Here is a 288358-nt window from a genome sequence, read left to right as displayed (position 1 = left end):
CAACACATTTATGATAAAAACTCTCAGCAAACCCAGAAAAATGGAAAGTTCCTCAGTCTTACAGAGGGCATCTGCAAAAAATCTATAGCAATGGTGGTTACACACGATATGTATGTTAATGCCATTGAACTGTACAGTGAAAAATGGGTAAAATGGTAAAGTTTGCATCAGAATCCCTGTCTCTGCTCTGCTCTTAGAGAACCCAGCTTAAGACAAACTATAATAATATCACATCAATGGACTTTAAGACACACATGCTTACTTGAGATAAAGAGGGTCACTTCATAATTTTTTAAAAGATTCAATTTACCAGGGAGCTCTAAAAATATTAAATTTGTATGAATCCAATAATACAGCCTCAAAATAATTAAGGAAAAAATTGATAGAACTGTAAGGAGAAATATACAAATATACTATGTCAATAATTGATAAACTAAAGATATAGAAGATTTGAACAACACTTTTTAGTTGGTCAGTTGTTTAGCTTCTGTTCTTGCCTCATTCCAGGCACTCTGAGCACTGCTTTGTCTCAAAACAGGCTTGAACCCTACAAAGTACATTTTCCATACTCCTTTGTCAGTTGGCTTCAGTTTATATGCTTCCAATGAGAGGCACTTGTCAGAGGTTATAAGGCAGAAGGAAAAGAGAAGACTTTTTTCTTCTTTTCTTTTTTTTTTTTTTTTTTGTTTCTGATGGCACCTCCAGCAGCAGCAGCAGCAATCCATGTGACTTCTGGTTGCTGGGTTCCTACATCATCGGTCACCATGCTTTGTTTGCACAAAGCAGCAGCGATGGTTCTAGTAACAGCAGTAGGTGCTTGAGCACCCTCAGATGTGCAATGATTCTGGGCTCTGGATAAAGTCATTCTAACTTTTTCTCCTGGGGGGAGGAGGTAGCTAATTCCTTTGTGCATTTACTAAGCTCCCTTTGTTTTGCTCTTCTAGCCCTTCTAAGATATTTGTAACCAATTTCCTGTATTAAATTTTCTGTTTGAAATACCTAGCATGGTTTCCATTTCCCTGAGAGGATACTGACTGATAAAATAATAAAGTATAACATTGCACTCAACACTGCAGAATACATTTTATTTTCAAGCACACACTTTTCCAGCATTGACCCTTTACTGGGTCATACAGTTGAAATCATACAGAAAATGTTCTCTGTGTAATCACAATGCAATAAAACTAGAAATAAATTATGATGGATAACTAGAAAAAAAGTTTGGAAATTAAGGAATGATAACGCATGAGTCAAAGAAGAAGTAACAGCTAACTAATAGCAGCTTGCACATATGTTGCTCTAACTGTGTGCCAGGCTCTATTTAATCTGCACAAAAATCCACCTGAGGTAGACATTATTATTATTTTCTCTCATTTCTACAGACAAAGGAATCAATACCCCCAAGGAGTGAGTAAGTGATTTACCCAAGCTCACACAGCTGGCAGTGCTGGTTCAATCAGTAAAGCCCTAAATTCCACACATAATCAAAAGCTATACTGTTCCTCATCATAAAAGAAATTAGAAATATTTAAAGTTGAAAAATCATAAATAACACTATATGTGAAAACTTGAGGTATAAGGCAAAACAGAACTTACAGGGATATGCTTTACATGCTTATACATATGAAAAGATTAAAAGTTGGAAATTATTGAGCTATAGTTAGAAAATGAGGTAAAGATTTAGAAAAAGGTTAGCATCTCAAAGGCAATGCAAGGAAGAAAATAACAAAAATAAAAACATAAATTGATGGAATAGCAGATAGGATCCAAACCAGAAGCTGATTTCTTGAAGACATAAAATTGAAAAAGAATCTCTTGAAAGATTCCTAAGAAAAGGCAAAATAAACAATATTAGGAATAAAAAGGGAGACATACTCCAGATGATGCAGTCATTTAAAAGATACTGAAGGACTTCCCTGGTGGTGCAGTGGTTAAGAATCCGCCTGCCAATGTGGGGGACATGGGTTTGATCCCTGATCTGGGAAGATCCCACATGCTGCGGAGCAACCAAGCCCTGTGCTCTAGAGCCCGCGAGCCACAACTACCGAGCCCACATGCCACAACTACTGAAGCCCGTGCACCCTAGAGCCCGTGCACTGCAACTACTGAGCCCATGCGCTGCAACTATTGAAGCCCACGTGCTCTAGGGCCCGCATGCCAGAACTACTGAGCCCACGTGCCTAGAGCCCATGTTCCGCAACAAGAGAAGCCACCACAATGAGAAGCCTGTGCACTGCAGTGAAGAGCAGCCCCTGCTCGCCACAACTAGAGAAAGCCCATGCACAGCAACGAAGACCCAATGCAGCCAAAAATAAAAACATAAAAATAAAAAATAAAAAAGATAATAAGGATATTACAAACAACTTTGTGCCAATACATTTGGAAATTTAGATGAGTAAATATTTAGAAAAACATGACTTACCAAAATTGAATCAAGAAGAAATAGAAAATCTGAATGTTCTAAAACCATTTAAAAAATTAATCAGTTTTTTAAATCCTACAAAGAAAATTTGAGTCCCAGATGGCTTCCTAGCTAGTTCTACTAAAGAAATTTAAATACAAATAAAATAACAATCTTATACAAGCCGTTACAAGGTATAGAAAAAGGAAGAATCTTGAAACCAAAACCCAACATGAAAAATACAAGAAAATTACAAGCTAATCTTTCTCATGAACAAAGATGGAAAAAAATCAAAATATTATCAAACCAAATCCAGCAAAGTATAAAATTGAGACTACCTCATAACCAAGTTTGGTTTATCCCAGGAATGCAGTTCTGGGTTGACACTTATTTTCTTTCAGCACTTTGAAAATGCTGTTTCACTTATTACTGGTGCCCATGATTTCTGTTGAAAGATCCATAGTCACTTGTTTCCCACTAAAAGTATGTGTTATTTTTCTCAGACTGCTTTTAAGATCTTTTTCCCTTATCTTCAGTTTTCAGCAGTTTAATTATGACCCATTTGGACATAGATTTCTTCAGTATGTTTTTTTGAGATTCATTGAGCTTCGTGAATCTGTAGATTTATGTCTTCTGAGAAATTTGGGAAGTTTTCAGCCACTATTTCTTCACTTATGTTTTTCTGTACCACATGCTTTCTCTGCATGTTCCAGGACTCTGATGCCACAAATGTCAGACTTTTGGTATTGTCCCCTAGGCCTGTGATGCTCTGTTAATTTTCCCCCCAATCTTTTTCTCTCTCTGGTTTATGTTGGATAATTTCTATTGGTCTGTCTACAAGTTCACTGACTTTTACATTTGTCATCACCATTCTGCTATTGAATCCATCCAATGGAATTCTTATTTCACATTTTGTATTTTTTAGTTCTAAAATTTCCATTTGTATTTTCCTTATATCTTCTGGGATTTTTGACTGAAACTTTCTATCTTTCCATTCTTTAAGAGAGTATTCACCCTTACTTCTTTTTTTTAACCATTTTATTTATTTATTAAATTAATTTTTATTGGAATATAGTTGCTTTACATACCCTTACTTCTTGAAGCAATGTGTAATAGCTACTTTAAAGTCTTTGTCAGGGGCTTCCCTGGTGGCGCGGTGGTTGAGAGTCCGCCTGCCAATGCAGGCGACACGGGTTCGTGCCCCCGTCTGGGAAGATCCCACATGCCATGGAGCGGCTGGGCCCGTGAGCCATGGCCGCTGAGCCTGCGCGTCCAGAGCCTGTGCTCCGCAACGGGAGAGGCCACAACAATGAGAGGCCCGCATACCGGAAAAAAATAAAAAATAAAAAAATAAAGTCTTTGTCAGATAACATCCACATCTATGTCATTTCGACAGTTGGTGTCTGTTGATTGTGTTTTTCTATACAAATTGAGATCTGTCTGGTTGTTAATATGCCAAACTATTTTGGATTGTATCCTGGACATTTTGGATATTCTGTCATGAGACTCCAAGTCTTGTTTAAATCCTGTAGAAAACGTTGACATTTTTGTTTTGCCAAGATATAGACCTGTTTGGGTTCAGGCAGCAAGTTCTGACCAGTCTTCCATAGAATGTAATTCCAGTGTCAATTATGTTTTCAAAGCATTTCCTGTGCTATTCATATCTGTCTGTCGTGTGTTTCACCTAGTGGCCAGTCTGGGACTGAGGTGGTAGCCTACCCAGTACTTCATTTTCAAGTTTGTAGTATTCTCTTGGGCCCATGTATGCGCAATTTCCAGGAGAACCCAATAGATTTATGTGGTTTTTTTCCCCAAGAACCCCCTCTATGTGATATTTCTGCTACTTTCTGACTCTCTGGGGATCCCCTTTATGGTCCTTTGGCCAGGAAACTGGGACTTGTTAATTGGGCCCTGTTGTATATATTTCCTGCACCTATAACAGAGGCCAAATGGTAGAAAGACAGAGAGACAAACCAAAATAGAGGTTTATCTTACCCTTTTGGGACCACAGCACCTCTGATCAGAGAGAAAAATTCCCATCCCTCAGTTTTAGGCACCTGCAGGTCCCACTACTGCCACTGTCATTGCTGTTACCACCACCATCACAGGATTGTCGGGGCTAGGGTGTAAGAGAATGGAGAAAACAAAGAGAAGTGGAGGATTTCCCAACTTGTTAGGAGTCCCCTTTCCCTGGTTTCAGGCTGCCTTGAGTCCTGGCTGGGGGAAAACAGAGGAAAAAAGTTGGGGAGGGGTGGGATTCATCACTGATTTGGTGATTCTTTGAATTCTGGTCTTCTTCCCATCTTCCTGCTATAATTTACTTTTTAGAGTCCTCAAATATCAGTTCCAAGGATTCTGTCCAGGTTTTATAACTGCATTCAGTGGGAGAGACAAGATACAGTGTCTACTCCATCTTACCAGGAACTGGAACTCCGGCCCCTTCCACCTTACTCTTCACCATCCTCAATGGTCCAAGGTGGTTGCCAACATTCCAGTTGTCATGTCTACATTCCAGCCAACATGAAGGAGGAAGAGACAAGGGTGTATCCCCTCTCTTTAAGGATACTTCCTAGAATCTCATGTGACCTTCCCTCTTATATCTTATTCATCAGAACTTTGCCATAAGACCTCAACAAACTACAGATGGGGTTTTATTTTAGGTGACCATCTGCTTACATAAGAAATGGTGTCTGTGTTAAAAAGGAAGAGAGAATTAATATATTGGGAAATAAGTAGCAACTTCTGTTGCAAGTGGCTAGTTTTAGCTCTCCAATTTCCTGTTCTCATCCTCAACTCTTAAAAATGTCTCAAGTGGGGCTTCCCTGGTGGCGCAGTGGTTGAGAGTCCACCTGCCGATGCAGGGGACACGGGTTCGTGCCCTGGTCCGGGAAGATCCCACATGCCGCGGAGCGGCTGGGCCCGTGAGCCATGGCCGCTGAGCCTGTGCGTCTGGAGCCTGTGCTCCGCAACGGGAGAGGCCACAACAGTGAGAGGCCCGCGTACCGCAAAAAAAAAGTCTCAAGTGTATATAGAACTGAAGTCAGTCTAACTCAATTATAGAAGATGGAGGATTATTGTAAAATAATCCAGGCTGCTCTGCATTGTCCACTAGTCTCTCTGCAGTACCCTCTGAGGGGCGTCAGGGCAGCTGAGATTTGTGAGTCAGAACACAGGACTATTTTTGCCACCCCTCCCACCTATCCCCATAGGCTTCACTCAATCTGCAGAGCTCTTTGGATTTCATCTGAGTTTGATTAGAAGATGTTGGCATATGCTGGCCCTTTAACCACACTTTTTAACTTTTATTCCCCTGAAACTTCTAGCTCTGGTTTCCTGTCTTGCTGAGAACCTCAACCTAAAATAATTGGCAAGGCTGTTGACATTCTGCTGGCCCTGAGGAGACTTGGGAAGAACATGGCAGTTACTCTGATTCTTTTCCGTGGTAATGAGTAGAATGTCATATAAAATCAAAGAAAGGAACTGATAGGGAAAAAATAGAGTGTAAAAGAAGAATTTAAAACCAAAGGGGGTAAAATAAGAGACTATGAGAAAGAGTAAACTACTGATTTAGGCAGACAATCTCTCTAAATAATCTATATTTCTGCCTCTGGCACTCATTTGTGGTGTGTGTGTGTGTGTAGTTTACATGTTTTAATAATTGTCAGAAGTACAACCTCTTTAAGTTTGGCCCTAGGCTAGTCCTACCCTCCTGTAAGACCTTGTATGGTATGCTGTTGCCAACAAGCACATAACTAGTTGCCTGTGACAAACGTATCCTCACACTTTCTTCCTCTTCCCATAATCTGGATCTTAATTTTGTAAGCCCTGTGTTTTTCACTGCATTTCATGTATACCAAGCTTCCCTTCCTGGCTTACCTGGAATCTTTTTGAGGACAGAGAGCTTGCATGTCATTGCTTGAAGATAGGCTGGTTGCATCTCAGAAGGTAAAGTTTCCATGTAGTCATCTGAGCCTGGGAAGGGGAGCCACGTCTCCTATGAAGCCAGTCTTGGTCAAGTGACCCAACCTAGACTTTCTGGAATTCAGTTTTGCAAATCTCTGGAGCAGTTGCTGTCAGCTACTGCACATTAAAATCACCTGATGCTGATGTAATTGTTATACCAGACACTGTTACATCAGAAACTGTGGGGACGGGATTCAAGCATTAGTGACTTTTTTCCAGCTTCAGTGAGATATGACTGACAAATAAAAAATTTTATATATTTGAGGTATACAATGTGATGTTTTGATATATATAAATTGTGATATTGCCACAAAAACTAAATTACATATCTATCACCTCACAAAGTTACCTTTTTCTTCCTTCTAGTGAGAACAGTTGAAATTGAGTATATAATACATTATTATTATCTGTAGCCACTATGCTGTACATTAGGTATCCAGAACTTATTTATCTTTTTTTAATAGAAGTATAGTTGATTTACAATATTGTGTAAGTTTCAGGTGTACAACACAGTGATTCAGTTATACACACACACATATTCTTTTGCAGATTCTTTTCCCTTATAGGTTATTACATAATATTGATTATAGTTCCCTGTGCTGTACTGTAGGTCCTTGTTGTTATTATATACATTGTAGTGTGTATATGTTAATTGCAGCCTCCTAATTTATTCCTCCCGCACCCCACCTTTCCCCTTTGGTAACCATAAGTTTGTTTTCTGTGTCTGTGAGTCTCTTTCTGTTTTGGAAATAAGCTCATTTCAGTCTTTTTTTTTTTTCCTTGTAGATTCCACATGTAAGCGGTATCATATAATATTTGTCTTTCTCTGTCTGGCTTACTTCACTTAGTATGATAATCTCAAGGTCCATGTCCCAGAACTTATTTACCTTATAACTGAAAGTTTGTGCCCTTTGACAGACATCTCCTCTTTTTCCCTATCCCCCAGTCCCTGGTAACACCATTCTTTTTTTTGTTACTATAAATTTGACTTCCTTTTTAGATTTAACATATAAGTGAGATTATTTAGTACTTGTTTTTCTGTGTCTGGCTTCTTTCACTTAGCATAATGCTCTCCAGGTTCATCCATGTCACACATGGCAGGATTTCCTTCTTTTTTAGGGCTGAATAATATTCCATTACTTTTTTTTCACATTTTCTTCATCCATTCATCTGTCAAAGAATACTTAGCTTGTTTCCACTTCTTGGCTGCTATGAGGAATACTTCAGCAAACATGAGAGTACAGATATCTCTTCAAGTCAGTGATTTCATTTCCTTTGGATATATACCCAGAAGTGGGATTGCTGGATCATCCAGTAGTTCTATTTTTAATTTTTTTGAGGAGCCTCCATGCTATTTTCCATAGTTGCTATACCAGTTTACATTTCCACCAATAGTGAATAAAGGTTCCCTTTTCTCCACATCCTAACACTTGTTATCTTTTGACTTTTTGATAATAGCCATCCTAACAAATGTGAGGTGATATTTCATTGTGGTTTTGATTTGCATTTCCCTGGTAATTAGTGATATTAAGCATCTTTTCATATACCTGTTGGCTGTTTGTATATCTTCTTTGGAAAAATGTCTATTCAGGTCTTTTGCCCATTTTTTAATCAAGTTATTTAGGGTTTTTTGCTATTGAATTGTATGAGTTACTTATATATTTGGGATATTAATTCCTTATCAGATATATGGTTTGCAAATATTTTCTCCCATTCTATTAGTTGCCTTTTCATTTTGTTGGTTGTTTCCTTTACTGGTACCCCCAAATTCCATGGGCTTTCTTCACTCTTTTTCATTCATTTTGTTCCTCTAACTGGGTAATTTCAAATGACCTACCATTTAGTTTGCAAATTTTTTCTTTTGCTCTATCAAATCTGCTACTGATGCTCTCTATCACACTTTTATTTCATTCATTGTATCCTTCAGCTCCAGAATTTCTGTTTGGTTCTTTTTTTGTGATTTCTATCACTTTGTTGAACTTCTTTTGTTCATATATTGTTTTCCTGATTTCATTGAGTTGTCTGTGTTTTCTTGTAGTTCACTGAGCTTCCTTAAAACAATTATTTTGAATTATTTGTCCAGCAATTTGTAAATCTTCATTTCTTTGGAGTCATTTAGTGGAAAATTATTGTGTACCTTTGGTGGTGTCATATTACCTTGACTTTTCATATTTCTTGCAGCCTTGTTTTAATGTATACATCTGATGTAGCACTCACCTCTACCAGACTCTGTGGACTGGTTTCAGTGGGGAAAGACTTCACCTATAAGTGTGTGCAAGGGCATTGGCTGGGTGGGGTGTGGCAGCTCCTGCTTCATGGAGGACACAGTGGTATAGTCTCTGTGCTTGTCCATCACTTGAGGTCAGCATTTGCAAAGATTACAGGGGTCCTCAGCAGCCATTGTGGTAAGTGACCACAGCAGCAGTGAGGGCTGTTGGGGTCTTTTATGGCAAAGGTTCTGGGCTTTTCCTGATATCTTTTTCTCCCACAGGGGAAGTTATGGCCAAGGGAATCCCTCTTGGCACCAGGTCTTGTTTTTGGATGTACTCTCAGTGGTGGCGGCACCAGTGCTGATGTACACACACCCATGGTACAGCCATGGAACCAGTGTCTGGAGCACAGAATGTGCAGAGTTATAGCTGGTCCGGGTCCCGCTGTAGGTGATGCCAGTGCCCTTGGCGTGGGCACTCACAGAGCAGCTGCCGAGCCAGTGTTCTGAGCACAGATGTGTGCTATATTTACAGATGGCTCTGGGGTCCAGGACACAGATGTGCCCGTTGGGGTGGTGGCCTAGTGTCCTCGGCACAGGTACTCACAGAGTGGCTGTGGAGCCAGAATCCAGAGCATGGGTGTGAGCAGAGTGACTGTGGTTCCATGGTCCACAGTGCAGATACACGTGTTGCAGCTGTGCCTCTAATTTCCACAGTGCTCACAAGAGGCCACAGAGCTAGGGTGCAGAACTAGGCCAGGGCACAGGTTACTCCACAGTGACAGTGGCTCTGGTCACTGAGGCACAGGTATACACAGAGCAGCCATAGCTCTTGGGTCCAAGGTATGCATGGAGGCGGGGGATAGGGTGTGTCAGCCCTGATCCCAGGATGGCACAACAGTGGCTCCTTCTTTGGACAAGAGCACAGTAGCATCTCCCTCTCCAGGGGCGTCCATGGCCGCGATGACTGTTGGTTACCTAGTAAGGTGGAGGTTAGCTAGCAAGGAGTCCTCTGTGGAGCAGGCTGCTGGGGTCGGTGCCAACACACACTGCGGGGTCCTTCCTCTGCTGTGAAAGCTTCAGGGAGTCTGTGGCCATTGCAGAGGCTGTTGAGGTCTTCAGAGGCAAAGGATGTAAAGGTCTATCACAGGGCAGGCCACTAGGAAACACCGTATCAGCGGGTATCACTGATAGTCCCCATGCTTCTTCTTTGTTCTCAGCCATCTCCAGACATCTCAGCTATGCAGATCTCCCCAGCAATCCTTTCTGCGCAGTTATTCTTCATTTGCTGCTGTTGTTGATGTTCTTGATGTTCCATTGTGTTGCTGCAGGTTCATAAGTGGACTTGAGCCCTCCCAGGGCTATTTTTGTTCACGGATAGCTGTCTAACTGTTGTTTTATATGGGGAGACTGAAGGCTGGTATCTCCTATTCCACCATTTTGCTGATGACACCTTTCCAGGTATTAGTGATTTTTAAGGCTCCCAGGCAGAAGTGGTGTAGTGGTAGTGTTTAACAACCAGCTCTCCAAAAGAAAAAAATCAGTATGCATATAACTACATAAGCTTATTATAAATTTTAGTGACTTAAAAGATGTGTAACACATAATTTACATATAAAAATAAAACATAATGCTCTTTATTGTAAATTCCATTTAACCAATTGATTCTCACAAAATGCTTCCATTTATTTTTACTGAACTCTTTTATTCATAGTTAACGTACAGTTGTAACTGACACATGAGCGTAGTTCAGACGTGAATGTTGATTGATATTCTCATTTATGTTAATGAGGAAAATGAAAGTGAAACACGTAAAAGTAGGTCAGATTTTCCTCAGTTGTCCATAACATGAGTAACTTCTTTATTTAAACAGATAATAATGTTGAAGGCTGGAGGAATATTTCCTCAACTTTTTGTGTTATTCACAGTGTAACAGTTATAAACAGGACATACTTTTAAGTTTAATCTGCATTATTGACATTTTTTTCTATCATTTCGTTAAGTCTTAGACAATCAACAAGACAATAGATCAACGGTTTAAAGTTGATCTATTAAAGTACTTTGCAGTTTTCATGGTGCAAATACTCCCATGATGGTCACTTTTAAGCTTACAGTGAGACATCACTGAGCACAGGAGTTGGGAAGAGATGAGTGGTTGCATACCATCATGTAGGTCTTCCACCCTACACATATAATAGATGTAAACAACCTCAAGAGCATAGAGAAGAGTAAAATAATTAGGGAGTGATGGGCTTTGTTTTCAATATCATGTAGCTAATTACATTTTCATATAATTAATTTTTAATAATGGGTCTATTCAACCAGTGGTTCACAAAATTTCTGAAATTTTCTGAATCGGTTTTCATGAGCTAGTATATACCAACTCCAAAACATCACTTCTTCCAGATGGGTCCAACGGGATGCCAGGATTGGAAGCACTAACACAGAGGAAAATGGGACAGGATTCTGTTGCTCTGAGGTCTGACGCCACAGGATGTTCCACATGGCTTTCTCAGTGTCCAGGCTGGCTTAGCTTTACTTCCCTTTTCTCCTTGTGTTTGCTCTTTTCTTTTAATAACTTTTTTTTAAAAAAACTATTTATTGGGGGCTTCCCTGGTGGCGCAGTGGTTGAGAGTCCGCCTGCCGATGCAGGGGAAATGGGTTCGTGCCCCGGTCTGGGAAGATCCCACATGCCGCGGAGCGGCTGGGCCCGTAAGCCATGGCCGCTGGGCCTGTGCGTCCGGAGCCTGTGCTCCGCAACGGGAGAGGCCCACATACCGCAAAAAAAAAAAAAAAAAAAAAAAAAAAAAAAAAAAAAAAAAAAAAACTATTTATTTATGTATTTATTTATTTGGTTGTGCCGGGTCTTAGTTGTGGCAGGCAGGCTCCTTAGTTGTGGCTCATCAGCTCCTTAGCTGTGGCACATGGGCTTCTTAGTTGCAGCAGGTGGGCTCCTTAGTTGAGGCTCATAGGCTGCTTAATTGTGGCATGTGAACTCTTAGTTGTGGCATGCATGTGGGATCTAGTTCCCTGACCAGGGATTGAACCCAGGCCCCCTGTATTGGGAGTGTGGAGTCTTAACCACTGCACCACCAGGGAAGTCCCTCCTTGTGTTTGCTCTTAAGCTAGAAAAGCCTCTATGGATAACCAAAGGGGCAAGTTCCACATTAGAGGGTATCTGTCAAAAAAACCCTGCCTTTATTTTGGACATTCAGACCAGTGGTGAGTGTTCAGAGCTGTCCGTTCCCCTGGATGGGAGAGGGAGGCAGGTTTCACCGGGAGCTGGAGAAACCATTCTGTTAGCAGAGCCAAACGTGCTCTATTCCAAGGGGGCCCGCCCCACATCAACTCAAAAAAACCCGTGATGATGCTCACCTCTGCCTTTCTGAGCCCCCATCCGGCCAGTTGAGAGAGTTTCTAGAACCGGTCTCTGTTTCTATAGCAGCCTCCACTGCCACCCAGAAACAAACCAGGCCGCTTCTGACTTGTCACCACCCGGAAGTCAGTGACCTTCCTCCCACTCCAGGGCTACCTGGGAATTACTGACCACAGATAAACAGTTTCTAGCCAGTTCATCTTCCCACAGCCCGGAACCCACTGCTCCACAGTCCATTTCCTCATAATATGTTATTTGCAAAAGCACAATGATTCTGCATGGTAATTGCTGAGGCCCTTGCACTTAAAGATAATCTAGTTAATAACTGAGACTCAGTTCACTTCATCATTCTTGTTGTTTGTCCTGTGGCTCTAAATAAATTGTCAGGTTTCCTTTGGTCTTCAAGACCTTTGAGGGTTTAATTATATCTGCTGTCTTGCTTCCTTTTTCCCTCGCAGAAATCTCCCATGTGTGTGTGGTTTTGTTTTTTGTTTGTCATTATTGTTGTTTCCTGCCTTTCCTCACTCTTAGAATAACTGCTAGCTCCAAGTATTTAAACACTTTGCATCTCCTTGAACCCTAGATTTTAGCTACTTCAGCATGTATCTCATTCACCCCCTGCAATTTCCACTGCAAGATTAGCCCCTGGAGGGTTGACGGCCTCTGCCAGATCCATCCAGAGGCAGCCTCATCCACTTTGCCACCCTTCTGGCTTAAAACAATTTCCTTATGTTGAGTCAAAGGCTGCCTTTCTATAACTTCAGCCCATAAATCCTAGTTTTCACCACTGTAACAACACTGCCTCATATAAGATAGCATTTCCCAACATTTTCTGATATAAAGAACTTCCTGAGGTGCTTGTTAAAAAAAAAACCAAAACAAACAACAGAAAAAACAGATTCTCTAGTCCTACTCTGTACCCAATGTATCAAAGATCAGGGAAGAGCCTGGGGTTCCATGTTTTTAACAAGCTCCTCAGGTGATTCGTATGATGAAAAACACTTTTCTACAAGATTAAACTGCTTATATTTGAAGGCTATTAATTTTCATCTCCAAACTTTTCTCTTTCCCAAAATGAAATATCCCTTGTTCCTATAACCAAACCTTCCAAGAAACAGTCTCCAGACCTCCATCCAACCTATTTATTCTCCAGTGCAAACAACAGACCCTATTGATTTCCCTATTCAAATATGACACTCATGTGTGAAAACAATCTTCACTGATTAATGTATTTATTCTCTTAACAAATGCTTATTGAGCACATGTTAATGACAGGCACTGTGTTGAAGATAAAGAACAAGATTATCACAGTTCCTTTACTCCTAAAGTTTATAGTTAGGAAGAGAAGGAGAAAGGAAGGGAAGGAGGAAGAAATAAGGAAAAGAAAGGGAAGGAAGAAAGAAAGGAAGGAGAAAGAAAAGAAGAAGGTGTCGATAAAAATTAATCGATAGTCAATCTAAGAAAGAAATAGAAAATTTTATTCGAGTCAACCTGAGGATGATAACCTGGGAGACAGCCTTTCAGAAAGCTGAAGCACAGTTATATACGTTCTTGAGACAAAGGGTTAGACATCCAATGATGAACTGACAGTTTACATAATCCAGATCTGCACATACAAAGATAAAGAAGGTATCTCCTAAGGAGGAGGTCCAGTTAATGCAGATGCGTAATATACACTAAAGGGGTGGGAGGAGGCCCAAACAAGCAGAGAAACATTTTATATTTAAAATTTTTATTGTCTTGCCCTAAAATATGAATTTTATTTCATCAAAGGGAAAGAAACAAATAATTACAAAATATATGACATACTATGAAAGGAGCAAGTATAGGAAAGGAAAAATAAATTTCCCCTACCTTCTGAGTTCTTAGCTGAGACCCCTGTAGTAAAAGACAGATTAAGAAAATAAAAACAAATGAAAGTTTATTACCATGTATACCTTTTGTATACACGAGAGATACCCAGGAAAACTGAGTAACTCTCCAAGGTGACTTAGAATTCAGGATTAAATAGCTTCTTAGTAGGGAGAGGGAAGGAGGGATGTAGGCCTGTTAGTAAATGGTTGTCAGGAAAGATGAAGGGGCCTTTAGCAGAATAGATGGGAGGTACGATTGTGACAAAGTCTGTATGTGTGGAGTCCACTTCTAGTCTCCCCCCAACTTGGTAAGAGGCTCGATCTTCCCTGGTTGATGAAACCCCCCATCCCCAGGTAGGCAGTTTAAGACAGGTGAGTTCCTTTTGGAGAATCTGTCTTTTGACAAATAAGGGAGTTGAGAGAAAGCCTCTCCCTGCATTTGCTGTTTTTCGAGTCTAAAGCTCAAAATAATCAATATAGCAAAGTGGCCTATTTTGGGGTGGCATGTTTTGCTACCGTTCACAAGCAAGGGGCTGGAATAGGATGGCCAGGGAAGGTATCTCTGAAAATGTGTTATTTACACTCAGACCTATAAAATGAGAAGGAGCTGATAAAGGAACAAATGCTGAAGCCATAGGGGGCAGGGCAAAGGGAGTGTTTAGTGGACAGAGACCCTTAGTGAGCAAGAACCTGGCATGTTCTAAGGCGTCCAAGAAAATCAATGTGGCTGGAACATGGTGTGTAGGAGAGAGATTTAAGGTGAGGTTGGAAAGCTGAACAGAGACTAGACCACAAACAAGACTTCCTAGTACAAAGGAATGTGGATTTTATTCTATGTGAAATGCAAAGCCACCAATAAATTTTAAGCTGGGAAGATAGGATCTGGTTTTTATTTTAAGAAGGTCATTCCTTACACACTACTATATATGAAATAGATAAACAACAAGGACCTATTGTATAAAACAGGGAACTACATTTAATATCTTTTTTTTTTTTTTTTTCGGTACGTGGGCCTGTCACTGCTGTGGCCTCTCCCCTTGCGGAGCAAAGGCTCTGGACGCGCAGGCCCAGCGGCCATTGCTCATGGGCCCAGCCGCGCTGCGGCATGTGGGATCTTCCTGGACCGGGGCACCAACCCGTGTCCCCTGCATCGGCAGGCGGACTCTCAACCACTGTGCCACCAGGGAAGCCCTACATTTAATATCTTATAAAAACCTATAATGGAAAAAAATTTGAAAAGTATATATATAATTGAATCACTTTGCTGTACACCTGATACTAAGACAACATTGTAAATCAACTACACTTCCATTTCTAAAAAAAGAAAGTCATTCTTCAGAACGTCTGCTATAAACAAACTTATGCAAATCAGTAGCTTTTCCCTTCTCCTGGAAAACATACAGAAGCAATAAAGAAAATAAAACCCCACAAATTCAGTTTCAGCTATACTAGGAGACAAATAAAATTTACAGGCCTTCAAACTATGCTAAAAGATGCCCCAAAACAGCTAAAATAGGGTAGAAAGTGAAGACAAGAAGTATAGAGAATTGCAAGAGCATTCAGTGGTATCATATCTATGAAAGTGTCATAAAATACTCTTCCCAAAAGTGACAGATTCACCCAAGGTGCAAAACTGTCTCTTCCTTACAATACAAGTATGGAACCTGAGATGAGCAGGGCTGGTGACAGGTGACCTTCTTGGTCTGGCTTGCATCAGAGAAGCAGTGGGGATGGACTGTTCAAAGAATCACCAAGTGAGCCACATTTGCAGAATATGTCTGCAAATATGTCTCTGAGGCAGCTGATAGCAGAGAGCCTTTGAATTCTGAAGCCTTGCAGTTTACTTGCTGCCCTAGCCCAAAGGAATCTCCTGCAAAGAGCTTCCCCCAAATACTTCTCACTCAAAGGTGAGTGATCATAAAGGAGCTGACACAATATTGATACAAAGATACCATAAGAAAAAAATGGTGGAAAAGAGCAGTAAAACCTACCAACAGATATAATTGCTACCAGAAAAATGTTACAATGAAATGGATGGAAATCCTGAGCAAATTTTTTTTAATTTTTTTATTGGAGTATAATTGCTTTACAATGTTGTGTTGGTTTCTGCTGTACAACGAAGCGAATCAGCTATATGGATACATATCTCCCCTCCCCCCTGGACCCCCACTCCTGTCCCAGAGTGCTGAGCTGAGCTCCCTGTGCTATACAGTAGGTTCCCACTAGCTGTCTGTTTTACACACGGTAGTGCATTTATGTCAAACCTAATCTCCCAGTTCATCCCACCCTCCCCTTACCCTGTGCCGCGTCCACATGTCCGTTCTCTACATCTACGTCTCTGTTCCTGCCCTGCAAATAGGTTCATCTGTACCCTTTTTCTAGATTCCAAAAATATGCGTTAATATATGATATTTGGTTTTCTCTTTCTGGCTTATTTGCTAAGAATTAAAATAACCTAATGAGGTAATTGCATCTATAAAGGAAAAACCACAAAGCACAGATGTAAGAAATCAAGGAAGAGATGGCAAACTTCAGGAGGAGATAAAACTTGACCTGGAATACCTCAATTTTAAAACATTGTACGTCAACCATACCTCAATTCAAAAAAAAAAAAAAAAGCCTTGAACTAGAAAAACTCAGGAAAATTAACACAATGTTGTAAATCAACTATATTTCAATTTTTTAAAAAACTCAGGAAAATATAAAAGGAAAAAAATGTAAAATTTGGAAGGAGCACAGGGAACATAGGTATTTCAGAAAAACATAAGGTACACAAGGTAGAAATAAAAACAAAGACTAAAACGAAACGGAAACAAAGGAATAACTAAAAAGGACTAGAGAATACAGTGATAAATATGGAGAATGGATGAAAAAAAAACCCAATTTTACCTTTAGCTGTAAGAAGGAAGAAAACCAAGACAATGTAAAAGAACATTCAAAGGTAAAATTCAAGAGATTGTTCCTTCTTAAATTTGCATATTAAAATGATACACCTTATGTCAGGGAAGCTTATTCTTGACTGTGTAAAAATCATACAATAAAAAATGGGAGAGAAAGGGAGAAAGTTTTTAGGGAATAGAATACATTCAGAGGTGATCTCATCTGTAAAAACGAGAGCCAAAGATACCATTTAAAACAAATTAACAAGGGGCTTCCCTGGTGGCGCAGTGGTTGGGAGTCCACCTGCTGATGCAGGGGACATGGGTTCGTGCCCTGGTCCAGGAATATCCCATGTGCCACAGAGCGGCTGGGCCTGTGAGCCATGGCCGCTGGACCTGCATGTCCAGAGCCTGTGCTCTGCAGCGGGGGAGGCCACAACAGTGAGAGGCCCGCGTACCGCAAAAAAAAAATAAAAAAAAAAAAAACAAGTAATCAAAGTATAAGTACATATAATGGTTCAAAAGAAATGGGAAAAGATATTGACAAAAATCAGGTGATGAAGGAGAAGAAGGAGAGGGTGTTACTGAGTCCAAGCTCGCTCTGCTTGCTGCACGACAGGCCAATAAATCAGAGACGAGGTGCTGAGGCAAGGAATACACTTTATTCAGAAAGCTGGCAGACCGAGAATATGGCAAAGTCTCAAAATAACCATCTTATCGGGGTTTGGATGCCAGTTGCTTTTATAGCACAGAGGAGATGAGGAAGTAAAGTAAAAAAGCCATAAGTTTTGCAAATATCACCTGGAATGGCCAGCCTCCGGGAGGGGATGTGTTTATTTCTTCTTTCTTGTAGCCATCCACAGGCAGAACAGGGTCCGATGTTTCCCTGAACAAAGACACTTTAACATTCAGGCAGAGGGGCAGAGTTTCCCAAGGCAGGCCGTTATGTACAGACAGTATCCTTTTAGTGAACAAAAGCCACGGAAAGCAAAGGTTAAAGTAAAACAGATCCAACATGTCATCCGATTTGGCTCTTCCCTGTTACAAGGGGAAGTAAAAAGAAACATGTTAACTTTATCACTTCTCTTATTAAGGAATTAATAGATATTTTCTAAAGAAACAAAGGACTAAGGGCATTAAATGAAATTACATTATAAGTTGTTATTTATTAACAGAACAAAAATAGATACCTTTCTAAATATCAGAAGTACTGCCCAGAGAACCACACACAAAGAAAACAGACTATAAGTTTTTAAAAAACTTTCCTAAATTCAGGAAACATACTATAAATTAAAATAATAGAACTGAAACCAAACATATTTGTTACATCAGTTAATACAAATGGCTTAACTTATCTATTAAATAAGATTTTCAGGTTGGATCACAAAGCATAAACTACCTCTATGCAGCACACAAAATACACACCTGAAAAAGAAAAGTTATGTAGCAAGGTTGGAAACAGAGGTTTATGCTGAGACATACTAGGCAAATGCAAATAAACAATCCAAACAAAGCAGAGGTCATGGTCTCAAATATAAGGTAAGCTAAAATTTAAGCCAAAAAACATTAAGTAGAGCAAAGAATAAACAAGATATAGAGTACCTAAATTATGAATAAGGTACATATCTAAATTGATATACATCAAACTGTGTATCCTAAGAATAATTTAAAATATGCCTTCTTGACTTCCCTAGTGATCCAGTGGTTAAGACCCCGTGCTTCCACTTCAGGGAGCACGGGTTCAATCCCTGTTAGGGGAAGTTCGACATGCCACGCAGGGTGGCCAAAAATTAATTAATTAAATATGCCTTCTTTTTGAGTACCTAGAGAACTTTCTCAAAAATTGACCATACATTAAATCCACAAAGAGAACCTCAATAAACTTCAAATAGTAGAAACAGTATAAACAATATTTTCTGGTCAAAGTCAATAGAATTAGAAATTAATAACAAGCAGAAAACATTTTCCATCTGCAAATTTTAAAAACTCTTAAACAATCTTAGGGTCTAAAAGGAAATATAAACAGAAATTGCAGACTTCCTAGAAAGGAAAAAAAAATCATAATGATGTATCAGAAGCTACAGAAAACTTCTAAAGTCATACACAGAGGAAAGTATTTAACCTTAAAAATACTTACAAAAATAAACATGAAAGAAATAAAAAACATATGAATTAGGCATCTGGCTCAAAAAGTTAAGAAATGAACAACAAAATAAGGTGAAAGAAGACAGAAGAAATTAATACGGGTAAAAGCAGAAATTAATATGTTAAAAAAAAAAACAGCAGGGCTTCCCTGGTGGCACAGTGGTTGCGAGTCCACCTGCCGATGCAGGGGACATGGGCTTGTGCCCTGGTCTGGGAGGATCCCACATGCTGCGGAGCAACTAGGCCCGCTGAGCCTGCGCGTCCAGAGCCTGTGCTCCGCAACGGGAGAGGCCACAACAGTGAGAGGCCTGTGTACCACACACACAAAAAAAAAAACAGCAGAGGCAATAAATAAGTCAAAAAGTAGAATCTTCAAGAAGTAAAAAGTTGATAAACCATGTGGGGGACACTGATTTCCCCAGTTCTCCCTTCTTGAAAACTTGTTGCTTCAGCTGTCAGTGGCTTTGAGGATTGTGTCAGCTGCAGAGAGTCACCTCACTCAGGTCACACCCCTTCTGGAGCAAGTGGTCTATATACACTATCTCTTCAAAACAGGAAAAAAGGCCTGGCCATGCGGCCCAATGGGGGACAACTCTGAAGGCCATTCTAGCTCCAGAGCTGCCCAAGAAGTCACCAGAGGTTAGCACTGGACCTGGACCTCTTCTCTCTCTGACCACTCCTGCTTCCTACCCCTGCCTTCCACAAATCTTGATTCCAGTAGCATTCCCTAAAAACATCTGACTCACTCATCTCTGCCTCATGGTCTACTCCCCTGAGAACCCAACTCACAACAAAGCACTAGCTAGCCCAGTCAGAAGAGAAAGGGCAAAATACATAGATAAAGAATGATCGATCATAGGGCTTCCCTGGTGGCACAGTTGTTGAGAGTCCGCCTGCCGATGCAGGGGACACGGGTTGGTGCCCCGGTCCGGGAAGATCCCACATGCCATCGAGAGGCTAGGCCCGTAAGCCATGGCTGTTGAGCCTGCACGTCCGGAGCCTGTGCTCCGCAACGGGGGAGGCCACAACAGTGAGAGGCCCGCATACCAAAAAAAAAAAAAAAAAAAAAAGAATGATCGATCATAAAAGGACAATAATCATAATCATATATACAGTGGAAATTAAGGGAATTACAGCATGTTAATGAAATGGACAATTCTCTAGGAAAATATAACTAAATAAAACTAACCCAGAAGAAAGAGAAAATCAAAACAGCCCTTTTCTATAGGCAAAAGAGAAAATTCAAAGAGATGACCCCCAAGATGGCATCAGGGAGTTTCATGTGGGAATTCCACCAAAACCTCAAAGAACTGGTAATTCTAATTCTCTCTTTTAGAACATGGGAAAAAAAAGAAAATGTTCAAATTTCTTTTACAAAACCAGTGTAATAACGATAACAAATCTGTCAAAGCTTGTACAAAACAAACCTACTATAGATCATTCTCAGGTAAGGATATCAATTCTAAATTCAACAGTTTATTTAAAACTGAAACATCATGACCAAGTGGAATTTATTCCAAGAATGTCCAAATGATTCAATATTAGCAAAACTATTAATATAATTTATCATGTCAATGGCTCTCAGGAGAATATCATCTTCACAGATGCCAAAATGCCATTTGACAAAATCAGTAAACCAATCTTGATCACAACACACAATAAAGGAGGTGTATGTGATTACTTCTCAACATGATACATCTATTTCATGCCTGAGGTAAAGTTAATAGGGACTATGAGAGGCAGTCCCACTAAAGTCAGAAAGAAGCAAGTGAGCTGGCTATCACCACCATTGTTCAATATTAACCTCGAGGTGCAAAACAACACAGTCAGAAGAGGGTGAGAAATTACAAGCATAAAAAATATAAAAGGAGAGGCTAAAATTATCATTGAAGATATTACTCTGTATCTGTAAAACCCAAGAAAATCAACTGAAAATTCACTGCTAACAGTAAGAGTTCAGTACCATAGAGGGATACAGAATAAATATTTAAATCAGTAGTTTTCACACACCACACACACACACACATAGACACACACACATATATATAAACAGCAACTAGTTAATAGATATAGTGGAAAAATCTTTTTAAGTAGCAATAAAAAGATAAAATACCTAGCAGTAAGCATAACAAAAAATATACAAGAATATATGAAGAAAATGTTTAAAAGTTACTAAAAGACTACATTTAGAATAGATAAAAAAGAAGATCCTGCTGTATAGCACAGGGAACTACATTCAACATCCTGGGATAAACCATAATGGAAAAGAATATTTAAAAGAATGGGAAAAGAAAAGGAATACAAATTGGAAAAGAAGAAGCAAAACTGTCACTGTTTGCAGATGACCTGATACTATACATAAAGAATCCTAAAGATGTCACCAGAAAACTACTAGAGCTAATCAATGAACTTGGTAAAGCTGCAGGATACAAAATTAATGCACAGAAATCTCTTGCATTCCTATATACTAATGATGAAGGATCTGAAAGAGAAATTAAGGAAACACTCCCATTTACCATTGCAACAAAAAGAATAAAATACCTAGGAATAAACCTACCTAGGGAAACAAAAGACCTGTATGCAGAAAACTGTAAGACACTGATGAAAGAAATTAAAGATGATACCAACAGATGGAGAGATATACCACGTTCTTGAATTGGAAGAATCAATATTGTGAAAATGACTATACTACCCAAAGCAATCTACAGATTCAATGCAATCCCTATGAAATTACCAATGGCATTTTTTACAGAACTAGAACAAAAAATCTTAAAATTTGAATGGGGGCACAAAAGACCCCAAATAGCCAAAGCAGTCTTGAGGGAAAAAAGCAGAGCTGGAGGAATCAGACTCCCTGACTTCAGACTATACTACAAAGCTACAGTAATCAAGACAATATGGTACTGGCACAAAAATAGAAATACAGATCAATGGAACAAGATAGAAAGCCCAAAGATAAACCCACGCACCTATGGTCAACTAATCTATGGCAAAGGAGGCAAGGATATACAATGGAGAAAAGACAGTCTCTTCAATAAGTGGTGCTGGGAAAACTGGACAGCTACATGTAAAAGAATGAAATTAGAACACTCCCTAACACCATACACAAAAATAAACTCAAATGGATTTGAGACATAAACATAAGACCGGACACTATAAAACTCAGAGGAAAACATAGGAAGAACACTCTTTGACATAAATCACAGCAAGATCTTTTTTGATCCACCTCCTAGAGTAATGGAAATAAAAACAAAAATAAACAAATGGGACCTTAAAAGCTTTTGCACAGCAAAGGAAACCATAAACAAGACGAAAAGACAACCCTCAGAATGGGAGAAGATATTTGCAAATGAATCAACGGACAAAGGATTAACCTCCAAAATATATAAACAGCTCACACAGCTCAATATTAAAAAAACAACCCAATCCAAAAATGAACAGAAGACCTAAATAGACATTTCTCCAAAGAAGACATACAGATGGCCACGAAGCACATGAAAAGCTGCTCAACATCACTAATTATTAGAGAAATGCAAATCAAAACTAAAATGAGGTAACACCTCACACCAGTTAGAATGGGCATCATCAGAAAATCTACAAACAACAAATGCTGGAGAGGGTGTGGAGAAAAGGGAACACTCTTGCACTGTTGGTGGGAATGTAAACTGATACAGCCACTATGGAGAACAGTATGGAGGTTCCTTAAAAAACTAAAAATAGAATTACCATACGACCCAGCAATCCCACTACTAGGGCATATACCCAGAGAAAACCATAATTCAAAAAGACACATGCACCCCAATGTTCATTGCAGCACTATTTACAATAGCCAGGTCATGGAAGCAACCTAAATGCCCATCAACAGACAAATGGATAAAGAAGATGTGGTACATATATACAGTGGAATATTACTCAGCCATAAAAAGGAACGAAATTGGGTCATTTGTAGAGATGTGGAATGATCTAGAGACTGTCATACAGAGTGAAGTAAGTCAGAAAGAGAAAACAAATATCGTATATTAATACATATATGTGGAACCTTAAAGGAGTCAAAACAGAATGCCTTCCCAAACCTGCTGTTCCCACAGATGGTAATGGCATTTCCATTTATCCAGCAGCCCAGCCCCAAGACTGGGAAGCAACTTCCACTCTCTCTGTCTTTCACTCCCCACAACTCATCCCATTGGCTGTGCCTTCAAGACGTATCCTGGGGGCTTCCCTGGTGGCGAAGTGGTTAAGAATCCACCTGCCAATGCAGGGGACACGGGTTCGAGCCCTGGTCCAGGAAGGTCCCACATGCCACGGAGCAACAAAGCCCGTGCACCGCAACTATTGAGCCTATGCTCTAGAGCCCGTGAGCCACAGGTACTGAAGCCCGTGCACCTAGAGCCCGTGCTCCATAACAAGAGAAGCCACTGCTCGCCGCAACTAGAGAAAGTCCGCGTGCAGCAGCAAAGACCCAACACAGCTAAAGATAAAATAAATAAAATAAATAAATTTATAAACAAAAAAAAATGTATCCTGACCTCAGCCTCCTCTCATCCCTCTCATCCCTTCCACCTCTATCCCTTGATCTTCCATGCCGCCATGAGTTCTTGCCCAGACCACTACAGAATCCTTCCATCGAGTCTCCGCCTCCACTCCTGCCCTCCAGAAGCCAGAGTGAGCCTTTCAAACATTAGAAACCTTAAACTTTCCAGGGGTTCTCATCACGCTTCGCATATGGTCCAAGAGGACAGACGTTTCATCTGTCTTGTGCAGTTTATAACCACATTACCTACAACAGTACCTGGCACATTTTTTAACCTAGTACACATATATGTTGAATGACCGAATGAATAGATACATGAATTAATGAATTGGAGTCCTTTACAAGCTCAATTTTTCTCTTTCACAAATGTGGCTAATATGGGCCAATGGGAACTCAGTGAGGCTAAAACAGAGCTGGTGAGTCTTTTGCATCCTGTATGGAAATAGCCTCTCAATGTTTTCTAACCTGTTGCAAATTATTCAAAATTCAGAATAAACCAGATAATTTGACTACCTCTTTTAATACCTATTTATGCCTTCAGTTGTTCGGCCTTATCATGATTTTAAACATCTTTCTAGAATGACAGGATTTTACCTTTCACTGTGAGCCAGTAATCACGAGACTGTTAAATTACACACTCTGGAGTTGAATTTAGTAGCATGTAATAACAAGGGAGGCAGGGGTGCTGTAGTGGAAGGAACATGGCCTTTGCAGCCAGTCCTACTTGTGAACCCTGGTTGTGAACCCCAGCTGCAACACTTGTTAACAGAATGCTCAGGTGCATAGCTGCCGAAGCTTTGGACTGAGTGTGAAGCCCACTTCTGCCCTGTACTAGCTGTGTGACCTTGGGCATGGGCAGGTCACTTGGCCTCTCTGATCCTCAGCTTCCTTACATTTAAACTGGTGAGAATAATATAATCTACCCCATAGAGTTGTCATGAGAATCACGTGAGACAGTATACACAAATGAGCAAAAATTTGATCTCTAGCAAGGTGGTAAATGCTCAATAAATATTGGCTGTTATTATAAATAATCTTGGGCATAAGCATTTGTGAACATTAAATAAAATTACATGTAAAGTCTATACCGTGTATGTAATAAATGTTAGTTCTCTTTTTTCAATCCCAACTCTAACCCTCCCCTGCTATCCACAAGGAGAGAGAAAACCAAGCATATCCATTGCATAGATATCCAATGTTAGAAAAGGGAAATTTGACACTATCGGACACTAGTTATGGAAAAAATTGTAAAGGGAGAGTTATAAGACAAGATAAAAAACAAACAAACAAACAAGCAAGCAAACCCACAGACATCCTAGAGACTATTTAAAAGGCCATTTATTAGAAACCCAGGAACAAGAGTGAGCCAAAGACCAAAAATACCAAGCATTCAAAACCAGCAAAGTCAAAGAGAGTGCCACAATGAAAAGAGTGCTTTTCAAAAACTGGAATGAGAGCCCAAGTACCCCAAATGGGAAAGCCCACAAAACACAGCAGCTGAACAACATTCAACAGCAAATGTTTACTAAGTACCTACCATATAAACTGGGAATTGGGCCCAAAAGACTTCAATGGGCACTTTGCAAAGAACTCCTGGGTCAAGAAGAATTCCTTTGACTACAGCACAAGGAGGAAGTGATCATCACGTGATCTGCTCACCTGGGTTTGAAAAAGAGAGGAAGCAGCAGGGGAAACAGAAATGAGTAGTGAAAACTGAGGGCTGCCTGGGCAGGATAGGGGGCTGGGGTGCAGGAGGGGACATGTATTACGTCCACCATCAACACGGTTTCTCTTCTCTTTGTGTCATAATATTTATAAACACATAATATTTATAAATATAATATTTATGTAAATAAGTTTATTTATTTACATAAATATAATGGCTACAACTTTATTTTTTTTTAATAACTCAAACAAACATCACAGTAATGGCTGAGGAGACATGCCAGAATTATACTAAGAGGTACATAGCACAAGGTTTCCAGGCTACTGAAACTCAGCTGATGCAAACTTAACAAATATATCTTTGTTAAGAGGTCAGGTCGCTGATGTCACATTTTGTTTTGAAGGAGCCTCTATCAGGCTCAACAACCCCAGGAAATATTCATGAAGTGGCTTTTTCCGCGATAAAAGATCACTGCCAATGTTGTTCTTTATTTTACCAATGGGGCTGTGATTTTGGATGCCAGGTAAACAGAGAGTCTTAAATGATTCACTGTCCTCACAATCAACTGTCTTTATCCAACTCTCAAACTTCATTTTTATTTGTGATCAAGTCACGTGCAATTTAAAATATTTATTTTCACCTTTGTGTTGAATGAGCATGCTCAGTCAGTCATGAAAAACAATATCTGCTGCAAAAAGGCAACTTTGTGAGTCACTTTTCATCATCAAGGTCAACAATAAAATCCTTTGCCCGTTCACGCTTTTACCTTTGCCTCAAGGTCTCATTTTCTCCAAAAAGACAAACAACCATTTAATTCTTTGCCTGAAAATTTTAATGAGTGCCTTCTCCCAGCTGAAATAGCATATAGATATGTGCTAGCACAAGCTTTCAGCTTCCTCTGGAAAGGTCAGTATTCAAACCACTCATCTTTACACAGTTTACATCCTATTTTTTTTACCAGTGAGTAAACTGAGAACGCTGATGCCACTGAAAAGATCAAGACTCAGACTCCGTGATGGTTAGTTTTCAGCATCAACTTGACTGGGGTAAGGGATGCCTGGATGGCTGGTAAAACATTATTTCTGGGTGTATCTGTGAGGGTGTTTCCAGGAGAGATTAGCATTGGACTGAATCCAGTATTTATCAGTAGACTGAATAAGGAAGAGTTTCCTCACCCATGCAGGTGGGTGTTATCCAATCTGTTGAGGGTCTGAATAGAACAAAAAGGCAGAGGAAAGGCGACTTTGCTCTCTGCCTAGACCAGGACATCCATCTCCTCCTGCCCTTGGACATCAGCGCTCCTGATTCTGAGGCCTTTGGACTCAGATGGGGAATTACATCAGCTCCGTTGGTTCTCAGAGCTTTAGGTTCAGACTAGAATTATACACCACTGGCTTTCCTAAGACTTCAGCTTGCAGGCAGCAGATGGTGGGATTTAGCCTACATAATTGCCTGAGCCAATTCCTAATAATAACTCTCTTTCTACGTATCTGTATATTTACTATTGGTCCTGTTTCTCCGGAGAACCCTGATACAGACCCTTTGAGGAAAGATGGTCTAAACAATTGTGGTGTCATGGTTGGTGCATGGCTGTGGCTTCAGTGTGTGCTGCTTTTCCTGAATGTTGCTCACATGTGGACATGAGTATATGTATATGCTAGTTGAATGCATGCTCACTACCTCTTAGGTACAATCTTTTTTTTTTTTTATTTATTCATTTATTTTTGGCTGTTGATGGGTCTTCATTGCTGTGCGCGGGCTTTCTCTAGTTGAGGCGAGCGGGTCTACTCTTCATTGCGGTGTGCAGGCTTCTCATTGCGGTGGCTTCTCTTGTTGCAGAGCATGGGCTCTAGGCTCACGGGCTTCAGTAGTTGTGGCACACAGGCTCAGTAGTTGTGGCTTATGGGCTCTAGAGGGCAGGCTCAGTAGTTGTGGTGCATGGGCTTAGTCGCTCCATGGCATGTGGGATCTTCCCGGGCCAGGGCATGAACCTGTGTCCCCTGCATTGGCAGGCGGATTCTTAACCACTGTGCCACCAAGGAAGACCCTAGGTACAATCTTATAAAAAAGAAGATGGTACTTCCAAAACCATAACAAGTAAGCTGTGGGCAATTTTTAAAGTGTAGGAGGTATTTAGATGCATATGTTAAACCTGGGCTTTATAATTGTGGAGATGCAAATGAGCACAAACTTTCATATAATAAAACTCCTGTGTGATAAAACTGATCAATAAAGAACCGTTGTTGCAGTGACATTGAAAATTCAATTATGCAATTTTGAATGAGTCTCAGGAATTCTTGTGGCCAACAAGAAACATGTCTGGGCTAGAAATAAGACGATGGAGACAAATAAAATTGCTTGAAGCTTCTTTCCAAATTTCAGAATCATTTAATAGGAGAAAACTTGGTAGAGATCTGGGTTGTGGATCTGGGTTTAGGCTCAAGAAGAGACGGCCAAGCTGAAATGATGCATTTTTGCATGTTCAAAAGATGTCCCTGAACTCTGACTGAAAGACTAAAGTCAACCCCATTTTTACTTCTGATTGGACTAAAGCCATGAATGAATTTGACATTTTATTGTGCTTGTTTTGCTCCATTTTAAATGATCTGTGGGTGAAAATCTGTTGATTTGCAAACTCCTTTTGGTCAAGTTAAAGAAATTTTTAATGAGCTACATGAACCACTTGCTATGGATTTGGTACTGCTGTCTTTGCTAGTCGTTATGGAGCATCATACTAGTCATTCACTATGAAGCCTCAGACCGCATCAAATCTGCTGTGATTATCATCTTCTTCAGTGTGTTCTGAATGTCCTTCATTGTCACGTGGACATTAAAGCTTGCATGCTCTTAAATGGTGTTTAGCCATCTATCTGTGCTCCCAGTTGAAAATCTGAAAATTAAATTTAAAAATTATTCCACTTAAAAATAGAATGGCATTCCGTGGGCCATGGCTGCTGAGCCTGCGCGTCCGGAGCCTGTGCTCCGCAACGGGAGAGGCCACAACAGTGAGAGGCCCGCATACCACAAAAAAAAAAAAAAAAAAAAAAAAAATAGAATGGCATTAAGATCCCTCTCCCTCCCTGTCCCTCTGGCCCTCTCCCTCCCTCCCTTTCTCTCCCTCTCTCTCTCTCTCTCTCTCTCTCTCTCTCTCTCTCACTCACACTCACACACACACACACACACACGGAATTTTCCATACTTTTGTCTGGAAACACACGAGGTGTGTTTCCTTGTAGGTTGATTTTGGAGGGAACTCAATCCATCTTTGGCTGGCGGAGCATCTAACCTGAACTGGATTAGGAAACCACATCATGTCCCATAACCACATTTTCCTTCCATACCCAGTTTGACCCTCTGCTGCCCCTCTGCTTCCACACACATCTAGAGTCAGCAAAGGCAAACCTCCACTAGGCTCCTGTTGAAGTCCAAGTGGTCTGAGTTTGCAGGACACAAGAGTATGGAGTCAGGACATCTTTATTATGTAAGAAGGAATGAAGATCTCTAGGAGGGTTGGAAGATTGCCAGACAGGAAAGACTGGGGAATGGCTGTGTTTGTGTGTGTGTGTGTGTGTGTGTGTGTGTGTGTGTGTGTGTAAAGCCAAAGGAAGGACCTGAAATAGGGAGATAGAGCACAATGAAGTTAGGAGGAGTTAAGCACACTGGAAGCCGAAGAGACAAGACCATCAGATAGAGGAAGGAAATGAGTTAACGGAAAAGAATGACAACCTCTAGACCTCTGAGTCTGTAGTTCTTTGGGATGTTTATTTGAGCCCTTCAGAGAGGGGAGGTTTAATGCTCATTGCAGGACCCAGCAGCAAGGGTAGGTAAGAATCACGGGAATTGGAGGCAGATGAAATAGGAGCCAATATTCAGCTCACGAATCACTTGGTTTATTGTACACAATTAGCACATAACACAGGTTAGTTAAAGTAGGGAAAAGAGGGTAATGAACCACCCCAAGGAGAGTCTGGAAGGAGGCATCTCAGCATGAGCAGCAGTTTCCAGTCTGGCAATTGGTCTTGTGATAATCATGAGTCAGGACAAGTTCCGACAGGGCAGCAGTGTGGAGTCAGGTCTCCCAGCAAAGAGCCTTCAAGCCACTCAGCTTAGTGGTCTCTTTTTAAGAAGTAACGATAACCCTAGGAAAGGGGTCTTGACTATCAGTCACTCTTTCTGTTCCAGGGACGTACATTGCCCATCATACTTCTTATCTAAAGTAACACTCTTAGTTTACACCCTAAGACACTCGCAGTCCTACGCAGACATTTCAAAACAACAATTATGAAAATTCCCATTGGCCACTGGGACTCCATTTGGAGCTACTTAACATAGCTTAACATAGCTTAAATCGTGTAAGTTTCACATAAGTTGAGTAGGAGCCACAACACAAATAAATCACATCATAACACTTCATCGTCCAAGTCTAACACGTGTTCTAGCCAGAAGGAAGGGTGAGCTGGCCCTCAGCAGGTGCACTGCAGTCATCCCCTGTGGTCCCTCGAGCATCTCAAGGTCCCCAAATAACTCCCCAGCCTGAGTCCCCAAGGCTGCTTCCCCTGCCCTCCCAGTGCGATTCCCGCTGGGACCCTGCCTCACCGGTTACAAGCAGTTTGCCTCTACAGGAAGAGACACCTGTGGGAAAGAGGGGGTACAAATCCCTGAAGCCCTCCTCATCCCCAATTACAACCCCCTTTACAACAATCCCTGCTTAGTTTGAAATGCATTTCTCTTTCCAAGGAGCATGGCCTCTTCGTGACAATGGCCAACATGAGATGCTGCTGTTTTCCAAGCACTTTCACGGATCTCTTTTTGGCCTTCACCACAGTCATGTGAGCAAGTGTTAGGTGGAGTTCTGTGCTACAGGTGAGGAGGGTCAGGTTCTGACTTGGACTCCAAATCCAGTGTGCGTTCCACTACACTGTATCTTTGAGAAACATCTAATTCTGGGCCTTCTGTGGCATAAACCAGATTGTTGGACCTATCCCTGACACTATTTCTCCTTTTTCCTCTCCCCCTCCTCTGTGCCCCCAAAAACGTTCTCTGAAATGTTTTTAACAGAAAAGATACTTCAGTGGGTTTCAGGGAGCCCAGGTACAACACAGATGAAACATTCACTGACTGAGCTTTTGCCAAACAAACCTCTTGCAACCTAATCATATTTGACCCCCTCCCCAACCTTTTGCATATTATTATTATTAATATTATTTTTTTGGCTGTGTTGGGTCTTCATTGCTGTGCACAGGCTTTCTCTAGTTGCGGCGAGTGGGAGCCACTCTTCACTGCGGTGTGTGGGCTTCTCATTGCAGTGGCTTCTCTTGTTGCGGAGTACGGGCTCTAGGCGCACGGGCTCAGTAGTTGTGGCAAACGGGCTTAGTTACTCTGCGACATGTGGGATCTTCCTGGACCAGGGCTCGAACCTGTGTCCCCTGCATTGGCAGGCGAATTCTTAACCACTGCGCCACCAGGGAAGTCCCCAACTTTTTGCATATTGAAAAGAACTGGCTTGTGCTGTTTACCAGCTGAATCGCAACAGAGTTCTTTGTTGTAATTTTTTACTGTTGCTTCCAGAATTAGACATCACCCTATGAAGAGAATGCAAATGGGCACAAATGGATTTGTTTTGCTTCTATTTCATTGTTAATTATCTTTTGTTCACTGAAAATACCCTGAATGAAACCATAATCAGGGCATGCCCTTGAGAACTGCGTTTCTGGTGCTGGGCTTGCTGAGTTCTTCCCTCCCTAACTGAAACAGTCATTTTAGCTTATTAAACATATATGGGAAGCATCACATCTTTTTCAATTCCATCCCAGTTTTAAGTTTAAGGGAAATTTTAGTATTTGGATAAATACAGGAGAAAATAGTATAGGCAAGGGTGAGGAGAGAAAAAAAGGGAAGGGAGAAAAATACAGACTAGTACTCTATGTTTCTCTGGGGATCATTCTATAATGGAAGATGGACTAACACCAGCCGAGAAATCTAACACAGAAGGTTAGAGCTGGAAGGGTCTCTAGATATCATTTACTCCATCTATTCCAGTCTCATTTTTCTAGATAAGGTAAGGCTCAGAGAAGTTGAGGGGGTTTGCCCCAGGTCACACAATAAGTTATGGAGCAACCAGGGATGATATGACCATATCACAGCCCTGGGAAGCCTCAAAGGCAATATCTTTCCCCACTGGATACCAGCTTTCTCAGGAGTTACTCCCGGGAAGTCAGTCTTCCAAGAACCAAAGGCCAAGCTCAGTTTATTTCAGAGCCAAGGCACAAGAAAGTGGACCAGGATAATCCTATTTCAAATAAGCTGCTTCTTTGGTTTTGTGCCAATAAGAATTTTCAAGCAGTCATACTCCTGAAGTCACTGTGACTACCTGAGAGTTTTGCCCTTTGGTTGTTGTCTCCTTTCTGGATTATGAGCCAGAGCTCAACGACTGCAAATATTTACTATCTCCATCTCTCCACTTCCCAGTCCCTCTCTCCGTATTTCCTCCACATATAAACACACAGTCTGACCTAAATTAACCAGATAATCTATAAGAGATACATCTGTTTCCTCTGCTTAACTTATAATTGCAGCTGTGCAATTCGTCTAAGGGTATGCCTAAATTAAACTAAAAGTAACCATTGTGAACATTAGAAATCTAACTTCCTGCTATGGCAACCCTCAACCCCACAATGCTTCTTGCCCTGGGACTTTGCTCAATATCATAGAAATGTAAAATAAATGTAAATCTATTACGGACCTCAAAAAAGGGGAGTTTGTTGGTAAAGTGTCAAAGAACCTTGTTATACCAGGATGTTAAAAGGGTACTCAGTCTGAGTTTTGGCTGAGCCCCAAGACTAGCTAGCAAGTAGTCACTCTAAAGGACTTGCTCAGGAGTTGGTTAAAAACCAGTTTTGTACTTATGGAATGCAGCTAAGTAGTGCTTAAAGGAAATCCATGGCTATAAACACCTACATAAAAAAGAAGAATAAATAAATATACATGAGCGCTACTGATACAAATAAGTTACTGAATAAACCAATAAATCACAGATATCCTATGTAGAAAAATTACAAATAAATTATGTAGCTACTCCACTCTAAAAGAGGGGGAGCATAACTCCCTATTCCTTAAGTGTAGGCTGCGTATAATGACTGCATTCCAAAGAGTACAGCATGGAAAGGAGATAAATGAGTCATTTTACAGTAGAGAAATCTGCCAAACACTGCTTCAGCCAGGTAATCAAGTTCAACATCAACAGTTATAAATCAAGTTGGTAGTATATACCCTTAATATGCTGTGATAAAAATGACACTTTACCTCTTCTATTTTCCTCCTAAAAATTCATAGCCCCAGTGTAATCATGACCAAAACCTAAGACAAGTTCCAATAAAGGGACATCCTACAATATACCTGATCAGTACTCCTCAAACTGTCAAGATCATCCAAAACAAGGAAAGTCTGAGAAACTGTCATAGCCAAGAGGAGCCTAAGGAGAATTGACAAATATAATGTGGTATACTAGATGGGATTCTAGAACATAAAAAGGACATTAGGTCAAGAGAATGAGAAGACAAACTACAGAGTGGGAGAAAATACTTGCGAAAGACACATCTGATAAGGGACAATTATCCAAAACATACCAAAAACTCTTTAAGCTCAACAATAGAAAAACAATCTACCCAATTAAAAAGTGGGCCAAAGGCCATACTTAATAGACATCTCACCAAAGAAGATATACAGATGGCAAATAAGCATACAAAAAATGCTCCACATCTTATGTCTTCGGGAAATGTAAATTAAATCAACAATGAGATACCACTACACATCTATTAGAATGGCCAAAATCCAGAACATTGACGACACCAAATGTTGATGAAATGTTGGTAAAATGATATAGCCACTTCAAAAGACAGTTGGCCATTTCTTACAAAACATACACTTACCATATGATCCAACAATTGCATTCTTGGTATTTACCTAAAGGAGTTAAAAACTTACGTCCATATAAATTAGGAGTCTGGGATTAACATATATACACTACTATATAAAAAAGATAACCAACAAGGACCTATTATATAGCACAGGGAACTATACTCAATATTCTGTAATAACCTAAATGGGAAAAGAATTTGAAAAAGAATGGATATATGTATATGTATAACTGAATCACTTTGCTGTATACCTGAAACTAACCCAACATTGTAAATCAACTATACATCCAAAAAAACTGAAAATATTTTAAAAAATACTTATGTCTGCACAAAAAACTTACAGATGTTTATAGCAATTTTATTCGTAATTGCCAAAACTTGGAAGAAACCAAGATATCCTTCAGGTGGGTGGATAAATAAATTCTGGTACATCCAGACAATGGAATATTATTCAGCACTAAAATAAATGAGCTATCAAGCTATGAAAAGTCATGGAGGAAACTTAAGTACATATTACTAAGTGAAAAAAGCCAATCTGAAAGGTTGCATACTATATAATTCCAACTATATGACATTCTGGAAAAGGCAAAACTATGAGACAAAAAATCAGTGGTTTCCAGGGGCTGAGAGTCAGAGGGAAGGGTGAATATGCAGGACACAGAGGATTTTTAGGGCAGTGAATTATTATGTAAAATACTGTAATGATGGATACATGGCATTATACATTTGTCAAACCCATAGAATGGACAACACCAAGAATGAACACTAATGTGGTCTATGGGCTTTGGATGATTATGATGTGTTAATGTAGGCTCATTAATTGCAGTAAAGGCACCACTCTGATAGGGATGTTGATAATGGGGGAGGTTATACATGTGTGAGGGCAGGGGTTATATGGGAAATTTCTGTACCTTCCTCTCAATTTTGCTGTGAACCTAAAATTGCTCTAAAAAGATAGTCTTTTTGTAAATTTTTATTTTGTCTTAAATTAAAATTTTAAAAGGACATTAGGTTAAAATTAAGAAAATCTAAATAAACTAAGGACCTTAGTTACTAATAATGGTGGGTTCAAGGTACTCGTTTTCCAGGAAAGGTTGTGGGCACCTGGCAGCCACTCAGGTGGGGCTTAGACCCTGCCCAAGAGCTGCAGATAAGGGTGGAAGTGTCCTGTGGGATGTCTAAAGGTGGAGGGAAGAATCATGAGTGTGTAGAGACAGGGTATATGCACCTGCAGTATGGGAGCCATGCAGGTGACAGTCACGTTGAAACAACTGCCTAGCCCACCTTCAAACACAGCGTCAGCCCTGGCTGGGATTAGGGCGACGGGAGCAGGACATTTAGGGTGGGTACAAAATTTAAGGGGACACCAAACAACTCAGTAATCAAGATAAATAATATTTTGATACAGTATTTTTAAAAATCAAAATTAATGGTAAAACATTCATGATGAACAAAGTATTAATATTTTAAATAAAGGCAGGATTGGTACCAGTGCCGCAGCAAGCCATATTGGAGCCTGAGGTAAAAGGAAAGAGGTGTGCTCTCTACATACTTTTTTTTTTTTTTTTTTTTTGCCGTACGCAAGCCTCTCACTGTTGTGGCCTCTCCCGTTGCAGAGCACAGGCTCTGGACGCGCAGGCTTAGCGGCCATGGCTCACGGGCCCAGCCGCTCCACAGCATGTGGGATCTTCCTGGACCGGGGCACGAACCCATGTTCCCTGCATTGGCAGGCGGACTCTCAACCACTGCACCTCCAGGGAAGCCCCTGGAAATACTTTTTAAATTAATTTCAGCTTATTCTGTCTTTAAAAAGCATTGACATTTTGTTCATTAGGGATTCTTGCATTAGTTTTTTTAATGTGGGATTAAAATACTATTTATTTTGATTGCTAATTTGGGGAGCCCCTTAAATTTTATGTCCTAATCCCAGCCCTCGTGACAGCCATGTCTGTACCTGTCAGGTAAGACCTCTCCTGACATCCTACTTCTCCTCCCTCTCCCCTGCTTCCTGGAAGGATTAGAAACTCTGTGGTCAGCACACCGAGAAAGGAGGATGGGAGCGCTGGTATAAGTGCTAGATTGGGAAATCTTGAAGAATCCAATCAGGCCTCCTTTTCCTGGGGCAGCCTGACTTAAAGGAGAAAAGAACTTGTAACTCTAAATGTACTTGGACTTTTAACTATTTCGTGCAACCAAATATCCTAATTACTGAGATGAGACTGATATTGTGACTTCAGGTGACCAGAAGATTTTTCCTTATCTGAGGGTGACCAGGACAGTCTGGGCTTGCCCTAGACCTCACCGGGGAGTCAGGAAAAGGAGCTGCACAGAGCAGATCTGAACCAGGACCTAGGGGTGGAGGCACCAGTAAGGTTGTTTGAGGCTGCACCTTAGAGGTCAATCATTTTTGTTTATTGCATTGGTTATGGAAGGTTATCACTCCCGAAGGAAGTCTCATATACGAAAGAGAGGAGGGCATGATCAGAGTGACTCCCTAGGACTTTTATGTTTTCATGCTTCTCCAGACCCTGAATTTAAGTAGGTCAGATTCGTTGTCAGAAAGACGTGCCTGTTTTCCAGCACTCATTGCACCACTGCAAGAAAACCTTTACTCTTCTTTCCCCTTTGAAATGAGCGATCTGTAATGTTACTTCTGCCCATATGAAAGTCTGAAATATTCATTTCTTCTCCCAACCTTTTAATCAAAAGCTAAGAGTATGGCCTATTCTAAACTGACAGTATCTTTTTAATAGAATGAATTTTAAAATCAAGAAATCCCTTCAACTACCCTCTTCACCCCTTTCCCCAGTTACAGTGTTTCCTTTTCAATCTTATTCAACAGAATCTTGATTTTAATATATTCCCCTTTCAACTGTACTACACAATAATTTCCTAAGGGAGGGCTGAGTCTTCTGTATTACATATCTCTATTAGCTTTTAAGTCTCTCATGGCCATGGACACTTCTAGTGCAATAACCCAATTTCAAGGGAGATTGGAAAGGGAAAAAGTACCAGTGCAGACAAGTATGTTTGTGTGAAGTGGAGTTAGTGGGACTGGCTTGAAAGTTTTGTGAGAAAGGAGGGCCTTAGGGAAGAAGCTAAAGGGAGAACTGCTAAAATTTGTAAAGCTCACCCACCTTTCCTGCCATGAGTATTTCAGTGGGTTGCAGCAGGCTGACACTCATTGTCAGGGAGCCAAACATAAGGATCTATTCCCAAGCACAGTTGACCCAGGGGTTGCATATTCACAAGCCAGCAGGAACCCCAGAGGCCAAGTCAATGAATGGTGCTGTCTGGGTCTAACAAAACTCTGCATGTTAAAAACTTAGGAACGGCCTTTATTTCTGCATAGAAATATGCCCTCTTTTATTTCTTGAAAACTGCAACTCCCTTGGTCTTTTGTTTTTCCATTTTTTTGCTAGAATTATGATGCTGCTTCTTAATGCTACTATAAGAAAAATAACAAGGTGAGTGTGAGGATAAACAACTGACACTCAAGTTCAGGTAGACATAGGGGATGATGGGGACTGTGGACTGAAGAGTACAAGCCCCATCTAGTGGGGACACCATTGTCACCATGTCATACTGGTTGTGTAGCCAGGCATTCCTTAAAGAAATCTAGATATTTACGTGCTACCTTCCTACTCCTAAATGTTGTTTGCTGTTTTCTTAACACCACATGGGCCGATACTAATGGGCTAAACTAATCCCATCTACAGGCTGGATTTTACCAGAGTAAGACAGTTTTACAACATCTGCTGTACATACTCAGAAGTTTTGTCAAGCCCAGCTAAATATTTTTGTAAATAAACAAAAACTAAAGGAACTTCTGTTTCTTTTTTCTTTTCAATTTGAAAGATACATACATATACAAGCGCACACGTATATACACATATCATATATAAAGAAAATAAGTTCTGGTTAACCCAGTATCATGCTGAAGAATCCCTAAGCATCATTTAATCCTCCATCTCTGGCTGCCCTGTACCCAGGTGTAGGCTCATGAGAAAAGCAGCTCAATTGCAAATCAACACCTGTAATTCAAGGTGAGTTTTGATTTGAAACCATTGCTTGTTTTCTGTTTACAGCATCTTAATACATAGAGTAGATTACTTCTGACCAGAGGCCATTTGGGCTTCCAGTAATATCTGAGATTCTGCTTGTCTTAAGTGTGATGCCCAGGACCCTCCAAAGTAAAAGTTGGGCATATCACATAACTTTTTTTTTTTTTTTTTTTGCGGTACGCGGGCCTCTCACTGCTGCGGCCTCTCCCGTTGCAGAGCACAGGCTCCAGATGTGCAGGCTCAGAGGCCATGGCTCACGGGTCCAGCCGCTCCGCGGCATGTGGGATCCTCCCGGACCAGGGCACGAACCTGTGTCCCCTGCATCGGCAGGCGGACTCTCAATCACTGCGCCACCAGGGAAGCACATAACTTTTTTTTTAAACCACCCAAGCACACCCACTAAATTTTATATTCACATGAAGTATTAAAAGACACCCCAAATCAGGAGTTTCCTGGCAGTCCAGTGGTTAGGACTCTGAACTTCCACTGCAGGGGGCATGGGTTTGATCCCTGGTCGGGGAGTTAAGATCCTACATGCTGTGTGGTGCATCCTAATTAAATAAATAAATAAACAAAACCAGTCCTTAAAAAAAAAAAAAGACCAAGACTGGAGGGCATCTTTTCCCTGTATTAAAAAAAAGAAAGACACCCCAAAACTCATTATCTTAAAAGGCTTTATATTGGACTTCCCTGGCGGTCCAGTGGTTAAGACTCCACTCTTCCAATGCAGGGGGCGCAGGTTCGATTCCTGGTTGGGGAAATAAGATCCCACATGCTGCACGGTGCAGCCAATAAATAAATCTATTTTTTTTAAAAAAAAGCTTTGTATTGAAGTCTCTTCCACAGAAGAATACCGCCATAGTAAGGCTGGCTGTATCCAACTGGGGGACCAGCTCCCTGGGGAGAATTGGGCTCTGCCTCAGAGGTCTATAAGGCAATCAGCATTTGCGGGGTGTTTTTCCCGGATGAGAAGGAGGAGAAGGCGGCAGCCACTCCCACATCCTGCCCAGAGGCTGACCTCCATGTTACAGCAGAAGGCCATGTGCTGGAAAGACCTCTGGGGTATCACTGGATTAAGTGACCACAGAACTGGACAAAGCTCCGAGATATCCATACAGAATCCAAACAGGTGTCATTAAGTATCTATAAGAGTTATGGCCTGGGCAAGGAGAAACAGGAACAAAGGGAAAAGCTTCAGAACACAATAATGCAGTAAATAGATTAGCAGAATCCAATCAAGTTGCAAAGCAGGCTTGCAGAGTGAAAGGGAAATGAAGATACAAATGAAAAGAGAGAGGTATCATTTCAAACCAGAGAACCCGGACTGCAAGACCACACTATTGGTGCAACAGTTTTAAAGGGGTTCAAAATGCAGTGCATATCCGGGGATGACTCCTCTACCTACCTGCCGCTCTAGGCTGCTCATCACAGCCAAATCCTTCATGGTCTTCGGTTCATTGAAATGATACCCTCAGTCTGGGGATGGAGTAATGACTTCCTTTACCCGTCGGAAAGATTTAAACTTAAGGAGATGGTGAAGTACGTCAGTTCCATAGAGTTAATACTTTTCTATTCAGTTTAAGAATAGATTTTGTGAACATTGGGACAATCTGTATATTTGATGCTTAAAGTGTCTAAAATGTTTAAGAGAATTTGGAATATTAGGGAATAAAACACTGCCTTGTGGTTCCAACTTAAAAAGTAAGATGGAGTAGTTAATTTTAGTTTGTCATTTTTAAGTTCATAAGTGTTAAAAGAATTTTACAGCTTTACTGGAGCATTTAAGATTGATAATCACTGATGATTCTACTAGATTTATTAGATTTGTTAGTGTTGTTTAAGTATTTAGGAAAGTTACTTATTAATTCAGACATTTAAAAACTTTTAAAAATGAAAATGGAATATATTACCTTTATAATGGTGTTGAATAGATTTAAAAGAATTTTATTAACTGGATTAAATAGGGCTATTTGATAAATAAAAATATAAGACATAAGTTGAATGTAAAAGTTGAGAGAAAATTACACTTTTGAATTTATAACATTAATAAATCAACTATTTATTTTAAGGACCCCACCCCTCAAATAGCCCTAAATAGTCCTCAAAGAGGCAGAAATGCTGCTCTGGATATACAGGAGCTTCAGGAAGCCTTCATACTAATGCTCTTCCATTGTTGGCTGTGTGACCTTGACTAAGTCATTCTGTCTCTCTGGTCCTTAAGCTTTTCCTCATTTATAAAATAAGGGAGATTGTCTAGCTGGTCCCTAAAGCCCCTTCCAGATCTAATATTCTAGAATTCCAGGACTACTTGTTCCATTTGCAATCCATTTTGACATGCCAAGGATTTGACTGGTTGCTCAGGAAGGCTGCCATTCCTTGATAACAATCCCGTTTGGCTGTTCTCCAAGGACTCGTTTAGTTTATGGCTTTTGATAGCATCCTACTTACTTATTTATTTTTAAACCTTAGGAAAATGTTTCCTTCCTCGACCCAGCTAGGACAATAGGACAAACCATAAACAGGGAAGGCCTCATGATCTGCAAAACATTCTGACTCTTCTTAACCATATCTTGACGTAGGCTTTTTGGATCTTAGTGTTGATTGTTTATTCCTCTTTGTCCACACAATGCCAAAATATCCGGTCAAGAAGGTCAGTTACATTCCCAGATTGGTCAGATGAAAGAAGTTGAACAATTACAACAGTTTTACAAGACTCGACTATCTTATAGGTGAATCAACCAGTTGCTTGTCTTTTTGGCCAGTTATTAGCTGAGCCAACTCTTCCAATGTGTTGGATTGACCACAGGCAAAATTATGATATTGGAGAGGTTGTTCCCATGTGCGGGTAGCATCTCCCACTTCCCGGGGTAGGGGGGCGGTTCTCTTGAATCCCTGCTGGAATTCTCTTTCCCCTCCACCAGTCCCTCTGCCTGTGTTTCTATCTGACTGTATTTGTTCTGGGTCAGCTCTCAGTGGCACCATGTATGAACTCTGTGAGCAACTGACTAGGTCATGCACCGCCTACTCCATGGTCTGCGATGTCAGTCCCCCCCACGACCCCCAGTGATGTGCAGTGACCCTGTGTGTAATCTTGGACAGGTAATTGACTTCTCTGATCTCCAGTTTCTTCATCTGTAAAAAGATGTAATAATACCTACATCGTGTGATAGCTTTGAGAATTTAATTAATATAAGTAAAATACTTAGTGTGAAGCCTAGCACAAAGTAAGCACCCAGAAAATGGTATCTCTTTTAATAATTATTATTAAGAACTCTTGAATGGGAAAGACCTTCAACACATACGTGGAATTCCCATCAGAAGACCCAGCCCACTTCCCATCCACCAAGTCCAGTCCCAAGACAGCATGGTGGGGGGAAGGAGTTGAGTCATCAGTGCCTAGGAAGACACTAAGGTTGACAAATGGGGACCCACGGTGCCTCTCTGGATAGTGGAAGTAGGGTCATTAGATCTTAACTTGCCACAGCTTCTTAACCATAACACAGAAATAATTATAATACTGGTTTTTGAGTTGGCCTAAAGATTGAATAATTACATAAAATATCTCTCCCAGAGCCTGGTACATTGAAAGATCTTGATAAATGTTGGCAGTGCTTAGAGTGTAAGCTCCTTCGGTTCTCTCTTGTCTGCTCATGTAATCCTAGTGTCCAGCTCGGTGCTTGGTTCAATATAGGAGCTCAATAAACACTTGTTGAATGAATGAATACTATTAATAGTGTCATTGTTTCCTGTGGAAAATTAAACGAGAAAAATCAATTCCTAATGAATAAGATTGTATATCCACTTGGACAAAGTGCTCCGGAAACCTTAGGTCAAAACAGGGGCTTGGTAAACTCTAAGTGGGGAGTGAGAATGCAATCCCAGAAAGGTGGAACCTTCCTTGGCAAACACCACAGTGTAAATGAAGAAAGTGTTGCTAGCGGGGGTGTTGGTGGTTTTAATGAAACCTATGAAGTTGAGGCAGATGTGACTGTGTATCTGGACCAGAGGAGATTTCAACCCTTCCTGGCAAGTGTGTGGAATAGAAACAGATACATCAGGCTTTTACAGTTTGATGACACTAAACATTGAGCTCAACCAACTAACTCCCTTGTCCTGAAATTGGCTTTCAAAGCAGCCTTCTGGTTTTAATTTAATGAGAAGTTGCAAATGTGAAGTGTGTAGGCATGTTTGGCTTATGCAGTGGGTTTTAAAACTTTTAAAAATTAATTGCTAATATTTATAAATCAGGAAATTTCTTATGCAACTCTGTATCTCAACTTCTAAAAAATCAGAAATTCTGCACACACCACCCCCTGAACAGCAGCAACTGGGTGGAGATCATATTGGCTGCATAGTTTAGAAAGGGAATAGGGTCCCCTGTTCAGCACAATTCCCATGCCTCCTTTTGACCTCACATCTGGTCAATTCATTTCTTTGCCTGCCTAGCCCCACAGGCATTGGAGTTTCCCATCCCTCCAGAGAGCCAACATGCTGACCAGCTGACACAGTATGTCAACTGTTATGTTTCTTGCTAAAAATTAATGAATCGTCAGTTGGGCTTTTTGCATCTGCCTCTTATGCATTTGGTTAGTGTGAGTCAGTCCCTTGGGTCAGCTCACCTTGAAACATACACACACCAAAATCAAATGTGTAGGTTTGCTCAGGGTGAGGCTCAGATTCCCCAGAGAGGTCCTGCCTCAGCTGACACCAACTATTCTCTGAACATCCTTCTTCGACTTACCAAATATCTTCAAGAATTCCTCAAAGTCCAGAGAGCAGACTGCCAGACCATTGTTCACCAGCTGAGTTGCAAATAAGTCACTGACCAAGTTAATCTATGAGCCTACTACAGATGCTTGAAGAAGCTCTGTTTGTTTTTGACTGCCCTTGAAGAACTCAGCCTTAGATGTCACCTAATTGTCTTGTGCATAACAAAAGCAGATGGCAAATTGCTATTGACAGACTCATTCTTTCTTGGTTCCCTTGACATCTCTTTATGGCTTCCTTCATTAGCTCTTCATTCCTCTCAGAGAAAGCCCATGACCTTGGAGGCTTTTGCCCTTCCCTTCTGAATCTGCATCTCCCCTATAATGGAGTAAAGGTGTCTTTCTGCTACCCTAGGATCTAGAGTCAAACAGAGACCACATGTGCCCTCTCAGCTTGCAGCCTATCCTTCTCTGTTTCATCTCAGCAGGAAAAGGGTCTTTGCAATCCCACACTTTTTTATTTTTCTCTCCTCACATCAGAGCTAAAAGCAAACAGTAATTTAAATAACATCTTTTTATAATAAGAAAAACCTTCGGCTTCCAACACAACTGGAAAAGAAGCCATTTGTTGCTGCCTGGAATGAGCTGTCAGCATGCCCTTGGCATTACTTTCACACTGAGGGTGATGGATACACACTGAGCCATCTGTACTTCTTAATCAGTTCTCATGACCAACATGAGGCATTTGCAAGTCACGTGAGGAGAATAATTTGTGGTCAGACATTGAGGCTAACAGGTTGAAGTATGGACTAAACCCTTGGCTTCATTCCTGTTGCTCCAGTCACTGCAGTAACCAGCCCAGACTTCCATGGCTTCTCACAGGCAAATTACCTCAGTCACTTTTCTTTTTCTTTACAGTAAGGAAATAGGTATTGAAAAATACATACTCTCCTTTGGGAATGTATAGAAAATAGCCTTGTATTCTACACACAGGAAGCAGGATGTCTGCAGTGTCTAGTGCTATGTTAATGGATTCTTCTGGAAATATCAAGGTTGATGATCTACCCAGGGGCTATGGTCCATAAATACACTTGCCACCCAGAGAATCCTAAGAATAAAGGGAGCTTGAAGAAAGCAGTTCTTGACAGCCTCCAGGGACAGTTACACTTTTGTCCCTAGATCACTTACATTTCTATGGCTTACTTACTGAATCTCCAACATTTGTGGAATCTTTATTCCTCAGATATGCTGAGAAAATAAGCCATCACCTTATTTGCTCCAAAGTCTCAGGACCAAGAGAATAATAGTAAATCAAGAGGCTGGAGTTTAAAGGAAGTCGGAATTTTCTCTGAGCCTATGTGACCTTGAGATGCACAAAGAAGTTAAATGTTTGCCCTCCTGAAAGGTAAGAGTTTAAATGTCTTCACTTCTGAAAATTAGATGCCCCTTCCTATTTTTTCATAAGTGAAGTAACTCCAGAGGTGTGGAAAACTCTAAAGAGAACGAATATGTGTTTCCCTTCTCTTCAGTATATCCACACAAAGGTGTTTTTTTTTTTTTTTTTTTTACGCGGGCCTCTCACTGTTGTGGCCTCTCCCGCTGCAGAGCACAGGCTCCGGACGCACAGGCTCAGCGGCCATGGCTCACAGGCCCAGCCGCTCCACGGCATGTGGGATCTTCCCGGACCAGAGCACAAACCTGTGTCCCCTGCATCGGCAGGCAGACTCTCAACCACTGTGCCGCCAGGGAAGCCCCACACAAAGGTTCTTGCTCTATGGTTTAAGATTTCTAAAAACTTTACCTTTCGGGCTCAAAGTCAGTCTGATCAGAGTATCCGAAACGATGAAGGGTCTGGGCAGGGCAATTCAGAACTGATCACCATTTTCCAGGATAAGACAAGGGAACACTCCTTAATGCTGGAAAGAGCTGGTTCAGTAGCTAATACAAGATTTAAACTCTAGAAATATAGTAGGTGCTGAAACCAATGAGAACAAGTGAATAATTGAAATAATAACCAGGCAAACTAACAAACCAATGAACAGATGAACTTGTGGAATTCCTGATCCCAGCAGGAGAGGTGGGCTGAAAACCATAAGTCTCAAAAGGGTTTTCATCTTTTTTTTTTTAAGTTTATTATTTATTTATTTATTTATCTTTGGCTGCGTTGGGTCTTTGTTGCTGCGTACAGGCTTTCTCTAGTTGTGGCGAGCGGGGGCTACTCTTCATTGCGGTGTGAGGGCTTCTCATTGCAGTGGCTTCTCTTGTTGCGGTGCACAGGCTTCAGTAGTTGTGGCTCGCGGGGTCAGTAGTTGTGGCTTGCGGGCTCTGGAGTGCAGGCTCAGTAGTTGTGGCGCATGGGCTTAGTTGCTCCCTGGTCTTCCCGGACCAGGTCTCGAACCCATGTCCCCTGCATTGGCAGGCAGATTCTTAACCACTGCGCCACCAGGGAAGCCCTGGGTTTTCATCTTTTGTCCCCCACACTGAAGACTCCTGTATGGATGAACAGCCTTAGGCATCTTATCATTCCCATTTCTATTGCTAATTCTGAGCCCATCCCTTTCTCTCCTGTGCAAGAAAACTCACTTCTGAGCTGCTCTAAGGGTTGTCAGGACTGGCCAGGATCCAGCCCTCCCTGCCCTGCAACCATCCCAGCCTTACCTGCTTCCCCCCGCACATTTGTGAGGCCAGTAGAGCACCAGATGAATAGCAAGACATACATCCTCTCTCCTCCTAGATTCCTAACCATCAAGGGGTCTTTCCCCTGGACTCAGCCCCCAGAGAGAAGGGATGGGGCAAGAGCACAGGGCCACATGCCAGCACCTTGGCTATCGTCTTCCTCCCCAACTCTCACCCTTGATCAGGCTTAGGACAAGAGGACTGACTGTTACAACATCGGTCTTCCTTCCCAGGCCTATTGCGTATGGCTCGAATGTTGGCTTTGGTACTCAAAAGCTGGGTGTGCTCCCAACTGGAAATGGAAATGTCCATTTGGAAATTCCAAACCCAAGAAATATGTAGGTTTTTACTTTGCCCTTTGCACTTCATTCTGACAACTTTATCCTGAGAACAAAGTCTGACTGATGCTAATGAGTGCGTAGGGACCAAGAGGGGTTATGGAAAAGAAAACCATCACCCCACTGCACTTGCTCGTCCAAGAAGCTTCTGGAAATCCAAGAATACAACTACGCTGCCCTTTTATAAAAGGCTTCTCCACTCACTATTTTATTGCACCTAGGATGTTTCTCCCTGCTGCCAGCACTTGCTCTGCATCTCTCTCCAAGGCACCCAATAGAGCACGTCTTCATTGTGCGGGCCCTACACACAGGATCTGTCCCCTCAGCTGCTGTTCCCAAGCCATGTGCCATACCCCTCACAGGTTCTGCTTCTCTACCTCCAGGGGCAAGGGACCAAGGAGAGGTGGCTTCCAGACAGATGGCAGGTTGTTGGCATAGCCACCTTGCCCTGGTCACAGCCCCATGAACCCCTTTGATTTCCTCCTCCGTCTTCCCTACTCACCCCAGAACCCCTCCCTGACAGTTCACTTTGGATGAATTTCACCCTCCAACTTCCTGTCAAGGGGAACATCTGACTTTCTTTTCCTTCCTGGGATAAGGAATAATCAAGAGGCTTAGGATGTGAACAGGAAGAAATTCAAAGATGTTTGATTTGGCTTCAAGGCTGCTACGTGGCCCCCAATCTTTCCTTTGGTAGAAAGAGAGCCCAAGTCTTTAACAGGGCTTAGCCCTTTCAGCCCTGAAATTTGTTTTCAGCGCTTAGCTTAAAGATGTGATCCTGGACAGTAGGTGTTATAGTGTTTGTTGCTGGTTTATCAAGATTCCTTTATGGCCCAATTACATTGTGATTAATTGAATTTACATTATTTTTCTCAAAAATAAGATTTGAGCACACAAAGGTGAATGCAGATAAACATCGATGATTATATTACCAAATGTCCAACTCCAGAGGCTTAAGACATCACATAAATATTACTTGCAATGAAAGATATTATTTTCAGAGTCAAATATATGAGTTGGGGAAACCATTTTTATTCATTTATCTCTTGTGTTATGACAATTTTTTTCATCCATATGAAATTTAAAGGCTGTTGGCCTATTCAGACAAAAATTTTCCTACTCTGGAGGCCACCTTAAATAGGGGTTACTTAGCAAGATAATCATTACCTCTCAAAATTCTCTTTAAAGAGGTTTTAATTCGAGTTCTCCAGTGCCTCCGGTTATGAGTTGTTTCGGTTTGGTTTAGTTTGGTTTGACTCTTGCATCTAAATGATATCAACCTATTCCCTCCTGTCCCCCAGGAGAACCATTCCCAACAGGCAAAAGTGAAGTCAGCTCCAAGGGCAGATCTGGGTTTTCCAGTCTGCTGTGAAGAATAACCCTCTGGTTCTAGGGGTTTTATAAATGTATCTGTCTTCAAGGACTGTTAGAACAAACCCATATAAATAGGAAGGGGGTGTGTGTCTGTAAGGTGTGTTTGTGTGTGTTCTACAACTGCAAATTAGCAATAGGTGAGAGTTTACTAGTAGGAGGTTAAGCAGTCCAGGAAAATACAAGTGTCATCCCTGTGGGCTGGAGCAGAAGCGATACAAGGCAGACATCTGAGGACACAGTTGAACCAATGCCAGATTCTTCCCCATGACTGCCAGGGATGATAAGGGTTAGTTAGTAGGCAGAAGGTATTTGGAATTAATCCAAAAGTGGATCTGGCCTCAGATTAGGAGTGCAAAGAAATGACCATTTAAGAGAGTCCAGATTTGGAGAGAAGCAGCTGAGACAGAAACCAGTGCCAGCTGTGAGGAGTCTGGGGGGAAAGGGCAATTTCGAAACTGAATTGCAAGAGGGAGGAAAGCCAGAAAGAACTTTGTTCTCATCTAGAATGGGGGTCATCAAGAAGTGTAGCGGGTCAAGCTTCAGCAGTGAGGACTTCAGATGAAAAGCCAGACCTTTCTGTGAAGTTATCACTACTTGTAAAACTGCCCATGAGTCACATTTGACACTCACAGTGAAGAATAAAGGACTTACCCTCTGATGAGAGGGGTTTCATGGATTGGGATGAGTTCATATGGAGGAGAGAAAAGGATCATGGCAGTGTGGCCTAGAAGACAGAGCGATAAACTGACACAGGCCCATCCCAGCTCCACCATTAACTAGGAGAGGACCTCAGGCATGTCATTCAAAGGTCTGGGACCTCAGTTTGCTCATCTGGAGGAGAATCAGCCAGTCCATTCATTAGGGAGGCAACACATGTAATTGGGCCGGGACCCGTGCTAGGTCCAGAAGAAGCCTACAAGCATTTCACAGTCGAGGGTACAACTAAGTCATCTCTAAGTTCCCTTCCAGCTCTAAAATGTAACCTGCTATGGAGAAAAGAGCTTAGGTTTGGGATGCCTTGCTGCCCAATTTGATTCCCAGCCCTGACAATTACTAGTTGTGAATTAGGAAAAGTTACTTAACCTACCTAAGGCTCAGGAAGGTGTCTAAAATAGGCATAATAATAAGCATCCTGCCAATCACTATAAGAAATAAATAAGGCAATTCCCCTCCCATAGCACAGTGTTGCTACTAAGAGGTCACAGTGTTCCCAGCCTCTCAGCATCCAGGTCTGACCAGGTGAATAGGTGACTAGTTCTTGCCAATTGAATGCAGCACTGCAGATGTGAGTCATGTGCAAGCCAAGTCTTACCAAAACCTGTTTACTTTCTTCCATTTCCATCAGCAGATTAGGATGCAGTTAGTCTGGCTCCATTACCCACTTATTTTTGCATATGAATTTTGTCACCAGTTGGCCCATTTCTCAATAATATCCAGTTAATATTTCTTTTTAAACCAGGATCGTGACATAAATCATCTTAGATAAAATTGATGTCTTTAGTTTTCTTATACGGAAATATTTTGTCTTTTCCATTTGTTCAAGTCTTGTATATGCCCCCACAGAGGAATTTTTAAGTTTCTTAAGTTTATTCCTTTGTACTTTGCCTTAATCACCTGGACTATTACAGCAATTTAACCAGTTTATAAAAATGCGCTGAGGGGATGGAGAATTAAAATGCTTAAGAAAGTTATAGGGGACTTCCGTGGTGGCTCAGTGGTTAAGAATCCACCTGCCAATGCAGGGGACACGGGTTCAAGCCCTGGTCCAGGAAGATCCCACGTGCCACAGAGCAACTAAGCCCGTGTGCCACAACTACTGAGCCTGCATGCCTAGAGCCCATGCTCTGCAACAAGAGAAGACCCCACTCTTGCAACTAGAGAAAGCCCGCGTGCAGCAACGAAGACCCAGTGCAGCCAAAAATTAATTAATTAATTAATTAAAAATTTTTAAAAAAAGAAAAAATTTATAGGATTTTTTTTAAAATTTGGCTACGCCAGGTCTTAGTTGCAACGTGGGGGATCTTCGTTGCGGCATGCGGGATCTTTTTTTTAGTTGCACCATATGGGATCTTTAGTTGCAGCATGCAGGATCTTTAGTTGCGACACACAGGATATTTTAGTTTCGGCATGTGGGATCTGGTTCCCTGACCAGGGATTGAACCCAGGCCCCCTGCATTGGGAGCAAGGAGTCTCAACCACTGGACCACCAGGGAAGTCCCAAGAAAGTTACAAGAATTCTGTACTAGGAGGATGGCAACTAGAAAGGAGCTGGAGGTGTGAAAAACAGAGACTGCAAGACGGTGGGAAGAAAGAGAGAAGAGAGAGAGAGAATGAATCTCCATACAGCGCCTTCCCCTATGTTGCCCTCTTCCCCCACTTTTTCCCCTTTTTCTTCCAAATATCGAGTACTCCCTACCAAAATAATCCATTTTAATCTCATCAGTCCCTTCTGTGCCTTGCAAATGTTTGTGTCTCAGTCTTATTTTTTTCCCCTCCACCCAATACTGGCAGGACAGCAGCAGTTGGGATGGATTTGTGCCATGATGTCTGCTGGCAAGGGTTCTGGTCCCATGGATGAGGTTGACAATGACTGGTTCTTTCCTAGACAAAGTGTATCCATGAGTGTATTATGATCTGCATGAAATGGAAAGCCAACCAGTAGTAACTTAAACACCTAGGTTTCTTTTCTTACACAAGAGGTCCAGGTGCATGGTCACCAACGTTAGTTGAGAGGCTTCAGGATTCTAGGACTAAGGTCTCCTCTATTCACTTGGCCTTTCCCTTTTGGTCTCAAGGTTGTGCTTCATCTTTAACCATCAAGTCCATATTCTGAGCAGGAAGAAGAAGGAAAGGAAACTCCAGAATCTCTATCTAAGAAGCAAAGGGTTTCCCAGAAATACCAAGCTTATGCTTCAAAGACCAGAAGTGGATCATGTGGCTCCACTTTATACAAGGGGAGTGAAGAAAACAGCCTTTTTTTCACAGTCGCATCTCCCATATCCCCAAAATGGGGATTCTTCTGGAAAGGGAGACAGTGAGGATGGGTATTGATTGAGTAAGCAACTAGAAGTTTCTACTACGAATGTAAAATCAAATGCATCGCCCACCTCCATGATGAATCTTCCTCTGAACACTTCCACGTGTCTGGAAGAGTGTGGCAGAGATTGCTATCTACCTACCTCCTCATCCATTATCCCCTTCTGGGAGTCAGAACCTGGATTCAGAGCCACCATGTATTTCCCAGCCTCCTTTGTGCCTAGAGTGGCTGTGGGACTACATCCTGGACTATGAGATGTGAGCAGGAAAGCTGTGTAGGACTTCCTGGAGGGTTCCTTTAAACAGAGAGAGCACCTTTTAGTCCTTCCCACCTTCCTTCTTCCTGCTGCCTGGATATATAGAGATATATGGATAGAATATAGTCATACAATGTGTGGATTGTAGCTCCAATATCCAGCCTGGTCACTAGAATTAACATGTTACCCCATTTAATACTGATAACAACCTATGAGATAGGTGCGAGTATAACCATCCGCTCGTTAAGGATGAGGAAGCTGAGACTTAAAGAGCCTAAGTAACTTGCTGTGGACCAACTCTTAAGTAGCAGATCCAGGATTTGAACTCAGGCCATCTGACTCCATAGTTTACTTTCACCCCATACCACTCTGCTCACTGCCCCAGCCTTTCTGATAACCGGCAGAGGTGAGGTATGGAAGGAAGCAGCACAGGTACATAATCTGAAGTCTGCGTGTCCTTCACGTGTCTGTCCATCCATGTGACCAGAGGCTCCTCACTAGCTGCATTGTCCTGGACTAATTACTAACTTCTCCGTGTCTCAGTTTCCTCATGTGTAATGGGGAGATGTTCAGAGATGATCACGGAGAGATTGTGAGGATTAATGAGTTAGCATGTGTAGTCCTTAGAACAGGGCCTCACATCTGGAGCGCACTCAGGCAAGGTTAGCTATTATTGTTGTCATTGTCATTGTTGTCACTGACCAATGTAACAAAGCCCATCTGGGCATCACTCTTTCCCCAGCGTAAACCAGGACTTGTCTTGGTGATCGTGAAGGTCACTCCAGCTACAACAGGCATCCTGGGAATGAGGAGAGGAAAGGAGCAATACATGAGCTCAAGAAACCAGAAGCCCCTAGAGGACCCCGAGACCCAGTGTTTTATCCCCCAGAAACCCTAGAGCTGCAACATGTCTGGGGCAGGATGTCTCTCTAGCCACCACCCCCACCCCGTACAACTGTGCCTGTGGCTTCTATCTTCTCTGTCCCTGTAGGCGGGGCCCAGGAGCAGCTAAAAGAGGCCTCAGGGCCAGAGGGCACTTGTTCCAGGGTCAGCCTGGAGACTTATATAGCCCCTTAGGAACCTCCTAGGTCCCTGACCCAGGAAGGAAGTGGGATCGCAGAACCCACAGCACCTCAGACCTCTGAAACCTGCCTGTCTCTGTTTTTCACAGATTAAGATTGGGTGACCAGTCAGTCTGCTTCCTCAGTAACAACCCCTTTGGCCAACAACCATATTGTCTTATAAGAGTCTGGCCCTTGGGTCTTCCCCTCATTTTGCTTACCCCCTTCTTCAACCCCCTTTCTTTCCATAACTGCCAGACATGGCCCCTATTTGGCCCCTTAACTCCATCTTTTCCCTTGAAACATGGTCTATGGTATATATAAGCAGCTAAAATCCTTATCCCACCTCTCACAATACTTCCCCACCCCACCCCCATCCAGGCATGGAACAAGGTTAGGAATATCTTCTTCTTGGAAACTTCTGTCTCTGTTAACTCATCTGGAAGACTCTGAGTCCAGGGCACATTGTTGAGGGTGCCTCACAATGCCCAGGTTTATCACATAATGACAACAAAATTGCAAAGTGTCTCAAATGACTGTGGCTACATCAGTAGGATTCCACATGCAAGGTCTCAGGGGAACCTCCTTTGTGCAGGTAAGAGGACCTGATTCCCCTGGAAAAATTCAGGAATTAGACAGGTTCCAGGCAATTCATTTGGCAGCAGGGGAGCTTGCATTAACCACCTCTTGGTTTCCCTTAACTTCCCTTGTTCAGCCCCTTCATGTCCTGTAAATGAACACACTTCTCAGGACTTCTCTGACCGAGGGTGGTAATGAAGGAGGGAGTCTGACTCACACTTCTCCTGACAAAATGACCCTGGTTGCAACCCTGCATATTAATAGATTTCAGATCTAAGTGGCTATGATAACCCAGTCCCTCTGATGGTGGCCTAGGACAGACCTCTTTTGTCTCTTCCTTCTTGTTCTTCAGAAGGATTTCCAGAAAAGCAAAGGAATAGAATTATAGGTAGCCTTGTCTTCCACTGCCTCTCCTTTTATGTTTGAACCACTGCTCTGTGACTCCTGCAGTTCATGGGCATAAATCTCTGACCACAAGGTCACAGTCCCAGCTGAGCCAGGTGGCCTGCCATTGCCCCCAGGAGCCATGTCTCCCACACCCAAAATGACCTAACTGATCCCTTTGACTATTTCAAAATGGCAGTAAGAAGCTGAACGTTCTCCATGTTGGGCCTCACCTGTGGAATGTGGATGAAGGAATACACTACATGTGACAGGGTGTAGACACAAAGCAGAATTTGGGAGTGAACTTACAAGCAGTAAGAGGAGACATGCGTCCCCACCACCAAGTTCTCATTATTCCAAGGAAAGTTCAGGAGCCAAGGCACAGATGGATGTACCTTGCCCTGTGCTCCATCTGGAAACTTTCCCTCTGTTGCTTTGCATTTTTATAGGGTAGCCAGAGAACAGCTTCACAAACAGGAGAAAAGAGTCTGAGCATAAGCTCCAACTGTCCAGGGAGTTTGCAGACCTATGCTGATAGCACCTGGAGACCTTGTGGGAAGTCCAGACTGTGTGCATCCCCTTATACTGATCCCAGATGGCTTGTTACCAGGCAACCTGCAGAGACTATCTGGGGTCATTCAGTGGACAATCTTGTTTGTCGAGCACTAACATCCCAATCTTGGGATGCTGAGTGCTAGCAACTTGTTTTAGGGGATACAGAGCTGTGGGCATTGTGATACAGATTTTTTAAATTTATTTCTTTTTTAGTGGTAGTTGAATAAAGACAACTCAAATGCTTAATATGAATTTACACATTTAGAGATGTGTGCAATGTCTCAGTGTGCAATTTCTTTCTGAATAGCCTTACCCTCAAATAGACTTTACCATCACAAAGTTATTTGGCTACAAAACTTTCCTAAAACACTACTGTTTTGTTTTGTTTTTTACTTTGTATTATGAACATTTTCAAATACGTACAAAAATAGAAAGAATAGTGTAATGAAACCCCATTACCAATCACTGAGATTCAGCAATTTTCAACACACTTCCAATCTTGATTTATCCATACTTCCTACCACTTGCTGGTTATTTTTTAAACAGTTTTATTGAAGTATAACTTCCATACCATTAAATTCGGTCATTATACTTATACAGGTCAATGCCTTTAACTAAATTTATAGATCTGTGTAACCGTCACAAAAATTCAATTTTAAAACATTTCCAACACTACAAAAGTTCACTCATTCCACTTGTAGTCAATACCTATTCCCACCTCCAGCCCCAAGCAAACACTGATCTATTTCCTGTCTCTACAGATTTGCTTACAAGTCTTTGTGTGGACATACTGCTTTCATTTCTTTTGAGTAAATACCTAGGAATGGAATAAATGAGCCATATGGAAAGTATATACTTAGCTTTTTAAGAAATCACCAAACTGCTTTCCAAAATAGTTGTAACATTTTACATTCCCACTAGCATTATATTAAGGTTCCAACTTCTCCACATCCTTACTAATATTTGTTACTCAAATATTGTGGTTATTTGAGTGGCTATCTCACTGTGGTTTTGATTTGCATTGCTCAGATGGCCAATGATGAACATTTTTCATATGCTTATTAAACATTTATATATCTTCTTTGGACAAATATCTATTTAGATCTTTTGCCCATTTTTAAATTGGGTTATTACTGAGCTGTAAGAATCCTTTCTATATTCTGAATACAAAACCTCTTTCAGATACATGACTTCCAAAAGTTTTCTCTCATTCTATAGATTTTTTCACTTTCTTAATGATGTCCTTTGATGAATGCAAGTTTTTAATTTTGATAATGTCCAATATATGCATTTTTTTCTTTTGTTATTTGTGCCTTTGGTGTCATATCTAAGAAGCCATTGCCTAATCGAAAGTCATGAAGATTTATGCCTATGTTTACTTCTAAGAATATTATAGTTTTGACTTTTCCTAAAATGGTCTTGTTCCATTTGGAATTAATTTTTCCATGTGGTGTGAGGTAGGTATCCAAACATGTGGATATCCAGTTTTCCCAGCACCATTTATTGAAAAGCTCATTCTTTACTCATTGAATTGCCTTGGTACCCTTGTTTAAAATCTGTTGACTATAACTGTGACAAATTTTCTCTCATTTCCATTCTGTTGATCACTATGTCTATCTTTATCAGTACTTCACTGTCTCGATTACTATAGATTTATAGTAAGTTTTGAAATCAGAAACTGTCAAACTTTGTTCTTTTTCAAGATTGTTTTGCTATTCTGGACCCTTTGAATTTCCATACACATTTTAAAATCAACTTGTCAATTTTTGCAAAGAAGCTGGCTAGGATTTTGATAGGGATTACATTGTATCTGTAGATCAATTTGAGGAGTACTGCCATCTGAGCACTATTAAATCTTCTGATCCATGAACATGGAATGTCTTTCCACTTATTTGGGTCTCCTTTTAACTTCTTTCAACAATGTTTTGTAATTTTCAGGGCATAAGTTTTGTACTCTTTTTATGAAATTTATTCCTAAATATTTTTAATGCCATTGTAAATGGAATTGCATTCTTAATTATATTTTTGGATTGTTCAATGCAAGTATATAGAAATATAATTGACTTTTTATATTGATCTTATATCCTGCAACATTGCTGAACTAATTTATTAATTCACATAGTTTTTTAAGTGGATTCTTTAGGATTTTCTATATAGAAGATCATGTTGTCTGCAAATAGAGATGGTTTTACTCCTTTTTTTCCAATCTGGATGCCTTTAATTTATTTTTCTTGCCTAATTGCTCTTGCTAGAACCTCTGGTACAATGTTGAATAGAAGTGGCAAGATAGAATATCCTTGTTTTGTTCCTCATCTTAGAGGAAAAGCATCCAGCCTTTCACCATTGAGTAAGATGTTAGTTGTTAGATTTGCCCAACTCCTCACTCCACCATGCTAAAAAGTCCCATGGCCAGCACAATTGGCTATTCTAGGTCCTTTGCATTACCATATGAATTTTAGGATCAGCTTGTCTATTTAAGCAGAAAAGGCAGCTGGGATTTTAATAGAGATTGTGTTGAATCTGTACATCAATTAGGTGAGTATTGTCATCTTAAAGACATTAAGTTTTTTGATCCATAAACTTGGTGTATGTTCTAAAGTGGGCATCTGTCCACTCTCTTAGGTATGGACCTCTAGAGAGCCTTCAATTCCTTAGCACCATAAATAATGCTCTAATAAACATTCTCATAAATAAGCATGTCTCCTTATGAACCTATATGAGAATTATTTTGGAAAATGTAACCAGGAGTAGATTGCCTATACATATGGTGTGAATTTATATTTAAATTTACCAAATAGTGCTAGACTACTCAGAAAAAATGGCTATGCCAGTCTACCATCCCACCAGCAATGCATGAGTATTTCTATATTCCCAAACTTTATGCTAATAATTGGCATTATCAGTCTTCCTAACTTTTGACACCCTGATATATGTAAAATAATATTTTGTTATTGTTTTAATTTGCTTTTATCTTATAATTAATGAGTTTGAGACTCTTTTCATATGTTTGATGGACTTTTGGGTTTCCTCTTTAAATCATATTCTCATGACCTTTGTCTGTTTTGTATTAGGGTTTCTGTCATTTTCTTGATGGCTTGGAATTTTTTTATATACTCTAGATCCTTGCTATTCAGAAGCATTGGCGTCAACTGGGAGCTTGTTAAAAGTACAGATTTCAGGGCCCCACCCCAGACCTACAGAATCAGAATCTGCAGTTTAACAAAATCCCCCAAGGAATTAGAATCCCTATTAAAATTTGACAAGCAATGTTCTAGATATTAATCCCTTTTCAGTTTTAAACACTGCAGATATCTTCTGTCATTCTATCAAAAGACATCCATGATTTATTTTGTTGAAAATAAATACTTAATTTTTATTTAGACAAAGAAAATTTTTGTCTTATGGTTTATGCTCTTCATTCAAAACAATATTGTTGACTTTTTTCCTGTTAACTATATAACCTTTTATATTTAGTTATTTTTTTCCATCTTGAGTGCATCTTTTCATGTGGTGTTAGGTAGACATCCAGTGTATTTTCACCATATAGTTGTTATTTTTCTCAGTACCATTTGACAGACAAGCCAGTCAGTCCTCACTGATATGTGGTTCCATGCTTATCTCATATTAAGTTCTCCTGTACCTTTGGGTCTTCCTGAGATCTCTCTTCTGTTTCAATAGTCCATTTGACTGTGCTTGTGTCAATATCACACTGTTTATGGGTTTTTTGTTGTTGTTTTTGTTATAACTCTGTGATGTGTTCTGTATTTGGTAAGGCAAGTACCCCCTCTTTATGCTTCTTTTTTAAAACTATCTTACCTATTTGTAGACTTTGACTTTTTTCCATATAAATTTTATCATACGTTTATCAATATTCTCAAAAAGTTCAAATTGAATCTTCATTTTGATAACAGCAAATTTTTAGATAACTGGGGAATGGATTGTTGTCCCATCCTAGAACATAGGATATCTCTCCATTTATCGGATCTTCCCCTATAGCCCTTATAGAAGACATGGTATTCTTGGTTAATTTTTAGAAACTTTTTATTTTTGATACTATTGTAGATAGCATGCTTTGTTGTTGTTCTTACATTTTCTAGTTAATTGTTGGTGGTATAAAAACTGGTATTGGTTTTTTCATTGATCTTTAACCCAGCAATATTTCTGTGGTGAGTTATAAATTTGTCCACATATTCCTTGATCTTCCTTTCAAGAAGTGGAACCTATCCTTCTCCCCTTGAGTGCAGATTTAGTGACCCACATCTAACAAATAGAATGTGGTGATGGTGTGTGTGACTTCTGAGACTTTAAATCATAAAATTTAATTCAGTTTCCTCTATTTTCTTTCAGGGCATTTGCTGTATGAGGAGCCACCTGCCATATCGTGAGGACACTCTAGCAGTCTTATGGAGAGGTCTGCGTGGTGAGGAACTGAGGCCTTCTGCCAATGGTCATGTGAGTGAGCCAACTTTCAAGTGAATCCTCCAGGTACAGTCAAGTCTTCAGGCTGATAACTGTAGGCCCCAGCCAACATCTTTACTGCAATTTCATGAGAGACCCTCAACCAGACCACTTATCTAAGTCACCAGTGAACACATATTATATGATTCCATTCATATGAAATGTACAAAATAAGTAAGCCTATAGAGACAGAAAGTAGATTAGCAGTTGCTTAGGACTGGGGACTCGGGGAGAATGGAATGATAGCTAAGGAGTATGGGGTTTCTTTTTGAGATAAGAAAAATGTTCCAAAGTTGACTGTGGCGATTGTTGTGCATATCTGTGCGTATATGAAAATTCATTGAATTGTATACTTTAGATGGGTGAATTGTATGGTGTTATGGGCTGAATGTTTGTGTCCCCCACCCAACCCCCAATGTAATAGTATTTGGAGGTGGCCCTTTGGGAGATAGTTAGGTTCAAATTAGGTTATGAGCGTGGGACTCTCATGATGGGACTAGTGCCCTTATAAGGAAGATGGAGAGATCCCCTCTCCACATGCATGCGCTCAGGAAAGGTCATGTGAGCATACAGCAAGAAGGTGCTGTATACAAGCCAGGAAGAGGCCCTCACCAAGAATTAAATCTGCCAGCACCTTGCTCTTGTTCTTCCTAACCTCCAGAACTGTGAAAAATAAATACCTGTTATTTAAGCTACCCATCTATCTTGTTATAGCAGCCCAAGCAAACTAAGACATATGGCGTGTGAATTCTATCTCAATAAAGATTTTTTTTTTAAAAAAAGAAAGAAGGCAAACACAAGGACTATTGCATCAGTTCATTTCCTCCTTGGAAATCAACTCTGCATAACATGGGATAAGGTAGCTTTTTCTAGGACCCTTGAAAAACTCAGGAATCTTGTTATCCCTAACTCTAGATTCATGAGGCCAACCTTCTTTATATTTACATAACTAAGAGGGACTCACAAGAGAATGATTTTTCTCAATTAAATAAAAACACACCAAGCTACACTTGTCAATAAATTGTCAATAAAAATCCAAAGAAAACTACAATAACATTTTTATATGAATCAAAAAAGTTTTTGATATAAATACAAAGGAGAAGTAAAATCTTGTATGTTATTCCCTTACTTTTACTACTTTGTATATAACACTGTTGATAGGAAGTGCCCACACACATCTTTCCCAAAACACATATAATCCAATGTGGGAATGGAGTAAACATCTATATATATTTGATGTTGGCCCAAACTACCTAAGTGATTCCAAAGCTGATACCTCATTTCCCTAGTAATTAGTAAGAAGAGTTATTAAAAATTGTGTTGCTGGGCTTCCCTGGTGGCGCAGTGGTTGAGAGTCCGCCTGCCGATGCAGGGGACACAGGTTCGTGCCCAGGTCCGGGAGGATCCCGCATGCCGCGGAGCGGCTGGGCCCGTGAGCCATGGCTGCTGAGCCTGCGCATCCGGAGCCTGTGCTCCACAACGGGAGAGGCCACAGCAGTGAGAGGCCCGTGTGCCGCAAAAAAAAAGTGTGTTGCTTTACAAAATAAGCCAAATTCCTTCTGTGTTAAATTCCTTGGAAGACTATTTTAATTCCTAATCCAGCTCAGTCTGGAAAGGCTGATTGCTCAGTTCATGGTGCTAAACTATATTGTCATGCTGTATTTAAGATGTTTAAGGTAAATTAATTCACATTTGCTGCTAAGTGTGAGCTCACCAATAAAAGCACAACAAATCAGATTTTTCCCCTGTAAGTGGTTTCAACAGCTGTCTTTTCACCCTCCCTGGTCCCGGTCCCCCTCCGCCTCTTCCATGCTTGTTATCTCTTTAAGAAATCAGCCTCCTCCAGAGCCAGGAGTTTCACCTTCTCTTTTGCTTCTTGCTGTATCTCCTCACCCTCCCCAACACCTAATCCAAGCATGGGGGTGATAGATGCAGGAATCACCCAGCAGAGTAGATGACTGTGGCTGTCATGTCTATGCTCTAAACCCAGGCTCTGGATTCTTTAAAAGCACTTCTCAATCAATCAGAATCGTTTTACTGTTTTTTTTAACACATAGTTATGACAGTGCTAGCTACCTGGTTTTCTTGCCCCCAAAATACGAGAGCTAGCTAACTGGTGATTGGTGGTTAGCCCCAATCAGATATCATAAGCATCAGGTAACAGAAAGGAAGAAGGTAGAAAACCCTGAACTTGAAAATCACAGCCATCACTTAATGCAGATGCAAGGAAACATATCTCAGTAGCCACTTGAGAGTTTATTGTTCTGTAGAAACAGAATTCCTATCCTGAATCATGATCCTGAGACTTGGGAAGATTATGCCATGCTCAAGATAGTCTCTTGGGTTGGCCAAAAAGTTCATTTGGGTTTTTCTGTAAGATCTTCTGGAAAAATCTGAACTAAAATGTTGGCCAACCCAGTATTTCAACAAGCGGAGAAATAATATAATAAAGTTATATATGTAGGTATGTATAGAAAAGTTTCATTCAAAAAGGTAAAGAAAGTTTTAAAACATTGGCACTTGGAGAAGAAAATTTTGTTATGTGAGAGTTAGCCTTTTTAAAACAGCCCATTCCTGGTTACTCTGAATTAATAAAGGTGAACCTGATATAGAAAACAGCTAAGAGCAAAGAATTAGTTGCTAACATTAGCAATTCTCACATAGTAATATCTGGTGAAATTCCAGAGTCCCCTCCTTAAACAAATGTTGAATACCTAGGATGTGCCAGATGCTGAGTTAGGTAACATGAGGAAATCAGATATGGTACCTGACTCAAAGAGCCTGGGCCCAGTGATGAGGACATCTGGATCAAGAAATAGTTACCACACAGTGTGGTACTATTGTAAAGTGGTTCCGAGTCGTAAAGGGAGCAGTGTATTCTGCTTGGAAAGAATAAGAAAGGCTTAAAATAAGGTGTACATTTTGAGATGTGTTTTATTGGGTTTTTAAGGGTGATAATAAACCTCATTCATCCCCTTGGAGTTTGAACCAACTGAGAAATAGAATAGGGAGTAAATGTTGCATATAAAACTGGATTCGAGAATGAGGCTTGGGGCTATGGGTGAAAAACATCTTCACATTTCTCTCGTAGTCTAGGCTTCAGTACTTGCACACAGGGAGTTCATGAGAAAACCAGGTGAGCAGGGCAGACTCTGAGCCAGCAGCAGGCTGGGTTGTGAACTGTGGCACAAAAGTTGAACACAGAAGAGAAAGGCCACGTGTAGGGGCGATTTGAGCCTGTTAGCCTCACTGAAGAGAGAAATATAACTTTTCTCCAGTGGTCCAGTCAAATAAATCATGCCTCCTTCCATAAGGAGATACAGTCAAGAGGAAAAGAGAGGGGCCAGTGGTGTTTCTGCAACACTGTTTCCTCCTGGTGAGTGTAGCAAGTGTGCCCTCCTCTCAACCTCAAAATGATCAGCAATGATAAGCATCACATGCCACAGGTCTTGAAGGACAAACAGAGATTCAACAGGTAGATGAGAGGGAGCATTCCAAGTAGAGAAAAAACAACAGCAAAGCAGGGCAGTTTCAGTGTCCAAAGTGCCTTGGGAAATGGGGAGTAGTCATAGGGAGTTTGTGAAATATGTCAGTTTTCTAACCAAAGGTGGTCAATGCCCCAGAATAAATATTTCTATTTCTCTAAGTCTAAGCCCTTACTTCTTATTGTACTCAGATCAGGATCTAAAAACAGCACAGAAGGGCACCACAAGTTTGTATTTATCTTGCTTGGGGTTTGCTGAGCTTTCTGAATCTGTGGGAGGGAATCTGTCTTTCATCAGTTTGGGAAATTTTTAAGCAAAACCCCTTTAACTATTGTTTCTTTCCATTCCCTCTTTCTCTCCTTCTGAGACTCCAGTGACCCCACATGTCACACTGTTGATGTTTACTTTTTCATATTTTTCTTCTGTATATTTATTTTGAATATTTTCTAGTAGGCTGTCTTCCAACTAGTTAGTAAATTATGTTCACAATCTGACATTAAACCCATTCATTGAGTTCTCAAGTTTAAATATTGTATTTTCCAGTTCTGGAATGTCCATTTGATTCTTTGTTTATAGATTCTATTCCAAATGTCTGATGAAATTCTCTATTCTGTCATCTCTTTTGTCCATCCTTTTGTCTACTTTCTTGAGTATATTAATCATAGCTATTTAAAAGTTCTTATCTGTTACTATCTGGACCATCTATGGGTTTATTTCTATTGTCTAGGTTTTTAATTTAGTTATCTGTGGTACAATCTTGCTTTTCACGTGTTTGGTAATTTTTTATTAGATGCCAGACATTTTGATGAAAGACGTGTAAAGGCTCCAAAGGACGTTATCTTCCCCTTTTCCTCTGTTAGGCATCAGGCAGGAGACTGTCCATCAGAGGTTGAGCTGAATCAGGCCTTGGATGAGATTTTGGTAAGAGTTTTGGCCAGACTCGGTCTACCTCCAGCGTACCCTGTGCCTAGGGTGTGACTCTGCAGAGTTTTCAGTCAGAGCCTGGCAGGTCTTTGGCTCCTTCACCTGAAGACTACAGGAGAGCTCTGCCCTTCACAGGTTTTCAGCTTAGCTTTTTTAACATCTCACCTCATACAGATTCAAACTTTAGTACATATCCTGAGAGGGAGCCCAGCCATCTGTCTGAGTCCCCTAGTCTTCAGTTGTATCACCCCAGTTTCTCATAAATATCATAAGCCCTCCGCCTCTAGCTGCAGACTTAGAGGCAAGCCTCGACTCCCAGGCTCTAGCAGCTTCCAGAGCTCATAAGTGACCCCGGATAAACAGGGCCTATGGAATCTCGGTGTCAGTGTATCCCCCACTCCCTATAGCTTTCATCAGTTGCCTTTTTGTTTTCAGTCCATTTCCACCTGGCCATTTTAGTTTCTTCAGCACCCCTAGACCATAGGGTATTTCACTCTGCCTTTTAAACCTTGTCACCTAACTCTTTTGTCACCCTCACAGCCTCAGATTCAGAAAAGTTTTTGGGGGGGAGCTAGCCATGAATTGGAGACACCTAAGACCCCCGCTCTGAGCAGTGCAACCCCGCAGGGCCCCCGAGAGTTTTGCTGCTTCTTCCCTTGCGTGGTGCTCAGCCCAGCCCAGAATCAGAAAATGACCCAGGGAAATAAAGGGCAGCCAACTGTCCACTCAGCTCCGGACAGTTCTCCCCTTTCTGAAATTTTAATCCATTTATCCTTGTAGCTTCCTCAACTCTTTGATGCCATTAAAAATATGACTTTTGTAATCTATCCAGTTTTTTCTGCTCTTTGTCAGTAAGTGAGTTGGTGTGCCATGACCTACTCTAGCCTACCCAGAAGCAGAACTCAGCTTCACAAATTCGCCTATGCCCTCGGCTAAACCACTGCTCACCCGGCCCCACACACCAAATGTGAACCCTCAATATGCCCTTCATTCTGCAGTCTTTTTCCTCATTGGACTCTTCACTTCTATAAATACTGGTGGCAAGCCCCGGTCACCAAGTTTTCACGCCCCCTACAGCCCTGGTCTTCCCGGTCACCACAGCCCTGGTCTCCCCTGTCCACCACAGCCTTCCACTAAGAATCTGCACTCAGTGTGGGGAGAGGTGTTAGAGTGCTGAACCCCCGTGTCTGGTGGGGCATAGCTCATAGACTGAGCTGTGGGACTAAAAACGCTCTGATGCTTCTCACACTCCTGGGTCATCATCCTGCCTGAAGGGGAGGGCATGCCTTTAGGAATGGGATAAGAAAAGAGTTTTTAAAAGCAAAGTCTGCTTAGAAAAGATTTAAGCAAAGGGTCATGATTCAAATTTTGGCCCTCACGTGTCCCAAGGGAAGGAAAAACATTTGCATAAAAATATTTTTATTTTATTTTTTGAAGAAAAATAAGCAAATTTTATTTATTTATTTATTTATTTATTTATTTTAAAATTCTCTATTAGAGTATATTTGAGCTACAATATTGTGTTAGTTTCAGGTGTATAACAAAGTGATTTAGTTATACATACACATATATCTATTCTTTTTTTTTTAATTTTATTTTTTTTACATCTTTATTGGAGTATAATTGCTTTACAATGGTGTGTTAGTTTCTGCTTTATAACAAAGTGAATCAGTTATACATATACATATGTTCCCATATCTCTTCCCTCTTGCGTCTCCCTCCCTCCCACCCTCCTTATCCCACCCCTCTCTATCCCACGCCTCTAGGTGGTCACAAAGCACCAAGCTGATCTCCCTGTGCTATGTGGATGCTTCCCACTAGCTATCTGTTTTACGTTTGGTAGTGTATATATGTCCATGCTACTCTCTCACTTTGTCCCAGCTTACCTTTCCCCCTCCACTTATCCTCAAGTCCATTCTCTAGTAGGTCTGTGTCTTTATTACTGTCTTACCCCTAGGTTCTTCATGACATTTTTTTTTCTTACATTCCATATAAATGTGTTAGCATACGGTATTTGTCTTGCTCTTTCTCACTTACTTCACTCTGTATGACAGACTCTAGGTTCAACCACCTCACTACAAATAGCTCAATTTCGTTTCTTTTTATGGCTGAGTAATCTTCCATTGTATATATGTGCCACCTCTTCTTTATCCACTCATCCGATGATGGACACTTAGGTTGTTTCCATCTCCTGGCTCTTGTAAATAGAGCTGCAATGAACATTTTGGTACATGACTCTTTTTGAATTATGGTTTTCTCAGGGTATATGCCCAGTAGTGGGATTGCTGGGTCATATGGTAGTTCTATTTGCAGTTTTTTAAGGAACCTCCATACTGTTCTCCATAGTGGCTGTACCAATTCACATTCCCACCAGCAGTGCAAGAGTGTTCCCTTTTCTCCACACCCTCTCCAGCATTTATTCTTTCTAGATTTTTTGATGATGGCCATTCTAACTGGTGTGAGATGATATCTCGTAGTTTTGATTTGCATTTCTCTAATGATTAATGATGTTGAGCATTCTTTCATGTGTTTGTTGCCTGTCTGTATATCTTCTTTGGAGAAATGTCTATTTAGGTCTTCTACCCATTTCTCGATTGGGTTGTTTGTTTTTTTGATATTGAGCTGCATGAGCTGATTGTAAAATTTGGAGATTAATCCTTTGTCAGTTGCTTCATTTGGAAATATTTTCTCCCATTCTGAGGGTTGTCTTTTGGTCTTGTTTATGGTTTCCTTTGCTGTGCAAAAGCTTTGAAGTTTCATTAGGTCCCATTTTTTAATTTTTGTTTTTATTTCCATTTCTCTAGGAGGTGGGTCAAAAAGGATCTTGCTGTGATTTATGTCATAGAGTGTTCTGCCTATGTTTTCCTCTAAGAGTTTTATAGTGTCTGGCCTTACATTTAGGTCTTTAATCCATTTTGAGCTTATTTTTGTGTATGGTGTTAGGGAGTGTTCTAATCTCATACTTTTACATGTCCCTGTCCAGTTTTCCCAGCACCACTTATTGAAGAGGCTGTCCCTTCTCCACTGTATATACCTGCCTCTTTTATCAAAGATAAGGTGAGCATATGTGCGTGGGTTTATCTCTGGTCTTTCTATCCTGTTCCATTGATCTATATTTCTGCTTTTGTGTCAGTACCATACTGTCTTGATTACTGTAGCTTTGTAGCATAGTCTGAAGTCAGGGAGCCTGATTCCTCCAGCTCCATTTTTCCTTCTCAAGATTGCTTTGGCTATTCAGGGTCTTTTGTGTTTCCATACAAATTGTGAAATTTTTTGTTCTAGTTCTGTGAAAAATGCCAGTGGTAGAGTGACAGGGATTGTATTGAATCTGTAGATTGTTTTGGGTAGTAGAGTCATTTTCACAATGTTGATTCTTCCAATCCAAGAACATGATATATCTCTCCATCTATTTGTATCATCTTTAATTTCATCAGTGTCTTGTAATTTTCTGCATACAGGTCTTTTGTCTCCTTAGGTAGGTTTATTCCTAGATATTTTATTCTTTTTGTTGCAGTGGTAAATGGGAGTGTTTTCTTGATTTTACTTTCAGATTTTTCATCATTAGTATACAGGAATGCCAGAGATTTCTGTGCATTAATTTTGTATCGTGCTACATTACCAAATTCATTGATTAGCTCTAGTAGTTTTCTGGTAGCATGTTTAGGATTCTCTATGTATAGTATCATGTCATCTGCAAACAGTGACAGCTTTACTTCTTCTTTTCCAATTTGGATTCCTTTTATTTCCTTTTTTTCTCTGATTGCTGTGGCTAAAACTTCCAAAACTATGTTGAATAAGAGTGGTGAGAGTGGGCACCTTGTCTTGTTCCTGATCTTAGTGGAAATGGTTTCAGTTTTTCACCATTGAGGAGGATGTTGGCTGTGGGTTTGTCATATATGGCCTTTATTATGTTGAGGAAAGTTCCCTCTATGCCTACTTTCTGCAGGGTTTTTATCATAAATGGGTGTTGAATTTTGTCGAAAGCTTTCTCTGCATCTATTGAGATGACCATATGGTTTTTATTCTTCAATTTGTTAATATGGTGTATCACGTTGATTGATTTGCATATATTGAAGAATCCTTGCATTCCTGGAATAAACCCCCTTGATCATGGTGTATGATCCTTTTAATGTGCTGGTGGATTCTGTTTGCTAGTATTTTGTTGAGGATTTTTGCATCTATGTTCATCAGTGATATCGGCCTGTAGTTTACTTTCTTTGTGACATCCTTGTCTGGTTTTGGTATCAGGGTGATGGTGGCCTCGTAGAATGAGTTTGGGAGTGTTCCTCCCTCTGCTATATTTTGGAAGAGTTTGAGAAGGATAGGTATTAGCTCTTCTCTAAATGTTTGATAGAATTCGCCTGTGAAGCCATCTGGTCCTGGGCTTTTGTTTGTTGGAAGATTTTTAATCACAGTTTCAATTTCAGTGCTTGTGATTGGTCTGTTCATATTTTCTCCTGATTCAGTCTTGGCACGTTTGCATTTCTAAGAAGTTTTCCATTTCTTCCAGGTTGTCCATTTTATTCGCATAGAGTTGCTTGTAATAATCTCTCATGATCTTTTGTATTTTTGCAGTGTCAGTTGTTACTTCTCCTTTTTCATTTCTAATTCTATTGATTTGAGTCTTCTCCCTGTTTTTCTTGATGAGTCTGGCTAATGGTTTATCAATTTTGTTTATCTTCTCAAAGAACCAGCTTTTAGTTTTATTGATCTTTGTTATCATTTCCTTAATTTCTTTTTCATTTATTTCTGATCTGATCTTTATGATTTCTTTCCTTCTGCTAACTTTCGGGGGTTTTTGTTCTTATTTCTCTAATTGCTTTAGGTGAAAGGTTATGTTGTTTATTCGAGATGTTTGCTGTTTCTTAAGATAGGATTGTATGGCTAGAAATATCCCTCTTAGAACTGCTTTTGCTGCAACCCATAGGTTTTGGGTCATCGTGTCTCCATTGTCATTTGTTTCTAGGTATTTTTTTATTTCCTCTTTGATTTCTTAAGTGATCACTTCGTTATTAATTAGTGTATTGTTTAGCCTCCATGTGTTTGTATTTTTCAGAACTTTTCCTGTGATTGATATCTAGACTCATAATGTTGTGGTCAGAAAAGATACTTGATACAATTTCAATTTTCTTAAATTTACCAAGGCTTGCTTTGTGACCCAAGATATGATCTAAACTGGAGAATGTTCCATGAGCACTTGAGAAAAATGTGTATTCTGTTGTTTTTGGATGGAATGTCCTATACATACCAATTAAGTCTTTCTTGTTTAATGTATCATTTAAAGCTTATGTTTCCTTATTTATTTTCATTTTGGATGATCTGTCCATTGGTGAAAGTGGGGTGTTAAAGTCCCCTACTATGAATGTGTTACTGTCGATTTCCCCTTTTATGGCTGTTATTATTTGCCCTATGTATTGAGGTGCTCCTATGTTGGGTGCATAAATATTTACAATTGTTATATCTTCTTCTTGGATCAATCCCTTGATCATTATATAGTGTCCTCCTTTTTCTCTTCTAATAGTCTTTATTTTAAAGTCTATTTTGTCTGATATGAGAATTGCTACTCCAGTTTTCTTTTGATTTCCATTTGCATGGAATATCTTTTTCCAACCCCTCACTTTCAGTCTGTATGTGTCTCGAGGTCTGAAGTGGGTCTCTTGTGGACAGCATATATATGGGTCTTGTTTTTGTATCCATTCAGCCAGTCTGTGTCTTTGGTGGGAGCATTTAATCCATTTACATTTAAGGTAATTATTGATATGTATGTTCCTATTCCCATTTTCTTAATTGTTTTGGGTTTGTTATTGTAGGTCTTTTCCTTCTATTGGGTTTCTTGCCTAGAGAAGTTCCTTTAGCATTTGTTGTAAAGCTGGTTTGGTGGTGCTGAACTCTCTCAGCTTTTCCTTGTCTGTAAATGTTTTTATTTCTCCATCAAATCTGAATGAGATCCTTGCTGGGTAGAGTTATCTTGGTTTTAGCTTTTTCTCCTTCATCATTTTAAATATGTCCTGCCAGTCCCTTCTGGCTTGCAGAGTTTCAGCTGACAGATCAGCTGTTAACCTTATGGGGATTCCCTTGTGTGTTATTTATTGTTTTTCCCTTGCTGCTTTTAATATGTTTTCTTTGTAGTTAATTTTTGACAGTTTGATTAATATGTGTTTTGGCATATTTCTCCTTGGATTTATCCTGTATGGGACTCTCTGTGCCTCCTGGACTTGATTAACTATTTCCTTTCCCATATTAGGGAAGTTTTCAACTATAATCTCTTCAAATATTTTCTCAGTCCCTTTCTTTTTCTCTTCTTCTTCTGGAACCCCTATAATTCAAATGTGGGTGCATTTAATGTTGTCCCAGAGGTCTCTGAGACTGTCTTCAGTTCTTTTCATTCTTTTTTCTTTATTCTGCTCTGCAGTAGTTATTTCCAGTATTTTATCTTCCAGGTCACTTATCCGTTCTTCTGCCTCAGTTATTCTGCTATTGATCCCTTCTAGAGTATTTTTAATTTCATTTATTGTTTTGTTCATCGTTGCTTGTTTCATCTTTAGTTCTTCTAGGTCCTTGTTAAATGTTTCTTGCATTTTCTCTATTCTATTTCCAAGATTTTGGATCATCTTTACTATCATTATTCTGAATCTCTTTCAGGTATACTGCCTATTTCCTCTTCATTTGTTAGGTCTGGTGGGTTTATTTTTTTGTTTTTTTTTTTTGCGGTATGTGGGCCTCTCACTGTTGTGGCCTCTCCCGTTGCGGAGCACAGGCTCCGGACGCACAGGCCCAGCGGCCATGGCTCACGGGCCCAGCCGCTCCACGGCATGTGGGATCTTCCCGGGCCAGGGCACGAACCCGTGTCCCCTGCATCGACAGGCGGACTCTCAACCACTGCACCACCAGGGAAGCCCTGGTGGGTTTTTATCTTGCTCCTTCATCTGCTGTGTGTTTCTCTGTGTTCTCATTTTGCTTATCTTACTGTGTTTGGGATCTCCTTTTCACAGGCTGCAGGTTCGTAGTTCCCATTGTTTTTGATGTCTGCCCCCAGTGGATAAGGTTGGTTCAGTGGGTTGTGTAGGCTTCCTGGTGGAGAGGACTGATGCCTGTGTTCTGGTGGATGAGGCTGGATCTTGTCTTTCTGGTGGGCAGGTCCATGTCTGGTGGTGTGTTTTGGGGTGTCTGTGGCCTTATTATGATTTTAGGCAGCCTCTCTGCTAATGGGTCGGGTTGTGTTCCTGTCTTGCTAGTTGTTTGGCATAGGGTGTCAAGCACTGTAGCTTGCTGGTCGTTGAATGAAGCTGGGTGTTGATGTTGAGATGGAGATCTCTGGGAGATTTTCGCTGTTTGATATTACTTGGAGCTGGGAGGTCTCTTGTGGGCCAGTGTCCTGAAGTTGGCTCTCCCATCTCAGAGGGACAGCACTGACTCCTGGCTGCAGCATGAAGAGCCTTTCATCCACACGGTTTGGCCGCCGCTTGCCTCCCTTCTCTGGCTGCAAGCGCGTCTCCAGCCCCAGCTCCGGCTCCGGCCCGGTTCCCGCCCTTGCTCTGGCTGCACTGTCCCTATTCTTTTTTAAAATATTTATGTATGTATTTATTTATTTGGCTGCACCCGGTGTTAGATGGCAGCATACGGGATCTTCACTGTGGCATGAGGGATCTTTAGTTATGGCATGCGGGATCTACTTCCCTGACCAGGGATCGAACCCAGGCTTCCTGCATTGGGAGCAGAGTCTTAACCACTGGACCACCAGGGAAGTCACTACATATATCTATTCTTTTTCAGCTTATTTCCCCATATAGGCTATTAGAGAGTATTGAGTAGAGTTCCTTGTTGATTATCCATTTTATATATAGTAGAGTGTATATTGAAATTGGGAGATTTACATACACACACACACACAGACACACACACACACCTAGATTCCTGTTGCTTCTTTAAAAACCAAGTGATCTGGTAACTGGGCTCATAGTCTCAGAAGCAAGTGCTGTCCTGAGGCAGGACATGCCCCTCCAGCAGAGCCTGGAGTGGGGTCAGTGGGTTGCTTAATGTAAGCAGGGGCTGCAAGTGCAAAGCCAGCATTTGTATCATCACCCAGAGAGTGAATGCTTCCTTACATTTTCACCCCAATGTCTCACTCTCCTCACCTGCTTCACTCCAGTCTGGTCCTGCCCTCCAGTGCCTCACCTGCCTCCTTCCTCATTCAGGTAGCCCGCCTGGCCCCCGTGTGCATGGAAGAGGCTGCATGAGCAACTCCGGCTCCTGTAAGGACTAAGCCAACCATCACCCTCACACACACCTCTTCTCTTGTCACAACAGCAAACACAGCAACCCAGAGAAGCTCATCCTGACTACTCAGCCACAAAAAAGAATGAAATAATGCCATGTGCAGCAACATGGGTGGACCCAGAGATTATCATACTAAGTAAAGTCAGTCAGGCAGAGAAAGACAAATATCACATAACACTTATATGTGGAATCTAAAATATGACACAAAGGAACTTATTTACAAAACACAGAAACAGGCTAACAGACATAGAAAACAAACTTATGTTTACCAAAGGGGAAAGGAGGGAAGGGATAAATTAGGAGAAACATATATACACTACTGTATATAAAAGAGATATACAACAAGGACCTACTATATAATACAGGAAACTATATCTTGTAATAAACCATAAAGGAAAAGAATTTTTATAAAGAAAAGGAAAACTTATTCTGAAAACTCTCCCTCTTTCCTTCACAACTCCTTAAATGGAATGTTTGTATTAATTACAAACAACTTCATTATGCAGTGGGAAAGTGAATCTGTGGCCCTTCACAGTGTTCCGAGTCCCTGCACATCTCGATTGTGCCTCAGACAAGAAGCCAGTTGCTAGGAGACCAGCAGGCAAACTTCAAGAGTTGAGTGGTTTCTACTCTTTTTCTTTGAAGTTTTCTATCCAATCCCAGCCCAGCCCAGCCTATCAGTACCTTAAGAAAAATAAAAATGGCAAACAGACACACACACTCTCCCTTCCACAGCTTCAAAGAAGACTTTGTGTTATCAGAGAAATAACAAAACTTTTTACTTAGAGTTTATTAATATAGAGTAAAATATAGTCTCAACTCTCTAAGTTTTACCTGGAACTGTGTTGTCTACTTTCTTTAGGATATCAGCATGCTGTGCGGCTATAGTCACCCCTATGAAGTTGCAAGGGCTTTTTTCTTTTTCTTTTTATGTTCCTTCTTCTAGAAATATGAAGGTGATGGGTTGGACCACAGAAAGAAACCTAAAAATATAAAAGAACTAGGAAACTCTTTTACATTGAATTTGCAATGTAAAGACAACTTTGTTGATCAAATAGCTTGGATCCCTTAGAAGATATGTGAATCCAGTTAAATGATAAAAGTCCTAAAATATTCACAACGAAAATATGTGGCACCGATAAGAGATTATTAAATATCATGTGCCACAGACATGTCTAGTTTTGTCCTTCCAGTGGCAGATGGTAAACAGGATGTAGAGAAATTGAAGTTTGGGTCTCCGAGTCTGCAGGAGCCCCTTAACGGGGCTCATTTGTAAACAGGAACCCTTTTAGGCATCCTGGGCTGGGGATCCTGTGATCTCTTTCAGCATTTCCTAAAGTTTTCTGTCTGGGACAGCCTGACCCCAGTACTATGCTGGAACCTATCCTTTATACCTGAAAGAGCTGGAAGGATTGCAAGCACAGTCTAGCCTAGAGAGACTAAAATATTTACTATCTAGCCCTTTACATAAAAAGTGTGTGCATCTCTGCTTTCAATGAATGCCTAAAATTTAAACTTTTTTAAGTTCTTCACTTAGAACAAGAATATTATCTTTTACAATATTTGTAAAACCATGTAAAAACATTCATTAACTTCAACTTCCTTGTTTTCTTCTGGCAGCTCAATGATATGTATAAAAATGTTAGATATGCCCCACGATTTTGTCCCTCCCTAGTACAATCTAGTTGAATTGGATATATGTATGTTTTTTTGACTTTATTACTCATAAATTAATAATCTCATTTTGAATTCTCCATCCTAGGGAGGGATTAATTCTTTAATTTTTATCCAAACTACATGTTTTAGCCATTATAGCATCACATTTCAAAATCATTTCTGTTAAACTTAAAAATTACCCATTGTTTTCTATAAATATTTTGCTATAAATATTGCACTGTTAGTGCCATCAAAAGCGTCATTATATTTGGCTAAATATTGGACATATAATATTTCAAGTCTTGATATGTATTTCCTTGTCATTGTTGAATATCTTGACTGTTGGCTGCTCATCTAGTCTTCTGTCCATTTTCATAATGACATGAGTGCATTTTGACATGCAAACCTGCTCACTTTCAGCATTTCCTGTTTCTAAAAAATTTACGCAGTCCATTTCTCTAAAGATTTTCTGTTTCTTTTCTCTTTTTAGCCTTTTTTCTGATTTCCTCTGTCAGATTTTCTATTTTTTCATCTTGATTTGTTCTCCTATTCTCAAGGATCTGGAGAAATTAAAGGGAATTGTATCCCAAATGCACACAATTTTAATATCTATTTATCAAAAATGTAAATTACGATAAATGTAAACATAAAAATGATTTGGCATATTACTTCAAATATGTTACCCCTAGACCTTTACATACACAGGCTGAAGAGTAATATGAATTGTTTAATAGTACAAAATGGTCCTCAGCCGCCATATGCACCTGTTGTGAATGTCACAGAATTGGGACCGTGAACTGGAACATGAAGAGAAGCTAGAAAATGGACACTTTGAACTATAGAGAAGCAACACTTCGCTGTGCACAAAGCTATTCCTTTGATGCTACTTAAGAGGATGCATTTGACAAGCTAACGTGTCTTTTCTCCACCCTAGACCCTCCCAGTGCTCAACTTCTCCCCACATTTCACAGTGCTTTCCAGCTCCCTTCAAGCACTCTGTCTTCACCACCTTTTATTTTGAAGCCACAGAGCAAAAGACAAGGGCAGGCATTTCTCTGAGGCCTGATAGGTTTTAGCGACTGTTTAGGGTTTACAGGTGAGTCTGTGCCAGCACTGGGGGTTGTGTCCCGAGTGTGTGTGCGTGTGTGTATATATATAGTGTGTGTACATGCATGATTTGTGGGTCCTGTATAGCGTGGCACCCCTCTTGCCCAGGTTTAAAGGCTGGTGCTGAGAGTGAGGGGCCATTTGGGGCTTACCCTTGCCTCAAGCTGTGCTGGGCATGGAGAAACAGAAAGACTGGAATGAGATTCTGAGAGCTTCCCCCATGCCCGGGAAGGGGACGGGAGTACTTAGGTTCTGAGCGCAGCATCCCTGGGATGTGGCAGGACCTCGAGGAGAATATCTGCTGGAACACAGCTGGGGCTGTGACCTGGGGAGTGACCTCCATGCCCTGGCTCAGCAGATAAGAACAGGAGCATATCAAATCAGGATATGGTGACCAGAAGACCTGGGACCTCCCTGCTAGGACCCCTGGGACCTTTATATGACCATGGGAGGGCAGGTGAGAGCTTCGGTCATTACCAAGATGGAATTCCCTTTCAATATAGCCAGATTAGAGCAGATAGGATAGATTTGGATTGGGAAGAAAGGAAAGAAATGTGACATTTCTTACACACCGTTTTATTCAATAAAGTCATAATCCACTCCATAAGTAAGTTGGGTGAATCCTGACACTCTTCTCCTCCTTTTATCTCTTGAAGTGGGGGGAGCTCATGGTCTGGGGAAGAGTGGACTCCAGGGCCTTCCCCGCTGGACAATCTTGACATTTCTGGAACTTGCTTTAGGGGAAAAACAAAATGTCTGGGTACTTAGCAGATCAATTTGTGGAGAATTCCTGTTGAGAGAAATCAGGGCCCCCGCAGCTCACCCCACCCCACTCCCTAGTTCTTTCAAGTTGCTCTGGCTCCCCGGGACTTTTCAGGTGCTGGTGGGGGGAGGTTATAGGTGGTAGGAGGTTTTCCCATCAGTCTGAGGGGAGGAAAATAGAAACCACGTGGAACCACCAACAGAAGTTCTCTGTCTTCTGAACACCTTCTGGGTTGAAGCAACACCATTTTAAAAATTGAAGTATAGTTGATGTATGATATTATATAAGTTTCAGGTGTACAACATAGTGATTCACAATTTTTAAAGGTTATACTCCATTTACAGTTATTATGAAATATTGGCTATATTCCCTGTGTTGTACAGCATATCCCTGTAGCTTATTTATATTATGCAAAGTAGTTGGTACCCCTTAATCCCCTACCCGTGTCTCACCTCTCCCCCTTCCTTCTACCACCTGGTAACCCCTACTTTGTTTTCTATATCTGTGAGTCTATTTCTTTTTTGTCATATTCACTATGTTTCTTAAAAAAATTTTAGATACCACATATAAGTGATATAATGCAGTATTTGTCTTTCTTTGTCCGACTTATTTCACTTAGCTTAATACCCTCCAAGTCTAACCATGTTGTTGCAAATGGCAAAATTTCATTTTTTTATGGCTGAGTAATATTCCATTGTGTATACACACCACATCTTCTTTATCCATTCATCTTTTGATGGACACTTAGGTTGCTTCCATATCTTGGCAATTGTAAATAATGCTGCTATAAACATTGGGGTGCATGTATTAGTTAAATTAGTGCTTTTGGTTATTTTGGATATATACTCAGGAATGAAATTTCTGGGTCATATGGTAGTTTTGTTTTTGTTTGTTTGTTTCTTTGTTTGTTTTGGCTGTGTTTTGTCTTTGTTGCTGCTCTAGTTGCAGCGAGCAGGGACTACTCCTCAGTGCAGTGCACGGGCCTCTCATTGCAGTGGCTTCTCTTGTTGTGGAGCACGGGCTCTAGGTGCGCAGGCTTCAGTAGTTGTGCCTCGTGGGCTCTAGAGTGCAGGCTCAGTAGTTGTGGCGCACAGGCTTAGTTGCTCTGCGGCATGTGGGATCTTCCTGGACCAGGGCTTGAACCCATGTCCCCTGCATTGGCAGGTGTATTCTCAGCTACTGCACCACCAGGGAAGTCCTTATGGTAGTTTTATTTTTAGTTTTTTGAGAAACCTCCATACTGTTTCCCATAGTGGCTGCACCAATTTACATTCCCACCAACAGTGTACAAGGGTTCCCTTTTCTCCACATCCTTGCCAACATTTGTTATTCTTAGACTTTTTGATGATGGCCATTCTGACAGGTGTGAGGTGACATCTCATTGTGGTTTTTTTTTTATACATCTTTATTGGAGTATAGTTGTTTCTCAATGCTGTGTTAGTTTCTGTTGTACAACAAAGTGAATCAGCTATATGTATACATACATCTCCATATCCCCTCCCTCTTGCGCCTCCCTCCCACCCTCCCTATCCCATCCCTCTAGGTGGTCACAAAGCACCGAGCTGATCTCCCTGTGCTATGTGGCTGCTTCCCACTAGCTATCTATTTTACATTTGGTAGTGTATATATGCCCATGCTACTCTCACTTCACACCAGCTTCCCTCCCCACACCGTGTCCTCAAGTCCATTCTCAATGTCTGCGTCTTTATTCTGCCCTGTCCCTAGGTTCATAAGTACCATTTTTTTAAGATTCCATATATATGTATTAGCACACAGTATTTGTTTTTCTCTTTCTGACTTACTTCACTCTGTATGACAGACTCTAGGTCCATCTACCTCACTACAAATAGTTCAAGTTCGTTTCTTTTTATGGCTGAGTAACATTCCATTGTATATATGTGCCACATCCATTCATCTGTCGATGGACACTTAGGTTACTTCCATGTCCTTGCTGTTGTAAATAGTGCTGCAATGAACATTGGGGTGCATGACTCTTTGAATTATGGTTTTCTCAGGGTATATGCCCAGTAGTGGGATTGCTGGGTCATATGGTAATTCTATTTTTAGTTTTTTAAGGAACCTCCATACTGTTCTCCATAGTGGCTGCATCAATTTACATTCCCACCAACGGTGCAGGAGGGTTCCCTTTTCTCCACACCCTCTCCAGCATGTTTGTAGATTTTTTGATGATGGCCATTCTGACCAGTGGTACCTCACTGTGGTTTTGATGTGCATTTCTCTAATGATTAGTGATATTGAGCATCTTTTCATGTGCCTGTTGGCCATCTGTATGTCTTCTTTGGAGAAATGTCTGTTCAGGTTGAAGCAATGTCTTATCATTTGCTCAGTGCTCTGTGGATCCCTTTGCCTTTACAGACTGCCTCTTCACGGCTACCCCAGGTACCCAGAAAAGTCCTTGAAAGAAATTGTGCTCCGAAGGCCACCGGTCAATGAGTGGGTCACTCCCAGCCCCGCCCATTAGCTCAGACAGTGACAGGGCTGTGGGTCCTGCTCAAATTCAGATCAGCGGCTATCCCAGTCCTGTGAGAGCCCAAGAGTCTGAGCCAAGTCTTCGTGCCTTCAGATTTTCTCCTGGCACAGCTCTTCTTCACTTGAAGCAAGACTTAAAAGCATCCAGCAGAGGGAGCCAGCAGCCTGCTGTTGGCTTTCAGGCCAGGCTTCTGAAGTGTAAGTATTCCAAGGGCTTGTTGGCTCTTCCCCCTGGAACTGGAGCGCCCGGAAAATACACATTGACTTAAGTGAATGCCTCCCGAGGGCCCACTGTGGTTTCCTTCCAAATTCATCACCTGTGTCGCTCTCCCATGTCAACCCGTCTTTTCATAGCCGCTGTGTTATTAGCAGGTGGAAATACAGCTTGTCTAGGAAGGCTCATTTTTCTCAGATTTACAGAGGGAATTTACCTTCTTTTCTGATTCTTTTGCAGTAGACAGTCCCTTCCCTCTCCCTAGAACTTAACTGTGTGCCCTTTCCCTCTGGTCCTCTTTGAATGGCTAACCTGTGGACACCTGGAAAAGATTTGGGGGCATTTTCTGTCTCTGAGGACCCCGAATCGTCTATAAGAAGCACCTTTTGGGGCTTCCCTGGTGGCGCAGTGGTTGAGAGTCCGCCTGCCGATGCAGGGGACACGGGTTCGTGCCCCGGTCCGGGAAGATCCCACATGCCGTGTAGCGGCTGGGCCCGTGAGCCATGGCCGCTGAGCCTGTGCGTCCGGAGCCTGTGCTCTGCAACGGGAGAAGCCACAACAGTGAGAGGCCCGCGTACCGAAAAAAAAAAAAGAAGCACCTTTTGGTAATGAAGCTAATCAACTCCTTAGCCAACTATCTGATACTGATTTTAACCAGGTGTTTTCAAGTAAGGACCCTTGAGCTTTGTGCTATGAAGAGGGGCTGAACCCAATCACCAAAGCCCAGGTGAAGTGCCTCTTGAGGAAAATGGAAAGCAGAAAAGCAGCAGAGGCAGCCTCTCTCCACCTCCCTCTCCACCGGAAGCCCGCGGGCTCCGCCAGGCCAGAACTCCTCTCTTCCTTCCCTCCTTCCTTCCTTCTGCTGAGAATTCCTTGCATCTCCCACACACGGTCCCCACAGACCTTGAGGGGCAGGTGCTGTAAGTTTCTCGAGATCAGGGCTCACAGTTGGACTCTGGGTTTCAGAAACGCCTCCGCTTTCACCTTCCAGGACAGCTGCCTTCCTTTCCTCAGCCTCGTCCACCACTGGGGCTGCCTGGTTATTTTAAAAGGTGCCGGTTGCCTGCACGCTGATCCTCTCCGGAGCATCACAGAGGTCTCTGCTCCACAACTTTCAACTGCTGTCGGGAGACTCCGCAGAAAAACATTGACAGCTTCATGACTCGGGGCAGACATTGATGATGTTTAACAAAGAAGTGGAAGTCTGTCACTGTCTTGCTCAGACATTCCAAGAATCCTGGAGCCTAAAGGGCCAGGAGCCAGCAGTGGAGATCAGGAGGAAACCTGGAAGGAGAGGGGTGAGTACAGGGGTGGGGTGGGTGGTGGATTCATCTGTCTGACCGGTGCTTCCCAAGGGGCCCTGTTTAAAAGCAGTGGATCCCGGTCTGGATGTGGTGTGTGGTGGCCACAGGCCATGTCCTCAGCCTCAGCCTCAGCCAGTCGGCATTGTCATCAGTGTCCTTTGTGAAGCCACATTTGCGCATGACACGCTTTGAGGGGTAGCGTGTGTGCTAAATGACAGAATAGGCATTGTTTAAAAGTACTCAAGAGACTGAAACAGTCAATCAAATCTAACAAGACAAAATTCGATCGAGATAAATGTAAAGTTCTGAATGCAGAAGGAATACCCTAAAATACCGCGTGTGAACAAGTATCAGGTGTTGGAGCTGCCTCTGTGCTCGTGCGGGATAGAGAGGCCAAGAAAAGGTAATCTTCGGCTGCATCACAGGGCATCTGGGATCCAGAAGTGGAGAGGTTGTTACTAATGCTGCAGATTGTGTCCATTTCTACCTGTTGCCCTCTGAAGGGAGCCCAGGCAAACAAGTGACCAGGATGGTGAGGGGACTGAGGCCAAGGCTGCTAAGTGGCAAGGAGAAGCCCGAGGATGCTTGGTCTAGGAGAAAAGACAGGTGTAGAGAGGCCTAGAGAAAGAGGGGTGATGCTTTTCTTTGGGGTTTCAGAGGATAGAACCAGGCCCAACAGGCTGGGAGGAACATTGGTCCAGGGCATCCCACAAACCTGTGTTGAAACCCAGCTAAGTGACTCAGCGATCTCCTCAGCCCACTGAACCTTGAACCTCAGCTGTAAAGCAGGGGTGCTGGTATGTCTGCACTCCCAAGCAGCCCCCAGGATGGGACAATGGTCACAAAGTGCTCAGCAGAGTGCCGGAAGCATTGTAAAGCCTGGATAACGTGCACTTGTTGTTACTATTAGGGGGTACTTAGAGGGGGATAATTTTGGGTTTAGTGCAAAAGAATCTTCTAGCACTTGGAGCTTCCCCTCCAAAGAGTGCAGTTTGGGGAGGTTAGGAACATTCAGGTGGTTAGAATATTGAGAATGTGTGTACTTTGCAGCCCCAGCCAGATCGATTACAAGTATCGCTCTTGGTGGCAAGGGAGAATTTAGCCCTGCTTTTAAAAAAAGAACCGTGCTTGGCCCATCCTGCAACTGTGCTGCAGAACAGCCAGTCAAAGGGCAGGGCCGGAGATGTCCCCACATCTGGACATGGGGAAGCTGTCCCAAACCTAGGGCAGTGGTTCATCGCACCCCCATTAGGTGAGGCTTAGAGGCCGCGAAGACAGAGACTGGCCGGACGTGGCTGGAAAGTTGAAAGGCATTTAGGTGCCAGGGGGAGGTGGATATCCCTTGCTCCTCAGAGGGCATCTTTCATGAAGAGTCACATGACATGGGATGGGTGGGGCTCACTGCGCCCCAGCTGAGGGCTTTCCTTGATTCCACGTCTTGCTACTTCTCGTGGTCAGTTCTCCGGCGGGTTAAGCATGGGGGCCCAGCAGGCAGGCCGTGCGACTTGCAGGAGGGAACTGTTTAGGGGATTACGCTGACAGATCTCCCACAGGAAGCTCACTGGGCTTGAGGTGCAGGAAACAGGGCTGCCGGGCCGCTTCCCATGCCTCTGGACAGCAGGCAGAGGGCGTCGCAGCCCTGCACACCGGCCTTCTCGCACACTGCTTCCCTGGCAGCAGAAGCAGCTAGGGGACTTTCCCTAGAGCTTCGGCCCCCGGCTCCCTGCCTGCTGGCTGGGGCTCCCCACACTGTACCACTTCCTACCAGCCACCTCCAAACTGCTCTGCTTACCCTTCTACCTCTGGTAGCCCTTAAATGGCCTTTGGGTCCTAAGGGCTGCCCCCAATATATAGTAAATCCTGAGCTCTCAGGAATGTGGTGATGACCTAGGGAGCCAGCTCTTTCTTGGTCCTTCTGAGTTGGGGGCCTCTCAGGCCCCACAGCAATTGTTGAGCTTGGGTGGACAGGGTTTTTGGATGGAGACTCTCAGGCTTAGTGGGAAGGGGGCTGGGGTGAGGGTTGACCGTCTCTTCTTCTGCCGGTCTCTTCTGATGGCACGCCATGGCACTCAGACCAAGCTGGGGTAAAAAATAAAAAGGAGGGGCTTCCCTGGTGGCGCAGTGGTTGAGAGTCCGCCTGCCAATGCAGGGGACACGGGTTCGTGCCCCGGTCCAGGAAGATCCCACATGCCGCGGAGCGGCTAGGCCCGTGAGCCATGGCCGCTGAGCCTGCGCGTCCGGAGCCTGTGTTCCACAACGGGAGAGGCCACAGCAGTCAGAGGCCCACATACCGCAAAAAAAAATAAAAATAATAATAATAATGAGTGTTTATCAGCTGGTGAACCTCAGACCCGCTGATGGGAGTGGTGGTGAAAGGGGTGAGGGGCTGTGGGGCCTCTCTGTCCAGCAAAGACATTGAAAAGGGCCTGCCCTTCCCCCCCACGACCACGTGAGGAATGAGGTAATTGCCCACAGGTGAAATCAGCATTCATGTTCTTTCTGTTTTTTTTTTTTTTTTTTTTTTGCGGTACGTGGGCCTCTCACTGCTGTGGCCTCTCCCGTTGCGGAGCACAGGCTCCGGACGCGCAGGCTCAGCGGCCATGGCTCACGGCCTAGCCGCTCCGCGGCATGTGGGATCTTCCCGGACCGGGGCACGAACCCGTGTCCCCTGCATCGGCAGGTGGACTCTCAACCACTGTGCCACCAGGGAAGCCCCTAGCATTCATGTTTCTTACGGCTCCTGATGAAACTTCTGGTATTCTAGTCTTTTTATGTTAATTGAAAAATAATTGACCATATAACACTATATTAGTTTCAGGTGTACAGTATAATGATTCAATATTTGTATATTGCAGAATGATCCACAGTAAGTCTAGTTAACATGCATCACCACACAATTTTCTTCCTGTGATGAGAACTTTTAAGATCTACTTTCAGAAACTTTCAAATACTGAAGGCAGTGTTATTAACTGTTGTCACCACGCTGTACACTACCTCCCCGTGACTCATTTATTATGTAACTGGAAGTATGGCTCTCTTGACCCCCTCCACCCATTTCACCCACCCCCCCAAGTCCCCACCTCTGGCAACCACCAATCTGTTCTCTGTATCTCTAAATTCAGCCTTGCGGGAGGGCTTTTTTGTTGTTTTTTTAAGATTCTATATATAAGTGAGATATTACAGTATTTGTCCTCTTTCTGACTTATTTCACTCAGCATAATGCCTTCAAAGTCCGTCCATGTTGTCTCAAATGGCAAGATTTCCTTCCTTTTTATGGCTGGGTAATATTCCTCGTGTGTGTGTGTGTGTGTGTGTGTGTGTACGTGTGTACACACACACCGCTTTTTCTTTATCCATTCATCCATGGATACTTGGGTTGTTTCTGCATCTTGGTTATTGTAAATAATGCTGCATTGAACATGGGGGTGCATATATCTTTTCAAGTGAGTGTTTTTTATTTCTTTGATTAAATACCAAGAAGTGGAATTGCTGGATCACAGGGTAATTCTATTTTTAATTTTTTGAGGAGCTTCCATACTGTTTTCCATAGTGGCTGTACAATTTACATTCCCACCAACAATGAACATTCTTGCCAACACTTCTTGTTTGTCGTCTTTCTGATAATAGCCATTCTGACAGGTGTGAGGTAACATCTCATTGTAGTTTTGATTTGCATTTCTTTGATGATTAGTGATGTTGAGCACATTGTCATGTACCTCTTGGCCATTTGTATTTCTTCTTTGGAGAAATGTCTATTCAGATCCTCTGCCCATTTTTTAAAATTGAGATAACATTGGTATATAACATTATATAAGTTTCATATGTACAACATCATAGTTCTACTTCTGTATACACTATAGTAGATCACCACCAAAAATTTAGTTTCCGTTCATCACCATACAGTTGATCCCCTTTACCAATTTCACGCTTAATTTCTGCTTACCACTACTGTTTTCTGTATCTACATGCTTGTTTTTGTTTGGTTTGGCTTGTTGTATTTGTTTATTTATTTATTGTGTTTGTTTTTTATATTGCATATATGAACGAAATCATACAAAATTTGTCTTTCTCCATCTGACTTAGTTTACTTAGCATAATACCCTCAAGGTCCATCCATGTTGTTGCAAATGCCAAGATTTCATCTTTTTATGGCTGAGTAATATTCCATCTTCTTTATCCATTCATCCATTGAGGGGTGCTTAGGCTGTTTCCCTATTTTGGCTACAGTAAATAATGATTCAATAAACATGTGGCTGCAGATATCTTTTCAGATTAGTGTTTTCATACTCTTTGGATAAATACCCAGAAGTGGGATAGCTGGATCATATGGTAATCTATCCTATTCTTTTTTTGAGGAACCTCCATACTGTTTTCCACAGTGGCTGCACTAATTTACATTCTCACCAACAGTGCACGAGAGTTCCCTTTTCTCCACATCATCGCCAGCACTTGTTATTTCTTGGCTTTTTGATAATAGCCATTCTAGCAGAGATGAGGTGATATTGTGGTTTCGACTTGCATTTCCCTAATAATTAGTAATGTTGAACATTACATTCATGTGTGTGTTGGCCATCTGTATATCTTTGGGAAAATTGTCTATTCAGATTCTCTGCCCATTTTTTAATTGGGTTGTTTTTGTTGTTGAATTGTACGAGTTCTTTATATACTTTGGATATTAATCCTTTATCAGATATATGATTTGCAAATATTTTCTCCGCTTGGGCAGGTGGCCTTTTCATTTTGTTGATGGTTTCCTTTGCTGTGCAGAGCTTTTTAGTTTGATGTAGTACCACTTGTTCAGTTTTGCTTTTGTTGCTTTTGGTGTCAGATCCAAAAAATCATCACCAAGACTGATGTCAAGTTGCTTACTGTGTATGTCTTCTTCTAGGAGTTTTATGATTTCAGGTCTTACATTCAAGTCTTTAATCCATTATGAGTTAACTTTTGTGTATGGTGTAAAATAGTGGTCCAGATTCATTCTTTTGCATGTGACTGTCCAGTTTTCCTAACACCACTTACTAAAGAGACTGTCCTTCCCCATTATATGTTCTTGCCTCCTTTATCATAAATTAACCATATATGTGTGGGTTTATTTCTGGGCTCTCTATTCTGTTCCATTGATGTGTGTGTCTGTTTTTATGCCAATACCATACTGTTTTATTAGACCTCTGTAATAAAATTTGAAATCAGGAAGCATGATGCCTCCAGTTTTTTGGTTCTTTATCAACACTGATTTTTGGCTATTCAAGGTCTCTTGTGGTTCCATACAAATTTTAGGATTCTTTATTCTATTCCTGTGAAAAATGCCATGGGAATTTAATAGGGATTGCTTTGAATATGTAGATTGCTTTGGGTGGTATGGAAATTTTAACAATATTCTTCTAATCCATGAGCATTGATTATCTTTTGTGTCTTCTTCAATTTCTTTCATTAATGTCTTGTGCTTTTCAGTGTACAGGTCTTTTACCTCCCTGGTTAAATTTATTCCTAGACATTTTATTCTGTTTGATTCAACTGTATACGGGATTGTTTTCTTAATATCTCCTTTTGAAAGTTTGTTATTAGAAACAAGATTTTTGTGTATTGATTTGTGTCCCTCCAACTTTACTGAATTTATTCATTAGTTCTAATAGTTTTTTGGTGAAGTCTTTAGGGTTTTCTGTATATAATATCATGATGTTTGCAAATAGTGACCGTTTTACTCCTTCCTTTCCAATGTGGATGCCTTTTGTTTCTTTTTCTTGCCTAATTGATCTAGCTAGGACTTCCAATGCTGTGTTAAATAAAAGTGGTGAGAGTGGGCATCCTTGTTTTGTTCCTGACCTTAGAGGAAATCTTTCAGCTTTTCAAAGTTGAGTATGATAACTGTGGGCTTGTCAAATGTGGCCTTTATTATGTTGAGGTATGTCCTCTCCATACCCACATTGCTGAAAGTTTTTATCATAAATGAATGTTGAAAACTTCAATGGCTTTTTCTGCATCTATTAAGATGATCATATTATTTTTGTCTTGCATTTTGTTAATGTGGTGCATCACAATGATTGGCAGATTGTGGTGTATCACATTTTTTTATTAGTGTATAGTTGCTTTACAACGTTGTGTTAGATTCTGCTGTGCAACAAAGTGAATCAGCTATATGTATACATATATCCCCTCCCTCTTCGACCTCCCTCCTACACGCCCCCCTCCCAATCCCACCCATCTAGGTCATCACAGAGCACCGAGCTGAGCTTCCTGTGCTATACAGCAGGTTCCCACTAGCTATCTATTTTACACATGGTAGGTATATATGTCAATCTTATGCTCCCAATTCGTCCCACCCTCCCCTTCTCCCACTGTGTCCACATGTCCATTCTCTACTTCTCCGTCTCTATTCCTGCCCTGCAAATAGGTTCATCTGTACCATTTTTCTAGATTCCACATATATGCGTTAATATACGATATTTGTTTTTCTGACTTACTTCACTCTGTATGATAGACTCTAGGTCTGTTCACATCTCTACAAACGATCCAGTTTTGTTCCTTTTTATGGCTGAGTAATATTCCATTGTATATATGTACCACATCTTCTTTATCCATTCATCTGTCAGTGGACATTTAGGTTGTTTCCATGTCCTGGCTACTGTAACTAGTGCTGCAGTGAACATTGGGGTACATGTGCCTTTTTGAATTATGGTTTTCTCAGGGTATATGCCCAGTAGTGGGACTGCTAGGCCATATGGTAATTCTGTTTTTAGTTTTTTAAGGAACCTCCATACCGCTCTCCATAGTGGCTGTATCAATTTACATTCGCGCCAACAGTGCAAGAAGGTTCCCTTTTCTCCACTCCCTCTCCAGAACTTATTGTTTGTAGATTTTTGATGATGGCCATTCTGACTGGTGTGAGGTTATACGTCATTATAGTTTTGATTTGCATTAAAATTAGTGATGTTGAGCATCTTTTCATGTGCCTCTTGGCCATCTGTAAGTCTTCTTTGGAGAAATGTCTGTTTAGGTCTTCCACCCAGTTTTTAATTGGGTTGTTTGTTTTTTGATATTGAGCTGCATGAGCTGTTTGTATATTTTGAAGATTAATCCTTTGTCAGTTGCTTCATTTGCAAATATTTTCTCCCATTATGAGGCTTGTCTTTTCATCTTGTTTATGGTTTCCTTCGCTGTGCAAAATCTTTTAAGTTTCATTAGGTCCCATTTGTTTATTTTTTATTTTATTTCCATTTCTCTAGGAGGTGGATCAAAAAGGATCTTGCTGTGATTTATGTCATAGAGTGGTCTGCCTATGTTTTTCTCTAAGAGTTTGATAGTTTCTGGCCTTACATTTAGGTCTTTAATCCATTTTGAGTTTATTTTTATGTATGGTGTTAGGCAGTGTTCTAATTTCATTCTTTTACATGTAGCTGTCCAATTTTCCTAGCACCACTTATTGAAGAGACTGTCCTTTCTCCATTGTATATTCTTGCCTCCTTTGTCATAGATTAGGTGACCATAGGTGCATGGGTTTATCTCAAAGGTGTGTGGGCTTTCTATCCTGTACCGCTGATCTATATTTCTGTTTTTGTGCCAGTCCCATACTGTCTTGATTACTGTAGCTTTGTAGTATAGTCTGAAGTCAGGGAGTCTGATTACTCCAGCTCCATTTTTCTTTCTCAAGATTGCTTTGGCTATTTGGGGTCTTTTGTGTTTCCATAGAAATTGTGAGATTTTTTGTTCTAATTCTGTGAAAAATGCCATTGGTAATTTGATAGGGATTGCACTGGATCTGTAGATTGCTTTGGGTAGTATAATCATTTTCACAATATTCATTCTTCCAATCCAAGAACATGGGATAACTCTCCATCTGTTTGTGTCATCTTTGATTTCTTTCATCAGTGTTTTATAGTTTTCCAAGTACAGGTATTTTGCCTCCTTGGGTAGGTTTATTCCTAGGTATTTTATTCTTTTTGTTGAGATGGTAAATGGTCCTTAATTTCTCTTTCTGATATTTCATTGTTAGTCTATAGGAATGCCAGAGATTTCTGTGCATTAATTTTGTATCCTGGAACTTTACCAAATTCATTGATTAGCTCTAGTAGTTTTCTGGTGGCATCTTTAGGATTTTCTATGTATAGTATCATGTCATCTGCAAACAGTGACAGTTTTACTTCTTCTTTTCCAATTTGGATTCCTTTTGTTTCTTTTTCTTCTCTGATTGCTGTGGCTAGGAATTCCAAAACTATGTTGAATAATAGTGGCAAGAGTGGATATCCTTGTCTTGTTCCTGATCTTAGAGGAAATGCTTTCAGTTTTTCATCATTGAGAATGATGTTTGCTGTGGGTTTGTTGTATATGGCCTTTATTATGTTGAGGTTCCCTCTATGCCCACTTTCTGGAGAGTTTTTATCATAAATGGGTGTTGGATTTTGTCAAGAGCTTTTTCTGCATCTATTGAGCTGATCATATGGTTTTTATTCTTTAATTTGTTAATATGTTGTATCACATTGATTGATTTGCATATATTGAAGAATCTTTGAATCCCTGGGATAAATCCCACTTGATCATGATGTATGATCCTTTTAATGTGTTGTTGAATTCTATTTGCTAGAAGTTTGTTGAGGATTTTTGCATCTGTGTTCATCAGTGATATTGGTGTCTAATTTGTGTGTGTGTGTGTGATATCTTTGTCTGGTTTTGGTATCAGGGTGACGGTGGCCTTGTAGAACGAGTTTGGAAGTGTTCCTCCCTCTGCAATTTTTTGGAAGAGTTTGAGAAGGATAGGTGAACTCTTCTCTAAATGTTTGATAGAATGCATCTGTGAAACCATCTGGTCCTGGACTTTTATTTGCTGGAAGATTTTAAATTACAGTTTCAATTTCATTACTTGTGATTGGTCTGTTTATATTTTCTAATTATTCCTGGTTGAGTCTTGGAAGTTGTATCTTTCCAAGAATTTATCTGTTTCTTCCAGGTTGTCCATTTTATTGGCATGTAGTTGCTTGTAGCAGTCTCTTATGAACCTTTGTATTTCTGTGGTGTCAGTTGTAATTTCTCCTTTTTCACTTCTAATTTTATTGATTTGAATCCTCTCCCTTTTTTTCTTGATGAGTCTGGCTAAAGGTTTATCAATTTTGTTTATCTTCTCAAAGAACCAACTTTTAGTTTCATTGACCTTTGCTATTGTTTTCTTCATTTCTGTTTCATTTATTTCTGCTCTGATCTTTATGACTTGTTTCCTTCTACTAACATAGGGGGTTTTTTTGTTATTGTTGTTGTTGTTCTTCTTCTTCTTTCTCTAGTTGCTTTAAGTGTTAGATTATTTGAAATTTTTCTTGTTTCCTGAGGTGAGGTTGAATTGCTATAAACGTCCCTCTTAGAACTGCTTTGCTGCATCCCATAGGTTTTGGGTTGTCATGTTTTTGTTGTCATTTGTTTCTACGCATTTTTTGATTTCCTCTTTGATTTCTTCAGTGACCTCTTGGTTATTTAGTAGAATATTGTTTAGCCTCCATGTGTTTGTGTTTTTCACAGTTTTCTTTTTTTTTTTTTTACATCTTTATTGGAGTATAATTTCTTTACAATGCTGTGCTAGTTTCTGCTTTATAACAAAGTGAATCAGTTATACATATACATGTGTTCCCATCTCTCTTCCCTCTTGCATCTCCCTCCCTCCCACTCTCCCTATCCCACCCCTCTAGGTGGTCACAAAGCACCGAGCTGATCGCCGTGTGCTATGTGGCTGCTTCCCACTAGCTATCTATTTTACGTTTGGCAGTGTATATATGTCCATGCCACTCTCTCGCTTTGTCACAGTTTACCGTTCCCCCTCCCCATATCCTCAAGTCCATTCTCTAGTAGGTCTGTGTCTTTATTACTGTCTTACACCTAGGTTCATCATGACATTTTTTTTCTTAAATTCCGTATATATGTGTTAGCATACGGTATTTGTTTTTCTCTTTCTGACTTACTTCACTCTGTATGACAGACTCTATGTCCATCCACCTCATTACAAATAGATCAATTTCATTTCTTTTTATGGCTGAGTAATATTCCATTGTATACATGTGCCACATCTTCTTTATCCATTCATCCTATGATGGACACTTAGGTTGTTTCCATCTCCTGGCTCTTGTAAATAGAGCTGCAATGAACATTTTGGTACATGACTCTTTTTGAATTATGGTTTTCTCAGGGTATATGCCCAGTAGTGGGATTGCTGGGTCATATGGTAGTTCTGTTTGTAGTTTTTAAAGGAACCTCCATACTGTTCTCCATAGTGGCTGTACCCATTCACATTCCCACCAGCAGTGCAAGAGTGTTCCCTTTTCTCCACACCCTCTCCAGCATTTATTCTTTCTAGATTTTTTGATGATGCCCATTCTGACCGGTGTGAGATGATATCTCATTGTAGTTTTGATTTGCATTTCTCTAATGATTAATGATGTTGAGCATTCTTTCATGTGTTTGTTGGCAGTCTGTATATCTTCTTTGGAGAAATGTCTATTTAGGTCTTCTGGCATTTTTGGATTGGGTTGTTTGTTTTTTTGTTATTGAGCTGCATGAGCTGCTTGTAAAATTTAGAGATTTATCCTTTGTCAGTTGCTTCATTTGGAAATATTTTCTCCCATTCTGAGGGTTGTCTTTTGGTCTTGTTTATGGTTTCCTTTGCTGTGCAAAAGCTTTGAAGTTTCATTAGGTCCCATTTGTTTATCTTTGTTTTTATTTCCATTTCTCTAGGAGGTGGGTCAAAAAGGATCTTGCTGTGATTTATGTCATAGAGTGTTCTGCCTATGTTTTCCTCTAAGAGTTTGATAGTGTCTGGCCTTACATTTAGGTCTTTAATCCATTTTGAGCTTATTTTTGTGTATGGTGTTAGGGAATGATCTAATCTCTTACTTTTACATGTCCCTGTCCAGTTTTCCCAGCACCACTTATTGAAGAGGCTGTCCTTTCTCCACTGTATATACCTGCCTCTTTTATCAAAGATAAGGTGAGCATATGTGCGTGGGTTTATCTCTGGTCTTTCTATCCTGTTCCATTGATCTATGTTTCTGTTTTTGTGCCAGTACCACACTGTCTTGATTACTGCAGCTTTGTAGTATAGTTTGAAGTCAGGGAGCCTGATTCCTCCAGCTCCTTTTTTTGTTCTCAAGATTTCTTTGACTATTCAGGGTCTTTTGTTTTTCCAAACAAATTGTGAAATTTTTGTTCTAGTTCTGTGAAAAATGCCAGTGGTAGTTTGATAGGGATTGCATTGAATCTGTAGATTGTTTTGGGTAGTAGAGTCATTTTCACAATATTGATTCTTCCAATCCAGGAGCATGGTATATCTCTCCATCTATTTGTATTATCTTTAATTTCTTTCATCAGTGTCTTATAATTTTCTGCATACAGGTCTTTTGTCTCCTTAGGTAGGTTTATTCCTAGATATTTTATTCTTTTTGTTGCAATGGTAAATGGGAGTGTTTTCTTAATTTCACTTTCAGATTTTTCATCATTGGTATATAGGAATGCCAGAGATTTCTGTGCATTAATTTTGTATCGTGCTACATTACCAAATTCATTGATTAGCTCTAGTAGTTTTCTGGTAGCATGTTTAGGATTCTCTATGTATAGTATCATGTCATCTGCAAACAGTGACAGCTTTACTTCTTCTTTTCTGATTTGGATTCCTTTTATTTCCTTTTTTTCTCTGACTGCTGTGGCTAAAACTTCCAAAACTATGTTGAATAAGAGTGGTGAGAGTGGGCAACCTTCTGTTTTCCTGATCTTAGTGGAAATGCTTTCAGTTTTTCACCATTGAGGAGGATGTTGGCTGTGGGTTTGTCATATATGGCCTTTATTATGTTGAGGAAAGTTCCCTCTATGCCTACTTTCTGCAGGGTTTTTATCATAAATGGGTGTTGAATTTTGTTGAAAGCTTTCTCTGCATCTATTGAGATGATCATGTGGTTTTTCTCCTTCAATTTGTTAATATGGTGTATCACGTTGATTGATTTGCATATATTGAAGAATCCTTGCATTCCTGGAATAAACTGCACTTGATCATGGTGTATGATGCTTTTAATGTGCTGTTGGATTCTGTTTGCTAGTATTTTGTTGAGGATTTTTGCATCTATGTTCATCAGTGATATTGGCCTGTAGTTTTCTTTCTTTGTGACATCCTTGTCTGATTTTGGTATCAGGTGATGGTGGCCTCATAGAATGAGTTTGGGAGTATTCCTCCCTCTGCTATATTTTGGAAGAGTTTGAGAAGGATAGGTATTAGCTCTTCTCTAAATGTTTGATAGAATTCGCCTGTGAAGCCATCTGGTCCTGGGCTTTTGTTTGTTGGAAGATTTTTAATCACAGTTTCAATTTCAGTGCTTGTGATTGGTCTGTTCATATTTTCTATTTCTTCCTGATTCAGTCTTGGCAGGTTGTGCATTTCTAAGAATTTGTCCATTTCTTCCAGGTTGTCCATTTTATTGGCATAGAGTTGCTTGTAGTAATCTCTCAGGATCTTTTGTATTTCTGCAGTGTCAGTTGTTACTTCTCCATTTTCATTTCTAATTCTATTGATTTGAGTCTTCTCCCTTTTTTTCTTGATGAGTCTGTCTAATGGTTTATCAATTTTGTTTATCTTCTCAAAGAACCAGCTTTTAGTTTTATTGATCTTTGCTATCATTTCCTTCATTTCTTTTTCATTTATTTCTGATCTGATTTTTATGATTTCTTTCCTTCTGCTAACTTTGGGGGGGTTTTGTTCTTATTTCTCTAATTCCTTTAGGTGCAAGGTCAGGTTGTTTACTCGAGATGTTTCCTGTTTCGTAAGGTGGAATTGTATTGCTATAAACTTCCCTCTTAGTACTGCTTTTGCTGCATCCCATAGGTTTTGGGTCGTCGTGTCTCCATTGTCATTTGTTTCTAGGTATTTTTTTATTTCCTCTTTGATTTCTTCAGTGATCACTTTGTTATTAAGTAGTGTATTGTTTAGCCTGCATGTGTTTATAGTTTTTACAGAACTTTTCCTGTAATTGATATCTAGTTTCATAGCATTGTGGTCGGAAAGGATACTTGATACAATTTCAACTTTCTTAAATTTACCAAGGCTTGATTTGTGACCCAAGATATGATCTATCCTGGGGAATGTTCCATGAGCACTTGAGAAAAATGTGTATTCTGTTGTTTTTGGATGGAATGTCCTATAAATATCAATTAAGTCCCTCTTGTTTAATGTAGCATTTAAAGCTTATGTTTCCTTATTTATGTTCATTTTGGATGATCTGTCCATTGGTGAAAGTGGGGTGTTAAAGTCCCCTACCATGAATGTGTTACTGTCAATTTCCCCTTTTATGGCTGTTATTATTTGCCCTATGTATTGAGGTGCGCCTATGTTGCGTGCATAAATATTTATAATTGTTATATCTTCTTCTTGGATCGATACCTTGATCATTATGTAGTGTCCTTCTTTGTCTCTTCTACAGTCTTTATTTTAAAGTTTATTTTGTCTGATATGAGAATTAGTGCTCCAGCTTTCTTTTGATTTCCATTTGCATGGAATATCTTTTTCCATCCCCTCACTTTCAGTCTGTATGTGTCTCTAGGTCTGAAGTGGGTCTCCTGTGGACAGCATATATATGGGTCTTGTTTTTGTATCCATTAAGCCAGTCTGTGTCTTTGGTGGGAGCATTTAATCCATTTACATTTAAGGTAATTATTGATATGTATGTTCCTATTCCCATTTTCTTAATTGTTTTGGGTTTGTTATTGTAGGTCTTTTCCTTCTCTTGTGTTTCTTGCCTAGAGAAGGGCCTTTAGCATTTGCTGTAAAGCTGGTTTGGTGGTGCTGAACTCTCTCAGCTTTTGCTTGTCTGTAGAGGTTTTAATTTCTCCATCAAATCTGAATGAGATCCTTGCTGGGTAGAGTCATTTTGGTTGTAGGTTTTTCTCCTTCATCACTTTAAATATGTCCTGCCAGTCCCTTCTGGCTTGCAGAGTTTCAGCTGACAGACCAGTTGTTAACCTTATGGGGATTCCCTTGTTTGTTATTTGTTGTTTTTCCCTTGCTGCTTTTAATATGCTTTCTTTGTATTTAATTTTTGACAGTTTGATTAATATGTGTCTTGGTGTGTTTCTCCTTGGATTTATCCTGTATGGGACTCTCTGTGCTTCCTGGACTTGATTAACTATTTCCTTTCCCATATTAGGGAAGTTTTCAACTATAATCTCTTCAAATATTTTCTCAGTCCCTTTCTTTTTCTCTTCTTCTTCTGGAACCCCTATAATTCGAATGTTGGTGCATTTAATGTTGTCCCAGAGGTCTCTGAGAGAGTTCTTTTCATTCTTTTTTCTTTATTCTGCTCTGCAGTAGTTATTTCCAGTATTTTATCTTCCAGGTCACTTATCCGTTCTTCTGCCTCAGTTATTCTGCTATTGATCCCATCTACAGTATTTTAAATTTCATTTATTGTGTTGTTCTTCCTTTCTTGTTTCATCTTTAGTTCTTCTAGGTCCTTGTTAAATGTTTCTTGCATTTGCTCTATTCTATTTCCAAGATCTTGTATCATCTTTACTGTCATTATTCTGAATTCTTTTTCAGGTAGACTGCCTATTTCCTCTTCATTTGTTAGGTCTGTTGGGTTTTTATCTTGCTCCTTTATCTGCTGTGTGTTTTTCTCTCTTCTCATTTTGCTTATCTTACTGTGTTTGGGGTCTCCTTTTTGCAGGCTGCAGGTTCATAGTTCCCGTTGTTTTTGGTGTGTGTTCCCAGTGGCTAAAGTTGTTTCAGTGGGTTGTGTAGGCTTCCTGGTGGAGGGGCCTAGTGCCTGTGTTCTGGTGGATGAGACTGCATCTTGTCTTTCTGGTGGGCAGGTCCATGTCTGTTGGTGTATTTTGGGGTGTCTGTGGACTTATTATGATTTTAGGCAACCTCTCGGCTAACGGGTGGGGTTGTGTTCCTGTCTTGCTAGTTGTTTGGCATAGGGTGTCCAGCACTGTAGCTTGCTGGTCGTTGAGTGAAGCTGGGTGCTGGTGTTGAGATGGAGATCTCTGGGAGATTTTCACTGTTTGATATTATGTGGAGCTGAGAGGTCTCTTTTGGACCAGTGTCTTGAAGTTGGCTCTCCCACGTCAGAGGCACAGCACTGACTCATGGCTGCAGCACCAAGAGCCTTTCATCCACATGGCTCAGAATAAAAGGGAGAAAAAGCAGAAAGAAAGAAGGAAAGGAAGGAGGGAAGGAGGGAATGAAGGAAGGAAGGAGGGAAGGAAGAAAGAAAAGAAAGAAAGAGGAAAGAGGATAAAATAAAATAAAGTAAGATAAAATAAAGTTATTAAAATAAAAAATAATTATTAAGAAAAAAAAATTTTTAATGCAAACAAACAAACAAAAAACGGACGGATAGAACCCTAGGACAGATGGTGGAAGCAAAGCTGTACAGACAAAATCTCACACAGAAGCATACACATACACACTCACAAAAAGAGGAAAAGGGGAAAAAATCATAAATCTTGCTCTCAACGTCCACGTCCTCAATTTGGAGTGATTCGTTGTCTATTCATGTATTCCACAGACGCAGGGTACATCAAGTTGATTGTGGAGCTTTAATCTGCTGCTTCTGAGGCTGCTGGGAGAGATTTCCCTTTCTCTTCTTTATTCGCACAGCTCCCGGGACTCACTTTGGATTTGGCCCCGCCTCTGTGTGTAGGTCGCCGGAGGGCGTCTGTTCTTCGCTCAGACAGGACGGGTTTAAAGGAGCAGCTGATTCGGGGGCTCTGGCTCACTCAGGCCGGGGGGAGGGAGGGGCACGGAGTGCAGGGTGAGCCTGCGGCGGCAGAGACCAGCGGGACGTTGTACCAGCCTGAGGCGCGCCATGCGTTCTCCCGGGGAAGTTGTTCCTGGATCCCGGGACCCTGGCAGTGGCGGGCTAAACAGTCTCCCCGGAAGGGAGGTGTGGAGAGTGACCTGCGCTCGCACACAGGCTTCTTGGTGGCGGCGGCAGCAGCCTTAGCGTCTCATGCCCGCCTCTGGGGTCTGCGCTGATAGCCGCGGCTCGCGCCCGTCTCTGGAGCTCCTTTAAGTGGCGCTCTGAATCCCCTCTCCTCGCGCACCAGGAAACAAAGAGCGAAGAAAAAGTCTCTTGCCTCTTCGGCAGCTCCAGACATTTTCCCGGACTCCCTCCTGGCTAGCCGTGGCGCACTAACCCCTTCAGGCTGTGTTCACGCCGCCAACCCCAGTCCTCTCCCTGCGATTCGACCGAAGCCCGAGCCTCAGCTCCCAGCCCTGCCCTACCCGGCAGGCGAGCAGACAAGCCTCTGTGCGGGAATCTCTCCGCTTTGCCCTCCGCACCCCTGTGGCTGCGCTCTCCTCCACGGCTCCGAAGTTTCCCCCCTCCGCCACCCACAGTCTCCGCCCGCGAAGGGGCTTCCTAGTGTGTGGAAACTTCCTCCTTCACAGCTCCCTCCCACTGGTGCAGGTCCCGTCCCTATTCTTTTGTCTCTGTTTATTCTTTTTTCTTTTGCCCTACCCAGGTACATGGGGAGTTTCTTGCCTTTTGGGAGGTCTGAGGTCTTCTGCCAGCCTTCAGTAGGTGTTCTGTAGGAGTTTTTCCACGTGTAGATGTATTTCTGGTGTATCTGTGGGGAGGAGGGTGATCTCCGCATCTTACTCTTCCGCCATCTTCCCCCTGTGTCTCACAGTTTTCTTTCCCTGTAATTGATTTCTAATTTCATAGCATTGTGGTCGGAAAAATGCTTGATACAATTTCAGTTTTCTTAAATTTCCCCAGGCTTGATTTGAGACCCAGTATGTGATCTATCCTGGAGAATGTTCCATGTGCACTTGAGAAGAAACTGTATTCTGCCACTTTCAGATGGAATGTCCTATAAATATCAATTAAATCTATCTGGTCTATTGTGTCATTTAAAGCTTGTGTTTCCTGGGACTTCCCTGGTGGTCCAGTGGTAAAGAATCCACCTTCCAATGCAGGGAACCCGGGTTCGAGCCCTTGTCTGGGAAGATCCCACATGCCGCCGAGCAACTAAGCCTGTGTGCCACAACTACTGAGCCTGTGCTCTAGAGCCCACGAGCCACAACTACTGAAGCCCACGTGCCACAACTACTGAAGCCCGCACGACTAGAGCCCATGCTCCATAACAAGAGAAGCCACTGCAATGAGAAGCCCGTGCACCTCAACAATGGTTAGCCCCCGCTTGCTGCAACTAGAGAAAGCTCACGTGAAGCAACGAAGACCCAATGCAGCCAAAAAAAAAAAAATATATATATATATATATATATATAAATGAAACAACAACAACAAGGCAAAACAGAACTACAACAGCAAAAGAAAAGAAAAGAAAAAGGCTGGAAAAGGCCTTGGTAGGGGGGCAGGGTTTAGCTGGGGGGCAGGGCCTATGCTCAGACCTCCATGGCCAGAAAAGGCCCTGGGGGTGTGGGGAGCGGGGCTTAGGCTCAGCACGGATGGAGGGGGCCCCTTAGGGCTGAGGTTTAGGCCCGGGACCCGAGTAGGCTTACTGGGGATTGAGCAGGTGGGGGAGATGCTAGGCTCCTTCCCCTCTGATCCCCCAATACCCTGAAGGTCTCTCCCTATCCCCACTGATCCCTGCTCTGTGGGTGGGCCCCTCAGATCGTGGGAAGCCCTCCCCTCCCCCAGCCATCCCTTGGGGTGCCAGTCCCATCCTGTCTCCTCTCCTCCTTCCCCCCTCTACATCCTATCCGGTTGCTTGGGGATTCCTCCCATCCCTTTAGGTGTCCGAGGCCCCCAAACAGCACCTGGTAGGTGCCCGAATTTTGAGGAGACTCAAACTCCACATCTTCCTACTCCACCATCTTGACTCCTCCCCGCTGTATCACATTGTTGAACCATACTTTCATCCCTGGAATAAATCCCACTTGATCAGATGTATGATCCTTTTAATGTGTTGTATTTGGTTTTCAAGTATTTTGTTGAATTTTTTGCATCTATGTTCATCTGGGACATTGGCCTGTAGTATTCTTTTCTTATGGTGTCCTTTTCTTTCTGTCTTAATACCTTTTGGTATTAAGGTAATGCTAGCCTCAAAGAATAATTTGGAAGAGTTCCCTCCTCTTCTATTTTTTGGGATATTGAGAAGGAAGCTGTAGTAATTCATCTGTTCAGTTTTCTGTTTCTTCTTGATTCAGTCTTGGTAGGTTGTATGTTTTTATGAATTTATCCATTTCCTCTAGGTGTCCAATTTTTGGGGTGTATAACTGTTCACAGTAGTCTTTTATGAGCCTTTTTTATTTCTGTCGTATCAGTTATAATATTTCCTCTTTCATTTCTGATTTTGAGTCCTCTCTTTTTCTTGGTGTGTCTAGCTGAAGGTTTGTCAATTATGTTTATATTTTCAAAGAAGCAGCTCTTACTTTTGTTGATTTTTTTCTATTTTCTTTTTAGTCTCTATTTCATTTATTTCTTCTCTGATTTTATTTCCTTCCTTCTACTAACTTTGCTCTTTATTTGTTCTTCTTTTTCTAGTTTCTGGCAGTGTAAAGTGAGGTTGTTTATTTGAGATCTTTCTTGTTTCTTGATGTAGTCCTTATTGCTATGAACTTCCCTCTTAGAATTGCTTTTGTTGCATCCTACAAATTTTGGTATGTTGTGTTTCCATTTTCACTTGTCTCAAGGTATTTTTAAATTTCTCCTTTGATTTATTCTTAGACCCTTTGCTTGTTCATTAGCATGTTGTTTACTCTCCACCTATTTGAATTTTCTGGTTTTCTTCTTATATTTGATTTCTAGTTTCATACCATTGTAGTTGGAAAAGATGCATGATATGATTTCAGTATTCTTAAATTTATTAAGACTTGTTTTGTGGCCCAACATATGATCTATCCTGGAGAATGTTCCATGTTCACTTGAGAGAATGTGCATTCTTTTGCTTTTGAATGAATTCTTATGTATCTGTTAAGTCCATCTGGTCTAATGTATCATTTAAGGTTGATGTTTTCTTATTAATTTTTCTGTCTAGATGATCTATCCAATGATGTAAGTGGGGTTTTAAAATTTCTACTATTATTGTATTGCTATCTATTTCTCTTTTTAAGTCTGTTAATATTTGCTTTATATATTTAGGTGTTGTTGTGTTGGGTGCATAAATATTAACAAATGTTATAGCCTATTGTTGAATTGACCCCTTTAGAATTATGTCATGATCTTTTTTGTCTGTTATTACAGTTTGTCTTAAAATCTAATTTGTCTGATTTAAGTATTGCTACCCCACCCAACTTTCTTTTGGTTTCCATTTGCATGGAGTATCTTTTTCCATCCCTTCCCATTTAGTCTGTTTCCTTACATCTGAAGTGAGACTCTTGGAGGCAGCATAGAGATTGGTCTTGTCTTTTTACCCATTCAGCCACTCAATGACTTTTGCTTGGAGAATTTAGTCCATTTACATTTAAAGTAATCATTGATGTGTATGTACTTATTATCATTTTGTTAATTGTTTTCTAGCTGTTTTGTAATTCCTCTTTTCTTTCCTTTTTCCCTTGCTCTCTTCCTTTGTAATTTGATGATTTTCTGTAGTGGTATGCTTAGATTCATTTCTTTGTATCATTTGTGTATATACTCCAGGTTTTTTGCTTTGTGGTTAAAAAAAAAAGCCATGAGGCTTTTTAGATTCCACATATAAGTGATAACATACAGTGTTTGTCTTTTTCCGTCTGACTTATTTCACTAAGCATGATACCCTCCAGGTCTACTCATGTTGGTACAAATAGCAGAATTTTATTCTTTTTTATGGCTGTTTGGGTTCATCTTGTTTGGGACTCTCTGTGCTTTCTGTACCTTGATATCTGTTTCCTTCTTCAGGTTTAGGAAGTTTTTAGCTGTAATTTCATCAAATCCATTTTTGACCCATTTTTCTCTCTCTTCTCCTTCTGGGACCCCTATAATGTGAATGGTGGTATGCTTGGTGTTGTCTCAGAGATCCTTTAAACTGTTCTCATTTTTTAAAATTTATTTTTCTTTTTGTTGTTCCGATTGAGTGATTTTCATTATTCTGTCTTCCAGATCACTTATGCATTCTTCTGCATCACCTAGTCTGCTGTTAATTCCTTCTAGTGTATTTTTCATTTCAGTTATTGTATTCTTCAGTTCTGACCGGTTCTTTTTTATATATTCTAGTTCCTTGGAAAAATTCTTACTGTGTTCATCTATTCTTTTCCCTAATTCAGTTAGTATTCTTATTACTAATGCCTTGAATTCTTTATCTGGTAAATTATTTATTTCTGTTTTGTTAGTTGTTTTGTCAAGGGTTTTCTCTTGTTATTTCAATTGAAACAAATTCCTCTCTCTTCTCATTTTGCTTAACTTTCTCTGTCTCCATGAAATTGAGTGAAACATTTACCCATCCCAGTCTTGAAGGGGTATCCTTGTGTGGGAGCATCCTTGTACAATCTGTATGTGGCCAGTGGCTTTGGTGAGCTGGATCTGACATAAGCATGAGTCACATCTTCCTCAGGGTGTTCTGGCAGCTATCACCTTGGTAGGAGATGGGGCTGGAGATGGAAGGGCTATGGCCAGAGCCAGGTGTGAGCTGTGTCTTCTCCTCTGCTCAGTGGCCAGCATCACCCTATTGGCGGTGGGGTCAGGTCCCAAGTCACTGGAGCAGAAGCACTGAGGGCCAGGTTCAAGTTGGCTTTATTCCCTCTAAGTGTGTGCTCTCCTCCATCCTAGCACTGGCACCCTCACCTCAGAGGGAAGCACTGATGGAGCAAGAGGAATCAGAGTGGGTGCTTGACATGGGTGTGGGCACAGGCTCTGGCAGTCCCAGTACCAATAAGAGTTCTGAACTACTCCCAATCCTCTGCCTCTGTGAGCACCAGCAATGGCCACCCTCACCCTGTACAGATGCTGTGCCAGGTCTGAACTGGTTTCTTCTCTCACAAATGGGCACTCCCCTCAGCCGCAGCAGGCCTTGCCCCAGTGTGGAGCTGCAGCACAGAGCAAGAGGGGACTGGAGTGGGTGATCAGCTCAAGCTGGGCTGTGTGCTGGGGTAGTCACAGGAAATTCATAGGAAACTGGCAGAGTCCTGGGCAGTTTCAGTCTTCTTCCTCTGCCTTTCTTTCCTTCTTCACAAGTGGAGTCTAGGTTTCTTACAGCCCTTCTATCAGTCCCTCTGCTTTTCAAACCAGTGTAGGGACTTGTCCTCCCCAGTGACAGACTGCAGGGTTGGGGTGCCCAGTATGTGGATCAAGCGGCTCACTCCCCAGGGAGGATCTAAAGGTCATGCTTCCCCTTCTAGGAGTGCAGGACCTGGCATGATTGCTTCTCTTGCCTTCCTGTTTCCTTGTGGATCTTTCTTACAGCCTTGGTTATATGTGTCTCTCTGCCAGTCTCCAGTTTGTTTTCAGTGAGAATTACTCCACATGTAGATGTATTTTTGATGTGTTCATGGCGGGGTTGCGGGGGCAGTAAGCTCTACCATCTTGATCTCCCTCTTTTTTCTTAACTTTTGACACTTTATAATGTGTCTTGGTGTGGGTTTCTTTGGGTTCATCTTATTTGAGACTCTCTGAGCTTTCTGGATCTGGATGTATGTTTCCTTCTCCAGGTTAGGGAAATTCTCTGCCATTATTTCTTCAAATAAGTTTTCTGCCTCTCTCCCTCTTCTCCTTCTGGGGCTCTTATAATGCAAATGTTGGTCCATTTGATTTTGACCCATAAGTCCGTCCCTTAAGCTATTTGTATTTTTTGCTGCTCTGATTGGGTGAGTTCTACTGCTCTGTCTTCAAGTTCAGTGATACTTTCCTGATCTTCAGGTGTGTTGAACCCCTCTACTGTATCTCTCAGTTCAGTTACTGTATTCTTCGGCTCTGTGACTTTTGCTTGGTATTTCTTATATGTTCCATCTCATCGTTGAACTTCTCACTTTGTTCATGCACTCTTCTCTCAAGCTTAATGAGCATCTTTATCACCATGTATTTGAAGTCTTTATCAGGCAGATCACCTACCTCCATTTCATTAAGGTCTTTTTCTGAGGTTTTATCTTTTTCATTTTGAACATTTTCCTTTGTTTCTTCATCTTCCTTGACTGTGCTGGGTTTCTATGCATTAGATAAAGCAGCCACTTCTTCCAGTCTTTAAGAGGTGGCCTCGTGTAGGAGATGAAACTTATCATTCTACCCTGCTCTAGTTTTCAGGAAAAATCTTTGTGATCGTTCAAGCTGCTTATTTTATTTTTAATAGCCTCTAGTAGTTGAAGATGTGAAAAGACCTGTCAGTATCCTAAAGGGGAGGGTTTCAGTCAGCACCTGGACTCTGGCTAATTGGAAGCCAGACCTTCAGGCAGTAGCTTTGAAATTATGCAAATATACCTCTCTCAGGGGAAGACTGGGAGATGAGCATTTCTCCCTGTGCTGAGACTTGATAGCTAGTTAAGAACTGTTTTTTTCTTTGCTACCAACCCATTGAACTCATGAACACAAGTCCCACTGGCCATTAGAGCCAGGTGATCAATGGGCATCCCCTGGGTGGCAGCCATAAAAACAGGGTACCAGACATAAAAACTGGGGCACCAGATATAGGCTCCATTCCAGGAGAGAATGGTGTTCTGGAGAACAGCAGAGGGGGAGTGTGAAGGTAGTGCCTGTCCTCCGAGGTCTCTGGAGAGGATTACAGTTGGCCATTACATGTGTGTTTAATTAGAAGCCACCCCTCAGGCTACAGCTAGGAAGACAAGCCAATAGGTTTCTTTCGCAGAAAGACGGGGCACTTCCATCTGTTGCCTCTCTGCTGTGTCCTGCAAATGATAGCCAGTTAAGAACTCTTTCTCCATTTGTTACAGTCTTGTGGTACCCGTGAACATAAACTCCACTGGCCACCCAAGCCAGGAGACCTAGAGGTGTCCACAAAAATTGGTATTTCTTATATGTTCACATATAAGAAATATAGGCAGCAGCCACAAAAATTGGGGTACCAGACAAGGGTGTAAACTCCTTTCTGGGAGATACTAACAAGCTGGAGCAAGGCAGCGGGAGAACACAAACACAGCCACTGCTGGCCGCGTCTTTGGAGAGTACTTCAGCAGAGCCCTAGATGTGTGTTAAATTAGATGCCTGCTCCTCTGGCCATTGCCTTAAGATAAGCTAATAAGCCTCTTGCACAGAAAGTCTGGGGCCTTTTCATTTGGCAGCCTCTGTATCAAGCTCTGGATTGGTGAGTCTGCACATGAGCCCTTTAAGGACTGCTTCTCAGTTCACTATAGCCTTGTGGGTCTCATGGACACAAGCCTCACTGGCTTTCAATGTTAGATGTTTGGGGGATTCATCTCTCAGGTGCAGGGCTTAAAAGTTGGGGTGCAAAAGTGGGGTCCAAACCCTTTGCTCTTCAGGGAGAAGCTCAGGTTTGTGAGTTGCCCCCTGATCCTGTGCTGGCGGTTGGGTTTATAGTGAGATTGTGCCTCAGCCTCTCCTTCCCACTTTGATGTGGGATTTTTCTCAGTTGCCTGATGTGTAGGAGTCACCCATCTAGTTTTGGGGTTTGGGATTTGGGGTGTTCATGGGAAGAAGTGAGTTCAGGATTCTCCTACATCGCCATCTGGAACTGGAGCCTTGCATTCTGCTCTTAAGGATTTAGAGGTCTGTGAAGGGAGAATGGCTCTGAACCCGTGGGAACCAGAGAAGAGGCTGGCTCTGGGAGATAAAGACGGTGCATATTCTTTGACCAGCCTCTCTTTGAAAGGTAGGGTGTGTCTATTTCCCCTCCCCATGACTCTGGGCCTGACAAAACACGAGAAGTAACACTAAGCCATTTTGGGGCCTACCTTTTAAGAAGACTGGCCATGTCCACCTTGGTCTCTTGGAGCCCTGAGTACCATGTTAGCACAGCCCAACCACTGTGCTAGGAAGAATGCAGGTAGAAGCTCTGAGACTGTAGAGAGAGGGGAATGGGCCCTGCTGGGCTCAACCTTCCACTGCTCCTACTGGGGGGCAGCAACATGAGTGAAGTCCTCTTGGACTTTCCAAACCAGTCCAGCTGAATACCACTGAGTCACCCCAGTTAATGCCACATGGAATCAAAGAATCACACAGCTGAGTCCTGCCCAAATTCCTGACATGTGAGATTGTGCATAATGCAATGGTGGTGGTTTAAACAACCAAATATGAAGTAGTTTAAGTGGCCATAGATAACCAGAACAGTGGCTGAAGGAAGAGGTCCTGGCCAGGAACACTGGCTCCAGTTGTCCTGTTGTAGCCTTGGCAGGCAGTTGGGAGGCATTTGGACTTTTGCCTGGGTTTATACTTGGGAGCTGGGCTTGTTTTGCTCCTCTCAGCCTGTTGCTTTAGCAGGCAGACTGCAAGCACCTTGGGCATGGTTTTCCAACAGATGGGTTTTGAAGTATAAGCTGGAAGTCTCTTTGTCTTTCTATTTGCTAAAAACAGGGACCAGCTTTGAAATCTGTGACTTCTATCTGCTCACTAGTAAGGCTACAGAGCTGGTAGCAGGTTATTACAGCAACATCAGTAATGAGATCTGATTAGATCAGGGTGTAAAATTAACATTGTTGCAGTTTATCCTAAGGAGGGAAGAGTGTTAAATACAATATTTAGAAGTTGGTTTTAAAATAACAATTTTAATTGGCTTCCACTTAAGCAACTACTTCTTGTTTTATAAAAAGGAAAACCTGGGAGTGGGGTGAGGTGAGGCTGAGAATTCTCAGCCTCTGTATAAATGGCTGCTCAGAGGGTAACTCTACCCTTCTGTCACCAAGAACCCTGGCTGGCCAGCAGGGCCCAGGCTGCCATTCTCCACCTACTGGGGGAGCAGCAAGGCATCCAGGTGTCTCAAGCCAGATAACCACTTGGCCTACAACACCTTGCCTTAACACACCATTCCCTTATTCAGAAGAGCTGGCCAAGAGTTTTTGAAAGCTTAGGGCAGAGTTTCTCAGAGAGTGGTTCAGGAGCCATCCATTGCCATAAATACTTGGGATGTTTATTAAAATGAAGCTTCCACAGCTCCACCCAGACCTAATAATACTAAACCTTCGAGCTTGGAGCCCAGGGATTGGTAATTAGATAAGCTCTCCAGGTGGTACTGATGCATTCTTTTTTTTTTTTTTTGAATGCAAAGACTATAACTTTTTTTAAAAAACATCTTTATTGGTGTATAATTGCTTTACAATGGTGTGTTAGTTTCTGCTTTATAACAAAGTGAATCAACTATACAGATATACATATGTCCCCATATCTTCTCCCTCTTGCATCTCCCTCCCTCCCACCCTCCCTATCCCACCCCTCTAGGTGGTCACAAAGCACTGAGCTGATCTCCCTGTGCTATGCAGCTGCTTCCCACTAGCTATCTATTTTACGTTTGGTAGTGTATATATGTCCATGCCACTTTCTCACTTTGTCACAGCTTACCCTCCCCCCCCATATCATCAAGTCCATGCTCTAGTAGGTCTGTGTCTTTATTCCCAGTCTTACCCCTAGGTTCTTCATGACCTTTTTTTTTTTTTCTTAGATTCCATATATATGTGCTAGCATACGGTATTTGTTTTTCTCTTTCTGACTTACTTCACTCTGTATGACAGACTCCACCTCACTACAAATAACTCAATTTCGTTTCTTTTTATGGCTGAGTAATATTCCATTGTATATATGTGCCACATCTTGCACTATTGGTGGGAATGTAAACTGATACAGCCACTATGGAGAACAGAATGGAGGTTCCTTAAAAAACTACAAATAGAACTACCATACGACCCAGCAATCCCACTACTGGGCATATACCCTGAGAAAACCATAATTCAAAAAGAGTCATGTACCAAAATGTTCATTGCAGCTCTATTTACAATAGCCAGGACATGATGCATTCTTAAGTCTAGGAACCATTGGCTTGAGCTTCTCAAAGCCTCTTTACTTCCAGAGTTGGCCTGCAATTGGACAGAAATGTTTTCTTGAATTGATATTTAGTAGGGAGAACATCTATATTGTATCAGAGAAAATGTTGAAGCACTTTAAAGTTTCCTCTCTGCTAAATGGTCCCCAGAAGAGATGGTTTCCTCTTAGTCCTCCAGCCTTTAGGGACACTTTGTTGTCTTCCCTGGCTCTCAGCCCCACCCCATTTATGGCCCAGTGTCTGTGATGCTCACTGTCTAGATCCCTTTGGTAAGGATACATGCAACCAGGCTGTGAAGGGGGCCCATAAGTTGGAACCAATACATTTGAGAAAGTACAGATTAAGTATTGGCTCTGAAATCAGAGGGCTGGGTTTGAATCCCAGCTCTACCATTCACCAGCTGTTTTACTGCAGACAAATTATTTGACCTTTCCAGGCCTCAGGTTCTTGTTTTTGTAAAGTGGGGACCAAAAAAGCACCCTCCTCTCAGGGCTGTTATACGTATTCAAAGAGCAAATGCATATAAAGCAATTGTGTCTTTAATACATATTATGTGTGATTAGATTATGCAGGGGAAGGGACTGGAAACCATGACACATGAGGACAAGTTGAGAGAATAGAAAATTCTTATCCTGGGGAAGAAATAATATTGGGAAGACTTGATATTTCCCAACATATTGATGGTTATTACCCGGGAAGGGAAATTTATATTTGTTTGTGTAATTTAAAATGGTAGGACTGGGAGTAGTTACAAAAATTAAAGGAAAATGGATTTTCTCTGAATAAAAGGAGGCACTTTTTAAAAAGAGGAGTAAATATAAAAATAAAATGTGCTGTCTCAGGAAGTAGTGAGCTCCCCATCACTGGATGTATTCAAAACCCAGGTGCCTGAACTCGTGGCTGGGTGATGAAGAGAGACTGACTTGTGGGAAGGGAGGTAGAACCGTAATGTTGAAGGTTCCTTTCCATCCTGAGTCTGTAACTCATGACTCCAAGTTTATTTAAACAGGGCAGAGTCCACTAGAAAAGGTGATGAGTGGCATCTTTGCAAAGTGGTTCCTGGCCTAACTTAATTCTTGGCTTCAAGTCCAGGAAACCACCCAATCAGACATAATATGTTTCCTGTAACTTGTATCCACTGGTCCCAGTTTTGTCTCTAGAACCACAGAGATCAAGGCTGCTTTCTCCTTCACACCATGGTGTGTCAAATACTTAAAGATAGTGATCAGTAGTTCCATATCCCTGAACCCCTCCTACCCTCTACTGAGGTCTTTTCTCTTTGGGGGTAGAATTGCTTGTTCCCAGTGCCTGTAAGTGAAATTCAAGTTCTTACTCCAGCTGGAATCTTTAATATTAAGCTAGACTGCATTGACAGCACATGTTTTAATAGGCATAGCCTCATTAATTTGATATGTGCCTACATTGGGCTGAACGTATCTTTGTACTAACTACTGCAAAAGAGTTTGCGAAACATATTCTTTGCCTTAAGATTGTAGAGCAATGTTTAAGCTGCTTAAGAGAAGTAACTGTGTTCAAATACCCCTAAGCTCTTTAAAAAATTACCTTCAAATCACTTACAAATCCATTCCCAGCTCTTCACTCAGACAAGGGACAGAAGGGCCGCCTCCAGGCAATTGTATTCGTTACTTCTAGCTCGCTATCTGAACTTGAATAAAACTCCTTTCTTAAATGTATTTTCTCAGAGCTTTCACTCCCAGGAACACAGAGCAGGTGGGGTCGGGGGGGGGCAGGGTGGGGGGGGGGCGTTGGTGGAAGTGCCTCCCTGGGTTTGGCCTGGGGATCTGGACACCCACTCAAATGTCCACCTACCAGTCTAGTTACATAAATGTGTGCAGTGAGTTGGGGGTAGGTAGGGCAATAGGGAGTGGACGTGTCAGTGCTGCGTGGGCGAACCCACACCCTCCCAGTCATTTATACTTTGGCCAAGGGAGCTGGATTTGACTGGTGGATAGCCATTTAGTGATTCTTTTCTTACATGCTGAATTACAGAAATGTGTAGGAGGGGTACGGCTGGGTGGGCTCATTAGAGATTCAGGGAGTGTTCTAATATCTAAAAAAATGTGTACAGAGGTGGGTCCCTTTAAGAGAACAGAGCATTCTGGTTAAGGACGGGGAGTGATGGGTGCACCCCTAGAACATGTGATGAGATCCCTTAAGGAAAGTATTTAAAAATACAGGGTAAAATGCCCGAAGCTTAGGGGATTTTGCCTGGGAGATCATTCAGTTTGAAAATGGGTCATGAGGGATACAACTTGCAGGATATCATGAGCTGCATGTATCTGAAGGTGGGGCTGTCCTGGCAGAGGAGCTCTTTAAGGGGTATAGTGACGTGTGCTCATTTAGAAGTAATGGGAGGCCATGTGAGGCAGACATGTTCACAGGACCAAAGGCAATCACGGTGAAGGCGTATAATGAGAGGTGTCATGAGAGACAGGGAAGGTGAAAGCTTTCTTGGGTCTCAGGTATGATGACTCGGATGCGCTCAGGCATGAGAGGGGGAGATGTTTGGATATTTAGGGATGGAAGACCGGAGGGGCTCAGCTGACAAGGAAACAGAGGAACACGACACTGGCCGACTCTTCTGGGGAGAGGTGGGAGACCCGAGGAAAGGAGAGCGGTAAGGGGACACAGCAGCAGCAGATAAAACCATGGTTATAATGATCTCCAAAAAGACAGCCGGTGTCTTCAAGCCTGAGCTGCGGCTTATCTAAAGGATATAGAGGATCAGCAATGCTTTCCTTCTCTCTGGACAGTGGCACAGAAAATGGGCTGTGATGCAGCATGAGGATAGATTTCTTGAGTTTGGAGCAGGTATGAGGGCAGTCGGGAAATCTGCTTGTCTAGTAACTTTGAGAGTCGATAGGTTCTTGGAAAGTAGGGTAAACAGGACGGGCTGAATTTGGAAATTAGTGACTGGAATTCAGTGCTCCCAGCCTGGGACCTAGTCTCCCGGGGTTTGCACTCCTGTGAAGCCACACACTGTGGGCCTGGCTGAGGGCTCTTCACTGGCTCCCAAACTGTTAGCCCCTCAAGGTCACCAAGGTCATTCCTTGCTGACCTGGTAACTAGTCTCATACCGTTAGTGGTAGTTAAGGACACTCCAGTCACATCCAGGTAACACAAGAATTTAAAAGTCAAGTGGCAGAAAATTTCATGCAAAGGGGTCTCAATTAAATTACCTTTTTAGTAAAAAAGAAAGAAAAAGTTATTTTGCCTAAGCTCTCTTTAGCTATAATTTAAGCCTATTTCCTCTGGCGAGGTGCTCTGTGGTTAGCCAACCCGTCAAAATAATACTCAGGTTTCCGGACATGGTTAAGAGCCTCGCATCATAGCATCTATTTCTTTCAATTACTAATGGGCATGGCTATCCTCTTGTTAACTTTATTCTTCAAAAGTCCTGCTTCTAAATCATCACCTGGGAAGCTGGAGAAAATACAAAGTTCCCACCCCAGACCTGCCCAATTACAGATCCTGGGGATGCAACCCAGTGACCCAGGTTTTTAACCAACCCTCCAGGTGATTGTGATGCAAGCTCAAGTTTGAGTCACTGTTCTAAAATACACGGCAAAGGGTGAAAAGCCCGGCCGATATTAGGCAGAGTGGACGAGCTCATTCTGGCTCTTCCATCCCCCTCTCCTATTAATACATCAGGACTCCTAGAAAAACAACATCAAAGCCCTAACATATTGGAGGTGGAAGACAAGGAAAGACACATAATTATTGAGTGCCTTGAATTTGCCTGTCACTGGCTTTACACATATGATCCCACTTAATCCTTAAAACAATATGAGGCTGTTGCTATTTTACCAGATAGGAAACCAAACTCAAATATATTAGGTAATTTACCTAAAGACACAGCCGCTACACAATTGGATGGGATTTGAGTCCAAGTCAAATGCCTTTTTTATTAGAGTATGTTGATTCCTTATGGACAGGTCTGTAGTGGCATAATTCATACAGGGAAAAGGTATTACTGTGTTCTCATTCTTTTAAAATAACACAGTTCATCTTTAACAATGCCCAAATCTTTACTGTTTAAGTGCATTTCTGACCAAGGTGTGCCACCTTGCACTTTAATCTCGATTTTGTTCGTTCTGGGGAAATAGCACCAGGTGGTTACATATATCTACTGTGAGGTTGTAATCTGTTCAGGTCATTGCTCTGCATTTAACTAGAGGCAAATGGCTTAAGCTTGCTGGGCCTATTTCCTTTGCCCTTGTACTACCATTTTTATCCCCATCTACAGAGTTAGTAATCCAACACAACCCAATCTGTTTATCACCTGCAGCAGACTTGCAGTGCAACCAATTGGCCCCTCCAGTCAGCTCATGGATGAAGATCCTCCATCAATGTAGGTCAATGGCGCCTTCTCCCAGGAACTCATGACCCACGTCCAAGCCCTTCGGAAACCCTCTAAACCAGGTAAAAATCATGGTCTAAACAGACTTTTTAGCTTGCTAATCAGAGTATCTTGTGGCATCCAGTCTTAGCTTGTCTTGTAATTCTAGAATTGCTGAACCAAATAAAAGGAAGAAACTATACTATCAGCTCTCAATTAGCTGCACCACTGGAGAGGAACAGTGACATGGTAGATTCAAAAAATTTGGTTCCATTTGGCTTTGGAATGCATTGTGATTTTTTTCAGTAGATTAACTTTCCTAATTACATTTTGCACAGCCTAATATTAACAGGCATTTGTATTCCCTGAGCATACGACATCTAACACTGAGAGTTGGGGCGATGCCGTAGAGGAGTCCAAAATGTGCTGGTCTCAGGGAATGAGTGTTGTTACGGACAATCCACACACGGGTAATGAAGAGGGAGCTAATTATAAAGTGCTGCAAATATTAAATCGTAAGCAGAGAGGGCAGATTAGGAATTCTCTATGGACATGTGAACAGACAGTATAAAAGCTTATTAAAATTCTAAAAGGGACAAAGTTTCAAGGATCATCTTGGGTGTTAATGGAGTCTGATGGAAAAATAAGGATACAAGGAGGGTCAATGAGTTACTGGGTGGTCTTTCAAATAAGAAAGAGAATGGACTTGAGGACACGGGGAGGGGGAAGGGTAATCTGGGATGAAGTGAGAGAGTGGCATGGACATAGATACACTACCAAACGTAAGGTAGATAGCTAGTGGGAAGCAGCCGCATAGCACAGGGAGATCAGCTCGGTGCTCTGTGTCCACCTGGAGGGGTGGGATGGGGGAAGGGTGGGGGGCGTGGTGGGGAGGAGATATGGGGGTGTATGTGTGTGTATAGCTGATTCGCTTTGTTGTGTAGTGGAGGCTAACAGACCGTTGTGGAGCGGTTGTGCTCCAGTAAAGATGTTAAGAAAAGAGAAGAAAGGAAAAGAAAAGAAAAGAAAAATAAATAAATAAGAAAACCTCAAGCAATAATACCAAAGTGTTTTAAAAGAGTGTTTAAAATGAATTTTATTATTTGAATTTTACAAGTAGTCTTTAAAGGCTTCAAACAAGAACTCTGTTGCAAAACTCTAATAAATAGCTTGCCCCAAGTCCCCAAACAAAATGTAAAACAAAATAAAAACGAAACTCAGAAGGATAAGCAAGACTTCAGAATGCTTGGATGTTAGCAGTATTTTTCTCATTTACAAAGAGCTATCAGGCAATGTACAATCTCCTTCATACAAGTCAAAGAGAGAAAGAGACAGACAACTGAGATCTTCACAGAGCACTCCGAAAGCTTCCTGTTTCCATGACAGAAATGTCACCAGAAAAAAAAAAATCCCATGGAGAAATCACAATCGTGAACGAAACTGTAGCATAAAAGTCTAGTGATGGGGGTGCGGGGGAGAAGAGAGGAAAATCCATCCCGTTTCTTTCAGGGATGGAGAGAGGAATGGGCTGAGATTACTTGGGGCAGGGAACTTCTGAGCAGGTGCCACTGGATAGCTGAACGTTCCCTTAGACCAGAGTTACCACTGAAGGGGCACAGGTGGCAATTTAGTGACAACTGTGAAGGCAAGAAACAAGGCCCCCAGGAGCTCCCCTGGGGCCTCTCAACACTAGTGACCCAGTTTCTCTGTTCTGTGCAGGACTGAGAGCCTTGGAACAATGGCCAGGGGCCCAAAGCAGCTGCATCACTAGACAGGAAAAATAGCACATCAATCATTTCTGCAGCAGAATCCTTTGGATGGCCACACAAGGATGCAGAAAATGCTGGGCTGAGATTGTACACTGGGACATGCAGGTCTCAAAAGGCCATTCCATTATCACAGTCATTGCTCCTAACAAGTAAGTATTAAAGTTCACAATTTAACATTCACTTTTCCTAGTTACAAATACTGGTGAAGTCTTGCTTTGGAGAGAAGGATTTACTAATTTATTAATAAGATCATTTTGAGCAAGCTAAAAATACAATTTTGCCACATTGTTATCTTTAAAAAAAAATCTCAAACAAAAACTCTACTTTTGACCAAAATGCATATAAATCATATGTTTTATATGTTTTAGTTTGGAGGAGTTCTGAAACCAATTACTGTTTGGAGCCAGGAGGCTACAGAAAGGCTGGTCCCACTTTAGAGGGACTGCCTTAAGCCAAACAAAAAGGGCTCCAGCTCCGAGGAGCACACAGCACCTGGGCCCATTTTCCCAGGGAAAGGAAGGAGGAAGTAGTGATGTCATAATGCAGGATGGAAAAGGGGTGTGGCCCACAGCCTCCGTCTCTGCCTCTCTCTGGTTCACTGATTTGTTATTGTCAAGTAACCCCGATCCTGCTCATCTCTCTGTAAGATAGGGACAGACATCACTAGCTCATGCACAAGCCATTCGAGGGAGGTAGGCATTTTCTCAAAGCACCTCCCTCCCCAGGCATTTTAGGAACGAAGGTAAGGAAATCCCCCTCCCCAAATAAACAGTTTTTAAAAACTTTATTGTCTTCCTAGGAATAATGACATTTGTCAGGATACTGAGGGAAAGCTTGGGTTACCTGAAATAGATAAGAAAGAGCTGATGGAAATAGAGGCAGATGGGCCAGTGGGGGGAACCCTGGTCCTAGGCCCAGTTTCTTTTTAAATACATAACAGATAAAGATATTGTGCAAAAAAATAAAGACATTCACATTTTAGCAGTTAAACTTTTATTTTACTTTTTAAAATTTTTATTTATCTTTTTCTTTTCTACAAAAGGCAGATAATGATTGTTGATCTGCGATTGTTGTGTTGTGCACTCCCCTAAAGGGGGCAAAGTCGGGAGCTGGGGCAGGAGCTCGGAGGATGCCTTCAATGGCGGCACCGAGGGGCGCGCGCCCCTGCGCCCCCCTCCCGGCCTAGCTCATGTCGATGGTGTTGAAGACCCACTCCGTGAACTTCTTCAGCTTGTCGGAGGCGTTCTGGGATTCCTCCTGCAGCCTCAGGTTGTCCTCTCGCAAGTGCTGAACCTCTGCCTGAAGGTGAGCTTTGTCTTCTTTTTCCTGGGAGGCGAGCAGAGCAGGAAAGGACTAAGAGGGTGGCCTCACCCTGCCCAGCCGCTAGGAGTGGCCGTGGATCTGTGTGAGCCCTTCACCCACTTCCCTCCTTCACTCCACTACACAGCTGTCTATGGGGCCTGGTGCTGGGCCTTAAGATGCTCTCACCCAGGCAACGGGACTTCCAGCGGCGTCCGCTACAGGCTGATTTTGGAATGTAAATACCTGACTGCATAGTTTAATGTCTTTGTTAAGTTGTAAGGAATTAAGGGCTGTCTTACATTTTAGACGATTGTTCTGGGGGCTTCTATGTTAATATAAAGCCACTCAAGAAACAAACAGCATCTACTTTTGGTGCAAGAGCCTGAAGAGCAGTGAGGACACGTGGGTCTGGGCTATGGACCAGGGGTCGGGAGGCTGGGAGAGGGCTGGCTGAGGTCTAAAGGCGATCACAAAGAAGGGAACGCTTTTCCTGTGCGTGTGACAATGAAAGCTTTCTTGCACTATGTGTGTCAGTGGGAACCAAGCTCTAAGCAGCTCCCTAAATGTGTACGGAGAAAGTAGGGAAAACGCCCACATCTTATTCCACTAACAAACACTGCTGACAAAGGACTCTCACAGTTCAAGGGCAGCTTGCGTGGACTGGGTAACCTGCTTTGAGAATATGGTTTACCTTCTTCAGATCTTCTCGAAGCAACTTCAGCATACCTTCCAGCTGGTCCACTTTAGAAGCCAGAGTGGGAGAGGAATTTTTACTGCTGGGAACAAGAAACAAAAGACCTTGCTGGCAGGAGCCTCCATGGCTGGCTTTGTTTGGCATTTTTTTTTTTAAGGAGGCGCCTGAATTTACAAAATGGTTTTCAATATCAAATTACTCAGTATGGTGACCCAACCGTGCATTTTCATTTTAAAACGGAAAATGGCAGTCTTAACAAAAGGTAATACAAGTGTGAACTACAGCCAATCAATGGCTTCCTTTGCTAAAGATGCTGCATCTTTGTGACAAAAGAATATAGGACAATAAGTGAAAATGGTCTCTTTGGCAGCACAAGAAGAACTTTCTGGCAGACACAACTGTCAAACAGTGAAATGAGTATCTCTTTAGAGGCTTTAAGAAGAGGAGAGTTAGTTACTCCTCTGTGTGTGCAGCATGTTGGCTGGGGGAGGGTTAGGGCAGGCTCTACCTTGGGGCAACCCAAGTAAGTAAAGCCTGTGGCCACTCACCCAGTGGCAACTAAGTCATAGGGCCCACGTCTTAACTTAGACTAGTTTAAATATCTTCAACTATTAAAAAAATAAGGCTACATCTTTCAGAAGCTTGTCAGTCCAACCTTAATGTCTTAAGCTCTTCGCTATTATGATCAGCAAACCCTACGGCCCAAAATTTTCTTATTTTCTCCCATTTCATTTAAGTGCTAAAAAGGCCACGCCAATGGCGCATCAAAAGGAAGGGGAGTTAGAGGACGAGAAGGCCACGTAACCAGCTGTAACCAGCGGGACCGATGACACAGCTCGGCAGGGGCTCAAGACCTGTCAGCTCTCCCTCCCAGACTCCCCTCTACTTGAATTCAAGCTCCAAAAGTTTCCAGGTGAGTTCTAGCCGGAAACACAACCTCAGCCTCACACAACCAAGAATCTGAAGGTTTCCATGGAGCCAACTGGCAGCTGCCTCTTTCCAGGGGTCAAGGGGAAGAGGTGGTGACTCTGAACTCTTGGCATCATGAAATGAAAGGTATTCTTTACTTGAGACATCAAAGTTCAAGTTGGAATTCCTGACCTAAAATAAGCTGTGTCAACGTCTTCTGCTAATTCTAGGTCTACAGCAAGCCCACAGGGGCATGGAGTGTCACAAGGCTGTAAATAAAATGGAATGATAATGACCATCTCACTTCTAAGAAAGACAGGATGACCAATTAAAAGCTGACAGTGAATGGATTTTAAAAGGGACGTGGTCAGCTGCAATCCACAGCACCTCACAAGCAGGTCAGGTTTGGATGGGTTGAAGGCCAAAGATGTGACAGAATAAGAGTGGTGTTGAACAGAAAACACTGAGGCTGGGGATGGGGGCAGGGCTGTCCTTCACAAGGCGCTGAGTCCACAGTCCCCGCTCCTGGCAGGGCTGACGCAGCCACTGCAGGCTGTCAGTAACTCTGTGGCGTATCTTGATTTCTGAAGGTCTGCAAAATGAATTCTGTGACTGTGAGTGCACTGATAATCTTTAAGAACCTATTTAACTCCATTTGCATTTGCTCATCCACACCGAACAAAGACCCAATCGTCATCCTCATCTTAAGCTTCTACAAAGATTTAGGAACCGCTTAATAATCCTTTCTCAGGAGAACAGTCTTTGCTCACTCAGACTTCTCTTCGTCCTAAAAAGGGACATTGGGGGCTCTCCCCTCGACTCTGCAATTTTTAAAAAAGTTCTCAACAGCCAAACTAACTGCCTCTTTCCTTCCCCAACTGTCCCAACAATAGGATAAATGCAGCATCTGTTACACTCACAACAAACGATCCATTGCTCTTATACTTCCTCTTGAAGAGGGTTTCCTTACAGACATGCTTCAGAAGTCTTCAAGCACAAGTCGCCGGTCTATCTGTGCAAACCTATGCCAACCTCACTCTTCCTGTTACTGGCTGTTTCTGACCAAGTTTTCTAGATACATGGATTCTTATCCATCATCAAAAGGTTTTAAGAGATTTCAAATTGATGAAATTATTCTCCATTCGGGAGGGCTTGCTATGTGTCCACGGCTGACTGTTGGGATGCTTTAATATATAAGAACATCACACATTTATCCAATAACCTCACCATTTGAAACTGAGGGGGAAATGGAAAAGTCAGAGTCCCTACCCTTAACTCAGCTACTGCTTTTTTTTAAACTTCTTAGTTTACATAAATCTTACCTATCCTGGTGACCCAGTTCTAATGTAGGTCTGAAGCAAAACGCTGGGAGCTGCTAAGATGCAGGCACATTTACAAGCATGACCAACTGACAGCTTCAAAACTGACAGACTCAAAAGCCAGACTCAAGGACTAAACGCATAGGAGTCCAAGGATATTCAGCACAAATGATTTCTCTTACCTTACCTAATAAACCCCGAGGACATAAATAAATGTACTACGGCATTAAATAATAATGAATATTCATAATGATGACTTTTAAGCCATCAAGAACAGTTTCATGGTGTTTAGAGTATTTGGTTACAAAGCATTCGAACAAAAAGCGAAGTGTCTGGCACCAGAGTGATGAGCTTCATTCAGCTGATCCGTGTGGCCTCCATCGCCTCTTCCCCACACCTGCTGTCACTAGTGGAGGTGATGTGTGGTGTGGAGTGGTACCCTCGCCACTGGATGACTAACCTGCTGTAAGACTTCATCTGGGCCAGAGCCTGGTCTTCAAGCTGGTCATTGTTGGATGCAGCACTCAGAGGGCGATGGTTTTCATCACTAGCAGCAAAGAACGAGGCTCTCTGGACTGAAACGGAGAGAAGAAACCATTCAGTATTTTGGAACTGGATCCTGGGCCCTCTCTATGGGGGCCCTCCATTTCTAAAAGAAATGGCCTACACGCACAGTCAGATCTAATCAAGGGGCAGGAATGCATCGGAAACCTTACCTCCCAACCCTTGTAGGAAAAATTTTTTACTGTTTTAGCTGGAAGAGGATAGTAACATTGTAATTTCTCTTTTAAAAACAGTTGTTGTGACTCAACTTCTATTCCAGCTTTTCCCTTGCTCATAAAAGTACCATTCTAGAAGAATTCCCTGGTGGCGCAGTGGTTGAGAGTCCGCCTGCCGATGCAGGGGACACGGGTTCGTGCCCCGGTCCGGGAAGATCCCACATGCCGTGGAGCGGCTGGGCCCGTGAGCCATGGCCGCTGAGCCTGTGCTCCGCAACGGGAGAGGCCACAACAGTGAGAGGCCCGCGTACCGCAAAAAAAAAAAAAAAAAAAAAAAAAAGTACCATTCTATTGCTTCCCTGGAAACAGGCCTCATGCCAAGTTTCCAGACCGATGCTTTCCACTCAGTGACAACACAAAACGCGTTAAACAGCTAGTAAAGAGCTAGTACTAAGCTTCTTGAGGCTTCCTGAAGTATGTTTTCCCTAAGACTCCTGGCCACCTTGGTGGGCTTTAGCCTAGGCCCACACCACCTCCGTTTCAAAATACACAGACTTCAGGCTTGAGCCAAGAAACAAAATCAAATTAAAAATAAAAAGTCTCCCACTGAAAAACCAAAACTTCTTTGCAGCAACACGGATGGACCTAGAGATTGTCATAGTGAGTGAAGTAAGTCAGAGAAAGACAAATATCATGTGATATCACTTATATGTGGAATCTAAACAAAGGGTACTAATAAACTTATCTACAAAACAGAAGTAGAGTTACAGATGTAGAAAACAAACTTATGGTTACCAGGGGGTAAGGCGGGGAGGGATAAGTTGGGAGATTGGGATTGACATGTACACACTACTATATATAAAATAGATAACTAATAAGGACCTACTGTATAGCACAGGGAACTCAATACTCTGTAATGGCCTATATGGGAAAAGAATCAAAAAAAGAATGGGTATATGTATACGTAGAACTGATTCATTTTGCTGTACACCTGAAACTAACACAACATTGTAAATCAACTATACTCCAATAAAAATTAAAACAAAAAACAAAACTGTGATTTTATATGAAGGAGAGTGACCAACACATTGAAATTTACAATCAAGTTAGTCCTGGGGAATTGCCATCAGCTAAAATGGGGATTCACTGTTCACTGCTCTGTGGTTGTCTGACTTCTGAATTCCATGGCCTAGGCAATTGGCTCCCCCAAAACTGGAACTTGACTGAAGAGCAACTTTCAATCCTTCCAAGTAAGGGCAATAAAACAAAAACTCAAAACCAATCATCTGCTAGCACCATCAATTTACAAAGACCATTTTAGCATCAAAAAATCGGGAAGGGGGCTTCCCTGGTGGCGCAGTGGTTGAGAGTCCGCCTGCCGATGCAGGGGACACGGGTTCGTGCCCCGGTCTGGGAGGATCCCACATGCTGTGGAGTGGCTGGGCCTGTGAGCCATGGCTGCTGGGCCTGTGCGTCCGGAGCCTGTACTCCGCAACGGGAGAGGCCACAACAGTGAGAGGCCCGTGTACCGCAAAAAAAAAAAAAAAAACCGGGAAGGGCAACCTCAGAGCCAATCTATCAAAAAAAGACCTATGACAACCTCATGTCAACACACACAGCAATACTTTTAGTTTTTTTCTATTTCAGCAGAGCAGGTCAGCACTAGTCTAAGGGCCTGCATTTAAGGACCACTGGCTTAACGCAAGTACACAGCCAGTGGGTTGACGTAGGAACGAAGCAGGAAGAAAGCACACCTGCTACCACACAACCGAGAGATGAGTGAGAAGAGCAGAGGGAGGAGCCTGGGGCCGGGCCAAGCAGGACAAGCATCCTAACAGATCCAACTGTGCGCTGAGCAATGACGTCTTCACGACGTGATAAAAAACTCTCCTGGACACGTGCTGTTTTCAGTCAAGTGACAGTTGGGATTCCCCTGCACTCTGCCCTTCTTAGATACAGGGAGGCGAGGCATCCGTGTGATGAATTCCTATGTAGAGGAAACACTGGGTTCCACCTGATTAAATCTGACAGTGGGGGCCCCTACCAAGTGCTCAAGAACTGTTAGCTCAACTGGTTTCTGGCTGTGATGGTAAAATGTGCGTGTTGTCAGTGTGTCCAGAGCACTTACACGACCTCAGTGTGGCCCAGCCTGGATCATCAGCAGACTCACCCTCATATGCCTTGGCAGCATCCACCAGGTTGGACCAATCCAAATCCGCAGCAGCGTCGGGCAGGGGCATTAGGCCGGGGTCGGGCATGGGCGTCCTCTGGGTGTCCTGGATGTCATTGAGGGAGCTGTCCGAGGCCGAGAACTCTCCTGCAGGAAGGGACAAGAGATAAGATGCTTCTCATGCCCACAGGAGAACCACTCAAAGTTTTACCCATTTTCTGTTACAATATATTTGTAAGTCATTTGTTACCTGGAATCAGTTTCTAGTCTAACAGGCCATTAGTGGTCATTCTAAAGCTGAGTGGAACTGGGAATTGACTTCCTCCAACCTTAATTCACTTTTGTATAACCTCCCACTGTCCCATTTCTAGTGGGGTGAGTCTTGGAAAAGTCCATCCTGCACCGAGGCAATGTGTCTGCTTTGGCAGGAGCTGCTTGTCTACAGTGGGACCCAGGGCAGCTCCTCAGGTTTCCTCGCAGAGTCGAGAGATTCAGGCTGGGGTGAAGGGACCTACTTCAAGACAGGTGGGTTTTGCAGCCAGGCCAGGGAGGCTTGGTGATGCTTGTTTGAGGGGATAATAAAGCTTATTTTTATCTGCACTGGAACCTGGGTTCTGACTGCCCTCCATGTGGACTCCCTGCATCCCTGGGACTGGTGAGGGACATCCCTGGCCCATGTCTGTCTTGTATCCCAGGAACGGCCCACTGGTTTCTGCAGTTGGATGTATCCAGGGTGGTGTGAGGACCAAATAAGAGCACGTGGGAGTGAGTGCTGGGTCACCCAGCAGAGTTAACATAGGTTAACTGGTGTTGGCATCCTCCTCCTTCCCAAGGACACGCTAAGCAACTCTTGGCATCAGTTTTCTATTTTTTGTTTTTTTAACGCACATCTTATAATCGTAAGTTCTTATTTGAGAATGTAAAAATACAAAGTACGATAGACTTCAGCAGTCTTAGTTGAGTGCCAAGAATAATATAGAAAAGGAAGATAGTTGATAAATGAGTTTACAGGGTTATAATCTTAAGAGTAAAAATGTAGAAAGACAAAAAAAAATGGTCCACATCAAAAACACTTAAAAAAATTCAATTATGTAAACTTACGACTAAATAAATCATATTTTTAAAAGATGGTACTCAAGACTCATCACTGGTTGATTACTTTTTTTTTTGCTATTTTCTATGTTGTGGAGGTATCTATATGGTGGAAACTCTATACAGTAGTGTATCTGTATACATCGCTTCCCAGTTTGCTTTCAGTGACATCACTTTGGTAACCTGAAATCAGCTGAGGTAGGAGTATATCTACACCACAATAACTGGCAAGTGCTGCAAGTCAGGGCCTTTGCCTCCTTCCAGGAGCTGATTGTTAAACGTTTACCAGCACAACAAGAATCGTACTTCCAATGAGGACAAAAAGACACTGAGAGATACTCAGCTGGGAAGTGATGTAGTAAACTTTGTTCATTGGGAAGATCATTTTGGTTTTTTTTTTAATTCAAACAGAAAGTCACAAAAATTATAATCATCCTCATCAGTTCACTCAGTCCCATGTAATTAATTTTTTTTATCTTGATCTTTTGTTAGCACTTTTATGAATTCATCAGTTTTCCATTAGAGTTCTGAAAATGCTTATTCATTCAGTTCAGCAGTATAGTCAGTTGCCAGAAACCTGTACAGTTTTCGATTTACAGCAGCCCAACATCCCAAGCCCCTTCTAAGGTGACAATTTTTAAAAATACAAATATTACACTATAGTAACAGCTAATCTCTGCTTATCCTGGGGACGGGAGGAATGGGTGAAATGAGCCCCTCTGTGCAGTGGAGGGCGTGCTGCTACCGCTCAGGTTCATATAGGTGGAGGAGAGAGGGAAACGTAGCTCAGGAAATGAAGATGCTCTCAATGGGGCATCAGCTGGGGCAGAAACGAGAGCAGAGCATGTGCCTCCATGAGAAGGGTCACCCGCACAATGTGACTGTAACACTAAAACTCATGCAAACACAAAGCTGAACGTGAACTTCTCAGTTAAAATCTCTAAGCGACTCTGGAAAGAACTGTGTACAATGAATTAAAAAGTTTTGTCAATTATGATAGCCTATAAACCAGAGTACATTTAGTGCTTGCTTTCCCTTTCAAATTACATAAAGAACTGGTCTGAAGTGCAGTTACTAGTTATTAATGTGCTTAACATTAGCAAAATTATGAGTAAATGGAAATCAACAAATGTTGCCTGATATTCAAGGCTCAGTTGTATTTAAACTTGCTCCCACCAAGGGTAAGTAGTTGGAATGATTTACAATGTTGTGTTAGTTTCTGATGTACAGCAAAGTGATTCAGTACATACATACATATATATATATATATATATATATTTTTTTTTTTTTTCTTTTTCAGATTCTTTGGAACAGACAATTTTCTGTGTTACACACAACCCTTCTGCCCTTTTATCTCTGGGGCCCAAATTTCCACTTGGAAAAAAAGAAGTCGCCCATTCCCCAAACACATCTCAGTATCTCAGTGGTGGTCACACCAACGAGGCCAAGGCGTAGGGATCAGCCCACCAAGGACTGCTCAGTTTAGGGTGTGGGATCACTGTGGCTGCTGCCTGACTTTTAGGAAAGCAAGAAGAGGTGATGGAAGGAGCTGGGAGAGGGTGGCCCGCTCCTTCCCTTCCTCAGTGCCAGGCCTTCAGCCACAGGCTTCACAGGGAAGGTGTGAGGGGAGATTTCCAGGCTGTTCTCTTAGTATGTGAGCTTCCAGGAGGCAGGGCCTACTGTGACATGACCCATGCAGAGAGGCTTTCACAGAGGGTTTATTTTTATCCCTATAAAGGTTAAAAAAAATGGGGAAGTGAAAGAAACATTCAAGGTAGGCAGGAAGTTGTAAGAAGAATGGAGTGCAGGGAGAGTGGTCCCAATGTAGGGAGAGAAGCGGAGGAAAAAAGGCTACTATTTAGGGCACGACTAGGAGGTGGTTTCTAGAGTCCAGATGGTAAAAAGTGGTCATTTCATGTGTCAACTTTGGTTCATAGACAGTGACCTTTTAGAGCAAAGAGAAATCAGGTTCAAGCCATAGTTGGACCTCTTATAAAGAGGGAGGAGGGGGAAGCTGATGTGATTCTTGAGTGATGTCTGCCACAGGGGAGAAGGGGAGAAGGGAGCTGTGTAGGAAGCAGGATGGAGATGATGGAGGAACAGTCATGGGAGTGGGTTGAAAACTCAGAAAAGAGGCAGGGAGATTTAAAGAAAACACTGCTTCAGAGAAGCAGCAGAAGGAAAAGAAATTGGGTATAAATGGACATAGAGAGAGAAAAAGCTGCAGAATTCCCTGAAGGAAAAAGGGCAGAAGGGAGGTGGGGTTACAGCCATATGTATAATAAGCAGGCACACAGGTTCCACAATAGGTATCTGCTGTGCTGGGCAATAGTGGGAAGGTAGCTGCAGAATGGAATGGAGTTGGACAGAGGAAAAAGAAAAAAAGCAATTTTTTTTGGTCCCCGAATATGGCCCTTAATAAAACTGGGATCAAGTAAGGTGATGGAAGAACAAGGCATTTATGAATCAAAGGGAAGAATACGGAAGTGCCCGTCATCAATAAGCCTTTTCCTAAATAATACTCACTCAGTGAATGAATGAGTCAACAAGTGAGTGGCCGACACCACAGCTAACAGTCTCACAGCTGGGAAAGACAGAACAATGGTGTGGCTCAGGGAAGCCAGTGGATAAAATTCTCTAAGAAATAACTAATCTGGTGTTAGCCAAATGTGCCCAATCCTAACAGCAGCTGGGATGTTTGGTAAAAATACAATACAAACCACACTTTTGTATTCAAATTCCGCAGGTCTTGGGTGAGGTCTGGAAATCTCTATTTTTAACAAGCATCCCAAAGGAGAGCTTTTACCACATCAGGTGCCCCAGTTTTGTGGCTGCTGCACAGTGGCTGCCCCTTGATCGTCTGGCTCTGGAGCCCAAGAGGAGCTCATGTTTCTGGGTCCCATGGGACTCTAACACCTGAAGAGGCAGTTCTTGGCAGGCTCCCCCCCCTCCGCCAACCCCAGGGCACTGCCACAGGCATAGCCTTCTGTTTTGGCACATTTAGAGGCCTACAAGGTGCTCTCAGGGAACAGAGGCCAGTGGACCCAATCTTTGTCTTCTCCATCTGCCTCACTCCAGCTCATAGGCATCTCCAGAAAGGCGCTTATACATACATCTGGTGCCCCAGTACTTATGACTGTCACCCGGCAGACACCTCCAGGTCACTGGTGGTGGTGGTGGTGGGGTGGTGCTTATACTTGTGGTCCCATAGGACTGTACATATGTGCATACTTTAAAAGCTGCTGCCTGAGATTCTGGTTTCCAATCTAAGTGATGACTGAGATCTAAGTGATGACTGAGATCCAACCCTTGGAGACACTGACAGGTCTTGTCAAACCCTCAGCTACTGGAGGCTCTTAAAAATAAACTAGGCTGCTTGGACAATCACAAAAGTTTGAGAGACAACCAAGAGCTAGGGCAGGGTAGGAAGACACGGTTCATCTTCTACATGAGGCCACTCCATCAAAGCTGGGAGAGGTGGCTGTTTTACCTAATATGTAGAAACAAACACAGCATCAAGGAAGATGAAGAAACAAAGGAAAATGTTCCAAATGAAAAACACAAGAAAAATCTCAGGAAAAATTCTCAATGAAATGAAGATAAGTAACTTACCACATAAAGAGTTAAAAATGATGGCCATAAAGATGTTCACGAAGCTTGAGAGAAGAAAGGATGAACACAGTGAGAACTTCAACAAAGACACAGAATGTAAAAGAGAGTACCAAACAGAAGTCACAGAGCTGAAGAATACAGTAACTGAACTGAAAAATACACTAGAGGGGCTCAACATCAGACTAGATGAAGCAGAAGAAAGGATCGGTGAAGTCTAACAGGGTAGAGGAATTCAGTCAATCACAGAGGCAAAAAGAAAAAAGAATGAAAAACAGTGAAGAAAGCTTAAGGGACATATGGGGCAACATCAAGCGGACCAACATTCACATTATAGGGGTCCCAGGAGGAGAAGAGAGAAAGGGAAGAAAACTTATTTGAAGAAATAATGGCTGAAAACTTCCCTAACCAGGGGAAGGAAACAGATATCTAGATCCATGAAGTCCAGAGAGTTCCAAAAAAGATGAACCTGAAGAAAACCACACCAAAACACATAATTAAAAGGCCAACAGTTAAAGAGAAGGAGAGGGACTTCCCTGGTGATACAGTGGTTAAGAATCTGCCTGCCAATGCAGGGGACACGGGTTTGAGCCCTGGTCTGGGAAGATCCCACATGCCGCAGAGCAACTAAGCCCGTGTGCCACAACTACTGAGCCTGCGAGCCACAACCACTGAAGCCCGTGCGCCTAGAGGCCGTGCTCTGCAGCAAGAGAAGCCATAATGAGAAGCCCGTGCACCACAACTAGAGAAAGCCCGCATGCAGCAACAAAAAATCAACCTAACCAAAAATAAATAAATTAATTAATTAAAAAAAAAGAGGGAATCTTAAAAGCAGGAAGAAAAGAACAACTTGTTACATAGAAGGGAACCCCCCGTTAGACTATCAGCACATTTTTCAGGAGGAACTTTGCAAGACAGAGTGGAGCAGCATGATATATTCAAAGTGATGAAAGGAAAAAACTGCCAACAAAGAATACTCTACCTGGCAAAGCTGTCAATTCAGAATTGAAGGAGAAATAACAGTTTTTCAGATAAGCAAAAGCTAAGGAAGTTCATTACTACACTGGTCTTACAAGAATTGTTAAAGGGACTTCTTTAAGCAGAGAGAAAGAGTGCTAATTAGTAATAAGAAAACATATTAAAGTGTGTATCTCACTGGAAAAGGAAAATATATACTAAAGGTGGTGAACTGACCACTTGTAAAGCTAGTATGAAGGTTAAAAGACAAAAGTAGTAAAAATAACTATAACTATAATAAGTTAAGGGATACGCAAGATAAAAAGATGTAAATTTTATGTAAAAACATGAAATGGGGTGGGGAGTAAAAGTTAGAGCTTTAGAATGTGTTCAAATTTAAGTTGTTCTCAACTTAAAACAGACTGTTATAAGTTGTTTTAAGTAAGCCTCATGGTAACCACAAAGCAAAACTCTATAGTATATACACAAAAGATAAAGAGAAAGAAACCAAAGCATGCCACTAAAGAAAGTCATCAAACCACAAAGGAAGACAGTAAAGAAGAAGAAAGGGTCAGAGGAACTACAGGCATCCAGAAAACAACAGAACAGTAAAAGTACATAGTTATCGATAATTACTTTAAATGTAAACAAACTAAATTCTTCAATTAAAAGACCTAGAGTGATTGGATAAAAAATATATATCTAATTGCTGCTTCAAGAGATTCACTTCACATGTAAGGACACACACAAAGGGATGGAAAAAGATATTTCATGCAAAAGGAAACCAGAAGAAAGCTGGGGTAGCTATACTTATATCAGATGAAATAGACTTTAAGACAAAGACTGTAGTAAGAGACAAAGATCATGACATAATACTAAAATGGTCATTCAACAACAGAATATAACATTTGTAAATATTTGTGCACATAACCTAGGAGCACCTAAAGATATAAAGCAAATATTAATAGACCTCAATGGAGAATAGACAGGAATACAACAACAACAGGGGACTTTAATACACCACTTTCAACAAATGATAGATCACCCAGACAAAAAAACAATAAAGGACCATTGGCCTTAAATGACATGTTAGACTGATGGTCTTAACAGAAATACAGAACATTCCATTCAAAAGCAACAGAATGCACATTCTTCTCAGGTGCATATGGAATATTCTCCAGGATAGACCATATGTTAGGCCATAGCAAGTCTTACTAAATTTAAAAAGATTAAAACCATACCAAACATCTCTTCTGACCACAGTGGTATGTACCAGAAATTGATTACAGGAGAAAACTGGAAAATTCACAAATAGGTAGAGATTAAACAAACAACATGCTACTGAACAACTGATGGGTCTAAGAAGAAAGCAAGAGAAACTTAAAAAATACTTTGAGACAACTGAAAATGGAAATACAACATACCAAATTATGGGATGCAGCAAAAGCAATTCTAAGAGGGAAGTTCATAACAATAAATGCCTACATCAAGAAATGAGAATGATCTCAAAAAACCAAATTTTACCTCTCAAGAAACTAGGAAAAGAAGAAGAATTGAAGCCCACAGTTAGTAGAAGGAAGGAAATAACAAAGATCAGAGCAGGGGCTTCCGTGGTGGCGCAGTGGTTGAGAGTCTGCCTGCCGATGAAGGGGACACGGGTTTGTGCCCCGGTCCAGGAAGATCCCACATGCCGTGGAGCGGCTGGTCCCGTGAGCCATGGCCGCTGAGCCTGCGCGTCTGGAGCCTGTGCTCCACAACGGGAGAGGCCACAAAACTGAGAGGCCCGCGTACCACAAAAAAAAAAAAAAAAAAATCAGAACAAAATAAATGACCGACTAAAAACAGAACAGAAAAGGTCAATGAAACTAAGAGCTGGTTCTTTGAAAAAAAATAAACGAAATTGATAAACCTTTAGCTACACTCAGGAAAAAAAAGAGAGGACTCAAAATCAGAAATCAAAGAGGAGATGTTACATCTGATACCACAGAAATACAAGGGATCGTAAGATACTACTATAAACAGTCATATCCAACAAACTGGACAACTTCAAAGAAATGGAACACACAACCTACCAAGACTGAATCATGAAGAAATAGAAGATCTGAACAGACGAATTACTAGTAAGGAGATGGAATCAGTAATCATAAATCTCTCAACAATGAAAGTCAGGACTCAGACAGCTTTACTGATGAATTCTACCAAACATTCAAAGGAGATTTAATACCATTCTTTCTCAAACTCTTCCAAAAAAATAGAAGAGGAGGGAACACTTCCAAACACATTTTACGAGGCCAGCATTACCCTGATATAGAAACCAGACAAGGATGCCACAAGAAAAGAAAATTATAGGCCAATATCCCTAAAAGCATGGATGCAAAACTCCTCAACAAAATATTAGCAAACCTAATTCAACAATATGTTAAGAGGATCATATACCATGTTCAAGTGGGTTTCATTCCAGGGATGTAAGGATGGTTCATCAATGTGATAAACCACATTAACAAAATGAAATATAAAAATCATATGATCATCTCAATAGATGCAGAAAAAGCATTTTACATTTTTAACATCCATTTATGATAAAAACTCTGAACAAAGTGGGTATACAGGGAACACACTTCATCATAATAAAAACCATATATCACAAGCCCACAGGTGATGCCACACTCAACTTTGAAAAGCTGAAAGCTCTAAGGTCAGGAACAAGACAAGATGCCCCCTCTCACCACTTTTATTCAACATAGTATTGGAAGTCCTACCCAGAGCAGTTAGGCAAGAAAAATAAATAAAAAGCATTCAAATCAGAAAGGGAGTAAAACTGTCACTATTTGCAGATAACATATCATATATAGAAAACCTTAAAGACTCCACCAAAAAACTATTAGAACTAATCAAAGAATTCAGGAAAGTTGTAAGACACACAATCAATACAAAAAAACCTGTTGTTTCTATTCACTAACAAGAAGCTATCAAAAGGATATTATTAAGAAAATCCCATCTACGAAAAAGAATAGGGGCTTCCCTGGTGGCGCAGTGGTTGAGAGTCTGCCTGCCGATGCAGGGGACACGGGTTCATGCCGCGGTGCGGGTAGATCCCACATGCCGTGGAGCGGCTGGGCCCGTGAGCCATGGCCGCTGAGCCTGTGCGTCCGGAGCCTGTGCTCTGCAACGGGAGAGGCCACAACAGTGAGAGGCCCGCGTACCGCAAAAAAAAAAAAAGAATAAAACACCTAGGAGTAAATTTAACCAAGGAGGTAAAAGACCTGTACACTGAAAAATACAAGACATTAATGAAAAAACTGACAAAGACACAAATAAATGAAAAGACATTCAATGCTCACGGATTAGAAGAATACTGTTAAAATGCCCATACCACCGAAGCAATCAACATATTCAAAGCAATCCCTATCAAAATTCCCATGGCATATTTTACAGAAATAGAATAAACAATCCTAAAATTTGTATGGAACCACAAGAGACCCTGAATAGCCAAATCAGTGTTGAGAAGAACCAAAAAACTGGAGGCATCATGCTTCCTGATTTCAAATTTTATTACAGAGGTACAATAAAACAGTATGGTAAAAAAAACAAAAAACAAAAAACAAAAAAACCCCAGTATGGTATTGGCATAAAAATAGACACATTTGGGCTTCCCTGGTGGCGCAGTGGTTGGGAATCTTCCTGCCAATGCAGGGGACACGGGTTCGAGCCCTGGTCTGGGAAGATCCCACATGCCGCAGAGCAACTAGGCCCGTGAGCCACAACTACTGAGCCTGCGCATCTGGAGCCTGTGCTCCGCAGCAAGAGAGGCCACGACAGTGAGAGGCCCACGCACCGCAATGAAGAGTGGCCCCTGCTCCCCGCAACTGGAGAAAACCCTCGCACAGAAACAAAGACCCAACGCAGCCAAAAATAAATAAATAAATTAATTAATTAAAAAAAAAAAAATAGACACATAGATCAATGGAACAGAATAGAGAGCCCAGAAATAAACCCACATATATATGACCAATAAATTTATGACAAAGGAGGCAAGAATATACAATGGGGAAAGGACTATCTTTTTAATAAATGGTGTTGGGAAAACTGGACAGCTACATGCAAAAGAATGAATGTGGACCACTATTTTACACCATATGCAAAAGTTAACTCATAATGGATTAAAGACTTGAATGTAAGACCTGAAACCATAAAAATCCTAGAAGAAAACATACATGGTAAGCTCCTTGACATCAGTCTCGGTGATGATTTTTTGGTTCTGACACCAAAAGCAACAAAAGGAAAAATAAACAAGTGGTACTACATCAAACTAGAAAGCTTCTGCGCAGCAAAGGAAACCATCAAAAAAATGAAAAGGCTACCTACCGAATAGGAGAAGATATTTGCAAATCACATATCTGATAAGGGGTTAATATCCAAAATATGTAAAGAACTCATACAACTCAATAGCAAAAAAGCAAACAATCCGAGTAAAAAATAGGTAGAAGATTTGAATAGACGTGTTCCCAAAGAAGACATACAGATGGCCAACAGGTATATGGAAAGATAGTCAACATCACTCATCATCCAGGAAATGCAAATTGAAACCTACTGAGATGTTATCTCATAACTGTTGAATGGCTATTATCAAAAAGACAACAAATAACAATTGTTGGTGAGAATGTAGAGAAAAGGGAGCCCTTGTGCACTGTTTATGGGAATGTAAATTGGTGCAACCACTATGGAAAACAGTATGGAGGGTCCTCAAAAAATTAAAAATAGAATTACCATATGATCCACCAATTCTGCTGGGTATTTAATGAAGGAAATAGAAAACACTAACTCAAAAAGACATGTGCACCCCCATGTTCACTGCAGCATATTTACAATAGCCAAGACATGGAAGCCACCTTAGTGTCCACTGATGGATGAATGGATAAAGAAAATGTGGACACAGACACAGTGGAATATTATTCTGCCATAAAAAGGAATGAAAATTTAGAGTCATAGATGTAGAAAACAAACTTATGATTACCAGGGGGGAAAGGAAGAGGAGGGATAAATTGGGAGATTGGGATTGACGTGTACACACTACTATATATAAAATAGATAACTACTAAGAACCTACTGTATAGCATGGGGAACTCTATCCAATACTCTGTAATGACCTATATGGGAAAATAATCTAAAAAAGAGTGGATATATGTATATGTAGAATTGATTCACTTTGCTGTACAGCAGAAACTAACCCAACATTGTAAATTAACTATGCTCCAATACAAATTAATTAAAAAAAAGAATGAAATGTTGCCATTTGCAACAACACGGCTGGACCTTGAGGGCACTGTGCTAATTGAAAAATGTCAGAGAAAGACAAATTCTGTATGATCTATCTCACTTATATGTGAAATCTAAAAAAAAAAAAAATTGAGCTCATAGATACAGAGAACAGACTGGTGGTTGCCAGAAGTAGGGTGGGGCTAGTGAGAGATGCTGGAGGGAGTCAAAGGTACAAATTTCCAGTTATAAAATAAGTGGGTCATGGGGATATACAGCATGGTGACTATTGTTAATACTGTACTGCATATTTGAAAGCTGCTACAAAAGTAAATCTTAATCCGAAACTAATATAATGTTATATGTCAATTATACCTGAACTGAAAAAAAATAAACCAAGCCTCTTAGATGACTCTTGTGGTCTGGTGAGGCTCAATCCCTGTGGTCTGGGATTCCAGGTGAGAGGCTGAATGAGGGAGGGGTGGTGAGCCCAGATAATCTGAGCAAGCAAACAGGACTTCCTCTAATTCTCATTCTTGAGCAAACTGAGTGGCACGTGTCTGGGGACACTGGCCATCATCAGCAGGGCTGTTCAGCTGCAGCTGAAGACACACTTACCGTGCAATGACTTCATTCCCAAGGTGTAAGAAGGCCTCCGCAATGGAAGAGACTTGGGGAGAGAAGGGTACGTGCTACTGAAGAGGACATCGTTGGGCAGGGCTTGGTCCAGAAGCGAAGCCCTTGAGGTGAAAAAGTGCTCCCTCTGGCCGCTGTAAATACTCTCATCGGACAGCGTTCTGTGCAAGGCCCGCCTTGAGGTGGGAGTGGTGGGAAAGGGAGACTGAGGAGAGGAGAGTGCGTGGAACTGAAAAACAGCGTCAAGACAACAGAAAGTCAATCTTCTGGGTCACACACCCAACACCGGGGGTGGAGGATGGGTGCGTCAACAAAATCACTCTGGTAGACACAACCCTTCAAATCCTGGAGCCCAACAAGAAAGCCTCAAGGTCCACCATCATTGTCTAAATCCTTAAGGGCTAAAATAGGAGTTCCGGGCACTGCATCCTCACAGCCCAGCATGCTGGCTGCAGCCGATCAGTGCTCAGTACAAAATTCAGATGTGGGATTAAGCGGATTCATCACTATCGTGTCATGGTCAACCACAAGACTTTAGGAGCAGACAAATATGGGTTTTATTTGAATCCCGTGTCTTTGACCAAATCATGTTATTGCTCTGAGCCCAATTCCTCATCTATGAAATGGGGCCACCTCTCAGGATTATTATGAGGATTCCATGAAACACTGGACTGAGCACAACAGTATGTTATCAGTGGTGTTACGAAATAATATTACGGTCCCCAGTGAAACAGCCATGGTGCCAGGAAGGTATCCTCAGAAGCTTGTCAAGCGACTGCATGTTTGCCAGGCAACAAGAGCCTTTGATCATCACACTATATTCACTCAAATAACAGGTGGCTTTTGAAAGCATTAACTACTAATATTATATTTAATGAGCCTGGGAGATAATTTATTTTTTTATATGGATTTCTATTCGTGAAATAAAAATAGGGAAGTCATCTTTATAAGTGACAAGTATTTATACAGTTATATATAAATGACAAAAGCTCCAGATAGCTGTATCTCTTGTTAATGTCTTTTGCCTTTGTGACCAGATTTGATTTTTATTTGAGATTTTTCTACAAATAGCAAGCTTCTGAGAATTCCATTCATGGAGAAAAAACAGACACGTTAACAATATTGAAATATCCAGCATCCTGCAAGCCAACAGAGTATGTGGTCCATTAACAGAGTTATCCTTATTCAGTTCTTCTTAGTTAATGGTTCACCTTGGCAGGGAGAACAATGTGGAGAACAGGTGAGGATGTGAGTAGGAGGGCTGAGTCACTGCTGGCAGGAAGCCACTGTGAAACTTTCCATGACACTTTGAAGGGATAGAGAGATAATGATATGGCAATGCCTCCATCTAGGAGGCTGAGAACAGAGCTGATGCTCAGACTCATTCATGGGTTCTGAGGTCTAACATGCTTCCGGTCCAACAAGCCAAGGGTTAATCAAGTCAAAGCTACCCACAGTGTGGTATGCACAGTTGCAGCATAAATATGAAAAAGTTATTAATCAGATACATTGTAAATGAGCCCCAGGTGTAGCCAACTGTGTTCACTTTTTAAAATTCACAATGAGTTAAGCCCAAAGTACATACATGCTTACCTTGAAAACTAAGCTGCTGTGATACATGCTTCGTGAGTCTTTAAGTGGGAGGGGACTTGGTATGGAAATTATTTCCCTTCTCACTTCACACAGAAGAGTGGGCATTAGAGAGGTTAAATGGGTTGCCAATTGTAAATTAAAAAAAAAAAAAAGCAGCTCATCTCCCTCCACCTGCAAGGTTCTAGAACTGTCACATAAGGCTCCTGCCTACTAGACCAGATTCCAGATCTCTCTATTCAAAAACTGCTCTCAATCATTTTTAGCACATCTGGGTTTGGCAAAGGGATTTCCTTTTCCAGTGAATATCCTCACCCTGATGATTTTACAGGAGAGAGATCTGCCATCAGTTCTAGTTTCAGCCTCTTTGGGAAATGTTAATATACTTCAAGGTAGTAAACAGCTACCTTGAAGAGATCCTTTGAGCAGTGAGATTTATTCAAAGTTATAACATCCTGCACTAAAGGAGGCAGGGGAGGAGATGGAAGGAAGCAATCTGCTTAGATGCTTTCTATCCGTTAAAAAATAGCAGGACAGGGCTTCCCTGGTGGCGCAGTGGTTGAGAGTCCGCCTGCCGATGCAGGGGACACGGGTTTGTGCCCCAGTCCGGGAGGATCCCACATGCTGCGGAGCGGCTGGGCCCGTGAGCCATGGCCGGCGGGCCTGCGCGTCCGGAGCCTGTGCTCCGCAACGGGAGAGACCACAACAGTGAGAGGCCCGCGTACCGCAAAAAATATATAAATAAATAAATAAAAGAGCAGGACCTAGCCTGGGCCAAGCATGTTGGGATGGCTCCTGACCCCAGCCCTCTTCAACTCCAGTCTTAAAGGTATGTGCACCTATCCAGTCTCCTAGGGCACCCTCTGTCTTCCTTGCAGGTCATACCTGAGATCGCTGAGTGGTGCTGCCCTGTGCTGCCAGACCCTGGGAAAGAACCGCAATACAATGGGTGGCAGACTTGGAAGGGATTTTAGAGAGCATCGGGAAGGGGGATCTCAACTGTGTTCCAAGGAGCCCTAAGGGCTCCTCCCAGCATCACTGCCTGGGGAGAGGAGATGTTCAGGTGGGACCCAAGAGCCCAAGGCACCCCACCCCTCCCATCGGAGAAGTTCTGCTTTCTTAGTTCTACATGTTGGGCTGCCATGTGTAACTAACCGTATTAGGAAGAAAAGGGTTCCTGAACTTTAAAATCACTGGGGCACCATTGATCTAGTCTGGTCTTTTGTTTCAAAGCTGAGAAGCAAGGCCTAGAGAGGGGCATCTGGCTTCAGGTCCGTCTCCTTCCCCTCCTCACTCTTTTCACTCCTCCCGGCTCTCAGTGAAACGGGCTACCCGCACTTGCAATAAGCAAGTATCGGCTCTTCCTAAACACTAGAGCCGCATGAGGCCTCTTCCTTTGGTCTGTATCTGAGAGTACTGGCTGGAGAGCAAGGCTCTCAGTTTGCACTACTTACTGTCTGTTCACTTGCCAGACTCATGCAGCCCTTGGGGAGAATACGGTGATCCCAGCTCTGCCTGCCAGTGAGGTTTCTTAGAATGTTAATAGCTCTGCCCTTTTCCTTGAGATACGAGTTCCACAGCAGCTGCGCGGGGCCCTGCAGCCACCCACCTCTCAGCTCCAGCCTGCCGAGCAGAGCCCTGCCACGTCCTGCAGCAGATACCTCAGTCTGCTGGCAAACGAGCCGGGGAACAACCCCGTCATTTGATATTCATGATGGCTCACTGGTAGCACTTGCTATCTGAGAAAGCCAATGTGGCGTGAGTAGGTTCCAAGTATCACAGCCCAAAGCAGGCTACTCCGTGTACCCTGAGGCCTGATGCAGTGGCTCGGAGCCTTGAGCCAGGCATGGCCTGGAAGACCTCTCAAGGGCATGTTAGCCTTACTGACACAGCAGAGGCACGGCCATTCAGATGATGAGTCTCACAAGACACGCAGAGCTACTTAGCTGAACTCATCTGAAACCAAACCAAAAAGGATGAAACGAGAGAGAAAACAGAGCATATTTCCAGCTCCTGCTTCCAGCCTTTTCACCATAATAGTTTAGCCAGCAGAAGCATTTTCTTTGCAGAGGGTCTCACGGTAATATAGTCACAACATAAAGAATGTGCATTCCTATTTCAAAAAGGAATGTTAAAGTAATTCACTTTGGAAATAAAAGCCAAGGCCTGAATAAAGGAAGACAGACATTTGCTTTCAATTATTTCCACTGCATGAGTAAATCAAAAGGATGAAAGCTCTGAGCTTGCTCCTTTCCAAAAATGTTAAACTAAGAATTGGTGGAAAGATTCCTTTCAGGGCAGGTTTTATTTTCCTCTAGCCTCAAAGGAAAAATCTGAAATAATTTTTATTTTGAAACTGGTAGTTGAAAATTTTAATATACCTCTTTGGTTTTTGATGGATAAAGAAAGAAGTTTCAAGTACTATCTTTTGCAAGGTTGCTAAGGAAACCATTTGTGCCCTGGGTGATGAGTCAGAACTGTTAAGTGCTGGCTTATAAAACAGAAATTACAGAAGTCCAGAATGGCAAGTCTTTAAAATGATTTATGATGTTAATGTTTATGTTAATAACTGATTGATTTCTCAGCAAAACTCCAGAATGGTCTTTGGAGCACATTTCATCTCTGTAAATGTTGATCTGTAAGTTTAGGAGGTATATCTGACCTGTCTGAAGGAAGACGCACACACACGTGTGGCACACGCATACACAGAGGCATGTACATGTGCACATAAACTAGAATGGTGACGAGAAAGCCTGGATGAGACAAGAGCACACAGCTCATCCAGCTGGGCATGTCTCTCACCCTCTGATCACAGTTTGAGGATGGTGAGTGGTTAAGGAAATATGTCAGCTTCCATTTTCAATCAGTTCTCAAAGGTCTTCTTAAATTAAGCTTTCTAGTCACTTCAAAGAGACTACAAATCATTTAACTAAGAACACAGAGAACAGAAAACATTAAAGTTTGTAGCCATGACCTTCTGGGGGGTGGACTCCCTTTTCTTGGGGCCACCCGGTACACTGTGGACAGGAATACCAAACGCTTGGCGTGAAATACCTTTGGGCCCAGCTAAGCCAACACTGGCTCTGAGCCTGGGAGCATGAGACTGCACATTTTAGAGAACAAGAAAGCAGAGAGCCTTAGGTGGGCTTCAAGGGTCCTCCAAGCTGAGGTGAGCAGAACAAACCCTTCCTCGTGGTCATGCAGAAGTCTGGCCACCAACATACCCACCAACTCTGAGCAAGTTCTCGGGACTTGACGGGGAGGGTGGCTGGGTTCCAGAGAAGGCATTTCTAGTCTGGAATCCTGAGAGTGGAGAGAAGGCTTTACGAAGTGAAGAGAATCTGGAAAGTTCTGAAGGTAAATGTGCAGACTTACGTTTGCTGGACTAAACAGCATGCAGTATATGGCTGGTAGGTCTGCCTGGCCAGGGGCAGGGGGCAGAGGCAAGGCCAGAGTGCAGGGTGCTGTGGACACACACAGGGCAGGAAACACACTGGGGGCTACTGTGGAAGGAGGACGAGGACCCTTCGGACAGAAGGCACTAAAGCCCTTTCAGAAAACTTTCTGTCTGACAAGGGCGCCATGGGTGTCTCTGCAGAGTTCTGAGAAGCAATGTCATCTGAGTAATAATGTCAAGAAAGTGTAGCCTGTGCACGGTAAGTAGGATACACTGGAAGAAAAAAAGCCATGGGTGTAGGGACAGGTTAATATGAACCCGACTCAAGAGATGTGGCTGCAGGGACAGAGCATCTGGAAAACATGTGAACCAATTACTGGGACAGTTTAGGTGATGGCGGGAAGTGGGGTCTGATGAAGAGGAGCCGGGAACCACCACTTCCTGGAGGGTGCAACTGCCCTATTCGGTCTCTCTAACTGCTATTTACCCCAAGTTCTACCCTGTACCTTAAAGTTCTTCTGGGATTCAGGAGTTGGGCTTTCCAGATTGATGAGTTTCTTGAGATCCTCCTCAATGGTGGACTTGGAGGCTGGCTTTGGGGATGCCCGGAGGTCCCTGGTTGAGGCACGCAGCCTGGTGTGGGCTATTTCATTGCCATCACTCTGATGACGCCTTGAAAGAAGGGGAAGAGAGGGTAGAAGTTTAGTCGACAAGGTTGACTCAAGGGCACGATGGGCTCTGAAAGAGGTAAGTCAATGGAGAGCTATTAAAGGAGAGAAAAGGAGAATCACATCTGTTCAATGACATTAGAATCCACTCAGATAAATGCTGGTTAGAGAAACAAGACCAATTTGAAATATAAAATAAAAAGTCTGAAGAATAAATCACTCTTTCATAGGAAACTATTAACTCCACTAAGCCAAAATTAGCAACAGACTTATTAATAAAAGCCCACAGGGTATGAATCCCAAATGCAATCTTCGTACAAACAAAAACAAAGTCATTGACTGAACCATTTATTTTTTGCTGGACTACTTTGTCAAAAAGTTCTTCATGTTCAGAGGTGGTCACTTACTTTCTAACAGTCCCTCTGGTGCCTCCTGGCCCATTTAGGAATTGCATGGGAAGGCTGTGATTAATAGCATCAAAGGGACAAGTGTGGTCTTAGCACCAGAGGGGTGATTATTCTGAAGTTTGTTCTTCAGACATACTCTTTCCTAGGAGACTCAAGATTCTCAAATCTGAATGTTTTGCAAACTATCTTATTGAAGGAATGTGTCAGAGAAACAATGACAAGTTTCACTTAAGGAAAAAAAAAAAATCTCCCTACCAAACCACCCTCTTCCCAGCCCCTAGCCCGGCCTCCTCTCTTGCAGAAAATTGTCCAAGCTTTTCTGTTCTCTGTCATATTAAAAGCAAAATACCCAGCAAGAGGGCTTCCCTGGTGGCACAGTGGTTGAGAGTCCGCTTGCCGATGCAGGGGACATGGGTTCGTGCCCTGGTCTGGGAAGATCCCACATGCCGTGGAGCGGCTGGGCCCGTGAGCCGTGGCCGCTGAGCCTGCGCATCCGGAGCCTGTGCTCCGCAAAGGGAGAGGCCACGACAGTGAGAGGCCCGCATACCGGAAAAAAAAAAAACAGCAAGAGAAGCAAAAGAATCCTTACTTTCTTGTGTCCATAAATCCCACAGAGTTTATGGTTCCTTCGGGTTTCTTCCATCCAATTAGGTACTTGCTAGTAGCGCCCTGGCGAGGGTAGAAAGTCCTAGGGCCGGAGGAGGAGGAGGAGGATGAGAAGGAAGGAACGAGCTGCGAGGAAGTGGCAGGATGCAGTTCTTCTTTTGGTGAACTTCTGGCACTGGTGAAGACAACTGGGCTGGCAGAGTGTCGGGAGCTCAGAGTACTGAGGAGAAGCAGGACAGAGACAAAACGGCACGTTGTGCGTGTGTGCATCCCTGGGGTCAGTATGTCAGCTATAAAAGCGTCGTCCAGGACAGGGGTTATGGCCAGGTTAAAGAACAATGAATATTTCATAAAATATTAATGGGGCTGGCTGGCCTTCCTTGCTTTCTCGCTTTAATTTAAATGTCTGCTGTCAAAGTGAAAGATGGTGACTGGGGCTTATTCTGCACTTTAAGTTGAAAAGTAAAAATAGTTAAGACAGTGAGGGACACTCTGAAGTAGGCTAGCACCGCTGAAGTTTGTGACGGTGAAGTCCAGAAGAGGCACGTGGTGGTGGGGGAGCCGGCAGTAAAAGGTCTGGAGGTATCAACGGCTCTCTCTTCTCCCTTCCTCAGAACTAAGGGTCACGGTGACATTCCCCAGGCCCAAGCTGAAGAGGGGGGACAAGATTGGATCAGCCATAGAGCTCTCTACACACTCACGTCCAAGGCCAAAGGGGCAGCTTGAGGTCTCCTTCCTCATGGCATCTATCAGTACCACTGACTCTCTACAAAGCTGTTTATCAGATTAACCTGGACCATTACCTTACAACATACACAAAAGTTAACTCATAATGGATTCAAGACTTGAATGTAAGACCTGAAACCGTAAAACTCCTAGCCAGAAGAAAACATAGGCAAGTAATAAGCTCCTTGACAGTGATTTTTTGGATTTGACACCAAAAGCAAACGCAACAAAAGCAAAAATAAACAAGAGGGACTACATCAAACCAAAAAGCTTCTGTGTAGCAAAGGAAACCATCAACAAAATAAAAAGGCAACTTACTGAACAGGAGAAAATATGTGCAAATCATGTATCTGATAAGGGGTTAATGTCCAAAATATATAAAGAACTCATACTACTTAGTAATAAAAAAAGCGAACAATCCGAATTAAAAAGTTGGGTAGAAAATTTGAATAGACATTTTCCCAAAGAAGACATACAGATGGCCAACAGGTAGATGAAAAGATGCTCAACATCACTCATCATCAAGGAAATGCAAATCTAAACTATAATGAGACCTCACACCTGTTAGAATAGCTATTATTAAAAAGATAAGAGGGCTTCCCTGGTGGCGCAGTGGTTGAGAGTCCGCCTGCCGATGCAGGGGACACGGGTTCGTGCCCTGGTCTGGGAAGATCCCACATGCCGCGGAGCGGCTGGGCCCGTGAGCCATGGCCGCTGAGCCTGCGCGTCCGGAGCCTGTGCTCCGCAACAGGAGAGGCCACAACAGTGAGAGGCCCGCGTACCGCAAAAAAAAAAAAAAAAAAAAAGATAAGAAATAACAAGTGTGAGCAAAGATGTGGAGAAAAGGGAACCCTCGTGCGCTGTTGGTAGGGATGTAAATTGGTGCAGCTACTATGGAAAACAGTATGGAGGTTCCTCAAAAAATTAGAAAACCAAACTCCTAGATACGGAGTAGTTGTCAAAGGTGGAGGCTGGAGGGTGGGTGAAATGGCTAAAGAGGGTTCAAAAGGTACAAACTTCTAGTTATAAGATAAATAAGTCCTGGGGATGTAATATTAGGCATGGTGATTAAAAATAAAAAACTGTTCATCACCAATGTATTTTAAACTTTGGTTAGAAATTACAAAACTAAAGTCCTGTAGGACTTAAGGAGAAGACTACTCATTTTACCTTTAAAACTCAGGCAGAATTTTAAATAAACTAGAGATGAGAGTTTAAGCTAACAACAAACCTAGAGGGCCTTTAACTGCAGGATTTCCATACTTCCTTCCCAGTGATCTCATGGGACCTACGGTCATACCACTTGAGCCCTGCTGAGTTTTCCAGCTTAGGCTGAGACCAAAGACAGGTCACTCCAGGGGACTTTGTTACTGAAGGTTTAGTTAACAGGATGTGGTCTCAAAGCATGCCTCACTAGCACTTCCATTGGTCAAAATCTAATGGTCCTGCTCTGAATAAAGTATGGACTTTAGTTAATAAGGATGCATCAACATTGATTCCTTAGCTATGACAAATGTATTACAGTGACATAAGATGATGAGAACAGGAAAAAATGGGTAAAGGGTACATGGGAACTCTCTGTACTATCTTTGCAACTTTTCTGGAAATCAAAAACTATTCTAAAATAGAAAAGTTCATTATAAAAAAATAAGCAAAAAACCAAAACAAAATACAACAAAAAATAAAACCCTAATGGTCCAGAGATTTTATATGTGTGTGTGCATACATACATGTACAATATATATACACACACACACGTACATACATACACACACACATATACACACATCTGAAAATGAATCTTGAACTCCACCTCAAACCTTACATAAAAATCAATTCCAGATGGGCTGTATATTTAAATGTAGATCTAAAGATTCTGTAGTGTAACATGGAAGAACATCTTTATGACAGAGGCAGAGATTTCTTTAATAGGATCGTAAAGGAAATGATTGAACCCCATTAAAATTAAGAACCATTCATCAAAAGACAAAGAGAATATATGTAAAACATATATCCAACGAGGGGCTCCTCTCCATACATAACTAACTTCTACGAATTAACAAGACAGACAACCCAACAGAAAAATGGGCAAAGATCTGGAAAGGAATTTCACAAAAGAGGATATCTAAAAACCATTAAAGATTGGTGCTCAACATTATCAGTTATCAAGAAAATGCAAATTAAAGCCACAAAGAGGGACCACTATACGCCTACCAGAACAGCTAAAATTAAAAAGACAATAAATATCAAGTGCTAGAAAGGATGGAAAGCAACTCATACACTGCAGATGGATACTTGTTACAACCACTTTGGCAAACTGGTTCACAGTCTCTGCTAAAGTTGAATATGTGTAAATCCTGTGCAAGCAATTTCACTCCTAGGTATATACTGAAAAGAAGTGCATATATACACGTACCAAAGGACATGTACAAGAACCTGTATTACTCCAAACTGGAAATACTCCAATGCTCATCAACAGTAGAGTGGATAAACAAATTGTGGTGTGTTCTCACAATGGAAATATAATACAGCAATGAAAATAAACGAATGCTACTTACTTGCAACACACGGATGAATCTCCCCAACATAACGTCGACTTAAAGACACCAGACACAGAGTAATACATATGGGATGACTCCACTTACACAAAGCCCCCAAATAGGCAAAATGAGTGTATGACTTAGGATTCAGGATTGTGTTCACTTGGGGGGGGGGCGGTGACTGGGTGGGCGGGCATGTAGGAGGAATGGTGTCTGGATGCTGGTCAAGTTCCAGTTCTTGATCTGGGTAGCGATGACATGGGAAGTTCACTTTGAGAAAACCCAACCCAATGTATATTTATGACCTGTGCCTTTTTTTGTGCGCATGTTATACTTTAATGAAAACACACCCACAAAAACAAAGCAAAAATAGATGACCTGAAAGAAGGCCATATCAGTCCCTGAGGCTTTGCAAAGACGGGAGAGAGGGGGACAGAGTGCTGGGGGAGGAATAGGACACAGAGCAAAGGTGATCTCGAGGGTTTTCCACACTAACTGGGTCTTAACACTTCAGACTAAACATAACCATCTCCTTTATTTCCGTAACTAAGAAGGAGGAACCAGGTTCAAACGTCATAGAAAATATAACTTAAACAATGACTAGCCATACCTTAATAATCCCTCTAACAATTTTCCCCCAAAGATTTTTCTATCTCGGGAGAAGGGGAAAGAAAAGACCCCCTCACAAAACCTCAAAGGGCAACATAACTTTAAAAGCAATGCTATCTCATTTAGTTTTTACCTCTTGATAACAGATATCCCATTTGTTTGCTTTGAAAATTAAGGGAATGGGACTTCCCTGGCGGTCCAGTGGTTAAGACTCCCTGCTTCCACTGCAGGGTACACGGGTGCAATCCCTGGTTGGGGAACTAGGATCCCACCTGCCGCAGGGCGACGCCAAAAAAAATAAATAAATAAAATTAAGGGAATGCAAAACTCTCCCATTAGTGTAGTATATTATTGATAAATCAATAAGAACACAATAATAGTAGGTCTCTGTTATGGAAAAGAGACTAGAAGTGGAAAAGTGAACCAAAAAGAAAAAAGCAGGGAGAGACACATAAAGATAGAGGCAGACAAGCCCACAGACAGTAACACCAGAGACCCAGGTTAACAGCAAATGCATTATCAGCACAGGGAGCATCAACCCAGAGAAGCTTCTGAAATACTAAGAGTGCAGCCTTTGGGATACTTTAAAAGCATATGACAGGTTTGCAGCTATTTGTTACTTAGCGACAAGACCTAATCTTTAGTTTGCAGATTTTTTTCACCCAGCTATACCTACCTCATACACATTTGGAGCCCAGATGTGGAGATGTCTCAAGCCTCAACCCTGGTTAGTGTCTGAAGCAGATGCCAATTAAGTGAAAGACAATAAATTAGGGTCTAATGTACTCACCTCTCATCTTGGATAATCACGTGCTTGCTTCACCTGCCTTGATTGGTATCCACAAGTGAGTAACGTGTGTTTGAATGACTCAAGCCATTCTTCCTCATCAGCATGTTAAGATACAGATTGTGGGGCTTCAACCCAGAGATTGATTCGGGAGCTTGGGTGGGGTGGGGTACATGAGAATTTGCACTTCTAACTTGTTCCCAGGTGATGCTGTGGCCCTGACTCAGAACCTAAAAACCACTGTACCAGAGGTACATCTGACAGCTTATATTTTACATTTCTCATCAATAAGTATCTTGGGGGCTTCTCTGGTGGCGCAGTGGTTCACAGTCCGCCTGCCGATGCAGGGGACACGGGTTCGTGCCCCGGTCCGGGAAGATCCCACATGCCGCGGAGCGGCTGGGCCCGTGAGCCGTGGCCGCTGAGCCTGCGTGTCTGGAGCCTGTGCTCCGCAACGGGAGAGGCCACAACAGTGAGAGGCCCACGTACCGCAAAAAAAAAAAAAAAAAAAAAAAGTATCTTGATGTGATAACATCGGTATTCAAAACCCTGGGGCTTTCAAAGACTAAATGTTTGGTCAAAATAGAAATAATTAACCATGAGAAAACAAAGTAAATTGCACAGTCTGTTAATTTACTTCCTATGTAAATTAAATTACTACCATTATTTCCCTGAGAGGCATTTAATAGGTTTTGTACTAGATGATAAAACTCTTTGAAGGCAGGGATATCTTTGTATATTTAACAATGCCAGAATACAGTAGACTCTCAGTAAGATATTTATTGCACAGAGGGATTCTCTTTAGTATTTACAAAACACACTATATATTTAATTTCTTTATCTTGTTTATCATCTGTCTCCCCCAGTTTAAATGTAAGCTCCATGAGGGCTGAAATTTTTGTCTGTTTTGTTCACTACTATATTCTCCCTGCTTAGAATAGTCCCTGGCCATTGTAGGCATGCAATATTTGATGAAGGAAACTGTCAAATAAATGACAAATTAGCCATCTGTTTTAAATGCAAGGGAGAGTTATGCACAAAGATAGTGTATTTTACTCATACTCTATTTAAAACTGGATGTTGCTTTCTTTTTACTGCAAGAAATAATTAAATCTAGAGTATGCTTCTGTTTACAAGTGCATTCTTAAAAGGATAAATGCTTAATTATCCACAGACCCCAATTATTGGTTTTATCTGTGACCACAGACCCTGATTTTTGGTTTTATCTGTGAACAGGGCAGCTGACACTAGCTCCCAGGTGTGAAATGCCAGCACACTTTTGTTCACTAATGGTTATAATCAAGGACAGCCCTATTTAACGACTGATTAGGTTTGGGAACAATGGTAAAAGCAAAAACAAATGACTACTCCATTGGTGGTTCTTCCTTCTTTACTGTGTACAACTTACAGCACAAAGGTGAGCACTTTAGTTTGTTCACCTGTCCCCTAATTCGATTGTCACAGGAGGATCACGTGGGGGCTTTAAAAATACACATCCCTAGGCCCTAATTCCAGAGATTTTAATTTGACAGACTTGGGGTGGTGCCTGAGTTGTGTATGTTGGCAAAAATCTCCCTCAAGTTTGCACATCCATTGAGAACTGCTCGAATCTAGGTGAATTATCATATTGTTATGACTTCATCAAAATCCAGCTTCACACAGTCAAGATCAAGAAGGGGAAGGCATCAAAGCAGTGTTTCTGCAGCCATGAACCAAATTTGGTCACCTGCAAGTGCTGATGTAAACAATGATTCCTTGGCTCACGTCCCATCTCCTAGAGCCCCAGAAATGTGTATTTTAACAAACCCCCAAAGGACTCTCACGTTCCCTAGAGCTTAAGAACTACTGCATTAGCCCCTCTTCTCACTCCACAATGGGTTGTCTCCTTCCTCTGTGGCCCCCTCCCCCGGCCCAGCTGTGTGCGTGCGTGCGTGCGTGTGTGTGCGTGTGTGTGTGTGTTGGGGGCGCAGGAGGGTGGGGCTCCTTGAAGCTGACCCACCTGCTGGCCTTGAACCACTTGGAGGGGCCTGCACATACACACTTCCCCAAATAATCTCTGAGTGGCTTTAATTACAAAACAACTAAAATGAAGTTGTCAGCTTCATACTTTCAAAGGGCAACTGTGTGGCTGAGCTCTTTCATTATCCTGGAGATTTCATGTTAATTCAATAGGCTGCAATTTAGTTGTACACATGGCAAATTAAATCTCTCCCCAGGAATTGTGTAAGAAGCCAATAATACAGAACAAAAAGAGACGAGCAATAGATATGTTAGGAAATGACAAGTGCAGTATCTGCTACTTTTCTATCTGTAGAAAAAAGTGAGTTTAGCTGTGAGTATGGCTAAACTGGAAGCACTAAGAACTTAATCAGGGTGTTCCTAGATTCCACACGAAGAGACACTAGCTTTCTTTCTTACATGAAGTAAAGGGCATTTCCCCTTTCCTAAAAATGGACCAACCTTTGATTCATTTGGTCATTCCAGGACATGAATTAAAAAAAAATTTTTTTTAATTGAAGTAGAGTTGATTTACAATGTTGTGTTAGTTTCAAGTGTACAGCAAAGTGATTGTTTGTTATATATATATATATATATATATATATATATATATATATATTCCTTTTCAGATTCTTTTCCATTACAGGTTATTACAAGATATTGAATATAGTTCCCTGTGCTATACAGTAGGTCCTTCTTGTTTATCTAGTTTATATACAGTAGTGTGTATCTGTTAATCCCTAACTCCTAATTTATCTCTCCCTACCCTTTCCCCTTTGGTAACCGTAAAATTGTTTTCTTTGTCTGTGAGTCTCTTCCTGTTTTGTAAACAAGTTCACTTGTATCATTTTATAAGATTCCACATATAAGTGATATCACATGGTATTTGTCTTTGTCTGACCTACTTCACTTAGTATGATAATCTCTAGGTCCATCCATGTTGCTGCATTCTTTTTTATGGCTGAGTAATATTCAATTGTGTAATATACATCTTCTCTATCCATTCCTCTGTCAATGGACACTTAGGTTGCTTCATGTCTTGGCTACGGTAAACAGTGCTGCTCTCAACACTAGGGTTTACAGGACATGAATTTTGAAAAGAAGAGAGGGCACACACACATATGCATGATTCGTCATATAAACAGAGGAGAAGAGGCAACGGGGCATCTGAGAATTTGGGACAGTCTGCATCTGTCCAAACTTCTCATCCTGACCTGTTGCTCAAATGAAACCATGAACCAAATGTGCTGCAACCTGGTTATTTACATTCCCAGCTGTGGTAAAACTTTATAGGAGACGATGCTAGATGACTGGTTTCCAAAAAGGATGCCAGTCACGGCGGGGGTCACTTTGCACAGGAGGAGCTACACCTGCTTGCCGACCTTGCAAAGGGATGAACCCCACAGGACAGGGCAGCCTGCATGTTAAGAGTCAAAGCCCCAAGTGCTGAAGCTATGAGGGTCTGGGAAACTGTTCTGCAATTTCTTCATCATCAATGAGGCCACCGCCTCCTACCGAAAACATCTGCCAGCCACTCTCCGTGCCACCAAGAGCTGCTGAAGGAAACACCTGGAGTCACCACTATTCAGGCACGACACAGAGGGACCGATTTGAGACTGGCTGGGATGGTATTTTCAGGAGGGGGAGAGCAGCAGTTAGTCACTTGTCAAATGACTGTGGCAAAATCTGCCCAAAGGCTGAATGCTGGCCTGATACCAAGAGGAGGGGAACTGATGGGTTTCCTGTGATTACGTGCACAGATAACAAATAAGCCTTCCGGTGACAGATAATGCGGAGGATAATGATTAAGGACAACTCCTCCCACTGTGTTCAGCACTAGCCAATTATGTCCAGTACTGGCTCTACAATTTAGGAGAGCTTCAGAAGACACTAATTCTAAAGGACTGGGGGAAAAAGAAGTGAGGCAGGAATGATGAAGCTGGCAAAGGGGATATCCAAGTGACTGCAGTAAAGAAGACTGTTCATCTATAAGAGGGAGATATTTAATAAGTACAAGGGCACACGAGTGCATAAAGCATAGGGAAATGAGTGGCTAGGCCTACCCAGCAGAAGCGACCTCAGGGGTCACTGTGGACCTCAAGCTGAACAAGTCTGCAATGATGAGTGAGTTAACAGGGAACTAACAAGATAACTACGAATATTATCATTCTATTAGGCATAGCTGAGAAAAGTGTCACGTCCAGATGTGGCATCTAAAAAGGATAAAGAAAACAAAGCAGGAAACTCAAGAAGCAAAGTTTCTTGGGAGATACATGTTTGTTGAAGGAAAAGTAGCCAGATAACTACACTAAGTGATGGAGTGCTTATAAAAGGAAATGACAGAAACAGGACATTTACAGTTTGCAATACCTTTGATAACATTTTTTTTTTATTCTCAACAAACATATAAAAACAACCATTTAGTAAGGGGACTAGGTATTATTAAGTTACAGATAAGGGACAAGCTCTGGCGAAATGGTGAGACTGGCCAAAGGCCACATGGCTGGTCCACAACAGAACTGAGACTTGAACCTGGATTTCAGGATCCAAATCTATTTTCCCTACATTTCTCTCTCGACTTGCCTGGAGGTGAAGGGCTGTTAGCATATATATATATATAGTTAAATTATTTTAAAATCACCACTTTTTGGTATCTACAAATTTCATAATCTTAGACTTCAAAAATCTTCAGTCTTTAGAAAAGACTCAGCTCAGAAAAACTATTCTCTCTCTTAATCATAGATTTAAGCTGCAGCTAGAGGAATTTCAGATAGGTAGATACAGGACAAAATTTTGAAGAGGGAGCGGACTTAAGCACTGAGATTACTCAGAAAGGTTATGGAATCTCTCTTCTTGAGATTATTCTTTCTTTTCTTTTAGCAATTGGATAAATTCTCACCCTAGTAGTATAGTAGGATGGTTTAAATATGGCAAAGAATAGAGACTCTGTCCTTGCAAAATTCCTGTTGGTCTTCGATTTAATGGCATTTGGAGAATTTGGGCTTTCTATATGGACTGGATGAATGCTTTAGTTGCTTCACAGAACCAAGGAATAAGAAACTATTTGTCAGTGACCTCTGCATCAAGAAATCTGACATCTGGGGCTTGACAGAACTCTCATTTTCTCAATGTTGAAATTTCAACCATAGTCGTCGTATTATTCATTCTTTGAGGTAAGTTGAACATCACCGAAGTTCTGGCTAAAATCATCACCCACTTTCATAAGCTGGAAGAAATGGAAACGGGGCAAGAGAGCTTAGGCCAGATCACCTGGAGTCCTGAAGTGTAAAAGCAAAATAAAATAGAACCCTGAATGTTCACAGTGTCCGGGACCACAAAGCAAAAATTACCAATGAAAGCAATTCATAAACATATGACAAGTGGAGCCAACCACATGTTGGAGAGAAGTCCTGGGGAACTATAGAGGCTTCACTTTAAAGTCTGACTTAGTCCATAAAACATAGAAAAATAACAGTCTCACCCTAAGAAAAAAATGTAGAAGAGAGGTAATTAATCATTAGCCATTTAAAAAGATCCCAGGCAGGGCTTCCCTGGTGGCGCAGTGGTTGAGAGTCCGCCTGCTGATGTAGGGGACACGGGTTCGTGCCCCGGTCCAGGAAGATCACACATGCCGCGGAGCAGCTAGGCCCGTGAGCCATGGCCGCTGAGCCTGCACGTCGTGCTCCGCAACGGGAGAGGCCACAACAGTGAGAGGCCCGTGTACCGCTAAAAAAAAAAAAAAAAAAAAAACAAAAGATCCCAGGCAGAAGATATTTAAGAGGGAAACATTACAGATAAAGACAACAAAATAGTTTCTAAACAAAGAAGGAAGACCTATTTTTCACCTAGGGTACCAAAGAGGGTAGAGAACAAAATTTAAACTCACAAGCTCTAACACACACACACACACACACACACACACAGGCACTCATACATAGTCAGTACACTACAGTAGCCTGAGGCATTCTTTACTGTTCCATGTAAACTGAATATAAGAAGTCCTTCTTCACCCCTACTCTCAAGAAACGTACAGCTTTTCTGGCATGAATAGTTAACTATTAGTCAACCAGAAAAAGCACATGCATGAAACTGAACTGTACTAACATCTGTGGGCAGGCAGTTTTCCTGGCCTTTAATCATCCCCTCTAGTGAATGTCGGACACTGACCAACTTACACCCAGATATTGATTGAGATTTGTAGATAAGCTGTTATAAAGTCTCTCCCTGTTATATTTTGCAGATTAAAAAATCTTATATAGAAGTGACTTAACTAAAAACTCATGCCATACAAGGACTTTAGGTACACTCTTATACATACACTTGTATATAAAAGCACTAGAGCTCTGTGCAAGTATCGACAGGTCTATACAGTAAGCTTTGAAATGTAGTGGTAGTTTTCCAGAGCAGTCAGGAGTTAAGGATTTATGCTATTTTCAAATTGGTTTAGTAGTAGGGACCTTGAGTCATCAGGCAAAAAGTGGGAACAGAAAGGAAGAAATTATTCCTATTTGTTCATCAAAATGTACTGAACACCTATAATGCTGGTGTACTGAGCACCTATCATGCTCAAAGTGGTGCATACTATACACAGGTACTTAGGATGAACACATTGGATGAGAAGTCCTTTTGTATTGGAGGGTAGTAAAAATGTGTATGTGATCACATAAGTGGGTACTAATTGGGACCAGAGCTCTGAGGGGGCCTACAGGAAGCAAGACGAAGCAGCAGAACGGCTGGTAGCAAGTGGGTGCAGAAGTCTGGACATTTGAACAGGTCAGGTCAGGATGTTACAGACAAGATATATATGTGCAAGCCTGAGGTGGGTTGTTTGCTTTTTTTTTTTTGGCAGCACTGTGTGGCATGCGGGACCTTAGTTCCCCAGCCAGGGATGGAACCCATGCCCCATGCAGTGGAAGTGTGGAGTCTTAACCCCTGGACCACCAGGGAATTCCCTTTAGCTTTATAATATGTGATCTTGAATCTAGTTCTGCCATTAGCAATGGCCACTGGTCAGCAGGACTAGAGTTCTGTAAGCTAAGGAAGTCTTTGGTCACCACACAAACGGACACACTGCCTACTTCTGAGGCCAGAACTCTAAGACAAAAATGAGCCCAGCTGGTAACAGTATACTAAAATTGGAACTATCTTCACCTCTCCTATGTTCACCACAGATCATTTTTTTGAGTGGTTTAACACCTGAAAGTGAAACAGCCATTACAAAAAAAAAAATTTTTTTTTAAATCTCTCCCTAAATTCCCAAGCTTCATAGAAAATACATTCTAGGAAATAACACTTTAGAGCAATTAATAGGCTTTTTAATTGTAGAAAGATTTCAATGTGTATGGTTCCTCTTAATGACATCCGAATTAACCCTATATAACTACCAACCTACATTAAGCAATTCTCACGGGGGGCCGCAAAAAAACCTGCACAATCATCAACAGGGAGACTGGAGGACAGAGAGAGTAGGAACACAGCTCAGGCAGAAATACGCAGTGGAACTTAATCACTGTAATTTAGATTTTGTCACCAAGTCCCAGGTACAAGCCCTTTTATGCACTGTCAAGAGATCTCCACATTAATTGCTGTTCCTGTCTTCAAACGCTCTAATTTGCAGTGATTTTAGTTTCTCTAGCAATGTGCATTTGGTGGCTAAGTCCCCCTTTCCTCCAGAAAAGGAAGTCTGCTAAAGCTCTGATTATCCAGCTCACTCTGCCAAGATCAACAGATTGAAGTCACAAAGCATCCCTGTTACCAGAGTCACGAATGAATGTGACAAAACCTATCAGTGGGTGGGAAGCCTGGCCATCCTCCCTGAAAGGCCACATTCTTCCTTAGCAACTTTGATTTTCAACAGAAGAGTTATTTCTAAATGATGATTTAAATGATTTCCGCATGGTCAGTTGGAAGCAGATAATCCTTTAAGACCTTCAGGCAGCCTCAGTCAGCATATTCAGATAATGCAAGCCCAGGTGCTGACTTTTCAGAGGGTACTTTGTACATGCCCTGGGATTTGGTAGATTGGTGAGATGGCACAGCCCACGGTTTGTGCTTTGGTTTCAGAGGCCCAGCTGTTTTCAACTTTACTCCGTGGTGATGCCATTTGAGACAAGACTTCTATGACTGACTTTCTTCTGCCATCAAATTAAACCAGAGATACATCCCCAGATGGGGTATCATTTCGAAAAAGACATTCTCCTTTCAAAATAAAGAATGGAAAACCAAATCTAGGAGTCCAGGTAACCTGAAAACCACAGAGGAACTACTGTGAACTGAAAAATGTTCTGGGTCAATGCACAGGCCATACTTAATGAGATGGTGGGTGTGCCAGAAACAGCAAGCCAGTGGCACAACTCGGCGTCAAGTGATTCTACGTCTATGTTATATTATTATGGTATTTGACACCCGGCTTTCTGTCTTCCAAACACTTCCTTAATCCACTTGAACCAAACATTCTATTTTCTGAATTATGGAAAGGTAACTGGATGCATGGTACCCAAGAATCCTGAGATGACTTTCCCAGTTGCCTTTCTGCTTGGAGGCCATGCTTTTTCCAGACCTGTGGCCATCACTTTTTATTACTGCAATGTGGTAGTGGTAAACAGAGATAAAACTAGGGAAACGCAATGGGAAGCTTGCAAATCTTATCAGTAACAATACAGACAATGGGAGAAGTGAATATTTAACTTATCAAGTTAAATCCAAATTAAGTCAAGGATGTCCTCTCTCATTAAGATTATCTGGGGTTACCTGATTATGTGCCTGGATCCCCGTTTGGAAAGTAAAACTAAACTCAACTTCTCTGCTACTTTTCTTGAGGGCATGATAGTAAAAGAAGCCTGGAAGACAGCAAGGTTGGATGCTATCATACAAGCTGATCAACGACTGACAACAATAAAAGGTAAAAGGAGAAACCACCACAGAGATCAACAGGCCCCAAAAGAGAGTGAAGGAGTTTCCTCCCTAAAAGAAAGGATCTTATACTTTGGATTGTAGGCTCAAATCCAAAAGAGGAAATGAAAAATAGTATTTACTTTGCCTATCACCGAGATCTCCAAGGATACGGGAGAATGCGTACTTTTCTCTTCTGAAAGGTAGACGGGCTGTGTCTAATTTTAGCTACACTTTCCTGTTGGACGCGCCCCCCCAACACGTGACTGCCAGGAGCCAATTACTGAAAACAAACTGCCGTGCGAACACTGGGTAAGCATGTTCTCTGATACAGAGGCAGTGTGAACGATGCGTTCAGCATCATAAATGATGCCATGATAGTCCTGGAAAAGACCCCTTCCTTTTAAAAATATGGTCAAGATTTTCTTTTAATGTCTTCAAAGGACTGTCCCATTCTCTATTCTCTATCACGAGCTGGAAGCCACATGACAAAATTCTTCTCTTATGCTGGTATGCAGCTAGGAACGTTTTTATAAAATCAAATACAGCTATGAAGAACAAATCTGCAAACCTCTCCCACAGTTTAAAATAATGCACTAGGGGCTTCCCTGGTGGCGCAGTGGTTGAGGGTCCGCCTGCCGATGCAGGGGACGCGGGTTCGTGCCCCGGGCCGGGAGGATCCCACATGCCGCAGAGCGGCTGGGCCCGTGAGCCATGGCCGCTGAGCCTGCGCGTCCGGAGCCTGTGCTCTGCAACGGGAGAGGCCACAATAGTGAGAGGCCCGCATACGGCAAAAAAAATAAAAATAAAAAAAATAAAAAATTAAATAATGCACTAGGATGGTAGGAATAAAGGATTTGGGTGGTAAATAAAAGGCATTAGATATATAAAAATAACTGTCACTGTGCAAAAAAACCAAACCAAAATTAAAAAAACCCCTTTCTTTATACACTCTTGAGCAAAGGGAAGTGGGATGAGGCCGGAATCTGGCCGCAGGGAGGCCAGGAGGGGGAGGGGCAGCAGGGAGGGGCAGTTACCTGGTGTGGGAAGCAGCGTCATTGATACTGAACGTGCTGTTCTCCCTGGTCAGAGGGTTTGAGCCGGCCTGGCTCTTGGCATGGATGTCCAAGCTCAGGGAGGACTCGGTTTTCCGGTCCATGCTGTGGCTCTCTGAATCTAAAGTCCGATCTGCCATGGAGATGACTTCACTGGAACTGTGCCACAGGGGGGCCACTTTCTCCTTGCCCGGCCCCGAGCGTGGTGACGACGTGGCCGCCCCCAGCGAGGCCGTGCTGCCGTGGCTAGGGCCGTAGGAAGTGGTGTCGATGCCGCTGTCCGCGGAGGTGCCTTGCAGGTAGTTGTAGCTGTTCAGCTCGGATTCGGTGCGGTCCCCATCATACCACTTCTCGTCACTGTGGGCACTTGATGCGTTGCTGGAGAGGGTATTGCTGCTGGAGTGGCTTGAGTAGTGGCTCTCAGACTGCAAGGGAAGCAGGCTTTCCTTAACTACAGGCTTGGCTTCTTGAACAGCAGGGAGAAATAACGGGGGAATGACCCTGTGAAGTGTGTCTCAATAGGGGGTTCTCAAGACACAAAAACTCCTGTGAACACAACAATAAGGCAGGAGGTATCTGGAAAAACCTACTCAGAAGATTCCATGGCAGACAGTGCTGGAAACTTAGTTTTTTAGAATCCATTTTTCACTATTTGGCTTATGCTAAAGTATTGATAGTATTGAGAGAATTTTAATCAGAAAGAAAAAAAACCCACCTAAACTGTCATTAAAGTCTTTAATATCTTAATCTTAAAATAGAAAGGGATACTTCCAAAGGGCTTATAATTAGAAAGACCCTATTGATCAGAGTAAATAGAAGGCGGAATATAAGACTTTCTCTTAAAGACATCTTTTCTTTCCCCATATAGCATCTATTTAGGAGACAGCTTTCTAAGGAGTGCTTAGAGGTAAACTTACACAGAGGTGTCAAGAGAATTCAATGGGGTAAAGTAATCTTTTTAACACACAGTGTTAGGGTAACTAGATATCCACATGCAAAACAGAATGAAGCTGGGTCCTTACCACATAGAAAAAAAAAAAAAAACTCAAAAAGTCAAAGACCTAAGTGTAAGGGCTAGAACTATAAAACTCTTAGAGGAAAACACAGGTATACATCTTCATGACCTTGGATTATGCAATGGTTTCTTAGATATGACACCAAAAGCACAAAAATGATAAGAAAAAAAATAGATAAACTGGACTTCATCAAAATTAAAAAACCTCTGTGTTTCAAATAACCCAATAAAAAAATGGGCAAGGGATTTGAATGGTCATTTATCCAAAGAAGATATACAAATGGCCAACAAGCACATGAAAGGATGCTCGATATCATTAGTCATTAGGGAAATGCAAATCAATACCACAGTGAAATAACACTTCACACACACTAGGATGGCTCTAATAAGAAAAGCAGACAATAAAGATGGTGGGCATTGTTGGTACGAATGTAAAATGTGGCAGTTGCTGTGGAAAAACCGCTGCAATCCTACTCAAGAGAAATGAAAACCTATGTTTACACAAAAACTTCTACATGAATTTTATAGCAGCATTATTCATAACAGCCAAAAAGTACAAACAATCCACATGTCCATCAGCTGATCAATGGATTAAAAAAATGTGGTACATCCACACAATTATTCAGTCATAAAAAGACACTAATACATGCTACATGGATGAACCTTGAAAACAGGCTATGTGAAAAAAGTCAGACACAAAAGGCCACATATTATATGATTCCATTCATATGAAATGTCAAATAGGCACATCCATAGAGATAGAAAGTAGATTTGCAGTTGTCGAGGGCTTGGAGGGGATGGAAGAGGTGGGGTGACTCCCTAAGGATACAGGTTTCTTCCTGGGGTGATGAAAATGTTCTGGAGTTAGATCGTGGTGCTGGTTGCAAAACTCTGTGACCGTACTAAACACCACTAAACAGTACACTTTAAACGTGGGAATATTATGATATGTGAATATGTGGTATATGAATCATCTCTCAATTTAAAAGATGTGGGCAGAACCCCTGTTGCACAGTGGCTCAGTTGCTTAGAAAGAACATTTTATGGCTAACCAAAGAAATACAATTTCAAAAGATATCTGAGTAAAATAATATTTAAATGAGAGGGGGGCCGGAAGTTCAGATACTTGGTGGAGATGGAGAGAAAAGGAGAGAAGACTTGTGTGCGTGTCTTTACCAGCTGCGGGGAGAGGGCTACAGGAGGACCATCTTGTCCCACCTCAAAGTGAAAGATCTCCTCCCCTTGAAGAAGGATCAATCCCAGTTACTTTACTGGTGCTACTCTAGTTTTTCTCAGTAACAACGTCTGCATTGTAGGGCCATCATTTATTTTTCCTATTTCCTCTTTAGCACTGGACCTGGGCTGTAGAATGTGCTAGTCCCGGCCACGCGTGGCTACTGGGCATTTTCAACGTGACTCGTCTGCATTTGGATGTGCTGCGTGTGTAAAGTACAGGACCGATGTATATAAAACTCGAACCACATCTGGAATTTGAAGTGTTCTAGCCAAATTTTAAAAAGAACAAGTGAAATTAACTTGAAGAAAGTATTTTATCTAACCTAATCTTTCCAAAGTATTATTTGACCATGTATTCCATATAAAAATTGTTAATGGAGGGGAAATTGACAGGTGAACTAGGGTAATCGAGCACTTACAAGTGGAACTGTGACAGCGTCCCGTTTCATCAGTAACTCTCTCTCCCACAGCCTAGCATGCTCATGAATGTGCTGTGCTCTCTTTAAGCTTCAATATTCATTTCACTGAAGCAAAACTGAGCCCTCTCATTAAAGTTCTGAGAATCTTATAAATTAGTGAATATGAAATACAGTATTTCCTCATCCTATCGAATGACATAAATATCAGTACACATTCCAGTGAAGAGACAGACCAAGGAAATCAACTGAATTTAAAGAGGGAGGAAACGATAGCCTCTTCTTCCCAATTCCACCTGTAAGTGATAAGGAACTGTTTATAACTATGGTAATGGGACAAAAATGTAGCCCTGGAAGAGAAGAGAAGCAGTAGGGGGGCTTGTCAGGAAGCTGTCTCCTTGACTGGTGCTCCAGCCATACACAACCTCATGCTGGCAACTGTGTAAGCAAATAAAATCTATATCTAGCACATTTCTATTCCAGACATTAGGATTGTTTGTGATTGGATCACACGGCCTTCTATCCAAATCTGCAGGTGCATACCAATGAGGAATTTCAATTTATCTCAAAGCAAGCTTAAGGCCATTGGCAGTAGAGATTCCAGGGCCGTGGCAGCCAATGTTCACCTTCTACTAGGAAGACTTCCTCTCTGACATTGTGGAAGAAAGAGAGAGCAGACCAGTACCATTTTCACCTTGCAAGAAAGGTACATGGTTAGGAATCTAGCATTTTTATTATTTTACAGTGAACTTACGTGCCCTTGTTTGTTTGGAGACAAATGAACCACCGGATCCTGACGCATTAATCTCCCACCGGGGCTCTCTCGGAAAGCTGGCAGTACCTTTGATACTGCTGGGAGGTGGCACGTTGGCTCTGGAATACAGAACAGGACATTCTGGTGCAGGCACTCAACAGATACTGGCACAGGTTGACAAATGAAGACGGCTTGCCATTGCACCTCTCAGTTCACTGGCCAGCAAACTCGGAATTTCAGCAAGAAGCTTGTTGAAAGTTTACACAATAGACAGCATGTCAAAAACTAAGTGGCTGATGGAGAAAGCTTGCAGCTGGTGACAGTGTGTCACATCATACACATTAGCAGAGCCAAGTACCACCAAACCAGAGGCCATGAACAATGCGGCAAAGTTAGGAATCAGCTTTCGGTTTGGGGGGAAAGTCTCAAATATATGGATTAAATGTATGAGATTCATTCATTGCAAAGTGTGGCTAACCTCGCTTGGTCTACATTACCTAGACAGGCATGGATGCAATCGCGTGTTACTTACCATGACACTTTGGAAATATGTTACCTGTATATTCAGGCTGCTCGAGGACAAAAGAATTGCAATCCTGAGGTCCTCTATAACTGTAAGCTGAGCACAACAGAAAAGACACACAGCAGCTAGTTTACTTAAAACAATTGCTTTCCTTTTGGACTCCACTGGCATTCAAGATGGGGTTCAAAAGGTGAAAGGGAAGTGAGTTAGCCTCTTTAACACACCTAAGAGCTCATGGCAACAATTCGGCACTTCTGCAACACCATTTCTAACACGTACGGGACTGGGCAGTGTACTCTTTGACTCTCTCAACTGTATCCAAAAGCGGAGAGGCAGAAAAACAAACTGCACCGAGATGAGTGAGCCAATTAAGCAAGTTAAGCTCCACATCTCCCCTGGGCATCCGTTTATCACACACGGATGGACAAAGACAGGTGGGGTCTGGCTAACAAGTAAGAATCTGTTTGACATGTTCAACCAGGGACCTGAAGGTCATTAGAGAATTGTGTTCTTACAAATTGAGTGTAAGAAGGTCAGCCCTTTACACACTCAATACAGTGTATTGAGGACTGAGAACATAACAATTATTTGTCTTCATCCCTTCCTAGCATGGCTTATACCAGCAAAGCCCCAGATTCCTTCTGAAGTGCCCGGCAGAAAGGGCTGGGTTATCCTTCTGGAATGCTGGAATAGCAAAAGTTATAAAAATTTATTTGAACATTTTCTTTGAAGCCTTAGATTCTGGATGAAGAAAGGCCTTGGTTTAAAAAAAAAAAAAAAAAGCCTTCTCTGGCAGGCTCTAAGGGTATCTTATTTTTTTAAAAAAGGTATACCTCACCAAAAGGATGAATCAATGTGTTAAAAAGGTTCACCGATATTCATTTCAGACTCATCTATGCAACGTGGATGCCACTAAACTCAAGTGGATGCAAGGAAAAAAAGACTAGAGGAAGGCTTATGTGAAAGAATGAATACGGGTCTAGGACAAACCTTGTAACTACCCTGTCCAGTCCCAAGATACTGCTTCATTCCCCGCATGACTTCACATGAGTGGGAAGAGGGACCCTGAACAGTACACAAAGGCTCGAGGGCAGCTTTGTTCAAAGCCTGCAGCTAGGAGCCAAAACAAGCTGCTAAGGTCACATGGAAGAAGGGATCCTGTTCACATGTCGTTAGCCTCTCAACAGTATCAAAACACACGGGATTTGAAACATTCTGTCAAGAGCAGAACAGTGCATCAGAATATGCTCAGGTTTTCGGTGGTGGGGTGGGAGTTGGGAGGAGAGTAGGGAATGACAGATGGCTTCAACAACGAGGCACATCTCACTGAAGTGATGGAACGAAGCCTATCTTCAGAACCTAAGAGTTTCGTTTCTCTTCCTCAACTCCTGTCTTAGCTGAATGCATCTCCACTCCCTTCCATGTTCATGGGTTGTTTTTTCTGTTGACCCCCCACTGAGCAGCTGGGAGCCCCAACTTGACTCCAACCTCTGCACTGAGGATGCCCTTCCCAGGCATGGAACATGGGCACAGTCGTTAAAACAGAACAAAACGATGCATTTGTAGAGAAGATAAAATGATGTGGTCTTTGCCTTACACGCTGATCTTTTCTCAGCCCTGAAATTTACTTCTTTTTATGGTACTCTGACGGGAAAACTACTAGAGATAAGATAAAGGGAAAAAACCCTGACAGTCCAGATTCAAGTCCCTGATGTATCAATTGTGTTGATACTTAATCCCTGGTGCTACTGTGTTGAAACTTAATCTTGCTCATGGCAAAATTTTATTGTATCAACTAGTGTTTTGGTATCTTGTAGAACTGCTTAGAGAGAGAGGCAAGGGCTATGTGCCAGAAACCCAAAGGAAGGCTCACTCATGCAAATCTTTCCCTTCCAGCTGTTTTATCCTAAGACATTTCCTTAGCTGACAGCTTAATAGCACAGCCAGGGGAAAAAGCATATAAAGGGAGGAAAGACATTCTCACCAAGCTACAGAAGTGACTAAAGAACAATTATATTTCTTTCCTTCTCTGCACATAGTTAAAAATTTTTTTTAAACTCAACATTAAGAATACCAACTAATCTCCCAGGGCACTTATACTGGGCAAAAACAAACAAATAAATAAACAAACAAACAAGGGGGGAGGGAGATACTTAGGACACATGTGGCTTGGTACTCTGGCATTTTAACCTTGGTGCTGAAAATAATTCCTGTATCCTTTCTGTCTTTAAAGTCGGGGTTACTTAGAATTCCTTGACTTTTCTCTCAGGTCTTAATTGCTGCTTTCACTTATACATAAGCTAACTGAGACTTAATGCTCATTCCCATTTATGACCCAGGGCTGTATTATAGAACAGAATGCCTTGATGACATCATCCAAAGGTAACCAAAGTCACCATGGTATAAAAGCAACTTGCTTTTTGTAGGAATTAGTTACTTACCCATCTGGTCGGCAATGCTATCCTCACTTCTTTGCCAGCTGGGTGTGGATTTCCCACTGCCACCAATGTCTGACTGGGTGTTCTGCCTGTCAATGGAGGCTGGGGATCTGCGGCTTATTCCAAACCTGTGGTGATTTCCCCAAAGGCAAAGACAACATCAGGGACCTCACCCATAAGGGAAGGTAGTCCTGGGAGTAATGAACTAAACTCTAACGACAGGTACTACTAGTTTTGCTTATATTTCTGTACTTGTGTACTCATCCTTGTGCATGTGTACATGGATGCTGGAACTGTGGATGTTATGGTTAGTATACACCCCTCTGTTCAGAAAGGTATGTATGCTAAGTATGTAAACTGTCAACAAGGGCAGAGGCCATTAGGACCGAGCCAACCTAAGAGATATGCAGTAAGAAACCAAAAATCTTCTGGCCCTTGAGTAGCTAAGCTCAGACTGTCATTTGCACCCAAAAGAAAAATGTCACCATCCTAGTGTTCCGTTTGTTGTCCAATTGGCACATTCCAGGGGTTTCTCTTAACTCGGTTATCTGCTAAATCACTAAGGCACTCATTCTTGGAACAAGTATTTTCTGAGCACTTACTCTAAGGTCTGAAAAACAAAGATCGCTATCATGTACATTACACAGGGACCATTTCCAAAATGTATAAATTTTAAATCGCCTTTAGGAAGGCAATTTGGAAATAGGTAAACTGGCATATATAAAGGCAAATGTCTATTTCTGGAAAGAATGTTTAGCTTTTTAATGAGCCCATTTTAATTTTCCCTGTGTAGACTAATAACATAACATAGGCTTAATTAAAGCATATGCCTTGATTAGTAACGTCAGCAAAGGAAATACTGACTGAGACCAGGAAAAAGGGCCAGAGTATAAAATTCAAAGATTCATGTGGAAATTTACAAATCTGAGTGTGGTTACTAATGAATTTATGAGTAATCTACACAATAAAACACAAAAGGGCCTGAATTAACTGATGCATGTGACAGGTGTCTTCTTTGCTACAAACTGATAAATGTGTGGGTAGAACCACCAAGGGGTGTATTGGAGAGAGCAGGAGATTAGGAGGAGGAAGGCTGGGAGCCAAGTTCAGCTTCTCCACCCAGAGTCATGGCAACTCTTATATGGATCCAGGGAGAAAAATCTACATAAAAGCATTTGGGGGCTTCCCTGGTGGCGCAGTGGTTGAGAGTCCGCCTGCCGATGCAGGGGACGCGGGTTCGTGCCCCAGTCCGGGAAGATCCCACATGCCGTGGAGTGGCTGGGCCTGTGAGCCATGACCACTGAGCCTGCGCGTCCGGAGCCTATGCTCCGCAACGGGAGAGGCCACAGCAGTGAGAGGCCCGCGTACCGCAAAAAAAACCAAAAAACAAAAAACAATCATTTGGAAAGCAGGGAAACTATAAAATATTTTAGTAAAACTCCTACTACAACATCTCCCTCATTACTTTTTGCACAAATGACGGTCATTTACAAACTTGACTCATACGCCTCACTAAACAAAGTTACCTCCATTATTAAAAACAAACAAAAACCTTGATTTATGAAAACTTCAGTGAAAGGGCTCATTTAAAAAAAAGGATTCACTAATTATGATCTTTGCCACTTCCTCCCTAAGTGGGGTCCTTGTTTAGCTTAGGAGAATGAATATCCTCAAACTGGTCCTATGATCCTATTCTATTTAGTTATCCTATTTAGTTAAATATCTATTTATTAAATAGATTAAATTTAATTAATAGATTTATTAAATCTATTTATTAAATATCCTATTTAGTTATTTAGTTATGTGCACTAACTAAATTAAGACTTTTCAAAAAGCCACAGAGATCAAATTAAGAAGTGGATCGGAATCTTGCTTTTACTTTTTGGTAGCAGTGGAAACCAAAGACAACTTTTTAAACTTCTGAATTTAAAGTCAAATGCTGTTTTGGCTGTCTGCTTTTAAAGAAATGATAAAGTAAGGCTGTCTTTCAACTTTGCCTTGAAAAACATTTTCATCCAATGAATTTTTAATTTCAGTTCTCACACACACTCCTAGTTTACTACGTGCCAGGGCATCAGGGCTATGAAGGTCCCATCCTTGAGGAGCTCAGACAAAACCTGTTCTAATTTGACACTGTGCCTCTTTTTGAAGAGCTTCATTGTCCCTTTGTTTGGAGGGGCACTTAATACTTTAGGAGTCATGGTTCAGACTTGAAGGATTTTTTTTTTTTTTTTTTTTTTGCGGTACGCGGGCCTCTCACTGCTGTGGCCTCTCGCGTTGCGGAGCACAGGCTCCAGACACGCAGTCTCAGCGGCCATGGCTCACAGGCCCAGCCGCTCTGCAGTATGTGGGATCTTCCCAGACCGGGGCACGAACCCGCATCCCCTGCATCGGCAGGCGGACTCTCAACCACTGCACCACCAGGGAAGCCCCAGTGAAGGAGTTTTTAAGTAATCATTTGGCTGATACATGAAACGCGTTCAGTGACCAAGAACTTCTACCTCGTGAGACAGTCCATTGCTCTCCAGGGCAGGCTGACAGCTTCGAAATACCTTTCTCATAATGGGCCTGAAACTCCTTCTCTATAACTTTCACTTACTGACCTCAGTTGCCCTCAGAGACAAGTTTAATCCCTCGTCTAAGAGTGCTAGGAGAAAGCCATCACAGCCTCCTTGACTCCACAATGCCCACCTGCGGGCTGCACATCCGCGGTTACGATTCTTACACCACGACCTCCAACTCCGCATCTGCCCGGTCCATCCTTCCCTCTGAACGTGCCCTGCCTCGTCAACATTCCTCAGAGTATGTGGCCCCAAAACGCATCTCAAGGATGGTAGAACAGACCCTATGCCTTTTCATCAGTGTTGCTTTTTAACTCTCTCTCATTCCCGTGCTAAACTGGTGCAGGTGCCTTTTCCACCTTCACTCAAGTAGAGCAGGTTTTATTAACCAGCCTGTGAAACTGTGCCTCTCAACTGATTTGGATGGTCTCAACATCCTTACACCAGGGAGCAGGCAGCACACACCATGTACAAGCAGACACTGAGCCCGCTGAAGCACAGGGAGGGCAACAAAGGGGCGGATTACATTTATGGACGATCAGTGTGTACGGACCTGTTGTTATTACCTCACACTTTGGAGCTTTTCCAAGTTTAACATTAATGAGTTTGCAGCAGACTCCATACACTCCTGCTTCACTGTCACCCTGTACCTATTCATTTTTACTGGGCTAAGTTAAGGAGTAGACGTAACGATTGTTCCCTTGGTAAGTGTGATCAAACCTGGATCAAACCTGGCCCATGAGTAAGGCATGTGAGTCAGACAGTGAACACCAATGTCTCTTGCATCACTGATACAGACAACAATTGCTTGGGATCTAAAGGAAAACACTGTATCAGTATCTTCTTGTAAAGTTTCACCCCAGGTAAAACTGATGTTATACAGTATAGTAAATAATTACCAGGTAACCTCAAAAGCAATGGGGAAAACCCTCAATACCACCTATGGCAGGTTTAGTATTAAATATCAAGTCAAATAATTACCACTGCATTAAAAAAAATAGTGTATGTAGCATGAACACTGGGAACCATGTTTCTAACATTAATAGTCACTAAAAATTAATGTTTCAAATTACATTTTGGCATGCCTTGAGAGTGTATACCAAAATGGACAGAAGAAGCAAACAATGATGCTGTTGTGGTTGTTAGCTCATTTATATTTTATTGCTGTATTAACACTGAAGTTGCAGTGAATTCTTACTTTTGAAGTCAAACCAGGCCATTTAAAATCTACTAATTAAAACAAGAAATAGCAAGAGGGAAGAGATATGGGGACATGTGTATATGTATAGCTGATTCACTTTGTTATAAAGCAGAAACTAACACACCATTGTAAAGCAATTATACTCCAAAAAAGATGTTTCAAAAAAAAATAATTAGTTGGGCTTGTGGTGTGGGATAATAATAATACTTAATTCATAAAACTTCTTGCAGGGGCTCATAAATAAGAGCTAGAATTTTTTTTACTAATTGTCACTGAAGTAATTAAAATAAGAAATGTGCATTTTAGATACGTTACCAAGGGAATCCTTGGTGGTAGGGTGGGGAGGGAAGTATATTTTATAGTGGTTTTTGTTATTTACTTTCTGCTAACATAGACATTTAGCAAAAACATGAATAAAATTATACTTAGCTGTAAAAACCAACACAATACTATAGGATAAAAAATATCCATTATGAAGGTATTCTCATAAGCGTAATTATTTTGTAATATGGTAAAATCTTAAGAAAGTAAACAAATCATGTGCATTTGTTAAAAGTAATTCGGGGAAAACTTGGCACAGAAACATCCTTTTTTTAAACACCCCATTTTTGATTTTCCAGTGGTTTCAAGTTCTTTATCAAGTTCGCCAGAGGTATCCCAGCAGGAAGCTGGTGATGATAAGCCAGCTTATGTGTGTCATGTGATGTTTTGCTGCTAATTACTTCCCAGCTTCAGACATTCCGATTTTTTTACCTTTTAGTAGCCTCTTCAATCATGTACACTTAGCTTTTTACTTTGTGAGTCTGGTCAGAAGCAAACAGTTACTTTTGGGTGTTCAATGTTTTCAAAAAAGATGGGGAGAAAAACTCCCAAACAACCCACAGGCTGAAATCACAGATTTCTAAAGTGTGAGAAAAATCACTTTTAGCTTTGGATATGATGAACATTTCCCCTACTTTAACATCAATACAAACTCCACCCAGTGCAAGCAGTATACTACTGAGTTCGCTTTGGAGGAAAGTTTAAGAAGTGGCAAAATCTGTACTATGAAACTAGACAATACACAGAATGGAGGAACTGATGTAATTTGATTTCTTTGCCATTGAGTCCTTAGAGACTAAAGAATGATAAACTTCCTAAGAAGTGGCTTGAACCAGCCATGAAAACATTTTTTAATCTGGAGTATTAACCATATTTTCCCTTTTGCTCTTTTGTGAACCGATCCAGTCTGGCTGAATGGAAGTTCTTTTACACGTCTGAATTATGTATGAGAGATAGCGATGCCAACTCCAGCATACCTACCCTTCGGGCATGGACTTTTGCCTATAAGTGCCCCCGCCAGAGCCAGTCTCGCTGGATGAAGACAGATTGCTCGGGGAGTTGCGACATGGCTGGGATCTTGCTAAAGCCATGGATGAGACCGTCACATAGATGTCTGAACCAGGAGACAGCCTGTGTGTGCAAACCAAAAACGTGAAGTCAACAATTCAAAGGGAAAATCCCAAGGCAATACATGATGGATAACATATAAATGCGACAAACGCAGCCACTCGTGGAGATAATAAAAATAAAGCCAGCTGGAAGCCCACAAAAGAAACTTCCCCATAAGACTACTCCCTAAGGGGACAGCTGGAAAACAGCCTTGAAAGGGGTGGGGGCATGAAAAAATAATAGGGGAAAAAAAGAAAACATGTATGTTTCCAAAAGCTGCCAGAATTCAAGGGCTGAATTGCTTATGCAATTTCGTAGTATGGCAGGGCAAAGTATAAATGAGCCCCAGTGACATTAACATGGCAATTAATTCCGATTTCCCCACTGGCTCTCTCAGAGTATATGACCACAGTGAGACCAGTACATTCTTTGTATGCTTCTTTGTTTTTCAATTTTATTACTCAAAGTCTGGAAAGAATATTCAGACATTGCTATTTAGTGTGTATACATTTGGTTGATAGTAGCATCACCATATAAAAACTTCCATGGAAACATGCCTAGAACTTCAGTTGTTGAATTTCACTGAAATGACTGAGTTTATATAATAACACAGCAGAGATGTGCTCCACGTAGCCCACAGTACATCTCTTTCTAAAATTAGGGATCCCTCACCCTGTGGACTGGCTCAACACAGAAACCAGAGCTTTGGAGTTAGGAGAGACGTGATTTTCTGCCCTCTACCTTCTCCACTCAAACAGGCATTGGGGCAACTGCTGGTATATTAACAAGTGAGCCTGAAGACTGTGACAAGACATCAGCTAAATCTTGATAACAATGATATTTTATTTCCGAAGTGAATGCTGGCACAGATCACTGGCTCTTATAGCGGGGCAGGTCATTTCCACTTTATAGCCGAGGGAGGGGAATCAAAGTCACTTTTTCAATAAGCCAGGCTTCTTGATTCTGAGTCTACTGTCCTCTGCCCCCTACAGAAGGCTGGGTTTTCTGTGCTTAATAAGACAGTTTGCAAGGGGTCTGCAGGGTCAGACGATTTTGCACATAAAGTCTTACACTGAAGCCAAAGTTTTGAAGCCTTGGGACTGAACCTGATTCACTGAAACATGGCAGTTTTTTACAGCGAACCTACATACCTTCTGAAGCAGGGCAGGATGGGGCTTCAGGTACAGAAATTGACAGAAGGCATAATAAAATCACACCGGGAAGCTTTTCTATCAGAAAAGAATAAGGACAGGCACCGAAAAATATGACCGCCCCCCAAATCCATCTACACCCACGTGGCAGATCTGACTTGGGAGCCCCCAGTTCTTTCCTCAGCGACAAACCTGTTACCAGCTGTGATTCTGTTATCCCTTCTTTTCTATTAAAACATCTCCCAAACTTCTCACTGCTTATTCTGAAGTACTTGGAAGGGGACTGGAGTGCGGGAAGAATGGGAGGAGTAGGTTACAAAGAAAACGAGGTAAGGATTAAGGAATGGCATGAATCACTGCTTTCTGCTTTAAGAGTTTGGCTTTTAGATGCACCTAATACAGAGAAACTTCAAAAAACAGTTCATTTTGCAGCTGCTTTGATTTTCTTACTGCGAAGAGGAGGAGGTGTTACAGCAAGATGGAAAGAAAGCAGACGGCAGCAGAAATGTGAACGGGGTTGGGGCCAATGCCATGTCTGGGGGCCTGATGACTTTTTAGCTCTCTTTGGGGTAAACAAGTAATAGCCAGCGAATTATATTCACGGTGAATGTCAAAACGTTTTTGTGTCTACGAAGAAGTGACAACAGGATTCCATAGCCAAAGTCAAGATGTAACTTTTGTATTTATATTTAGAGCTTGCTTTTCTTACCCTGCTCCCCAAAACGTACATTAAGCTAAAATATCTCATGCTAGTTCTCAGCCTCAGCTCTTTTATTTGGCAAATGTATCAGAAAATTCTATTTGGTTGCTGGAGTTATCCCAAAGTGAAAAAATAGCATTTCCAGAAGGCCAGCATTCATTCCAATGCCTTTTCTGAATTTATATAACTCAATAGTGGCTTTGTTTTCAGGCTGTCCACACACACAGAACACACATACAGCAACTGATGGAAATGCCACCCAAATGTTTTTATGACTCTAGATGTATGTATGGTAGGCAAAAAAAATTCAGAATTAGCCCTTATTCTGACGACTTACTATTCTTTCCAAGTACTCTGAATTTGATACCATCTCACAAATATTATTTGAGAACAGACCTAGGTCAGGGAGTGGAAGGTACCCACCTGCCTGGCACTGGCTGTCTACTTCTGCCAGAGGCTGCGGCTGATCATTTCTGGAAGTTGGGCTAGTTGCTGTCTTGCCACTTTGAAAAAGAATAATCCCCGCATTGGCTCACATGGGAAGCCAGCATGCTAACCTCTTGAATCTCTGACCTCCCCCCTACTCTACCTTAACGGATCACAAGTCTTTTCTTCTCTTTTGAGATAAACCCAGATCTTTCTACTTTCTCTCAGCCTTAATGAGTCCGGGCATCTGGATGTTAATGCCCGAATAGGTTTATAGGACTAAGATGAATACATCTTTCACTCGCTGTGAGATCTTTCGATTCTGTGGAATATAAGAAATAATCTTCTTCAAGAATGCTATGGTCACTGTCAGAAAGGAAATGTCTAAAAATCTTTTAGCCTTAATTTCAGTAGATTCTCTTCCTTCCATTTTTATCAATCTAGCTGAGAAATAACTAAATGTTTTTAAAGTAACTGATCTTAAATGTTCTCTAGGGCTATGATTTCCCTCTGCAGAAATAAAAAACCAAGGCTTTTGGACTGTACAAAGAATGCAGTAATTGAAAAAGCCATGATCATCAGCTCGACAGACAATACTCCCATAGTCTGCAGGACTGCACTCAACGTCTTTCCATTTATATGCAGCACATTTCACTGCAATGAAAACAAGGAGTTGAATGGGATGGATTAGGAAGAGATGGTCCAAGATCAATATCAGTTCTTCATTTTTCCAGAAGCCTCCTCATGTCAGGATAAAAGAGAGAAGAGAAGCGCCAAAAAACCCACAGATTTCTAATAAAATAACCCCTGCCCCCCACCATACCCTTCCCATGACTCAACTCACAGAACTACACATACGATATTAACATTGATAGACTCTTATTAAATTGATCTCTTGAGATTGTGACATCAATTTATGGATAAGGAACTCTCAGTATCTGAGTAATTGATGCTAAATTTTTCTTTCCTGAGTATTTATGTATGGGTTTAATTATGCCTCTGTTTCCTGATTCTTATTCCAAAGTGACAGCACTGCTTGGATGTGTCCAAGGAGATAAGGCCCTCTGTAAACTCAAGGGCAGACAGCGGAATGACGACAAGAACAACCGAGAGGATTTCAAATAGCAGCAATGACTGACGAATGAGATATCCGAGTCCATAATTAAGCACAGCATTTCACCACAACTTAGCAATTAAAACACTATTCACCCAGGGAACAGGGTCCAATCAGAGTCTGTTTTGAGCAATGCCTATCAACCAGGATTCTTCCAGAATTGTTTTAAAAAAATTCTCTAAAATTACTCAAGGTAATGTCATTCGGGTGCTGTATCCAGACTAGAGTTTGAACAAGTTGTATTCAAATTCAATCACCCCACCCCCCTGTTGTTTCATCTCTTCCTAACTTTGTGAACCAGAGCCGTTCCTGGCTTTCTGACCATACAGTCCCTATCAGCTATTCCGACTGGACCATGGAAGCCCTGCTCTGATGAACCTCCTGTGACAAGATCAATTTACAACAAAGAATAACTCTCGCGTAGTTAGGGAAATACAGCAACTCATCACACCGAGATAACGGATCATCATCTCCCAGCTGCTGGCAAGCTGTTGGAGCTTCACAGCCTGGCACACATCATGGGTGCCTCTTGAGAAGAGTCAATTTTATATCTAAGGGTGACTCTACAGAACAGAACATAAAAATGGACTGCAGCCAGGACCAGCTACATCATTTGTGGGACTCAGTGCAACATGAAACTCTGGGTCTCCTTGTTCAAACGTATTACAAATTTCAAGCAGAACACTGAACCCGGCTAAGCGTGTGGCCCTGTGCAGCTACACAGGCTACACACCTGAAGCTGGCCCTGATTACAGCACACGTGGCTGGGCCCCCTTAGCATACAAACATGCATGCGTTCATCTGGCAAGTATTTCTTGAGCACCATCTATATATGGTGGTAGGCTTCATCCCTGCAGCATGGTGGCTAAGGTAGGGGCTCCGCAGGGGCTCCACAGGGGCTCCACTAACCAGCCAGGACTCTGCACAAACGATTTCATCTCTCAATCCCCGGGCATCCTTATCTGTAAAAGGGGGAAAGAGCCACCAACTTACTGGGCTGTTGGGTGGATTAACTGAGAAAACTCACATAAGGGACTCTGAACAGAGCCTGGCGTATGTGCCATTTAGCTGCCATCGTCATTTGTCACTTTCTAAATATAATGGGAAACTAGAAGAATCAAACAAAAAGCCAGAGATTGGGAGACTCTAGGCTATTTAATCAGTCTGGATTCCGATTCTCCCCAGGAGTGGGGACTGTGAACTTGCTAGCAGGGCCACAGTATATGAGTCACACACCTTCCGTCATCCTCCTTGTGTACTGGTGCTTGCTCCTTAAAAGGAGCCTGCAGACCCTAAAGAGGTGGGTCCAGAGCAAATGGTCCAGGGCCATCTTCGTGTGGCCTGAAGCAGTGTCCAGCAAGCCCTCTGGTGGTACAAGTCACCAGCCGAGAGCCCAGTGGCCAGAGACACACATACACACTCGGGTGAAGAGATCAGTTCAACTCTGCTGAAGAGATCAGTTCAACTCTGCTGACCACCCCCAAGGACACTCTGCCAATCTCATTATTTCACAACAATCGTTCCTGCAGGTAAAAAGGAGACTAAACCCACTTTTCCCAGCAAGCACTTCAAAGATAGGTGGATCCCGGACTGCCACTCTGTCACCATACTGAGGGAGTTCCATGGGTGGAAGTAGACCTTGGTCAGACCAGTCACTGTCCGGGCTCTGAACAAGAGGCTTATAGGGAGACTTCACACTGCTGACTGTGGGGGTGGGTCTAGGTAGCTCATCTGTCTCATTATCACTCATTCTCACACGTTTACACATGTGTTGTGCAATCAACAAATCTTAAAGAAAAATGTCAGTGGTTTCAAATATAAGGCAGCGGGATATCCCTTTTTACCTCTGAGAATTATTTAAATTCCTAATGATAAACATGTCCATATGGCTGATGTGCCCTCATCAGGCAAAGGGCCTAAGACTCCTGTTGCCTTCTCCATGAGGGGAGGGCTACGGCAGGACCCATAGTAGATCTGGCTTCTGGGAAGGCCTTCCCCGTGTCAGGTGTCTGGGGGTGGACAAGGGGGTGCTTTTGGAGGAAGCCCCAGGGCCACTGTGGGCCTTTAGATCCTTCCCATAAGGTGAGACCAGGCCAGGCCTCCCTGGGTGGTCCTAATGCAGCACTCTCTTAAAAAAAGGGCTAAGAGGGCCTCCCTGGTGGCGCAGTGGTTGAGAGTCCGCCTGCCGATGCAGGGGATACGGGTTCGTGCCCCGGTCTGGGAGAATCCCATATGCCGCGGAGCGGCTGGGCCCGTGAGCCATGGCTGCTGAGCCTGCGCGTCCGGAGCCTGTGCTCCGCAACGGGAGAGGCCACAACAGTGAGAGGCCCGCGTACCACAAAAAAAAAAAAAAAAAAAAAAAAAAAAAAAAAAAAAAAAAAAAAAAAAAAAGGGCTAAGAGGGCAAGACCCTGCTGCTGGATGCACGTAGGAGAACAGTTCCTTACTGACACGCAGAACAATGTGCCCAGCTGCCACCTCATTCTCTTTCCATAACACGACCGCTTTCTACAAGATCACCTCTCAGTCTATTCTTCTTTTTTTTTGCGGTACGCAGGCCTCTCACTGCTGTGGCCTCTCCTGTTGTGCAGCACAGGCTCTGGATGCGCAGGCTCAGCGGTCATGGCTCACAGGCCCAGCCGCTCCACGGCATGTGGGATCCTCCCGGACCGGGGCATGAACCTGTGTCCCCTGCCTCGGCAAGCGGACTCTCAACCACTGCGCCACCAGGGAAGCCCCTCTCAGTCTATTCTAATTCCATGGATGGTTTTTGCAGTATTTCCTACACCTGCTCACCATGACTGTTCCCAGCACAGTAGCCCTCCTGAACTCAGCCTCTCCGTCTCACCGAGGGTAACCAGGACGCTGGTGCTGAAGACAGCACAACTTGCTCCTGGGAAACACACTGACTCACCACATGCGTGACCTGCACTAGGCTGCAAACTGACTCATCAGTCCAGTCTGGCCAGCTCTACCCGTATCCCTAAGTACCCAATTGCAACTAGCTCTCTGACTTCCATGTAGCTGTGTGTAGAAGAGCATCTACAAAATGACAAACAGGGACTACCATTTTCTAAGCCTCACTGTGTGCCAGGCCTGTCCTAAGAGCTCGGGTTGAACACAGAGTAACCATATTACCTTAGTTAATCATCATGCTGATTCTGAGAGGTGGGGCTAGTGGCCCGTTTGATTCCTGGCGATGCTGAAGTGTAGAGGGGATCAGGAACTTCCCACCATCACATCACTTCCAAGGGGTGGGGCCAGGATGCAAGTCAAGGCCCCTGGACAGCAGAGCCTGCACTCCTGGCACATCTGGGAGTTTCTGGGTGGGTTACAGTAAAACACTGGTGGCTCTGCAAGGAGGAGGCCCCTGGAATATTTCCCTGGGTTGAGTGCAAAGCAGCTACTTTCAAGGCCCAAAGAACGATGAAGCAATTCAAGAGCTTAAGCTGGGGACCACATGGGAGCACCCTGGTCTCATTCCCTGGCTCACTCCTTTTCTTTCTATAAAAGAAAGGGAACTGGGAGGTGTGCCAGGCTCAGGCCACTGTGCCCATTTCCTGAATGCTTAAAAAGGAAACACCTTTGTTCTTTAATCTAAAAGTGTGAACTTGCAAATTATCTAAACTCTGACCCCAATGTAGATGCCAGAGTACACTCACTCCTTTGAAGAGCTGGGGAAAAGGAGGCTTAAGAGCTCGGTGAGTTTAAGTCAAGTACAGCCCTCTGCTTTTCTGCCTTAACTTGGCTGACAAATAAAATGTCATAATTCAGTTCCAACCTAACTGAAACCAATTAGAGGAAATTCAATCATGAACAACTCACTTTTCACTTTGAATTTTAGACAGCTTTACCCACAATATACTTTTAAAATAGGAGTATACTAAACTTAGTCAACAAAAAGCAAAGAATTCTACTTAAATCTAAGCTTCAATTCTATAGCTTTATCGGATTATAGCGTGTTTCACTTTTATGTGTCTTTTTTTAGAATTATTAATTAATTAATTTATTTTTGCTGTGTTGCATCTTCGTTTCTGTGCGAGGGCTTTCTCTAGTTGTGGCAAGCGGGGGCCACTCTTCATTGCAGTGTGCAGGCCTCTCACTATCGCGGCCTCTCTTGCTGCGGAGCACAGGCTCCAGACGCGCAGGCTCAGTAGTTGTGGCTCACGGGCCTAGTTACTCCGCGGCATGTGGGATCCTCCCAGACCAGGGCTCGAACCCGTGTCCCCTGCATTAGCAGGCAGATTCTCAACCACTGCGCCACCAGGGAAGCCCTGTGTCATTTAATTTTATAAAAATAAACTCATTTACCTGACTGTCCATTGATGGATGAATGGATAACAAAATGTGGTACATACATACAATGGAATACTATTCAGTCTTAAAAAAAGGGAAGGGTTATGGACTTAATGACTCCCCCCACCCCCAAATTCACATCTTGAAGTCCTAACCCCCAATGTAATGACATTAGGAGGCGGGGCCTTTGGGAAGTAATTAGGTTAAGATAAGGTCATAAGGGTGGAGCCCCCATGATGGGATTAGCACCCTTATAAGAGGAGGAAGAAACCAGAGCTCTCTGCCCCGTGAAGACACAGCAAGAAGGCCCTTTCTACAAGTCAGGAAGAGGGTCCTCACCAAGAACCACACGTTCTGGAACCTTGATCTTGGAATTCCCAGACTCCAGAACTGTAAGAAGTAAACGTCCATTGTTTAAGTCACTGAATCTATGGTATTTTGTTATAGCAGCTTGAGCTAATAAGCAAGAAGGAAAACTGGACATATGCTACAACATGAATGAACCTTGAATACATTACACTGACGTGAAATAAACTAGTCACAAAAGGACAAATATTGTATGATCCCACTTACATAAAGTTTCTACTTATGTGAGGTACCAAGAGACAGAAACAGAGACAGAAAGTAGAATGGTAACAGCCAGGAGCTGGGGAGAGGGGGAGTTATTGGTTAATGGACACAGAGTTTCAGTTCTGGAGATGGATGTGGGTGGTGGTTGCACAAGGATGGAAACATACATAATGCCACAGAACTGTGGTCCAAATGGTAAGTTTTATGCTATGTATATTTTACAACAGAAAAAAAAAAGTTAAAAAAAAAAGAAAAAAAAAACCCAACTGATTTATTTTCTCCCAAATTGATTTACTTCTGTTCCTACTTCTTTAAGTTTTTTTGCTTACTGGTTTAACTAATGAAGTTTAAAAAAAATTCACTGCAAGCCTATTAAAATGCCACAATCAGTGGTTGGTTCTTGGGATACGATGATGAATAAGACAGGCTACCTTAAATTGGAAAAATGGACCAATAAGATTAAAATGAAGTATAATAAATTCTGTGAAGGAAGCAGACAGGCAGCAATATGAAAATTCCCAGGATGGGCAATGAAGGCAGAGATGGGAGGAGACGTCTCAGAGAAGGTGAGGCTTGGGCTTGGTGTTAAAATACCAGCAGTTGTTAAGCTGCTGAAGGATGGAGTAGAAGGCAGATCAAGTGGAGCTGCAGGTATAAAGGTTATCGAGAGAAAACCTGGCAGCAGAGAGTCACTTACAAGCCTAGAGCCTGGGAAAGACAAAGCCAAGTCAGTAAATCCACAGCGGGAGGCGGACTTGATACTGAAGGCTGTGCGGAAGGCTAAGATGAAAGGCAGGGCCTGAGGAGCAATTCCCTTTGTATTAGGCCGTCCCGTGCAGTATGCAGCGTGGACAGGGAGAAAGTGGGAGGCTGTTCTGGCCAGAAAAATCTTAGTGTGAAACAAGAGCCCCTAAGGCAATGACCAGGAGGATGCTTCCATGAGGGGCTCAACCGAAGGGTAGAACTTGATAACTAAATGGGTGTGGAGATGGGGATGAGCGTGCAGGAGGGTAATTATGAATTCTAGTTCTGCTCTGGCTACTTGGGCAGAATGCAAAGCCCTTCACCAAGATGGGCAACACGTGAGAAGGAAGAGGTGGAGGGCGGGCAGGAGTATGGCTGAAGTCAGTTTGGACTGGTGAGTCTGGGACACTGGTGTGACATTCAAGTGCAGATATGCAGTAGGGAGACGCGCATATGAATATGAAAAGTAAAGAAGAGGTCAAGACCAAATGTGTACTATCCGGGAACTGCCCACATACAGATGATGGCTGAGGTTACTAAAACAAATAAACTATTCAGAGATATTGCACAGTAGGGGGTTAAAAGAAAAATGAGGAAGGAGTCATGGGGGACACAGCATTTGGGGGGGATGAGACAAATGCAAAGAACTGACCAAAAAAAAAAAAAAATCAGGAGGAAAGTTTTGGAAGATAAGGAAGAGGAGTTTGAAAGAGGAGGGAATGGCAAATGGTATCGGATATGCCGAAGTCCACAACATCCAGTGGCTCTGGAAATACAGCAGTCAATGGGGATGCAGCCTGAGCAACCTCAATGAAACTCAAGAATTCCAAGAGTCAAGGTCCTCACGTCAACTCAAACAACTATGATCCAGGAGGGCAGTATTTGAAAGAACAAGTCATGCAACTTCTAGCCACGGCTAATATTCCAAACAAAGGAAGAGTAAAGAATAAATACGTGCTGGCTTTGTCTGAAAACAGAAAATGACACCGTGAAGATTATTAACACAGAACCTGTTCGAAATAAACCTAGAAAACATTTCCTTGAAAATAAAGATTGAGGGACTTCCTGGAAGTTCAGTGGTTAAAAGATCCTGCATGCAACACGGCACGGCACCCCCCCCCCAAAAAAGAGAACTCTTTTCATTTGTTTCAACAGTATCCTCCAGCACAATCTTCATGCTCTGTATGGTGCAGCTGTGTCTGCAGAGGAGGGCGGCGTTAGGGAGGCTCAAGTGTAGCCAGCTGTAACTCCGTAAAGGAACCAACACTCCATCCAGCTGCTGAGTGCCAAATACAGCAGGGAAAGGAGAATAGTATGGTATCCAGGTAAAATGCAAAAGTATCAATGGTTCAGTAAGATCCGACATTAAGTATTTATATAAAGCCTGGAAATACTTCATCTACAAAAAAGAGAAGGGAAAATTCCTTTGTGTGCCAACGTGCCTGTTGTTTATGCAAAGCCTCTGAAATAGTTAAGCTTTTCTGAACATGTTAACCCAGATCAGGGTTTTATTACCGATCCCACATTATGTTTAAACACAGTAATGTGTTAAGTTCAATGTACTATAGCCAGCTGTTTATGTATGTATGTATGTATGTATGTACGTATGTATGTATGTATGTATGTGTTGGGTCTTCGTTGCTGTGCACAGGCTTTCTCTAGTTGTGGCGAGTGGGGGCTATTCTTTGTTGCGACGTGCGGGCTTCTCATTGCAGTGGCTTTTTTTGTTGCGGAGCATGGGCTCTGGTACGCGGGCTCAGTAGTTCAGTTGTTGTGGCTTGCGGGCTCTAGAGCGCAGGCTCAGTAGTTGTGGCACATGGGCTTAGTTGCTCCACTGCATGTGGGATCTTCCTGGACCAGGGCTCAAACCCGTGTCCCCTGCATTGGTAGGCAGATTCTTAACCACTGCCCCACCAGGGAAGCCCTAGCCAGCTATTTTTATTTCAGTCCTACCCTTACATTCTAGATAAATTTGAGGCCAGAAGAGCGATTGCATCATATTACCTATTTTTGTTAAATATTAATTCTGTCAACAAGAACTACTCCCACAAATACCATAAAATTCTGTACTTGAAAGGCCACCTAGAGAGCATAAAGCTCCTGTATTTAAACCCAATCAAATCAGACTTTTTTCTACTTAGATGGCAAATGCGTCATCTGTTCTTACTGCATCAGTTTCTCTTAACAATGTACAGAGAGCACAATTCAGTGAAATAATTCTTGTTAGAAACTCCAAATACCAATACCTTTTAGTATGTCAAAAATCGTGACCTTGGTACTGAAGGAAAAAGGATAGTCTGTTCCACAAGTATTTAAAAAAAATATTTCTAATGGCCTTTAACTCTGGGATCTTGCACACAATTTAAGAAAATCTATGCTTCTACAAGCAGTAGATTAAGTTTCTACAAGCAGTGTATTCAGTTTTCATCTAAAATGAACCGTGCTGGGTCCAACCGTGGTGAATGAAGTAGGCGGATTTGTGTAGCACGTGCAGAGTAGGCTTGAGGCGGCTGCTAACTTAAGCTTAAATACAGCTGGTTTCTCTACAGTTAAACACAACTTGCCTAACCTGGAGGAGAAAAATAAATGGAACAAACCAACCATGTAAAGGCAGTACAGCTTACCCTTGAACAACATGGGTTTGAACTGCGTGGGTTCACTTCTACGGGGATTTTTTCAATACATACACTACTATGTTTACGAACAGCAATTGGTTGAATCCAAGGACGTGAGGGTCAACTACGGGACTTGAGCAGGTGCAGATTTTGGTATCCATGGAGGGCTCTGGAACCAATCTTCGTGGATACCGAGGGACTATCCTTTAGGCTCAGTATCAGGCTCATGCCACTATTGGTAAGGCAAGACTCAAGGAATGGCAGACCTGGGCATTTGTTTTGACTATTTGTGATTCATCTGAACGGTCCATATCACACTCTCTAGATGGCCCAGGTACAAATGCAAATGGCACCCAGGGCAGGGCTGGTATGAAGGGGAGAGTCAGATGGAGGAGGTGCGCCCAGCCAGGGGCCTCACTTCCACATCACAGTAAGGTGGTCTGTTCTCAGTAAGACTATGAAGGGAATGCTTAAATTTTTAAGTTATATTTTACTACGTTTCATGGAGGAAATTATATTCCCAGGTACACTGTATGAATCTGAGGAATCTGGAAGTATTCCCGACGAAGGTCACGAGTCTATTCTATATTCAAATATTCTGCAAACAGTAGCAATACAAAGTTTCTCAAATAGTACCTTCTATTTATGACTCAAAGTTGAAACTTAACTAAGAAATATTGCTTTACTGAAAGTTAAGAATGATGGGATAGGACAGCAAACTCTTAAATTGTCATGAAAGAATAGCCGTCTAATTACCACACCTTTCAAAATGAAGAGGAGACAAATAACCTGAAAATGTAAAGCTCAGATTTTACAAGCCCTCCGTCGTAAGATCTTAAATCCTAGCCCAATGTCCTCAAGGATATCTGAAACTAAGAAGCCTTAGAGGGAAGTGAGTAGAGGCTAAAAAACCATTGGCAGCCTCACTTCTGTCACTTTCATCTTATAGCTTGGAGAGCCACAGGGCTATTATTAGTCTTACAGGGAGAGCACGCGGATTCCCTTTCCTCTGGGTGGAGTTACGATGAAAGGCAGACACAAGTACCCACAAAAAGAACCTCCAGAACTCAAAGATCTCCAACTGGAAAAAATGGAGTTGATGCCTTCTTTAGCACTAAAAGTTGCTTGCATCCTGAGAGGATAATTAGCTACAAAAAATATTTTCACTTTCAGAGGTATGTTCAGCAATAAGCTTTAGTTTCTGTTGCAGAAATTAAATTCAGTGTGGAATCAAAATATATTCTGCTATTTTATTATAGGGACTATTGTATAAAGAAAATAACACAAATCCAATTTCACTCATAAAAGCCTGATGACTCTCCTGGAGAGAAAGAAAATAGCATGGAGAGGAACAAAAGGTCCTTCTCTGAACAATGGTTTCCTAGGTTCATCCTTTCAAATGTGGGCCAAATCATGAATTCCAGTTAACACACACCTCAGAGGGAGCCAAGTTGGGAATGTGCAGAACAAAGAATTTATTCAGCGACCACTTGGATGTTTTTCCTTCTCGAAAATAATGAAAGCAAGAGGAGTCCAGATGGGAATGCAGCCACTTTGGGAGAGGAATCCTTTACTGAGATAAACAGCAAGGCTCTGTAAATAAATCCCCAGTATTACATGAGGACTTTTAGAAAGACAACTAGGTTTTTTTTTGGTTGTCTGTTGTGATTAAACTATTTCTACATGGTATTCTAGTATTTCTGAAATAGTTAAGTGACAATGTTTTATGTCTTTTAAGATAAAAGACATCATTGTGTGGTTTTTAAAATCTCCAACTTTCTGCTCTCAACTTGAACCAATGACTCTTGAAGCATAGCTGGGATCTGTTTTCCTTGGCGCCCTGTTCTTGCTGGACCTGGTTCCTGAGGCTCAGATGAGTCAGGCTCACATTTTTGCTCCAGAGACCTTCCTTCTACCCACAGCAGCTCCTGGAACGGAGACTTCTTCCCACCAGCTCTGAGGGTTCCTGATCCTTCTGCAGTGCGGGGGCCACAAAAACACTCAGAGATGTGATCAAGACAAGCACAGTGATGGGGAAAGGACAGTGCATGGACAGAAAGAAGTTGGCTTCTTCTAAGAGGGCACTAGCAGGTTCTTGAGTTAAACCGTCTCCTTCACTAGCCTAGGTAATTTGGGGTAACTGAATTTATAGTGCAATGATTTAAAATTATGTAGTCCATTTGTATTCACATTTTAAGAGTACTTTATCGAGTTCAATTTTTGGCCGAGGTTCTTAGTTCACAGTGCTGCATTTTACAGTGAATTTGAGACAAAAGTGCTAGGGCATCCTGGTTAAGGAAGAGTTCATCAGTTATCACCTGTGAGGGAATCCACTGTGACTTTCAATTTAACAGCAAACCTCGTTTTGTTACTTTCTGGGATCCCTCAACCCCTCTCCTTTTGCTTACTTTACTCAGGACTGAGTGTTTTAACATATCTACTATTTTCTTTTACATTCAGAGCAGTGGAAAAATATGTTTCTGTTATACTAGTGGATTTCCCTTCTCACAATTCTTTATTAACAAAGTGAAACAAACACAGACACTGAACCAAAAACCTGCATTCTCTTGCCACTGCTGTATCACTCATCTCCAAAAGACAAAGACTGTCAAAGATGATGATAGGGCTTCCCTGGTGGCGCAGTGGTTGGGAGTCCGCCTGCTGATGCAGGGGACGCGGGTTCGTGCCCCTGTCTGGGAAGATCCCACATGCCGTGGAGCGGCTGGGCCCGTGAGCCATGGCCACTGAGCCTGCACTCCGCAACGGGAGAGGCCACAACAGTACGAGGCCCACGTACCCGCCCCACCAAAAAAAAAAAAAAAAAGATGATGATATGGTCAACGTCACCTCAAAGAGTCCGCCAAGTTCTAGTTCATATGGCTACTGAGCGTGCAGTGATGATTTCTGTTGATGTCACATGAAAATGAAAGAGTAAAGCCCAAATAACCATTGTACAGAGCTGAATGCTTTGCTGGAATACATCTTCACTTATCCTGATGGCTTTGGAATGCTGCCATGCTTTGAAAACCACTAGTGCATGCATCTCACTTTTAAGTTTTTGATTTCTAGTAAAATATGGGAAGTCCTAAAGCTAGTGCTTATGGGCCTGGTGTTATTTAAATTTGGGGCAGAGATTCAGAGAAAAGCTTGGGAGGCACACTCACCGCCTCTCCAGTGGGCGCCCGTCACTGGAGATGCTTCGAGGAATGTTGGCGGCTCTTTCTGGAGGAGGCATCTTCCCGTCTCCTTTCCCGGCATTCAGCCTCGAGGTCATGGGACTCTGCACCTGGGACGGAACTTGAGGTGAATGAGGCCCCTTGTTGGCATTCCTCTGCCATTTGTTATTATTTCGAAAGGGAAACTTGAATTCATAGGAAACCCCTTCGTTCATTTTGTACTCCATCACTGGCATGCGGTAGGTCTCAGAGCAACTCCTAGGGGGAGGGCACAGAGAGAAGAAAAATCAACATTGCTTTTTCTTGTTGGTGGAACCACACTGATTCTCATTAACAGTTAAAATGGATCAAACACTTTATTCTCAGTTTCAAACCATCTTTCAATCATTAGGCCTATAATTATTTTCCTTTCAAAAACCAGGATCCCAGGAAGTATTATACTAGTATTTTCCTTTGATCAATCCTAAATGGTGAGTCTGAGATATGGAGTCTTGAAAATTCAGTGAGACCTATGGTCACCCTGGTGGGGATAGGGGTGGAGTAGGGGGCAGAGTCAGCACTGAGACCTGGGGAGGGAAGGTGCCCAGACAGCATGGTGGGAACAGACTCTTAAGATGGGGTCTCGGAGGGAAGAGTCAGCTTTATATCCTTAATCGTAAGGGAAGCTTTAGATCCTTCCCTTATGATTAAGGATCTAAAAGGGTATATAGTTTTGAATTCGTTGGGATCCCGATAGTCAAAAATAAGTGGGGAGAATTCTTGAAATCCAAACTGAGAGCCAAATTTAGCTCAGGAGGAGGGGAAAAAAAAAGCCAGTTATTGAAATCAGCAATTATCAAATCACCAGGGAACAAAGCATAATCTGAAATCAGGCCTTTTTTTCCCCCTTGAAAGCCAGAAATCTCCCATAGCAGAGCTGTCCCCAGGCAGCAGTCTGAGTGAAATTAACGGCAGGCACACATGTCTTCCATCACTTTACCCTCTTTTTGTGCCATCATTCCATCCCCAAAAACTTAGGAAACGAGGAACCCACTTTCCATTACCTTTACCCAAACAACCAAGGAAGGTTCGACCCATTATTGACTTGATAGAAAAATTACTGAAAAAACCTACCCCCACCAAAACATTAACTCAAACTGTGCATTTGAATTTCATCACTAAGAGAAAAAATGACTTTCTTTCTTAAAGACATTTCAAAGATTGAGAAGCAGGTGGGAAGGTCTGGAAAGAAAAGATTAAGAGTAATTATGAAATAGTCCTTTAAGAGGTACTTCAGAGATAGCATAAGGAGAGTCCAGCTCAGTGCTGCCCAACAGAAATACAATATAAGCCACAAATAGGAGCCATGTATGTAAGTTTTAAATGTCTAGCAGCCATACTACAAAAATAAAACGAGCGGCTTCCCTGGTGGCGCAGTGGTTGAGAGTCCGCCTGCCGATGCAGGGGACGCGGGTTCGTGCCCCGGTCCGGGAAGATCCCACATGCCGCGGAGCGGCTAGGCCCGTGAGCCATGGCCACTGAGCCTGTGCATCCGGAGCCTGTGATCCTCAACGGGAGAGGCCACAACAGTGAGAGGCCCAGGTACCGCAAAGAAATAAAAAATAAAAAAGTAAAAAATAAAAATAAAAAAATAAATAAAACGAAACAGGTGAAATTAATAATACATTTTATTTAATTCAATATATCCAAAATGCTATCATTTCAACATGTAATCAATAAATCAGTATTAAAAAATTTATGAGACATTTTACATTCTTGTAAATTTGGAGTGTATTTTATACTTAGAGCATGCCTCACTTGGGGCCAGCCACGTTACAATGGCTCTGTAGCCACAGGTGACTCATGGCTCCTGTACTGGACAGTGTAGGTCCAAAGGGCATCCAGCTGAAGGCCTGGTCTTGATTTGGGGAAGGTGCTTATGTTGGTGGGAGAATGAACACAATGGAACGGGCCCCCCTCTATGACCTTGTCCATGTATCTCAGGGTATGACTCATGACATTTTAAATGTACCCCACCATGCGTCCTCTCCTACGTCTCCATGACAGCCACAGGTTTTGAAAAGTGCTGCTTTTGGAGTATGTGCATTTGCTGGGGTCCTTGCCCTCCTCAGTCTTAGCCCAAGTCTCCAATGGGCACCTTTGCTTGGAGTTTCCTTAACCTCTCCCTCCGACTCCTCAAAAGCCTAGGTCAATCTTAATCTGACCCTATGCCCAAGATGCTGTTGTGTCCCTTTTAATGGTTTGATGACAATGGCTTTCAAATGTTTTGGACCACAATCCTGGTGACAAGTACATTTTACATTGTGATACAGCACAACCACAAATACACACACACATACACCCTTCTCTGTCAGCTTCCATTCTGCTGTATTCTGTGTTAATCCATTTCATTAAAAAAATACATTGGGTACAACCTCCTAAACTGATTTCATGATCTACTTAAGAATTACGATCTACAGTTCGCAAAACACTGTATGGCCTACTTGACATTAGTTTCAGCAGTTATTGACTTCTTATATAATAAATGCTTTTCTCTGAAATGAAGGATTATCACCTTAGGCCTTGATATAATTTCTAGCTTTGAATCAATATTTCTGACAAAAATATGCCATTACCATACTTTTTTGGTTGTTAACACAGGTGTTACTGCAGTATATCTGAAGTCTTTCATTTCTGATCATGCAGTATCTACAGCTCTGGATCTGAAAATACAAGAATGTTGCAAGAATGCAAGAATGCAAAATGCAAGAATGTTGTAGCTTGCCAAGGGAATATTAATAAAAATTTATAATAATGCATGGAAAAATTTCTTTCTACCTCAAAATCAGCACTAGCTTTGCTTCTCCTCAGCACTGGTCTGTTTAACTTGTAAACTCAGTGGATATATCATCCATGTCCCTTTCTTTTTTTTTTTGGGGGGTACGCAGGCCTCTCACTGTTGTGGCCTCCCCCGTTGCGGAGCGCAGGCTCAGCAGCCACGGCTCACGGGCCCAGCCACTCTGCGGCATGTGGGATCTTCCCAGACCGGGGCACGAACCCGTGTCCCCTGCATCGGCAGGTGGACTCTCAACCACTGCGCCACCAGGGAAGCCCCATGTCCCTTTCTGCTGGCTGCTAGGAACCAACCACGTGTACAGAACACGTACAGACCTTTATCATGTATTCCAGGGCATTAACTTTTCAAAAATTTCTCCCTTGGCCACGTTTTCCATTTACCTCCCCTCATTCCCCATTTCCCTACCACACATACACAGAGATTCCCTCACTGAATTTTAATTCTGTACCTCCATAGGCTGATTCAAGCCCATATTGCATCAGGGTAGAGAATAAGTAAATAATTAAAATAGAAACAATAATAATGTAATATCAAATAGACAATATCAGCTTTGGGGCCTTAGTTTCTTTGTAAAATGAAAGACTTGTAATTGATAATTACTAAACTTTCTTCTAGTTCAAGCACTCTTTGAAAGAGTCTTTTAAGCTGCATAATGTTTAATACTAAAACTGGTTAAAAGATCCCATTAGCCAAAGATTTTGTCTCCTCTCTAGTCTATGTTTCATCCCCACCACCCTTAGCATATTATTAGAGACCTTCTGCATATGCCATAATCATAGAATGAAGTACGATAAGGCCAAAGCAGGGAGAGAAGATTCATTTACAGAGAATGAAAAGCAAAGATTCCACAGTGCTGAACCTTTGCCATCCTGCCGCTTCTGACAGCCTTCTACGGGGCGGGCGGGACACCACTAGCTTCTGCTCCCTTCCTTATTCCTATGAGAATGATGCATGGAATCCAGAAGTGGGCAGTACACTGAAGGACAAAGATAAAAGCTGGCTTTTAATGACATTCATGAAAGTTCATAAAAGGATTTATATTGTATTACTCCGAGTAAAATCTGGTGTTGAACAATAAAAACTCAGGTACCTAGAGCTCACGATGGGCCAGCACTAAAATGGCTGCCCTACACCAACTCTCTGAAGTACGAGTATCATTATCCCCATTTATCAGATGGGGAAATAGAGGCCTAGAGAGATTAATTTGCAAAGACTACACAGTCAAGAAGAAGTGGCAGAGCCAGGATTTGAACCCACAGAATAAGTCTACTTGTAGATTAGTCTTATTTTATTCACTAAGTAAAGAACATTTCTACTCCAGGTTCGCAAACTTCATCTTATACTGACTATTGCATTTCATTCGGGCATGGACTATGACAAAATGTCAACAATTCTTAAAGAGCTATGGTCAAAAGGAATTACAATTTCGGTGCTAAAAGTGACACATGGTGACAAGCTGAAACCATAACTTAATTGAAAAGTCACTCCATCTTCTTTCTCTTTTTCAGTCTTTTCATTCTAACTTTCTCCTCTAATTTCTTATTACCCACTACTCTCTCCTTTATTCCTAAGACACTAAGAAATACAGATAGAAAAATCAGCCGAGTGGTATATTGAACAGAACATCACAACACCTGGACTCCTGAATCAGAAAAGTTGGATGTCTGGGGACAGCTGTGTCCCTAATCATTCATGTGACTTTGGCTTGGAAAAAAAAAACTTAACCTCTTTGAACCAAAGTTCCTCATCTAAAAAAAAATGAGAGACTTGAACCAGATGATTTCTCACAGCCCTTCTAGCTCTAAAGCAGGATGCTTTTGCACTTTGAAATAATTGTTTTTTAAAATGAAGAAAAAACTTTGCAACCCATTCTTACTTAAAAGGTAATCTGGTCCTTTTAGGTAACGTGTTTTTAGCTCTTCCTCTTGAATGGCCCTTGATTGCTTTCTTTAGGGAACTACATTCAATATTTGGAAATAACCTATAAGGGAAAAGAATCTGAAAAAGAATATATACACATATATGTAAATACATAACTGGATCACTGCGCTGTACACCTGAAATGAACACAACAATGTAAATCAACTATACTTCAACTAAAAAAACAAACCCATAGGCTGGTGGCCCTCAACAGAATGATGGCCTGCCACTCCCATGCGATACCATTCAGAGCATCACAACTGAATCTGCTATTTGGGTACTTCTAATTTTGCCTAGAGAATGACTGCTCAAGAGTCAGAGGTCACAGACACCAAGACATACAGCTGGTCATACACTCTGATTGGCGATGGAGGGGGTGGGGGTCCCTCCTGAAGTGCAACATCTTACTCCCTGGGGGGAGCCTTCTGCCGCCAAATCCCAAACCTGTTTCTGCCAAGATTGCTTCCATCAAGCTGTCATCCTAGTTGGCCTCATTCACTCTCTGGGCAGCTACTAAACCTCTCTAACCCTCATCCTCCTCATTGTTTCAATGGAAATGAGGCTGCCATGAAGATTTTTTTTAAAGCCCAGTACACAGCAGGGGCTCAGGAATTTTGCTTTACTTTCTGGGTCCTCTCCTCTCTTTAAAACAGTTGCCTCTGGAAACAATTCACAGAGGGTCTGCTTATGTCCTGCGAATAGGGAAAAGAGCTTGATTTAACAGGTGTTACTAAAGCCCCATTTGTTGTTGTTAAACTGGCTTTTTCACTTACAAGCAGCTCATGCAGCTGAATATCAAAAAAACAAACAACCCAATCCAAAAATGGGCAGAAGACCTAAATAAACATTTCTCCAAAGAAGATATACAGACTGCAAACAAACACCTGAAAGAATGCTCAACATCATTAATCATTAGAGAAGTGCAAATCAAAACTACAATGAGATATCATCTCACACCAGTCAGAATGGGCATCATCAAAAAATCTACAAACAATAAATGCTGGAGAGGGTGTGGAGAAAAGGGAACCCTCTTGCACTGTTGGTGGGAATGTAAATTGACACAGCCACTATGGAGAACAGTATGGAGGTTCCTTAAAAAACTAAAAATAGAACTACCATACGACCCAGAAATCCCACTACTGGGCACATACCCTGAGAAAACCATAATTCAAAGAGTCATGTACCACAGTGTTCATTGCAGCTCTATTTACGATAGCCAGGACATGGAAGCAACCTAAGTGTCCATCAACAGATGAATGGATAAAGAAGATATGGCACATATATACAATGGAATATTTCTCAGCCATAAAAAGAAATGAAATTGAGTTATTTGTAGTGAGGTGGATGGACCCAGAGTCTGTCATAAAGAATGAAGTAAGTCAGAAAGAGAAAAACAAATACCGTATGCTAACACATATATATGGAATCTAAAAAAAAAAAAAACGGTTATGAAGAACCTAGGGGCAGGATGGGAATAAAGACACAGACCTACTAGAGCATGGACTTGAGGATATGAGGAGGGGGAAGGGTAAGCTGTGACAAAGTGAGAGAGTGGCATGGACATATATACACTACCAAACGTAAAATAGATAGCTAGTGGGAAGCAGCCGCATAGCACAGGGAGATCAGCTCGGTGCTTTGTGTCCACCTAGAGGGGTGGGATAGGGAGGGTGGGAGGGAGGAAGACGCAAGAGGGAGGGGATATGGGGATATACGTATATGTATAGCTGATTCACTTTGTTATAAAGCAGAAACTAACACACCATTGTAAAGCAATTATACTCCAATAAAGATGTTAAGAAAACAAAACAAAAACAAAACAAAAACCACCTGCCTTTTCAAAACTAGGGACTCTTCCATGTGAACATACGTGTTTGTGATTACATATGATCCCCACGCCGGTGTGTGTCCTGGGACCCTCGGATCCCAGTGACCCTGAGAAGCACGCCGCTGGGGACGGAGGGCAGCGTATTTCCAGGAGGCCTGCTCTTCCTGGCACTAGAGCGGCAGCACCAGCTGACAGACAGGAGAGTGACTAGTCAAAGAGCAGAGTAGTTAGCTGCAAGGACAACAGCTGTGGGCGTGTGAAGTGCGGAGGAGAGGAAAAAAGTGACAGAAGAGCATTATCTTATTTTGTTGAAAATTGTACCAAGGTGTTAATGCTTCAACTATTCCTTTGAAGTGGTTTCTGAAGGTGGGAAGGGGAGAGCAGGCTTCTAGTCCTCCAGAGGTATCAAGGGCATCATTTCAGACCCACCTAGAAGGTCTGATGGTGGCTTTTCGGGTGGAAACTCTAGAGCAAGGGGCAGAGTGGGTCTCCCAGGCCTGAGGGGCTGTGCGGCGCGCTGCTCCTTCAGCCCAGCCCCCCATCCCACGCTCTAATGGGGGCAGGTTCCTAACACTCTTCTGTTCCGTCACTGCCAGCTCCCTGGCTATGACACGATGACAATGATGCCCCAGAAGCGGTGCTGGGAGATGAAGACAAATACAGCAAATACTACAAACCAAGGTTCTTTTCCCCAACAGAAAGCCAGTTTACCATCATATCTCTGCTTATGCTGGTACATAGGAAAGGATTTGTGTCCCAAGCATACAAAGTTAAGAGTTTGGATTCTGAAGTTAGACCTGAATTTGCCAGATGAGGCTGGGGAGTTACTAACCTTTCTGAGTGTTGGTTTCCTTTAATTTGGAGTAATATTAATACTACTACTTCATAGGGTCGTTATAAGGATTAGATGTGCTAATCCATATAAAAGTGTTTTTTCTAGGGTCTGGCACATTAAAGTAATACTCAGCAAATGTTAGTTGTTTTTACCAATACACCGCAGAAGATGTATCTAGTCTAGTATTTTGCTGTAGACAAATCACCTCCTGTCATGGACCTATCATCTATCCAGGGCCAGGCCTTTGGACCCATCTTTCTAGTAACTACTATTCACAATTCAATGTCAGTAATGTTGCCCATTCCATCCTACCTCTCACACACTCGCACACACCTATTTCCCTCTCCCCCATACGAACTGAAGAGCTTAGAAACACGGGGAAAGGCCCCTGAGCAGACAAGATGGTGTCGCAAGATCTACAGGCTTCCTCTTGAGTAGATTAGTCCTTAGACCAGCGTCTCTAACTCTGTACTAAGGTTGACAAGGTACACAGCTTGGTTATCTTCTCCAGTTTATAGATGCCTGTTTAGACATATAAACTATAAAGCAGACAATTTGTAGGAAAGACCTCGGGATGGAAAACAGACAAGAGGAAGAGGAGGAGGATCACAGAGCACTTGGAGAGTGTTGTAAGGACCCAGCTGCCTTTCTGATCACCCTCAAGAGTCATTCTTGAATTGTGGTTCAGCAAAATACTTAACATTAATACGATGTGGTTGAGGAAATGAAGGCAGCACTTTCAGAATATACCCTCCCTGTCCTCAAGACAACTAAAACAAAAAGTTCTGGATATAAATTCTGGTTTCCAGGGAAATCCAGTCATCCGGATGGGAGCAATTCTTAAAACTATCAGACAAAGGGATTTTCACCACATTCTGACATTAGCACATAATCTTTGGGCCATCTAGGAGGTAAGCAGTATTAAATACCATCCCAAGCACAGTCTGGTCTATAACACTTGGTTTCAAGAACTGAAGTACATTGATATTGTCATTGCGCTTACTTTTTCAAGGGCACAAACCCCCCCCCATAACTGTTTACATATTCTGCCATCTGATGTTCATGAATCTATGAGAGCTCAGGTGTAGGACTGGTCATGTTTTGGGGGAAAAAATAGCATAAAGAATATTGTCTTGGCTTTAGAAAGCCTAAGAATTAATTGCTGAAGCTTAACAGAAACTCTCAGAAAATAATGGGTTCAAAGCAAATTAACAGATTGAAAAAAAACCCCAGCAAAAACAGCATGTGCATGCCCAAAGGAGAAAAGAAACAGTTGATTAAATTTGTTCCATCAGGAAACCTCCCCAGAGACAGAGAAATTAAATTTTCAACAGTGCTGCTGGCTTGGCAGGAGCTGGGAGGGGCGGGGAGCTCCTGGGCTTCCCTTTGGGAAAGTCTGGGAACCAAACTGCCCAAGCATCACAAGCAGGACCAGCTCATTTGAAGCCAATTTCTGACACATGCAGATGCAGTTAAGAAAAAGCTTGGTAAGTCACATTCAGCCCTCCAGGCTGAGAGAGCAGGGGTCAAAAACAGCACTTTGAGTTTTGGACAGCAATTGGATACAAATGGGAGATTTGGGGGAAAAAGAGTGTCATGGAACATAAAAGAAAAACGTCTAACAGTTTGTCACGTTGAGTCTCTTTTTAACATTAAGCGTTCACTGTTTCTCAGCTACTGGTGCAAGATGTTTAAAATGGATATTACCAGACATCTCTATCTGTAATGGTGACTTTATATACTCAGAGATGTAAATCCTGTGAATGGTCCAAGTTAGTGATTCTTTCCAGCTGCTGCTGCCACATGCTGAAAGGGAGCTCTGGCCTGAGTTAGACTTTCCATGGAGGGAACTTTCAGCATCGCATTGTATCCTAGCGCTCTTCATAACCTCCTACACTCTGACCCAGTTGGGGATGTTCTCCACGGTACACAAATGGCCCTGGACTCTCAGACCTACCTCCGTGGGGTGCAGTCATCATGTGGGGGGATAATGACAACTTTCACGGTGACAGACGTTCTCAGGAGATCGATCATCTGCTCATGGCTCAGAGTGGCCACCGCCACCTTGCAGATCTCCACCAGCCGGCTGCCCTGCCTCAGCCCTGCCTGCCAGGCATAGCCATAGGGCTCCACATCTGCCACGATGCCCTCGTAGTTGACGTGGAAGCCAAGCTGTCCCAGCCCATTCCTTCGCAGAGTCATCTCCACCGATTCACAGCCCTTTGACACGAACTAGACAAAGAAACAAAAGATACACAGTTTAATGAATGCAATAGGGTCTTCAGTGGTACGCATGGCAAGCAGGGTTATTTCTGAATACCCTAATGAAGAGCAGCCTGGTTATTTTGCCTTCACTAATCTCCATTCATTAGGCCAAAAAGAACATACTTGTCTCAGTGGCTTCTCAGAGACCTACAGGGAGCTGGCAGCAAAGAAAAACGGTATTCTGCTACTCATTTTGCCCTTAAGACAGACATTCAAAGCAGCAGATACCCGATCCAACAACTCTTTTCACCGACTAAAGCAGATTGGCTGGGCTACATCATCAGTCACAAGGCAATGGGATCAGGTCACATGCAAATGAGTTTCCAACAAAAACGCACAATGTGTCTTCCCCCACTTGTTCTACTACTTTTCCTTCTGAAAAAAAATGATGGGAAGCAAGTGTGACATAAACTCTGTGTTCCTTCGCATTGTTAAGGGAGTTTTCAGAGGAGCTAATAAAACAGAACAAGCTTCTGTAACTTAGCTCTAGCCTGTACTGAAAGCTTTACGAAAGGGACATGCATGTAGGTAAGTGGAAGGAAAACACTGACCTGAAGCCTTTTGACAATCTCTTTGATGTCCTCATTGTTAATGAAACTCTCCACGGACACACATTCACCTCGCTCGTAGAAGATTTTGAGGCTGGTGTCGGTTGAGGTCCATCCTATCACATCTCTGCAGGAACAGTTGAAAACCACGCTCTTTGTTTCCTGTTCGATGAGGACGATGAACTCGTTGGAGACCCCGAGCAAGCAGTCTATCTCCATAGCCTTGTTGTAGTCTTTGGCCCGGACAGCCCACACAATGGCCCCCATGCTACTGAGCTCAGCTCCTGGGTAGGGCTTAGACTTTTCTTTCTTCTTGGAGGCCAGAGAGATGAATGGAAACTTGCCGGACGGGTCAATAGGGGTGTTGGTGACATTCTTTTCTGCCAGATCTTTCAGGTATTCTTGACGTGTCCGGGTTGCCATGGCCCGGAACTTCTCCGACTTATGAGCAGCATTTTCTGCATTAATCACTTTGGCCAAAAGGAAGTCCCTGAACACATTTGACTTAGGGAAAGTGACCCCTTTGGGGATGGGAGGTCCAAAGGAAGGCACATCTCTGGACCTGGTGACGGCCACACTAAGAGACAAAGCAAAGATCAATGAGAAAGAGGCTTGTCAATACTTCTCAGACTCACAGCATGAGAATAAAATACACTTTCTCAAAGACAAAGATGCCCTTCAGAAGGAAAATAACTGTCATCGTCCCACAAGAAACAACACACACTTCTACTTAACAAGTGCATACTTTTCATCCACTCATATTTAGGATTTATAGAACAAAATTTTTTCTAGGTCAAAATACCCCAAAAGCTTAAACTAAAAATTTAAACCAACCATAACTCCATGAAAAAAAAGATTTATTGTAATATTCTTCATAGTAGATAACATTTTAAATCCCTAGTGATTATTTCCAAAGGGGGGAGGGCGTTGGCTACTATAACCATATAACCTTTCAGAACAAGCACAGATTATGTAAGAACATAAATGTTATCCCCATTTTAGATATGATGCCCACAGCAGTCAGCTTATAATGAAAATATCCACAGATGCATGACATAAAAGAAATGGATTAAATTTTAAAAAAATTAAACAAATATTATTTGTTGTCCTATGTGTCAGGCCTTAAGCAACCAGATCAAAGAGCATAATTTTAAAACAAGAACTGAAATCTGAGTAACAGAAAGAGATTATGATTTTTTTTTGGTAATAGCAACAGTGCTTTAAAATCATATTTTTAAACTTTGGTCCCAATTCTCTGGGAGCCTGACTATTTGTGAGACTATGCTCCTTTTCCCATTCCTTTAAGCAAGACTGATTTAAGAAAGCCTGTTCCACATGGACATATATACACTACCAAACGTAAAATAGATAGCTAGTGGGAAGCAGCCGCATAGCACAGGGAGATCAGCTTGGTGGTCTGTGACCACCTAGAGGGGTGGGATAGGTAGGGTGGGAGGGAGGGAGACGCAAGAGGGAAGAGATATGGGGACATATGTATATGTATAACTGATTCACTTTGTTATAAAGCAGAAACTAACACACCATTGTAAAGTAATTATACTCCAATAAATATGTTAAAAAAAAAAAAAAAAAAAAGAAAGCCTGTTCCAGTCATTTCCTCTGCATCTACACTGTTAAAATTGGGACTAAGAAAAGGATCATACAATCTGTAAGAACCTATTATTTTTAATCTCAAAAGGAAAAAGACTAAGTTTTTCCTAAAACAATAATAACAACAACAACAGAAATTAAATGGAGATAGGTTGTGTGTTTTATATTTCAAGATCTCCTTCCAGGACCTCAGCGAAGTTTGAGAGGGCTGGAAATGAAGATTCTAACAGATCAAACATCCCCTTTTCAAATTATCTAATTATTTAAAAGTGAGTCAATTATGCAACCGTACTAAGTATCAGCAGAGCAACACAAAATGTGTTTCTCCAGAACTCCCAGAATGGAAAGGACATAATCAGAGAGTGTGCATCTTTCAAATTAAACTGAAGAGCTCTGCTGCACTATTTTTTCTTTATTTCAAGGGTTTGCTTGAAGATATTCAGCTTTGCTTTTCAAAAAATGATGGTTGCTTGTGAAAATAGGATAAATAAATAAAAATCAGCAACCTCAGAAGACAAACTATATATTTTGTTAGAAAATGCCACGAGATGGCCTATTTCTGAAAATGGCTTTTCACAAATTCATTAAAAAAAAAAAAAAAAGAAAAAGACTACCTAGTTCACTTCACGACAAAGAAAGGTGGCAAGCAACATCCCATTTTCTAACTGGAGATGAGAATTCACAGAAACCTCCACATGCGTGATAGCCTAATTACATCAGTATTAGAAAGGCAATTTTTCTTGTGTAATGTGAACTGTCTGGCTTGAATGCTGACAGCTATATAATTTTAATTTGATTATGTTATTTTTTTTTCAAGTCAAGCAGATGACGCTAATATCCAGATTTGCTAGCTTTTCTAAGAGGAATCCTGTAAGGATCCAGAAATATTTAGTATCTTTCATTTTTAAATTGGCAATTTCTTCTCTTGCTAATTTCACATCATTATTCTTTCGCAAGAAACAGCTGTGATTTTATTTTAAATAAGGAGAAGAAAATGCCTAGCAGGTGTCGATATGAGGACCATCCATCCACTTGTCCCTTAAATTCACTGGTTATCTATAGATCTATTTATTAACTAATAGGACTTTAGACAAACATATACTGAAAACCCACCAATAATTAGAAGCCTCTAGAATGAACTATGAGGGAAAAGACTGAACCCTTAACATATAATTATCAGTGATTCATCACGGTAGGGAGGTAAATGATACAAACACTAAAATCAGCTTTGCATCATTAGAAACAGAATCCTCACAGAAGATGATGAGGAAGATGATACCCTAGAATGTTCTTTTCAAATAAAGAGTTTTGTTTTGGGTAAATTTAACTTTCAAGTTTTTCTACAAGGTTAAAAGCTCATTAATTTAGATGCCACTAATTCTGAACTCTTAATAAGGCCTGTTTAAGTTAAGTAGAGAGAATATTTTTGCCTTCCTAAGAAAAGCCTTTCTAGAATTTCAGTGTGCTATATATAGATACTTGAGGTGTATTAATTATAAATGGTTTTTGCTATTTTTAAAAGCAGATTCCAAAGGGCTTCTTGTCTACGCTTATGTTTGCCTAGTATGCAATATTGTATCTCCTTAGAAATAATAGATTCTTTAAAATTATAGCCATGCCTTATTTGCTCAGCATTGTCAAGGACTAGTATGTTCTACTCAAGAGGGTTATCTAGATCACAGAACAGACAGAAGGTCAGAGGCTGAAACAGTTACGGAAAGTTAGCACTGGGGGGTGGGGGACTTAGAGAAGTCAGGGCTCCTCAAACTCTGCCAATAAAATCTTGAGTTTCATCTTAACACTCATCTTGATTTTGCATTCCACTGAAGAATATTTGTATTCATTTTAACACGAAAATCTGTCCTGTTCCCCAAATCTCGGAGTACAACTGAGGGAGCAGGAAGGTGTTCTGTTTCACTCTCATCTGATGCATCCCTGGACCTCCTTTTGAACAGCTGGTAGACATTCTTCACTGCTCCAGGAAACAGACTCAGAGAAGTAAAATGATTTGCCCAGAGCTTGTTAGAGAAAGCCAGGACTGGAATCTGAGCTTCTGGATGGCCAGCAGTGTGACAAGACCACACTTATTCCCTGAGTGTGGAATCTTCCACTCTTGAGGTGCTTGCAAAAGGGACCATCCACAAGAGTCACATGGCCAAAGAGACCACCATTATAGGCTGTTTCTAGTGGGCCTGGGCCTTTGTTGGCATCAAAGACCTTGGAAGAAGTAGCAAGTTGATACATGGGAATGTTCCAGAGGCATCTGAACAGAGGTCTCAATGAAAAAGAGTGAGAATAATAAGACACTTCAACTTCTGAAGCACCATGGAAACAACAATAAACAACGAAGTTTAAAAGGAAGGGAACTTAGCATCAAAACAGTAGAGGGAAGTTTCCCCTTGAAGCTTAGATCAGACTGCCAGCTTGGGGAGCTTTCCAAGAAAGCAGACCTTGGCAAAGGACAGGAAAGATGAGTGGCAGAACAAATGTGTGCCCACTGTTCCCTCTTGGGGCCTCTCCACTTCTAAGAGTCTTCAATCACCAGCACTCACTGGGCACCGACTATATGCCAGGACCGAGGATGAGATGTCACAGCCTCAGCCCTGCAGAAGCTCAAAGCCTGGTGGGGCTACGGCTCGGGGTGTGAGTGTTCTCCTAGGGAGGTGTAGCGCGCTACTGGAAACGCTTCGGAAAGGCACTTTGTCCAGTCCTGGGAGGTCAGGGGAGCACTCCCAGAGAAAAGAAGAGCAGGCGTTCATTGGATGAAAGTGGCAGGGGTGTGTGAGAAGAGGCATTCTTGCCCAGAGAGTGGCATGTGCAGACAGGAGGGGCTGTAAGTAGCTCTATGCTGGGGGGAGGACTGGGAGAGGTGCCAGTGGACGCTGGGACAAGAGAGGCCAGACCTGAAGGGCTCCATGAAGTAGGCTATGCTGGGGGCTCTCAAAGTTGCCCTAAAGGGGGCTTCCCTGGTGGTGCAGTGGTTGAGAGTCCGCCTGACAATGCAGGGACATGGGTTCGTGCCCCGGTCCGGGAAGATCCCACATGCCACGGAGCGGCTGGGCCCGTGAGCCATGGCCGCTGAGCCTGCGCGTCCGGAGCCTGTGCTCCGCAAGGGGAGAGGCCACAGCAGTGAGAGGCCCGCATAACGCAAAAAAAAAAAAAAAAAGTTGCCCTAAATGGTTTTAAGCACAAAGAGTGACACATTCAGAGTTTTGTCTTAGAAAGGTCAGCTACGTGGGACAACAGGGATGCTGATTAATGATGGCTTGGAATAGACTTTCTGAAAGAAATTTCTACCTTTGTTATTTTTCTTCCTGGTTGAAGCTTGCATATTTATTTATTTTTATTCAAGAGGAGAAAAGAAGAAAAAGGCATGGTCATTTAATGTGCATACACAACACTCCCTGCCTACACCAGATACTTTACTTATGGGATTTCAGGTAGATGTCAAGCCACCTTCCATTGAACAGAAAGGGAAATTTAAAATCTCATATGTTTAACTGTCTGGTCTGATTCCAGGTGCTTTTTATACTACATCATGCTAACTCCTTTCAACATTTATTACATCTTAACCACTGAATACAGAAATCTTTCTGAGAGGAGTAACATATGTATCTACCTTCCCAAACATAGTTACTGACCACAATTTAACATCTGTTTTTGAAGACAGTCTTTATAAAAACCACTTACTACTATACTAGTTTTGAAATGAACAATAATTCTTTAATTTCATCATATAGTGAATCAAAGTTCTACCTTTCAATTGTTTAAGATGTCCTAAGATTTTTAAATAGTCTGTCTGAAATGAATCCAAATAAGGCCCATACATTACAATTAATTAATTTTTTTTTTTTTTTTTTTTTTTTTGTGGTACGCGGGCCTCTCACTGTTGTGGCCTCTCCCGTTGCGGAGCACAGGCTCCAGACGCGCAGGCTCAGCAGCGGCCATGGCTCACGGGCCCAGCCGCTCCGCGGCATGTGGGATCTTCCCGGACCGGGGCACGAACCCACATCCCCTGCATCAGCAGGCGGACTCTCAACCACTGCGCCACCAGGGAAGCCCCAATTAATTAATTTTATCTTAAATTTTTATATTCTGTTAATGCCCCTCCACTTCTCTTACTTCACTTCTCTTTTATTTCTTGCAATTTATTTGTTGAAGAAACTGGGCTATGTGTCACATAGTCCAGAGACTGAATTTTGCTGAATACATACATGTTCTTTGGTCTTTTGTATTTCCTGGCCTCTCTAGAGGTTTGATTGGATTCACATTCAATTTTGGGAAGAGAGGATAAGACTAATTTCTAGATGGGGTTGTATTCTTCCATTATGAGACATGCATTTGTCTCTTTTTATGACGTTTGCAGCCTTTGATGATCAATGCCTAGATCCATTAATTTATTACTAGTTTAAAAAAATGGTGACAAAGATTTTGCACCATGTTTTTACAAAGTGAGGCCCTTGGGGTGAGTGACAGATATTTGGTTGTTTGGTCCCAAACCAACTGACCCCAGACTGCTATGCTTATTGAATTTGTACCTTTAACGTGAATCGTTTTTCTAGGTCTCCCTTATTGGTAATCACTTATTGATGCTTTCAGTACATCCTTGCCACTAAACGGCTCATCTTTTTGATTTGTTGGATCTAATCTGCTCTATCAACTGAAACCAGACAATTAAGCTCTTTGTAATGATACAAGTAAAATAATAGAGACCAGAGGGTCCTCGTATCAGGTATGGGCATAATAAGCTTTTGTACACAGACTTAGTGATTAATTTCTGAGTTCTTGGCTATGTCTACTATTCAATGTCAACTGGCCTCTGGAATTAACTTAAACTAGTCAGTTTTTCCTGTATAAACTTTCTAGTTCCGAGGGTGATACAACACACATTATTTCAGACCCTCATTTCCATATTCACTATAGGGATTTTTGTCACTTTGTTCCCCCGTTGAATCCCAGAGCCTAGAATAGTGCGTAGTATATTTTGATCAGGACTGTAAAGAACTAGTGAAAAATAAATGAATAACAATAAAACCTAAATTTGTGTTTCTGTATATAAATTACTTCGCACGGTGACGGTGAGTAAATTTTCCTAGAATTATTTATACAGTGTTATTTGCTGGCCGAGCATTCCAAGGGCTTCCACTGCCCACTAACCTTTCTGACAGCACAGCCTTCTTACTGTACTTTCCACTTTCCTTCCTGCGTCTACGTGTTCATCTATACCACTTTCCACCCCTAGACTCACAGAATTATTCTCATTTTGCCACTGAATTCCACCATCTGCGCTTCGAAACACACACCGAATCCTATTTCCTCAGTTAAATGTTCTTTATATCTTTAGCCTGTATTGACCCCACAATTCTCTACACAATTAGAGCAAGACACTCCTTTGAGGAAATAACTTTCCACGCTTTGGGCACCAAGTAGATGTCAGTAAATAAAAGTGAGCGTTCAGGGCTTCCCTGGTGGCGCAGTGGTTGAGAGCCGCCTGCTGATGCAGGGGACATGGGTTCGTGCCCCGGTCCGGGAAGATCCCACGTGCCGCGGAGCGGCTGGGCTCGTGAGCCATGGCCGCTGAGCCTGCGCGTCTGGAGCCTGTGCTCCGCAACAGGAAGAGGCCACAACAGTGAGAGGCCCGCGTACCGCAAAAAAAAAAAAAAAAAAAAAAAAAAAAAAAGTGAGTGTTCACAGTGGAGAAAGTGGGAACAAGAGATTTTAAATGATGAAAAGGCTTTGAATTATTCTAACTACACCTCTTAGAGATACATTAGATTTAAATAAAATTTGTACAAATTAAATGCATCTCTAAGCTTTCCCACCAGAGTATCCCTAAAGAAAGAGGCCTATAAATTCACATCTCTAGTAGTTTGGGGCCAATGTATGAGAAAAACCCACAGGTATGAAAACTCTTTGAAGACCCACATTGTATCTTAAAATTGATACAAATTTTCCATTCTACTTCATAATACATTTATTTTCTCATGAAAATAAACATCCCTTCCCCCAAGCATTAAAGACTACAAGAGAGGTACCCTAGTTATTCTGGGCCTTTAAACATCTCCTGGCATCACCACATACCCCAGGAAACACACCTACTTGAGTTTGAGAAGGACTGAGAAAAATTCATGTACCCAAAGTTTCTAATAGGAAAAGATCATGACTTTAGTTCCAAAAATCACAGTGCACTGGGTCTTCAAGTAAGCTTGGCAATGAGGGGAATTCCAGACTAGCCCACGTCTTGTGAGCAGGGGTGTCCAGTGTCCTCCTGCAAAGGCTCCCAGCATCACAAGGTGGGCTTAAGAAGATGGGCTCTCCAGGTAAGAGATTAAAAATAAGAAAGAGAGAGAGCAAAAATCATGAGTTTCAGGCTGGGAAGGAGGGTTTGAAAAGAATAAAACAGATATCACTTACTCATCCAGCCAAGTAATGAAGAAGGTTCAGACACCTTTGCTCCTTATCAGTCTATTTAGACTTTCACTGGCCATACTTCCAGTGGCTACCGAGTACTGGAAATGTGGCTAGTATGACCAAAGAGTATTAAATCACATTAAATTTTAAAAACTGACACTCGATTCAGTTTTTCAAAAGTCTTTGAAGGAGAGGGAGACATACTTAAAAAGTATGTTTGCAATAAGCTATTATGAATCTACTTCTCTAATTGCAAATTTTATGAAATCTAAATACAGATTATTTCCAATGAAAACTGAGCATCCTGAGATGAGCTGTAAGTCAAAAATGCACTCAAGATTTCAAAGTCTTAGTCCAAAAATACGTAAGATATCTCAGTAATTTTTAAAATTTAAAAATTACATGTTGAAATAATAATATTTGGATATATCAGGTAAATAAAATATACTATTGGGTCAAAAACCATATTGTTAAAATTAATTTTACCTATTTCTTGTTACTTTAAAAATATGGCTATTGGAAAATATAAAATTAATATGTGACTTGCATTACATTTCTATTGGACAGCACTTTATCTAAACAAACACCTTTAAAAGAAGAACCTCTTTTTAAAAGAAAGTGCATAGCTTTCCACTCCCCAAACTTCCTAGTGACCACTGCAAAAAGGATTTAGCTTTCTATCTACAAAGTAGTATGAAATCCTTTGCGCGAATCCAGTACACAGAACATTTCAATTGCTTGGGGTATTTTCTAAATGCTAATAGTTCTCCACCCCAATTACAGTCAAATGTTCTGCACTAATTCTTTCCTTCTACACCTAAATAAAGCAGCTTTTGGGGACCATATTCTTGAGAAAAAGCTTCAGATCTAGGTTTTCTTTGTTTGAGTTTCCACTCACTGAGCCTAGGAAACTACAGAACTCCCTGGTCTGGGGTTTTCATACTGGCACCCGAGAAGTTCAGGAATAGCTAGTACGTCAGCAGCAGGGGCAGCAAAGACCCCTACTGCACACGGCATGGAGGGAGACAGCATGGCAGAGCCATTAAGAGACTGGGCTCTAAAATCAGACTTGGTACATTCAAACCTAAACTCCACCCAGTACCAGCTGACCTCGTGTAAGTTACCTTACCCCTACGCGCTTAAAGTTCCTCATCTGAAAACAGGGATTAAAACAGCACCTACCTCAGAGGTTTTAAAAACTAAATGAGGGCTTCCCTGATGGCACAGTGGTTAAGGATCTGCCTGCCAATGCAGGGGACACGGGTTCGAGCCCTGGTCCAGGAAGATCCCACATGCTGCGGAGCAACTAAGCCCGTGAGCCGTAACTACTGAGCTGGTGCTCTAGAGCCCACGAGCCACAACTACTGAGCCCGCGTGCCACAGCTACTGAAGCCCGCGTGCCTAGAGCCCGTGCTCCGCAACAAGAGAAGCCACCGCAATGAGAAGCCCGTGCACCGCAACGAAGAGTAGCCCCCGCGTGCCACAACCAGAGAAAGCCCGCGTGCAGCAACGAAGACCCAACGCAGCCAAAAATAAATAAATAAATAAAATAATTTTTTTAAAAAATTAAATGAGGTAACACAAATAAGGTGCCTAGATCAGAGCTGCGCTTCTGATTAGAGCTCATCATACGTAGTTACTGTGGAATGGGGAAGGATGATGGCAGTCAGCTGGAGTCCAGTGTAACCTTGACTTGTTTTGTTCCCTGAACTTGCTTGTTCTCCTATATTTAACCTGCATTACACTTAGGATTAGACAGCTGTAGATCTCACAACAAACCAATTATCAGTCTGCACTGGCCATTTTCTGTGTAGGTGGCTCTGTTAATTCAAAAACAAAAATCCAAAATTAACAAAGCCTTGTCTTCTAAATTTTAGGGATGGAAAGATACGATAAGCTTTCATATTTTGAAAGGATAGATTCCTATTAGGACATCTTACTAATGCTAGAACATCCTCGCACATCTTCTTGGCACTACACTCACGTCAACACAGCATCACAGGTTCGTACCCTCTTCAACACCAACCCTCTCCAGGATTCTTGCAGAGGCCTCTGCAGGTAGATGCTTGAATTCTGATACTCATGAGACTAGGTCAACAAGGGACACTGAAACCATTCCACCAAATGCTTAACAAAGCATAGAAATACCCCTAAGATTGCAGTCAGAAATGTTAGAGGTAATCAAGTCAGCCCTAAGCAAGGGTTTGGGCTTTTAAAAAATAATAATAATAATTAAAAAAAATTAAACTTCTCTTCCCTACTTATTATGATCATTCTTCTCTGCTTTTGGCATGGCAAAAGCAAAATATAATTAGCAGCATGAGTAATTAGCTGGTGTCCAGATGGCATGGATGAAGGATGCCACCTAAGAAGGAGGTGCAAATGGAAACGGCAGGTGTCTAACCAACATGTCTGGGGAATGTCAATGCCATCAGGTTACGTCATCCTGTGAATTCAGCCATCCCCAAGCATAGTTTAAAGACAGAAATAAATAGCAATAGACTTCCCACTGCCACTTCAGAAAGCAGAGTCGGAGGGGACCTTCGACATGACTGCGCACCAGTGCCCATCCAGCCACCTCTGGAGCCAGTACCTGTAACAGACACTGTCAGTGCAGGGGTTGTGAACCCTGACAATGACGAAAACGTGCTGAAAGTGGGATCGGATGTTTTTCGGGCTGAATGGCTGCGCTCCAGGCTCTTGGAAAACAATTGTTACGATATCGTTTCCAATGTGCCGCTTCCGTAGGAGCTAAAAGAAAACATAAGCAAGAGACATAAATGACAACGCTCTGCTTGTTCCTCCCCGATTCCCTTATGTAACTGTATTTAAAACATTCATTATTAATCAGTACATATTAGGGGAGGTAACCTACACAGTTATTGTCAATATTTTAGCCGGTCTTATCATTTGCTCCAAGGAAGAATATGGAAATGAATATTCAGAAATTTCATAAAGCACACAGTCCATTCAAATAGATCTAACTAATCTCTAGCATATGACGCCAAGTCCCAGCATCTCCAAATCTTCAGTTTCCATAACAACAGCTTTGTTCCATTTTCATGTAAGAAAGAAACTTGCCATAGGGAATATTTTTTAAAGATGAGAACGGCTACAGTAATTACAACGCAATTTATGTTCTGATTTAATTAGCTCCATTTAAAGAAATGTGGCTAAGGTGTTTTCTGATAATACTGTTTGTGGCACAAGCTGGGAATACAGAAATTAATAATATTCCAAAATGTTCTAACAGTTTTAAAGCAGGTTAAATAGCTTCTTTAATTACAGTGAAAGCTGCTTAAGACCACCTTCTGTTTCACGTTAAACGGTGTTTTGGAAAGGTGGCTTTCAAATTCAGGCACTCCAAATCATCCTAGCTCAGCGCCTCTCTAGGAAGGGGTTATTAGGGAGTTTAACTCAACCATGTGAAGAAAAACTGAACAAAATTTGTATTACTCATATTTATTACATGGAGGCTCCTACCAGGAGGAAAACAACTAAACATGACATTTATATAAACTATCCATTAGACATAAGCTTGTATTTATAAACCTTCTAAAAAAAGGTTTAAAAAAAGGTCTCCGCTTTAACTTACACAGATTACGTATCAGTAAAATCAGTGATTGAGTATTGGCTGCCGGCTGGGAGAAACAATAGCCTATTAGATTAGGGTTGAGAATTGGGAGTTAGAATGTTCAGGAAATGTACTTTAACCTTAGGAATTTTAAAGCATCCCGAATGATCTTCTAATGAGGCTGTATACTTCATTTCTAAACATGCTATATTATCAGATGTTACAGAAATAAAGGCTGCTCTGTATTGATTGCTATATAAAATATACCCATCATCAAAGAATATTAATCTCCTCAGGATCTTGAACCTATCAAGCTCAAATACAATCTATGTAAATGTCATTCCTGCATAGATGCCATTGTCTTTTTGATACAATGTCATTCTTCCTTCAAAATATGGCCTGATATGTAATGTTACTGTCTTACTAAAGGACCGAAATACAAATAAACCTATCCATCTCACATTATATACAATGAAAAAAAAGACAGTATTTATAAACCAATTTCTGGAAAAAGATTTTGAAAGACACATTCTTTCCGGTTTTTCCAAGCATAACATAATCTATGTAGAAGAAATAAATTCTTTAGCTAGAGAATTTAAAATTTCTTAATATGTAGAATACCAATAATTCTTTCACTCTGATTCAGGACCATAATACTTTTGCCTTGATTGGACCCCAAATTAAATAATGTCCACTTAAATGCCAACTCACTCAGCTCAGCCCTTTGACTCATTTAGCTGGATATACAATTGAGTCTTGTTACTAAATTTTTTACCCCCATTCCCCCCCATGTTACTTTTCTCTGCTGAGCAATCAGGTAGAATAAGCCTTCATCTCCCCTTTAAAGATCATTTGTTGATGTTCTTAAATTCTCTCTACTGTCTGGTCAGAATGAGCTTAGTATATTTTTCTTAGCATGGTGTTTTCCTCTCAAAAATCTAGAACTTGGAATTTGCATAAAACAAACTGTCAACAAACTCCAGATAGGGGAATTTATCTTAAAATAGGTTTATTTCAGATTTATAGCTGATTCATTGCTTTGCTTCCTACATTTTGATTGCTTTGGTAATTGTAAGAGGCAAGATTTTTTTTTTCTTTTTGCGGGACGCGGGCCTCTTCACTGTTGTGGCCTCTCCCGTTGCGGAGCACAGGCTCCAGACGCGCAGGCTCAGCGGCCATGGCTCACGGGCCCAGCCGCCCCGCAGCATGTGGGATCTTCCCGGACCGGGGCACGAACCCGTGTCCCCTGTATCGGCAGGCGGACTCTTAACCACTGCACCAACAAGGAAGCCCAAGAGGCAAGATTTTGTTACTGAGATCTGTGATGTAATCAAACCTAAAGTGACGACGTGTTAGATTCGATCCATGTTTTGTTAAATTCTGTGAAAGAGGATGTGATTCATTCTGCAGCTGGCCCTGTGTTCTGTTAATACAACAATTGACAATAACAAAATCTATGTCCGTTTTAAGGTCAGAAGTGATACTAGACTGCTGTGTTTATAACAGCTACTGAAAGGAGAGTCTGTTAGTTCTCTGGTTCTTTTAAGTTTCAGTTTGGTATCATTTGTTTTAAAACATTTTTTAAAAACAACTACCACATACTCTTTAAAACAGTACCATTTCCATCTTGCTCTGTAACCATCTGCCATTTCTTAGTTTTCACATTTTATCATCTCACAGACTACATTTTAGTACTAGGCCTTGTGCTTTTAGATCTTTTTAAAAGAAACTCTGTGTATGAGGTACACAAGAGGTACACAAATGCAATTGTTACTTATGTTGTCCCCTGAAGAACACATCAAGAAAAAACATTTTCCTGAGCTCCCATCGACATTTTGATTTTTCTCCAAGTTAGTGGAGGAAACCTTTGAAATTTGAAATGAAACATCAGTACTTTCCTGCTTTGTACACTGGCCTCTTGAGATGAAATTTCACCCACTCATTATGTGTTCTTTGTGACCCTGCAGAGTCATCTAATCACCATGATTTCAACTTGTTCTTTTCAGATTTCAGGAAAACCTCAATTCTCGTGGGTGAAAAGCAAATGATTAATTCACAAAGCCATCCAGCTGGCTGTTAACCTAGAATTTGTGTCTCTTCATTTGTTTTCAGCTCATTTGCTATTCCTTACTTCCACAAAGTACAAAGCTTCCTGCTGCTGTGACAGGTGCAACATTAAATTCTGGTTTAAGATTTTATAAACTTGCCACTTAGGCTTCTGGGGGAAATGAAACAAGGGCAAAAAACCCCACAGATAACACAAGGATCTCTTACCTGCTGCTTGTTGTTAGGTGTGTATGGCAGCATGGTAGAAACATGGAACATGATCTCGTAGTCTTTGTATGTTGTGTACAGAGAATGGGTTCCAGTGGAGTCAGCTACAGTAAACAAACAAACAAAAAAATACATGAGACAACTGTAACAGTAGGAAAAATAGATTGTTTAAGAGATGGATCTCAAAAAAAAAAAAAAAAGGGAAATGGTTTAGGATGAAGACATCCTAAGACAAGACACAGTATAGGAGTTCTTACCCATTTTTTGTACCCAATTCCCCCCTTGGCAGTCTAGTGAAGCCTTTGGATTCCTTCTGAGAATAATATTTGTAAATGCATAACATAAAATATATAAGATTTCAACAGAAATCAATAGATTGAAAAATACCACTATCAAAATAATTTTAAAATGATATAATAGCATACGATTTATATAATAAGTTTAAGCAGTTGGTCTAATAACACAATAATTCTGACATAGTGAAGTGCATAAGCAGTACCTTGACAGACTTCCAACAACAAACAATATAGTATGAAAATACCTATGCTTTCTACTGGTGATAAAATCACAGGTAGAGCTTATACTACTGTGGTGTGTTGCCTACATTCATAACTGAAGGAAATGCTAAATTTCAATTAGGGGTCAGTGAAGATAAATGTAAAATTACTTCCCATCCAAGTTCACAGACCCCTGAATTCCGTCCACAGACTTCAAGTTCAGAACATCTTTTCCAATACTTCTGACTCAAGCAAGAGAACCGCTTTGTTCTTAACAAATAGATGGAAACTTAACAAGACTGTAACACTGAATAACAAAGGTATTACAGCAATGTCCAACAATTTAAGACTGAGTGTGTTCTGTTCTCACCTTCCTTAAGGAAAAAAACAACCTCAACCCCCTTAATCATTAACAAATCAACGTGCTCATAAATACCTGGAAACCAAAGAGAATTATTAACTGTCCAGTTGAAGGGGAATATCTTTAGATTAGGACCTGGACTTACAGGCGGCAAAATGAACAGAAATGCATTCGTTTTGGGTAAACTCAATCCTCCACCAACCATACTGCTAAGGAGCAAACACTTTACCGCATTTTAGAGAATGACGCTGCAAGACAGCCTCTGGCATGTACCGAAAGGCAGTAGTTCTCAAACTGGAGTGTGCATGGAGTCGGCTGGGAAGCCGCTTAAAAGGCAGCTTCCCATCCTCCACTCCCAGAAATACTGCTCTGTAGGTGTGGGGCTGGGCAGAAGAATCTATTTTAATAAACACCCCCAGGGGACTCTAATGCAGTAGCTGCACTGCCCTTAGGCGCTGCTCTGAGAATAGACCATAAGGGAGGTTTGCAGAGACTTGTTAAGATGTTCTAGAGCCCTGAGTTTCAACCTTGGATCTTAATTTTGAAGAGGGCATAAAACACAAAGGGTTTTAAAAACAAGATAAATGTAGAATAAAGCAAAGACTACTTTTGAAAAGCTGCAAAGATACGCGTACCAACACGTAAAGCCCCCCCCAAAATATCTTCTAAATGTTAATGACCATTTCCACAAAAAAATACAACTGCAATAAATCATTGACCTACTTAAGACAGATCTTGAGTATGAAGAAGGTTTCTATTGTTAAGGACCCTTGCTATAAATACCTCTAGAACTGATTCGCACATTTTACAACTTTCAAGTCAATGTGTCAGCTGGGATGAGTACTTACATGTGTTTCAAGTCAATTTAAAGCAAAGTTAATGAACTAGAAAACAAATTATCATCCAGTGTTCATTTACTACATTTTGCTTTATATGTCTTTCTAATTCTAAAGGCATTACTACCAGGAAAGAAAAATGAAGACAACCCTGAAGATAATTTGTTTTCTATTTCTTGTCCTTTCTCTCTTTCCGACACTTGCCTCATTTTATACAATGGATGCTGCATGACCAGTCTTCTTCTAAGGACCTCTGAAAACCCCAGCTTTGCTGATAATTTTAAAGAGTCTGGAAACAGTTTCAAAAGTTTCAGAAATGAAACTGGGCCAAAACAATGAAATTTTCTTTTCTGAGAAGAAAGGAATTCCAAAATCCTGAAATTACTGTGTACATAACAGAATTGCTAAATTTTACCAGAGAGAATGGAAACTGAATGTTTGTTATATTCTCTGAAGAATAAGGCATTTAATGTTGTTATTATTATTATTTTAGTGACCTTGAGACCATGAAATACTTAACAGAATGAAAATCAGGAAGATGACCATTGGGAAAATCACAAAAATCTTTTTTTCTCTGGTTGAAAAGAGTATATTGAGTGATTTCTAAGGGGAAAAATATGTTTATAGAAGAGGAATAAAAAGAATATAATGCTCCTTCATATTTGTATGGAGCTTTAAAAGTTAAAAAATAAATTTGGGCATCTTATAGGTCATCTTGATAATCATGTGATTTGCCTCCAAATTATACTACCAGCGAATGGTGTATATCCACTAATAAGGTCAGCCCTCTACACTAAGTCATAGAAAATAAAATTTCTAATATTCAAACTAGATGATAAGAAGACACTGAATAATTGAGGAATGATAAGAATATTCTTGTCAGCTGCTTTGAAAAGGTGTCGATAAGTGATAATACCCTACATTAGGCCCTTCTATTTGAAGATGGCATGAATAGGTTAATAAGTTTGTAGAAGCAGTTTCAGATACGGTCAATGTCATATTCATCCTTGACTTCTCTTGGCTCAACTCTTTTGCTTTAAGGGGAATAAAACTTGTAATGATAAAGGTGGATGTGTAGGAATCTGAATCAGGAAAAAGTAATTTGATTTTTATGTAACCACTTCCTGGTCACTAACAGATACGTTTGACTTCAGAAAAGCTAGATAAAGGATCAAGCCTAAGCAATTTGATTTTGGGGAAGTTCCTAGTTTTAAATATTTATGAATACAAGGAGAAAAGCAATCTCATGACCTAATTGCATGTAGACTAATAAAGTCAATATAATGGAGAAAGCTTAAGCTCAGTTTATGAACGTCCTCACCACTACAGAACACATCAAATGCAGAACAAAATCGCAGACAGGTTGTGGATCTGATTATTATCCATAGTTTGAAATCCTACAATAGTCAGCTGGCTGCTGAGGGCCATCCATTTAAGATCCCAGATCTCCCTTCTATGAAAGCTTGCCTCTGGGTCTGGGGATGCAGAGGTCAATGCTCAGAAGCACAGCCGGGGACAAGTATTAATGTCTGGAACACTGGATGGCACACCTCTTTTTTTTTTTCGGTACGCGGGCCTCTCACTGTTGTGGTCTCTCCCATTGCGGAGCACAGGCTCTGGACGCGCAGGCCCAGCAGCCATTGCTCACGGGCCCAGCCGCTCCGCGGCATATGGGATCCTCCCGGACCGGGGCACGAACCCGTGTCCCCTGCATCAGCAGGTGGACTCTCAACCACTGTGCCACCAGGGAAGCCCGATGGCACACCTCTTGTAGTACTGTTCACGCCTCCTTGTAGTACTATTTCATCCACTCAGTAACAAAGTATTTGGGGAAGTCAAGAATCCCACCTTCTCTGGCATCTACCATATTTACTCATGTTTTTTCAATGTACTTTTAACCATGGTCAGGAGGTAGGTTACTTTACTTCACTGAGGAAGGGATCAAGGAGAGTTTGTAATACCATCCTTTGTCATGACAGGAGAATTCATACTGTGTCAGTTCAGGGAACGTGCAAGTATGCATGTGTATGTGCCCAGGACTGAAGGCTTCTTAAAATCACTAACATATGGTGAGAAAAGGATAAGCGATGATGTGGGACAGGTACTTAGGAATCAGTCACTACTATTTTCTACCTACTGAGCACTTAGCAAGATACCTGCAATTACCTGGATTCCCACCTGGAAGTAAGAAGACCTGAATTCCAATACCTCCAGCATCATTTGCTAAATGACCAAAAACAAGTCACTTCACTTCTCCACCCCTCAACCCTCGATATTCTTCTCACTGTTGTGAGGACTGAAACAATGCATATGAAAGTACTAGCCCATAAAAGATGCTCAAGAGATGTGTTGATCAGAACTTAGAATTTTGTGCAGTTGAGATAAAAAGTGTAGCTGCCTTAAATAGGGCCTTTTACATATTTTAATTTCTTTGCCAACTGCATCTCAGTAACACTCAAAGAAAAAACCTTACACTATAACACAGTTTAAAGTTCAGGAGGTGAAAAAAGAAAACTTTTCTTCATTCATCAGTCTCTAGAACTCCAAATAGTCCTTTGCATGTGTGAAACATTTAAATAATGCTAGTTTTACTCCTTTCTTTATCAAAGGTTAAATATTCCAAATAAAGGATTTATTTTCTTTATGAAATGTCTTCCATCTCCTCTAAGACCGTGAATCTCAACGATCTTTATAATACTGCTGAAAAATGGGGGAAGCAACAAGCATTCACTAATATTGTGGCAAATCAAAGAAGGCAGAGCTCTGAAGGAATGCTTTTCCAAGGGTTTCTAAGTCTCTTACGTGCTGACTTGACAAACATGCTTCATTCGGGAAATAAATTCCCAAATAATAATCCATACACACAGCTTAAAATGAGGGTGGTCTCCAGCTTTCAAATAATAAACTGCTTGGTGGGAAACTTATTTTCGTATTTACTGTAGTGTGAGGGGATGGTAATTACCTAGAGGTTATGCCATCCAAATAATGAAACAAAAAAAGGAAAAAAAAATTTACTCCTGAAAGTTTCTTCTTTGCAGAACTGTTCCAACCCCTGACACATCTGTAGCTTGTTTGCTAGAAGTCCTTATTTCTGAGATGGAAACTGGACTTGTATGGAACACTGGGAAAAAGAAGAAATGGTTTGACAGTTCCATCAATCCGTCCTTTCCTGAGCCTCTTCCTCCTTTACCAAAGTACTAAAATCTGAATATAATTATAATACATGACAAGTGGAGCTGTCTCATGAGACGGCTTGGGTATTTTTAGCTCAAGGGCTCGAGAGAGGGGAAGACACAGCCACAAGGCAGAGCTCTGCGGGCTTCACTGTACCTAATTCTACATTTATGCTTTCTCTAAACACGTCGTTAACCATAACACTAGGACCTGTTCTCCCTCCTTAATGCTTACTAGCTGCCTAACCTTGGGCATGTTAGTTAATCTAAAGAAGCCAATTCTGTAAAATGGGGATAACTGGCATCTAGCAGAGTTTGTGGGGATTAAATGAGATGACATGTAACAAGTATCTAAGACTTCTACTTCTGGCCATAACAGCACTTGGTATAGGACCTGCTCTCCCATTGTAAATAAATAGAAAAATAGACAAAATATCTGAAACAACTTTTTTTCAGACATTTTACAATAGGCAGCATTGGATAGTGTTCCCTGAGAAAAAAGTATCAAAGAAGGAAGGTGAGCCCTATGATCCCCACCCAGCTTTCTACCTGGAAGTACTTTCAAAACAATGGCACAGAGCAGGGATTTGAAGAGGGGAGCTAAAACATGCTGGAGGTTTGGAAGGTTGAGGTGGCTGATATTTGCTGGGCAGAATACCAAAGAAGAGGAAACCACACAGTGAAAGAGGCTCAGAAATCTACACAGGGGTTCCCTTGAGTCTTGGGCTGAATATTAAGCTGCACAAGCATAGAGTGAGGTTCCAAAAGCCAGGGAAAGAAAAAACATCAAGGTAATGTACACCATGGTGACTACAGTTAATAACACTGTATTTCATAAATGAAAGTTGCTGAGAGAGTAGATCTTAAGGGTTTTCATCATAAGAAAATAAAATTGTGTAAACTAGGTATGGTGACAGATGTTAACTAGACTTATTTTGGTGATCATTTCGGGATATATACAAATACTGAATCATTATGTTGTACGCCCAAAACTAATACAGTGTTATATGTCAATCATCTCTCAATTAAAAGAAAAGAAAAGAAAAGAAAAACTATTGGGGAAATAACAACTACCAGAGATTTGTCAGCCAAACAATTCTCATAGTTCACACAGGGGTAGAAGTCATTCAACTTCTGACTGACCACAGCAGAGACACCTCACTGAATACGCTGGTATTCATCAGGTGCCTTAGCAGGAGGGCTAAATTAGCCAGAGAGTAAAGGCTACTCTAGGTATGCTTTAAAAAAGCCTAAGAACAAGATTCATAAAGGTCAAGCTGTTCTATAATTAAATTAATTGCCCACCAAAATAAAACGACACTCTTTAAAGAAGACAACAAAATCCAGGTCCTCAATGATGAAACATTCGCAATGTCCACTATCCAATCAAAAATAACCAGACAGATGAAGCAGTAAAATGTAACTCAAAAACAGGAGAAAATCTGTTAAAGGGAGACCCCAAATGACAGGGATGATGGAATTAGCACACAAAGACTTTAAAACAGCTATTATAAATATGTTCAAGGCTTTAAAAGGAGGACATGAACTGAATGAGAATAATATGGAAAATATAAGAAAAGAGAACCCCCCCCCAAAAGAGAAAAAGAAAACCCAAATGCAACTTCTAGACCTGAAACTCACAATATCTGAAATGAAAATTTCACTAGATTGGATAATAGCAGATTAAGACACTATGGAAGAAAAGAAAAATACAGTGCCTTAAATGCATTAATTGGAATTATCCAAACACAAGCACAGAGGGGAAAAAAAAGTTTAAAAATCAAATCACAACTGGTAAGTGACCTAATATATGTGTAATTAGAGATTCAGAAGGTGGAGGGTGCAGAAAAATTAAAAAATGAGTTTGGCAAGTAATATTTTAATTTGATGAAGGCTACAAATCCACAGATCCAAGTGACAACTACACTGTCATATGGAGATGGAGTGATCCTTTAGGAACACATGTTCTGTAAAGCATTTTCTCTTTTTAAAGATCATATTGAAAGAGTTTCCTAGCACAACATAAAGTTAGGTAAGATGTGGTGAGCTTATCTCACAGTACACAGAACAAAGTCTCACCTCTGGGTGTGTCATGGCCAGTAGGAGGCTGCTGGGGAGAGTGCAGAGGCTTGTTGATCCCCATTTCTGTGGTCTGTTTTTGTTTAATACCCATTTAAGTGATGAGGCTAATGGTCTCTTCTAGCTTGGAGTAAGAGAGATAAATATGCATACTGTCTTCTTCAGGCTTTAGAACGGAAACACTTCCCTACTTTTCATTCACTTTAGGAAACTTGACCCTCTGAAAGGATAGAAAAGGAAACTGAACCCTCTTTCTCAGGAGCTATGCCTCAGAAGGTTACAAGGAGCCTTAAAGGAGAGTAGTTCAGTGAAAAGGAATCCTTCCCAGATTAATGTATTACATAACTGAAAAATGTGCCATTAGAGGCAGTTTGCTGATCCAGGCCTTTGCAGTTACTGGCATATCGGGGCAAAATGTGCAAAGTGCTTATTTTGCTTATTCCACTGACTTACTCAGTGCCATATTGCTTAAGTCTGCCCTTGCTATACATTTCTCACATTGCCCTTCATCATCAAGAGATGGCTGGGACCGTGTAAATACACAAATAATAAATAATCTTACCAACTCCCAATCTAGCCATTCATTGACAGAATCAAGGCGCTTATTACATTTTCTTCCCAGACCCTTTTAATAGCTCTTTGTGGTGATAATTTACATAACACAACAAATCCGGACAACTTGAAGGAATTACAAAGGAAATGTCAAAATATCTTGATAAAAAGAGTTTAAGGGCATATTGAGATTTAACATATTATGCAGCTGCAAGCAGAGTACGGAACGTTAAAATAATATTTAAGAGTCTAGGCTATTTATGGTTTTTCATAGGTTCTCCTGCATGTCGTTTCCAAGTTGGCAACAGCAAAACCATGGCAACAGGAAATTCTTCCCTGCAGTAGAGTTTATGAATACTTTTCTGTTTTCATGACTCAACTCCTTATTTAATTTCCTGTACAGAAAATCAGAGCGATTACTATAGACTGCAATACAGATGTGCTAATCCAAAGACCCTCTCAAAGAAAAACAGGTCACAGGTGTCTATGGATGGATTTTGAGATAAAATTTAAAATTGCCTTCACACAGACGCATAGCAGAAGTCAACATACTCTAGATACTTGAGAACATAACTCTTTTATTAACCACCTGGGAATGGGAAGGGACAAACCTCTATGTTCATGAGCTGTAGCTAAACAGACTGCTGCACTATTGTGCTTTGAATCAACACATTTTACGAGCCAAGCTAATACCAAAGCTAAGCCTATTTTCTTAGAGATTAAGTTAGACTATGGACAATAATAACAGGAAATAAATAAACAAAAATACCTCTAGATATTAAAATATAAAAATGATTAAGAAAACCATACAATGACTGACTACACAGATATGCACAAGGATTATGAAATGAGTTAATGAAAGTCAAAAATTCTAGGGCTTGCAACCAGATGGTTTTAAGTTGCAGGAGTTTTTCAGCTAAATATAGTGAAATTTATGCAACATTATCCAGGGGCAATTCTGCATGATCTCCATCCACTGCTTTCCACCTTCCACATTTCTGATAACACTATTTTTTTTAAAGTCCAATCCTAGCTACTTTGACTATGGTCTTCAATTGTTTTAGAGCCACATCTTCCTTCCCTGGCTTCCTCTCCCCCATCACCAGCAGTTTTCTACAGTAAGTGGCAATGTTGTTTTACAGGCAACTTACCAGGTGAACATCAACACAGCAGGAGGACAATAAGCCTAGTAGGAGGGTATAAGTATTTCTTACTTTTGGTGTCAAGCTGCGCACGATACTTCTCAAATCCTTTGAGCCGAACGCGTTCTCCCAATAGCTGGAGGAATTCCTCAAAGGCTGGGCCGGCTGATTCATTGTTGTACATCTCTTCTTCCGTGCTCTGTCCAGCTTTGCAGTACATGATGCCTACTTTCTGCTGATAGTTCAGCTGTGAAGGCAGGTGATACAGTGCATATAAATATAGGCAGACCCACTCTGTCCACTTAAATGCTAATAAGTCTTGTAGGCCATATGCCCATCAAGTAAGTAAGCTAACCTCTTTCTTCTCTTGAAATCCTTCTGCTTTCGTTCTTCCCCTTTTAAAAAGGGAGGCCTTAAAAATTTAAAAGTAAAGGCCTACTTTACAAAAGATACTTTATTTTTTAATTGAAGTATAGTTGATTTACAACGTTGTTAGTTTCAGTGAACAGCAAAGTGATTCAGTTACACACACACACACACACACATTCTTTTTCAGATTCCTTTCCCTTATAGGTTATTACAAAATATTGAGTGTCGTTCACTGTGCTATACAGTAGGTCCTTGTTGGTTATCTATTTTATATCTAGTCGTGTGTATATTTTAATCTCACACTCCTAATTTATCACTCCCCTGCCTCTCCCTTTGGTAACCATAAGTTTATTTTCTATGTCTGTGGGTCTATTTCTGTTTACAAAAGTTACTTTAAACTGTTTTGCACTAAAAGCCCATTAAAGTTCTTATAAAATTTGGGGGGGTAAAATTGGAAAAGACTTATCTCCTAATGCCACTTTTCCAATATATTAAATTATAAACCTTGGTTATATCTTTGTGACAGCACTAGCATCATCGACACTATGCTTTTCAAATATTTTTCTAAAAGATGAGTACCTGGATAGAAACTTTAAAAGGGGCCTCATAATGGCAAATCAGCTAGTGGTAAATATTCCTTCCTCAAATACAGTTAAAACAAAGCATTCAAGAAATTTAAATATGATATAACATTAATAGAAACACTCATTCATCACTGAAAAGTTTAGTCATTCTATAAACAAATTTTAAAGTTGTATTAGTCATTTAACACTAAATGAGTTTTCAATCTTAAAATTTAGACTTTTAATTCTCCAGTAAAATCAGGGCGATCCACATCACTTAGGCCTGTTTCCAGAGTAGCACTGAAACCACTGTATCAGTAAATTTTTATCTCATAAAAAGGGAAGGGGGAAGAGAAGAGGCAAAATTTTAATAGCTAACATTTATTGAACAGCCACTGTCTGCCAATCACTGTTTAGTGTTTAACTTACATTATCTTATCCTCATAAAAGCCTACAAAGCAAATATTATCCCTGTTTGACAGATATGCAAAGAGAAGGTCAGAAAAGGGAAAAGCAAGTAACTGGTCCAGTAGGGAGAGATCATAAATTATCAGCCCTGTGATTCGGCTCTATTAAATATTACCAGGACTCAACCAGGCTTGTCGTGCTCTATTTCTGTCACTGCAACGTATGTCCATAGCCCCTTATTAGCAATTCCACAGTTGAAAACCAAATTTAAGCAAATACATTTGGCAGTAAAACTTGATATGAGCTGACAGTAATACTTTTTAATTTATTCCTCTTTCTGTGAATATTCATTTTTTTTGGAAATATTAATGTTTGATTGTGGGGTGCTGCTCCAGATCCTGGGGACTATTACTCCATGCTGCATGCATTTTATCATCCTTCTGAAGCTGGACCTTTCTTAATTCTGAAACATATCCAGCTCCTATTGTTTTACACAAGAGACTGTGAACCTAAGCAACTCTTTTTCAACTTTCTAAACCAAATGGTTCAGAATGGTGATAACTAGAAAATGTCATGAGGGAACTCCTGCTTGCTTTCCCCCCTCTCCACTGCATGCTAACTAGTTGACAAGGAAGGTTCAGCAGCTTTTACATGACCCATAGACATGAGAGCTCCTTAGGACTTCTATAATTGTGCAGAATTGATTTTACCCTGCCTACTTCCACAAGTGGAAGGCAAAGTTCCAAATTGAAACTTGCAAATAATTGGATATACCAATGTCAGAATCTTTTTAAAATAGCATCCAACCTTGCATTATTGCTACTTCATTTTAATTATTAACAGAAACACATTTAGGATTTAGTTCATTTTCTTTGTATGCCACATGCAGTAAAGAAAAAGAAAGTAAAACCTACCACATACCACTGGCAGCTGGCCTCCTTCAGAGGTCTGAATGTTACTAATACTTAGAGGGGAACTCCCACAGGTAGCGATTTCATCTTGGCTTTAGAATTCAGCTGAGTATCCTATTAGGTCTCAACAAATAAAAAAGTAGTGGTAGGCTCTATGTCTGTTACAAAAGAAGTCCTTAATGAAGCCAGATTCTTACTCTCCCCCTGCAGGGAGAACTGTCAAAGAAAAGAAGCAATCTGGAGCTTGGAGTTATTTGCTCTTTGGCTCTGTGCCTCCCAGATCAGCCTTGCAACAATGCAAAACAAAAGTCACCCTGTTCAGTGGAAAGCATCGCAGTGATATTGGATTTGTGGGTGGCTTTTTAAACTTCTTAGATAAAGGCCTAAGGTTTCACTGTGCAATATTCAAGAGGATTCATTTACATATATGAAAAAAGAGTTCGGAGAGAAGATAAGTAACGGAACTTCCCCCAAACCACTGTAGAAGCAGAATGCAAGGACAATGAGACAGGGCACTGCCTTCTTTTGACAGGTTTCTCACACTCTAGTGAGCTCCACCTGCAGACAGGAGAACAGACTGGTATTTGCTGGTTGTGAAAGGAAGCCTCCTTCAAGAGGATGAGGAAATTTGTTGGAATGTCAAATTTCCTCTAAACAGTGCCAAATGTCAGTGCTCTGTCCTTGAAGGTGACACTATGACTGTATCCTTGTTTCTGCTGCAATAAAGTCGAGATAGGTGGGTATTCTGTGAACTCAGGCTCCTAGTATCTTCAGATAGCAACCTTGTTCCCTGCCCAGAATACGAGAAGTTGTTAAGGAGGAGTTATGTAAGTATAATAAGGAATATTTCAAGAGAAGGAGCAAATGGAAACGGAGTTTAGAGCTATGGTTTGGGGATTTGGAATTGCTCTGAGGTTATATAAAACACTTTTTTTTTTGAGACACACACAAACACATCTGTATGGATTTATGTATATGAATATATAATACTTTCCTGTAATGCTCAAAATAGAGTTATGATGACGCCAGAAGCCATCTCGGAAACAGGTTCGGTTTATCCACAGTTTAGGATTTTGCTTTTGGATGACCGTGAAGTCATGCTGTACAGTTCCATCCTTGCATATCTACTGTTCATACGGAGCACTGATGGAAGTGTTTGGACGCTCAACAAATGTTTGCATTGTAAAAAGTGATGATGGTCAATCCAACAGGACCAAGGTTCTGTTTGAAAGTCTTGAGTCTCAATAAAGAAAGTGTCTTTCAACACCCACCAAAAGTGACGTTGGGCTCCCACAGCTGGGAACCAACAGTACAAAAATTGCTCTTCCTCTCATCAAATAGGCACTTGAACAAAGAATCAAAGAAACAGGTACTGCAAAATCTGACTTACACAGCCCTGAGTTCCTGGAAAGATGGATGATAAAGTCAGAGTCCTCTACCAGTAGAAACAGGTTTGAATAACCAAGTTCTCAGAGACCTCTTAAGAAGTTCCCGTATTTTCACCTCTTCTTTCCTGATGTCACAGCCAGAGGAAGGCCACTGGGGGCAGCACAGACCATGAGAACAACCCAGTTCTTCCCTTCTTACAAAATCTTTTAAGTTGTCTGATGTAATCCAGAGATTTAAAACAGTCACTATGAGGTATTTCATTGTCCAGAAGTTCTCAAAATGTGGGTCATGAGCCCTTGAGAGATGCTTGAGCTCTGTTCTGGGACACAGTTAATTGGAAATAGTTTGATCCTTTCAGTTCTTCCTTTTAAACTCTGACAGGTCTTAATAGAGCAGCATTTAATTTGAGGTTAATTTTGCCCCATTATTGAGGCAAAGTCATTTTGAGACTTTACCCAATGCTATGTGAACTATGTATGCGGTTTTCCAGATTGCCTGGTGGGAGCAGGAACTATTCTCAGCCAGGCTGAGGTCTGAGGATTTGCCCCCTTCAATCTTAGGGTGGTTCTTACCCTGGCCACAAATAGTTTCCTCAAATACATGCACTTACCAGTACTCAGCTCTGCAAATCTTTTATCTCCCTGGACTCACATCTCAATCTCTACTCAGGAAGAGCCCTGGGCTTCAAGTGGGTGCCCCTCCCAGCTCCACAGCCTGGAAACTCTCTTCAAGAAGAAAGCTGGTGCAATGTTACTGTTCATTTGGTTCCCACCTCTCAGAGATCACGGTCATTTGTTGCCTGACGTCCAAGGTCATAAAAACCAATGTTTCATTGTTTTGCCTAGCTTTTAAAAGTTGTTTCAGATGCGAAAGTAAACTAGTCCTTCTCTTTTAATCTTGGCTGGAAACAGAAATCTGACTCCATTTTAAAGTCAACTACTGGTATATAATTTCTGAACGGTAAACTGCATCCATTTGAGGCATACACAGTTTAATGATTTCTAATAAACCTCCAACCCAATCAAAACACAGAACATTTCTAACACACCAAGTTTCGTGGTTCCCATTTGCTGTCTATCCCTGCATCAACTAACAGCCTCAGACAATCACTGCTGTTTTTTTTCCCACTGTAAATAGGTTTGCCTACATTTTAAAAGAATATTTTTCCTGGGTAAAATTCCTAGTGAGAGTTCTTCTCTTTCAGCATTCTAGAAATGTGGCTTCCACCTTTTCATTATGCTTTATAGCTCAGGAAATGGTTAATTTTAATCCAATTGTCTGTCTTACTGTTCTTCTTTGAAGGTATTTTTTCCTCTGGCTATTTTTAAGATTTTTTCTTTTTCTTTTAATTTCAGCAATTTTTACTATGATGAGCCTACATCTGATTTTCTTTGTATTTATCCTGCTTACAGTAGGCACAGCTCCTTGATTCTGTCTCAATTCATGTGTTTCATCGGTTTTGGAAACTTCTTTACTGGTATTTCTTCAGACATCAATTCTGTCCCCAAATATTGCTTTAATTTCTCTTCGCCTCCTGGGAATTCCATTACATACATGTATTTCACTATGGCCCACATGTCTTTTAGACACTTTTCTGTATTTCTCATGTGTTCTTGTCTACATTCTTCAGTTAAAAATTTGCTGGTAACTTCAATTCATCAGTTTTCTGCTGTGTCTAATGTGCTTTAACCCATCTGCTGAGATTTTAACTTTTTGCTTTTGTTTTTTCAGTTCTAGAATTTCAATTTGATTTTTTAAAAACAAATCCCAAGTTCTCCAGTGACCCTTGATCTCTATCTTTTATTTCTGCAGCCCCCATGAAATTAATGAAAACTCTGAACTGTCACCTAACTTCTTATCTGCAGCTTTATGCTATATTTAAGCCCCAAGCCTCTTACAAATCAGCAAATGTCCAAGGAAAAAGTGCTGTAGGATGATTTAATTTTGATGAACCCAAATTTCTCAATTATTTCTTTTCTAGACTAAGTATAGAAAAGAAATATTTTTTGGTGTTATATCTAAGAACTCTTCACCAATCCTCAGGTCCCCCCAATTTTCTCCTGTTTTTGTCAAAAATTTTTATAGTTTTACATTTCAAACTATGATCCGTTTGAATAAATTTCTGTATAATGTGTGAGATTTAGGTCAAGTTCATTATTTTGTCTATGTAATTGTTCTGGCACCCTTGTTTGAAAAGCCTATCCTTCCTCCACCTTTGTCAAAAAAATCAGTTGGATATATTTGTGTGGAGCTATTTCTGGTTTCTTATTCTGTTCCACCGGTCCATGCATCTACCCTTCCAATAAGACACAGTCTTGATTACTGTAGTTATACCAATATAATATAATGAAATCACGTAGAATGATTTCTCCCACTTTATTCTTCTTCAAAATTGTTTTGGCTATTCTAGTTCCTTTGCCTTTCAATATAAACTTCAGAATAATCTTGTCTATAATTTCAAAAATCTTGCCAGGATTTTGATACCGATTGTGTTAAACTGATATCAATTAGGGGAGAACTGACATCATTAATAGGTTGAGTCTTTCAATCCAAGTACATGGTATGTCTCTTTATTTTATTTAAGTCTTCTGTGAGTTCTTTCATCAGTGTTTTATAGTTTTCAGCATACAAGTCCTAAACATGTTTTGTTAGGTATATACCCAGCTATTTCATTTTTTATTGAAGGATTGTAAATGGTATTGTATTTTATTTTCAGTTTCCACATGTTCATTAAAAGAGATCCAACTGATTTCTGTTGAGTTGATGTTGAATCATACAACCTTGCTGGACACACCTTGCAATTCTAGAAAGTTTTTGTAGATTCCTTGGGGTTTTGTACATAGACTATCATGTCATTTGACATAGGGACGATTTTATATTTTCCTTTCCTTTATCCACCTGACTTTTATTTCCTTTTCTTGCCTTATTGTACTGACTAGAACTTCTAGTACTGTGTTGAATAGCAATAGAGACTGTACATCCTTGACTTGTTCCCATTAAGTCTTTCACCAACTATGATGTAAGCTGTAGGGTTTTTGTAGCTGTTTTTAATCAAGCTGAGGAAGTTCCTCTCTATTTCCATTCTTATCATGAGTGACCGCTATGTCGTTCCTTATCCCAAGTTCCCCAGCCAATCTGCTTCCTTCATTCCACCTATCAGATTCATGTTTGCTTTATATACAGTGTACAAGGTTTTTAGCTGTACTTAGCAGGAAGAATAGGGGAAAATTACATCTACCCCATACTTCCAAAAGCAAAAGTCCAAATTTATTTTTAAAAAACACTTTGTCCAGTGTTTCTGGTTATTCTCAGTGGGTGGGCTGGTCTGAGACAAGCTACTCTGCCATTACTGGACATGAAGACCTTGGTCATTTTTTCAAATCCTCATGATTCATATTGATAGCATTTACTTTGGCTTGTTCTTCATAAACATGATAACTGTCTTAACTACTTCCTAAAGATCTATCACTGTATTGTCCTCCAAAAAGAATGACAAAGAGACTGGAAAAATTCAGTGTTGGGGGCAAAAAAATGCTAGTTAGAAAATTTATCTTCATTGAAATTTACTACCAAAAATCAAATTGCTTTAAAAAATGACATATGGATACTGGGTAGAAAGATCATTTTAAAAAAATCTGACAGAGATGTTGTCAAAATTATTTATATACATGTGCAGAGACATATTCTAATCTATTTTTATCTTTGGAATAATGTAAAGGAAATAATCTATACACACACAATAATCTTATCTAATAACATGCTGTGCAAAAGTTCTCACAAAAATAGAAAGCTTCATATTGGGTATTAAAATGATGATTTATGTACTTGTATTGATTTGACATTAAGATGAATTTCAATTACATAGGAAAAGGCTCTTCATTGAGCACTGTCTGTGATAGGAAAAGACTGTTATCCATCTAAACGTCCATTAATAGAGGAACTAATGAAGTAAACTATGGTACAGCAACAAAACAGAATATTATGCAGCCATAAAAACAATGGGAAAACTTTCTGTGTACTGACATAGAAAGATCTCCAAAATATATTACTAAGTGAAAAAGCAAATGTTTACAGCATGCTATATTTTGTATAAGAAAAAGGGAACTGGGGCTTCCCTGGTGGTGCAGTGGTTGGGAGTCCGCCTGCCGATGCAGGGGGCACGGCTTCGTGCCCGCGTCCAGGAGGATCCCGCGTGCTGCGGAGCGGCTGGGCCCGTGAGCCATGGCCGCTGGGCCTGCGCACCCGGAGCCTGTGCTCCACAATGGGAGAGGCCATGGCAGTGAGAGGCCCGTGTACTACAAAAAAAAAAAAAAAAAAAAAAAGGGAACTAAGACTACATATGCATATCTGGTTTATCTGTATAAAGAAACATAGAAATACATAAGAAACTAATAAAAGTGGTAATATAGGGGAGAAAAGAGGTGAGGGATAGGAACAGGGTGGAAATGGGATCCCTCAATGTAAATACTTTGATTTTTGGATCATTTGAAGATATTAGCTAATTAAAGCCCTGTACGAAGGAAACTAGTTTAACTTTTTATTTTAAAGCTGAATTTAAGGCACAATTCACAGTTTAAAAATCAAGAAGACTGAAATATCTGCAAACAGTTCCTCTGTCTTTTTGGATTGTGAACCAAAGAATCCTCACTGCAAGTCTTAGCCATGCTGAGCCCCTTCAACTGCAAACTGCAGTCCTACCCAGCCAAACGTCTTCCAAATGCTACTGCTCTCAGTCATGTTAATCATAAATCTTACTACTGGAAAGGACCCCATCCAGTCACCCACCCCAGCCTCAGCCAGGCAAAAGAGCATGGATGAGCCTGTGTAATCATTACTTGTGAACAGACGAGACAAAGCAACCAATGCCACTGTCTCCTTTCTCTGACCTGAGGACAGTCGCGTATATGTCTTCCTGATAATGTACATATGGAACCCGTCTGGTGGCCATCTGAACTTTCAACATGCATTAGCTGATACCATAATCTAGAAGAAGACTGAAATTTCAGAAATGGTAATTGTTCTGCCAAAGCTTCATTCATAGGAAATAGGTTTTGGAAAAATTGTTTTCCCTATGGTTCATTCTTTAAATCCAGCTGCCTGAATCAAACAGGAAATGGGGCTAGTCAAACTCATTCATCTTCAATAGAATAATGCACCAGGGCAATGAACAGGCTAAGTCAGCAGAGAATTTCACCCATGCCCTTAATCAAAGGAACAGTGCTATTCATTATCAAATAAATACTGCTTCTTTCCTTACATCTATTCTTGAGATATATATTACAGACCTAATTAGATATGATTACTTTTCCCCTTTAACTTCAATAACTTGAAGGGCAACATTTTAAATAGAGAATCCAACAAATATTTTCATTTCTTTGTATTTTTAATAAGTATCTAGAAAAACGGTGGAGATACTCATTTAGGTAAAATCACTACTGTGTACATGAACCTTGACGTTTCCTAATGAAAACAGGTCTTCCGATTTTCTCTTCTGCAAACCGGCAATTGCACTTTATTTTTAAGCTCTATTCTGATCCTATTTGGGTTTTACATGTTATACTTAATATTGGGCACTGTAGCCTGTAGCAATAAAACTTGGATCCATATTTCCAGTTCCTTCTTCTACTCAAGGGGAGGGGAGGGGAGGGGAGGATGGGATGTACAGTGTATTGGGTAAGAAAGTGGACTCTGGAGCCGGAATGCCTGGATGCAAGACTTGCCTCCACCAGATCCTAATTGTGATCTGGTGGTGGGGGGGGTCCTTCCGCCTCTTTGTGCCTTGGTGCTCTTGTCGGCAAAGCAAGAACAATAATAGCACCTATATCAAAGGATTCTAAGGGTTAATTAAAATAATTTGTGTGAATTGCTTCACACAGTTCCTGGCTTAGTCACTGCTCAGTTCCTGGCTTAGTAATCTGTTTTTATTACTGCCTTACACTCCTGCTCAGCAGGACTGCTTGCTGTCCCATAACCACATTCTGTGCTTCTGTCCTGCTGTGCTTTGTTCTCATTGTTCTGAGTCTAGACCACCTTACGGCTTATTCTCTAGTCTGATGAAAGGTCCGTTTCATCCTGACCCATATAACCAATCACGACTTGGCCCCACTGGCTTGTCTGTTTGCAGTTCTCTTATTATACTCATTATATTAACCCTACCTTTCATTACAGTAATTTATGACTTTGTCTCCTTCATAGGTAAGGGCTGTGTCTTACTAGCCTATTTATTTTCTACAGTATTTAACAATCTGCAAAGAGTAGTTACTCAATTAGCATTTATTGAATTTGAAAAGTTACGCTTACTTCTGAAAGTTAAGCACAGTATATTATACTACCTATACTAACAGCAGCTTTCTCACAGGATGCTGATAAAGATGAAATAATGCATGTAAAGGACTAATGAGTTATTATTTTATCATTATTCATGTGCAGTAAGTGCTTTACACGTGTGAACTCCTTGAAACAGAGCCTGGTATAATGACCTTTCATTTCTCTTGCACTGGGTAGATGAGATAAAGGTGTTTTTTAATGACTGATGAAGAAAAACGGCATTAATATGGCAAATTTAAAAGTAACTGAATTAGCCATATTATTTAAAAGTTGGCCTGAATAGGTAATGAAATTCCTGATATTTCACAGTGTAGTTTGGAGGACCAAAATAATTTGAGATGCGCAAAAAGAGATGAAAACTTGCAAATCTTAAAAACAAAAGGTAGTATCGTGCAAACGCGTATCCAGTGTTCAGGACTCCTAAGGGAAAATGGCACTGCTTCTGAAAGCCTCGATCCTCTCAATCGTAAAATAGGCCATTAACTGGAACCTACTGCCCACGGGTACCGTGAGGATTAAATCAGATGATGCTGGTAAAGAGCTTAGAACAGTGCAATAAGTAAACATATATATTTATCTAATGTGTTTTCATCATAAGAGATGCTCTCAATTATCTAATACGTGAAGATGTAGGACCATGATGGAAAAACTAAATCCAGAGTTGATCTAAATTTGCTGGGTCACAAACTGCTCTAAATTCTTGACAAAGTGAAATCATTGGCAGGTTATTTCATCTTCTTATTGACCTTTAGATGATAATGGAAATAGACATCAATCAATAGTGAAAGACCCAGGAAGGTATCAGGAAGGTGAATGTGAAAGCATGGGTAAGCCACAAAGCATATAATCATTTCTTAAAACTTTGGGAATTAAAATACCTACTTCAGTTCCCACATAAATATCAGAGTCTAGTCAAATGAAAAACAACTTTTTATATTTTTGTGAAATACTATCTTTTATAGTATATAGATATAACTTACATCTGTTCTTCTGTTCATTTCATTTTTAAATGGTAAGATAAAAAAAAAAAAAAAGAAAGAAAGAAAGAAAGAAAGAAAAAAGCACCAAAGATCTGAAAGGCAAAATGCCACAATATAGCAAGCAAATAGTGTTTTCTTTATCCAGGCATAATTACATGAGCTGTTAAAGTAGAAAAGATTTTAAAGGAATCATTTAAATAAAACTTAAAGGGAGATGTAGAAGGTCCTTTTAGTGAGTCCAGCTTTTCGTATTCATACTATCAATCTCTTTAAATATAAGGATGTACAAAGCATGAAATTTCAAAAAATGATGACATAGATGGAAACTAAAAATGCTTTGCAAAGATTCAAATGCATAATGTACTGCACTTACAAGCATTTCTTTTTCAAAATCTGTATTTGTAAAGGCACCAAAATCATTAGTTTCTCACAAGGATTTCAAGGCATTAATAAAATTTCCTACCAAAAAAATGACTCTCCAGACTAAACACCTAAGTACGTGTCCTCTGTTTTTTATCAGTATAATTCTGGGCTTTAAATGCTATAAATATATAAACGGAAAGAGAGGCCAAGCGGTGGTGTCCCTTAGTTCAGATAAAGAGCTACTCATACAGAATAGCAGGTTTTAAACGTCTAGATTCTACTGCCCAGAATTTAGTAAAATTTCCAAAATAAAATTGGGGAGACTCACCTAGACTGCCAAATTTTAATTTCGCCGGAAGGCATTAAAGAAGACAACTAATACATATTATCATCAATAATTTATGAAGGAAAGGATAGTTTAATATCCCCAAGAATAAGAAACCCATCATTTCAGAATAATGGGCAGTTTTGTGAATTAAACAAATGTACCTTTAAGTTAAACTCATTATACTGCTCTCATCTTTCCTGTGTGGATGGGACCATATAGTGTTTTATCACAGAGCAGCCCCATCTCCAACATTTTGTAAGAGAGGGCACAAAATGTGACAGAAAGCCCATACAATGTCTATAATTGGGGCACCCATTTTTAAATTTAATATAAGTAAAACAAAGGGAAAAAGGAAGAAAATACCTCCTTTACACAAAATAGTCTGTTGAATTTAGAATGTGCAGTATGTGATTATATTATCAATGTCTAAATGTTGCTGTTTTCCTTGAAAAGTGTAGTAACTGAAAAGACTGAATCAGTAAAGTTGAACCTAATCATTATTTTTCTACTTTTCCTTTGTTAGAATAAATACTCAAAATATTCATTGGAAAAACAGCACCCAAAATAGTTAAGTTTATGTATCAGCAGTCTTCTGAAGCATTCAAAGTGCTCAAATTTACATGTTATAAACATGGATACTCACAGCCTATTTGAAATACACATATGAAATAGACATTAGCTATGCTTTACAGTAAGTAAGATGAATGGACAAAAGGAGCAGTGATTAGAAAAGTTACATCCAAATACTGGTTCCTAATAATATATTCCTATCAGCTGATTTAAAAGACTGAATATTCCTTGAAACTGATTTTTTTGAACTACCACTCATTTTAATAAAATTCAAATTTTTTCCTAATTAAAAAAATACCATCAAAATCTGTTTAAAAAATGGAATTCAATAACTGGACCAATTTTACTTTGGGAAGAATTTTTAAAAAGTGCAATGGGAAAGCTACTACCACTCCCTGCCAGGACGCAATATGGCTAAAATATTCAAAGAAAGAATTAAAATAAGAGTATATAGATACAACGTCTAATAGAACTAGCCCATATGCTCAAATGATTCCAAGTAGAATGTGGATACACTCTCCGGTTAGTGGATTTTCCAGATTATAGTTTTGCATTCTCTACTCTTCTGCCTCCTCTATATGGATTATCCTATCACTCATTTGTATCTGGATCAATGGCTCCACATTAAGGTACAGAAAATATGGAAGTGAGAAAATCTTGAGCACTCTCATTTTGTTAAAATTAGGACCCAGATTTTTTAAATTTTGAATTTTTTATTTAAACACCTCGGCTAAAATACATTTTTGGTGGTATTAATAGACTAAAAATTAAAGCTTTTAAGAATGGTGTGGAGTAGTGGCTCCCAGTACAGGCTTTGAACTTATTAACTGTGTGAACTTGGACTTACTACTGAACCTCTCTCTGTCTCAGATTCCTCATCTCTAAAATGGGGATAAAAATGGTATCATTCTCTTGGGGCTGGGACAATAGTTGGGATAACATATTAAGGTACTTAAAACAGAGCCTGGTGACTATGTTCATTAGTGTTAGCTACTGTTATTACTGTTATTGCTACTACTTATTCCTGGAGTATTTGAAAAATTCATTGCATTTATGGAAGATTACTGAAAGAGTTGAACATTGTTTAAGTACTGTATCAGTCAGTCCTGACAAAGAGAATTTCAACAGATGAGAAATGTTCAGAGTTAAGAAAAAAGAAAGTCAATAATTGCAAAGAGAAGATCCTTCACAAAAAATAGTATCAGTTTTCCCCATCAAAAAAGAACTATTCAGGGCTTCTCTGGTGGTGCAGTGGTTGGGAGTCTGCCTGCCGATGCAGGGGACAAGGGTTCGTGCCCCGGTCCGGGAAGATCCCACATGCCGCGGAGCGGCTGGGCCCGCGAGCCATGGCCGCTGAGGCTGCGCGTCCAGAGCCTGTGCTCCGCAACGGGAGAGGCCACAATAGTGAGAGGCCCGCGTACCGCAAAAAAAAAAAAAAAAAAAAAAAAGAACTATTCAGGTCTGTATTCTGGATGCCTAGTGGAAACCTGAGCAGCAAGAATGTTCTCCCCTGGAAGCCACACTTACCCCCTGTTCATCCAGTTTCATGAGTTGCTCTGTGACTTTGGGGGTGTTGAAGGCCAACCGCAGGCACTGGACGTTGAGCTCGGGAATCACGTGCTCCAGCACTTCCTTCAGGGGCAGTCCCCGGGCCGTCGAATGCTTTGCCGTTGAGGGTATGGCATCCTCCAGCACTGACCCTCTCAGTGTCATGAGCTGAAAGAGAGACATGTGCTCCAGTGAGATGAGCAAATACATCAAATGCACTGAAAGCCCAGTCTGAGGTCCCCCTTAGGGAGCTGGAAATGACATTTGATTGGTTGAGCCAGTGAGGGAGAAAGGATGAGGGAAGTGATGTAAGATATTTTATATATGAAAAATGAGACCAACACCTTCGAGAAGACCCAGGCAAGTCCAACAGAACTCATAATCAAGCCTTCCGAGGACACTTCCTTAAATACTAAATAAAGTGTGTATTTCCCTAGAGAGCTCAGAAAGCTCAAGGTCTCCATATAGCTATACAATGCCACTCACACACTCACCAGGAAATTAAGAAGGAGCTATCCCTGAGAATATCTGAAGGCTAAATGCTGAGAATTTAGATGTTACACCTTTCTGAATTATAAAAGGTAAGGGTGGGGGGAGAGGAAGTTTTAAATTTCATAATGTACTGTTGACTAGCTTAAACTATTCCCATTCCCAAATGCTGCTACAATAGGACAGTGATTATAGGTAGTAGAGTGGCACCATGAACAGCATTTAAAATGACTTTTCCTTTACGCTTATGTCTTGAGATCTCTTCTATTATTATGAAATAAAAACATAAGCAAAGGAATTTCCTTAAGTAATGATCTGTCGAAGTAAACTAGTCTTAATTATCAGACATTTCCACGTGGTACGGTGACCTAAAGAAAAAACTCATTAAGTCCAACGAATTTCTGTTAAGTGTGTAGGTTACAAGGCGCTGTACTGCAACAGGAGCAAATGTTGAGGGCTGGGTGTGGCATGCAAGAGGGTGAGAGGTTAAGAAATACCCATTCAGGAGGATATATCTACTAAGAAAAGTTTAACAAGGTCAGGTTCTACAAGAGTCCAAAGGCAGAAAAGGGATCACCGTGGCTCAGGGCATAAGGAAAGGCCCTCATGGAAAAGGGTGGCACTGAAAAGGGGCCTTGAAATCTAGGAAAAATTATACAAAAAGTGTCAGAGAGCAAAGGTGTGGAGATGAGAAAGATCGGGGTGTGAGCGGGAAAGAGCGATTGCTGTAGCTTAGCTGGATCTAAGTGAGCCCAAAGGGGCAGTGGGTGGTGAAGCTACAGGCAGGCCAGAGCCCCGAGCCGAGTGCACCCTGACAGGCGTGCACCTCATCTGGCTCCAACCGGCCATATCAGAACTTGCTTGCATAGGGATGATGATGTAAGAAAATTCAGTTGGCAAATAAGATGAACTGCCCGAGGAAGAAACTACAGGTATGAGAAAACAGAAACAAACTGTAAACCGTCTTCAAGTAACAGGCAGAGGGTGTGACAGGATTAGCAGGGAAAATGGAAACCAAAGGAAGAATCACCAGGGAAGTAAAATCTATAACTGTGCCAACTGATGCAGAAGAGAGATGGGGGTAGGAAAAGCCAAGGTTACCAACCTCTGACTCTCAAGACAAGAAAAAGGTGCTTGGGGTATCTGCAGTCCGTTCATTTGATTAGTATCTTTTCTTTCATTTATAAATAGTTTGCTTTCAAATGACAGTTGTGTAAAAAATATCTTTTTCCTGTGACTTAATATCTAATTTGACAGAAATAATTTTTGTTTCGTTTTTTAAATCACGGAAATGGCTGAGCAACTCGCGTGCTCCTGGGGACAGGAGGCTGCAAAGGCTGGACGTATTTCCAGCTAAGAACCCCAGATGAGGAACGCTTATCATTGCTAATCCTGCACCACAGGAAGACAGCAGCCCACCTCAAGAAAGCCAGAGCAGAAAACCAAAAAGGAATGATTCCTTTTTATACCCGAATCACTAGTGTTACTGATATTTTTGTTAATGACTTCCAGAAACAGGAAGAGAATCCTCCTAAATCCCTGTGCACCCATGCTTAAAAGCACTCACACCACAGATTTTGTTCATAAACAAACTGTCATGCTTCCAAATACATGTAAATTCCTTTTTTGTTTCTTTGTTGTGCAATGCCTATTTCTACTGAAAGAGATTTGTTTGTATTTCTGTTATCTTGATGCCATCTACTGAAGCAACAGCAGTGTCACTGTGGTGACTATGTTTTCTTTTTTCTCAATGGATTTATTAACAGGAGCAATCAGTAGCATGAGAAGCCCCTACAAAGGCATAAGAATTAAGTCTCACTTTATTATATACTCAGTGAACTGCCTTCAATGGGAAGGAGTGAACTGCCCATCCTACAATGTGCAGCTCTGGAGCAGAACCAACATCTAGAGATATTTCTATCAAAGGACTTTCATTAGTTTATTTCTATGAAAACTCTCATAAAGATACTGTAACCGAGCAGGACCCTATGGGAGCCTTCCCAGGACGGGCCTTCCCCCCATATCCTCTGCTTTAGCTCCTCTCAGAAGCACCTAGATTTGATGCAAATTTCCTGAGTTGTTCTGCAGATGTGAAACCCCCCCACCAAATGGAAGAACTACTTGATTACCCTCAGTGGTTTTTTCTCAGGCCTCCTGGAGCCTAAGGACTCACAATGTTAACCCCTGTGACACCACCCTGCTGCCTCACCATCAGCCAATCAGAGAACTGTGCACAAGCTGATCACGTACCCTGCGACCCACCCCCACTCCTGGCCTTTAGAAATGCTTTGCCGAAACCCTTCGAGGAGCTTGAGGCTTTTCAGGGCATGAGCCACCTTGTCTCCTTGCATGGGTTTGCGATAAACCTCTCTCTGCTCCGAACTCCGACGTTTCACTTTGTTTGTCCTCGCTGTGCGTCGGGCACACACAAATTTGTGTTAACAATATTACAATTAAACCACACTTAAGGATTATTTCTATCGGAATGAAAAAAATTACACAAAGGCTAGTGGCAATTCATTAAATAAACGTTAGAGAGGAAGGAAGGAATGAAGGGGGAGGGCTGTTTGAAGCGTCAGGCACGTAGTCACGAACCACTCAGAGTCCTCATCTTCCCTGAGCTTATATTTGAGTGGGAGAGTCACAAAATGAACCAAGTAAGTAAGTACAGTGCATGAGATAGTGGTTAAGTGTTCATGAGAAAAAGAAAGCCTGGAATTGGACATGAAATGAGATATGAGGGAGTAGAAATTTTAGATCCAGTGGCCAAGGAAGGCCCCTGTAACTTAAGAGTAAAGGCCAGAAGGAAAAGAGAGAGCTGCGGCCACGAGGATGCCTGGGGAGAACACTGAATACAGAGGAATAGGGACTATCGGAGCCCTGAGACAGAGGGGTCCTGAGATTGCCCGGAGGGAAGGAGGCCAGTGTGGCTGGAAGGAGGCCAGTGTGGCTGGAAAAGACTGAGTGAGGGGGAGTTTTCGGAGATGAGGTGAAGGTCGAAAGCAGATGCGTCTGGACTCCTAGGCTAGCAAGGAGAATGACTTTTACTTGGAAGATGGGAAACCATGAAAGGATTTTGAATTGAGGAATGACAAGACGTGGATTACATTTCTAAAGGACTCCTGCTGGGCTTGAAAGGATGCAGGGCTTAAGGGCACAAGCAGGAAGAATGGTTCTTGGAGAAAGATGATGGTGGCTTGGCCCAGGCAGAGGCAGTGGGATTGGAGAAGCGGTAGAATTCTGGATACATTTTGAAGACAAAGTCAACCACTTTTGTGGACACACCCGATGTGGGGAGCAGGAGGAAGGAGAAGAGAGGAGTCAAAAGTGGCCTCAAGGTCTCTGGCTTGAGCAATTGTAACAATGGGGTTGTCACTGGTTAAACATTAATTTGAACATGAAAACTGGTGGTAATGGGTTTCTGAACCATGAACAACATTCGGCTTGGATGTTTCAATCAAAGGGTAAGGAAGTGGCCCCATGGACCGTTGAAGGGGTTGGCAGGAAAAGGACTGAACTACAGGACTAGAGAGAAGCCTTAAGTGTGGTTTAATTGTAACTGCAGGAGGGAGGTACAGATCGAGCATTTGAGGCTAAGGCAGGGAGAAGCAGAGGGACCACATTCACTTAGGATAGGAGGTGACCTGGAGAGAGAGGGGCTGTGACCAGCCGTGGCGTGCCTGCAACGCAAGCTGGAAGGGACAATCATGGACACCAGAGACAGGATCTGAGAACGAAAGTACCGATTTAGAAAGCTTCAACGTCCGGCATGAAGAATGATAGGATAGTGGCAAGAAGAAGAAATTGAAATGGATAAAAAACATAGAAAAGGAAAAGTATGATGAGGACTTAAATCAGAGTGGCCTTGGGGAGGGGGAAAGGTAAGGACAGGAAGGACAAAAACAGGTGGGAGGAGGTAAGTGTGGCTCTCAGAAATCCGGTGGCGTCTGAGGAGCGACTACCGACACCCAGCTTCAAAAACACAGTGTGTCCTCTGTGCTTTTCACGTTCAGCAAAAGTACTGACCCTGCTTAACGATCAGCTTTGGCACGGAGAAAAAGGACCCTACAGCATGTGAGTTCTTCGTTTCTCTCGCGCCACTCGACACAACACGAGATATTAAAGCTGTGCCTTTAAAAATCCTCTTTTTAATTTCCCCAGAGTTCAAGCTGAGGAACAATTACTAAGTGAAGCCAACCCCTGCAACCTGCCTTGTATTCAATGGGGGAAATGAAGCCAAATGCCCTATTTAAACTAGTTTCAGAACCATTATTTTCTAGATACCTCGAGGGAGCATTAGGCATTAACGTATAACAACAATCCTAAAGTAATCTGGTTCAAAGAGGCAATAAATTGATAGCTGGCACAACTAAATATATGTTTAGAAAGAAAACAAAGGAAAAGAACCTCATAGTCCCAAACTTGTTCACGAGTTTGTTTTTTTTTTAAATGCTTTGTTGGCTACTTTATGTTTCCTTTTCTTTTTCTGACCTGAATTTCATTTTAAAATAAAAACTCACATATTATGTGTACTTAGATCCCTAAAGAGCTCCAAGAACCTGTCTTACCCACAATTAGACAGCCTCTGGTTCAAACAGTCCGCATTTTAGGCCTCCGAGAATAGGTCCAAGATGGCAAAGTGAAAATGCAAGAATAAAAGAGTTTTCTTGGGTCAAGAAATGTCCTAAGCAATAGTTTGGAAAAGTGAGTTAAGTCTTGGCTGACCCTCTCTGCCTCCTCAAGCTGGCTCGGTGCCTTCCGGCTGCCCAAGCAGGATATGTAATATCCAGTTTGGGATTCTGAGGACTCCAATTTCCTTGGGTCACACTTAATGGACATATCTTTCTGTGAATCAAAACTCCCATTCATTTATTGCATCTATCCAGAGCTAGATGGGAAGAAAGGGTCCAGATCTAACCATTATGTCCAGCCCTATCACCACCGGAAGGAATGAAAGGGGTCTTTGTTTATTCTGAAGACATTTGTAACCATGAGCTATTAAATTTAATTGCTTTGCTACTGCTACTACTCTATTTTTTCCTCAATTAAATTAAGCCTCAAGTCTTTCTCATGTGCAACTTACCTCACTAGTTCTAAAAATTATTCGGTAGTTGTAGGGAGATCCATTTTCTTTCGTTTCTTCTGGTTTTTCCCTTCGAATGCTCACAGCCACCGGACCAAGATTCTCATCTGCCCCAAAATAGTTCCAGTGTTCTTAGGTACAATGACACAAAACAAAATTAGAATATTTACAGAACACTTAAAAATGTTACATGCTGCTTGCTATTTAGATCACTCAGAAATTACTCCATACCAATAAAATGTAAACGCGTTTAACAAAATCAGTATTCTTCAATGAGTTATAAAAGTAAAGACTCAGCTATGCAGGTTTAGTCCCAGAGGAGGTAAGACAACAGAGGTGGCCTGTTCAGGTGTTTACTACTCGGCAACTTACTGCTCTGCTATTTTTTTAAAAAGAAATTTGTGTTTTCTCCTTATAAACAGGCTATATTGTGTCAGGGCTTCTTAGCTTTCATAAAAACAACAATAACAATAACAACAAACTCCCCCGAAACCTATTGAGAACAAAGTTTGCATACGGAGGGATTTCCTGCAGATTAAAAAAGATTCCCTGGACTGGAGAGGGGTCTGTGAGTTACTCGGCAGCTTTCCTCCCACATTGCCCAAGTAAGATGGAGTCTTAGCTCAGAGGTAAGAGCTTCAAAGTGCCCCTGGGAGGCAGAAGCTCAGACCCAGGGCTCTGGGCCTCACCAATGGTTCCCACACAGTAAGCACAAAAGGCATTCCACGGAGCCACTGAACCTGGAGGGAAGTGAGGGCTGGGATAACGGGTCTCTCCTAGGCAACCAGTGTGGCCGTGTGACTAATGGTGACTCGGGGGCCTCTCTCCTCAATGTCTGGCATTGCTCCAGACTCCAAACCTTAGCACAACCTTGGGGTTTGGGGGAAAGTGTCCAAATAACTGGTGTTGACTTTACCTTCCTCCTGACAAGAAGGAAGGTCGTGATCAAAATTAAATAAATTTACAGAAAACGTAAAAAGTGATATTTACTCTACACCTAAATATCTACTTCTTAAAAAAAATTAAAATCGTTGATACAGACATGATACGTTTACAGACGAGAAAGCGAATAAAACAAATATATGAAAAGCCAGAACAGATAACTTACTTTTCGAACCTCCAAAACACTTACTTTACATTGTCCTATTTCATTTACATGTGACATGGTTAAATGACTGAGTTGTGACATGGTAGCTTATTCTCATACAAAATGCATCAATATTTGAAAATACATATTATTCTCATACAAAACATGTATTTGAAAATCCATGAGAATAATAAGAAACAACAGCATAAAATATCTAATCATGTAATTTTAAAATTTAGGTAATACGTATGAAAATGCTTTGCAAGTACTAAAGAACAATTATAAAAGATGTACTCATTAATATCACGGGCTCTCTAAGAATATTATCATAATCCATGGAAATTCAAAATAAGGGAAACACAATGGGAATACAAGCAACAAACATCTCATATATGGACAGCTGAGAAACAACCCAATAAACATCACAAAATTCATGTACAAACACTTATGTACATACACCCTCAAAGCACAGCACGTGAGAATCACACTCAGAGGTTATTTACTCTTACTTTGCACATAATTTTAATAAGCGTGGTTGTCTGATCTTCAAGCCCACAGCTTGATTTCAGAGGTGTGATAATTCCAGATGTTGACCAAGTCCAGGGTGTAGGGCTGATAGAGACTTTCATGCAGACAGCAATGGGACAGAACAACTGACAACAAGGAAGAAAATAGAAAGGGAGGAGACAGAAATCGTATAAAAAAGCGGACAAGAACTGAAAGAGAAACAAGACAGCAGCAGTCTGGGGCCATTCACTGAAGGAGCGCAGAGCTTAACAAACTTCAGAGCATATTTTAAGCCGGCAGCAGAGCACACCAGTGAATGTGTCAAAGATGAGCTTCACATTCATTATATCCTGTTCCTTGCACTTCATGGACTCTACTGAAACCTGACTCTCCAGAAACTCCTCAAACACCCCCACACACAAATGTCAGGAAGGGCAGGTGAGGCTGCTATTCTCTGCTGCTGGAGAAATTCACAAAGACGGGGGTCCTCTCAGTTAGTGTCAGTAACCTCAACTCGGGCTTCCCTGGTGGCGCAGTGGTTGAGAGTCCACCTGCCCATGCAGGGGACACGGGTTCGTGCCCCGGTCCGGGAAGATCCCACATGCCACGGAGCGGCTGGGCCCGTGAGCCATGGCCACTGAGCCTGCGCATCCGGAGCCTGTGCCCCGCAACGGGAGAGGCCACAACAGTGAGAGGCCCGTGTACTGCAGCAAAAAAAAACAAACAAAAAAAACCAAAAAACTCCCCCCATCTACCTTCTCTCAATCTTAGCAGATAATGGTGTCTACATCACAAAGAAGATAAAGAGCCATTTCAGAAGCAACTGTCCTCACTTTCCACCATCACACACACTTAACCTGGGTTCAGACTTCTGCTTCCTTTCCTTTACAATCTAAAACCCAATCTCCCCCGAAATTCTGGTCTCCACTCATTCCACCTTCCCAGGGACACTGATGCCTGATCACCCTCCCTGTATCTTCAACTTCCCCTCTCTGTCTGCTCATTCCCATCATCATTTAATCAGGCTCAAGTCTCCTTCATCTTTAACCATAACATTGACCCTCAATTCCTTATCCACCTCCAGGTTATCTCCTTTTTCTTTCCTTCCATTGGAAACTTCTCGAAAGAAATGCCTAATTCTTCACTTTAGGATTCCTATCATCTGACACCATTGCACAGTCACCAGTGTCAGCCTTAAAGTTAAAACAAATAGAAACTTTTGGCCCTTATCTTGCTCAAATTCGCCACAACAACTCGCCAATGGCACAGTTGGCCATTTCATTTGTTTTCTAGAAACACTCATCCTGGCTTCTCAGACACCACCCTCTCCTGATTTTCCTTCCACCACTCTGGCTCTTCTTACTCAGTTTCCCTTCCTCTTCCCATCTGGAACCTTCCATCCACTCTCAGAACTTCCACTGCCACCTCAATGCTGATGACTCTCAAGAGTCCACCTGCCCACTCCAGACGTCTGTGAGCCCTGGATCTTTACATCTACCTCACGGGACTCACTGTTTGTTTGTCCCATGGCATCTGTAAAAGTGGACCCACCATCTTCCATACAAACCTATACAGCTCTCCCTGCAACCCCAATTTCGGCGACTGCTACCACATTCCTCTAGTTGCTCATGCCAGACCCAATGTCATGCCTTGTGAATTCTAGTTCCTAAATAGCTCTCAAATCCACCTACTTTTCCTCCGTCTCACTGCCACTGATTTACCCTCATCATCATTTGCCTGGATGTCTGTGAGTCTTCTGATTGATTGGCTTTTCCTGATTGGCTTCTAAGATGCAAACTTGACCATCACTATTAAGTTTATAACCCTCCTCTGGTTTCCCACCGGTCCTTGGATACTTCCCGTGGCTTCCCAAAGGCTCTCACGGCCTGTCACCAGCCCATCACTCCAGTTTCAACTTGGACATTTCCATCATCCTTCTGAACTCTGAGAACCAATCATACTGAACTTCTCAACTCACTATGCCCCTTCTCACCTGAGACACCCTAACCTAGAACATTCTTCCCACAACTCCTCTTTATTTGACTAAATCCTCTCATCCTTCAGGTCGCATCTGAAATATTATTTAGACACCCTCTCAAAGAGTGATTGAACACTGGAGCAAAATGAAAGTGTGTACTTTGTATAGTAACAATAATACTTTAAGAATTCATAAAAATACAAATTAGGGAAACCAAATATTTAATATATTTCAACTACAAAAATTTAGAAATGTTACAACAGAAAAATGTAAATTTATAAAAATACAAATATTAAACACAATCATTTGAGTATAAATTGGCAGATAAAATAATAGCGTTATTTTAAAAAGAAACTAAATCCTATATAAAAATGAAGAATATTGATTTAAAAATGAAAAAAAATTAAAGATCATTTAAACTTTTTTGTGTGTGTCGTCCTCAACACCTGGCTATATTTTTTGTGGGATTTTTCCCAGCTACTGAAGAAGTACATTGCTGAGTTGGGGGAATGCTGATGAGATCATTATAAACTAACTTCTAACACCTTCTTCAGACTCTATGTTCAAACAAACTCATCTCTGGTTTGATAACTCCAGGAAGATCTTTTAAAAACTTATTTGTGTGTTTGTGCAGAAACATCAATCTTTTTTTTTTTTTTTTACTGAAAACGAGCTCTAGCTATTATTTCCAAGAAAGCATTTCCATTTGATCTTTATTTCAGTTTCGTCAGTAGAGATGGAGATTCTGGTCTGGCTTCCTGTGTTAAATTCACTAATATCATGTTCAGACTCTACTTGTTCAAAAAGTCTTTCAACTTGAGTAAGAATTATTCTTACAATAAAAGCCTTGCTTTTGGTCCACCATCCATTTTTCTGCTCCTGAGGATTACAGAAGTATAGACAAAAATCCTTTCTACATGAACACAACTTTTTCAGTTCAAAATCCGAATGCAATGTATAATTCGCCAGTAGAGGAGTCTGGTTCAGCAAATTACCTTAAATTGAATTTTTGAGTCTTTAAACTTTGATCTCAAGACACATGACTTTTTTTTTTTTTTTTAAACTTAAAACCCAGCCTTTTAGGGACATCCTGTGTCCAGTCCTTCTGGCCACTCTTGCCGCTGCCCATCCTTCAAGTTCACTGGACTGCGGTACTTTCCTCTTGGGACCACAGCCTTGGGGCAGCACTTCTGCACTTGCTCCCCTCTGCAGCATGTTTTATTTCTTCCTACCAGCCATGTACCTCCACCTTTTGCTGGCGGTGCTATCCATCAACAGCAGAGAGCTCTTCCAGCCATACCTACAACCAGCTTTGTCTTTTTGGGGGTGGCGGGACAGAAGGGAGAGAAGGGGTACAGGGACAGGGGAGATGCAGATGATAAGTGTTAAAGAAAGGCCAGGAAGCCTTTGATGATGAAAGTCAGAGGGAGGAAAGGGAAAGGAAAGAGGAGTTGGAGACTCAAGCAGGGTGGTTAAATCTGCTGATGGATGAACTGAAATACAGGGGTTACACCACCAAAAAGAATGATATTTTTGTGCCAGCCTACTGGAATGCCAAAAACCAGTATTGCAATCACTCCATTAGAATGATATAATGCAGCAAAGTGAGGAACTTTGCCAAGCACTCTAGTACTCACATCAACCAGAAAATACAGGCTTTGCCTTCTTTTTCACAGATGTGGCAAATATGATTTAGACAGAATAAGTCACTTCCCAGCCACAACTAGTAAACAGCAACACCAGAACTCAAACATATTATTTTAAGTACCAATTCCAAAGCTCATTTTCTTAGCCATTACATCTAACATTATCTTCCCAAACGTTTCTAAAACTGTACTGTGAATAAAAAATAGTTAAATAAAATGTGATGCCTAAAGGGATTAACTAGCCAGATGACACATAAAGCTTTATTCCTTGATGTGCTATACTGCCAAGGTGTCACTGTGAGTTTTGTTTGTTTCTTAATAAATTTATTTATTTATTTAGGCTGCATTGGGTCTTCGTTGCTGCATGCAGGCTTTCTCTAGTTGCGGCGAGTGGGGGCTACTCTTCGTTGAGGTGCACAGGCTTCTCATTGTAGTGGCTTCTCTTGTTGCAGAGCACGGGCTCTAGGCACATGGGATTCAGTAGTTGTGGATCGTGGGCTCTAGAATGCAGGCTCAGTAGTTGTGGCACATGGGCTTAGCTGCTCCACAGCAATGTGGGATCTTCCCGGCCCAGGGCTCGAACCCGTGTCCCCTGCATTGGCAGGTGGATTCTTAACCACTGTACCACCGGGGAAGCCCCTGTCACTGGGTTTAAAGGGAGCAATATTCATGTTTTATCCTTACATGGCTGATTCTCCACTGCCTTCATTTCTCATCTTTAGCACCTAAACAAATTTTCAGCCTGAAGTTTTCTTATTAGTTCTAGTTCTTGAGTTTTAACAAGGATGGTACGAAGAGCACCAATGCCTAGTGCTGCTATCACTAGAACATTCCACACAAATAGCCATATTTCTGGCTGACACAGTCACAATAATAAATAATAAATTTTTCACATTTTTAGAGAGGGGACACAGTAAATAGTTCAAAGTCCCCAGTTTGGGAAGATCCCACATGCCACGGAGCGGCTGGGCCCATGAGCCATGGCTGCTGAGCCTGCGCATCCGGAGCCTGTGCTCCGCAACGGGAGAGGCCACAACAGTGAGAGGCCCGCACACCACAAAAAAAAAAAAAAAAAGTCCCAAGTAATTAGATCAAGTACAGTCACATCACCCAGTTTCAAGCTGCGGATAAGCATGTGTGCAAAAAGGCAAAAAAAAGTTAAAAGCCTGGCATTTAATTGTAAAGAAGGAAAGGAAAATAAAATCACAAACAAAAAAGAAAAAAAAAGCGGCAACAGCATATTCTGCCTTAAAAATGAAAACACAGGTTTGCCAAAGTGGAGGTAGTAAGGATCCAACTGTTTAAATGGCCTTTCCGAGGACTTCCCTGGTGGCAGGGGTTACAAATCCGCCTGCCAATGCAGGGGACATGGGTTCGAGCCCTGGTCCGGGAAGATCTTACATGCTGCGGAGCAAGTAAGCCCGTGTTTCACAACTACTGAGCCTGCGCTCTAGAGCCCGCGAGCCACAGCTACTGAGCCCACGCGCCACAACTACTGAAGAAGCCTGCGCGCCTAGAGCCCATGCTCCGCAACAAGAGAAACCACCGCAATGAGAAGCCCGTGCACTGCAACGAAGAGTCGCCCCTGCTGGCCACAACTAGAGAAAGCCTGCGTGCAGCAACAAAGACCCAACGCAGCCAAAAATAAGTAAATAAATTAATTTTAAAAAGTTTTAAAAACTTTAAATGAATGAATGAATGAATGGCTCTTTCCGAGAAGAGCACCACTCAGAGGTTCTGTCTCTGGTCCCCAAAGGACTCATCCTAATTATAAGGGTGGAGGTTCCATGAGAACTAAATAGCCTAGGACTTTGCATCATAATCAAAAGCAGGTCAGAGTAATGGATGGGGACATTTACACAGGACTGGCCACAGGCCAGAATTCTGTCCCAAAGCACTCCACTAAGCTTATAATTATGGTTGCATAAGAGTAATTGCCCACATTTACAAAGTGCACAGTACTCTGAAGTTCCAATTCTTCTTTCCATAGGTAACTCTTAAAAGGTAAGGTGGTCTATTTGCCAAAATTACATGACGTTGTTAGGCTTAAAGTCTCACGTGACCAAGCAGCCCCCAGTAGCCCCCTAACTTGCCAATAAAAAGTAGACTAAGACTGACATTAATAAATTGCATACAAATGGTTAAAGAAAAAAAGTACAAAGAAAGCTCTAGTTGAAACAAAGGGAAAATAAAAAGTATCAGTGTCAAAACGGGAGATTTTTTTTTTTTTTTTGCGATATGCGGGCTTCTCACTGCTGTGGCCTCTCCCGTTGCGGAGCACAGGGTCTGGACGCGCAGGCTCTGCCACCATGGCTCACGGGCCCAGCTGCTCCACGGCATGTGGGATCCTCCTGGACCGGGGCACGAACCCGCGTCCCCTGCATCGGCAGGCGGACTCTCAACCACTGCGCCACCAGGGAAGCCCAAAACGGGAGATTTTTAATTGGCCATTATCTATGACAAATAGCCAATAATTATATTTTTAAAAATTCAATCTCATTAGTGATCGAAGAAATGAAAATGTTTTGGACCTATAATAAATGGTCTAAAATGAAAACTGTAAATATTCAAAGTAGTCAAGAAAATGTTAAACACTATACAATCTTAAAATATCAGTTGGACTTTCCTGGTCTAAGCTTTCTTAAGAAAAATTTGGCAATAAAATTCAAGGTTCCTATAAAGTTCACACCAGGGCTCTATCTTAACGTAAATAATTGGACATGTGGTAAGAAAGTTACATAACAAAATCATTTATGTAAGGTCAAGGTTTTTAAACTTGTCTATGGATAGAAATTAGGGGGTCCATGAACTTGAATGAAAAAAATTATAACTTTATTTTCACTAACTTCTAAATGAAACATATTATTTCTGTTAGCTGTAAATGAGCCAACCAACTACAGTAATATTAGCTGTACACGTGACTTTGATGCCAATAGAAATCATAGACATTTTCATATCACGTTACAGTTGTTGCAGACATATCAAAATATCAATTATGCTCATCACAACATTGAAATTATGGTAGTTATCAGACCTGATGCTAGATCTTTTTGTTAATGCAATAAGAAGCATATATATAGTATGTCACAAAATTTTTAACACTCTTACAATTGTATTTTAATATGCTTGGTTTGCTTTGTATGTTTATTTTATGCACTTAAAAACATTATTCTAAGGAGAGTCCATAGATTTCACCAAACTGCCAAAGGGGTCAATGGGGAAAAACAAACAAAAAACAATCAAAAGACACTTAGGAAGATCTAATGTAAGAATGATTTATAATAAGAAACTGGAACGCCTGAATATAGAACAGCTGGAAAACTTTAAATAAATGATGGCATAGCCAATTACGGAACCATGAAAAAAATACATAAAACTATATTTAATGATCCTTATTTTACTTAAAAAATGAATATGTATTAAAAAAAGATGAGAAATAAAATCAGTAGTAATCACATGATTAATTTGCTATAGTTGCTAATTTTTCTGTAATGAATATATGTGACTTTTACCATAGGAAGATTTTTAAAAGTATAAAAAATGCATTTGGTTTGCAAATGGGCAAAGAGTACATAAAGCATAGTTTACAAGGTTGCACATTAATGTAACTCTTTAAGTTTAATGTTAGTTACAAATGCCAGCTCAGAAAAAAAAAAATTTTAACATCCAAATAAAAGAAATTATAATGAAACACCTGTCTCTAACTCAATGTCTTTATATTTAAAAAAATCTTTTGTATCTCCTTACTGGGGATATTGCAGGAAGATGTCTGTGTAAAATGCTTCTGAAGGGTTTGAAAGGAAGTCCCTCAGAAACAGAAATTCAGTCAAGGCCAAAGTCACTGCCGCTCATGAGGGTGAAGCCCATGCAATGTGTCTCAAAAACTCAGCACAGCCCACACACTTGTGTCGATATGGGTTGCTGAGGTTGCTTCTGCTGATGTTTCTACATCACTGAATGCTTCTACTTGACTCGAATGCAGTTAGGGAGGTCTCTCCTCTTGCTGCCCTGAAGTTCAGATGCATGACCTCCCCCATACACAGCAGGGAGCTCCAAGAGAAGATAAGCAAAGGAAGTGGTACAATAAAGCAAGTATGTTTGGAGCACCTAATTTTGGTGGCTCACTGGTGTCTGAAGTTAATAATGAGGTGTGCATTTGAAAAATAGGTGGCAGGATTTATTATATGTTAACTTGTACTGAAATAACAGATCTAAAGGGCCCTTATGTCCTCGAAACTGCAAAACAAAGAGCACAGAAATTCTTTGGGTATAGGAATTAGTAAGCGTGGCATTCGCCTTGATGCATGTTGACACACAAAGTTGAGGAAGTATTCCCATTTTCATGTGGATGGTTCATGTCAGCTGCTGTTATGGACTGTACCTGAAGGTTTTTGTGTTTTATGTTTTATCTTGACTGCTTTTGGACTTACAGAGAAGTTGCAAATATAGTACAAAGAATTTCAATCCATGTATCCTTAACCCAGTCTTCCCCAATGTTAACATCTTATGTAACTACATATAGCACAGTCAGCATTAATCAGAATCGGTAAATTAACATTTACTAAAGATCTTACTCAAATTTCACTAGTTTTCCCACTATGTCCTTTTTCGTTCTGAAATCTCATTCATTATCCCATGTTGTACTTAATTGTTATTATTTCTCCTTAGTCTCCTGCAGTCTGTTACAGTTCCTCAGTCTGTAACAGTCTTTCATGACCGTGACACCTTTGAACAGTATTTATCGCTCAATTTGGGTTTGTCTGGTGGTTTCACATGCTTGGACTAACGTTATGCATTTTGCGCAAGAGAACCACAGAAACGATGTAACCTCAGTGCATCATTTCATGGAGTTCATAACAGAGACCTGATTCATTCCATTAAGGTGGCACGTGACAGGTTTCTTCCCTGAAAAGTTACTATTTTTCTCCTCGTGGTTTACAAGTATCTTTGGGGAGATACTTTGAGATTATGTAAATCCTGCTTCTTCTCCTGTTTCTCCTCAAACTGTCATCCACTGACTTTAGCATCCATCATTTGTGTCTAAGAAGGTTTACAATAGTAAAAATCAGTCTCCATAATTGTGTTTTGGGTCTATGGGGATCGACTGGTGGTCTTGGTTAATTTCCACAAAACCACCATGACCACACACAGACTTATCTGTGGTCTCATTTCCTGAAAAGAGAGGAAAAGGAACTGTAACATATTATTTGGTGTCCAGAGTATAACACAAGGTCATGGACACAGTGGGCCCTCCCTGCCTCTACCTGATGCTATAAATATAAGATATACTGGCTCCTCAACGCAATAAATTTTATACTTTGCATCAGGACCAAACATTCATTCAGTTGTGAAACGTTTGCTGAGCCTGCCTAATCTGTGGTCCTTGCCTTCAAGGAGTGCTTAGACTGGTTATGAACCAGGGCGCCATAGAGAGCCCTGGTCAGAAACCAGGGCATAGGGTGACTTGGAACAGTGGTGGGAAGGCACTCACACCTTTGGGAAGGAGCAGGTTACTCAGAATCCCAGGAGACACAGGGAGAACAACCTACTCTGATGCACGGGCGGGAGGAAAGGCAGGAGGGGAGCACAATAAAGCCCTCCCAACTCCGGCGCCCATGTGGGTTTCTATCTGCACCGGGTTCACTACCCTCTCAGTCTACACACTCCCCCCTGTTGGGGGTCTCACTACTTTTCCAGTGCTAGACCTCACTTCCCCCATGTAATGTGAGGCCAGCTAGGGAAAAAGACCCACAGCGCTGCAGGGGAAGCCTGCCACTTACACCAATCCTCCTTGGCCTTTGTTCATAAATGTGGCAAAGATTACTGGACAACTAAGGAAAACCAACAGCATGAAAGACAAACAGAAAATACAACTCAGAAGATACAGATCACTTAAGGGAAAGAAATTAGAAAAAAAATTATTTGCTTTTGTTCTTCCTCTGAGCACTGTAGCTGGCACAGAGTGGATGTTTAATAAACATTATGTCATGAACAAATAAATGTATGAATGTGCAGGTGTTAATTTTTAAAACTACTTAAAAATATGAAGGGCACTCAATAGTAAATTGGATAATAAATTTTTGAGTAAGAAAAGATTTAGAAACGTATAAAAACTGCTATATATAAATAGGTAAACAACAAGTACCTACTGTAGAGCACAGGGAACTATACTCAATATCTTGTAGTAACCGATAATGGAAAAGAATCTGAAAAAGTATCAATCTTTCTATATGTATGTATAACTGAATCATTTTGCTGTACACCTGAAACTAACACAACATTGTAAATGAACTATACTTCAATTAAAAAAAAAAGAAAAAAAGAAAAGATAGAGAAGATTACAAATCAAACTATTAGAATTAGGAGAGGGATTACTTTCTCCAACTCTTAATTATTAATTTTCACAGTAAGCATGTATACACTTTTGTTTGATTTGTTTACTGTCTGTTTCCCTCCACCAGAATGTAAGCTCATGAAGGTGCTCCGTTTTACTTCTCACTCCAAGTGTCCAAAATCATGCCGAGCATGATGAAGGCACTCATGCACCTGTGGCAGCCACAGAGGCGCAACACTTAACATCTCCCCTTCCAGAAAGGGCTCACAACCCATTCAGCCAGAAAGGGCTCACAACCCATTCAGCCACAAGAAATGCAATTAGCTGAAAGTCTCTGGCTGTAGCATCTTTGTATCTTCTACAGTTTTCCAGCCCAGCCACACTCTTCTTGGGCAGCCCCAGAACTGAGCATGCCAGGGGTGACAGGTCCTGGCTGTTACTGCCCAACAAATGACTTCTCTAATGCTCTTTTTCGTTCCATGGCATTGGCTGAGACTTTGTCAGATGTGCACGGGAGGCTGAGGCTCCCCCTGCCCACTTTTGCTTCTTTTCCCTTTTACTTTCATGGTGTCAGACCTGCACTGTGGACTGAAGGCCTTCCCTGCTAAATTCTGCTTCCTCTGCCCTCTTCTTTCATAGGCATTACCCCCAGGTCCCTAACAAACCACTTGCACGCCTATACTGTTTCAACCCCTGCTTCTCAGAGGACTTGACCGATAATGTATTTGTTACATGATTAAATCATAAATGCAATCATGTAAAATGTAAATTGCTATGTGATTAGACTGTATTTGGCAAAGACAAGAAGTTGCATTTTGAGTAGGACGGACTAGAGACGGAGAGACTAAGACAATGGCCAAGAATTGGGGCAAGAGGTAACGCAGGCTTGAAGTGACAGAACTGGGATTGGGACACAGAGAACAGAAGTTAGGAGCAATTCGAAGGCAGACTCAAGAGGCCTTCCCAACTGATTGGAGGTTGAGAACAATGAAGTGAGGCAACAAAGAGGCTTTGGTGTTTCAAATCCAAGTGACTGATAATAATGGTGGCATTTACAGCACGAGGGGAAGGATGTGGGAGGCTTGTTCAGGGAGAAGAATGAAGTCAAAATTTGTGTCCCAGGGTTCGAGGTGCCAACTAGATAACCAACCAGGTGCAAGCAGGTAATGGAGAGTGAGAAATGTAGCTAGAACTGAAGACACAGCCTGGGAACAGAGGTCTTTTATTTGGATATAAATGTGTACTAATTACCTTTTCTAAAAAGAAGTTTTTGAGGTCATTCTTTATAAAGGAAATATGTAAGTTGTGCTAATGAAACAGAAATTGGAAAATAAATGACAAAAGTGGAAACAAATGTGTTATTAATGAAGGTTATACAACTGGAGCATCAAGTTTGCTTCTGGGAGTTGAGGTAAAACAGGAGATACAGTATAAATAAATAAATAAATAAATGGATGGATAGATAGATAGATAAATAAATAATAGTCAATCAATCAATCAAACAAATAAAACACACCTGTCATTAGAAAGGCAGGCATTTGGTAGCTACCAGGAAACAATTCCTGGCATCAAATTCTAAAGTAAATAGCTCACGTGGAACTTCCTTAAGGGCTGAAGGATGACTAAATGGCCAATGTCTCCATCATCAGTTTTATTGCAAAAGCACATTCTGTCTCTATATGACTGGATCTTTACAAGATGACTTTGAGTAAAGTCAAGTGTTTGAGCAAATGTGGCCTTGGGCTGGTCTAGCTTGATTTTAAAAACAAAACAGAGAGGAGCAGTTGAGGCACAGGCCCTTTTAACCAGCTTTCACAAACCTCTGCACGGAGATGGCTCAGGTAATATGAAATCCCAAACGCCTCACAGATCAGAGTTCAGATGATCAGTGATGGGACTCGAGAGATCACGGCCAAAAAAGCAGAGGATGCTTGTTTTCCAAAGAGCAGACATGCAAACCTCCCTACTGAATGGCCTTCTTGCTACCAGAAACCCTGAACAGGTAAAGAGGCAACAGCAAAACACTCCTAGGTGAGTTTCTCAAGAAGTTATCTAGTGCCCCAGATCTCCCTGAAAAGGGTTAAATAACTAGAGAGCTACCTTTGAACAAATTAAATACAGTTGATATGCTCTCAAGAAAAAAATAAAAGACAAGGGCATTAAGACAATAAGTTATTATACATGTATAAAATCTTTCCCTATTAGTTTTGGCAGAAATAAACTGTTCAGTTCAAGAGCACAACATGGTTCTGGAGAGCAGACATGCTGACTCTGGAGTTTACCACGTCCTTGAAATACGACTGTCCACAAAAAACTAACCACAGAATAGTTATCCTTAAAGGACTCTGAGCTATAAGGCATCCCATAGTACTTTCCTCAAGCTTAATGTTGCTATACTTACAGAAGAATTAAACAAACAAAATAAGCCAGGGCTTTACAAGTAAGTTTAGCTGTACGATGTTCTCTGATGTTCTATATGTACCCTACGATAATCCACTAAAATTTACGATAGGTACTTAATGATGCTCATTTAACAAACTGAACTAGCAGAATAGCTCCTGATAACACAACTGGAGAATATATCAGAGCACTAACGCTGTCTGTCACTCCAAGTACAAGTGAAGTTCAGTGCATATATTCTAAAGAAATGTTAAAGACAGCTGATAAGAAGAGGGTGAGAGGTAAATACAGAAAATTGGACATTGCAAGACCAACTGAAATCCAACTTGTTTGTGTCCTCAAACTGATAATCCTGGAGCCCAGCGGACTGCTGAACCTGACTTTTGTGGGTGTGGGTGTGTGGGTACACTCATGTATGGTGTGGTAGGGCGGGGTGGAGGTGTAGGAGGAGGAAGGTGACCCGGAAAAGAACAATCAAATCTGGTGGTTCAAAGTTATCAGAAGAATAATCAGGTGCAGAGCATTAGTGTTTCTTCTTTTCAGGAGTGGGAAAATATTCGCAGATGAGCTTCAGAACAGATAATGGCAGCTGCTCCTGGCCACTGGGCAGGGGGAAGAGGCCCTTTCCTATCACAGCATCTTCAATAACTTGACTTTGAGAGTGACACTCTGTCTGACATCAGATAAGCCTATCAACACTTTTTTTTTTTTTTTTTGCGGTACGCGGGCCTCTCACTGTTGTGGCCTCTCCCGCTGCGGAGCACAGGCTCTGAACGCGCAGGCTCAGCGGCCATGGCTCACGGGCCCAGCCGCTCCGCGGCATTTGGGATCTTCCCGGACCGGGGCACGAACCCGTGTCCCCTCCATCGGCAGGCGGACTCTCAACCTCTGCACCACCAGGGAAGCCCTATCAACACTTTTGATCAATGGAGCAATAAACACCACTGCCAAGGCAACCCATGGGCTCCTCTCTTTTCCATTAGTGCATCCTTCTGAATGGGACTCAGCGAGGACGTGCCTCAGACACTTACGCTCAGTGCAAAACCAAAAAAGCCCTGTACTGCTACTTTAATCGTGGTGACTATCTAAGTAAAAACTAAACACAAAATATATATGTACTCAAAGGGAGATGACCAGATTAATTCTGATGCTATCCTACTGCCTACTTTGTGCCTAAGAAGGATGTTGTTGTATCACTTGGACTTATCACAATGACAACTCTGCGTTGGGGTCTTAGGAGCATTATGTGAGGAGGTCTGCATAAAGCACAAAGTAATAACACAATACATGTTAGCTACATTATTACTGTCATTTAATCCTAGGTGAGTCTCAATAAAAACACCACACACATTGGCAAAACAGCAAAGAGAAGTGGGCAGGAGGAAGGACCAGAAAGAACACTGATGGTGTGTTGCTTATTTCAATAAATGCAAACAGTGGGATTCCTCCACTGGGCCAGCATCTTTCCAGCAATGGACTTGACTTATGTGATAGAGGCAAATATCCTCTCAGGTCTAAATTTGCAAAATAATGATGTTCATAAAAACAATGTAATATTAAAAAGTGATGGCAGCTTCATCAGCCTAATACAATTAAATTTTACATATAATGTCAACAATATAATCTTCAGTAAAGTGAATATTTCCCCCCCAGAGACTTAGCCACAGTGAAGTCAGGAATTCATTAAATGGCAGAATGGAAAATATCTGGTGATGAGGAGATTGTAGTAACAACCAGGTCAGTAGTGCTACTCTATGTTGCTGGAAGATAAATTACATCTGACACTGACGTACTCCTTCAACAAGATGACTCGCTTCCAGGTTCTGATTAGGAAAAATGAGTTAGTGCACTAATTTCACTGAATCAAGTTGTATATTAAAAATCATAAGACAGAATTACTTGTCTAACTCTATTTTATACTGTGATGAAAAGTACAGATACCATTTATATATGGAATCTAAAATATGACACAAATGAACTTATCTATGAAACAGAAAGAGACTCACAGACATAGAGAACAGACTTGTGGTTGCCAAGAGGGAAGGGGAATAGGGGAGGAATGGAATGGGTGTTTGGGATTAGCAGATGCAAACTACTGTATGTAGAATGGATAAACAACAGGGTCCTACTGTATGGCACAGGGAACTATATTCAATATCCTGTGATAAACCATAATGGAAAAGAATATGAAAAAGAATGCATATATATGTATAACTGAATCACACTGCTGTACAGCAGAAATTAAATACAACATTGTAAATAAACTATCCTTCAAGAAAATAAAATTTAAGAAAGGTTTAGATACTATATAAGTTTTTTAATACACAGTTATACTTTAGGCATGTTAATTTCAGCTTCAAGTGATGTCATTCAGAGCCATAATTTGCTGTATCTTATCATATTGTGACAAATGACCTGCCTAATTTGAAAATTCTAAGTTGTATAGCCTAAGAAAACACAGCAGGTGCTCTCTGATATTGCCTTGCCTTCCACTGGACCAGCTTCATGTATTAATACTGCTCTGTGTCCCCTCTGTAAACCACAATGATAAATGCCCAATGGCACTAGCAGGCAATCTGCAGTGCCACACACACTTTCTCCTCCCACCAGTTGGGACTCCGTGCTGACAAAGAATCGGCTGTGTCTTCCCAAACCTGTTTATGCCAGTTGACTTGTTATTATAATTATGAAATTTAATTAAATATTATGAAAGCTGATGGAATATGAGTACAAGAGATAAATCTTGTTTCTATTAAAAACTAAACTGAAGGCTTTGGAAAGACTTCATAACAGCAATCACTAAAGGAAAGCTGTTGGATTAGATGTGGGCGAAACCTATAAAAAATGAGAAAAAATTCTGAAACCTCAGATTCTGTAAGATTCAGATTGCTTTGCTAGTGTCTATATTTTTGCTCATATGGTTTATACTATTCACACAATGTAGAATTCAAAATAGTAGAATCACTGTCAAAGAAACGCCCTCGGCCTCTCACAAGAGTTTAGCAAATATATAGTTATTATTATAAATTTTAATGAAAATAAAATACTTTGAGGATGTATATTTCTGAAAGATTCCCTGTCTTAATGATTTTTTTCAGTTAACTTGTTCCAATTATGTTAGCTAAGAGGGTATTTTCTATGGCTTAAATTAGAAACTACTTTCAATTAACTGCTCTTAAATTTATGAAGTGTTATGATCTAAGCTGGATTACTCTGGAATATAGGTGTTCAAATTTTTATTCCTTACTTTTGAAAGACAAAGTACACTGAGCAAAATTTTACCAGGTTTAAAGATAAAAATATACTCCTTCCCTTTAGTCTAATATAATAGAGAGCAAGGCAAAGCAGTCAAGAACATGACTCTGGTCAGCCACCCCAAAGGTGAAATCCTGGCTCCAATATTACTAGCTTCGTGACAGCTTAACAGCTTAAAACCAGCCACTTACACCCCAGTTTTCTCATCTGGAAAATGCCATCGATAACAATACCTATACCCCAGTGGGCATGGAGAGGGTGAAATGAGAAAACGCATGTCATACCAAATGCTAAGTTCCTGGTGCACAGTAAGTACTCAAAATGTTCATCATGAATGTGATCACATTGCCTAACAGGAAAAGAGCCAACTACTACATAAATAAAGACTGCAAGTAACATGTTCTTTCTCATGTTGGAGTGTCAGTTCTTTAGCAAGATGGCCTCACCTATAGACAGCTCACAAACACCTGTGGAAAACTTCCCCAGGTACAGCAAAACAGGGCTTTTCAGCTAGGGGCAATTTTACTTCCTAGAGGACATATGGCAATGACTGGAGACTTTTTAGGTCATCACAATTGGGGACACCTACTGACATCTGGGGTGTAGAGGGCAGGGACGCTGCTAAACATCTTATATCCTGCAACGCGTATGACACATCCCCCCAAACAAAGAGTTATCTGGCCCCAAATGCCAAGATGGCAAGGTCGAGAAACCCTGTAGCCCAACGGACAGAATGAGAGAGAAGTGATTTCTAAAATCTGAACTCCAGAAGGTTATGCTGAGAAAATAAAGATGGCTTACAAGTGAATTGGGGATTTTCGTTATCATATTGGTTTCAGGACCTATGCCATAGATGTTTAAGAGACATGGATACTGAACACCAAGACAAGATTCTTTTGGTCAATAAACCCTCACGAATGGGGCTGACCATGTAATAACCTTACAATGAATTTTATTTTAAAGTGAGCACTGTCATAAAGCTAGAGTACCAGAATGAAGTACTAGAAATGAAACTTCATTCGGAAGAATAAATCTCAAAAGGACTTAAGCGGGACTCAAAACCCCCAAACAGTAGGTGGGAAAACAAAAACTGCTCTAGTAGCTTGCATACAGGGGGCCTCTCACTTGGGCTCAATGCAGAAATTACTGAGCTAGCTAGTGGACCATAGGTGTATGTCCTTCCTCGGCAAGCATCCTGTTTCCTAGCTTGGGTGTTTGCGTGACAAACTCATTCTTCAATTAATAATGCTGCTCAAAAACACTATTAGAAAACTCTTAAGAGTTCATTTAAACTACTTTTCAATGAATCACAGAGTTTTCTTATAAGCATGAGATAAAACTGTATACAAATACAGTTCACATACAGTACAATCCAACAATATAGGTATATATTTTCCCCCATACAAAATGGAAAAGGAAGTCATCAACATGTTAACAGTACTTCTCACTCCAGTGACTTTTATACTCAAATCTAGAAGACCTAGGTTTGATTCCTGGCTCTGACACTTTGGTCAAATAACAAAATTAATTCTCACTAAAATTCCTGTGAAATGAATAGGAATGTATTATAATTCCCATTCACTGATGAGAACATTGAGGCAGAAAAGAAATGGTCCCGTACTAACTGTAAAAGTGCTAAATAAATGAAAAACAGCATTAAGATTGCTTTAGTAACCCTTAAAAAAAAAGCTGTAGGGGCTTTCCTGGTGGCGCAGTGGTTGGGAGTCCGCCTGCCGACACAGACAGACACAGGTTTGTGCCCCGGTCCGGGAGGATCCCGCATGCTGCGGAGCGGCTGGGCCCGTGAGCCATGGCCGCTGGGCCTGCGCGTCCGGAGGCTGTGCTCTGCAACGGGAGAGGCCGCGGCAGTGAGAGGCCCGCGTACCGCAAAAAAAAAAAAAAAAAGCTGTATTTATAATATTTTTAACTTTATATGACATTTATCCCTAAAGGTGAAACAGCAAGTCTTCTGCACAAAGATTACACTTTCATCCATTAAATCAAAGGTTTTAAAAAAATTAATATTTCATAAGCTAGTCAATACAAGATATTTAATGGATCTAAAAGGAGGAAGTAACTCAAAAATGCAAAAGGAAATACACTGCAGCAAATAACTATTTAACCCTTTCACCATCAGGAGAAGGCATTCATGCAAACCTTACATCACGCTGCTTAAAAATCCTAATAGACAGTACTCTTTTTCAGAAAGTATGGCAGAAGAAAATTAAAATAATAAAAGATCTCTACTCACCCTTCTGATAGAAGAACTTCCTGTAATAGTACGCGCCGAGATCCACGTGTTCCACAATGTATCTTTTCACTCGATCCAGGTGCAACACCAAGTTTTCCTTGGGCACTTCAAGTACTGCCACTCCTGCGTTGGTACAATGGGAGCTGAGGGTTGACTCAAAGGAGGCACTTTCACATCCACTAAAGGAACCAGAATTTGATTTGGACAGGCTGATTTTCCTTTCCCCTTCTCCACCGATCTCATTCCGAAAATACGGACAGCTCATTACAAGTTCATTGCTTTTATCGTCTCCCTGGTCCATGCTGAGGCTTCCTTTGGAGTTCAGGTCCTCTGTGCTGCCCATCGGGGAGCTAAAACTGGCCGAGTGGGACAAAGGCCCCGAGACCAAGGATGCCACCGCAGCTGCCGAAGCCCCTGTGGTGGTGTTTCTCCTCTTAATTACACTGTGCCTGTTCATAACCGCCTCGTTCAAGTCAAATAATATACTCTGGACGTCGTAGTGGGCAAAGCACTTTGGGCACGTCCAGGGCCTGACGGAGTCTTCCGATCGATTATCTTCAAGATCCGACGATTTCCCAAGTTCTTCACCTTTGGTATTGCGTAATTTACGGAAAATGGACGAGTCTCCGGTTTCAGACTTGGAACGCCGCTTGAGTGGTTTTTCCCTTTCCTTAAAGAGCCTGAGGTTCTCTCTCTGTGAGATGGGCCCGTCTATGACATCCAAGGAGAAACCAGAGCCCTTGCCCCCACCAGTGATGAGAAAGTCACTGAGCTTGGTCGGAGTGGGACCTCGATCAGACTTGTCGTCTTTGTAGCCCTTTAACAAGTCAAAGAAGCTGTCTCCGGACGTTCCCTGCTTATCGATTGAAGATGTGCTACCGTATTCCCTGTGCAGTGATGGCCCCGTCTTGTAGGTGGGCGAGATACATTCATCAAAGCTATCCACGTCAAGTTCACTTATGGTGATGTCGCTGTTGCTGCGCTGCCGTATCCGGCGCAGAGCTTTCCTGGGGGAGCTGGGGTAGGCTTCAGGCATGAGAAATCTGGAGTCCATGCTCTCCGACGGCCTCGTCTTGTTTTTCAGTGTGTTCTGTATGCTTTTTAACATGGCTGAGTCACTGGAATTGAGGCTTACAGAACTTCCCTGGCTCACAGGACTGCTTTTGGAGGACATGCTCTCAAGGCAACTTGAGGTTTCTATTTCCTGGCTTGAACGGCTAGATTCTTTTACATTTTCCTTTCTTGGGGGCCAATCCGCAATCCTTGCCCGAACCCCCATCTTTGGGACTCCAGGGGTCGAGGTTATATGATGAGAACCTTCACTTCGGGGGGGACCTACAGGAGCCATGACTGATGACCCTAAGCTGCCGTTTTGGGACCTGAAGCGTCGCATGTAGAAGTCGTCCGTGTGGACTTTGGGGGTGCCATCTGTGCCCACAACAGACGCCCTTTCAGTGGCAACCGGCCTTTCTGTCTGAGACCGTTTCAAGCTGGTCATGATGTAAAAGCAATCAGACTTAAATTCCTGCAGAAAGGACCATCATACCTAAGTTTTAAATGTGCACTTCCCTTTTGGAGAATGGCTTCCAGAAAATACATCAGTTGCATGAGATCTTAATCTTTTTCAATTAAAAGGTTAAACAATGCCTCATTTTCAAACCTCTGAAAATCCAGACCTTCACAATGTTAGAATCCACAAGAGTTCCTCTGCGTCACTTTGATAGACGGCTTTCTTTCAGAAAAAAACTGAATGGAACTTGTATCTCTGGGACTCTGTGAGTGCCATAATCCCATGCTTTCTCTAAAAGAGAGAAGGACAATTGGAATTAGCATTTGATAAATACATCTAAAAATAAACATGCAATTGCCAAAACCAGACACATGCAAATAAAAGACTCACTAATGGATTGTGGCTCACAGTTCACAACCCATCTTTTTAGTAAAGCAGGCTTGAAAGGAAGGAAGAAAGTGAAAGCATTTAATAATATCCATCATTTAAACTATTTATATTTTAAAAGACTATTAACACTCCAGATTAATTGAACTGTTTCATATCACTATGAAGGGGGGTGAGGGATCTCGTTCCAGGATATCAAGGCTCCTAGCCCAAGTAAAGACCACGTACAGACTCCAATGACCTCTAATAATGTAGAATATCATGAACCACTGTGCTGAGCAGAAGTTCAAGGCATAACCAACAGAGTTCGATAATTAGAGCAACGTACAGTTTTTTAACAAGACTAAAAATTGAAAAGTTATGTTACTGAATATGTCACAACACTCACTTTTTAACCTCTTCTGTATTTCAAAATCCAAACTTGTTTTTTTGTTTCTTTACAAAGGCTTTCTTTACAGAGTTGGCAAGAGCAAATACAATAGAAAATAAACAGGGTTTTCCCGGAGCCATTCTACCCATTAGCACGCTTCTATATTTCCCTCTACTTTATTACTTATGCCAAAGAGGAGTATTTCAGAATGCATCCAGCATTTTTCACCACCTCTTCCCAAGCTCTGAGATCCATCTACCCTTAAAGCAAGAAACATTTCGCTCATTAGCAAAATGCCTTCATTTCCTTACACACTGCAACCCACCCCACCCTTTGGCACTAATTTATGAAGACAGCAGAAACCAAATGCTGCTGTGGACAGACCTTTCCATATCCCCCAGCCGGCGACAGAGACCTGCTAACATCCTTCCAGGTGGCAGGTGAAGAAAACCAACTTCCTCAGGAGCACGTCAATCAGGAGGAGAGAGGCACAAATTCTGAGCACAAAATCCTGCATGGTTGCGTTCGTCATGAAAATAAAGGCAGAGCACCCTTTTCCAAGGTTCCACAAATTACACAAGAGGTGGCCTTTAAATTCCTGCCAAATGCATGTCTGGAAAGATGCTGCTGAACCAGCACTGCGCTGCCGGGGCCGCATTGTCTACAAATCACGGCTGACATCCAGGCCGACCCGCGCTCGCTGCGCTCCGCTCCCCGGCAACAAGCACTTACTTCCACGATAATTAAGCATCTCGCTAGTCGGCTTCCTGCCTCCCAGGCAGCCGCTTTAATTTCTCCTGCGCTATGCAGCATCATTTTAGAAGACTCGCTGCTATTTAAAGGCTGGAACATTTAGGGGTGTTTCAAAACGTACGGCCGCCTGCAGAATGCAGGGCCAGCTGAACTCCAGCCGGGCTCACACGGGCTGCTCAGACCAGCCCGGCACAGAAACGCCAATTGTTTTCCCTCTCGCTCCTCTTCACCATGTTTTGTGAAAGGGATAATGGTTTTGCACAGCTACCCATTAAACCTGGCTTTTGAGCTTTCTAGATACTTCTATCGTCAGATTGCTATGATTTGACTTTACATCTGGGAACTGTCCAGGCTCCTTTTGAACTGTAAACCTTCAAGTGGAATAATGTGCTAACTGCTGAATCTGAAGGCAGCCCATGTGGCCACAGCCAAGGTTCAAGAAGTGTTCTTTATAAAATGGAAGGAAACTGGGCAACTGAAGCAAGATGCAAAAGAAACACTAGCCCATTTCAAAAAAAAAAAAAAAAAAAAATTGACAACCCCAAACCACAATTTATGAGCTATTTTGTAACAAACTAGGGAAAAAGAAGCTGTTTATTTCAGTGAAATAGCTTTCAAAGAAAGAATACACTGACATACAAAATAATTCTCAATAGATTCTTATGAAAATCAGATGTTTGCAATGCTTCTCACAAGCTCACAGAAATGCAAATAAATCACCTACCATTCCCAGAACGGACATTCTCTAAAAGGCCAATGTACCAATCCCACTGGGGTAAAAACTCTTTCTTTCCCCATTTCCTTTCCCTTAGAATAGAGTTCACTGCAGGACTGTCTTTTTTAGGATATGTGAAGTTATATCCATTGTAGGAGGAAACTGAAGGCCAGCACCAAAATACAGTAAGTAGCACTGACTTGAAAAATCTCCACTCTTGGTCGTCACTACTACAGGACACCTTTTCAGAACCATCTCATATGCTTCCTGTGTTTTTTAATGGGTTTTAAAAAATCTTATACAGATATAACTGTATTTCTTTGTAATTGAAAAGAAATGCCAAGACTCCTATTACATCTTGATTATAATAACAACTCAATGTTACCTTTTAATTTCAAAATATAGACGGGCACATAGGGGAGAGAGTACCCACAGTTTAATGACCTGTAAAAGCCGAGGAGGTTCAAGATGGACAGCTAAGTTAAATAACAGATTTTCTTTTCTTGTCACGAGGACCTTTTCTCCTTTTCTCTTCCCTTCCTCTTTCCCGTCCTTATTTATAGCAACAAACCCCTTTAGGCACAATATGAAACATCAGACATGAAGTAGCATCTATACAAACATATATGCTTTGCATTTATTCAAGTACTAGTTGAAAATAAAGATGCCATCCATGTGTGTAATATGATGACACATCAATAACACCTAAAACCTATTCCTCTGGGTTGATGCAAAGAGCAAACATATGCTGACAGTTATTAGCAATTCTCCTGATTATCAGCAAACCTGCCTAAGCATCATTAAATATGGTAAAAAACAACAGAATAGAAGAGCAATACTAATTTACAGCATGTCACCTCCATCTGTTGAAAGAGTAAACTATTTAAGAAATATCCTTGTTATATGTTTAATTTTACAGCTCTAGGTACTATTTGAGTCCATGGTAGATCCACTTACCTAGAATACCAATACCAGTCTAGTTCTGTGAGGTCCTGGAAACTATCAGAAAAGGAGAAGATGTGTTCAACGTCTAGTAGATGAAAGTCCTTCCATCACTCAAGGTCTATCACCAGGTAACCTATCAGCATTTTCTGATAACACCATTCTTCCAGAAGAAGTACCTCCCCCTCTCCTCTAAATCACCCTGAGCCTTTCTGCATTCTCTTCTGAACACAGACCACACACTTGGTGCTAGGGATATTTGGGGAAACAGTCCCTCCCTCCAAGGGAAGCTACAGGTGTAAAAACAGTCCCTGTCATCCTGGCTCACTGAGACATTTACATTCTTGACCTCTCCCCCTCGTTCCTGAAACTCTGTCTTCTCTAGGTCTCCATGATGAACACATTGTCCTTAATTTCTGGTGCCTCTTTCTTTTGGCTCATTCCTCAGAATCACTGGTGGGCTCCATTCAAAAGCTAGTGATTCCAGGGCGGGTATGCTTGGCTTACTTCTCTTACCAGTCTTCAGAGTTTTGGAAGGGGCTGTAAAGGGTATCAGCATTAGGATGCATTTGAGCACTGAGTGCATTAGGATGAGATCGCAGGCCTGGGTACACTGGAGTAAAAATATTAACTCTGGACAGCAGGGTGTTGACCTTCATTGGATCAGCTGCCTGTGCAACTGAATGAAGCAGAATAATGAAATTGCTTCGGGAGATACCTGCATGGTAGCCACTACTGTCTGGTGATGTCATAGGTACCCACAGCTTTAAATATTATCTCTATGCAGTTACCTCCAAATTTCTTCTCATGACCCTCTCCCCTAAACTCCAGATAAAATATATGCACGTGCTTATTTGATATCTTCCCTTTTTATCTATTTTCAACAATGAATTAACTAACAAGCAGAAAAAATGGGAAAATAAAAATTTTCCAAGAAATAAAATGGGTGATAAGGAAGTGAGAACAATAAATAATTGAAGGAACCAAACGAAAGGAACGACATGGGAAACTTTCTCTGTGCCAAGGGCATAAAGAATAGTTTAAAGGTTACACACGAAGACGTGGGAAGGAAAGAAAAAACCAACAACAACTTACAGTTCCTGCCTTGAAATAATCTGCAATACGATGTTACATTTACTGAAAAGATGTAGCATTCCTCATCAATTACTTCCATATTCCAAAATGGGATGTTGTTAGATTCCTTAACTGGTACAGCCTCAAATACAGGGCCAACTCTCAATGTTTCCAGGAAATAGAAGGAATTTTGATGATGAATAACTATACAAATACCCCGAGATTCCACAGATATACAACAACAGTATTTATGAAAATGTCAATGTAAATAGTTTATGAAGTTGTATACACAGACTTATAATACCCATAAATATTCTTGCTTTGGATTGTAACAGGAAACTTTATTTTAAAACAGAAATATCACACCACAGTGCTTGAACATTAGATTAGCTAAGATAACCAAATAAGGCCAACAATTCTCTTTACATCCCTTCTTGGCTTTCCTGAATTTCACTCACATTACATAAAAGTAACATCTCAGATAGAAGGGACGTCTCACTCTTTCAAGTTAGCCTTGAAACACATACAAACGACTCCGTGCAATGTCCTGGATAATTTAAGCTTTATGAATCAGCACATAACTTTTTAGACTGGACTTTCCCCTTTCTTTCATTTCCGTTCTATCCCTTCAACAAAAAGCAGGAAGGATTGGGAAGAGAGGAGTTGAGAAATCTAGTTCCTGCTCTCCGAATGTTCACTATCTAAAAAAGACAGTACTGATGGAGACAAAGTAGATTCAGATAACTTGCCCTGGATTTACCAAAGTGAAAAAAGAAGTTATGGATACAAAACATACATAACAGGATAAAGTTACATTTGAGTTTAGAGATAAGAAAGCAATTTAAAATGTGCTTGTTTGGAGACGTCCCTGGTGGTCCAGCGGTAAAGAATCCGCCTTCCGACACAGGGGATGTGGGTTCGATCCCTGGTGGGAGAACTAACATCTAACATGCCGCGAGGCAACTAAGCCCACTCACCACAACTACTGAGCTCGCGCACCTCAATGAGAAAGCCCACGCACTCTGGAGCCTGCACGCCACAGCCAGAGAGAGAAAACCTGCACACTACAACTACTGAGAAGCCCAAGCACAACAAGTAGAGAAACCTGAGCACCGCAACAAAGAGAACGCGCACCATAACGAAAAGATCCTGCCTGCCTCAACGAAGATCCCACGTGCCGCAACTAAGACCTGACGCAGCCAAAAAAAAAAAAAAAAAAAAGGAAAATAAATAAATTAAATAAATAAATATATTTTTTTTAAAAGTGCTTGTTTGGACAGAGTGAGGACCAAAAGACATAATAACATTTGCCTCCCACCCACCCTCCAAACTAAAAACGTTCAACGAAGAAAGTTCCATTTCAAAGGCCTAGTAAGGCTTGAAGATACTTTGCATAGTTGCGGGTGAAGGAAACATGAAAATTTGGCAATGAGCTTGATGGCAGAAGTGGGGTGACAAAATTAAAAACGTATGGAGCAAGATACATGGTAGAATTACTGATGGGTATGGAAACGATTCCATAGCTGGCAAAGTAAAGGAGAATAGAATAAATTCAAACACTTATATATATATATATATATATATATATATATATATATATTTTTTTTTTTTTTTTTGCGGTATGCGGGCCTCTCACTGTTGTGGCCTCTCCCATTGCGGAGCACAGGCTCCGGACGCGCAGACTCAGTGGCCATGGCTCACGGGCCCAGCCGCTCCGCGGCATGTGGGATCTTCCCGGACCGGGGCACGAACCCGTGTCCCCCGCATCAGCAGGCGGACTCTCAACCACTGCGCCACCAGGGAAGCCCCAAACACTTATATTTAAATATGACAAAATTTACACAATAAGCAATTAATATAATGCCAAAGAGCTAGGTGTGAGGAGCTTGAAGTAGGGAGGTAAAAGGTAAAAAGCAGGGTAAAAGGTAGTAAGTAGAAGGTAACAGTGAACCAGGATTATTAGGGGAAAAATAGTGTTTGAGGTGCAGCAAATGAACACGTTCAACGAAAAGAAATCAGAGCTCACCAACTAACTCATCAGGAGCATGGAGTTTCCACGGTCAGCACCCAGGATATCAAGAGAGCAGACTAGATCCACAAAGGTAGTGAGTGTTTTGAAAAATACTAATTTGTATAATAATATTCATTTAAAATCCATTAAAAAGTTATTCATCAATCCTGCAAACTGTGATCTAGTACTGATCATCCTATTACCAAATAGGACCTGGGGAAGGGCATGTGAGAAATGGATGTCAGGGGAGACAACCAATAAATGTCTACTATACAGGGGGAAAGGCTGGCTTATCAACTTTCCCTGAATTGTGCTTCAAATCCAAGTTATTAATTCATAAGAAAGGGCTCCATAAGTAAATAAGGCAGGGACACACTATCACCTCTGTTACGACATGATAATACATGTTAGTATATTAAGGCTCCATGAAATCTACAGTTAAAAAAAAAACAAGAAAAACAAAAACCCAACACTTACTATTAAACTAAGATATCTCTTAACTGATTTGACCATGGACTAACTTTAAAAAAAAAAAAAACAACAACATTTTTATACACTGCATCCTATTGAATGTAACTGGGCACAAACAGCCCCAGTTTCAGAAGAATTCAGGATACAAACAAAATTGTATATACATTATAAATTTAGCTATGCTTTTTAAAGTTATGTAAAGATATATAAACAAACCAAAGGAAGCTCACCAAAGGATTTATAATGCTTGCTGTTACATAGTTAGATTATGAATAATTTCTTTTTTTCTTTCTTTTTGGTATTTGTCTATATTATTTATTTTCTAAAATGAGCACTATAACTTTTATAATCAGAAGAAAAAACTTAGGAGAAGAAAAAGAAACATCATCCTGTCACTAAAAAAATAAAATAAAATATGATCTGGGTATGTAGTATGATTTTGAATACTAATTATTAAAGACTGCACCATGTTAAACCTCCAACCACTCAAATCACCAAATAAGTCAAAATTCAACAGATATCAGGTCCTTCCAATAAGATGATCTTATGCTAAATCCCCTATTAAAACGGAATCAAAGAGGACTACATAAAGTATAGATTACTAAAGATTGTAAGATTAGCAGTATTTACAGTATTTGAATAATTACTCCATACAGATGATTAACACAATGGCTTATATTTCCTCATTCCTTCGTATTTAATATTGCTTTTTTAATATTTAATATTGCCACACCCAAGAGTCTCCATTTCACCCTTTCACAAGGTTGCAGTGACGTGGGCAGGTGAGGCTGCCTAAACGAAGCACAGACTGAGTCATCATCACTCCCTGCCCTTTCCTGGAACACATCTACTTTCCGATGTACTTGTACTTCTCACCTTTTGTCCTCACAACCCTCCTTCTGCAGAGATTCGGGCTAAATTGGAAGAAGGTCACCATTTGGACTGCAGACCAACACTCTGGAGAGCATTACAACAGTGCTATGAGGTATCGATGGATCAAGGAACTGAAACTGTATATTTAACCCGGAAAGGAAGAATCTAGTAGTATTGACTTTCTCTGAGGGCAGGAAGGAAAGAGATGGTCTGAACTGTATTAAGTCAGATTTAAACTATACAAGCCATGAAAAATTGCCTTTGATCCACACATGATGAACCACAGCTGAGAATCTGCATCACTAAGGACAGCTTTTCAGGCTGCCAGCGTGGGCTATTCGAGCACTGTTCAATGCTTTGCACTGAGCTAGTCACTATCAGAGGGGGAGGCAAAGAAGGAACATTTCCACTCTCAAGTTCTTAAAATCTAACTGGAAGAGGAAAAGAGGAGTGTAGGAAACCAGAGGGTTCAGTAAGACAGAACAATTGGCTTTGTCAAAGACATCATGGGGCTTCTCTGGTGGAACAGTGGTTGAGAGTCCGCCTGCTGATGCAGGGGACGCGGGTTCGTGCCCCGGTCCGGGAGGATCACACATGCCGCGGAGCAGCTGGGCCCGTGAGCCATGGCCACTGAGCCTGTGCGTCCGGAGCCTGTGCTCCGCAACGGGAGAGGCCACAACAGTGAGAGGCCCGCGTACCACAAAAAAAAAAAAAAAAAAAAAAAGACATCATGGTTTTCTCATTTGAGTATTTATATTCCAAAAAGAATTTAAGAAAGGGCACTTTGAGGCATATTTAACTTTGGCTTAGGAAAAGAGTAGAAAGCCACATCAGTAAGAACAACAGGTGAACAGAAAGTTCCTTCTACACGACACTCTAATATCCTAAACGTTATTAATCACGACTGATATCAACAGTAACCATATTTCATATAGCAGCTTTTAAAATACCACCCAAGAACCAAGAGCTTAAAAGGAAAAAATTTAAACATAAAATCATTCCACATTACCTTAGTGTTTCCTTAAATACAGATTGCAGATGGGTTATTTGCCTGTTTCACTGTACTCTTATTTCTGAGGATAAACGCTCTCCCCACAGAGCTCGGAGAACGCGGGACTCTGCCATGCTTCCCACTCTCTGACCCTGCGCATCCTCTCACAAGCACCCTGGGAGGCGAGCATCTCCCCTTTGGAGAGGTAAGCACACTGTGTCTGACAAAGCGCTCACTGTGTGGAGGGCTCTCTCTCAATAAATATTGGGAGAGCAGTTAGAGGATTTATGGCAGAAAACCTATTTAGAAAATACATTATAAAAGAAAAAAGGCCTCCATTTGTCGCCTGAGTATCACTTCTGAAGCCCAATCCAGACATGAATCTCTACACCCAGTGGGGAAAAATATTGATAATTAACTTCCTTAAAATGCTGCAGTGGTCATGTCACTTGTCTTTCGTGAAACTTCAGAGGCCCCTCAATTGTAACCCCATTATTGTGTGACTTAGGCCTGGAGCTCAGAATTAAGTGGCACCCACCCCTAAAAGCCCTCCTTCTTCCTGTAACAGCAGGGAACAGTCTGCCCTCCACAAACCAGCACCTTTTCCTAAGGCTCCACAATGACTGAACCGGAATTGAGGGTGTCCCTCTTGACCGTACATTCAGAATTTTAAAACTGTGAGTTATTAGAATGAATACCTTCTCTGATCCCTTCATTTTCCACATGGGGTGTCTCAGGGCCACCGTAAGTCCACCAAGGCTAAACGGCCGGGGTTGAGCCCACATGTGAAGCCAGACTTCCTCATTCCCTGACTCCTACCCTGTCTGCTTCACCAGGCTGTCCTTCAAGAACATGCTTTTTCAACAATCTGCTGCCACCAGCTGTCACTACAGTCTGAGCATCCATCTGTACCACCTACTGTGCACGAACTACCTCGTTTACTCCCCACATCAATCTGCAGGCAGGTATCATCCACCGCAGTTCGTATTAAGACCCTGCCACTCAGAAAAGACTGGGTCACTACTGGGTCTGATCTCTAAGCCATGTTCCTGGCACCAGAGTACCCACCCTCCATAAAATGCCTCTCCTTCTCCTACTTTCTGAAATTAACTCTACACATGGTTGGGCCTTTCCTCCTCAATTAGATTTTAGGTTCTGGAGGACAGAGATCCATCCAATCCTTACCCTCAAAAGCACCTAAGCTCAGTATCCTTGAAATGGAATCCTTTGCAACAAAAGTCATGTGGTCCCAGCTAAGATGAAGTAGAAATTAACTGATACATTAATAGAATTTATATTGTAATCTAAAAAGTAATTATGGTTATCTCATAAAAACTGTGTTGAGGGAGACGTCAAAAAAAAGTTGCCATCACTGAAACTTAATATAGATTTCAGCTTCATTGTTTTCTCTTAAGGAGTCTTCACAACAGTCGTGAATGAAAAAAGAGCGGTTTGACTCTCCTCTCTTCAATCCACTCATCATCAAAGTACATGAAAAATAGCCATAATAATGAGAAAATCTCTTAAAAGAGCAACAAGAAGTGAATCAGAACTGGATAAGGCACCATCACGAGATAACTAATGCACAATAGAATCTGCTGTTAAGAATCCTAGCAAAGTAAATAAACACATTCACAGGAAGAGGGAAGGAGGGGTGGTTAGTACAGCACAGGTAGCAGAGACAACAGAAAACAGAAATTAAAAATCACTGCCATCAAATTAATAATGGTCAAAATAATTTTTATCTTTTACCCTCAAATATTTTTTCTCCCATACAAAGTCTCCACTTTGCTGCCCCCTTTTTCAGTTGTTTTTAAAAAATGAATACGCTTTGTTTAAAAAAAACTGAAATAGTGCTAAAAAAGTGAAAAATACATCTTTCCTTCAAGATATCCCAATCCCAACCCCAATGGTAGCCCCCCCACTGGTTCATGAATTCTTCCAGACTCTGTGCGGGGGTCGGGAGCACAAACACAATAAGACAGGCACTGAATAAGAAGGAGGGAGGGAAAGGATGCAGTGCAGGGAACAGCTCACATCTGAAGAGACTTGACTCCAGTGCTTACAGAACCAGAAAGAAAAAGAAAAGAAAGATGGAGGGTGGGTGATGAAGCATGAAACAATCTACTTATGTTCAGGAGAGGCAGGAGACCTCCCGTGCCAACCTGACATAAAGCACTTGATGAAACACTTCACAACTGACACATTTTGAATCTTTTATATACTTATCCTGGTTCTGAAAACAGGAGCCCTATACAAATGTTTCTGGCAACTTGTCAACAAAAATTAAGACAAAAGCAAATGAAAGAACTTTAAGTCAATGCACACCACAACCCTCCAAGGTTTTTTTTTTTTACTATGTAAATTTTTTACTAATTATATAAAAATTTTAGGTTTTTTAACTCATTATGTACATATACAAATATACATAAACATTATAACCTTCAAATGAAGTTATTTTTATCTATGCCTCCAAACTTAAAAACCTCTGATTTCAGGCTTCCCTGGTGGCGCAGTGGTTGAGAATCTGCCTGCCAATACACGGGGCACGGGTTCGAGCCCTGGTCTGGGAAGATCCCACATGCCGCGGAGCGACTGGGCCCGTGAGCCACAATTACTGAGCCTGCGCGTCTGGAGCCTGTGTTCCGCAACAAGAGGCCCCGCACACTGCAATGAAGAGTGGCCCCCGCTTGCCACAACTAGAGAAAGCCCTCACTCAGAAACGAAGACCCAACACAGCCATAAATAAATAAATAAATAAATTTAAACTATATGGGCTTCTAAGAAGACCTCTGCTTAAAACAAACAAACAAACCTCTGATTTCTAAATGAGATCTTACAAATCTATTAACTTTATCACTTAAATGTTCATTTACAAACTAGGGGGAAAAAGTTAAGTAAAATGCAAACTGACCAAGTGTTCAAAGATAAAACCTTGCTATAAAAAAAATAAAAAAAATAAAAAAAAAAAAAAAGATAAAACCTTGCGGCAGGAAGTCTTCTTTTGTTTCTTGGTCACCCTTTTCATTTTTGTGGCAAAGTGAAATAAATCCCCTAACTGGACATAGTAAGTTTGATCTTCAAATGTAGTCCTGTCTGCATTACCACTCGCTTTAAAATGTGATCGCTTTGCCTATGCAGGTGTTTCTATAAAGTGCATGCAGGCAAGCACACACTTACACTCTCTTGCTCGAAACCTCACAATAACTTCCCTCTGCTCTCAAGGCAAGAGAATTTCCCAAATGCATGATGCATCTCCCTGGTGAATAGCACAGCCTCTCTGCACTCTCTGAACCTGAAGCTCCAGTAAAACGGAAAGGGGAACCAGCTGCAAGTACTTGAATGCACCTTGAATGCACTCTGGAGCCTTCAGGAGAAACCAGGTGGCAACTTCTGCTGAAACATAACCTCACACAATTCTCTTCCCTCCTTCTCTGTGCTTAGTCCTACCTGTCCCTCTTTCTACTGAACTCTTTCTTTTCCTTCAAGACTGCATTTGGGTACTGCCTCTTCCAGGAAGTTGTCCACACTCCGCCCCATCCCCTGACACGTTACCTTTTTTACAGCATCCCTTGAGAGGACTGCAGGTAATTTGTGGTGATTAAAAAACAAGAGAGGGATTCTCCACTTTCAAGAAATTGATTTCACTTTGCATTATTACCTTCTAACACCAGCTCTGCTGGGAATAAAAAGCGAGGGACTGTCAGTTTGAAGTTTTCTGACAAAATAACTGATTTTGAAAATTTTTTGATGAAACTTTCGTTAAAATAGGTTTAAAAGAAAGGATATGTTGGAGTAAAAAGAAAAAAAAATGTTTCAACAGAGCACAAAAGCAAGAAAAGGCCTAACTAGTGTTACAACAATCATGAGTATAATAAGCAACAAAAGACATACAAATCAAAGCAACACTGCATCATTTTATACCTATTTGGAAAAATTCTAGGGATGCCAGTCCTCCCACTGTTAATGGTGCTACAGTTAAAACAGACATCCTTGTGTTGGTAGAAGCAATGGAAACTGGTAGAACCATTTCAGGGAAAAAAAAGGGTGGGTAAACCAGAAAATATTCATACTGTTGGGCTCCGTATTCTCTCTTTCAACATTTGCAAATGGATGGCTGTCCAGCAGCAGAAGGGATTTTCCTCTGCTGAGCCCCAGGACTCCTCCTCACACTTCCACCAGCCCTCTCTAACCATTGTTCCTTCAGCAAGCACCATGAATTTCCCATTCCTGTGAGCTATGGGCATCCACTCTTTCTCTTACAGTCCCTAACACTCCTCCCACATTCTTAGTCCCCAAAAGCCAACCATAAAGAACATCTTGATTTTTTTTTTTTGCGGTACGCGGGCCTCTCACTGTTGTGGCCTCTCCTGTTGCGGAGCACAGGCTCCAGACGCGCAGGCTCAGCGGCCATTGCTCACGGGCCCAGCCATTCCGTGGCATGTAGGGATCTTCCTGGACCGGGGCACAAACCCGTGTCCCCTGCATCAGCAGGCGGACTCTCAACCACTGCGCCACCAGGGAAGCCCGAACATCTTGATTTTTTAAAGTCTCCTGATACACCACCCACTAAGCCACAAGTGTTTCAGGCCAGGGACTGCACCTTATTTAACTTTATGATCTTTAGCCTTTAATAGAGAATGTCAACTACATCTGAACAGGAAAACAAGTGGTACAAGAAACATTGAGAAGTGATTTTTACCATCTGTAAGAAGGAAAACCTGTGGTACAAAGATACTCACTACTCTGCTATTTATTTAGCTTTTCACTTATTTTTTTTTTTTTTTTTTTTTACCAAAGTAATGCATTCGTTAAAGCAAATAGTACTTCAGGCATTTAAGGAAAAAACAAAACCAAACAGTAGTGCTTTATTTCATCTTCTCCATTCCCAGGAGCAATCACTTTCAATTCATAGCACTGTTTCCTCCAGTATTTCCATGTTCCTAAATAACATGCTTATGTGCTATTTCTTGATTTATCAATCTTAGATATTCTCTGTTGAAGTTCTGTTTTGGAAGATGAGAACTAAGCATGCTTCCAGTAAGTGTCTCCCCACTTTCCTTGCCCTATTTTATGTAACTATGCATGGATAGATGTATATGTGTATGTCACAGTTATATCACATATATACATCAGGATTTATATTACTGTGGCTATATTTACGCAGTTGCTTATTTTTATTTTTCCTGGAGTTAATAACTGCTTTCTTTCAATTGCTTAGTTTCTATATACCTAACCTTAATTCTTTCTGAATTCAACAAGAGAAGCAAACAAACAAACAAACAAAAACACTTTTCTCATTCCTGTTTCTCACATGGTCAAAAGTAACAGGTGCCCATTCCACTTGTCTCTCCTGGAGACTTCTCTCCATCTTCATGCTCCAATCCAGCCCTGCTGATCTCCAGGTCTACTGCACAGGCACCTCCAGAAAGACATCATCACCATCATCATCCTGACATTTCCTTCCCTCCTCTCCTGGGATGAATTCCATGCTTCCCAAATCTCATTATCTTTCTCTTTCTTAGTTTATTCCCTCATTTTAATGGACCACTATCCTCATTCAGCAACTGCCTAAGAAAAGTACCTAGGTGTTAAAGTTTTGAGGCTTGGCACATCTAGCCTTAATCTGACTGATGGTTTGGCTGGGTATAAAACTCTAGATAGTAAGACATTTACCATTAGAATTTTTAAGGTATTATTTCATTATCTTATAGCTTCTACTGTTGGAATTGAAAGGTCCAATGATATTCTGATTCCTGATCTTTTATACAAGTTCTTTTCCAGTAATTTTTTAGGATCATCTTTTCAATACTGGAGTGGCCTCTGTGTGAGTCTTTTTATAGTCCTTGTATTGGACACCCAATAGGCCTTTTCAACATAAAAACATACCTCTTTCAGTTAAGTGAAATGTTATTTCATTATTTGTTTTGATTATTTTCTTTTCTTCCTTTTTTCTTTCATTTTGTAAATGTTTTATTTATTGGATACTGTACTCCCTCAATAGTATCTTATCTCTTCTCTCACACCCCCTATTTCTTTTTCATTTATGTACTTGGGAAAATTTTTGAACTTCATCTTCCAACCAGACTATTTAATTTTTCCTATTTATTCTTGAACTCAATTTTGAAAAAATTTTGTCCTCTGATTGTTTCTTCCATTAAAAAAAAATCTGTTCTTGTTTCATGACTATGATATTTTGTATTATCCCTGCTATTATTAAACTAATTTGAAAGTGTTCTTTTTTTTTAATACTACTTTCATTTTTATTATTTTTTAAAATTATTTGGCTGCGCTGGGTCTTAGTTGCGGCACGCGGGATCTTTGTTGCCACATGCAGAATCTTTAGTTGTGGCATGTAGGCTCTTTAGCTGCAGCATGCAGGCTCTTAGTTGTGGCATGAGGGATCTGGTTCCCTGACCAGGGTTCAAACCTGGGCCCCCTGCACTGGGAGCATGGAGTCTTAACCTCTGGACCACCAGGGAAGTCCTAAAAGTGTTCTTTTCATATTCAATGAAAATGAATGAAATGAAATGAAAAAGTAAATTTCTCAATTTACTTTTCTTCCGTTTGTTGTGAGCACTGTCCTTCTCACACGGAAGGCTTTTTCTCACATGTCTGCTATCACTGGCCATCCTTTTACATTTAGTACCTGGGTGGGGGCAGGGCCTGGTGACTACTAAGTAGACTTTCCTGAAGGGGACTGGGTGGGGACCCATTGGTTTACCTGGGGAAACTGGACATAGGGGGAAATATAATCATCACTGCCTAGCATCTGTGTAGTCTCTTCATGTATCCGGGGAAATTCCTTGCCTTATACAGAGCCTGCCTTCCACAATAGAAGCCTAAAAGTGCCACACTGTCAATTAACCAGCTATTCTTACAGATAGGGCACAGACATTACCTGCTCCTCAGCCAATGAGATGTGCACATCCTGGCCTCTGAATTGAAAGGCAGAATCTGGAAAGAGCAAGGAGGAAGCAAATACATTTACATGGAAGCTGGTGGCGTCAGTAGTGGCGATGGTGTAGTAGCTCCCTCATTTAAATGCTGGTGGTGGGACTTCCCTGGTGGCACAGTTGTTAAGAATCTTCCTGCCAACGCAGGGGACACGGGTTCAAGCCCTGGTCCGGGAAGATCCCACATGCCGCAGAGCAACTAAGCCCGTGAGCCACAACTAAGCCTGCGCCATAGAGCCCGCAAGCCACATCTACTGGGCCCGCGCACCTAGAGCCCGTGCTCCACAACAAGAGAAGCCACCGCAATGAAAAGCCCACGCACCTCAATGAAGGGTAGCCCCCACTCGCCGCAACTAGAGAAAGCCCACACGCAACAATGAAGACCCAACACAGCCAAAATTAAATAAATTTATTTTAAAAAAAGTCCTGGTGGTGACAATGCAAAGTTGGACATCCCGTGCTCAGGGGCAGCACCATGCCGGCTTTCTTGAGTGATCTGAGTACTGTCTTGGCCAGCTGGCCTCCCTTGTTCTTGCCCATTTTCCAAACCTGTTCTACAGCCTTTGCAGTGATTCAGCAAGTCACTAAACACTATTTCCATAAATTCCTTTCCTGCTGAAATCAGACTGACAGTTTTCCCCCTATACCAGGGACCCAAAAATGCTAGTACTCAGAGGTCATCTTTAGAATACACTTCACTTTCTCTAGAGAAGAATGGTTCCATTTCCTGCCTGGTTTCCAGCATTCTGGGAACCAAGCTCAGCCAAAAATGTTTCAAATAATTCCTCCCTGCTTCCAGAGCCTTTACAATTACACCGGTTTGGGAAGGGACCTGACTATGTACCTACGACCAACCTCTCAGTGCAATCTTCCCAGCTACTTGGGGCCTCACATGTAAAGGCCTTCACATGCAGCTCTCTCCTCATCACTAAATTACTTACAATACATCCATCGCTCTCTGCTGACCAAAACAGTGTTGATAATGCTAATCTGCTCCTATTTCTTTTCCTCACATTTGACCTTGCGTATTTTAATCTTTTTCTATTCCTTTAGTAACACTGGCGTAGAGTTTGGGAGGGGAAGAAAAAACTGCAGCATGTGTTCAATCTGGCATGTTTAACTGGGGACTGCAATTGTTATTAGTCTGAACTGAAAACTTTCAATTATGAAATATTTGAAACATGCAAAAACTTAGAGATACGTAGTACCCCTCATCTGGATTTAATAAATGTCAGTGTTCTGCCAGATTTGCTTCAGATCACAAAGAAATAAAATGTTATAAATATAGAGAAAATATCAATTTCCAACCCCATTCTTCTCTCAGCCTCTCCAGAGAAACTTCTCTCCTGAAGATGCTAGGCACCCTTCCCACAAGTATTTGTATATTTATGAAATCTAAACAGTATCATTGGGAACACATCCTTTCACAACTTTGTTTTTTTCACACAAAACGGTCTTCTAGATTTATTCATGGTGATACAAAAAGATACAGATCCTTTATGATAACCTCTGTATGCTTTATGTTCCGTGTATATACTTGGGTTTGTTGCTTGAAATCTAGGTTATTTCCAGTTCTTTGCTATTACAAAGACAGAATGGCCATTCCTTTCACACCTTCTTTGTGAACATGGGTCAGTCTCTCTAGAGGACTCTACAATGGGAAGTGCTGAAACCTTGAGTTGGCGCGTTCTTCAACATTATTGGATATTATCAAACTACACTCCAAAGCGGTTGTAACAATTTTACAATCCAACAGTCACATATAAAACAACATTTGCTGCCACATTTTTGACTTTAAATTATCAGGATCGCACAAAATGTTACCTTGTTGCTTCTACTGGCATTTACCTGATAATCAGTGAGAATTTTCATTCATTTATTTGTCTTATCTACTTCTGTTTTGTCCATTTTTCTACTAGGTCCCTGTTTTATTTGTTACTGATTTGTAGGATTTCATTATATACTATGGATAGTACTATGGATATTAATCTTTCATTAGACATGTGTCTGGTTGTCTTTTACCTTTGTTTAAGGTATATTTTCTTATACACGCATTTAAAATATTTAACATAGTCAAATTTATGTCTCCTCTCCTTTATAGTTGGGCTTTTTGTATCTTGTTCAAAAAAAATCCTCCCAATCTCTAATGTTATACAGACGTTTTCCTATATTTTCTTTTAAGAGTTTAAATGTCTCTCTTTAAAATGCATGTCTTCCATTCAGAATTTATTTACAGGAATATAATATTAATTTTTACCACACTGTCCACCATTGTTTTTTGAATAGCCTTTTTCCATACGAATTTGTAATACAAGGTCAAAAACAAGTTCCCACACCATGAGGGTGTCTTTTTATAGTCTCTCTTCTGTTTGAATGGTCTATTCTCTATCTGTATGCCAATGCAGCACCAACTCAAATATTACACATTATAATAAATCCTACTGACCACATTAATTCTACTTCTTCAATTAATTTTAGTATCATTCTGCCATGTTTCATGGCAAACTCTCTTGGCTTTGTTGTTTTGTTCTATTTTTGATTTGCATCAAATTCATAAACTAATGAGAACTTGGTCATTGCATACCTTCTGTTATACTTAATATGAGGTACACTTTAATATTTTATTATTCTGACTAGGATCATTTATGTAATCACATTTTCTAATAAACTGTTGCTAGTGTACTAAAAAAAAATCACTGTTTTTTTTGTATATTTCATATCCAGTAACCTTACTGAAACCTTATTAGCATTAATCTCAGTTTGATGGTTCTTTTTAATTTTTTTAGTTAGACAATCATATCATTTGCAAAACAACTTCTTCCTTTTGTTGCCTTATCAAGTTGGCTAGTAGTTAACATGGCTTAATTTTAAAATGTAATGTTAAGTTAAAAAAAAAGGCTACATTCTACTTTGTAAACATATTTATATACCTGCAGAAGCACAGGGACTTTGAGAAAATGAAAATAGTTGATTTTTTAGGAGGAAGGATTTTCTTCTTTATAAATATTTGTTACACAGTAGTTTTCAAAAAACACACATACCACTTTGGAAGTACTATGCAAGAAAATACTCTATATAATTTTTATTACAAGTAAACTGACAGTATTTTAATTTTTATTAAAAGTAAACATGACTTTCTAACTGACAGATCAGTTAGAAAGTCATGAAAATACGCCAGGATATTTAAAGGAGGAATAAGTCTTAACCACATGTGGGAATTTATTTGGGATATGATAAAGGCCTTGCCACCTAGCCACCCAAATGGATCTACTCCCTGCAGTCCACCATATTCACTAAAGCAAATGGGGAGAAGTCCACTTTGGAATGTGTTCTTGTATTCCCTATGGCATGATTTTAGGAGGAAAAAGAGATGGATTATACTTCCAAGAGCTTTTTTAAAATGCTGTTAATTTGGACTTGGTTACAAAATGAATGAATGATGGAACCTTCAGGAAAACCATAAGGCAGGCCTACCCACCACCTTCCCAAAACCAGATTCAGTATCTCTATAATTAAGAGCACATATAGGAAATGACTTCAAAAAGTCTCCTTTAAGACTAGATCCCCGATGCCTAGTGAGTTAATAAGAAAACAGACAAAAATAACATCCTGACCCAACTGAGAAAGTTGTGTGGTACAAGTGAAACAAAAACTGAGAAATAAAATGAAAGGAAAACTGTCAGAAAAATAAAAATGAAAGACATTAGGGTTACTGTGAAAGTGAAAGACAACAGAATAAAAATGAAAATTTCCAAACAGAAACTCCAAAAGAGAAAATATCAGCAAGTAGAAAAGAATCAATATTCTCCATGAGAGGGTCCACTTCTCCACATTCCATCCAACAACTTTTCATTTTTGCCAATCTGCTGATGTGAAATCCAAGTACTCTTTCTACAGTGAGAAATGGAGGGCATGATTCAGGGCATGAAAGGAAACAAAAAAGGTACCTTTAAGGGAGGAATTAAAGCATGTTAAAGTACTGATAAAAACCTGTAAAAGTAACTAGTACTTATTTTAGAGTTAAAGTAAACAGCTGCATTGAGTGGAGAAAGGGGTGAAGAAGAGGAAAGAAAAACTAAGGACAACAACTGATGACAACAAGGAAGAAATATTGCTGATATTCCTCTGTGGAGTACAGGCTAAAACAAAGCAGGCCTCTGTGTATTTTTTTAAAAACTGATAAAAAATTAAATCATTTATTCATGTGAAACCAAAGAAAAGTGGGTCTGCAGTATAGAGAAGAAAAATGTGCAACTACATTATAAGTTATAAAAGAAAATAGCATTCAGGAAGAAGAAGGGAAGAAAAGAACATAGATAGCAGTATTTATTGAGCACTGACTGTGTGTCAAGAGACTGAAAATCACAATTACAAGAAGAAAGTGACTGGAGCTGAGGCTCGGGTTTCGGTCGGAGCGCAGGGAGAGGACTGGGGCTGGCAGCGTGAACACAGCCTGAAGGGGCTAATCTGCCACAGCTAGCGGGGAGGGAGTCCGGGAAAAAGTCTGGACCTGCAGACGAGGCAAGAGACTTTTTCTTCCCTCTTTGTTTCCTGGTGCTCGAGGAGAGGGGATTAAGAGCGCTGCTTAAAGGAGCCCCAGACACGGGTGCCAGCCGCGGCTAAAAGTACGGACCCCAGAGACAGGCGAGGGACGCTGGGGCTGCTGCTGCCACCGCCAAGAGGCCTGTGTGCGAGCGCAGGTCACTGTCCACGCCCCCCATCTGGGGAGCCGGTGCAGCCCGCCACTGCCAGGGTCCCGGGATCCAGGGACGGCTTCCCCAGGAGAGGGAACGCGTGCCTCAGGCTGCTGCAACGTTATGCCGACCTCTACTGCCGCAGGCTCTACCCGCACTCCGTGCCCCTCCTTCCCGCCCGCCAGAGTCCCTGAAGCGGCTGCTCCTTGAACCCTGTCCTGTCTGAGCGAAGAACAGACGCCCTCCAGCGACCTACACGCAGAGGCGGGGCCAGATCCAAAGCTGAGACCCGGGAGCTGTGAGAACAAAGAAGAGAAAGGGAAATCTCTCCCAGCACCCTCAGAAGCAGCAGATTAAAGATCCACATTCAACTTGATGTACCCTGCATCTGTGGAATACACGAATAGACAACGAATCATCCCAAATTGAGGAGGTGGACTTTGAGAGCAAGATTTGTGATTTTTTCCCCTTTTCCTCTTTTTGTGAGTGTGTACCTGTATGCTTCTGTGTGAGATTTTGTCTGTATAGCTTTGCTTCCACCATTTGTCCTAGGGTCCTATCCGTCCGTTAAAAAATTTTTTTTTCTTAATAATTATTTTTTATTTTAATAACTTTATTTTATTTAACCTTACTTTATTTTATTTTACTTCATCTTCTTTCTTTCATTCCTTTTTTCCTTCCTTCCCTGCTTCCTTCCTTCCTCCCTCCCTCCCACCATCCTTTCTTTCTTTCTTTCTTTCGTTCTTTCTTTCTTTCCTTCTTTCTCCCTCTCTCTCCCTCCTTCCCTCTCTCTATTTCTTTCTTCTTCTACTGATTCTTTATTTCTACTTTTTCTCCCTTTTATTCTGAGCCGTGTGGATGAAAGGCTCTTGGTGCTGCAGCCAGGAGTCAGTGCTGTGCCTCTGAGGTGGGAGAGCCGACTTCAGGACGCTGGTCCACAAGAGACCTCACAGCTCCACGTAATATCAAACGGCGAAAATCTCCCAGAGATCTCCATCTCAACACCAGCACGCAGCTTCAATCAACGACCAGCAAGCTACAGTGCTGGACACCCTATGCCAAACAACTAGCAAGACAGGAACACAACCCCACCCATTAGCAGAGAGGTTGCCTAAAATCATAAAAAGTCCACAGACATGCCAAAACACACCACTAGACGTAGACCTGGCCACCAGAAAGACAAGATCCAGCCTCATCGACCAGAACACAGGCACTAGTCCCCTCCACCAGGAAGCCTACACAACCCACAGAACCAACCTTAGCCACTGGGGACAGACACCAAAAACAACGGGAACTACGAACCTGCAGCCTGCTAAAAGGAGACCCCAAACACAGTAAGATAAGCAAAATGAAAAGACAGAAAAACACACAGCAGGTGAAGGAGCACGATAAAAACCCACCAGACCTAACAAATGAAGAGGAAATAGGCAGTCTACCTGAAAAAGAATTCAGAATAATGATAGTAAAGATGATCCAAAATCTTGGAAACAGAATAGACAAAATGCAAGAAACAGTTAACAGTTTAGAAGAACTAAAGATGAAACAAGCAATGATGAACAACACAATAAATGAAATTTAAAATACCCTAGATGGGATCAATAGCAGAATAACGGAGGCAGAAGAACGGATAAGTGATGTGCAAGATAAAATAGTGGAAATAACTACTGCAGAGCAGAAGAAAGAAAAAAGAATGAAAAGAACTGAGGACAGTCTCAGAGATCTCTGGGAAAATATGAAACACACCAACATTCGAATTATAGGGGTTCCAGAAGAAGACGAGAAAAAGAAAAGGACTGAGAAAATATTTGAAGAGATTATAGTTGAAAACTTCCCTAATATGGGAAAGGAAATAGTTAATCAAGTCCAGGAGGCACAGAGAGTCCCATACAGGATAAATCCAAGGAGAAATACGCCAAGACACACATTAATCAAACTGTCAAAAATCAAATACAAAGAAAACATATTAAAAGCAGCAAGGGAAAACAACAAATAACACACAAGGGAATCCCCATAAGGTTAACAGCTGATCTTTCAGCAGAAACTCTGCAAGCCAGAAGGGACTGGCAGGACATATTTAAAGTGATGAAGGAGAAAAACCTGCAACCAAGATTACTCTACTCAGCAAGGATCTGATTTGATAGAGAACTTAAAACGTTTACAGACAAGCAAAAGCTGAGAGAGTTCAGCACCACCAAACCAGCTTCACAACAAATGCTACAGGAACTTCTCTAGGCAAGAAACACAACAGAAGGAAAAGACCTACAATAACAAACCCAAAACAATTAAGAAAACGGGAATAGGAACATACATATCGATAATTACCTTAAATGTAAATGGACTAAATGCTCCCACCAAAAGACACAGATTGGCTGAATGGATACAAAAACAAAACCCATATATATACTGTCTACAAGAGACCAACTTCAGATCTAGAGACACGTACAGACTGAAAGTAAGGGGATGGAAAAAGATATTCCATGCAAATGGAAACCAAAAGAAATCTGGAGTAGCAATTCTCATATCAGACAAAATAGACTTTAAAATAAAGACTACTAGGGCCTCCCTGGTGGCGCAGTGGTTGAGAGTCCGCCTGCCGATGCAGGGGATACGGGTTCGTGCCCCGGTCTGGGAGGATCCCATATGCCGCGGAGCGGCTGGGCCCGTGAGCCATGGCTGCTGAGCCTGCGCATCCGGAGCCTGTGCTCCGCAACGGGAGAGGCCACAACAGTGAGAGGCCCGCATACCACAAAAAAAAAAAAAAAAAAAAAAAAAATAAAGACTACTAGAAGAGACAAAGAAGGACACTACATAATGATCAAGGGATCGATCCAAGAAGAAGATATAACAATTGTAAATATTTATGCACCCAACATAGGAGCACCTCAATACATAAGGCAAATACTAACAGCCATAAAACGGGAAATCGACAGTAACACATTCATAGTAGGGGACTTTAACACCCCACTTTCACCAATGGACAGATCATCCAAAATGAACATAAATAAGGAAACACAAGCTTTAAATGATACATTAAACAAGATGGACTTTACTGATATTTATAGGACATTCCATCCAAAAACAACAGAATACACATTTTTCTCAAGTGCTCATGGAACATTCTCCAGGATAGATCATATCTTGGGTCACAAATCAAGCCTTGGTAAATTTAATAAAATTGAAGTTGTATCAAGTATCTTTTCCAACCACAATGCTATGAGACTAGACATCAATTATAGGAAAAGATCTGTAAAAAAATACAAACACATGGAGGCTAAACAATACACTACTCAATAACGAAGTGATCGCTGAAGAAATCAAAGAGGAAATCAAAAAATACCTAGACACAAATGACAATGGAGACACGACGACCCAAAACCTATGGGATGCAGCAAAAGCAGTTCTAAGAGGGAAGTTTATAGCAATACAATCCCACCTTAAGAAACAGGAAGCATCTCGAATAAACAACCTAACCTTGCACCTAAAGCAATTAGAGAAAGAAGAACAAAAACACCCCAAAGTTAGCAGAAGGAAAGAAATCATAAAAATCAGATCAGAATTAATGAAAAGGAAATGAAGGAAACGATAGCAAAGATCAATAAAACTAAAAGCTGGTTCTTTGAGAAGATAAACAAAATTGATAAACCATTAGCCAGACTCATCAAGAAAAAAAGGGAGAAGACCCAAATCAATAGAATTAGAAATGAAAAAGGAGAAGTAACAACTGACACTGCAGAAATACAAAAGATCATGAGAGATTACTACAAGCAGCTCTATGCAAATAAAATGGACAACTTGGAAGAAATGGACAAATTCTTAGAAATGCACTACCTGCCAAGACTGAATCAGGAAGAAATAGAAAATATGAACAGACCAGTCACAAGCACTGAAATTGAAACTGTGATAAAAAATCTTCCAACAAACAAAAGCCCAGGACCAGATGGCTTCACAGGCGAATTCTATCAAACATTTAGAGAAGAGCTAACACCTATCCTTCTCAAACTCTTCCAAAATATAGCAGAGGGAGGAACACTCCCAAACACATTCTACGAGGCCACCATCACCTTGATACCAAAACCAGGCAAGGATGTCACAAAGAAAGAAAACTACAGGCCAATATCACTGATGAACATAGATGCAAAAATCCTCAACAAAATACTAGCAAACAAAATCCAACAGCACATTAAGAGGATCATACACCATGATCAAGTGGGGTTTATTCCAGGAATGAAAGGATTCTTCAATATATGCAAATCAATCAACGTGATACACCATATTAAAAAATTGAAGGAGAAAAGCCATATGATCATCTCAATAGATGCAGAGAAAGCTTTCAACAAAATTCAACACCCATTTACGATAAAAACCCTGCAGAAAGTAGGCATAGAGGGAACTTTCCTCAACATAAAAAAGGCCATATATGACAAACCCACAGCCAACATCGTCCTCAATGGTGAAAAACTGAAACCATTTCCACTAAGATCAGGAACAAGACAAGGCTGCCCACTCTCACCACTCTTATTCAACATAGTTTTGGAAGTTTTAGCCATAGCAATCAGAGAAGAAAAGGAAATAAAAGGAATCCAAATCGGAAAAGAAGAAGTAAAGCTGTCACTGTTTGCAGATGACATGATACTATACATAGAGAATCCTAAAGATGCTACCAGAAAACTACTAGAGCTAATTAATGAATTTGGTAAAGTAGCAGGATACAAAATTAATGCACAGAAATCTCTGGCATTCCTATATACTAATGATGAAAAATCTGAAAGTGAAATCAAGAAAACACTCCCATTTACCACTGCAACAAAAAGAATAAAATATCTAGGAATAAACCTACCTAAGGAGACAAAAGAACTGTATGCAGAAAATTATAAGACACTGATGAAAGAAATTAAAGATGATGCAAAGAGATGGAGAGATATACCATGTTCTTGGATTGGAAGAATCAACATTGTGAAAATGACTCTACTACCCAAAGCAATCTACAGATTCAATGCAATCCCTATCAAACTACCACTGGCATTTTTCACAGAACTAGAACAAAAAATTTCACAATTTGTATGGAAACACAAAATATCCCGAATAGCCAAAGCAATCTTGAGAACGAAAAACGGAGCTGGAGGAATCAGGCTCTCTGATTTCAGACTATACTACAAAACTACAGTTATCAAGACAGTATGGTAATGGCACAAAAACAGAAAGATAGATCAATGGAACAGGATAGAAAGCCCAGAGATAAACCCACGCACATATGGTCACCTTATCTTTGATAAAGGAGGCAGGAATGTACAGTGGAGAAAGGACAGTCTCTTCAATAAGCGGTGCTGGGAAAACTGGACAGGGACATGCAAAACTATGAGATTAGATCACTCCCTAAGACCATACACAAAAATAAGCTCAAAATGGATTAAAGACCTAAATGTAAGGCCAGAAACTATCAAACTCTTAGAGGAAAACATAGGCAGAACACTCTATGATATAAATCACAGCAAGATCCTTTTTGACCCACCTCCTAGAGAAATGAAAATAAAGACAAAAATAAACACATGGGACCTAATGAAACTTAAAAGCTTTTGCACAGCAAAGGAAACCATAAACAAGACCAAAAGACAACCCTCAGAATGGGAGAAAATATTTGCAAATGAAGCAACTGACAAAGGATTAATCTCCAAAATTTATAAACAGCTCATGCAGCTCAACAGCAAAAAAACAAACAACCCAATCCAAAAATGGGCAGAAGACTTAAATAGGCATTTCTCCAAAGAAGATATACAGACTGCCAACAAACACATGAAAGAATGCTCAACATCATTAATCATTAGAGAAATGCAAATCAAAACTACAATGAGATATCATCTTACACCAGTCAGAATGGCCATCATCAAGAAATCTAGAAACAATAAATGCTGGAGAGGGTGTGGTGAAAAGGGAACACTCTTGCACTGCTGGTGGGAATGTGAATTGGTACAGCCACTATGGAGAACAGTATGGAGGTTCCTTAAAAAACTAAAAATAGAACTACCATATGACCCAGCAATCCCACTACTAGGCATATACCCTGAGAAAACCATAATTCAAAAAGAGACATGTACCAAAATGTTCATTGCAGCTCTATTCACAACAGCCCGGAGCTGGAAACAACTTGAGTGTCCATCATCGGATGAATGGATAAAGAAGATGTGGCACATATATACAATGGAATATGAGCCATAAAAAGAAACGAAACTGAGCTATTTGTAATGAGCTGGATAGACCTAGAGTCTGTCATACAGAGTGAAGTAAGTCAGAAAGAGAAAGACAAATACCGTATGCTAACACATATATATGGAATTAAAAAAAAAAATGTCATGAAGAACCTAGGGGTAAAACGGGAATAAAGACACAGACCTACTTGAGAATGGACTTGAGGATATGGGGAGGGGGAAGGGTAAGCTGTGACAAAATGAAGGAGAGGCATGGACATATATACACTACCAAACGTAAGGTAGATAGATAGTGGGAAGCAGCCGCAGAGCATAGGGAGATCAGCTCGCTGCTTTGTGACCGCCTGGAGGGGTGGGATGGGGAGGGTGGGAGGGAGACGCAAGACGGAGGGGATATGGGAACATATGTATATGTATAACTGATTCACTTTGTTATAAAGCAGAAACTAACACACCATTGTTAAGCAATTATACTCCAATAAAAAAAAAAAAAAGAAGAAAGTGACTAGAAATGTACATGGAGTGCAGTAAGAGAATACAAGACCAATACCTAAGATTTGCTGGGGAGTTAGGGAAGGCTTCACAGAGAAAACAGTTGAGCTGAATCTGGAGGGTAAAATAGGATGGAACTGGAGGCAGAGCTGGGAGAGAGTAGTTGAGTAAAAAAGGAACATGTGCTATTGCAGAGAGAAATGAATCAAAACACGCTGTGGAAGCATAAAGAATAGTAACAATGGGATTAAGAATGTGGATGCAATATATAAACAGGTCAGAAGAAATAGTTTAGTCCAGGGATTACACTCCAAACCATATAAAGATACAAAAGGAAACAAATCATGATCAACACGTCAGAAAGAACTGATTATAATGCTTAAGGATTCACAGCTTTAAAACCATCACACAGGTTCTCAGATTTGAAAAAAAAAAAGAAAACTTAGTAATATACGTATGAAAGCAAAAGCTAATTACCTCAACTTACTGCAAGAACCTCAGTTGTTAATACAACAAAAAAACAAAATCCAACATGTTACTCTAAAGATATATAAACCAAAAGACAGAAAAAATTTTAAAGGAGATAGTAATAAAAGTATTTTTAAAAAACCAGAGGAGGGCTTCCCTGGTGGCGCAGTGGTTGAGAGCCTGCCTGCCGATGCAGGGGACACGGGTTCGTGTCCCGGTCCGGGAAGATCCCACATGCCGCAGAGCGGCTAGGCCTGTGAGCCATGGCTGCTGGGCCTGTGCGTCCAGAGCCTGTGCTCCGCAACGGGAGAGGCCACAGCAGTGAGAAGCCCACGTAATGCAAAAAAAACAAAAAAAAAACAAAAAAAAACCAGAGGAAGCAATATTATTGGGTGTCAAGATTAAAAGAAAAATATCAAGCTAGATGTTATGGTAAAAGAAATATCTGTAGGTAATTCCATGGCGGTCCAGTGGTTAGGACTGCGAGCTTTCACTGCCGAGGGTGCAGGTTCAATCCCTGGTCAGGGAACTAAGATCCCACAAACTGTGCAGCACGGCCAAAGAAAAGAAAAGAAAAATTTGTAATAAAATACGACATTTTATGTCAAGTACTAACAAAAACTGAGACATAGAAGGAGAAATCAGCTGACAATAATCACATTTAGTTATTAATGAGACAAATTATTAACAGCGTGTCTACAGTACACCAGGTATTATTCTTGGCACCCAGGCACTTAATAAAAGTGACAAAATTCTCTGCCTTTCTTGAAGTTACATTCTAGGGAGAAAGACTGACCATAAATAAATAAGTAAACAAACAAACAAATAAATAAAATTTATTTTTGACATGCTGTGAAATGCTATAAAGGATAATAAAGCAGGAAAGGGAAAAATGCTGGGAGTCTCAGTTCTAAAAAACAGTCAGGGGAGACAGGAATTGAGAAGTGGGCATTCTTGCCTCAGCAGAAGGAGGAAAGGGAGCAAGGCAATCACAATGTTATACAGACCCAGTGCACAAACACAGTAGTGACAAAAGAAAACAAAGAATGAAATTAATGAAACCAATATAAAGAGCTTACACAAATTGTTCAAGAAAATATTAATAAACTTGTTCCTTGTGAAGTGACAACTATGGCTAACAAATTTGTATAGTGAGAATGTATCATTTTACAATGTAAAAAATGTATTTTGTTATTTAGAAAAGTAACAAACTGGAAAAGAACAGGAAGAGCTGGCTCACAAGAGAAAGAAATATGAAAGAAAATGTTTCACCTCACTACCTTAAAAAAAGGTCACACTAATTCTTTAGTACAATGCTACTGGGATGCAATTAGCTAAATGCTTCTAAAAGCCATTAAAATGTGAGGGTTCTAAAAAATTAATCTATAACATTAAAAATTAATCCATATAAATAAAGATTAAAATTTCAGCATTTTTAACAGCAGCACAAAATGGAAGTAAACCAAATATGTAACTGGAAAATGGTTAAGTAAATTAAGACACCAAAGCAATTTTTTTAAACGGCATATACTACATGGGAAACATTTTATAATGCAATATTAAGCTTAAAAAGAAGAAAACATATATATATAAATGATCACTGTCCATGCATTTTAAAAATGAATCACCTTCAAGGTATTTTACTCATAAATAAAACAAAATTAATCTTCTAGATGGCTACTGAAAAGAACTTCAAAAAGTACAAATTCTTCAAATTAATTCCAAAATCCAAGTTTAGAGTATTATGACTAAATTCCCATTTTTCTCAACATAATATTAAGGAAGACTCTAAAACACAGCATTTGCTGTTCTAACTTCTAAGTCATTCATGAAAATGATGGGCTATGACTAAATAAGAATATTTGAAATAAATTTTTGAAAAAAAATCTGTAATTTATTCCAGGAAATCTGAGGAGCTGAGGGAACTGAGGATGCACAGGGCTTGTAAACTCATGTGGTACATACTGTACTCATTCCAGCAGATGTGGCAGGCAGACACTATCCATTACCTACCCCATATTTCTCCCTCCCAATTCTTCCCAAACAGGAGATTCTCAATTTGTTCGGGTAGCCATGGAGCACCTTGGCAGGTATTCTTTCCCCTACCCCAAGGGAGAAATCAGGAATTCTCCACAGAAGTCATGGACTCTCATGCCCCTTGGTCAGTGACTGGTCTAGGGGTAACTACCTAATGTAGTTCTGACCAATGAGAAGGAAGCAGATGTCTGCAGCATGCAACTTGCTGGGTAACTTAAGCTCTCTTGATAAAAAGCAACAGACTGGGCTAGCAAGCCCTTGGCCTGCCACCTTCTGCCTCCCCCTTCTTCCTCTTGGAGTACAGGAAGCTTGGAAGAGCAATGGTACCTTGCACTGCCAAGACCAGCCTGAGGGAAGATACCAAGGAAATGAAGGGTAAAATCCAGGGTCCCTCATGGCATTCCTGAGCAGCACATGCACCAGCCCTGGAGTGTTGACTTCTGGGGCTGCTTCTTTCCACTTGCTTAAGTCACTAGACTGGGTTTCTAATGTCTGAAGCTGATCACATTCCTAACATATACAGCAAATAAATCTGAATAGGTAAATGTGATTTTTATTCACGAATACTTGCTATTTAATTTTTACCAAAAGTAGACAATATTTTGATCAAAGATATTTAAACAAGAGGTTGTAAGTAGAATAAGGGATGAAGAAAAAAATTAATAAATAAATGGGAGATGACAAGAGGATGTTTAAGATGCATCTCTAAATTTAGTTCCTATAGAAACGAGTCCACTAAAAAATATTTTTAAATCATACATATGAAGTATAAATTTTGGGTTTTAATGAAGAAGTCTCATTCTCTCAGCTCATATTTTAATGACTATTCAAGAAAAAGTTCTCCACATCAAATCTGGCTCAGGAAAATGAAGTGAATCTTCACACAAAAAATAAATTTACATAGTTTTCCCACTTTAAATGGGAGTTGGTTTCTTAGTTTTTCAACAGTTGGAAAACTTGCTTCTGGAAATTCAAAATGTAATTTTACATTTGGTAGGAAAAAGTGCAGAAAACTCTTTATTCTGTTTGTAAAGATGAATCAAAGTGTTCTAGAGATGAATCAGCAACTAGGTCCAAATCCTTTGGTTTAAAAAAAAAAAATCTCTTTATTACTCTATGTTTACCCATCACGTAAATTAAAAGGTCACAGTATTTCACACAGATATTTCTATAAGATCATTACTGCCCTATTTGATAAAACCTTGAATCTTTTATAATGTTTTAAATGTTGATATAAAATTTTTCATGGGGTAGTCCATTGCCATGGGGGATAAAAAACTATAAATGGTGTATATTATTAAAAGAAGACAAAAACTTTTTTGTCTTACTATGCCTTTCTCTACAAAAAGTAAAGTTGCAGTTAAGATTGAATAGAAAATGAAATATTTATGTCTGCTGCTAGTTTGCATGCATTCAAAATGCTTCAGAAAATTCAACAGAGAGGTGACTTAGATCATCTGAATTCATAAACTAAACCTTCACAAGGAAATCACCTACATGACCTCATCTGCAGCTTTCACCAGCCATCCACGCCACTTCTGATTACTTGGTTAAATGAAAGCATGGGGAATGGTTCACTGAGGCTCTTGACGTACCTTCTCTCAGAACAGAAATCTACCTTCAAACATGTTGGAGCTCCCCACATGTCTGGGTGAGGAGTTCTCTGCAGTCTTCTAATAATCTATTGCCCATAATGTCTCCAGAAAATTAACAGAAAAGGTAAAAACCAGGTTCATCTTTAGAAAAGCAAGGCTCTCTATATGGTCAAAAGAACAGTATCTAGTACAATGCCTGGTACATTCTGGGCACTCAAGGAAAAGCACTGCTTTTTCCTCTATTTTTCAGTCTATACCCTGATATTCGCTCAACAAATATCTATTACTCAACAAATATTTGAGGCACTGTTCTACATGCTGAAGTTACTGCCCTAAAAATGTTTACATTTAGTGGGAGAGAAAATGAACAAATAAACATGATTTAAGAGCAACATACAGTACTCAGGCTTTGAATTCAACAAAATATTTTTTAACCTATTCCACCTGGAATGCCATCAAGGATATTAATTCTAAAAGTAGGATTTTGGCTTAAAAATCCTAAAAGACAACTTATTTACATATCACAAACCAATACTTTTAAGAATTACCTACAACAGTTCAGCAGTATTCATTTTCCAGCAAGTTGGAAGTATTTTCATTTCAACTGAATTGCATATTTTTAAAAAAACTGAACTTGTACAAATTAGAAAATTAGTAGTTATCATAATAAAATAAGCTAAAAATAATATTTTACATTCTTTTTTTGGCAGTCAACTCTAGCCCAGTATTACAATCCATAATATTCCTACCATGGAAAAGTGAGGTAGCTTTCTTTATATCAGTTACAACCTGGAAAGAGTCAACTTTCATTTCTGGGCCTCTTAAACACAGTATGAACTCGAGTAGGAGTCAATCATGACTTTGGTTTAACATAATTTTACTTTGTTCACTTCCATCCTTTATATTTAATGAAGTACTTTCACAAGGACCCAAGTTTAACAGAACCATAGTCATATGAGTTACATAGGCACTCCAGTACTGAGTGCCAGAGCGAAGTCAGAAGAACAAGTAGCGTTAAGTAGCCCCTTTGTGCAGAGAAGTACAAAAACACAACTTGTAGTAGCCATCTTTAGCAGCAAAGTCCTCCTGGTTCACCAATAGCAGATTTCCTTTCTTATGGAATTAATGAGTGAAAAGGACTTAGCTAAAAATTTAATAAAATGTCAGAGGAAAATATGATATATAAATGAAGGAAATTTTTCCATGTGTAAAAGTAATGAAAGAAATTACAAAAGAAAAAGTTAATAGATTTGGTTACATGAAACTTTAAAACATCTATATATTAAAAGGCAAACCAAAAACTAGTAAGAAAACTACACTACAACATAGGTTTAATGTACTGACTATACATGATAATTATATACATAATACTCTACAAAATACTGAATTCACAGAATCACTGTAAATCAAGATAAAATATTAAGACTCCAAAAGAAAGATGGGAAAAGAAACATTAATAAGAAATTCACAAAAGAAAACAAGAGATAACTGGCTAAACATTTGAAAAATGTTTCTATTCAATAAATAAATACAAATGAAAAGAGGTTTTTTTGGGAGGGGTTGTTTTTGTTTTTCATAAAATGTGCTCATTGGCTACTGGGAGGAGTGAAAACTAGTTTTAAAAAAAGAACTTTTAGGAATATGTATCAAGAGCCTCTATAAGGTTTACAAACTTTTACCCAGTCATTTTATTCCTGAAAATGTCTTAAGGAAATATTCCAAAAGACAAAATTTTATGCAGAAGATGTTCATCATGGCACTATTTACAATAAAAAAGAACTGTAAACTACCTAAATGCCCCCAAACTATATAAATTATGGAATGTCCAAAAATATTATATACTCACAAAAATTAGTGCTTTTAATTATGAGAGAACACAATATAATGTTAAGTTTAAATTTAAAAAACTATGTGTGCAATGTGACCTCAACAATGTAAAGAGGGAAGAAAGCTAATAACAATAGCACATACACAGATGGGGAGAATACCACCAGCAAGTAGTATTTTAGGGGTGGTAATGTTGATGGTGTTGGTTACCTTTCTCTTTCCACTCTACTGTAAATGCCAGGCTTTCTACACATTCTAAGAAGATGGGGTCTCTGCCCAGTCATCACTGTGCTCCCAGCATTGTGCCTTTCACACAGTAGGTACTTAGGAATATCTGTTGACTAAATTTAAAGCCAAAGGGAAAAACACAAATATTTTATAGAAAAATTAACAAACACATACATATATACACACACGTAAATATACATGTATGTATGTGGATGTGTACACATATATATATACATCCAGAGTACCAATATCAAAACTTAGAGAGGGAGGGGGTAACTTTTCAGCATCTATGTTTATATTCTTAATATTGTAAAAAGCAGGGTAATCTGGGTACAGCAGGTAAGGGGAACAAGAAAGAAAACATCCAAAAAGTTGCTTGAAAAGTTTTTATAAGAATAAAATCAGAGGATGTTGTAATTTTGAACTGTTATCTTTGTTAATGAACAGAGAAAAGCACTCTCTAGCTCTTTATACTTAAGGTCACCTGTGGGAAGTTTTACTCAAGAATGCAAAGACTGTCTCCTTATTAAACTGGGGGTAACTGACAAGGAGCTAAAGAGTTAATGCAACAGAAAAAGACCATCTTTTCTCATTAGCCCATATCACAAAAGCAGTTGTGTTTTTAAACTTTGTTTCTAATCTTCACAATTATTCTTAAGTCTCTGATGTTTAAATTCCATAGTTTACTTTAAGGTCATAAACTTTTAAATTCAGTACCATATTTTCATTCATGCAAAAAGAAGCAGTAATATTGTTTAAAAAGAAATGAGGTATGTAAACTTTCTGAAACTGTTTGAAGGTTTCAGCACAGTGCAACCACAATTGGATTGATAATTAATATCAAAAGATATTAATTTGTTTAGAACAATGCAGCATTTTAAATAGAAGAACTCTCCAAACCACCCCTGCTGAACAGAAATAACATACTAATTACATGAAATTTCTAAAAATCTTAAAATAAAATAACATACAAGTGCATATTGCTACAAACTAACAGAAGATGCTACCATTCACAAATATGAGGGTGAAAAACTTTTCTCACCAATTTGATATTAATCCTTGGTACATGTGAAAGTACTGAGTAGAATGTTCCACTGAGACAGGCCATGGCTCAATATCTATAACTGGGTGAGGCTATGAATTTCAAATAAAAAACCCAACCTGAAAAATATAAAGGGCAACCAGAGCCACCTTGTGCATTTCCTATGAATATTAAATGACTGGTTCAAGCATGCTACATCTGTCAATCTCCAACATCTCCACTAAGGAGATTAGAAACTCAAATCCTTCAATTAACAGACTATCTGATTACTTAATATTTCATTCACAATTCTGTGCTAAGTTCACATTTTAAGAAAGCTGATAAGTACACAAGCCTCTCAGATAGCCTCATCAACCAGAGGGCAGACAGCAGAAGCAAGAAGAACTACAAGCCTTCGGCCTGTGGAACAAAAACCACATTCACAGAGAGATAGACAAGATGAAAAGGCAGAGGGCTATGTACCAGATGAAGGGACAAGATACAACCCAAGAAAAACAACTAAATCAACTGGAGATAGGCAACCTTCCAGAAAAAGAATTCAGAATAATGATAGTGAAGATGATCCAGGACCTCAGAAAAAGAATGGAGGCAAAGACCTAGAAGAATTAAAGAACAAACAGAGATGAACAATACAATAACTGAAATGAAAACTACACTAGAAGGAATCAATAGCAGAATAACTGAGGCAGAAAAACAGATAAGTGACCTGGAAGACAGAACAGTGGAATTCACTGCTGAGGAACAGAATAAAGAAAAAAGAATGAAAAGAAATGAAGACAGCCTAAGAGACCTCTGGGACAACATCAAACGCAACAACATTTGCATTATAGGGGTCCCAGAAGGAGAAGAGAGAGAGAAAGGACCAGAGAAAATATTTGAAGAGATTATCATTGAAAACTTCCCTAACATGGGAAAGGAAATAGCCACCCAAATCCAGGAAGCGCAGCAAGTCCCATACAGGATAAACCCAAGGAGAAACACGCCAAGACACCTAGTAATCCAATTGGCAAAAATTAAAGACAAAGAAAAATTATTGAAAGCTGCAAGGGAAAAACGACAAATAACATACAAGGGAACTTCCATAAGGTTAACAGCTGATTTCTCAGCAGAAACTCAACAAGCCAGAAGGGAGTGGCATGATATACCTGAAGTGATGAAAGGGAAGAACCTACAACCAAGATTACACTACCTGGCAAGGATCTCATTCAGATTCGATGGAGAAATCAAAAGCTTTACAGACAAGCAAAAGCTAACAGAATTCAGCACCACCAAACCAGCGCTACAACACATGCTAAAGGAACTTCTCTAAGTGGGAAACACAAGAGAAGAAAAGGACCTACAAAAACAAACCCAAAACAATTAAGAAAATGGTCATAGGAACATACATATCGATAATTACCTTAAATGGGAATGGATTAAATGTTCCAACCAAAAGACACAGGCTTGCTGAATGGATACAAAAACAAGACCCATATATGTGCTGTCTAAAAGAGACCCACTTCAGACCTAGGGACACACACAGACTGAAAGTGAGGGGATGGAAAAAGATATTCCATGCAAATGGAAATCAAAACAAAGCTGGAGCAGCAATTCCCATATCAGACAAAACAGACTTTAAAATAAGGACTATTACAAGAGACAAGGACACTACATAATGATCAAGGGATCAATCCAAGAAGAAGATATAACAATTATAAATATATATGCACCCAACATAGGAGCACCTCAATACATAAGGCAACTGCTAACAGCTATAAAAGAGGAAATAGACAGGACCACAATAATAGTGGGGGACTTTAACACCTCACTTACTCCAATGGACAGATCATCCAAAATGAAAATAAATAAGGAAACAGAGGCTTTAAATGACACAATAGACCGGATACATTTAATTGATATTTATAGGACATTCCATCCAAAAACAGCAGATTACACTTTCTTCTTAAGTGTGCACAGAACATTCTCCAGGATAGATCACATCTTGGGTCACAAATCAAGCCTCAGTAAATTTAAGAAAATTGAAATCATATCAAGCATCTTTTCTGACCACAACACCATGAGATTAGAAATGAATTACAGGGAAAAAAATGAAAAAAACCACAAACACATGGAGGGTAAACAATACGTTACTAAACAACTAAGAGATCACTGACAAAATCAAAGAGGAAATCAAAAAATACCTAGAGACAAATGACAATGAAAACACAACAATCCAAAACCTATGGGATGCAGCAAAAGCAGTTCTAAGAGGGAAGTTTATAGCTATACAAGCCTACCTCAAGAAACAAGAAAAATCTCAAGTAAACAATCTAACCTTACACCTAAAGGAACTAGAGAAAGAAGAACAACCAAAACCCAAAGTTAGCAGAAAGAAAGAAATCATAAAGATCAGAGCAGAAATAAATGAAACCGAAACAAAGAAAACAATAGCAAAGATCAATAAAACTAAAAGCTGGTTCTTTGAGAAGATAAAGAAAATTGATCAACCATTAGGCAGACTCATCAAGAAAAAGAGGGAGAGGACTCAAATCAATAAAATTAGACATGAAAAAGGAGAACTTACAACAGACACCACAGAAATACAAAGCATCCTAAGAGACTACTACAAGCAACTCTATGCCAAAAAAATGGACAACCTGGAAGAAATGGACAAATTCTTAGAAAGGTATAAACTTCCAAGACTGAACCAGGAAGAAACAGAAAATATGAACAGACCAATCACAAGTAATGAAGTTGAAACTGTGATTAAAAATCTTCCAAACAAACAAAAGTCCAGGACCAGATGGCTTCACAGGTGAATTCTATCAAACATTTAGACAAGAGCTAACACCCATCCTTCTCAAACTCTTCCAAAAATTGCAGAGGAAGGAACACTCCCAAACTCATTCTATGAGGCCACCATCACCCTGATATCAAAACCAGACAAAGATACTACAATAAAAGAAAATTACAGACCTTATCACTGATGAATATAGATGCAAAAATCCTCAACAAAATACTAGCAAACAGAATCCAACAACACATTAAAAGGATCATATACCATGATCAAGTGGGATTTATCCCAGGGATGCAAGGATTCTTCAATATATGCGAATCAATCAATGTGATACAACATATTAACAAATTGAAGAATAAAAACCATATGATCATCTCAATAGATGCAGAAAAAGCTTCTGACAAAATTCAACACCCATTTATGATAAAAGCTCTCCAGAAAGTGGGCAGAGAGGGAACATACCTCAACATAATAAAGGCCATATACGACAAACCCACAGCAAACATAATTCTCAATGGTGAAAAACTGAAAGCATTTCCTCTAAGATCAGGAACAAGACAAGGATTTCCACTCTCACCACTATTATTCAACATAGTTTTGGTTGTCCTAGCCACGGCAATCAGAGAAGGAAAATAAATAAAATGAATACAAATTCGAAAAGAAGAAGCAAAACTGTCACTGTTTGCTGATGACATGATACTATACATAGAGAATCCTAAAAATGCCACCAAAAAACTACTAGAGCTAATCAATGAATTTGGTAAAGTTGCAGGATACAAAATTAATGCACAGAAGTCTCTTGCATTCCTATACACTAACGATGAAAAATCTGAAAGAGAAATTAAGGAAACACTCCCATTTACCATTGCAACAAAAAGAATAAAATACCTAGGAATAAACCTACCTAGGGAGACAAAAGACCTGTATGCAGAAAACTGTAAGACACTGATGAAAGAAATTAAAGATGATACCAACAGATGGAGAGATATACCATGTTCTTCGATTGGAAGAATCAATATTGTGAAAACGACTATACTACCCAAAGCAATCTACAGATTCAATGTAATCCCTATCAAATTACCAACGGCATTTTTTACAGAACTAGAACAAAAAATCTTAAAATTTGTATGGAGACACAAAAGACCCCGAATAGCCAAAGCAGTCTTGAGGGAAAAAAATGGAGCTGGAGGAATCAGGCTCCCTGTCTTCAGACAATACTACAAAGCTACAGTAATCAAGAAAATATGGTACTGGCAGAAAAACAGAAATACAGATCAATGGAACAAGATAGAAAGCCCAGAGAGAAACCCATGCACCTATGGTCAACTAATCTATGACAAAGGAGGCAAGGATATACAATGGAGAAAAGACAGTCTCTTCAATAAGTGGTGCTGGGAAAACTGGACAGCTACATGTAAAAGAATGAAATTAGAACACTCCCTAACACCATACACAAAAATAAACTCAAAATGGATTTGAGACCTAAATGTAAGACAGGACCCTATAAAACTATTAGAGGAAAACATAGGAAGAACACTCTATGACATAAATCACAGCAAGATCTTTTTTGATCCACCTCCTAGAGTAATGGAAATAAAAACAAAAATAAACAAATGGGACCTTATGAAACTTCAAAGCTTTTTGCACAGTAAAGGTAACCATAAGTAAGGTGAAAAGACAACCCTCAGAATGGGAGAAAATATTTGCAAACGAATCAATCATTAATCTTCAAAATATAGAAACAGCTCATGCAACTCAATATTAAAGAAGCAAACAACCCAATCCAAAAATGGGCAGAAGACCTGAATAGACACTTTTCCAAAGAAGACATACAGATGGCCAAGAAGCACATGAAAAGATGCTCAACATCACTAATTATTAGAGTAATGCAAATCAAAACCACAATGAGGTATCTATTACCTCATACCAGTTAGAATGGGCATCATCAGAAAATCTACAAACAACAAATGCTGGAGAGGGTGTGGAGAAAAGGGAACCCTCTTGCACTGTTGGTGGGAATGTAAATTGATACAGCCCCTGTGGAGAACAGTATGGAGGTTCCTTAAGAAACTAAAAATAGAATTACCATATGATCCAGCAATCCCACTACTGGGCATATACCCAGAGAAAACCATAATTCAAAAAGACACACGCACCCCAATGTTCACTGCAGCACTATTTACAATAGCCAGGTCATGGAAGCAACCTAAATGCCCATTGACAGACGAATGGATAAAGAAGTTGTGGTATATATATACAATGGAATATTACTCAGCCATAAAAAGGAATGAAATTGGGTCATTTGTTGAGACGTGGATGGATCTAGCGATTGTCATACAGAGTGAAGTAAGTCAGAAAGAGAAAAACAAATATCGTATATTAACGCATATATGTGGAACCTAGAAAAATGGTACAGGTGAACTGGTTTGCAGGGCAGAAGTTGAGACATAGATGTAGAGAACAAATGTATGGACTCCAAGGGGGGAAAGCCGTGGTGGGGTGGGGATGGTGGTGTGATGACTGGGCGATTGGGATGGACATGTATACACTGATGTGTATAAAACTGATGACTAATAAGAACCTGCTGTATAAAAAAATAAATAAAACTAAATTAAAAAAAGAAAGCTGATAAGAATTGTATTTATTCATAGAGTCAATCAGTTCTACACTAAAAACCAGTCCATATACATTTTGACACTTGCTTTCTATATGATGTAGAGGAGGTCTAAGTACATAAGTCTATAAAATGGGTGCAGGCCAAGGAGAAAGGCTTGCTCCCTTCCCAGTTCTGGTATACTTTCCATTATCTTAGAATATCAATTCACGGGTCAAATTATGTTGACATTTTCCAGGGGAAAAGAAAATGTTCTGAAAAGCATGCCTTTCCTACCCTGATACCCAATTTAAAAACATTCAAATTGAACAGCCCACTTGGTTGACTGAGGGGTAAGGAAGAACTGAAGAGAAAAAAAGAAAAAAGCAGAAGAAAAACATTTTTTCCTCTTCTGTCCTTACTGTTTTTAACCTAACATGTCTCTCAAAGTGTTTAGCTCCATGGTGATGAGAACAGGAGAAAAACACAGAAACACTGAAAGAACAAATTCCCTCAGAATATTTTAGGGTTTGCAACACAAAGCTTAACATGGAATTATAGAGGCATTCAAGTTGAAAATAGATTCTTATAACTTAGTAATGATGTAAGATGAACAGTCTTTATAACAGCTTTAAAAAAAGCTACGTTCCTTCCCCCCCAAAAAAACCCCAGCCTTCTACTTGACTTTTTCACATTAGTAATTTCCCAATGTAAAGAATATAGAAGAAACCATAATCATTGTTTAGAAAAATGGGTTTCAACTTTGCCCCCCAGGGGGACACTTGGCAGTATCTGGTGGTCACAACTTGGTGAGGAGTGCTACTTGCATCTAGTGAGTTGAGGCCAGGGACACTGCTAAACATCCTACAATGACACAACCTCCATAACAAAGAATTCTCTGGCCTCA

General features: G+C 41.0%; 1 protein-coding gene across 8 annotated transcripts; it reads right to left on the bottom strand.

The window, feature by feature from the left end:
* Positions 1-109602: 109602 nt before the first annotated feature.
* Positions 109603-247941, bottom strand: SIPA1L1 (signal induced proliferation associated 1 like 1; the record flags this gene model as incomplete). Of its 8 annotated transcripts, none has more annotated exons than XM_079700216.1 (21): positions 109603-109938; positions 110606-110690; positions 113297-113411; positions 115726-115872; positions 127258-127504; positions 132769-132934; positions 133927-134163; positions 148532-148974; positions 151971-152089; positions 152527-152589; positions 154935-155059; positions 159996-160145; positions 174904-175173; positions 184292-184566; positions 185151-185724; positions 195763-195920; positions 199018-199121; positions 207730-207904; positions 221393-221581; positions 226986-227116; positions 246444-247941. In XM_079700216.1, the coding sequence occupies 21 exons, from the start codon at positions 247939-247941 to the stop codon at positions 109795-109797; spliced, it is 5415 nt and encodes a 1804-aa protein (XP_079556342.1). In that variant the 3' UTR covers positions 109603-109794. The 8 variants fall into 8 exon arrangements, with proteins under 8 accessions (XP_079556342.1, XP_079556343.1, XP_079556347.1 ...); XM_079700217.1 differs by having other exon boundaries at positions 110606-110687; XM_079700221.1 differs by lacking the exon at positions 152527-152589 and having other exon boundaries at positions 113285-113411.
* Positions 247942-288358: the final 40417 nt, after the last annotated feature.

Source organism: Hyperoodon ampullatus (genome assembly GCF_949752795.1).
Source record: "Hyperoodon ampullatus genome assembly, chromosome: 3".
In the NCBI taxonomy this organism is placed as follows: Eukaryota; Metazoa; Chordata; class Mammalia; order Artiodactyla; family Ziphiidae; genus Hyperoodon; species Hyperoodon ampullatus.
The sequence above is the reverse complement of the archived record's forward strand: the minus strand, read 5'-3'. Positions and strand labels throughout refer to the sequence as shown.